This window comes from Pipra filicauda, unplaced genomic scaffold, assembly GCF_003945595.2.
Source record: "Pipra filicauda isolate LSUMZ 115617 unplaced genomic scaffold, ASM394559v2 scaffold511_size394598_pilon, whole genome shotgun sequence".
Lineage (NCBI taxonomy): Eukaryota > Metazoa > Chordata > Aves > Passeriformes > Pipridae > Pipra > Pipra filicauda.
In genome coordinates, this window is record NW_024104656.1 from 106215 (window position 1) to 394572 (window position 288358).

General features: G+C 40.5%; 1 protein-coding gene and 1 long non-coding RNA gene across 2 annotated transcripts; one reads left to right on the plus strand and one right to left on the minus strand.

The window, feature by feature from the left end:
- Positions 1–118052: 118052 nt before the first annotated feature.
- CDH20 (cadherin 20) lies at positions 118053–240897 on the plus strand. The gene is made up of 12 exons (XM_027736796.2): positions 118053–118315; positions 202325–202692; positions 209262–209556; positions 211242–211361; positions 214567–214734; positions 216571–216758; positions 221530–221783; positions 225828–225964; positions 228446–228567; positions 230456–230573; positions 237581–237832; positions 239276–240897. Exons 2-12 carry the CDS (start codon positions 202450–202452, stop codon positions 239773–239775), a joined length of 2397 nt encoding a protein of 798 aa, XP_027592597.1. The 5' UTR covers positions 118053–118315; positions 202325–202449; the 3' UTR covers positions 239776–240897.
- Positions 196627–209899, minus strand: LOC120324388. The gene is made up of 3 exons (XR_005565678.1): positions 209684–209899; positions 199165–199268; positions 196627–196908 (listed from the first exon to the last, which is right to left on the minus strand). It is a non-coding gene; the product is annotated as an uncharacterized LOC120324388 (long non-coding RNA).
- Positions 240898–288358: the final 47461 nt, after the last annotated feature.

Consider the following 288358-nt stretch of genomic DNA (forward strand, 5'->3'; position numbering starts at 1 on the left):
GTAGGTAGGCAGTGTTAAAGAATATGGCTTGCAAAGCACTGCACTGCTGGACTCAACTCCTTTGGCTTTGTTTTTGGCTTGCCTAACAACGGGTTTATACCACCTTCTGATCTTAATATTAAAAAGTGAGACAGTACCAGTTAAGGTTTAGCATGGGATCACCAGAGCAGCTGCTCACCGCTCTCTGCATGGTGTGCTGAGTACCCAGGGCTGGTACAGATCAGGGTTATCTGTGTATCAACAGATGGAGGCAATACTGACTGTGTGTATTTGGGGATAGGAATCTGTACTTTTTGCCACAGCTGAGGCCTGGGCAAAGCCCCCACAGGCTGCCTAGCTACCTGGCATATCACAGGGGTAAATTTCAGCTCCCCAGGTGTTTCTCACTCCTTCCACAGAAGTGCACGTGTTTATGAGGATGTTTGTGTGCATATTCCTCTCAAAGGCAATAACCTTGTGTGTTCTTTGTGTACTAAGTGGTGTCTTGGCCATCTTTCTTAAGCTGCTGGTTTTGTTATATGAAACTTCCATGCTGAATTGTACAAAATCAATAAATAACAACAGGAGGATATTTCATCTGCCTTTCCTGCAAACTTCTATTCCTCTTGACATATGCAGGGAATGTTGAAAGGTGAAATTATTTCAAAATCAAATGAGAAACAGTGCCCTTTGATTAAGTTTTGCTTATATAGAAGATTCCAAAGAGAAAACAAAAATATCTCTCTCTCTCTTCCTCGTAACTTCTTTCCTCAGGCTTAATAGAAAAAGATAAAATGAGAAACATTACAATGGCATTTGCCAATTTGTGGGCAGAATATATTGCAGGTGAGCAGACATTCACCTTCAAAGATAAAACTAAGTCAGAGAGAAAGAGTCCACATTGCCCTTAGAAGTAATGATCGTTCACATCACACTGGATGTTTGCTATGCCAGTCGTTTGTCAGTCAAGCAGCAGATGTCTTTTTGCTGCACTCTGGTCCCACATTGCAAATAGAATAATACCATAATAGATGAGGCTGTCCAGGTCATAAGAGTTATTAAACGTCTTTCCTTTGTACCTAAACCTTTCTTGTTTCCACACAAGATAAATGATATGGTCCCTGTAATATTTATTAAAAAAAAAGAAGTTGCTATTGTATGTTACTGAAGGAAAATCAGAAACTACAAGAGGATCACCTTAGAGTCACTCTGTGACATGGTTTGCAAGGGGATACAAGAGACCAAAATGTTAGATCATCCTCTTATTCCTGTGTCACCTACAGAAATGCATTAGTCCCCCATGTACCCTGCTGTCAAGAGAGCTGAGAAGGGCTGGAGATGGGTCTCTGTCTGTTTTATGGTCAGCTCTGACAGCAGTGCACGCATATGCTGTCCCTTGTTCTGGCATTGTTACAAGACCTGCAGTCAAATTGAAGTCTATATTTTTCCATGTACCTAAACTCTAAGAAGGGTCTGTTATATCAGGATGCCCAACTTGACATAAGTTAGAAGGGCTGTCTCTCAGATGGTGCTGAACACATCTTTCCCTTTGCCCTCTTTCCTTTGCCTCCCCTTGAACAGAGCCCTTTCAAGGCTCTGAAGGAAGGGACCTCCAATTGCTAATCCATTTTTAAAGACTGTGATTGGTCTATAGGTATTTCTGAAACACCTTATCTCTAGTCTCCAGCTGGAAATGTAATGCAGCACATAATTGCACGAGTGTCTCAGTAATGGTGTAAATTCAAACTAAATCATGGGATATTTCACACTGTGAACGTAACTCCTGATGCCTGTTTTACAGGCTACACAATTTAGCAGCATACTTTTCAAAGATGTAGCACTACAGTAGACATTAAGTACAAGAAAAATAAACGTATGGACTTTACATGAGTACAAGATTTTTTTCCTTCCAGAGATGAGACCAAGGCAAACTAAAACGATCTATTTAATTCAGTTTAATTCTTCCTGGCAATAATTTCAAAAAAAAATTGGAAGCAAGGCAACCAAAGAAGCCCTTGGCCAGCTAAGTTAGATTTGATCTTTAGAATAAATATTTACTTTCTTGGACTCAAGTAAGTCTTGAGTCTTCTGAGTCTTCTCTCATACTGGTCTGCCATGGTGTATATCTTCATTCTTTCTGTGTATCACACTGAAAAGCACTGTTTTCACATGTCCGCTAGCATCTTCTGTTTTAAATCTGCCCTTCAGTGCTGATGTAGTACTCTGCAGTGTGTGCATCATGAATATCATGTTGCCTGTATTCTAGCCCTGTTGGGAAGCAATGAGCCAAAACCAGACCATGACCAGCCAGCTCCTGGAATCTAACCACATGGTCAGCTTTGCTCTACTGGCCTCTCACAACTGTAGATCACAATACATTCCTGTAGCTAAAGAAGTAACAATAGCAAGAAAAAAACCCCAATGTTTATCCTCCATTATCTTTTACTTTGCCTTTTTTCTAGTTTTCCATACATAAAGGAGGGAGGATAACAGAATGAATCTCCAGCGCACCATCTTACCCTATAAAACTGTTTTGGCTCAGAGGCAGAATTGTTCTTATTCAGCCCAAAGAGATTTGGGCAATGACAGGTTTATGTTTCAGAGCACTGGAATGTTCAGGCATCAGCAGACTGGCTATTTGTTCAGGTTTATTTTTTCATATGACATAATCTCCTTCCAAATAATGCCTGCCATCATCTTCGATTGTGCTGTTCCTACACTTGCTGTTCGTAGTAGCACTTTCAGCACTTACATTTCAATGCTAAGGAAAGCTAAAGCTAGGGAGTTCATCACAGAAGCTCCCTTCAGGCTCTTGGCAAGATATAGTGAGGTGCCAGTTGTTCCGAGTCATTTTCAGTGAACAAGAATATACTGGAGCATTCCACCAAGTAAAGTATATTCAACAGTATTCCCTTGTGGTACCTACTCCATATTTTGTACAACTGATAAAATGAGTTCAGCTGATCATGCAATCACTCATGAATTTTCTTCCTAGCATCTTCTAAAACAACATTTATTAAAAATGCAAGAAACTTTTGAAGTTTGCCTGCTCCATGTGGTACTAGGTCAATTGAGCCCTGTCTCAAGCTGACCACTGGAATATATACCATGGTTTTCACTGTTGCCAGTGCTCAGGTCTCTACCCCAGGTATGTTGCCACTGTCACTCAAATCAAATAAACTGTTTCAACATGACTGCACATGCCTCAATAGCAACTATAGGTATTTATTCAAAGGAAAGAGGGAGTCTGGTACTTACATAGTATAATATTAGACACTCAGCTCAAGTAATGGAGATCATTTAGTCACCTAGTTGAAGCTAATTCACTAGGCCCCTTGTGTAGCCAATGGGGAGAAGTTCCACTTGTATGGTGGTTCTAGGAAGGAAATCTCAAAGCCATCAGGCTGGACCTGCAACAGATACAAGGCATTCTGCCATGCCGAGTCAGTATGAGTACCTTATAGAGGTAATGGGCTTCAGAAGGGGAAAGTGTCTCCTTTTTCAGAGTCAGGAACATCACTGAAGGCCAGCTGGGCACTCTAAGCAGTCCTCCGGCACATCAGATATGCAGGTGATTATTGACCTACAGAATCTTTACACACTAGGTAGAAGCATGAGTTCTTCCACTGTTCTCTTGTTTGTCCATACTGTTCCTGCCCTAAATTAGCCAGTTTGCTTACCAGAAGTTTTTTTTAGTCAAGATATCTTTTTTCTGTTCTACACAAAGATGTTGCAGGTCTGTAAATACATTGCTCAGAGGACTGGCCTGGTTTTGTGAGTTCTGTTTTGTTTGTTTTCCCCTGAAATTGCTGAATTTGTTTTCTTCTGGTAGCATTTTTTATTTTATCATGCTCTGATGGATGCTGAGATTGCATCTTTGTACATATTAGTTAGTGAAGATGTTTTAGAGGGGTCATCTAGCTTGCCTGCTTTCTGCCAGTGTCAGGTTTGACTGGAGCTGCATTAAAGGCTTTCCATTTCAGTGGCCCACGGCCATGCATGAAGTCTGAATCATGGGTGGGTGGTGATTTAAGCTAGGTGAAAGAGGAAAATAATACCTGCAGCTTTTGTCCTGCTGCCTCTCCATTAATGAGCGCAAAATTCATTCTCTGGGTTCTGTAAACCTCATTTAGGTGTGTCAGCAAGAGCCAGAACTATATTAAAAGCCTGAAACTCGAAAAAATAATTAAGAAGGTGCAATACCAATTACTTTTCATCTTCAAACTTCATCTTACAGTTTATTCCCACAAATACTTAAAGGTCATCAACATTTTTTCTTTTTTTTTTTTTTAAATGAACAAGTTATTTAGATTTCTTCTTCGTGTTCTCAGCTCTCTGTGGTGTAGCACAGAAAAAGAGCCCAATAAAGTACAAGCTGAAGAGCTCATCTCTTGTACTAAATGGAAGTCAGACAATGATAGTCCATTTTTCTTTTTAATCACAGGCAGTATTCATAGCACTTCCTCTATTTTCTGTTTTCTTTCTTATTATCATGGATTATGCAATGGAAGTATAATAATTTTTAATCAAGTATAATTATACAATTTATTCTCATGCTTTATTTCTCCCACTTGATAAAAACGTAAGTATCTATTTCATTCTGCTTCCTTTGTTGGAGCATTATAAATCCATCAAATAACAACACGTGGCTTCCAAAGCTAGTGTGCCTGCACAAACACAGGTACTCACATTAGAAATCTCTCCTGACTTTGGAATCCTGACTTTGGAATCCTCTTGTGGGATCCTCCTGCCATGAGGTTTAATGTAAGGCATGTCTTGAACCACAGTGACTTGGTGTGTTCTTGTGTGTCTGCATGCCCTTGGAGTGACACCACATCACAAATTCTGAAGCATCTCTCGTACTGATAATAGGTCTATCTTGTACCCATCATATTCATCTCAGGGGTCTTGTACTTCAAAGAAGATGCTAGGCTAATTCTCATAAATATTCCTCAGTTTATTAATGCTGAAAGGTGTCCCTCTCATCTTTTGCAATTTAAAGTACTGTTATGAAGAAAAAGAGTTATAGTCCTGGTTTTAAAAAAAGTCACATTAAAAAAAATGGTTTTTATGTTACTTTGAAAACTTTAAATGATTTAGATAATTATGACAAATAATTTGAATTCATTTCTGATTTTTCATGTTTACTTATTTTTCTTTGCATTATGCTGGACAATCAAGGTTGATGAATTTATTGCATGTTATTCTCTACCATTTCTATCTCCAGGTTTCATATCCTGTCAGGGTCTGAATTTTAAGTGCTACAGGCACGGGAGAAGCATATTTGTTTATTCACTTTATTCATCACTGAAATAATAATAAAAAAGTCTGCAGTGAGATATTTATATTTCATCAGGTGTTCTGTTTAAGTTACAAAACCACACTGAATACTTGGAAGTGGGGGCAGAGCTTCGTCCCCACTCTTTAATTAAGCTGTCCTGCCTGGGCATTCCTCAAACAAGGCTGAAGGATTTACAGTGCAGGTCGAGTCTCAAATACAATCCTCACTCCCTTTTACATCCTTTCTTGAATGCTGGTGTGCAGTGCATCACACTGCTTCCCTCTTTTTGTAAACTGTTGCCTTTTGATAACCTTTCCTTTTCTTCTTCAGCTTTCTTAGAAGCAAGCCACAGGCCAAAAAAATGGGGGAGGATGAAAATGGAAACAGAATTGGCACTCACAGTTTCATCCAGCAGATTTCTTTCTGTTCATTGCAGAAATCTTTATAACCTTGTCCAAAATGTCGACATATTTTTAAACAAATGTTGACAGGGGTGGGCAAACTTCAGCAAGAGTGTTTACTCTAGAGCTCATTTCCTTCATCACTAAGACATCTATGGCTATGATATGTGCTAAGAAGGCATTTTCTGGGTTTCAATAAGATGGTCTGATAACTCCGTCATCATTCTCCTAGTCAAATCTGAGGAAAATGTGGGTTTACTCCTAAAGTTGGTTTCTAATAATCCAATAGAGACTAGCTGTGGGCAAGGTCATTTAACAACCGAATGGCTATGATTGCTTTATGAGAGAGCAAAGTTGTAATAGACAGGGTGGAGTGAGTCGCAGATATCAAAAGCATAAAGTAAAATAAGAGCTTTTAGACAGCTGTAGCACTGAGAGAGAAAAAAAACATATATCTTGAACTGTTGTAGCCCAGATCTACTGGACGTGCTACTCGTGGACAGAAGGTCAGCAGCACACTGTGCCAGGTTATTTTCATGAAGAATGGAGAAGTCTAATGAATATAGGGAAAGAGGAGACTTTGTCAATGACAGAGATGCTCTTCCTTCATAGTGGGGGTTTCACAATGTGGGGATGGCATAAACCAGAGGTAAAACCTTGACTCTGTTCAAGATCTGAATGATGTGGGATTTTTGTCTTTGACTACAATGTAGCCAGGATTTCATGCCAGAAAACTAGTGCATTTAATGCTGTAAAATATATCAGTTGCAGGGCCAAAGAATGGGGTTATCCAATGCAGAATTTGTCATATAGGAATGCTGTAGCAACTGTCACAGTGCCTGAAGATGAGAAAGTACTACTAACAACGACAGAAATTGAATCTGTGTCCCTTTCATGACAAATGTCACCTGAGTTAGCTATACGTGTATTTTTGACTGAAAATCTGAAACTGGAAATGGATAATGGAGTTGTTTATTCTTTGGCACTTAGTGAAAAGTGCAGAGGTAACTGCTGTACTTTAAATCAACTGTCGATATTTTTTATATGATTAACAAGGATTTTAAGGTTAATGAGGAATGACTGAGGCTGTTATCCCTGCGTGACACTATAAAAAGTATTTTATTTTTAATCCTGTGAAGGGCATTGTGAATTGCTTTGGTGGCTTTGAGAAAATAACAGCTGTGGTGACTGACGGTTCTCCAGCTGTGTAGGGGGAGTAAAAAATTTTATTGGTTTACTTAAAAAGAAATATGGAGTGAACTTCTTACCTTTTCGATGAATGAGGTACCAAAAGCCTCATGCAGGAAGGTACTATCACTGGCAAATGTCATGGAAGTTGTTAAAGTGATTAACCTTGTTAGAGCAAGGAATGGAGCTTTCAATGGCTATCAGTCTGTTCTAACACAAAAGCTGCTGAGAACTGAGTTTGGGGATTGGTTTCTTCAAGTTAAAGTGTGAGAGATGATATTCTGAGAAACGAAAAATATTTTTTTCCTCTGAGAATTAAATGCTAAGTTTCATGATGAAGCTTTCTGGAGCCAATAAACTACTGACAGACTTTATCAGCACAAATTGTGCAGTATTGCTGATTTGTTTGCCTTGGCATTTGCTTATAAAGTAATTCTTACCTCATGTTTCATTTTAATAGAAATATAAAAGTTATTGGAAAATACAATGGGCAGAAGAGATTATCCATAGAGATTGTTAATTTGATTTTTTACTGCAGTTGGGGTAAAATACTAGTTGCCATATTTTTTCATATATCCACACTAATTGACGCATACAAATCTGAGAAAGGAATACTGGAGACCTTACATAGACAAAATTTTACTGGATTCAGCAATTCTTGCAGTCAGTCCTGACAAAACAAACATGGTACATTACACAACAACATACATGTTTCCACAGTCTGACTCACACTATGAAGTTTGAGTAGGCAGCCTCTGTAGGATATGGAGTTGCATGCCTCAGCCTGGAGATGTCATTGTTTTTAGCTGTGAGGACGGAGTAACAGTACAGAGAGTTGCATAATCAACCTCTTATAGTCCACCCCCCCTAAATTAGTTACATCCTGAAGGTAGAAGAAAAATAGCAGCAAACCTGGTTAATGGGAACTGCCTCCCAAATCACAAGATCACAGAATCAGTCAGGTTGGAAGGGACCACAGTAGGTCATCTGGTCCAACCCCTTTGCTCAAGTAGAGCCATATTACAGCACATTGTACAGGACTGCGTCTAGATGGTTCTTGAACATCTCCAGTGAGGGAGAGTCCACAACCTCTGGTCAGTCTGTCCCAGTGCACGGTCACCCGCACAGTAAAGAAGTTCTGCCTCATATTCAGGTGAAACTTCCTGTGTTCCAGTTTCTGCCTCTTGTCCTATTGCTTGGCACCACCAAGAAGAGCTTGGATCCATCCTCTTGACACCCTCCCTTCAGATACTGACAGACATTGATAAGGTTCCCTCTCACTCGTGTCTTCTCAAGGTTGAGCAGGCCCAGCTTCCTCAACCTTCCCTTGTAAATGAGGTACTCTAATCCCCTAATCATGTTCATAGCCCTCCACTAGACCTGCTCCAGGAGCTCCATATCCCTCTTTTACTGTAGAGTCCAGAACTGGACACAGCACTCCAAATGTGGCCTCACTGGGACTGAGCAGAGGGGCAGAATCACCTCCCTTGATCTGCTGGCAGTTCTCTTCCTAATGCACCCCAGGATACCATTGGCCTTCTTGGCCACAAGGACATGCTGCACCCCAGGATACCATTGGCCTTCTTGGCCACAAGGACACGCTGCTGGCTCATGGACAGTTGTTGTCAACCAAGATCCAAAGTCCTTCTCTATAGAGCTGCTTTGAGCAGGCCAGCCCTCAGCCTACCTAACAAGGGGTTATTCTTCCCAAAGTGCAGGACCCTGCACTTGCCTTTGTCAAATTTCAGAATTTTCCCAAAAAATTAGAGGAGTTTGCACTAAAAAAACCTTGTTTATTTTCAAGAAAAAAAATAGGTGGAAGAACTTCCAGAGAATTTCAAACTCAACAAAGTGAAGTATAAGGGCAAAAATAGACTGGTTGTATTCTCTTACTTCCTAGGTCCCCAGCAACAACTCTCAGTGCAAATGTAGATAACATAATAAAGCAGAAAACTACTAAAATAATCTTGTCACCAGAGTCCTGCTTGTCATGTTGGAAATTAATGTTTCTGAAATTTTTTTTGTATGGTTTTTTCCTGTTAGCATTTTGGAATGCTAACCATCCTTTTAAATGATTAGTTATAACGGCCATTGTGAAGAGAAATGGGGAAATGAAAACAAGCCAATATTCTTTCATATTGATCCAATTTTATGTCAGTGGTCTTGATCTTTTGTCATCTTAAGAGTCTTATTTTGGTTACAGGTTATCACAGTATTACAAAAAGATCATTTGGCTTTTCGGTGCAGGGAATTTCTGTTCTAAAGGAATTCCCTCCACCTGGAGGAAATGCTGATATAAATAAGACCAGACAAGTGATTGTGCCTTTCTTGAGAATAACTGGTGCTATAAATTTTAGCTAATCCCAGACTTAAGGAATCAGCACTCTAAAGCTCCAGGTCTTTAAACACATGAATAGCTCTATTAAAAGCAGTGGCACTTTGTCTGTGCTTAAAGAAAAGTACTGGCATAAGTCTTTAAAAGATCAGGATCTAACGCAGAAATGTATTACCCTGGCAACTCAAACACCTAATTTTAGATTTATAATGCTACTATTGTTTGACCCTGTTGTTTCGTTTGATTGTCCTACCTCTTCACTCTAAGACCCTCAAGAATCACAACGCAACTTTCATGTCTTGCCTCTTGACACTATAGGAGAAATCATGTGTATTATATTTAAGTTAACCCTTGTTTTCTGCACGTAGAAGGGACACCACATTCATCTTCTTATCCCCCAAACAGGTAGACTTGTGTTTATCAATGTAAACGATACACTGAAGTGTTATGGTTGTGCCCTTAATTCCAGAAAGCTCGTGTTTTGCCATGGCTCTCTGTTATGAGTAGCTTTTTATAATCACGATTGAACCACCCACCTGCTTCTATGCTGCATCATTTCTGATGCTGTAAGTGCAAAGAAAGACTGATTGAGAGGTATGGTAGACCTACTCTCAGTGTCAAGGAGTAGTACCGTTTTTTTGGAAAGCAGCAAAACCCAACAGTCTGGGATTCTTCATGTTTCTGGTAAGTGGTTCAAGTGGATTTGTCTTTTCCTTTTTTTTTTTTTTCATAGTTTAACATCTGTTTGCTATGTGCCAATGTTTTTGGCTCAATGAGATAGCACTCTAGAGCTTTTTAATGAGTAATGTGTCCTGTCTTTTAACTAAAAGTATGTGTGGAACACCTTGTAAAGGAGAAAAAGTGCAGGGAAAAAGGGCTTAGACTGCTGAAGGCATCTATCTTCAAGAAGAGACAAGAGGGTAGAAAGAACACTTTTCTCAGAATAGGGTGTTTTTAACACTAACTCTGCATCTGTTTCAAGCATGGATACTACATTTTGGATCTATGAAGGAATATCCCCTAGTACTACTGTTTGAAAGAGATCCTAGCATGTGCCTGATAAGTCTGGAACATTCTTTGTGCTAGTGGTTCATCTGTCAAATCCTCTGGTGTTTCCTTATGAATTAGGGACAGGTAGAGGCATATTTGATACCTGCAGTACATGGCTCCATTAAACTTGCTCCAAGTAAAATCCCCTGCAGTTCCTAGCAAAGTGCTGAGTGTAGAACAGTCTCAGTGAGCTACTAAAGGCTGATAGAGACAGCTGAAGCTGAAACTGATAATCTGTTCTGCTTCATCTGTTGGGAGAATGAATTGGAGAAAAAGCTGGTTATCTGTTAAGTGACACATGGAAAATTTTCTTTTTTTTCTTTTTGGTTTTATGACTTGAATATTTGATTCAATCAAATTATGATTTATATAAACTAAATAATGTAGTCCTGTAATATTTCTGCACTTGTTGCTGTTTACTCCCTTGAATCATACAATCATAAAATCATAAAATCAACCGAGTTGGAAAAGACCTCAAAGACCATCAAGTCCAACTCTTGATCAAACACTGTTTTGGTTACTAGACCATGGCACTCAGTGCCACATCCAGTCTCATCTTAAAACCTCCAGGGACAGAGAATCCACCACCTCCCTGGGCAGCCCATTCCAATGTCTGATCACTCTCTCTGTAAAGAATTTCTTCATAATATTCAAACTAAACCTCCCCAGGCAGAGCCTGACTGTGCCCTCTTGTCCTGCTGCTGGTTGTCTGGGAGAAGAGACTGACACCCACCTGGCTACAGCCTCCTTTCAGGTAGTTGCAGAGAGTGATGAGGTCTCCTCTGAACCTCCTCTTCTCCAGACTGAACAACCACAGCTCCCTCAGCCTCTTCTCACAGGACTTGGGTTCAAGTCCCTTCACCAGCCTTGTTGCTCTTCTCTGGACCTGCTCCAGCACCTCAATATCCTTCCTGAACTGAGGACTGGACACAGTACTCAAGGTGTGGCCTCACCAGCACTGAGTACAGGGGAATCAATACCCTCATCCAGATCATCAATAAAGATATTAAATAGAACTGGGCCCAATACTGATCCCTCAAGGACTCTTCCTGATACAGGCCAGGATGCCATTGGCCTTCTTGGCCACCTGGGCACACTGCTGACTCATATTCAGCCTCCTGTGAATCCAACCTCCCAGGTCCCTTTCCGTCTGGCTGCTCTCCAGCCACTCTGTGCCCAGCCTGTAGCGCTGCATGGGGTTGTTGTGGCCAAAGTGCAGGACCCAGCACTTGGCCTTGTTGAACCTCATCCCATTGGAATCAGACCATCTCTTCAGCTTGTCCAGGTCCATCTGCAGAGCCCTCCTGCCTTCCAGCAGATCAACACTCCCCCCCAGCTCGGTGTCATCTGCAAAAATCCCTTTTCCTCATCTTTCGTGACTATGTTCCCCCTATGTCCAACAAAGAATGGAGGTTTTCCTTGCCCCTCCTTTTGCTATTGATGTGTTTGTAGAAGCACTTCTTGTTATCCTTAACAGAAGTGACAAGATTGAGTTCAAATTGTGCCTTTGTCCCTTTAATTTTATTTCTACATGACCTAACTATATTCCTAAGCTCTTCATGAGTAGCCAGCCCTTTTTTCCATAGTCGGTAAACTTTCTTTTTTCCCCTAATTTCCTTCAAAATTTCCCTGTTCAGCCAGGCTGGCCATCTTCCCCGCCAGCTTGCCTTTTGACAGACTGGGACAGTCTGCTCCTGCGTTTTCAAGACTTCCTTCTTGAAGCATGTCCATCCCTCCTGGACCCCTTTGTTTTCAACGTCTTTTTCCCAAGGTACCCTCTGAACTGCCAGGCTGAAATCTGCCCTGCAGAAGTCCAGGGTAGAAGTTTTATTGTTGGCCCTCCTCGCATCCCTAAGTATTGAAAAATCTATCATTTCGTGGTCACTGTGCCCCAGACGGCCTCCAACCACCACATCTCCCACCAGCCCCTCTCTGTTTGTGAACAGCAGATCCAGTGGGGCCCCACCCCTGGTAGGCTAATTTACCAGCTGGAGCAGGAAATTATCCTCTATACGCTCTAGGAATCTCCTAGACTGCCTCTTCTCTGTTGTGTTGAGTTCCCAGTAGACATCTGGCAGGTTAAAGTCACCCAAAAGAACAAGGGCTGGTGATTTTGAGACATCCACCAGCTGCTTGTAGAATAATTCATCACCCTCATCATACTGGTTGGGTGGTCTATAGCAGATCTCACCAGGATATTGGCCTTGTTGGCCTTCCCCCTGATTCTGATCCACAGGCACTCAATCTTATCGTTACTGACCTCAAGTTCTACAGAGTCGAGACCCTCTAACACACAGAGACACCCCTCCACCTCTCCTACCTTGTCTGTCCCCTCTGAAGAGCTTGTAGCCACCCATGGCAGCACTCCAGTCATGTGAGTCATCCCACCACGTTTCTGTGATGGCGACTACATCATAGCTTTCCTGCTGCACGATGGCTTTCAGCTCCTCTTGTTTGTTACTCATGCTGTGTGCATTGGTGTACATGCACTTCAGCTGGGCTGCTGATTTCACTCTTAACTCAGGCTTTCCTCCCTTAGGCTCATCTCTGGAGAGACTGCTTTCAATCCCTTCCCCCTACAAACCCCGTTTAAAGCCCTCCTGATCAGACCTGCCAACTTATGGCCTAGAGTCCTTTTGCCCTTGCTAGATAAATGAAGCCCATCTGACTCTAGAAAGCTAGGTACCATAGAATTTGCCCCATGGTTGAAAAAAAATTCTGCTGATGGTGCCAATCCTTTAGCCACCTGTTGATAAGATGGATTTTCCTACTCCTCTCCTCATTCATCCCTGCTACTGCAGGAACTGAGGCAAACATCTCCTGTGCTCCTGACCCATTAACTAATTGACCCAGGGCCTTGAAGTCCTTTTTAGTTGCCCTGGTACCTCTTTTATTGACCTCATCACTGCCAACCTGTACTACCAACAGTGGGTCATAATCAGATTGCTCAGGGATTAGCTCAGGGAGTCTCCTACTAATATCCCTCACCCAGGCCCCAGGAAGGCAGCAGACTTCCCTGTGGGATGGGTCTGGTCAGCTCCTCTCAGAAGGGAGTTGCCTACCACAACTACCCTTCTTTTTTTCTTCACAGCTGTGGTTGTAATCCATGTGGTAGACGGGGTGCAACCGGGAGACCCTCCAGACAGATCCTCTTCTTGACTGCCCTCTGCCTGACTCTCTGCATCCAGGGCCTCATGTGTGTTCTTTAAGGGCACTGTGGCAAGTGATGGGGGTCAAGAATGGATTCTTTTACCTCTTCGATCAGGGACCTGTTTTTGTTCCCCTAATCTACTTGGTTTGCTCCATCTGCCTGATGGCAGGAGGGGTATGGCTTCACCGTTTCCTGTTGGATTTATTTTGGGGTCAAAAGGATATGACTCCACCACTCTATTTCCCTTTCACTCTCCCTAATACTTCGTAGTCTCTCCACTTCTTCCTTGAGCTGTACCACTAGGCACAGCAAATCATTCACCTACTTGCATCATGTGCAGGCGTCTCTCACACTGTCCTCTAGTACTAAGGTCATTTATTTATACCTCAGAATGCTATGTTTATAAAGAAATTCATAGATCATCTCCAAGACCTTGGTCGTAGCATCTTCACTTTTCCATTGACTGTGAGACCGATACCCAGGAGTGTCTAATCCTTTCAAAATCCTCCAACTTAGGAGCAAGAAGCTAAAAATTGGTGGGAAGTCTGCACGCCGATTACTGTGTCTGAGGCTGAATGGATTTGGTGGGTGGACTGTTTGGTGGAGGAGGAATTGGTTAGATGATCACATTTAGAGAGTAGTGGTCAATGTCTCAATGTCCAGATGGAGATCACTGATGAGTAGTGTCTCTCAGGGGTTTGTACTGGGGCCAGTACTGTTTAATATCTTCATCATAGTGGGATCACATAGTGAGGTCAAGCACACACTCAGCAAATTTGCAAATGACACCAAGCTGTGTTGCAGCTGACATGCCCAAGAGATGAGATGCCATCCAGAGGGACTGGAGAAGCTCGAGAAGAACCCCCACGCGAACTTTGTGGGGTTCAAAATGGCCAAGTGCAAGGTGCTACAACTGGGTTGAGGCAAACCTCACCATCAATACAGTCTGGAGGATGAGTGGATGAAGAGCAGCCCTACAGAGAAGGACTTGGGGCTGCTGGTGGATGAGAAGCTGGACATGAGCCAGCAATGTGTTCTTGCAGCCCAGAAAGCCAAACCTATCCTGGGCTGCATCAAATTTGCTGATGACACCAAACTGGGAGGGAGTGTCGACCTGCTGGAAGGCAGGAGGGCTCTGCAGAGGGATCTGGATAGACTGGAGAGATGGGCTGATTCCAATGGGATGAAGTTCAATAAAGCCAAGTGCAGGGTCCTGCACTTTGGCCACAACAACCCCCTGCAGCGCTACAGGCTGGGCACAGAGTGGCTGGAAAGCAGCCAGGCAGAAAGGGACCTGGGGGTACTAATTGACAGGAAGCTCAACATGAGCCAACAGTGTGCCCAGGTGGCCAAGAAGGCCAATGGGATCTTGTCCTGTATCAAAAATAGCGTGGCCAGCAGGAGCAGGGAAGTGATCCTTCCCCTGTACTCTGCGTTGGTGAGGCCACACCTTGAGTATTGTGTTCAGTTCTGGGCCCCTCAGTTCAGAAAGGATATTGAGGTGCTGGAGCGGGTCCAGAGAAGAGCAACAAGGCTGGTGCAGGGACTGGAGCATAAGTCCTATGGGGAGAGGCTGAGGGAGCTGGGGTTGTTTAGCCTGGAGAAGAGGAGGCTCAGAGGTGACCTCATCACTGTCTGTAACTACCTGAAGGGAAGTTCTAGCCAGGTGGGGGTTGGTCTCTTCTCTCGGGCACTCAGCAATAGGACAAGGGGGCACGGGCTTAAGCTCCGCCAGGGGAAATTTAAGTTGGATATCAGGAGAAAATTCTTTACAGAGAGAGTAATCAGGCATTGGAATGGGTTGCCCAGAGAGGTGGTGGATTCACCATCCCAGGAGATTTTTAAACGCAGATTGGACGTGGCACTGAGTGCCATGATCTAGTAAATGGACTGGATTTGGACCAAGGGTTGGACTCGATGATCTCGGAGGTCTTTTCCAACCCAATCGATTCTATGATTCTATGATTCTATGATTCTATGAAAAGCAGTGTGACCAGCAGGTTCAGGAGGGTGATTCTGTCCCTCTGCTCTGTTCTGATGAGACCCCACCTGGAGTACTTGTAGTGGTTTGAACCTTGTTCTCCCCAGAGGCTAAGAGAAGTGGTAGACCCCAAGGGGTGGAAACCCCTGGAAGTTTTGAAGTTCTGCCCAATGGGCGCTCCTGCAGAAATGTAAACATATCACAACCAGACCGGAAAAGAAGAGTTGTAGTTTGGTTGTTGTTGGAGAGGTGGCCATGTTGTAGAGCCACGAGGAAGGGGCTCTGAGCCCCTTGGGCCCTCTGGGCCCTCTCAGCCCCTGGCTGGGGGGCTGCAGGGACCTGGAAGGTGCCTGTAGTTATGCTGGGAGATGTTTTCTCCATGGGCACAGAGCAGCAGCCGACGCTGACCAGAGAAACAGTGGCAGAGAGCCAGAGATAAGACCTGAACTGAAGGAGTAGCAGAAACAACATGCAGCACGGCAGAGGAGACTCCTGGAAGGAGAGCCGAGGAAAGGAGAGCCAGCAGCTGAGAGCTACAGAGTTCTTGGGGGTAAGACTGATACCAGATCCCCAAAACTCCTTTGAGACCTCCTGGAAGGAGGAAGATGATGGACTCTTACTTGAAAGAGCCTTGAAGTGCGACATGCACTGTAGAAAGGAGCTAGAGAGCTCCGAGAGGAATGCAGGGGGAGTTGACCTTGGCTTCCCCCCCCCTCGCACTGCTGCCACGGTGGCAGCCTGAGAGACAGGGCACAGAGGCCCTGCAAGAGATACCAGACCGTCACGAAGACCCCCCTGTGTCTTCGTGATATGACGTGGTGAAACGACCTTGTCTGGGGTTACGAAGCCCACGGAAGACCCCTCGGTTGTGAGGCGATGGGGCCGGGGGAGCTTGAATACCTCCCTCGTGGACGCTGGCAGAAAGCCAGCTATCAGCTGCTGCATGAGATGAGAAGAAACCTGCTGCCTCAGAAGATGCTGCTGCTTAAGGACTGGATGGGATCTGTCCTTCTTTCCCTCCTGGACTTTTATTTGGAGGGAAGAAGAGATCTGATCCATTGTAAATACATATGTCATGGTAGAGATAGTTTGTGATCATGTGTATAATGTGATATGGTATTTATTTGTACAGTCATTGCAATATATTTCCCTTTCCCCCACTTTGGAGTCTGGTGTGTTTTGTCTGGAAAAACCTCTCTCACATTAGGTTGAGATGTGGGAGGGGGGATGGAGCTAGGGAATTGGATTTTGGGACTATCTCAAACCATGACATAAATGGTAGCAGAGGATGGTTGCGAACCATCGAGAGAGAGAGATAAGAGACATGATGCTTGTAGTAACAGAAAGAGTTTTCCAGACAAAACACAGACTGTACCATTGTAGAGTAAGTAAGTAAGACTATCTATAATAATGTAAGTTAAGTATTAAGAGTAGAGTTAAGTTTGTGATGATGCTGTATTGATGTGTAGTAGAGAGATTTTGATTATATTTTAGTTTATTGAAGATTGAATGTTGATTAGAGTTTTTTTTCAGTTGTTGTGATATGTTGACATTTCGCAGGAGCGAGGGGTGGAGTGTAAAACCTGCGCGGGGAGACCCCATTGGATTTCAAGTCCAATGCCTCAACCACTCGGCCATCGCTGCCTGAGTGAAGAAACTAAATGTAAGAGCCCGCCATGTGGATGCCCATGTGTCTAAGAAGCGAGCTAATGAGGAACATACTAATAACGAACAGGCAGACCGAGCTGCACAGGTCAAGGTCTCGCAAGCAGACCTAGACTGGCAGCAGAAGGGAGAGTTGTTCCTAGCTCGATGGGCTCATGATGCTTCAGGTCATCAGGGCCGAGACGGCACTCATAGATGGGCACGAGACCGAGGGGTGGATTTAGCGAAAGATATTATCTCTCAGGTTATCCGTGACTGTGAAACCTGTGCTGCTATCAAGCAGGCAAAAAGGTTTAAGCCCCTGTGGTATGGTGGACGTTGGGAGAAGTATAAGTATGGAGAGGCCTGGCAGGTTGATTACATCACATTGCCACAGACCCGCCAAGGTAAACGCTATGTGCTTACCATGGTGGAAGCAACCACCGGATGGTTGGAGACATATTCGGTACCGCATGCAACAGCCCGAAACACCATCCTAGGCCTTGAGAAGCAGGTCCTGTGGAGACATGGCACTCCAGAGCGAATTGAGTCAGACAACGGGACTCATTTCAAAAACAGTCTAGTGGCCACTTGGGCACAGGAGCATGGTATTGAATGGGTATATCACATTCCATATCATGCACCTGCTGCAGGAAAAGTAGAAAGGTGTAATGGACTGTTGAAGACGACTCTAAAGGCACTAGGTGGGGGAACTTACAAAAATTGGGACAAGAATTTAGCCAAGGCCACCTGGCTCGTCAAGATTCAGATCTGGAGCTCTCAACACAGGAAAGACATGGATCTGCAGGACTGAGTCCAAAGAAGGGCTACAAAATTATCAAGGGTTGTGGCATCTCTCCTATTAAGGACCAGATGAGAGAGTTGGGGTTGTTTATTCTGGAGAAGGCTCTGGTGAGACCTTATTGCACCCATTCGGTACTTAAAAGGGCTTATAAGATAGATGGGGACAGACTTTTTTGTAGGGCCTGTTGTGGTAGGGCAAGAGGTAACAGTTTTAAATTAAAAGAGTGTCAATTCAGATTAGACAGAAGGAAGACATTTTTTGTCATGTGGGTGGTGAGAGACTGTAACAGGTTGCCCAGAGAGGCTGTGGCTATACCATCCTTCGAAACCTTCAAGGTCAGGTTGGACAGGACTCTGAGCAACCTGATCTAGTTGAAGGTGTCCCTGCTCATTGCAGTGGGGTTAGACTAGATGATGTTTAAAGGTCCCCTCCAATCCAAACTATTCTATGATTCTATGACTTGGATGTGGGAAGCCTTTCTGCAAAGATGAACACAGTCATTGTAGGACTGAGGAAGGAGCAAGGGTAGCGGGCAGAGGATATTTGGGTAGCAGAGTTTCTTCAAAACAGTGTCTTGGCACAGGGGGACCTAAGGATAAGTTGTAATGGGCAGTTCAAGAACCAGTTATGACTTCAGTTGGTGGTTTGAGTTGACCAAACTCAGGACTCTGTGACACAACCATGCTGACTGCAGCAACTTGGTAGAAATATTTCAAAATCACTGGTGTCATTTGTTGCTTCAAAATACCCAGCCTGAGTCTTGTAAGTGGACTCAATCTTCCAAAAGTCCTGAGCATTCAGCCTCTGAAAGTTGAGATTCAATTTTTAGTGCATCAATTTGGGTCTTCAGTTTGCAGCGTGAGTGCTTTGCCCTTTAAAAAAAAAAAAAGAAAACAACAAAAAACCAAACAAAAACACAAAACCAAAAACAACATCACAACAACAAAAAAAAAATAAAAAACAAAAAAGGAAAGCTTTTGAAACCTTAGCCTTTAATCTTAGTAACTTCTGAACCATCCTTTGTGTGAAGAGAGGAGATAAATTACTATGAACTCATTTGAAGATTTATAGCACTTTAACTGCTCCCTGGCTGACCTGCAGCATTTGCCTTGAAATACAGGGACTGATGCAGAGCTTTGTCAGGGAGCAGGTGTCACGTTCCTGTCTGGAGTGAGCAAACAGTGTGTGCAGGGGGATATATTCTCTCTTGTGCATTAGAAAATCTGGATTTATGGCTACTGATGCCTTCAATCCTTTGCATGTCCATTTTATGAAACACTTGAATTATTTTATTTGCTAGTACTGCTGTATGTAAGAAGTGAATTTCAGAACTGGAAGTGCTTCTTTAGGGTGACCTAAATCGGTATGTAACAAATAATATGTGGCTTTGCCTGTTACTTGTTACATGGAGTTTTTCCCTTAATTTTCATCCTGTCCTTGCTTTGCTTCCCTCCATCCAGTCTCTCCCAGTGCTCACTCAGATTAAGAGCTCTATTCAAGTACTGTGTTTTAATGTTTCTCTCTTCTCTGGCAAAAAAATCAATGATGGGGAAAAGTACAACAGCAGGGAGCTGACCTGGCTGTACTTCAAACCGGTGATGTCCATGATAAGAAACTGTTGAACTATATTTCATTCTAGCTTGAGAACATAAGTATAACTGCAAAAATGATAGATTTGTTTAATTATAGTGTGTCTCAGTAGATTCAACCTTATCCAGAGTGCTTAGGCAGGATGAAAGCAGTTTACGAAGGATGCACTCTACAATATTCAAGTGCATAAATCTTTATATTAATCACTTCTATATTGTAGTGGCAACACATACATGCAAACATTTAGTTCTCTGGAAATCGTAAATTTGATAGCTGTGAAGGCAGTCACAATTTTGATGGCTGGTCCATGCAGTCAAATTGAAGTTTCTGCCTTCGGAAATCCTGTGGCCTTTGAGATGGAAATCTCCATGTTACACTCTGTGGAGGATATTTTGCTACTCCTTCTGGAAAGGAGCCATGTACTTTTTCACTGGATCATTGGTAGGCAAAGCTAAACCCTGAAGCTGTGACTTGGCATAACTCTTGCAGCTGACAGATAGGAATGCTGCATTGTCAAGTTTCTAATTGTAAATGACACTTGAGTATTGAGGGAGGCAAAATTTATATTTCACCTCAACAATTATCTACCGTTTCTTCCTGAATGATGCCAACGTGATTTTCTGAAGATGGAAAAAGTGTTAACAGTTATCAGTATGAATTAGAGCTTGTCTGCTTTCTGCACACTCTTTATTGCATCTCTGTGCTTCACTTTGGGTGTTGGGATTTTTTCTTTCCATAGGTAGGTTAATTCAAATTTTGGGAGTTCTGGTTCTGTGGATTCTAGTCACATTCTGCATTAAGAACAAAACAAAAAAGAAAAAATCAATCTTTACACAAAGGCACTTGTTGCTGGATGGTCCTTTTGCTTCATCCACTTTTTAGCTGTGTGAAAGGAATCAATGAAGCACAGACCACAAACTGATGTCTATAGTCATTCAAGGACTTTCTCCTTTTGCTTAACTCAACTAAATAAGGGCCATTAAATCTCTGGTAATTTCTTACTATTAAGACTACACTTAAAAGTGTTTTTTTATTAATCTGCAACAAACCATAAAATGTAATATTTTCAGCATGACTATGGTCAAAATGGCCATGAAACTTGTCAGCTTTGTCTCAACCTTATACAGTGTTGTAATAAAGGACATTATCTTCCTAAAATGCTTCTGTTTTCTATTTAATTTGCATGCATCAATTATTACACCTATTTTGTTTATCAGTAAATTACTGAGTGTTTTATGGAGGTGATGCACACGGGAGCTGAGGCTCTGTGTATCCTGTGACCTAAAAGTCATTCTGTCAGAGATGCTTAACTGTTTTCTAACTGCCTCATTTTTACATGGAAATGACCTTTAAAAAAGGTGCTGAAATGACAGGGCTGAAGAATGGAACCCTATTAATCTTTTGAGGTGACTTTATCGCAGGCAAGAGATAGCAAAGGTACAAGAAGCTTGCATAGCACTGTGCATATCAACGTGCAAATGTATCACTGGCAGAATGTGCAAAAGGCAAATATCATCTGGGCAAGACTAAGTTCAGCTGTGGGTTTAGCCAAAACTGCTATTTTGTCTGAAATCAAAATGCATAAAGCATTTTCCAGACCAGCAGCGCACAGACATAACTGGGGCTGAAAGGTTTTGAGTACTGTTCTCAAGGTACTGATGTGTCCAATCCTTAAACCTTTCTTTTTTGAGCTCTGAAATGGTCTTAATTCACTGGTTTTAAGGTAGAATATCAGACCCACCCACATGAGTTTGAGTTTTTGGCAGATGGAGAATTGCACCTCCCTTTCATGTTTTTCTGACTTGGATACCATCAACATGCCAGAAACATTGCTGTTCTGAAGGGGCCATGCTAGATGGTATCTTCAATTTGAGGTCTTTGTCTCTCAGAGAGAAAATGCATGGTGTAGGCATCGTCAGCCTGGGCTTTGAAGTAACTGGTGGGAATCTGAAACTGCTAATGGAAATTGCCTTTTACCATTAAGATCTCTGATCACTGCAAAACACGGATGTCAGCAAAGAAGTTCCCAGTCCTGGGCATGTTGTTCTCTCATCCTGTCTTTTCTCACTATTTAAATGTTTGTTGCACTGAAGTGTACTTAAGTCAGGATCTTCACACTAATTTTTTTCTACCCCTTGAGTCAGCTTGCTGGACTTAGAGGGGCTGTAAGAAGCTGCCTATTTTCTAACTAAGCAATGCACATTTTGATAATCAACCTTGACATGAAAATGTTGATATTTGATACCTAACATAGAGGAACAATACAAAAAGGGTGTTGAAAATAAGTGCTCCCTCCTTCTGTCTTCATTTTCTTGATTAAATATTTTATTCCACTTCTAGCTGAAACAGCAGGATAGGAAGTAACTTAAGGGAGAAGGAAAGGTATTAGTCTGTTTTATGGTTCATTGTTCTGCAGGGGGAACTTGAAAATACAAAGTAGTATACAACCCATGAACTGAAAGCTGTGTTAAATTTTTGTTGCTTGTTTTCATCTAGAAGGTGAAACTGAAAATGATTCATTAAATAGAAAACAGAGGAGAACTATGACAAATGTACTCTCAGAAACAGATTTGGCATTCGCTGCTGAAGAAGATGATATGTTATTGAACAAGACTAATAAATTTGTCTTAAGATTTTTTTTGGCAGTCTTTGGCTCTCTGACAGTACATAAGCAATACTTACCCTGCAAAAGTCATATCTACTAATGTCTTGCCTGTTCCTTAAGAATTAAAGGAAGAGAACTCATGCAAGTCTAGGCCAAAAGACATTTTGATGCACCACCTGTAGTAAGGTGTCCATCTCCTAAAAGTAAAATTTAAAATACTGGTGCTTAATGCTTTAAACAGATCTATGGCCCAAATGCAGTGCATTAAATGTAATGCAAGACCTCCATCACTTATGATGAAATATTTCTATATGGTAGGTACTTTTGCTATGGCTCTGACAGTTGTTCTTCATCCACTCCTTTGTCTTCTTTACATAACCACTGCAGCATTTCTAATACATGTTGAAATGTGCAAAAAAAGTATTATTCTTTTTTTTTACATAGTTCTGAGCAAAAACCCATCATTATAAAGCTTCCACTGGAAAGCTAAATATCAGGTCTTCTACATTTCCTAGGGGAAAATATATTTATCCTGGAAAAAATTATTCTTCACATAGTTTTTGAATGTATTACACAAATTGAAGATGTACAAACAAACTAGTTCAGAAAAAATCCTAACAAAGCAATTTCAATAGCCCAGTTATTTCTAAATTTTCTTTGCCTGTGAAATAAAATATCTTCTTTATTTCCCTGAGCAGTGAGATTAGACAACAAGTGTTGAATTGAGCTGTAGACTATGCTGGAAGCAGTGTCTCTGTCCTGGGAAACTCTTGCAGGATTTTCAAAAATGTTTCCTCAAGCTTCTTGCAGAGAGAGGAGGAATGTTTCTTGCCTCTTCCCCTCCTTATCCTTGCCCCCAGCTACACCAATGACAAGCTAATAAAAGCACTTACTTGGAGTACTGGGAACAACAAGCCATTTAAACCAAGCAGGTTATCTGGATTTTGCTGGGAAACCATCTCTTTTGCCAGCCTCTCCCCTACCCTTCTTTTTGTCATATCTCTCCCACAGGTAGCTCTGCTATTCAAGATAAAAAGCCTTGCTTGTTCTGTCTTACCAGAAACAGCATGGCCAGCTGGACTATGGAAGTGGTTCTTCCCCTGTACTCAGCACTGGTGAGTACTGTGTCCAGTTCTGTGCCCCTCACTTTAAGAAGGAAATTGAGGTGCTGGAGCGTGTCCAGAGAAGGGCAATAAAGATGGGGAAGGGTCTGGAGAACAAGTTTTATGAGGAGCAACTGAAGGAGTTGAGGTTGTTCAGCCTGGAGAAGAGGAGGCTCAGAGGTGACCTTATCGCTCTCTACAACTACCTGGAAGGAGGTTGTAGCCAGATGAGGATCAGTCTCTACTCCCAGGCAACCAGCGACAGGATGAGAGGACACAGTCTTAAGCTGCACTGGGGAAGGTTTGGGTTGGGCATTAGGAACTATGTCACAGAAAGGGTGATTGGACTGGACTACCCAGGGAAGCAGTGGAATCACTGTCCCTGGATATATTTAAGGAAAGACTGGATGTGGCGCCTAGTGCCATGCTGTAGTTGGTGTTATGTCATAGATTGAACTTGATGATCTCAGAGGTCTTTTCCAACCTAATTGAATCTGTGATTCTTATCAACAGAATCATAGAGCATCTGGAGTTGGAAAGGACCCATTATAATCATCGAGTCCATCTCCCTTTTCCTTAAACGATTTCCTGAAACAAAACCCTATGACTAAGACCATTGTCCAGACACTCCTTGAACTCTGGCAGGCTTGTGACCACTTCCCTGTGAAGCTTATTACAGGGTGACCAACCAAACTCTCTGTGAATAAACTCTTCCTAATGTCCAGTCTGAACTTTCCCTGACACACCTTCATTCCATTTCCTCTTGTCCTATTGCTGGTCACAAACAGAGGAGAGCAGCACCACCTCCTCCACTGCCCCCCTTGGGGAAGTTGTAGACTGTGATGAGGTCACCCTTTGGCCTTCTCTTCTCCCAGCTGAACAAGCCAAGTGAGACTCTTTGTAGATCTTGCCCTTGACAGCCTTCACTATACTGGTTGTACTCTAACAGTGGGATATCCTTCTTATATCAAGGCATCCAAAACTGCACACAGCGTCAAGGAGTGGGCTGCACCAGCACAGAATAGACTGGGATAGTCACCTCCCCTCACCAGCCAGTGATGCTGTGCCTAACGCACCCCAACATGTGGTTACCCCTTTTGGCTACCAGGGCCCACTACTGACTCCTATTCAACTTGCCATCGACCAGGACCCCCAGATCTCTTTCTGCAGGGCTGTTCCCCAGCCTTTTGTCCCCCAGTTTGTATATATAACCAGGATTACACCTTTCCAGGTGGAGAATCCAGCACTTGCTTTTGTTAATTTCCATAGCTGGTGATTGCCCCGCTCTCCAGTCTATCCAGATGTCTCTGTAAGGCCTGTCTACCTCAAGGGAGTCCATAGCTCCTCCCGGTTTAGTATCATTGGCAAACTTACTTAACCTTTATTCAATTCCTGTGTACAGATCATTTATAAAAAAAATCATGAAAGAGCACTGGTCCTAAAATTGATTGCTGAGGATCTCCACGAGTGACTGGCCACCAGCTTGATGTAACTCCCTTTGAGCCCAACCCATCAGACAGTTGCTCACCCATCGCATGATGTGTTTATCCAGCTGTATGCTGGACATTTTGTCCAGAAGAATACCATGAGAGATAGTATCAAAAGCTTTACTCAAATAAAAAAAATAACCGCATCTGCCAGCTTCCCCTGGTCGACTAGATGGGTGACCTTGTCATAAAAGGAAATTAAAAGTTACTTAAGCGGGATTTTCCCCTCATGAATTGGTGCTGGCTATGACCAGTGAATTTCATTTCTTTTGTATAAAAGGAACTCAATGTCTCATTGAACAGATTCCACTTGAGGGTTTTAGGCTTGATGCTTTGACTTAAGCTCTGCAGGATAGAGGGCAAGATCACATAAAACGTACCTTCAGAGTGCTGAGAAATGTCCTTGTCAGGAAGCTTCTTTGCTTTTTTTTTATCCCTACTCAGATGACTAGTCCCTTAACAAACAGCTTGGAAGAAATATTTCATCTTAATTTGCTGGTAGTGCAAGGAATTAACACCTGGCATAATGTTGATCACTTCTATGGAATTTCTGAAATCAAAGGCTGCGCATTTTTTGTTCAGTTGGGTAATGTAGACACTGCAGTGCAGTAACCAAGAAACAAACTTTCCCATGGATAGAATGCTTCCACAGGGGATATTAGTCTTCTTCTTTATAGTGTTCATTTGTCAGTGGAAGTCTTAACTAACTTAATTTTTCATTTTTCTCCACGTAAGTGCATCTATACCTATCTTTTCCATCTTCTGGAAAGTCTCTCCACGCTAGAAATAAAAGTCTTCCAAGTAATAGTTATTGTAATGTGAATTAACAAGTCCCTCCTCTGCAGGCACACCTAGAGTATCATAACTTCAGCTGAGATTTTGTGGATCAAAATAACCTGAGGCATGATGTTTCATTATGGCCAAATGAGAAAGTTATGGTTTACTTTAAGACCTTTGTAACTGTAGGCAGTGACTGAATTTGTTCAAAATTAGTCTTTCTTGCAGTATTTTCCCCTAAACTGTTCAACTGTTTGGACTGGTACATATATTGAAAATATAACAATATCCATCACTTTCACAAAATATTCTATGAAGACACATCAACAACTCTATTTCTTTGGCTTGGTTTTAGGTTTTTACTCCACACGTGTTTGCACTGAGATTAAATAGACTAAAATGAAGAAGTTGTTGTTGGTTTTTTTTAACAATGCCTTGGTTAAAACAGGCAACAAATTGGAAACTTTCCAGACAGTCATCAATCAGTGACCTACTAAAATTGATTTAAGGATAGAGAGGTTAGGAGAACATTGTTAAAACATTGTGTTATAGTGACATGAAGATCACCTGACTGACTTCTCAAGCATTTCTTGCAAGGGAGTCCTAAACAAATCATCTCATTTTTCACTGAGCACGTCTATGAGATACTGCTAATGTATTGATCATAGAGTCATAGAATCATAGAATGGTTTGGGTTGGAAGGAGCCTTAAAGATCATCTAGTTCCAACCCCCCTGCCATGGTCAGGGACCTCTTACTAGACCAGGTTGCTCAAAGCCCCATCCAACCTGGTGATGAACACTTCCAGAGATGGGGAATCCACAGCTTCTCTGGGTAACCTGTTACAGTGCCTCACCACTCTCACAGTAAGATTTTTTTTCCTCCTATGTAATCTAAACTTACTCTTTTTCAATTTTAAACCATTCCCTCTTGTTCTATCACTTGAACCCCAGTTCTATTCTCATGTTGGGCATTAACTTTTTTTGCCCTCTATACTTCACATTCGTTTGCAGAGAAGAAGGAAAAAAATCCAACACAAAAAACCCCCTTTCTAATCACCTTTCCGTCATGGTCACTTAATAAGCTTCCTTAGACTGTGACTTCAACAGTATAGGGACTATCTGTTCATTCTGTAGTTCTTCAGCTATAGGATCAGGCCTGAGACCTGCCTGAGCACCTGTAGCATGAACTTCAGACCATACAGGTTTTCTACTCCAAAACAGAGAATTTTACTTCTTTCTAATGAGAAAGCACACACCATTTTTCTCTTTCACTTTCAAACAAAGCATTCTTTGTTTGCCCTTGCTTTCTCCTGTGTTGATTACCAAAGAGTTGCTCTGGTTCCTACTTGCAGTACACAAATGGAGCTTTTTAGAGATGCAAACTTTTTTAAGGAGTATACTACTATTCATTTGCAAGTTGCAAACATAATGTAATATCCAGAAGTATTAGATTTTCTAATATACAAGCTCCAAAAAATGGAGCATGTCCATTAAGTCTTTGATGTTAGTGCTACAAAGCCAGTTCTTGGTATAACAAAATAAATGTAACTTAGTCATGCTTTTAATCCAGGCACTCTTCATCCTGTTGAGTGAGAGAGGCTTTAGCAGAAAAAGGGCTGATATATTCAGTGTTCAGATGGGTCATTTAATGCATGTTCTCAAAAGCTTGTCAGTACTGATTTACTTGCATTAAAAGCCACATATAAAAATGATCAGGTGCAAAATATTAGATGGACTTTAAAAAAAAGCAGCAATATGCAGCTTTTGATTTAATTTTTGCTATAAGAGTTATCTGGGAAAGATTTCAGATATTAGTCAAGTACAATAGCTGCTCTAGATGGTAGGTAAAAGGATAAATCATACAGAATTTTTTTGTTTTAATCCCTTTTACCCCATGCATAATAACCCAAATTATAAATTTCTGTCCTAAATAGAGTCACCATTTTGAAATCAACTTGTATTAGGAAGAGGTTTCAAGCAGCTGTATGCTTTAGGCCACTTTTGATAGCAGATACAAAGTATGCAGATCTTTAGAAGTCAAAAACATACTTTCCTATCCCCCCATTCTTCTTTTTCCTTCTCTTGGCAACTTTCTTCTGCAAAACACAAGAGTTACAAAGCTCTAGCCATACTTTTTCTGTACCTTAAGGGAGGATGCCATTTTACACAGATACTGGTCACTTTTCAAGATATAACATCCTAAGAGCACTAACTCAAAGAAAATCAAAGTTGCAGAAGGTGACTTTCACAGGAAGATAGTAAAAGTTGCTCTCCTCATCTTTTACTACAGAACTTGCACTCTGAGCTCATACGAGGCAATATCAGGGGCATCTTATTCACCATCTTTAGATCTAGACCCACAGGTACAAAAACTTAGGAGGAAACATAATTAAAGTAATCTCAATGGTACATTAGAAGTTAGAATATTTAACCTTCGTTTGTCACTTTACAAAGCTGATTCTGCTGGTGAAGCATCTGACAATTCTAAGAGAGAGACAATCCTTTTGGTTATCAATAAATCTCAAAGTTTTTAGGTGCAATTATGCATCTACTATTGCAAAAAAAGTGATGCTCTTTTCAATTTCTCTTATGTGTTCCCGTAAATGTCATTGGTGTTCATGTTTTTACAAATAGACAGATTCTTGTTTGAGATAGTGTATTTTCTGGTCTGTATGAGCATTTGTGAAAACTGGGGAGCCTGGATTTTTCAGGTTAATTACATTGTTTTCCCTTGTATAGAATTATAACTTAGTGAATATTTTATTTCCATAAGAGAAACTGAAAACAGGTCCTCCAAATTCTCCATTACTACACTGTACATGCCCCTTGGATATTGGAAAAATTGAGACATGTCAGTTAAATACAGCAGACAAAATAATATGCACATCAATCAGTGACTGGAAACAGTGTCCAAAATGTTATTTATTGCAAGTTTTCATCAAATATGCATTATTCTAATGATCGACACATTACAAAGACAGACACTTTGAAGAAAAATTATATAGAAGAAGACTAAAAAAGATTGCAGTCGACTTGGTGGGGAAATGTGGTTTAATTTAAAAATCATATAATTGTTATGGAAAGAGCCATATAAATCAAACTTGTCAATGTTGACAAGGTTTTTATCAGGATTTCTAGTTCTCTATAGTCTCCCAAATATGACCCAATGAGTATGCATTATAAGTCAATTTCCAAGCTGTTGCACTAAGAATAATGGTATAAGTTTTCCTTTCTCTTTTATTATTAGAAAAGTTTTATCTGTTTTATGTGGATGACTGTGGTATGAAAAGGGAAAAGTGCATAAATAGGAAGAAGCAGTCCACTGTGCCTATAAACTTACATACAGTACATTGCCCTTGGCACAGCCTCAGTTCATACACAATTCATACAAAAATTCAGTACAGATTCCTTTCCTCTCTAGTTCAATGAATCAAGAGTCCCTGATTTTTAGGGATTTTTTTTAATGTCTTTTTTTTCCTCGTTCTGGTGTGAACGGGTAACAAACAGCTTTAATGGAAAATAGCCACGAATACTAGAGGAAAAAAACCTCTCAGTGTCCCTTTCTATCCCCACCTCCCCGTCTCTCGCTGGTGCACACAAACACATATGAACACACTACCCACTGATTCCATTTTTCTCCCCTATTTTACAGTAAGTTCTGTGTGTTAATTAGTAATTGTGCTTGTGGCTTGCTCTCATGTTCATTTCTTCATAGAATGAAAGTGTATACGTATGTATACTGCAGTTATTGTTAAATTGTCACAAACTGATGAGGTTTTGGAAGGAGAAGGCTGTATTGGAAGGACAAGGCTGTATTTTAATGACTCTGCAGGCCAGTTAAGGGTTTGTGTCTGTAAATTTTGAAAGGGTAGACAGTAGCTTAAGGAAAACTCAGGTTCTGCCTAAAGACTGAGTTAACTGAAGAGAAAGGAAGCCCAAAGAGTTTATTATTATCAGCAACAGCTTCTAGTAGCAGGGTGACAATTTTACAGAGCAACTTGGCAATGAAATGTGTTCCCTTCTTTTTCGCTTTTTTTTTTCTTCCCAGCTAAGAATTTGATCCAAAGACCTAGAGACTTCCTTGTAGCCAGCGTTTTCCAGTAACACTCGCAAAACAAAGTAGCACTATTGGTGAGAAGATGGAGAAGTAAGATAAATTTGTGAGAAATAGGGCTTGTATCCGTGTGACAACCAACTCTTCTTCGAGTTTAAGTTTTAAATAGAGGGCTTGTGTGCCAGTTCCCTAAAAATTAAAAATGGATCCAGAGGAAATGACTTCTCAGAGAACAAGACAGCCACTTTGGACAGACTGGACACAAGCCATCCACACAGCTGCCTGTGGCTCCAGCCAATTGCTGGTCTGCATGCTGCTAGGGGAGTCTGGTATCTTCCATAGAGCAAAGAGCATATGGGCCTTTCCAAGGCTGACTCAAACAGAGGAAGAAGAAAAAGGGGCAGCAAAACACTGGGGTGGACAGGAGAGCTTTAAATGCCAAGTAAACATGCTAAAAATGTATATGAAAAAGGCAAGAGAAGATTTTTACAGCAAGGTTGATGATCTTTCTTAGCCCTTTAGCATGGGAACATATTGTGCACAAGGCTGTCTGATTTAATCTAATGAACATTTCAGAATGGCTTCTATTCCCATCCTCTGAGTAAGCTCTAAACCACATAAACAAGCTGTAGCAATTTGTGCAGTGCCAGCAGGAAAAAGTAGCATTCATTTTTCTTCTACTCTTACCTTTCCTGAAACTGTCCAGAACTGGGAAAACAAAACCACAGCAATACTTTCATTGCTGGTCAAAAATAGTTTATTGTCATGGACAGAGAAGGAAGAAGAGCTTTACAAGCCTGGCACAGAGCCTATACTGTGCAGCATTTTCTGGCACAGGTTATAAACAGAACTTCTCACTGTAAACCAGTCTAATACCAGTTGAAATAAGTGTGAGATTTTTCCTTTCTCTCCTGTGGTCTGGAGAGAAAGAGTACTATAAGATATGGTCCAGAAAGCTATGATTTATACTGCTGTGCATGCAGTAAGAGGAGGAACTGCATAAATAGCAAGCATGTTTGAGTTACCCACCTTTTCCAAAAGGAACATTTTGAATTGATGGCATAATTCCAAAATGCTGCATTATGAATGTATTTTGAGGCATTCTTTGCAGTTTGATTAAAACAAGGTTGAAAATACATGTTGTCCTAAAAAAAAAAAAAAATGGAAATGGAAATGTATCTATAATAATGAAAACTAGTTCCAGATAGGGCTAAATCCCATTTAAAAACTGAACAATAATAAAAGAAATTGAAATATTAAAGTTTCTTTGGAAATATGCAGCATATAAGAAAGAGTGTTGTAATGTCAAACAACAGAGTTGACTCGCATAATGTTGTCTAAATAAAAGAAAGACAGTAACTGAATTTTCAATTGTTTATATTATGTCTAGAACACATAGAAACTTGAACATTCAGGGCAATCTTTTTCATTTTGAATGATGTAATGAAGTGCCACCAACTACTTACAGAATATAGATATTGGGGGGGTTTTAGTTGGTCAGTCGGTTGATTTTGTTGGTTTGTTTTGTTTTTTTTTCTTTTCTAAACCTGTTCTTGATCTTTCCTATTTTACAAATTGTGTCTGTATGGAAAGAATGTAAATACTGGAGGGTGTTTTTCTTTTTTGTTGACAAACTGCAAACTGTTCTTGGAAAGCCCAAATCTTAAGCAAACGTGCAACCTACCCCATATTTCTAGACATGGATGCACAGAAGAGTTAATAAGTCAGTAGGAATACAGTCACCAAATGTTAGATGCACACATATGATCACAACACTGTAATCTTGTTCTGTGTGTTTTGATAATATAGGACATTTTCATTAGAGTATAAAAACTACATATTTCTTTAAAAGACCTCATTTCTCCCCCCAAAGCCAAGAAATCAGAAAGTAGTTCTTTATAATAGTCTGGAGTTAAACCATGATCTTTTAATATAAGCAAGCTTTTAATCTTTAAAATGGAATTAGCGTATGACCACGTAGAGTATTTTACTCAAGGAATTGTGAAGGACTTTTAACATATGCGATTCCATGTATGTATGACTGAGTTAGGCTTTGTTTGTAATCTAGAAATGAGGTTTGATGTAAGACTTAATTCTTGCCTTACACACGTTCTTCCCTTACCTCTGCACAGTAATCCCACACATCTGACACCAGCTTCCTCTCTAGCCTTCTTGGTGTGGGTGTTTAAAAATAGAGAGCCAGTGCAAAAGTCAGTGTTTTCCACCAGTGGAGATCTTCCTGCTGGCTCCACCAGTGTGGTATTAACCATGTTTGTCCCTGGACACAGTGCACAGCAGAAGGCTGTGTGGGAAATAGCTTTGAGGCAGTCTTGGCATGCACATAGAGGACAGAAGCTTGTGAGACTGCTGTGCCCCATGTTTCCAGTTCACCATATGGAGTTGCAGGGAGAGGGTTGAATGAGGAGTTTAAGGAACAACTTCAAGGTAGCAAAGTGGAATGAAGCCAAGGGCTTGAATTTTACATCTGCAAGAGCTGTTAGAGCTGATGGTAAAGTTAGGCTGAGGCTTTGCCTTCAGTGACAGAAAGAGAAGAAGAAGAAGTAGTGTGTATTTTTCCCAAGATAACAAGTTTGTATTAGCTATCTGGATGTAAAATCCTATACAAATGATATCTCCATAGTTTGTTCCATGAATTCAAAGCAAAAGTATATACCCTTTCTTTATAGGTTCATCTTGCTTAGATTATGACACAAGAAAACAAAACTGCCATTATGTTTGTTTGTCTGGAACTTTAACTGCCAGATGTAGCTTATATACACCAACTACATGTATGGCTAGGACAAATAAGGTGAGTTTATTTGTTTGTTTTTTTGTTTTTCATTTCTGTTGAAGGAAGAACACCATCTCACTACCCCTGGAAAAAGTGCTGTTTCTCTTTTCGGGCTTCTAGTGTAACAATAAGATTAATTAGGTGGGCACCTTTATCCTCCTGCCTTACTATGCTGTTTTCTGTTCTTCCTTCTACTATTTCTCCTACCTAGCTGCTAGCAAAATCTTCCTGACTTTCTTCCAACTGAATGAGTAACAAAACATTTTTATTATTACTTGCTGGCCTACTTTTCAGTCCTCCCCTTCCTTCAAAACATCTGTGAATAGTGACCTGTCCAACAAGAAGTGTCAGTCTGCTTTTGAGGGGAAAATATACGAGATATACTGTTGCCTAGTGTATTGGTAAAACAAATATTCATGCACAAGCATTATATCTGTAGACAGAAAAGACTATAAAATTGTATGTATACATTGCAGCCTTCCTCAGTACAATGAAAGACGGTGTCTGTAGGACCTTTTCTAAAACTTTACCTAAATTTTTACTATCTCAAGCCATGGTATTTATACCATGTCTTCTGGGAAATAACTTCTATCTTAATGGATCCTGCTCTTCTTCCTACTTAAATGTAGCCTTTGACTGCATCTCAATGCTATTAATTTCTGTTCTCTTCCCACCTTAATCATTTCCATTTGTTACATATTATTGCAATCCTGAAAATACAGAGGTTAAGAAGCTCTGCACACATTGCAGTATCTTAGCTAATTTGAATTGTGCCCAGCTTTCACATATTATCTTCTAAATACTGATGGATGGCTTTAGAAGCAGAAGCTCTAATTTTCTGGAGTAACTGGCACAGGATGGGCTAGGTCTAGGAAGTCTAAAACCTTTGATAAAGTCATGCTGTAAGCTTCAGTGCAGTGTCCTAAATCCAAACCCACAGTAGAAAATTTGGGTCAGAACTACTCTAAGCATAGTTTATTAATGTTGAGAAATAGATATTAAAATCCTCTGTATTATCCTGGTTGATTTCTACAAAGGCCTCGAATTCAAAATGCTATTATGGGAATGTGTGCCAATTCTGTCCTTAATTAACCCATTAAGCCTTATCCTGCCATCAGTGAATTATATAAATATAGCTAAGTGCAAACCTCCTCTGCTGACAAGGGGAAGACTTGCTACTCTTGCTACAGTCATACTCTGGTTTTCTGTTCCGACAGCCATTGTTCTCCTCTGGAAGACAGTGAGCGCTTCCTAGGTTTGTGACTTGGGGCTGGATTCTAAAGTAGAGTAAACTGTCATAAAGTTTGCCTATTCCAGTTGAGATATAGACTTGATTTATAGGCAGCCCTGATCTATAGGCTATTGGCCTTTTTGACTGGGAAATTTGGTCCCAAGTGTATGAGCTGGAAAAAAATATTAACAATTCTGTGAAACCAAGACTTTAAATAAAACTCCATCTTCCCAATCTCTAACAGAGCAGGATAATTCCAAATAAATGTCTCTGAAGAACTAAAAAAAACTGTTTAAGGTTGCAAATATCTTTTAACTGTGCTTTCTGTTCCTCTGGGAGAGTCCTAGCTGAACAAGAGCCTTGTGAGAAAACTCAAGCAACTGATCACTTTAAACACATTGCAACTAAATTAAGCATCTGAAGATCTCATTTTGTCACGTTGTTCCCCCTAATAATGCTTGTGTTTAAGATGTCAAAGCTGTGCCTAGACTATAAAGGGAGAGAGGCTTCTGAGATAAACAAGCATTTTGGGAAAGAAAAACAAAAGAGTCATTTATCTCTCAGATTGGGACAATTTGCCATGCTCCTGCTGCTATGAGAAACATTCTTTACACGAGGTCTTCTCAGGAGATTATCCACAGGGAGAGGAAAGTGTTTCCCACGGTGCCAAAAAGTAATAAAAAAACATCTAACAAGTGTCAAAGCAACCCTCTCTGAGGCCTGTTGGAATGAATTTTTTGGGAATCCCATGATGGTGAGAATTAGGTTGGAGGGGAGGAGAATGAGATTTAGAAATCACTTTTTTAATAGACAATCCCCTTTCTTGGAAGCATATATATACAGGAGACAATATGTCACACTCACTAATGCTTACCTTTTCACTAACAAAAAAAGCCTGCTGCTTGCAACCAGGAATTTTGAAATATAAACACTAGAGGCAAGCTGCTGAACAGCACTGTGTGAACAGTCTGCTGCCAGGGCTGCTGCTGCTGGAATGGGTGCTCAGAGATCTCTTAAATATATTCCACTGTCTTTCTGTGCTTCCCCGTGCACCCACTCTTTTTTGTGATGGCCAGCTAACTTGAGTATCGAAAATCTACTTGTGGGTGCATAACCTGCCATAGCTTTGTCTAAGATTTCATGCTGCCTTGGAAATGTTTGACTTCTGAAAATCATCAAAAGCATGTTTCATCAGGCAAGGTGGATTCCAGCAACTTAGGAGACATTTGACCTACCTCACCAGTTTCCTACCTGGGCAGCTCTTGTAAAGACGCTGTTGTAGGGTTATATTTGCTGTATAAGTACCCACAATTGTACTGCAATTTTTACAGTCATGCAAATGAATGAAGAATAAAATCCATTCTTTTGATTACTCCCTCTGTGAGCTCATAAGAGCTGAAATATCTTGCTTACTTGCCATAATCTTAGAGCTCATGAAAAAAATCTCAAAGTCTGCATAAATTATATGTACTATATAGAAAGGGCTAATAAGGCCTAAGGGCTTGCTGCTTAGCATGGAGGTCAGTCATCTGAGGTTTCCAACACTGAGGTTAAGATAAAAGCTCCATGTCCTGTACTGCAGTGTGATTGCTTGAGTATCTCTCACTTTCTTCGTCCTGAAGACTGCTTCTTGTTGCAAACATGCTCTGATAACTGGGAACACTTAAGCTTTATTTACTCAGTTACAGACCTCACTACTTTGGTTTGAATGTATGAATCATTACCAAATGACCACTACTCTGCTTCCCACTAAGATTCCTTAAACCAGGCCTTCAGCTGTAGCTGGTGCCAGCTGACTTAACTCCACCATGAAGTTTACCTGAGTCCCATTCATTGAGGAGCTGGCCCCACCCACTCTTCGACAGAGGAAACTATGGTTATGACTATAAGGCCTTGATGAGAGGAAAGAGCTGCAATTCTTTCTTTCTTACTTCCAAATTACGCTTCCATGTTGCAAAAAAAGACATGTCCATGAGCATGTTTTCTATTCATGAACACTCTGCAGACCAGAGCACACAGTTTATCACCTGTACATTAAGGAAAAAAGCAAAAGTGATTTCTGCAAACAGTGCAGCAATAACTGTTGTATCTGTAGGTTTAGAAAACAGATTACTAATGCCAGGATACACCAGTGATCTATCTTAAATGAGTCTACAAACATGATTTTTCTTTGCTTGGTATTACACATTCAAGAAACAGAAATTGGATTGCTCTAAAGGAACTTGATGCTGCTCCCTTCTCACCTTGCAACTTCCTTGAAATGATTTGTTTGCCAAATAATTTTACAATCTGAGTGCTCCACTATGATTTCTTTTGTAGTACTGCACATTTCCATTCTTCTCTGTGTTTGAGATCTTATTGCACTTACTACTATAGTGTGTATATATATATATAAAAAATTCACACATATATATATTTATATAATATATGATATATTTGCACTGTCTTCTTGTAGCAATGCTGTGTTGGCCCTGGGAACCTTGCCTGAGCCCTGAGTGAGCAAATGGATATTGTAATATGAGTGCTAAGATTCATGCAGATGCTGGCTTGGTCTCAGACAGTGCAGAGAGGTGCCCACCACCTGCTTTGTGGAATAATGTTTGCTTATTAATACTGACTCTTGTTTGGGAGACTCAGCTGTTTCTTGGTGCCAGCTATAAAGCTGATACTTGCACTGTTCTTCTGTTTAAAGAAATGATCATTAACAATACTTAAGATTTATAGTGCTCTATTGTAAATGTTGATAGGTCTAGAGGCAATTTTGCACTTCCTATTAATGTCAGGCATAAACCTCATGAGTCCTTTAACTGGATCCATGCAGTTTGTTGTTGGTGACAAGAAAAATATTAAAGCTTTAGTTAACACCTCTTTTAATGGACACACAAAAGGCTGAGTTTTGATTTGCTTATTTGATCTTCAAGTCACTGCATCTACATATATAAAAATATCATCATAATGGCTAGGCTTCGCGAATGAAGATTTAGGAAGGCTCTATTCATGTTTGTTACAAGTACGCTGGTGGCTAATGAGGCCAATATGAGATAGACATATCCGATTGCAAAAGTCACAGCAGAAAGACTCCTTAGGTGTTATATTCTGCAAGACACGATTCTTTCTGCGTTGTCTTTTCTCCTCGAGAGTGATCCTGCGTGTGTTCTCAAAGGAAGCAGCAGCGTTATAGATGGTGTGTCTCCAGGCCTCCCGATTGGAGGCCAGAGTATATATGTGTATATATATATGTATATGAATTTTTCTTCTGTGTGGATTATGCGCTCTTAATGAATATTAACATTAGTCTGTGTATATTTTGATTGACTTTGGTGGTGAAAGTAGAAGAAGGTCTTGTTCTGAGCTTTCTCAATAGATTTCAGATGCTTACTAGAAGAATCACAGGAAGCTTCATATCCCAGTTCTGGTACCTCAACGTATGCAAAAGCACTAAAAGCCAAGTGCCATATGTAAGGCAGAAGGATCCCCAATAATAAAGGTTGGATATAGACTGGTTATGGAGAAGCTTTGCTCTTGGAGGGTCCAGGCCTGTAGAGTGCCCTGGCAACTAGTGGCATCCTGGGCAACCCCAGCCGTCACAGAGACTGCAGGTCCAGCAAAGGGTTCTTTCTTCTGTACAGAGAGCCTTGTGGGGCCACAGCTGGAGCACCATACCCATTTTTGGCCCCCTAGGTGTATTTTTTTTACCTTTAAAGTGAACACCACTGGAGAATTTAATTTCAATCTTCTACTAATAAAAAAGACATCATAGAGATTACCAAGCCATACTTCCCTCAGAGGGACAGAGCAAAAGGGCAAGAAGCAAGGCCTAAAATTTACAGTATCAGAAGATCCAACTGGTTAAATAGGGCTAAAGTTGATCAGTGTCCAAAAAGTCATGGGATCTCCATCCTTGTAGATTGTCATAACTGAGCTGTCAAAGGCCATGGAGAACTTGAACTAGCTTTGAAATTAACCCTGCTTTGAGCAGAGGGATGGACTAGAGACTTCCAGGTGCCCCTTCAAACCTCAATTTTTCTATGGTTATGCAAGAGCCCAATTTTTAAGCATGTTTTTGGCATTTTTAAGTCTCCCTTTTCTGCTAAGACCAATGTACACGGCTCTGGGATAAGACTTCTGGATAATGTTAGTATTTCATCTCTCACTAGCATCAGTGGTGTTGCACTGGCAACACTAAACTGGAGATCACAAGAGCAATCTCAGACTTGTGTAATCAAGTACTTCCTCCAATTCTATGTTCTCTGAGCCTGACATTGAAACTTGCAATTTGTTAAGGCATTAAACCAGGCCTCTGAGTTGTCCTTGTTGTGTACACCCACCCAGTGCAGAAAGATAAAGAACAACAGCTTGAACTGAAATTTACTGGTTTATATTAGCTTGAGTCCTTTTGCTCTGCAAACCTAATGCTGTTAGCAGGGCAAGGAGACAATGACCAGCAGTTGAAACTAATGGCCATTTTATGTGGCCCAATCAGAATATTATACTGGGAGAACATGCACTTCACATGAAAATAAAACAGCAGTTGAAGAATTTTGTCCCTGGAAAATTCCAAGCCTTCAATCTGAAACAAGGAATTTTTCTATATGTGATTTCCAGTATCATAAACATCTGGTGAATTGAGGCTTGCTCAGAATTAATCAGTATGGAAAGTGCAAAGACTATGACTGTATTATTTAAAAAATCAATTAAAGAAACTATAGACTACTATTTCATTTGAAGGAACCTAAAATGAAAGATTTTAATATTTTTTTAATTAAAAAAATTCACAAAAAAAAATCTGTCATTTATAGTTTTTTCCCAACTCATTTTTTAAAACAAATTTTCAATCATATACTGTCTGCAAACTCTCTTAAGAATACAAATCTTATGCCATTTAATAAAACACTACTACAGCAATTTATTGAAATAAAATATTTATTTACCTATAGCATCTGACAACAGAATTCACTTGGGTAAAATTTCAGTGTGATTTATCCCCTGAGCTCCAGTACATATTGCTGCAGCTGCATGCTTTAGGCCATTGAACAGTAAAGAAAAGAGACATTAATTGTGTCTTTTAGCATGGCTGAGACATACATTTAGTAGATTACAGCAATCAAATAGTGTGCATGTCCTTTTTTAAAAAAAAAACAAGTCTGTCTACCAAAAAATGCTTGTGTAGGGGATTGTACCCCATATATTTCCCTTCTTAAAGACCTGCCATCCTTTATGCCAGTTGTCACGCTGTCAGTTCTAAGTTTGATTAATGTGCAGGAAAACAGAGGGGAAAGTAAGTAGCAGAAAGAAATTCTGCACCCAGGTAATGGTTTTTGGGGAGGGGGGGGTAGGTCGCCACAAATAGAGTGAGTGAGGATTTCAGAAAGAGTTGAATACTGATATGACTATGCATGCTTGTTTACATCCACAGTGTGTTAAAGCAAGACTGATCAGACCTGTTATTCAGGAGCTAGCTGACTCAAACCAGTGGATTTGTTACAGCCGTGTCTTTGGGCATTTCTATAGCTATTTAATTTGGGAAGGTAATACCCCAAAATGTTTCTACCTCTTTGAACTGTCTTTGACTGCTTCTAAGTCTTTCCCTTAGTCATATCCAGATAAGCCACTAGTGGCTGGAAGCCAGATAAAGAGTTTAAATCACTTGGAACATTGACCAGTTTTCAACACCTTTAAATATGCAGGTATTACATAACCTTCTGGCTTTGCCATAGTACAGTCCTATTTTTTATCATTTCCTAGGCCTGTTCCCTGATTTTATTTATATGTCACTTACTATAGCAAAGCAGTCTGACTAATTATCTTTGCTTCTTTCTTCCCTTTCATTTCAAAGGAAACTCATGAGGAAAAAACAAAGAAAGAAAGAAAGAAAGATAGTTGTTTTCTTCTTTCTCTCTATGACATGGTATTTGTGTTTAAAGAAAATAGTTTCTGGATCCTTGTCTGGCCACTGACGGTTAAATCTTCACCAGAGAAGGAATGGCTTGACTGATAGGACTTCATAGATATGTATCATGCAGTGTAATCTTCTGGAGGGATGGAGTTAGGAAGATCAAGCACTTTCAATAGCATGCTTTCTAGAAATTATTATAGCAATAGGACTTCTGTGAACGTTCTGGCAAGGTTATAAAATATAAACTTTATAAACTTGATTCTCCTGTCATTTATGACACTGCACCACTGCTGACAATTAGGGGAAAAAAACAGGTACATTCTGTCATGAGTAAGAACAGAATCACTTCCGTGTCTGTTCCTGAGGCTCTTACCATTGTATATCTTAACACTTTCTCAGTGAACTAATCCTCATGTTGACTTCTCCCTCTGTAATGCAATGAGGCACTCACCAGGGCTGGAAACTCCAAACATAAAAGTTGGATGGTTTATAATAGACTCCCACCTGGATATCTGCCTTGCTGGCCTTCCCCTCTTCTGAAGAGTTTATAGCCATCTGTTGCAGCACTCCAGTTGTGTAGCTCGTTCTATTATGTCTCTCTGATGGCAACTGTGTCATAGTTTCCCTACTGCACCATGACTTCAAGTTCTTCCTATTTGTTGTCCTTGCTGCGTGTATTGGTGGAGATGCAATTCAGTTGGGCTATTGATCCCACCACATTTTTGGCAGGAAAAGCCCTAATTCCTATGTGACTATTCTCAGGCACTTCTGTGGTATCCAACATATTGATAACCCTTATGTCTTTGCTGCTGCATGGATCTCCATTCCCTACCTCCAGATGGCAGACTGGAGGACCTCACCAGCGCATCATCCCACAAATATTGGTGTGTCACCACAGGCTTATCTTTACCAAGGCTGGTTTTATCCTTTCCCACCTTTACATCTAGTTTAGAGCTCTTAATCACAGAGAAAGTCTCAAGGACTAGTCATCTATTAGACTGTAAAAGTTAGGAGAGTTGAATACCAACCACAATGAAGAGGCAGATGAAATATTCTATATGCAACTCAGAGAAGTCTCACAATCACTAGCCCTTTTTCTCATGTGGGACTCCAACTTACTAGATGTCTGCTGAAAATATAATACATTGGAGTATCTAGAAGGTTCCTGGAGTGCGTGGAGGAGAAATTCCTTACACAGCAGGTGAGTGAGCCAAATAAGGATGGTGACCCACTGGACCTGTTGTTTGTGGACAGAGGAGGGCTGGTAAATGATGTGATTGTCAGGAGCCATCTTGGGAACAGCAGTCATGGAGTGTGGGACCCTAAAATATAATATCTGCAGAAAGGAGCTTGATGGGTCAATGAGCCAGAAACCTTGGGCAACAGGGGCTGAAGGGATCCCATGATCTGAAGGACTGGACCCTTCTCCCAAGACCTGTAAAAGTTCAATCTTATGGATTAAGCCTGGCTCCAGTAGAAATAAGAAAGGACTTTTGAGATGATTGTATCAGACCATGTGTAAACCCTTTAATCCTTTTCCCCCTGTGTGATTTTGGTTGAAGGAAATATTAACCTATTGGGTAACTGCAGTAAAACCTTGTGTAATTCCCTAATTAACATAGCTCATCCTCCTCATTAACATGTCCAACTTCCAAGCCCTTAAATTGTGTTCGCTCGTTCAATAAAGTATTCCAGTTTCTACCCCATACCTGGGATCGTTAAGTTTATTGACTGCCTGCTATGAAATGATACAGTTTTCAGTTCTCAGAGAAGTCAGGAGGGGCATCAACAGAACTGCCACCTTGGGCTTCCAGAGGACAGACTTACTTGTTTAGAAGTATGGTTGACAGAGTCCCTTTTGAGGCAGTCCTGAGGGGCAAAGGAGTTCGGAAAGGCTAGACATTCTTCAAGAACAAATCTTAAAGTCACAGGAGCAGACCACCCCATGTGGGTAAAGACAAGCCAGCAGGGAAGAAGACTGTCCTGGCTGAACAGAGTTTTGGCTGGAACTCAAGGAAGAAAAAAAAAACACAAAAAAAAGAAAGTTTATGAACTTCAAAAGAAGGGGTAGTCATCCTGAGAGAACTGCAAGGGTGAGGTTATGCAGGGAGAAAAGTAGAAGGGCCAAAGCACAACTAGACCTTAATTTGGCTTCTGCTATAAAAGGCAATAAAAAATGTTTCTATAAACACATTAGCACTAAAGGAAGACTAAGAAGAGTCTCCTTCCTTTATTGGATGCTGGGAGAAACATATTGACAAAGAATGAGGAGGTACCTAATGAGGTACTTAATGCCTTCTGTCATAGTTAGGACAGCTGAGACCAGTTCATCACTGGATGGGTGTAACCCAAAACTGTGTATTCTATAACCTTCCATGCCATTTCCCAGAAACTGTTATCAATGATCCATTTACACCATCTGCACACAGAGCCTGACTCCTCAGGCTATAAACTAGGTGCTAAGAGGCCTGCGAGACAGGAGTTGCTCTTGTCCTCACACCCATTAAGGAACCCCCCGCCCTGAGGGAAGTACTGAGCATTCCTGCCTGAACTGGAGGATATATAATCTTGGAGTCTTGGGACCTTTTTAACCACTCGTGGGATCCAGAGGAAGACTGCAGATCACCGCTCTCAACCAGAATGCAGACCACCACTCTCGACTGGACTGCAACCACCACTTTTCAACCGGACTGCAACCATCACTCTCGACCGGACTGCAATCACCACTCTTGACCAGACTGCAACAGCACTCTCACCAACAGGTTTTTCCCCTCTCCTTTTCCTTTGGACTCAGGGGGCCCAAAGAACACCATTCATGCCCCAGGGTACTGGGTTATATACTTGGGTTTTGTGGGTTAAAACCAATTGTTTGTCTGTATAATTGTACTTATTGTATTATTTTATTAAATTGTTATTCTGACTTATAATCTCTCTTTTGAGTTGAGTTCATTTCCCCTACTGGTTTACCTTTAAACCAGCACACCTTCTTTGACTCGGTCCTTAATAGTAAGACAAATTATTCTCAGGGTACTCAGTCCCCTGAGCTGGAAAACAGAGATAAGGAGCAGAAGTCACCATAATCCAAAGAGAAATGGTCAGTGACTTGCTAAGCCACACAGACAGAGATACGTCTATGTGCCCCGAAGGGATCCACCCAAGGGTGGTGAGGGACCTGATGGAAGAACTTGCCAAGCCACTCACAATTGAGGATGTCCCAGACAAGACTGCCAAATGTGATGCCCATCTACAAGAAGGGCCAGAGGAAGGTTCTGGGGAATTACAGGCCTCTTAGCTTGACCTCTGTGCCAGGAAGATCATGGAGTAAATCAGCTTGAGTGCCATCAAATGGCATGTGCAGGACAACCAGGGGATCAGGCCCAGCCAGCAACACTACAGGTTTGGGGAAGAGTGGCTGGAAAGCTTCCCAATGCAAAAGGACCTGGGAGTGTTTGGAGTGTTGGTTGACATCTGGATGAACATGAGCTGACAGTTGTATAAGAAATAGCGGGATCACCAGGACAAGGGCAGTGACTATTCTTGACACTGGTAAAGCTGCACCTTGAATTCTGTGTTCAGTTTTGGACTTCTCACTTTGTGAAGGACATTGAGGTGTTGGAGCATGTCCAGAGAAGGGCAAAAAAGATGGTGAAGGGTCTGGAGAACAAGTTTTTTGAGGAGCAGATGAGGGAGTTGGAGTCATTTAGCCTGGAGGAAAGGAGGCTCAGAGGGGACCTTATTGGTCTCTACAACTACCAGAAAGTAGGTTGGGGGTGGGCCTCTTCTCCCAGGTAACAAGCAATAAGAGGAGAAGAAATGATCTCAAGTTGCACCAGGGGAGGTTTAGATTGGATATGAGAAAAAATTTCTTCATGGAAAGGACTGTCCAGCATTGGAACAGGCTGCCCAGGGAAATGGTGGAGTCATCGTCCCTGGAGGTATTTAACAGACATGTAGATGTGGCATTTAGGGATGTGGTTTACAGATAGGCTTGGCAGTGCTGGGTTAACAGTTGAGCTTGATGATCTCAACGATTCTATGAAAAGCATTGAGTAGTTTCCATACAAGGGACTACTTAATAGCTTAGAATTCTTCAGCCTGGAATACAGGACAGTTGGTTCAACCTGAGACAGCTGATTAGTGTGAGATTAAATATCCATAAAATTATCTATAAAAGACTGGGTGCACATGGTTGATTCCTCAGTATCTTCCAACATATGACCTAGGGGGGCATTAAATAAAAACACCAAGTTCAAAACAAACAGAAGAAGATGATTCTCAGCATGTCAGGTTAGCTGGGCAATTCTTTGCCACAGCAGTTGTGGTAGCTAAATGTTGGCTTGGGTTCAAGAAAAGTGAAAGTTTATGGAAGGGGAAATTTTACAAATGTAAAAAAGTACACATGTTTTCATGTATTCTGTAGCTGCAACTTATTGAAGGCTGAAACAGTATTTCAGAGAGTAACACGTGTAGTTTCCTTATTTTTATACTCTCAGTGCTTTCTTTTGGCCACTGTGGCAAATGCACTGGGGCTGGGTGAATCATTGTTTTGAAGCATACCTGTGCTTACATTCTTGTCAGGGTTGTGGCCTATTGTATTTGCTACCAATCAGATGGATATGTTATAGTAGTTTTATTCTGAAGAGACTGAATTGAAGTGACCATACCCTTTTTCTTATCAGGTAAAGTAGATGGCATGTGAGCAAATACACAATTGTGTTTTGCTCTCCAGTCCTACTCAAAGACATTTAACCTTTTTTTTATTTATCCTTTATATACATGCCTGTGTTGTGTAGTAAAGAATAGAAATGTATTTCCAAGGACTTGATGAGACGTGGTGATAGGAAGTTGATATAAGTGAAATCCACATCAAAAAAGAGCTATGGGGGTTTTTTTTGGTGGGGTAACTAAACTATAAATTGCTAACTTTTTAATATATTGAAGCCTCTATCAGTAAATTTTAAAACACAGGCTGGACATTTTTGAAGAAGATGCAGTGCTACTCAACTGGAAGCTAAATATTTGATGTAGGGCTTTTAATGCAGACTTTCTGTATGACAACAGACTTCTATTAGACCATTTTTGGCTTTAAAAATCAATGAAACAAGTAATAAGAGACAAACTTAGTTTCAGCTCTCAGAAAGCAAATAGAGGCACAAGAAGATCAAGTGATGAATCCAAGTTTGGTTTGGGATAGACACTACCTTCCTGACAATACATTTGATGTTAGATTAGGTATCCTCTTGTGAAGAGATTTACAGTAAAGGCTTGTCTAAAGAACTTAGCATCTGTGAGACACTGTATTATTATATTAATTATAGGCTCGGACCAACTCATGTTGGCAGGGTGGGGGGAAGGGACAGGTGGAATTTCATGGAGGTGAGGTGATGCCCTGTCCCACATGCCAACCCCTGTGGGCCTCATCAGGCAACCCTGGAGAAGTTGTCAGTCACTGGACACCAGAAGCACTGCCCACACCACACCTCGGAGCCCCCAACACAGACCCACATTGGCTGGCACAGTAGAAGTCCTGCCTGGGGTCAGGGGGTATGGCAGGAGGGCCAAAGCAAATAAAAACAGCAACATGTGCTCCCCGTGCTGTTCAAACCCTGACACCTGAACACATGGAAGCTGGACTTGCACAGGATCCCAGTGGTAGCTATAATTTTCTCTTTTTCTCTTTACTTCTTCTTCTCCTAACCTCCTTTCTTAATATTTTGGGTAGCTTGGGATCAAGTGGGCTGGATTTTGCTAAGTTGCATGGGTTAGCATGTGCTAAGTCAATGCTTTGTGGAATGCTTTATTTTGGTTCAATGTTACCCTTTAAACTTTTGTGAAGTTCCCTTGTTTTCTGAAGTTTACCAGTAAAAGTACCCTGAGAAAACATATGCAGCTTTTTCTCCTTTGTGCTCTCTCTTAAGGTGCTAAAAGAACCAAGGGCTCTTCTAATCAATTCGGAGGGCTGATATTGTTGGAGCCTTGTATATTTTTAAAGTAAAACCCCTTTGGTGAACTTGTAGCTCAAGACTTGGGGTCTTCCAGCTTCTCAGAGAGTACAAGTAAGCATAGCATTCTCAGTAAAGATAAACAGATTTACACCAACCAAAGAGCTGGTTTACAAAATCTGTCAAGGCATAATTCTAAATCATATTTTTTTTCCCCTGTTAATCTGTAATAAGGGTACACACACAAGTAATCTAGCACTGATCTGAGACAGCATTATCTGAGATTTTGTGAGCTAATCTCCCATCTGTAAAACATGCTTTGTTTGGATTATCTACAGGGTCCACATTTCTCAGTGAATTTTTTTTCTTTGAGTAATGGGAACATATTCAAGGAAATTAATTTACAAACAGATACAGTTGCTGCTGGATGAATGAGTTCTGTCTTTGTACTTGAGGTGTAGTGCTGTCAGTATCTGGACTGCTGGTATGTGCAGGAGTCTTTGGATTGCTTGCCAGAAATCTTCCTATAATATTCTCAGGAAACGTATGTGACAGCTTTGTAGTCTGAGGAGTAGATATGAAACCCCTGCCTGTCACCTCAGAGTTTAATTAGTTTGAGTTAGAGGCGGAAGGAGCAATATCACACAATAGCATGTTTCTTTTAATGCACCTGCAGGCTGTAGCATATATGTGACTGCCAGCAATGATTTGTCCCCATCATGTTTTTTTCATTTCAAGTCTTTCCATGATCCTGCTGTGGAAATGCACAGCAGAGCTGGTTATGACCCAGTTGGTTTTATTTCACAGCTTTGGCTCCACTGTGGTTGTTTTCATGTTTGTACTCTAAGCAAACTGGAAACTACACATCTCTCACGGTCTGGGATGAACACAAAAAGTGACCAGATCTTTTGCTGCCTGAAGGGAGATGTAAAAAGCCACCTCATTATCCCAGAGAATCACATAACTGTGACTTGTCTACAACAACAAAAGAAAAATCAGAAATGAAATGTAAGGGAAGGAAAAGGGATAGTCCATTACAGTTGGAGAAAGCAGGGAAGTAATACAAAGAAAGAGGTTAAAAAATATCTTTGAAAAACAAAGGATTGCATACATCTATGAAAAGAAAAGCGAATCTTTAAAAACACAACTTCCTGAAGACGCTATACCTTCTTTCAAGCTCTAGCTGTTCTTTTTACTGACCTTTTTGGTCATTGCTGTACTGATGGAGGGGAAGAATTGGGAAGTTCTTTCCTATTTTAAGCTCTGTAGAAGTGTTATTCTTGATGCAAAACAAACATCTCTGGCTTCTGTCAGAAGGCTCTTGTTCTTGATTAAGGCTCTTGTTCTTGATTAAGGCTCAGTTTTTAATGGAGATAGGAGTGAGAAAAGTTTGTTTTAAAGTGAAGGCCTCATGGCAAACATAAGGACAGTATTTCTCTTGCCTAGCTGAGACACCTTAAAAAATGCATGAGCTGGTTATCCAGGCTCCCTCTGTGGTTGCTTCAGAGAGAAAGACACCTCCAAAAGGTGTTTCTTCCCACCTTAAGATGAATGTCTCAGCTAGTAAGATGACTAATTCTGAAAAAATGCCTATATCTGTCCTCTGGCAAAAACCAGAGGCCTAACAACTAGATTGAGCTAAATGTGTAGTTACTAGACAGCTAAGGTTAGGTGAGACGAATCCCACCATTAGCCAGGAGCATAAAGCATAACTCAATTTATAGCTCCCTGGATTTTTTTTTTCTGTTGTGTAGACAGCAGGAAAAAGGTTCTCATGAAAGAGTGAAGACTTCTGAAATACACAGATGGATAGACCCTTAATTTTTATTTCAGTATCTTTTGTAAAAGAGAAAAATCAAGATCTTGAAGTCTATATCTTAGCTAGGTCAGATGCTGAGATGGTGAACACTGTGGAGAAGTCCTGGGTAGTGTTCACATTGAGATGCAGAAGCACCAGAAAGAACTGGCAAATGAGATAGATTCCACTGTGCTAGGGAGCACAAGTTTGAAGTGGAGAGGCCAGCTGTAGACACTATGGGAATCTGAAAATACCCTTACTTTCTCAGAGTCCAAATATGACAAATCATCTCTACTAGGAACTAACAAGAGCCAGGACATAGCCTCAGCTGAATATTCTGGGTTTGTGTGTATTTATAAATACACATATATAAATGATTGTTTCTGTAATTCAGATATTAATTAAATATTAATCTCAATGTTTAAGAAAAATTATTTTACCAAAAAGCATTTTATTCTGTTTGGCTGGATAAAATGACCTTCCCATCTAGGCTGGGGTCAATTTTTCAATTTGTGTAAATCAACATACTTCTATGAATGTAATTCTTGTGCCTTTCGCCTTCATTTTGTAAAATTCTTCAGTCTCATACCAGTACTGAAAAAGATAAAATGACATCTCATGTCCTTGAGAGATTTAAGGCCTTGCATTTAGCTATATCTAAAGAAAAAATTTATTCCAGAGGACCCAATTACAGTATCTTTATCCCTGCAATACAATTAAAGCATGACTCCATTTCCGTGGTGTAGAAGGGATCTAAATTCTCCCTTCAACCATGCTAAAGCCTCTTTATTCAAGGTTATAACATGGTTGGAATAAGATTGAGGCTTTTTACACAGTAGAAAGGATTGTCCTTTAACTGTATTCAGGTCGCGTTTGAAGCTGCCCACGCAACAGAGCCCATGACCTTCATGGGAGCAGTGGTAGGGTAGAGATACCCTTTGATATACTCTTTTGTAATGGTTTAATTGCAAGGGTCACTTTTTTTGCCAACAAATTTGAAGAACAATGAGTATCCAGTAATGTTGTACTGTATGTGAGGAGAAAATGAGTATAGCTCCTTGAACTGAGTCTATTATAAAGGTCTTGTAGTGTAATGTGAGGGATAAGCAAAAGGTTTGTAAATTTATGCCTGATTAACTAGAAGTCAAAAAAGAGAAGTCTGTAGTCTGAGCTCCTCTGCAATGGAAAGGGATGTGGATTAGGCAGTCAGGAGAGAACTGAAGTCTTCTACCTGGTAAAAGGTAGACCGCTGCAGTTGGAGGGTAAAACAACACAGATTTTGTGATGTTAAAGCCTTTCGTGAAGTTATATCAGTTGGGGTTTACCTAATTGTTCAATAGGGTGAAGAATACTTTAAAGTATGGCAGAAAATGAAGGAACATTTTGTTCTGACACTTTCTGAACAAATAGTGTCATATTTATAAAGCTTTCTACTTATTTTCCTTCAGTTCCATTAGAAAACATCCAAGTGTGTTTTAAATTGATTATACAAGACTGAATGTATTTCCTCAAAAATGAAACCTTTCATTTCATCTCAATATTGTTGAACTCTTTTATTTGCTCAAAAAATGAATTTAAATTGTAAAATTTCCACTCACATACTTAAGCAAATTATTTAAATTAAAGAAACACTATTTCAATAACCTAAAAATGTATTTACTACAATTAATTACAGTAGGCAATAGCTACAGCTCTCACTTGAAGTACTCCTAGCCATGTTGACTGGTCTGCCAGACTGCATGCTTAATGCTACAGGAAGCTTCATCAGTTTCTGTTTCTTAAGAAGGCAGTCCCTACAGAAGAAGTTACTTTCCTGAACACCAGTGTCACAGAATACTGATTAGTTTACTTGAAACTGTGGTCCCCCAAGCTTGCTAGCAGATTTCTTAGGACTTTCCTAGCACAAGAAGCCAAAGGAGAATTCAGGAGAATCAGGAGGTACTCTCTGGATTCTGTGGGACTTTCCACCTCGGTGCTGGCATACTATTCATGCACATTTGTACATGCATAAAAAATATCATTTAATTGAACAAAGAAGAAAAAGCTAATGATCTTCAGCCCCCTCCATGCGCAACTTAACGTCCTGTTGCAACTTCATTCTTAAGCAAAGAATAAAACTAAATGTACAATACTACATCACTAAGATCAACATAATGGTATTTGACAACCTGCCAAAAGGCAAGGAAAAGGGACAGGACAACAGACCATAATACTGCACAATAGCTACTGCTGATCTGCCAAAAAATACGTTCAGCCCTTCTGGGAAAAGGTTTGGCTTAGCACAAAAGTGATGCTGTTGTGCTTTCCATGAGTCGTCTCCAGAGAGTTGGTAGGATTTGCATGTGATGAGAAATAGCCTCAGATTATCCTGGCAGAGAAGGAAAAAGGGATAGAAGGCTTGGCTGGAGCATTGAAAGTTAATCAGGTCCCTGTAAAATTAATCAGTCCTGCCTCTTTATCCTGTTCCCTAACATGAGGAATAAAGTATGTTTTACTAAACTGAAGTACTGAAAACACAGGAGGCCAAACAGAGCTGAACAGTATTTAGCTGCATATGTCAGTCATCAAATATCATGATCAGGAAAGCTTGTCACAGTGGGGAAGAGTTTTTGTAGAGCAACTTCATGAATTTTATACTAAACATTTATCCCAGTGCAAGCAGAATCGATATGAACAGTAACCCAGAATGCCAGGCTGAGCAAAGATCAGGGTCCACTGAACACAGAAGCCCTCAGCCTGTTAGTTTCACCCATGTGGAGTCAGCAGCCCCTGGCTGTGTTGGTCACACCAGCCCACTGCTTTGCCTCAGCTCTCCACATGTGCTGCATTCACTGCCAACAGCCAAGAATACCCGTGAGGCTGCCCTAATTGTTGCAGAGATCTCTTATTTCCTATGCTAAAACATGAAGCAGATAAGAAGAGACTTGTGTAGTGGCACAGCTTTCATCACAGGGGGATGCATATACTCCCGTTCCCAAGAAGGAGAAGGCTTAGTGGGGCTGTCTCCTGTCAGAGTGAGCATACATCATTTCTACAAAACATTTTTTGCAGTATCACTTTCCCTCAGAAAAGATACAGTGACTCTCACATGCTAACTGCTAAACTAGATCTTTAAAACAAACAAGCAAAAGCAAAAACCACCACCACTCCTCCTACCCCCTCCCCCAACAAACAAACCCAAAACTGTTCAAGCTATTTATTTCTTCTCTAAGAAGAGACAGGAGTGGGGAGAGGGGGAAGAGATTAAGGGTTGTGGGGGTTTTTTTTTCCTTTGTTTTAAAGCACTTGGAACAGCAAGGAGTAGAGCTATTTACAATCTGAAATAAATGTTCAGCTGTGTATAGTAGTAACTGGTAATAGACAAGAGACTATAAAGGGTGATGGGCTGGGGAAGGTGATAAGAGAAGAGAGCCTGGCCTGTTGAGTGGAGAGAGATGTTTTGGGAGCCCTGACTGAAACAGTGGAATAAAGAATAGGAATTGCAGTGCAAAGGAGAGAGATGGAAAGATAATGAGAATTTCGGAAGCAGGAAGGTAGTTAAACGTATTCAAGACAGCAAGAAGTAGAATGGAAAGCGAGAAGAAATGAGATTGAAAAGCTCTCACTGATGCATGTCAGGGAGAGCATGTAAGAGACTAAGGATAAAAATGAAGAAAACAAGATGATTACTTGTGTTTCTGATTCAGCTTAATGGCAAATATAAATAATACTGCCTATACATGTAGGTGCATGCATGTATGTTAAATAAAATAAGGCATTCCCTATCTTTGAAATATTTCCTTCATGATCAGGGCCCCCTTTTAGGGCTGTAGATTGTGATAAGGAAAACTGTATAGAACAGACACTTCATGGCTGATTCTATCCCTTCATGTCTCCCTGGAACATCTTTCATTTTGTATCATAGTTTTGGCAGATATGCACAATCATTTGAGCTTCTGGTTCCATGCTATATAGGGATAACTGGCTCTGACAACTTCCAGGGAGGGTTTCTTCTCTCTCCATATCCTCAGTATTAGGTCCCTGTTAGATGTCTACAGATGATGTGAAATTGAGATAGATTACTTATAGACAAACAGTTCCTTCTCGGAACTATCACTCCTTTACAGAACATAGGGAGTTCAGAGAAAAAAAAAGGTATTGAAATTCAGGTCACCTTTCATTTGGGTTCTACCAAGAAAAAAACCCAAACAGACAAGAAAATTGTACTGACAAAACTAATCCTGGTTTGCTCAATCTGTATTTATTGGGTTCTGAAAATAGATGGAGCATTCAGAGCTCTCTCATGCGGGCAAAGTTCATTCACATCAGATCTTTCCCTTCTCTTCTCCCCTTTGGGCAGTATAGTGTAAAAGCCACATAAATAGAAATGAAGCTTTTAAAAGCCTGCAAAAATCCCCAGCACTATTTTAGCAACCTCCCTATACCTCTCAAATTTGATTTTTTCTTTTTTCTAAGCAGTAAATGGATGTTTCTGAGTGCTATGATCGATTTGCAATAGAAAAGAAAACTTATATCCTGGTACATAGAGTCAGAATATTAAGTCAATGATATTTTGGGCTATATGATCAATTCTGCTTTTCAAACATGAAATGTATACTATCATTACATCAGAAACCTAGTTGAGATAACTCTGCTCCAGTAACCTTTGCATCATTAGCTGGCTGCTCCACTGTGTTTTCGGACAATATCCCAACTTGATAACCTGTTTTCCCTTACCTTTCTCTAGGGCTCCTTGGGGGTTTTTAATACATAGGCTTGTATATATATATTTTATATACTTTGTTTAGAACCTTTGTCCTCATAGTTTAGTTATAAGTGATCACATCTTTTAACAGAAGAAATCTGAACTGTTATGCCAAGTGCTTCTTACATAGTTGCACCCCCATGCAAATTATCATACAGGCATAAAATTATGCTAAAGCAATGTTAGTGCTTCAAAGTCACACAGAATTGAGGAGGTAAAAAAATTACATTATCATCAACTTTATTTAGTTTTGTGAATTATCTGCTATGTGTAGTGATATCCTTTCACATTATTACCAAGGAGAGTTTTCACAGGACTCTCGCTCCACTCGCAATATAGGCTGTGATGTGTCCTGGAAATTAGTTGAAATTCCATGGTGAAACTGCACCTTTTCTCCCATCATCCGTGCTCACTTATTGTGGGAAATCAGAGGTGTGAACTGAATGAAATGGCGGGCAAAGAAAGATAAAAAATCTTGTGATTAAGGAAGCTGAAGGGCATATATAAATTTTAACATAATCCTACTTCTATCCACAGTCCCAGCATGACATTCTGACCAGAAATGTTTGTCTGTCTTGGCATGCTTCTTGGTTTTTTGGAACAGTATTGCTTTAAATTTTCGTCCTGAAATCTTATCAGTAGAAGAGCTGCTATCTAACTAAGTAGGAGTTAACCTGCATTGCACTACATGCTTCTTACTTTGATCTCATTGAAATTCATTCTTCCACTTATGAAATATTACTCTGCACTCACAGAAGTGTTGAGAATAATTATTTATGAAATAGTAAAAAAAAAAAAATAGCAAAGCTGACAGAAGAAAGCCTAAAGAATTCACTGCTCAATTACACTTTGGGTCTTGTTAAGTACAAGTTGCTCATTCATGATTTTCAAAGCAAAAGTACCAGCATCTGCAGAATCAATGTACGCTGTGAGAAAATATCTATTACTTCAACATCTTTCAATTGTTTCACAGGGAAAATCTAAACAATATATCCCTTCAGCTTTAAACTGCATAATGTGGAATACTGTCTTGAAGGAATTGTAATTTGGGGCTGCATATGATCCTATGCTAATAAATTAAGCAGCTGCCAGGAATGTTCCCAGACACTAAAATGTTATTGTCTGTGTCATAAAATTGTAAAAATATTTCTTGGCATGACTTTGGCCTCAGTTAATTAGCACTTTTCCCAAAAAATTCCATGGGCCAGGGACCACTCCTAGTAGGCAGTCAGTGTATGGCTATCCTGATTTGAAGTATAAGAGAGTTTAACAGCATGCTTGTATGCCATTCTGTGTCTGTCGCTCTCAGTAACAGACAGCCCAGTTAGTTTAGAAGTGTAAATGTAGCCGTGAGAACCAGGGTCCCAGGCCAGATTATCTATCCACACATATTGTTCATTTTTCCTTCCAAATAAGCATGTTGTTGCATTATCAGACCCAATGGAATATGGATATATGGAGTATACAATGGAAAATACCACTTTTTCTGGGGGCATGGAATTTTCATATGACTCTTATGACACAGGAAATAACTGCAGGGTAATCATTTTTAATGTAGGTAATTTTTTTTCAGAGGGAAGAAAAAGGAAGACGAGATCAATTTGTATCAACAGGTCACACCTGTTTCCAGTGTGATTTGAGCTCCACAAAGACTTTCTAACCCACTTTTGTTTCATTTTATGGTTGCAATGTAAATGTTGCCCAAGAGTGCGAAAGGGGAGTGCAACTACTTGTCTGCACACAACAAAAACCAGCAATGTTCAGGGGCATGGAGATGTTCTTCTACATGCAACCCTTGGATCAGTTTGTGTAAAATAAATTTTACCCACTGAGGAAAATGTTAGGTTGGTAAAATCTAGCAAGAGGACACATGGTGAAGGGAGAGTTCACTGCAGTCTACAACTTCCTCACTGGGGGGAAGAAGAGGGACAGGCACTGATTTCTTCTCTGTGGCGGCCAGTGATGGGATCCAAGTAAATGGCCAGAAGTTGTGTCACAGTAGGTTTAGGTTAGATATTACAGAAAGATTCTTCATCCAGAGGGTGGTTGGGCACTGGAACAGGCTCCCCAGAGAAGTGGTCACAGCACCAAGTCTGACAGAATTCAAGAATCATTTGGATGATTCTGTCAGACACATGATGTGACTCTTGAGGATGGTCTCATGCAGGGTCAGGTCTCGTGCAATGATCCTTGCAGGTCCCTTCGAACTCAGCATATTCTGTGATTCTGTGAAACCACAGCTGAAAGAGGAATGTAATTTCTCTTCAAAACAAAACACCAGAGAAGCTTACGCACTGGTGCAAAGTAATGCCCCAGGCTGGTAAGGGAAGAGCACAGACAGTGTTCCTGGCTCCAACACAAAGAAATAGTCATCCAAATGACACGGATGTGTGACTCATGCCAGCTGTGACATCCATGACAAGAAGCATAGCAGTACGCTTTCATCTTCTTTCTTCTTATGAAGTCCTAAGGACTTTCTTAAACATCTTTTTCAACATAAACGAATCTGTGATTCTATGAATTTATCTGATGGACAAAGAGGGAGAAAGCCACATATGTTTCTTGGGAAGGTCTGTTCAGTAACTGTAAGACATTTGTTTGGAAATCTTGCCTTATCTTCACCATTTCTTTGTGCTCAAACATTCCCATCCCTTAATAAGGGATGAGTCATTCTCATCCTTGTTTTATCTTCTTTCTTGTGATCTCACAATCTTTCTTAGTTTGCCCTCCAAGGGGAAATCTTCCCTTGAAGAAACCCTTCAAGTTAACTTCCATTTGTGGTTTTCACTATAACAGCCATCCTCTTCCTCTTTTTGCTCTCTCAGTATTGTTCCCAGCAGCTGTCCTTTTAAGGTTGTCTTCCTTTCACTTGAGTAGAATTTTTTCACAGCTGCCACCTGCTCCTCAGATTCACAATCCCCTTTACCCATGCTTTGTGCTGGTCCTCTGTTCTCAGTGCTGTAGCTGTCCTTGGCTGTTGTCCTTCCTCCTGTCTTCCTCATCACTGACCACTCAGAGTTTCCATTATGCCTGTACTTTTGCATGTTTCCCTCCTCCAGTGACAAGTTCATGTTTTTCAGCAGACCTCTCCCTGAAAACCAATGCAGTTTTGGAACAATCTCATCAAGCTCACCTGCCCTTTCTGGTGCCTGATACCATAATGACAAGATGATACTGGGCTGCAGGTGGGCACAAGCAGCTGCTATCAAAGTACTGTGGGGTCATCTGGCATGACAAAATATGTAACGGAGAGAAATTTTTCCTTACTGGGTGGGCATCAGCACCCTTTTTCCTGGTTCTGTATTTCCTTTGGTGCAAGCGACAGATGGGACAAATCGAGCGAGGCCATTATTACATGCCCTTTTCTGTCCTTATCTTTCAGATGTTGTAGACAGAATCAAAATAGATTACAAGGTATGACTAAGGCTTTGTTTACTCTATGCTGTCCAGACCAGACCTAGAAGTTTGCAACTACATCATAATCTTTCCTTCTTTCTTTTCTTTCCCTACCCAGCTAAGGGACAGACTGTGTGGGCACTGAGACATTTGCAGGAGCCATTCATGAATTATTTTTACTTTCAGTCATGCCTTCTATAGCAGACATACCACAGGCATATGTAGAAATGAGAACCTTTGCCAAAAGAATTTCAGTCTCAAGAAAAAGATACGTCTTCACTCCTGTGTGAATAGGTCCATAAATTTATCAATTACTGTTTCTAAGCACAAAAATTCGAGAACTTTTTTTTAAAATATCTATTACTTGAATTAGAGTTTATCCTACTATTCTGAATAAAAAAACTGTAAATGTCACACACTTGTCTGAAGCCCATGCAGCTCTCTGTCACCTCGTGCTTACTTCTCTGCTTTGGTTGGTACTACAGCCATTGCAGTGCATCGTCAGAACCTGTGCCCAGCAATGCACCCCAGTGTGCACATTATAACAGTTCAGTCCAACTTTGTATGATCCATCATCCAGCTGAGCTTGGCATGTGTGGCCACACTGCAGAAGGGAGATCTCAGCTGCTGTCCTGCCAGGTAATTGGACTTGTCAGGCATGTTCCTGGCACACAGTCTCACAGGCAGAGTACGAAGAACTTCAGAGTTCTGAAGTTAACAATCTCCAGATTGGAGACCACAAGGTGCTAGTATCTCAGGGCTGTACTACAAAATAAACTTCTTCAATTAGCATCAAAGAGAGACTCTGCTCAGCAGTACCTCATTGTGACTGCATGCTGGTATCAGTCAAATGGCATGGGCTCAAATCACAATTGGTACGTCTCCATCAGTAATTTACTACAGAACTTATTGTCCATTAAAATGATCTCTTTTGTCCCCAGAGTTCCTCAGTTGTTAACTGAGTGATTTCATGCCTTTGCCAAGACCAGCCTGAGCTTTTCTCAAAGCACTGAGCCACACTTGGAAATTGCCTGGTCTACATGGTGCAAAGTCGTTGATTTGGGACAAAGGACAGTTCTGCACATTAGCAGAGCAGCCAATATAGTCTTTGGTATTTATGATAAAGATAAGGAGCAGTCTTAATAATGTGTGTAGGATTACAGGTATCACCAACTTATACTGTATTTTGAATATCAGAGCATTACTAGTTTGTACTGAATTTTTCTAGCCTGTATCCTGGGGCTTTCATGAGTGAGGCTGATAAGAAAACACCTTCCTATTATCCTAACTGGTATGCTTAGACAGGTTTTCAGGTATGCTACTTTCTTTTCATCTTCATAAAATGAAGTACAAGAGAAGAAAGCCAGTGTGTTAAAAAGCCACCAGCCACAAACCAAATTGAGACCACTTGGCCATACACTCAAATCATAAAGTTCCACAATGAAGAAATTTGTCTTGTGCTCCCTTATTTCAGCTCAGCGTGAGCAGGGACCTCGACATGGCCTTTCATAACAGGATCACCTGCTGGTTTTCCTGTAGAACTCTGATGAGTCAAATCAGACAAGGAAAATCCCTCCTAGTCCAGCTTATTTCTGGTATACTTAAACTGTTTTCACCATTTCACTTTTCCACTGTGCATTATTTTAATGTAATTCTCTTGCACATTAGGGAGATTCCCCACCTCTTCTTTCATAGCACTCTCACTCCAGGTCTGAGGAACATCAAGGTCTCCACCCCCAGAAAGGTCTTTAAAATGTAACCTTAAGTTTAATATACTGTTTCTGTCCAAGCCTCTGGAAAATTGCACTTTGGCTGCAGTCGCACCTCAGTAGGAATGCCAGTTTTGATCCATTTTAGAGAGGACTTTGGAAAACTTTCTCAGTCCCAAAACTGCTTTGCCAGCTGTTTCCTCTCTGCTGGAAAACCGCAACCATCGCTCACCTGTCTCTTGGTCTCTTGGAATCCTCCACTGCTCTTGACAGGGGAGCTGGAAAATTTTGTTCTGATAATTTGGTCATTTACACCAATGTGGTGCTGTTGGTGAAGGGTTTTGATTGTCTGCCTTCTCAGTTCTGTTTTTGCCTAAGGGTTTGCTCATTTGGAAGGAACGTCATCACTGTAGTCATTTAAACTCTTTTGAGTGAGCATCTATTCTTTGACCCCACGCTGTTTAATAGTTTTAAATATGCTGCTTTTGGGGTGTTGTTTTCAGTTGCTGCGCTTTCTCATGTCAGTGCTATGTAGATGCAGCTCAGTTATTTTGCCTCATACTGACACTGCAACCTCAGTGACAGACTGTGGCCTGGGATCTCTCTCAGCAGTGACCTTACAGAGGTCAGACATGAATTACAGCTGAGCATCAACAAAGGACAGCTTGCCATTCTGAGTCCCTGTAAATACTCATTGTGGTCATATATTATCATCCACTCTGCGCTTACAAAGAACGTGGATGTATTTTCAAGCATTTATCAATTAAGCCTCAAAATATCTCATTGGGGTACTGCAAATTAGGTGATAAAGGGATCAATTTACCTAATACTGATATGCACCTACTTCAGAAATTAAATAGCACATCACAGCTATTCAACAATGCACATTTAAATCCCTGAATGATGGACTACAGCCAAAAATGAGGAAATTAACTCCTGCACTGCAGCACTGTCTGGCTCATTTGTCCACAGCCTCAGCCAAGACTTTTTGTAAATGAACTCTCTGTGAGAGAAAGAACCCCACTGAATAGGATCATGAAATATGTGGGAGAAATAGCCTTATCTCTGCCAGTCTTATCTCTGGTGGATGACTAGATCCCAAATCTGCCCATCAATTCATTACCTAAAGTCTCCTCTACAAAGATTGTCTTCCTCTGTTAATTTTAACACCACAATGATGGAAAAATTGTGCTACCTTAGACTGCATTGTTCCTTTTTTGATTACTTCATCTAAATTCAGTTGTAAGATTAATTTCAACCAAAAAATAGAAGGACATACAAGATACTGGGAGGTATATGTGTACTATGTATGGAGGCTTATACAATTATCCATACTTATAAATGATATAAATATAGACACTCATATGTATGTACGTATATATTTTATGCATATATATTCTATGTATATATACATGTATATACATATAAATTATTTAATATATATTTGTTCCAGAAGAGAGGTACATTTATGTACTCTACACTGAGTGAAGCGCTTGAGTGTCTGAATTTGACATTATTGATCCATTTTCTTGAGGTTGCCAGATAACAAAGGAAAATGTGGCAAGGCAAATGGTTTTTTTTATGGAGCAAGACAAAAAAACTTGCTGGTTTTAAACTTTAAAATGTCATTGAGGGAGAGAGCAGGAAGTACTCTTCATAAAATATCAAAATTTAGGAGTCTGTCAGCCAGAGCTACAACGGAATGTTTTCTTTTGCTGAAGTAACAGTGCGTTCTAGAATTCAAGTTTCTCACCATTTCCAGGAAAAAAAAAGCAATACACCTTCTACTGAAACTGTGAACTTCACACACCTAATGTTGTCTTCTCAGGACTTTCAAGCTCTATGCAGAAAGCACAATGACCATACATTTACATTTTGTGCCCTTTCTGCACAAAAGGGCAATCATATGTTTGTAAACACAAGAAACCCAGGCCTCCCAAGCAACTATTTATATGAGCTGAAAAAAAGACAGACAGCTTTCTGTCAGAAATCCTTTCTGTGGGTCATTGGTAGCTCATTAAAAGGCATTTCTGAGAGATATTTTTATTTCAAAGAATTGACAATTTCTGGTGCAAGCATGTCTCATTGGAAAATTTCCAACTCTTTTGCTTTCCCATTTTCTTCTTGACAATTATGATAATATGGCAGTTTTTTCTTTTGGAGCCCTGATCATCTTTTCACTAGGGTAAATCAGGAGTAATATTATTGGAATCTTTGGTTTTAAGTTGGCAGAAAATTGTTATGGGGAAACTGGAGCTCTACTCTCACTTTAGACTCCTGGATGAATATCTATGAGATATTGTTTCTATTGTTTAGAAATACTGGTAAATATAGTCTTTAAAAAAGGATAATTTAGAGATTAGATTTCATGTTTTTTGACCTTGGAGTCTGATCACAACAATTCTTGCTTGATTCTCTGCTAATTTATAAGCAGAGAATACACAATGGAGTTTATACACAATGGAGCTGCTACCATAGATTTTTGGCTCAGTCTTGGCTAGCACACTGCTTTATAGCTGCATCTTGGCAATGTTGCTGCTTCAATTGTGTATGTGGACAGTCACCTTCCTAAGCATCTTCCCAGTTTGACTGTATTTATCCTAATACCCTGAATACTCAGAAAATAAGCTCTATTATTTCTATTTCTCAGGTGGAAGAAGAAAAATATACCCTTTCTTAGCTGATCTGTCACTCACTGATGCTGCTTGCAATCAGGCTATTGACTACCGAGCAGTGAAGAGCTCTTGCTTGGCACTGTCAAGGTTTCTTTTTTTTGTATTACTGAAATGCTCAGTGAAGCAGAGACTGGCTCCTCTGCCCAGCATTTATGGGATGTGGAAAGCCAAGGTGTTAGGCTTCTGTGCAGTAGAGAGTGGGGTAGCTCTCCTATGAGATTTCAGATGCAGGCTCCTGGAGTAGAGAACTAGAGCATCATAACCCAATGACTCAGGCATTCATTGTGGAGGTTAGATCAAACCTCTGGCCTGAACCAGAAAGCACAATTGTTTGTTCTGGCTCCTAAGTGTATTCATTAGTCACCAAGCTTCTGGATGATTTTTGGTAAAACAAAAAATTATGTCCATCATTGACAGGAAGTTCTACATTCAGTCTCAAAATTCATTCCTCTTACACTTTAAAAAATCAATTTTTTTTAGAAAAAATTTTAAATGTTATAATATTTTAAATTTTAAAAAGAAAAAAAATTACAGCTTTTTGTTTTTAATTCAATCAGAAATTTCCTAGTAGTTTCTGCTCCACTCAAAACACACACATCCAGGAGGGGTAAGGTCTCAACAATCTTCCCTCAAATCCAAAGGTAGAATCATAGAATAATTTAGGTAGGAAAAGACCTTTAAAATTAGCAAATGCATTTCTCAGGCTCTGTTATATATTCTTATGGGGTAGAAGTTTTTTAATTTCTTTTGGCTGTGGGTTAAGTTTTTTATGCCTAACACGAGTCTCAGATGGATAGGCCTATAACAGTGTGGCCACCGTATATATAATATCATGTTGGAAAAACTGATGCAATAAATCCTCCCACAGATTTTGAAACAAACCTGTTTGAAAGCCCCCTGGTTCTCTTGCAGAGTTAAGGCCCAATATAGTGCATTAGAGAAGAGCATTGTAGAAGAAATAGGTTGCTTTGGTCCTGTGTGAAGAATCTACTCAGAACGGATATGTGTAATAAGGCTGCTAACAATTTATTCACAATTTGGTCTTTATATTCCAACTTAAGATTTCTTATTCACTGATGCCAAATCTTGGATATAAGATTTCCTCTCTCCTTTCATTTCTCACTGTGAATAGCTGATAATCTGATGCTGTACAGAAACCTGTCTGGGTCCATAACCTTGGACAGCTTTTGTGCTCCACCGTCAATTCCTCTGAGCATTATACCTGCTATGCATGAATGATGTAATTTTACAGCCTGACCTGTAGAGAGGAACAGAGGTAAGTGGAACTTATTAGACCATGAACTTCATCTTCTGAGGACCCACAGCTCCTGTTGAAGCTGTGCATGTTAGCAATTTCTGAAAATGAGAGCCCCTCACCCATCTTCTTGTAAGAAATTTTGACCAAAGTCTCTGGGGTTGAATTATTGTTTCAGGAAAGCTGATAGTTAATAAACCTTGTCAACTCTGCCTTGTTCTTCTAATCACATTTTACAATGTGTTTTGGTTTAGTTTTTAATATCATCTGTTCTCTCCTCTCTCTCCACCTGTATTTTTAGTTTTATGACTGAAAGCCCTTGATTGGAAATACGTACACATGCATCACTTGCAGGAAAGTGAAATACCACTATTTTTTTTAGTTTACAGTACGTACTGCTTTTTTTTTCCTGAAAAGCTTTATTGTAAAGCATTACCCTGTCTTCACAAGTGGAAACCAAAGCTTATTTGTTATAGATGCAAAAATGTTTTCAAAAGCAGATTGTTTATTTTAATAAAGAACAGATGCACCCAATTTTGTCTAACTGCTGCACCTGAGGATGCAGCCAGTATGAGTCCTGACAAGCTGGAAGACTGCATTCTGTGTTTTAGAAAGTCCACTAGCAGAAATCAATATAGCTGCAATCAATCCAATGACGTTAATTATAATTATTTGTAAATGAGGAGTCCATATTCTCAATCTAGTTCTTTAAACCCTTCATTATATTAATCAAGTTAAGATGTAAGAATGTAACCTGTATGTCTTTATATGCATATTTCAGTTGAGATCAGTTTCTACTGGGTTTTATTAATAAATGTCATAAATACAACACTTGTAAATAACAAGAGGCTGTACTTACAGACAGCAATGCACATGCTGCATTCTGTAATTTAAAAATATGATACAGAAATATATGTAAACAACTGATTTAATACAAAGTAGTAAGATCAGTGACAGTGAGATGACTTCTTGATTGTACGATGCATTTATGAGGGCATCAGATCACTGTGAGAGCTTGAGCTCCAGGGCAGCTCAGCAGAGTTCTTCTTGATGCCTACAATAAAAGTGTGTTTCTTTATCTACTGCTGCAGCAGATTTTCTTTTCTACCCTTTGGTCAGCCTATAGCAAGCCAGCCAAAATAACAATTACTGCAAATGTCTGCATCATTGACATTATTTTTGGACATCTATAATCAAACCCATTTTTTTAGACTGAATAGCAAATGAGTTTAGCAGATTAATATAGATGCCGATAATCTGTGTGCTGCTGGGGTGTTTGGTCCTGCCTGAGTGTGTCTGGTGAATGCTCACAGCCACAGTGCTTTGTGACAAAATGAGCTTTGCTTACTGCCTTTTTTCAAGAGCCGCTATGCAGTTGGAATAAAAAGGTCATGCTAAAGTGAAAGGGTCAAGCTAAGTGTTCGTAAAAATTACACTTTCCCTAAACAATAGGCTTAAGCCAACAAGGTTTCTCTAGATGGGTGTGCTTTGGCGCCACTGAAAATCAAGCTATGAATCTGTCTCTGAAAAAAACAGCTGTTGATCTTCTACTCATTTGAATAACTAGTTCATACAAATGCTGAGATATGAAAGACAAAACTCTGAGTGGCAAAGTCAGCACAACTTGGGTGGAAAATGTAGGGAGAACCAAGGGCAATTGTGGAAAAGTGGCAGAGTGGTTTGCTAGAGCATGAAGCAAAAAAATAGTCTTTCTTTTCATGTTCACTGTTGAATGTACACAGAGACATTAAAAGATCTGATGGCTGCAATCTGCTCTAACCTTTTATCTCTGAGGAGTGATCTAATAACTCACCCTTGGCTGTAGCAGTTATGAGTTATCACTTTGCTCAGTCATGAAGATGAATGTAAACTCTCCACAGCTCTCAGCCATTGTGTGTTGTGTAATTCTCTCTGTGTATGAATAAAAAAGCTATATTATTAAATTTATAACAAAATTTGGCTTCACTGAAGTTACAGCAGGGGATGTAGTTTTCTTTTCTCTCTTTATTTCTAAATGAGAATTTGTAGCTGCATGAGTGTTAATCACAAGGCACTAAGTGCCTACCCACATCCTCTCTGTATGCTGATGCAAACGAGCTGATAGAAAACTATATACTTTAGATTATAACTTTTTTTTGAGAAAAGTGAAAGTCCATATTTCATACAGGAAAGCAAACTAAACCTTGATTGTGCTTCTGCAGCAAGTAGACAGCAGAAGCTTTTTCCCGTAAAAAATAAAACTCTTAAACCATAAAATATATGTTTTAGTACGGTACCAGTAAACTCCACAAAAGTGGTCATTACAGCATTTAATGACTGATTTGATGTAACATTAACGCATTATCACACTCAGATTTGCTTGGGATCATTAAATAACTGTGTTATCAGATTTTGATAATAACCAGTCTTACATGCATTATTTGATAACATATACCTACTGTGTATCTCATATGCAGCTAAGCATAAAAGAAAGACTAAGTGTAAAACAGATCACGAAATTCTATCCATTTTTCACACTTCACAAATTGAATTTCAATGCTGTAATGATTCTGGTGCATACTGCAATTAGGAAGGACAATCAGTCTTTCTATATTTGAAACAAGTCTCTTCCTGGAGCTTGAAACAAAGCATTATATTCCAGATATATTGCTGGTGAAGAAATAGTCATTTCCCCCACACCCTCACTCTAAAATACTTCTCTAAAGAAGTAAAAATGTAACTCTTTTGATTTTTACCCAAAAGGTCCTCTTCTCTCAGAGAAAACACTTTTCTTCGTCAAGTATGTTCTTCTTGCACAGCTCTCAATCAAAGAGGTAATGTGAGGTAACACAACTGAGCACCTCTTTGCAGCACTGGTGCAGGGAGGGCTTGGGGCATCAATAGGCTGGCTGAAGCTGTGAGATCATCTCTGGTAGCTCAGGTAACTTCTGTAACTGCTCTTTATGGTTGAAGTCTGACCAGCTCCACTGTTCAGCTTCATCCCCCAGCTGCTTCTGTACAGCAGCAGCAAGTCCTTCTTACTGTGAAGGAGGACTTTTCTGTGCTGTCGTGGTTTAACCCCAGCCAATAACTAAGCACCACACAGCCACTTTTTCACTAACCCCAGCAGGATGAATTGGAAGGGTAAAACTGAGAAAACTCATGGGTTGCGATGAGAACACTTGATATGAAAGTAATAATAATAAATTGTAATGAAAAAAAAAAAAAAAACAACGAAAGAGAAATAAAACCCAAGAAGGACAAGTGATGAAAATGAGAACTATTCCTCAACAACTGACCGACTGATGCCCAGCCAGTCTCTGAGAAGCCATCCCCCCTGGCCAACCGTCCCCCTAGTTTTACAGCTGAACATGATGTGATATGATATTCAATATCCCATTAGTCAGCTGGGGTCAGCCCCTCCCAGCTCCTTGTGAACACACAGCCTCCTTGCTGAAGGAGTGGGGTGAGGGGTGGGAAAGGCCTTGACTCCGTAAGCACTGCTAAGCAGTAACTAAAACATCCTGTGTTATCAATACTGTATTCAGTGAGAATCCAGAACACAGCCCCATACCAGCTACTGCGAAGAAAATTAACTATCCCAGCCAAAACGAGTACAGTGTGCACACCTGGGAAAGCAGAGGCAAAGGGGAGGCTCCTTTTGAGGGACTTTGTTTTATTCCTGCCTTTTTGAGAAGGAGGCTCTGTTTTTCAAACTGCTTATACTGGATGAAGCCTGACTGGTTCATCTCTGCATTTTTTCCCCAAGGTTCGTTACTGCATAGTTCTCCCACAGGGTTTAGTTGCACAGCTTGTTCCAGTTTCAGAGAGATGACTGATTCTGCTGGAGGTACCGGTGCATAAAACTGGAGTGCCAGAAGGACCAGTAACATCTCCAGGGTGAGAATGGACTTTTAAAGTGTAATCAAAATGATTCCTTCACTTAGCAGACAACTTTCTGCAATACCTCTACTCAACTTTTGCAAAAGTATCAGGGAATGAAACTTGAAACAGTCTAGTAACAAAGACTATAAATAATAGTTTCAGCTGCTTAAGCCTTAGTATTGCAATAGGTGTAATAAATAAACTTAAATGTCCACAGAGTTTATGTATTTATAGTCTAAAGCTGCAAAACAGAGTCTGTCTGAAATGCTTATTCTTTTAATTCAATGCAGTGGTAAAGCTTTTTCTGAGGTCAGTGTTATAGGATCAGGTCCTGTGTTTTAATACAGCTACAGCAGAGAGCATGACTGTAGTATTATTGAAAATGGCATGTAGGAGTTTTAACATAGCTTGTCAAGAGAAGAGAGCTCATGGCATTTCCAGTGTGCTGTACTCCTCCCATTGAAACCGGTTTGTCTCTGTTGCACTGCATCTTGAGCCAGTCAAGGTTTTTCAGAGCTGTGGGGAAGATGAATTTTGCTGTTGTGATGTATGAGGGAAACTGAGGAAGGTGTTGGGGTTAGGCTACTGCTTCCATGAGAAGTGAGGGTGCGAGAATGGCAATGGTTTGGAGAGCTGGAACAGGAGCAAGACCTGTTGCTCTCACTATGGGGGAGGGGAGAATGGGTTCCTGTGAGGAGCTGCCCCATGCCCACTGACACCCTTGACTGTCACAGCAGGACAAGCCTTTTTTCTAATGCAGCAATGACCACTCTCGCCAAAGGTGTTTTGCTGTTCTGGGCAATTGCTTGCTCAGACCACTACACAAGCTGACTCTGTATCTGCATGGTTTCTATCAAGACCACTGCCTTTCCTTGACAATTGTTTCCCACTAGCCAACTGTATTTAAAACTTTAGTAATTTGGTTGTCATTTTTCTTCAAAAAGCTCTTTGATGCACAGCTGCAGTTACACTACTTCATGAATAGACTTTCCAAACATGCAGGGAGAGAGGTTAAACAAAGAGCAACCCCATGGAAGAAATGTGTCCCTTAATAAGGAACTCAGTGAACAAAGTGGACCCTTATTTCCCATGGTGTCAGATCTTATGGTCAGGTTCCTCAGCATCTAATAAGGTGTAGGCGCCACTTGAAGATATCTCTTCAATGGAAGGAGCCTTTTCTTCAATCAAATGTTTCTGCCTTGTTGAATGCCTGAGATGAGCAAAAGGTGAAGTTTTCTTGCAACTTTCCCCTCTGTGGGGATGCTAATAGGATCTTCTTCCAGCCACCTGTTTTCATGTAACTTTTGGGAGCTTAATATCTTTGACAGCAGATTTGATAGACCAGTGGTTTCAGAAAGTACAGTGGAGGAGGATGCAGAGCACCCATTTAGGTGAATACATAATCTCTGTTGCCATGGGGAACCAAAAAAAGCAGCACTCTTACAATAACAAGACTATTATTTACCAAAACAAAAGTATAAACTCCTATAAAGCAGAATGAAACAAACATGCAGAACACCATGCAATACCAACAAAACAAAACTTTTCTCCTCTTCTTAAAGAACCGCTCAGAGTTGTCCTAGTACTTCACTTTTTTAATGCAGTGAAAATTTTAGGGCTCATGAAATAGTTTTAATTGGCATGTTTTGGTTTCTTTTCTAATATGCATCTTTATAGAATGTTTATTTTCTTATTTTTCATTTTTTAAGGGAAAAGTGAAGACTGTGTTAACAACATGCTAACTAGGTTCAAATGAGGTTTTGAGAATCCCTAAACACTGAGAATTTTTCAGAAGCCAAAAGCTGGAGAAGAGAGAATTTTTCATTTTGAAGAATAAAAAAAAATTAATATTTTTGATTGAAAAGCAAAATACTTGAGAGAAAATGAGAGCATTTTCACAAATAGGTGAAATAACTCCCCGTCAATTTTAACTTTAATATTGATTCAAACGAGTGCAGAGACTAAACCTGAGCAGGTTTTTAAACGGCCTTAAATGCAATTTAAGATTTTCTGGAGTGGCTATATCAGCAAAGCTGATATGTAGAATGCAGTAAGGTGTTGCTCACAGACCAGGAGTTTGAGGGAGTGTAATGGGGGACATACTGAGTGGGGGCATGAAAGAGGCCAAGGTTGAGTTTCATAGTATGCCTTTTCAATCTGATAACACCAAACAGTTTTGCATGCCTTGTTGTGTACTCAGCACCAGGTGCACAAGCCTCCAGCCCAACAGGGCTGCAGTTTTGGTAATGGGCCATGCTGTTGTACCATTGCTTTAAATGTACAAACCAATGTTAACTCTGTGACACAGTCTGGAAGCTGCATGGTTAATGGATGAAATGCTTAGCTGTGCTCTCCTCTTTGACCAGCTACTGTATTTTATCTGTAGTGCACTGTGCTGCGTTAGCAACAGCATTTCTATTAAGTTAATTTGGCTGTGAGTGGTTTTCACTCATACTTGTACAGTTTGGCTAATATCTCCATGAGCTGGTCTCTGATTAATCTTGTCAAATATATCCTGCCATCAGTGCATACCAAGTTCTCATAAAGTACTGACATATATTTGTCAGCAGATTTGAGTATTTTCTGTGCACATAGGCAAAATTTAGATCTCTTTAAGGTCATGTTCACATTCCACAATAGGAATGTAAAAAAAGCCTGTAAAAATGAAAACTGCAATTGCACACCTCTTATAAGAAAAAAAGATAGCTGAAATATATTATGACCTTCAGTATCTAGATTGCAGATTAAGTAAATGTCCCAGCACATGAATGAAATCATCTCTACTAATAACAAGAATTCACTTCTCCAAAATGTAAACTCCACTGCTGATCTACAGAGGCAGTATAAAATAAGGGAGAGAAAGTACTTATGGGAATAGAATCAAAGAATCATCAAGGCTGGAAAAACCTCCAAGATAATCAAGTTCAACTGTTGCCCTAACACCACCATGTCAACTAAACCACAGCACTAAGTACCACATTCAGATGAATAGTTCCCCTTTTTTATCATGTCATACACTGAGCTAGAATAGAGCAGAAGTTTCTGCACAACTTGTGATCAACATTAGTTTTTTCTGGACAAGGCTCATGCCCAGCAGTGGTGAACATGGGTTCTCCCTCACAGAAAGAGCAGTGCTGGCTGCACATCACCAAGCCATTCGGCTCATTTTCATGCAAAGCTAGATGACACTAGTACTAGATTGGATCAGCCATTGCTTTGTCTAAATAAGCAACTAAGCCTTGAAAACCTTCAGAGGCAGAAATTCAACAACTTTTCCTGCTATCCTGTTTCCTCTCCTTCACTACTTTCCTAGTGAAGAATGTCTTTTCCTTAAATTATCATTATTCAACCCTCACAGCCACAATCTGTGACTGCCACCCCTTGTTATACCATCTGCTGACTGTGAGAAGTTTGGGTCAGACATCTAACTGGTAGAAGTTTGGGTCAGACACCTTTCCACCTTCTCTTCAACTACACGTAGGCTCCCACCATAGTGCTTCTTACCCTCTTCTTCACCAGACTTTGCACCAGTTCCTTCCACCTCTCTTTGCAGCATATGTGTCCATGGCTTGTGCCCATCAAGATAGCTCTCTGCAGGACCATCTCCAGTTTCTCCCCATCGCATTCAAGCTAAGAGACCCAGGACTGGATGCAGAATGTCAGGGAAACTTCACCAATGCTTAGCAGAGTGGAATGAGAGCTTTCCTCAGCCTGCTGGCCACCCTCCTCCTAAAGCAGCCGAGTGCCTGGTTTTCAGTGTTAGTACTTCATTGGTTTATCCTTCACTGGCATCCACTCTAACATTTAAGTTGTTATCTTTGTCCCAGTTCTCTGCTACTAACTTGTTTCTCGCTCTTTCTCAAGTCATTAATTCTGTTTGAATGGGCCTCACATCCCTGCTGCTCAAGGTCTCTGTAAATTTGAAGTGAGAACTCTGTGTAATCTCCAGGAGACAGTCTCACGTTATATGTTGGCACAGCACTCAGTACAGAGGGGTACCATAAGCTGGCTTGTATTTATATTTACTAATAAAATGGGAAGGTTTTACCTTCTGTTGCTATTTCATATAAACATTAAATAAATTGTAAGTCATCCCACCAAAAATAAGAACTATACTGTGAAAGAAGAGAATGGTAAGAGCATGAGGAATATAACAGATTCTTGTCCCATTTTGAATAGACTTAAATCTGTGGAAATGTCCAAACATTCAGTAATGGTGGAGTCTGCTTCATTGACCTCAAAGACGACTAATCACAGTCTAAGTTTACAGTAGTAAAATATAGCCTAAGGTTGTTTCTGTGCACTGAAAAGCAGTAATCTGTACTCTTAAATTGTTGGGAGACTGCCTTATATGCTTTTGCCCCATATCGAGTGCTCCCAAACAGGTTTTGGGAATTGGAATTTACCAGAAGCTATTCCTAACAGGTAATTTGTGGTCACTACATCCCAGAGGCTAAGAAAATTTAGTAGCATAAATTTGTGATGTCATGTAGCCTAAGTGCTTTCAGTGTCTAGGCACAATCCTGGGCATGTTTAATTTACTAGTAGACACTGCCATACCTGCCTGCCCTGTGCAATTGCATGGAACTCAAGTTCTGTGTTCATACAACTGTAGTAATTGAGAAATAAATAATTCTTCTTTCATGACTGAAAAAAATAAGACCTCTCTTACTTGGGGTGAAGTGCTGATCAATAAAGTTATGTCTAGCAAAATAAAACCCCATTAAATTTTAGCAGAAATCATATCACTTGCCATAATCATCTTTATTCCTTTCTCCATAATAGTAAAGAAGAACTCCTGTGGTTTAGAAATAGGGAAGTGTGCTACTCTTTGCAAAACATATTTTTATGTCAGCTTATCTCTTTCATCAGCCTTTCCTCAAAATATAAAATAAAAAAAATTTAAAAAAAAAAAAAAAAAAAAACCTGTCTGGAAAATTTTGAGCTATTTATGACCTTTGAGCTCTAGATATCTCTCCATCTCACTCATTCCATGGTTCCCTCCATCCTGCTTCCCCCTTTACCACACCTTGTCTGTAACTCTGCTGCCCAGGGCAGACAACCTTTGAGTTCTCCCGTTTCCTTCTCTGCACTGACCATGGCTCCCTCACTGTTTCCACAATGGCATATTTTGAGGGGCTGTGAAGGGGACTGCTCCATCCTCTCTGAAGTCTGACCATCCAAATTGCATTAAGTGTCACCGTAAAAATGCTGGGGTTGCATAGCTCAGCATCCTGCTGCTAGTGACAGCAACAAGATTTCTAGGCTCCATTGTAGATTTCTGTGAGCATATACAGACAGCTCCCAAAACAGTTCACCTCACTGAATTTTCACCTCTCTTTCCTTCTACTTTTTTTTCAACCTTTTTTTTCAACCCTTTTTTCTTTCAAAGTATTCTTACGAAAAACCATAATAATATGGATGACGTATAGGCATTTTTTAAGAGTTTATGACTCAGACAAAACCTCTACAGTTACTGTTTCTTATCTTGACAAACCATAAGAAATAGCTCAGCTCTTGAAAGGTGAAGAGGTATGGTAGTGTTAGCATCCAAGAAGTAATCACCTGTAGATGGGAACATGTGCTAGTGTGGGCAGAGGGGAATTGCACATTAAGAGCAGGGGAAAGGAAGCAAAAGAGCCACAGTAAGACATCATCACAGAGGCAGGTGCACTTACAGAGGAAAACACTGCTCTGAACACAGTCTAGTGACAGCAGTCCAAGAAAAAAAATCTACAGAATTTATGCTGGCTGTAGTGTGATACGAGAGATATTCAGAACTGTCTCCTACAGGGTGATTTTCCCCATCGCCCTGCAGGGCTCTGAACAGTTTTTATAAATCAAAGAGATTGAATTGCTGTTACCTGATTCTACCATACTCCTAAGCCAAATTAATACATTCTGTGGAAATTCAGTTAATCTCTGCACTGAAGAGCTACAATTCCCTCTGCTCTATTCCATTTCCCCACTGTAATGAGTCAGTGTAACTAAGATGTAGTGAAGGATATGTAGTCAAGCCAGAGACCAATACATCCAAGAGAATAAGACTGTGGGATTTAGTTACAATTTGCACAAACTTGTCACAACTCAGAGGAGCACAGTTGAGTTGTCACTCCATGCAAAAGCCCCATTCCTAGACATATTTAAATGAATGAAAACTTGTAGAGTTCCTCACATCCACCTTTAGTCTCTATTTTGACTTTTCATTTGTAATTCAGGGTGGAAATGGTATCCAGGCATTGGAATGGCCTGCAGGAAGGGTTCATATGCAAGCCTCCCTATTGCCTGGTGTTATCTTACGTGGTGCTAGAGCAACTGCTGCTTGGGCAATGGATGACTCCCAAGTCCTAATAACCAAGTCACTTAAGTGAGGCTCTAAAAGTGATAATTCAGAGGTTTCAGTTAAAAACTTTGCGCTACTTTGTATTTGCTCTCAAAGAGGCTTTAAGAGAAAATTAACGATGAATTCTTCATATGCATTCTCTTTAGTGAAGACATGTGGCATGTATTAGTAATACCAAATAGGACTGTTGTCACATTCCAACTTACTTCAGCAGGTGTTGTCAGAGCTGTGCAAATGTCAGCAGACAGCTTGTCAAGCCAAGAATTTCCTTCTAAAACTTAATATTTTTATTTGTGGTTTATCATTTTTGAAAAAGCAGTATTTGCTCTTCCATCATACAAAGTTCCATTTTTTATTTATTTTTTTAGTTTCAGGAAGCTTCTTACTGGGTTTTGATGAGATCGAACTTTCTCCAGAGCTCTTAAAGTGGTTGTCAAGGTAGTGGCTTATTCAGTAATATGCAAATGCACAAATTCAGTCTCGCTTTCTCTGTGTGTGTGTATAAAATTCTTTTTTTCGAGCACATCTCTCATAATGTAGACACACTAGTCAGCATAGTTTATCTGAAAAACTGATTAAGTAACCTATTAGTACGCTTCAAGTATTAAAATCTAAGTAACAATTAATCAAAGATTCTTAGAGGAAGTTACTTCATTCCTTTTAGTTCAAAGAAAACCAATTCCATCCATGTCAAGAAATAAAACGTTTACTATTGTGTTCCAAACACAAAGACATGATTTTTTTCCTTGTTTGTTTGTTTTCAGTAGAGCCACATAAACACTGTTGTAAGTCACTGGCTCCCAGTACAGGACCCAAAAGGATACCCTCTGAAGTTCACTAGCAGAATTACTAAAATTGCATGAGATTTTTGAGCTGTAAATGACATGTATTTAGATAAAGTGTAATAGTTTTAAATAGTACCTTATGTATCAATACAGTACCAAAATGGAAACAGGAGGTTTTTTCCTCAAGTGTTAATACCTGTGATAATACTAGTGATAACACCCATAGAAAAGATACAGTTTTATATTTTGATAAGACCAACATCAAATTTGGTTTTTTGAGAATATTATGACATGTTTATTTATGAAGGTTCTCTCTGATAGTAGTGGCTAGTCTGCATCTGGCCATAGATGTGGCCGATAGTGTCACAGCTGGTATTGAAGTCATGGTGATGATTACCTGACAAAGTTTGGCAGTGTTTTGTCCTCTGGAAATTATCTTTGGAGGTGCATGAGAAAGGTACCAATGGGAAAGCCTTAAGTATATAAAGGAAATATCAAAAATATAGTGCTGTGATGCAGGAGATGAGACATAGAAAAGAAGTACAGTAAGAAACACTAGCAATGTTGCATCCAGTATTGTTAGTAATTACAGGAACTGAAAGGCACAAATTAATTAGATATTGAGTTCTTAAAATTTCCGTTAAGAAAAAACATCGATTTTTGCTCTCTTCCTTACTGACAGTAAGTTTATAGAGATGATAGAGAAGGACTATTGCATTTGCCTTCTTTCTGCTCCTGCTCTCATGCAGGCTTAGCCAAATAAATCTGCAATATATTTGTCTACCATCATAGCCAAGGCTATACTGATTGAACACCTTGGTGTGAGGTGGAGTGGGAACCTCACACTCCATGTCTGGGCAAGTAGAGAAGGGAAGAGGCAGACGTTGCAGTGCAGCTGAGCATCGGTGACAGAGCTTACTGGAGGGGAAAATTAAGCACTGGTCTGGGAACAAGCTATAATGTTAAGAGCCTGTTCTACTGAGTCTAACTTACTGCCTCTAGCATAGATCTGCACAGAGTAGGCACAACACTCATTCTGTACTTTTACTAGGATGGATGTGCAGTTTTGAAATTAAGATACTAAAATCTTGCATTGTGTCTTCTGTGAATAGGGAAAGTGTGCTTTTGCACTGAACTAGTTATCCTACATAAAATCTCATGAAGGACAATGCAAAAGTGTGAAATTCATATTTCATCGCTGTTATCTACATGCCCCAAGGAGAAAACTATTTAGTGTTAGGTTACTGTTTATATCTCTGATAAAAAGTGGTAGATATTACACTAAAAGGAGGGAAGAAGGTGTAGAGGAATTCATATAACAGGTGTTGTTCTTGAGATTAAATTATTTCTGAACTTTCTGATATTTGCAAAAGAAAAGTTGACTCTAACTTCCTGAAAAGACACAAGAAGGAGACTCGAATCTAGATCTATTTTAAAGATTTTGTTTCCACCTATCAAAATATGCCATTCCAATCTTATGCAGCATATTTATTTTTCTTGGGATCTAAATTCTCCAGAAGAAACTAACTTAGTGTCATATAAAATATGCATCTTATGCTAGGCTAGATTCTGATGCTCTGCTTCATGCCAGTAAGAGTTCATATGCACTTAGTTCACCAAGAAGCAGAAAAATAGAATTATAAAATAATGAGAAACTAGAATCCACCCCAAGGTGAACCCGTCATCCTTCCTTGCATAAAAGCCACCAACACTTGTATTATGTTCCAGCAAAACTCATATGAAACATAATTCTTAAGTCCAGTTCATTAGCTAGATAATTAAGAGACTAAAAACGTAGTTTCTATAGATCCGAGGACACCAGGGACAGCTCAGTTCCCAATATTTTTCTCAACAGGTTTTGATATGTCGGCTGTAGTGACTGAATCAATGTGTTGCAGGAAGGACATCAAGATGTTAAAATATTGCTGTATCATACTTAATTTGCAGTGCTTTTCCTTTTCTGTCCATGCAGTTAAGATGACATCATGAAGTAATTTAGTCAAGAATGAATTGTTTTCAGGACTCTCCTCATGATTTTTTTTATGTAAGGAATAATAAAAATTCATTTTATATATAAATACAACTAATTCATATTGCATAGAAAGATGTGTAAGGAGCTCTGGTTCTTGGATTTGTTCTGTTTTCACAAAAGAAAACATACCTATAATTAAGCTTATACCATAAAAGATTTTCTTATTGAATTTTCCTTTTGACATGATTGATTTCTCTATTGACTCTAGGAAATGGAAACCAGTAAGTGGAGTCTTACATAAAAGAAATATTTGATCTCCGCAGTAATGTCATTTACTACAGTAAGAGCTAAACTAGAATGCGAATTGCCACCAGCTCCTTCTGCATATGCAAATGATTTTTTTTCCTCTGGGTTATAGTTGCATCCTGTCTGAGGAGGGTAAATAAATGAAGCCACTGATTCACCTGTCCCTGCAATGGGGATGGATGGGAGAGAATTTGTACATCATTAGGATACCTGGCACAGAATTTTGGCCTGGAAAACACTAGCACATAATGTGTCAGAAAACTAAAGCCTTCCTCTGTTCTTTCACGTGGAATAAACATGAGAATAACCTGCAGGTGAGTGGATTTCTGTGCCAACATGAAATAAGCATTGGCCCTACTCCTGTTGCTGTTATTCACTGCTCCAGATGACCAGTGATACTGATGTTGTTGTTCATCTGTGTTGAGCAGCGGTACTACTGTGTGTCAGATGTGTTATAGGTCATAAAATTGCAAAGGGGTGGTGGTGATGTTCCAAGTAAATTTTTACCTATGGTATAATTTCATAAAACAATAAACACAAATCTCCTGCATTCATCATGCAGCATAGTTAATTTGCAGAGCATCAGGTGAAAAATCACTGCAAGTTGCTCACCTAATAATAATAACGGTCAGCCAGAATTGCTAATAAATCAAGCTTAGACACCCTGAGACAGTCTATCTAGATTATTTATTTTTTCATTACAGGGCTTGATTTTGCAATTTATTATTCCTTTTATTATTTACTTTCTACCAATGCCCACATTTCGCTCTGTTATGGCCCAAACTAAGCAGAAGACACACATCCCTGCCCCAGGGATCCCACACCAGGTATCACTACCCAGTTCATGCTTTGTTCAGTGGTAAATCCTGCACAGGGATGGCAGCTCTAGCCATCTTCCCCCAGCTTGATCCTGCGAGCACATGGCACGGGGACCGAACACAGGGATAGAAGTCCGGAGGAGCAGGTACAAATGCTGTATTGCACCTGCGGGTAGTGAGGCTGCCACTGGTGGGGCAAGAGCGTGGCCTCCCAAGACACTTCTCTAATAGATATCTCATGGCAGCATAGCAGCAGCTGGGTTTGAATAGGCATTTTTCAGCTGAGAAAATCATGGAAAGATATGGAGTGAAATGCCAGTCATTTCTGTATCTCTGAATTTATAATGTACAGAATAAACGTTAACATGTAACATTTCACTGTTGAAAAAGATGAAAAGAGGCTATTTTGAAATTCCCCAAATGACATGAGTTCTGCAATTAGAAGTAAAGGAACTTCAAAGTCTCCCAAAAATGCTACAATAAGTGTTGCAATGCCTCCAGGGGAGAAAAGCAATAATGCTGTCATGAGGCACATATCTTGCTTTGCCTTCCATTTTGTTTCTGGGCTGAGCAGCTGTCTCTACAGCAAATACGAGCACATACACTTACAACTTGCCTCAGTCTTGGGTGTCGCAGAGACCTTCCCTCTCTTTTCCTCCATCTATCACGATTGGAAATAAAATTGGCATTGCTGTGTTAACTAACACCAAGAGGTCCAGAAAGAAAGCTGGAACAGACTATGGAGGGCATGATCTATGAAATGTCTTTGGAGACTCACTCCCCCACCCCTTATCTGACAGTACTCAAAATTGCTATTTTCCAAATGTACCTAAGCTCTTATTTTTCTGGGCTTTCTGTGCAGATAGAGTAAATGGAAATAATTGAGTTGTGAGGAAAGGTTTTCGTTTTGGTGCACCAAGAGGCTTGTAATAAGAACATTAGCACACTTATTAAAATGTCTTGTTTGTTCATGCCCTGAATTTCAGACAGGGGTATTGTATTTTCATTTTTTTTAAAAGAAATATAAATAAAAAGCTAATAGCCAATTTCTGAGCATGGCTGACTAGATGGGAATGTGCTAACATTAGTATATTCTCATTAGAGAAATTTATCATGCTCCAGTCAACAAAGACATTTGTCCATAGATAACAGTCAATTTAAAAGCAGGACCAGCTCCACTGGCACAGGTTGCTGTTTCCCACTTCACTGCTAGAAGTTTCTGGTGAGAAATCTGCCTTTGCCAATCCTGGCTGAACCACTGGAGCCAAAAGGCAGCATATGAGCTGCCATGTCCTACACACTTTCCTACTGATGTTGGGGATGTGACCAGTGGTCCCCCAGCTGGTTGTTGTGGCCTTCACCAGACCCATCTGAAGCCCGCCCTGAACCTGTTCCCAAAGAGAGGGAAGACTGAAGGACTCTCTCATGGTTTTCTTCTCATACTCGTGTCAGATGGCTGTGTGCAGTGGGGTCCTGCCTTAGGATGCCACCCATGTGCAGATGCACCAGTGAACAACACTTTGCAGTGTTCTCATGTGGAACTTGCAGCCCAACCACTTTCTCCAGCCTTTCTCTTTCTGGACTGTGTGACTGGAATGTCTCCACAGCCACCGTGTGAGAAAAAAACGAGTTAAAACTCAGCGCCAGACTGGCTCATAGCTAGGCGGAGGGCCCTGCTGCTTGTTAATGGGTTTCCATGAGGACTCAGTATGTAATAGTGAGCTCCAGGGGACTAAGGCACTGAGACCTGGATGATACATTGCAGTTTTGTGCCAGGTGGGAGCCAATGATGGGGTGCACCCTCCCCATGAGCAAGACAGCTGCAAAGATCCACACCTTGAAGTCATAGCAGCTTTTTCACAGTTAGCAGAGATTACGTAAACCCTGAGCCAAAGCCCCCAACATCTATTTTATTTTGAACAGAAGGCTGAAATCCGAATGGTGAAATATTCCAGATTCAGCAACCATAAAAACAGGGATGGAATGAACAGTAAAATTAATTGCAAGACTTGATTCCAGTGTTGCTTCCCTGTAAAATAACAACAACAGAAAAAACTCCTCACATATGCATACACATTTCTAATTAAACTGCTTAGAACAGAAAGAAGAAAGGCAGTCTGGATTGCCTGAATCATTGAAAGACATTTTGGCACTTAAACCTCCTCCTTCCAGCTAGCCTGCTGCTGAGGGCTTTGAGATGCTCTCCTTGGTGGAGGAAGGAAGGCAGTTGGCCTCAGTGCTTGGGGCATGTGTGTCCTATTTGGGGTCTCCCTTCTCCAGGTCTCCTGTAGAGTGGTCCATGCAGCAATCCTTCTACCTGCTTGTGCCATGGCCTGGCTCAAGGGAAAAGGCCCTTCTAGTTAAGTTTCTGTTCAAAGTTAAGCTTGCAAATAGAGTCTACATAAACTGGAAACAGACAGTTTTTTGTACAAGTAATTACACAATAGCTTTATGCTTTGCATGGCCTCTAAGCACTTCCATAATTAAAATAAATCCATTGAAGCATTTACTGTAAATGTTGAAAATCTGCAAATAAAATAACAGTGATTTTAATGTACTACATAAATTTGGAGATGCGTCCCTTCATGTCAAAGTATAAATAAAAGCATCTATGTAAAGTGCAAATACTATTGAAAATTCTGAACAATGATGTTCAGATACAGCTGAACAGCAGTTTAAATTATATTATTTATAGGAAGTGTTTTCCCTAGCATCAAGAAAAGAAATGTAAACCCATCAAGGAAACCATAAATATTTTGAGTTTGCATCTAGGAAACCATGACAGAGGTGAAATATTGAAACAGTTTCTCACAATGCATGATTTACTTTGTTGGGGATAAAATAATTTGCTAAGTTGTTTATGCTAGGCAGCTGTTTTGGAAAGTTGCTGAGAGAGCAAAGGTTATGTTACCTTTTACTTGCTTTACAGTTCAAGGAAGCATTTGTTCCAAATATCCTTCCAGTCTAATGTGTCTATATTCAGTATTGGAGTATAAAAACAAAAAAGAAAGAGGGAATATGTGAGAGAAGTTCTGCAAACTGCAGGGGGAAGAATTTCCGCAAGATAATCACCGATACCTGCAGAAACCTTTTCAGATGTTTATTACGCTTTTGTACAGGGATTGCAACGTCTCTGTGCATTTCTCTGCAACACTTCATTTGATGTGTCTAACGTGCTTCAGTCGCCATTATTTGGCAGGCTTCACTTACCTCAGTGGAGCTAAGCCAGTTTACATCATACAAGGCTCTGGCACATGGTTCTCAGAGTTGTTTAGGAAATGCATAGCCCTTTTGTGTGGGGTTTGTAGAAGCAGAAAAATTTCCTAAGCATGAAACGTTATTTACTTCTGTTGGCATAAAACACTAATTAAAAAAAAAAAAAAAAAAAAAAAAAAAAAAAAAAAAAAAAAAAAAAAAAAAAAAAAAAACCACCAAACAGATCTACACGTGAACTATGAATACAGATTAAAAAATCCTGAGGTATAAAAGACATAAAACTTGGGCAAACAGAAACACTGGTGAAACATGTCCTCCAAACTAACAAAGAATTACTATCCTGTGATACCAGAAGTATGATGGACATTGAGCTGTTAACAGAAAATGTTCCAGGTGAACAGAATTTGTGCCCTTCCGTCTCCCAACTTTTGCTATGAGGGAACTAACCTCTGACATTTGATACATGGAGCTTTATAGTAGCTCTTTTTCTTTGTTCTACTGCAAGGCTGTGAAAGCTAGCAAGGGGGAAAAAAGTGCTGATGTTGATGATGATAACTTATTGAAAAAAAATGGAAACATATTAACATTTCAAACACATTAAATGAAGGAAAAACAAAGCCACGAAGACCTCTGGGTAAATCCACAGCTGGTGTTAAGCAGCAGTGTCACTGAAGTGCATGATGTCTTCTTCTAGTTCAAAGAGAAATTAATTCAGTGAGGCTCTGTAGTTTTATATCATGTAGGTCAGACTAGATGAGCACTGTGGTACCCTGTGGTTTTATATATAGACTGCAGAAAGTGGACAAGCTTATAGCCTTCCTTTAAGTAGCATCGCGTATTCCCACCTCTGAAACAGAATCCTGGGCTAAATGGACCATTGATCTGACCCAGTAAGATATTCCTTATGTTTTTTATATTCTTATCTATAAATCTTCACCAACTGATACAGGAAAAGTTCCAGCCTCTGCTTATGTTATGAAATATTTATCAAACTGTCTACCTAGACTGTATCTTTCTTCTTGTATTCCACTTCTTCCTTTGCCTATATTTATTTTTTCTGTTCTTCAGTTAAGTTATAGGTTCCCCAAGGAAGGGTGTATCTTCCACGTGTTTCCTGCAGTGTGACTAATATACTTTTGAGCAATAAAACAGAGTAATAAAAATATTCCACTTTCCAGGGCCACCTATTTTACTTCCTATATTGCAGAATTGCCTAATTCTGAGTCAAGGAAACCACTGGGGAAAAGTATGTGTCAGAAGAATTAAACACAGACAGAATAACTGTAACAGTTTTTCTAGGGGATGATTTGGCAGGTTGTTGCCTTTGACTCCAACAGGTCAGGGCCTTAAAACTAGCTTTCCTCTCTAGGAGGTAAATTCAGAAGGTGCTTGTCGCTAGTTGATGAGAAACGTGATAATCAACAGGTTTTGTCTATATTAAAGTCAATATGGCTTTGAAATGATCCAAGCCTACTTGGCAGACAGACTATGTGCGATAGCCAGCTGGAGAAAACTCCAACCTAGACCACTAACAGAAAACACCCAAAACACTGCAAGCAGATCTCTATTAATGGCATTACCACCACTCATATGCATTAGCAGAGGCTTAAAGATACATGAAATAGAGAAGGAACAGAGCAGTTAACTGACAGTTAACAAGACAACCTGGGTAAGCCCCAGATTTTCTGCACTAGGAAAAAAAATTTGAAAATTTATAAAAAATAGGAACGGTCTTATAGAGCTTTTCCTGCAAATATCTTAAAACTTGCCTTTCTTATAGAGACAGCGCTCTGTCAGCAGTGTATTGCTGTTATGACTTGCACTGCTGGAGCATAACAGCAGTGGTTGAGCTGGTCTTGCCCCTGAGAACCTCCCCCAGTGCAGTGCACAACCACAGAGCACCAACTCACAGAGGCAGCAATTTGCATATCTGGGAGATAAAGTGTGCCCAACAATACAGAGCCTGAGAACTGGGCTGTCAAAATGGAGTTGTAGAGAGAATGCTGGCTGTTGGGTGACTTGTAGATGACATTTCACTGCTGTTCCTATTCCAGTCTTGCTATCTCTGGAACATAGCATCCATAGCAAGTATAGTCATTCCCTGCACATCTGTGTCATGCAAGCAATACAATAGCCACAATTCACTGGTCTTTTGCTCAGATGTGACTTGGAAACTCTAGCAATTAACTCAAATTAGGGGTTTTGTGGTTGGGACCTTCCTTGTTAAGCATGCTGAGTTACAGAAGCTGAAGAGTTCCTACAGACAAGCTCCACAGGGATAATGTGACATGTGACCACCTGCTCCCTGTTTCCCTGCCTCCCACGACATGTTACAAGGCTGGTAGAATAATAAGCAAAAGGCTTCCCGTCACAGTCTAGCATAACAGCTCAGAAGACCAAGTTTTTGTTAATGAGATTTGGGCTGAGAAAGCATTAAGTGAAGGGATGCAGCTGGCGCACCAGTACACATCTGATGCATCAGGAGAGCAGGAGCCTCTGGTAGAAAGTGTGGGTAATAACCCTTCAAAGTGCTCCAGCTTAATTTGCAGGAGTTCACCTGTCAGAATCACAAACACCATCTGCTTTTGGTGGTGCCTAATATTTGCTGAACCAAGTCAACTATTTGCAGTAGAGTTCTGCGAGCCACAATTTTCCCTGAGGTTTTAAAAATTGATAATCCAATATTAGATAGGATATCATTAAATTAGGGAAATACAGTCTCATGTTTTGGGGCATGTGCCAACTTAAAGCCAGAATGGGTAAGTAGGAAGTAACCAGAGCTGTGGGCATGGTAAGCCATAAATATCGCATACCTTGTCCTAAAATGCCTAGTACTGGGTGTTGTCTGAGACAGGAGGCTGGATGAGAGATTAATTCTGGTCTGATAGCTACTTTTCTCATTGTTTTTACACTAGTCTTACCAGATCTTTTTTGTTGTTTCTTGACTTCTTATAGGTTATGTAGAATTATGTAAACAATTGCACTATGCTCTGATAAAAATGCAACATAAGAAATAATCATATAAGCAGTTTCAAGAAAAAGCCTTTTAGTGATGTGCTGGCAAACTACTGTGTATCTGAATGCTCCCACAGCAAATACAACATTTGGCACTTGCAGTTATTACAACGCTAATCCATGTCCCTAGGTAACTAGAATATGCCCAAAAAGGTGCTGTACAAACTCATTTTGATCCTCATTCATCATGAATGCCAAAATAGCTTTGTGCGTGAAAGTAGCGTGAAGAAAGATGAACAAAGGACTTCCAAGTAAATATGAATGAGAATCTTTTTATGTCCAGGTTCCTAGTTAGTTGGAAGGACCTTGTCATATAATATGGCATTGGATTTCTCCTGTAATAATACCCAAGAGCTGTGTACATCTATATATGTATATCATTCAGGAAACATTTCTTGAATGTAATGTGGGCTTTGCCCCTTGGTGATACAACACGTAGGAAAGAGCTCCACAATTCAAAAACAGCTTAAAGGCTATTTAGCACATATTACCTGTCTTCATTTCCATGTAACACTTATTTCTGACAAAATTAAGAGAATCAATCTATTTTTCCCTGGAGTATCTTCTAAAATTATAGGAATTTTTCACGATCTGTACTTTCTCCCCCCACTTCTTTCTGTTCAGCTGTTGAGGTGAACAGATAAACAGAAACAAAAATGGATCTCAGCTATATTGATTTTCTACAAACATTACAGTAAAGAAACTAGTTACCTGAGCAAGTGCCCAAAAACTGTGACATTATCCATTTACTGCAGAAACACATTTCTTCAAAAGAATTTAAAAACCTACCTCATATTTTCACAGACACTTAAGAGCTGCAATAAATATACAGCTTTACTCCAGGTTAGTTCAATGCCTGTGTAACTATGTTAACAAGACATGGGACCTAAATTTGATCACTAGGGTTGAACTCAACAAATGGATATGTGACTTCCACATAGAAATAGCTCGCAAACACTTAGTTTTTCTGCATCTCTTCAGATTTACTCTCTGTCTGAACATTGATGAATTTGACACTCCACGATTACTTGTGTCGATAAGAGTACCAATGTTAATTTTGACTTGCAAGTGCAGCAAACCACTTATTTGGAAGGAAGTTAAAAAAAAAGAAAATGTCAAAATTCCCAACCAGCCCCTGCAGGAAATTGTTGCCCACTTGGAGCACCGCCATGCACCAACAGCTGATCCAGCCTTTGCCACATGAGGAGGTGATCTCCCCTGGTAGAAGCTGCTGTGGGTGCAAAAGGGCAGCAGGAAGTGTCACCAGCAGAGAAAGGCAGGGAGGGAACCGCCAATAGTCAAGTTGTAACTAAAGAGGGAGTTTCAACTCCGATATCAGCACATGTGCTTTAGGAAGGTCCTGCCATCTCCCTTCTTCTTAATCCTTTCATCTTGCTGCTTCTGTTGTGCTAAACATCTAATTTGGTTATTTTCTAAATTCAAGTTAAATTTGCACTGAGTACTGGAGTTAAAAAAGTAACCAAGTGCTTTTTTTCCCCAAAGTGTTACCCAACTAAGGAAAAGGAAAAAGAAAAAAAAAAAAAAGAAAAAAGAAAAAAGACAAGTCCAAAAGAAGTCCTCCAGACTTTTTTTTTTCATATAAGGGGAAACAAACAAGCCTATCCAAAAGCAAGTAAGCCAAATTTCTGCTGAACTTCATAGTTTTAATAAACAATCTTCCTTTAAATTTAATACAAAACCTATGTAGCAATATGAGTTTAGTATTACGGCATAATATAATAGCTAAAATATTACCATCTGCAGTCTTCCTTGACACCAAAGGTCACGTTTATGAAAGATTTTACTCCCACTCTCCTTTACTCCCGCTCTCCACATTTCTCAATTCTGCTCTGCGAGACTTGGAGAAAATGCATTACAAGGAACACCTAATATCTTGGTGCAGATTAGATGATTTTTGTCTCCAAATAAAAAATGTTAGCTAATAAAATCTGTTCTCGTGTCCCTCAAGAACCATCTTCCATTATTCATTTGGAAAAGAAAAAATATCGAATGACTTCATGTTCACATGAAATAGAAACCCACTTTGTCCAGTGGCAGAACAACTGTCTCCTGATGATTGAACTCAGTGAAGCAGCTTTTCTATGCTGAGGAAATGTTTCCTCTGTTGCATTACTACAAAATGTCAAAAAGTGACAACATCCATAACTAAAAATCCAATAACATTTTAAAATTAAATTATTTATTTTTTAATGTTGTGAAATGTTTAGGTTGGTTTTGACTTTTTGAAGTAACTTCTATGTGTTTGGCTGCCCTTTAACATAAATTATCTCTCATTTCAAATTCAGGACATTGTAAACAAAATAGTAGAATGCATCATTAAGACAGTGTTGGAACAGATATAACATTAAATGGCCAATTCACTCACTTGCTTTGGCTCTAAAAAACGAAAAGTGAGTTGACAAAATTTTCCATTGAAAATACCCTGCATTGAAAGGATCTAGACAACACAACTAATGTATAAATGAATTTGATGTTCCAATTCAGATGCTGATTGACCTGCCCATAATTGTTGAGGAATTTTTAAATGTAAAACTCAAGTTTCATATACCTGGCTGCATAAAAATCCTAATGCTGAGAGATCAATAAATCCAATACATAGCAGTTTTCTAATTCTTCTGTCTTATGTCTCACACTATGAATCTATCATTTTGATCTGATTACAAAAAAAGTTATAAAGTTGTAAACATTTACTTTATTCATTTCACTAAAACCTGTTAAGACATTACTATTGCTGTCATCTTTATCTGCTGTTCTCATAATCAAGTAAACCCTAAATTCTCTTCAAATATTATCTTATGCTTATTTAGACATCAGTCCCTTGGCCAGTGAGTCTACTCAAATGGCAGAAACAGTTTACAAATACTTTATAGGTCCTTTGCAGAATCAAGGTCTCAGTCTATAAATAAGTACTGGCTATGTATTGTAAGTAGTGTCCTAGGTTGTATAGTATTCAGTAAAATGAAGTTGTCGTCCTTTGAGAAGCTGAGATTTCAACATATCAGTTCATAAGGTACAAAAAATTCTGAGAAAGTGACCTCAAAGAGCACAAGGTGAATTCTAGTACTTTAGAAAGGTAGGATTCATTTCTATGTTGAAGCTGTGAGTCTCATTAAAACATTCAAAATTGAGTTTACTTAATTTCATCCTGGGTTTGTTCCTGTCAAAGTCCAGACTCCTTCTGACTGACAGTGCAGTAATATGTGAGAACAGTGTTCATTTCTAAGTCTATGACATCTTTAGCAGTCTTCAGGACGTATGATCTTATGCATGTAGTAATCCTTTCCCCATTTAACCACTCAACATTTCTTTTGTTTCTTTTGCTCCTTCCACATTTTTATGGCCTGGCTCACAAAATGCCTTTTGGTAATTGATTCCCAGAGTAATATTTAACCTGTTCATTTCAACTCAGGATTTTGGCCTCTATTGCCCCAGATATGGAAAATAATTAATCTACAGTTGGGACTGGCTACTGTTCAGGATAGAAAGGGGTTTTTTTTTTGTTCTTCAACATACTAGGGCATCTCTAAATACTTTGAAACATTTTATTCCTTGTACTTCCAATAGTTAACAATTTGAAGTGTATGTGTGAAACTAATAGAGTCAAAAATAGGGAAAGAAATATGGTTGTTTTTTTTCTATGGAAATCAAAACTTTCATATTTATTTTCTGAATGAAGATGCCAGACCAAAGGAGTGCCCTCTGCTTGTTACATTGATAGTCTGGAGACATGAACAACATTATTGACGTGCAAACACAAGGGGCTGGAGGCTCGTACCTGTTTGTGTGTGATTAAAGACCTACAGGAGGTACTTGGTGGCAATAGGCACATGGTGTTTATGATAAAAGGGAGTAGAAATGACAACTGACCTTTCCTGGAGTTGGGAATGAGACTGCAAAAACTTTGGGGCTCAACTTCCCTGCAACTTCCTCTTTTGTCTTCCCACCCCCCAATTCCATCCTTTTGGATGCTTTGTTTCATGTTACTGTGCCAGAGTGTACATTTTAATTACTGAAATTTTTATCCTCCCATGTGAAACCTAACCTTTTATTTCTACCAACAGTCCCTCTGATAAAGGGGGTGTTCTTCCTCTATTCCTTCCTTTTCCTTCCCTCAGATATCAGTACTATTCAAGGCTTAGTCCTACCATCCCTCCCCCTGCTCCCAGAGTGTTCCTGAATTTCAAAAAAGCCTAGAAGTGACAAACTTGGAAGTCTTGGATATCTTCATTTTCCTTGGGTGAATTTTCCTTTCACTCCTCAGCACAACCACCAAGGTAGCCCTGTTGGCATCTAGAAAAGCCTTGGTGTGAATCACTCAGATGGCTCTGGAGCTGGTAACAACAATCCTCTGTAGCCTGGGAGCATCCCAGATACCACTAAATCTTCAATCACAAATAATCACTGGAAGTTGCCACCAGAATTCCAGAATGAGAAAAACCCCAAACAAATTATTTGGTTGCAAATTACAACATACAAATACATCTGTATACTTTCTGAGCTTAAGAAAGGTAGACTAGCACTTGTGTTCTCTGCAGAAAACAGACGACAAGTAAAAATTTTATTAGACAGAGGTGCTGTGATAGGACACAAAACTAAGGTCTTTATTTTCCTTTGACACTGTTTTCATTTCTCCTTGCTCCTTTTGCTCTTCACAAATTGCACAAAATGGTAATAGTAATGTTCAGTGGTAAAGTATTTCAAGGATTTATGGTGCTGAGTATTGCCCTCATTTAATAAGGGGACAGGCCATGATATGTCAGCTATGATACAGCACAGTAATTGTGCCACAGACACCTTTAAACTCCCCTGTCTTTAGTCTGCATTTTGCTCCTAACCTCAGAAATGTAGTGCACGACTGGAATCATCCAATCTCTGCTTCATATAATTTCATTGCTCAATGCATAAACAACTGTATCAAATCAGAAACCCTGGTATAGTTGTCCTACTGGTGTAATTTAACCTTTCTCTTACACAAGTATTTCAAAATGTCAGTAAAACTACTCTCATTCCTACGCCCTTAATCATCTCTTTTTTTATCCCTTTTGATTTTCTTGCTTTGGTAAGGTTGGCATCAGAAACCTTCCACTTATGAACGCCAGTCTGAAGTGCTCCATAGGTTATCTTGATAAAGATGCTGGGTCACTGCTTTGGTCATTTCACTTGTTCCAAGAAATGAAAACCTCATAAATCTTTGGTGGTATAATCACCATTTTGCAGCATATGATGGCCACAGGTTGTACCCCACTTAATTGCTTTTGAGCTTCACCATTGGTCATTGTGGAGGAAGATAATGGATTTATTTTACAAAATAAAACAAAAATTCACAAATTGAAACTTTTATATTCCATTCCTGTTGGACTGCAAAGGCAGCAACATTCTCTGAGATGAATAGCAGAAGACAGTGTAACAAATTAATACAAATGAAGTCATTCCTGAGTGACTCCATCTGCTTTGGAAATGAGTCTCGGACTTTGCAAAACGTGGCCATGATCCAGATAATTAGGCTTAACTCCAAATGAAGCCACACAGGTAACTTATAGCTTCATTAAATCTCCTTGGGAAGGCAGGCATCCAAAAACTAACCTTAATAGAGCAGCATATGATCCATTGACAATCTGCTTGATATTAAAATATGAACTTTGTTTTTACTATTTTACATGAGTATTAGGCCAATAACACATGCAGAGCAAAATGTTAGGGATTGGACATGTTCTCATATCTTGCGTTATACACCAGTCACTACATCCAGAGAACTAGGATCCTAATTTTTTGTTTACAAAGTTTAATCAAAATACATTAATAATCTACAAAACCTAAGCAAGGCACATAAGCAAGTGTCTTTCCTCTGTAATCAACAGGAGGATTATTAGGTAATAACAAATGTTATTCATCTTCATAATGGCTAAATGACAGCCTGCTTAAAAATAACAAATGACTACTCTTCATCAACTATTATAGGGTGAATATGACCTTCACATACTTTAAGCAAACAAGTCGTCTTTTCAAAGACTTCCCTAGTTCTTTAATTGATAATGATGAGATGCTTTATCTGTGCTGAGAAAAAAAGAGCTCTAGTTATACCATTTATTTTAGGCATGGAGGCATTTTATATAGCCCTCTGTCAGAAAAGATGCTGAGATATAATACCAATTTTTTCATCAATAATAAATTAATGCATAATTAAAGTGGTTAGTGAGGTGCATAATGAACTCCTGTGAGATGTTTCCCCTTAATGTTTATCAGTCTTCTGTGTGATTTTTTTCTGTTGATGTGATGCTGCTTTAACACAACAGAACTGGAGAAAATTGGGCTGAAAGAAACCTCAGGTTCTCTCGTACATCTGTCTGTTCCACCCCTGGCAGAAGTCTGACTTACTGCTTCTTGAAAGCCTCCAGCATTGACAATTCCTGCCCCGGGAAAATCGGTTCCAACCCTTGCTGCTAGAAATATTTTCATAACTTCTAATCTGAATGTGCCTTGCTGGTTTTTAAGCCCAAGTCTGGTGCAGAATAGGCCCTGGAGTTACCAAACTGAAGCTCTTCTACAGATTTAATCTTACCTTCTAACAAAGTTTCTTTGAGCCTGAAAAGAGTAAAACATATGCAACAGCTTATATATGTCAGTAGTCAGACTGATGAGGATGGAAACCTAAACAGGTAGTGTCCAATACAGTACAAACAATCATTCTGCCTAGCAAAATCTTTGTACAAAGACTTTTCTTGGCATTTAGATAGTGTCAATTTAGGTTGCTCTGATCCCTGCTAATGATGATTTACAACAGTTCTGGCCTTTTACAGATACTGACACCATAAACGTGTCTGTGTCTCCTGCTAAAGTAATGCAGAGTGGTTATACTTTCTATAAAGTAAGGTAAATTAGGGCACTCTCTTGTGAACACTACCTATAGATAAAGCAAAAAACATAGTAACTACCATGCATGCTCTGCAGCTTGAAAGATGCTGCCTTTGCCCAAAGTCACTCATTTGCCCTATAATTTACACTTCCAAGAATTGAGATGAGGTGAAATTAACAGCTTTCTCCTACCTCTTGTTTCTCTCTCAGTACGATGGGTGTAGCAAACAAAACATCATTTGCCGGATATGCTCAAAGCAGAGAAAAAGTGATACTAACATTGGTAGAGATCATTTTAGCAATCTTAGACAATTATTTGAAGAGTGCTATGCATTAGAAGGAACATTTTAATCATGACCCATAAAAAGCAATCCTGAAACAAGTGCAATATTAGTTTTGCTTAGTCTCATATTAATTATAGGAGAGCATAATGCTCTGTGTTAAAATTTTTGTTGTTCATTTTAAGGGAAAACAGTGTTTCAGATCATTCCAAATCGGTCTGGGATGCTCCAGTATCTGGTTTTTCCTGCAAATCAGTGTGTAATTATTTATCACTGACTTTTCTTTATTCATGCACAAAATTAAGGCATTGATTTTTAATTTTTAACATTCTTATTTAATTATCTCCATTAATCATCTTATAATTGAATAAAAACTGTCACAAGCAAAAGTAAATTGTATCTTTTTTTATTTTCCTTGGCTACAAGTATGCCAAAATGCATACCTATGTTAGAGATGTGCATACACATACGAATAGCATGTTTCTCATATGTATTATATATTTATTCTGATCATCTTTCTTTTTCACAAAAGAGATATGTGACAAAAATTAACTGAAGACCCTTCATTAGATGTTACAGATAACTTTCTGATTATCTGATTCAAACTAACTAGGCATGGCAAAGGCAGGCAGATGGTTTGATTCTCTCAGACAACGCATGGTCAAATTCTAACTACTATTTGCTGTACAAGGAACATACCAGTTGTGCCTTCAGCCTTAAAGAGATGATTTATTGAAGTTATCAAGATCACGTCCTAGAATATCGATGCTTTTCTGTTTGTGTCAAATTTGAGAAAATTTGGAGACTGAGGAAGAGCAAGGTGAAAGGGAATCTGAGATTTCCCCTTTGGAGCTTTCTTCTTCCGACTCACTCCAATTTTCAAGAATATTTGCCATTTAATGTTTTCTATATTCTTGCCTGTGTCATGATTTTAAGCCCATTAGTCTTCTATATGAAATTATAGACTTGTCAGTGTGTTTTTAATCTGAATGCTCTGCCTTTCCTGTTATAACTGTGATTATAGAGTGGCAGGTGATATTGAACAGGAGCCTGTTTTCCTAATCTATCTCCAAGGCCAGTGATTTGTTAAATAAACTGGTAACAGTATAAACTTAATGCTCTTCATCTCTCCACATATTATTTATTGGATGCAAGATGACCATAGGACAAAGACTGCAACAACATTAATAACTACAGGGTCACAAGCTGAGGTCTAGCACACCAGACTTCATTTTCTGGTTTGTGTACAGGGTTCCATATTTTGAAGAGCCGTAACGCAGACAGGGGTTTGCATTCCTGGTGACCAGACAGGGACTGAAGAGACTGCAACACCATGGATGGTCAAAATGTGTGGAGTTCCTGATCTGCATAAGTGGACACAGGTGAGGTAGTTTCCTGGGGGCTCTTTCCAGCAGGATGCAGATGAGTACAGGATGCTGCATGACTTTGTTGTGGCTGCAGGCTGAGAAGCGATGCACCCAATGCGGCTGGGTGCAGAAGTGAAGGGACAGTACAATTTCAGGAAGCAGGAGAGTCTGAGCTTCACCTCCCAGCTCCCCAGAGATGAGATGCACAGCGCCCAGAGAGGACTGAGTGGCATGCACAGAAACACAATGTGTGGGAGCCAGGAAAAATGAACACTGTCTCTGTCTCTCTGCAACTCAAGTTTACTCCATTATGTTTCTGTTTTGCACAGGGCTGGTGACAATCACATTTGAGCTTTCAACAACCAAATAATTCTGCTCAATGACAGCCCCCTCCAGTTTCGTGCCCTACATTTTTTTTCTGGTGTTCTGCAGCCAGCTAAGGAGGGACCAGAAAGGGCTGCATTTTTGGTAAAGGATGCAGTGTGTGTTGTTATTGGAAATCAATGATTCAGCAGGAAGCGAGGAAATGGCACTACATAAATCAGTCAGCTATCACTATTGTGCTTGTTGCTTAATAGCATAATTTTAAAAGAAAGTTGTCTGCAGACATTTACTTTTAGTGTCTAAACAATTGTTTAAAACAGAAGGTTGTAAAAGGCCTTGAGCTTTTCAAGATCAGCTGAGTAGTCCTCAGCACTTTTTGTAAGGCTCATAGAGGCAGACAGGGAAGTATTCATTCCTTTATTTTAGGAGCAGGGATTGATCCAAGATTTTGTATTAGAGAACAGTGTCTTTCCATATTGCAAGTGAGAGGAGTTCAAGTGATTTCTGTGGCTACACGGCAAATCATGTTTTGACACACCAAGAAACAACACATAGGTCCAAGTACAACCAACTCACAAGAATTTGAGCAATTTGATGAGTACCTTCTACATGAGAAGCCATATGTAGATATTATAATGCAAATATCATCAGTGTTGATGAACCTAGAGCTATGTGTGGTTTAAAGCTAGACTTCTTCAACCTGCCTGTAAAATGTTATCTTGTTTTCTGGAGAGTGACCCAGATGATCCTAATTAGGATGCTCTAGTCAGATACACAGTCAGTGGAAGTTGTCCTCAGCTCAAGTGAGGCAATGACCTTTGATTTTTACAGTCAAAGCTCAGTTTTTGTTGATGGTTGTGTAGTCCTTTCTACCCAGGAATGAGCAGATAGGTAGGATAGGTTCGGTGGTCAAAGAGAATGTTAGGCAGATGCCCATGACGATGTAAAATTCCAGGGAAGCCAAGAGACAGCAGGCAGGAACAAATGTTTGTGCATGTGAAGCTAACATGTTCAGTGCTTTGCTCCTCCCTGCTAATGCCGATCTACAGAGTTCCACAACTGACCCCAGAGGCCACTGACATTGTTTTTTGCTATGTCTGAGAAGCAAGGAGAAAAACTGTGGACAATAGCTGATCTAGTACACCATTACGTGTCACAAGGTTTTGCCTCCTGTCTAGTCAGTGGTTTTACCACAGGTGCTCAAGCCAAAACTTAACCCATTTGCATAAGGAAAAGTCACGCCAGGGAATGCTGCATGAGATGCTGGATCTGGTGCTGTGGTATTTCTCAAGAAAACAGTAAGAAGTTGGGCATTCAGTTACTTTTAAAAATCATTTTAAAATACAACATTCTAAAAGTCAGTAATGGGCTGGGGGAAAAAGGCAAAGCTAATTAAATTAAATTGCAGCACTTCTTTTTTTTCCTCAAAGTGCTTGTTTAATATTAAATGAGTTATTTAAAAATAACTATGGACAACAAATGGAGGGGAAAAAAAAAGATAGATCAGGTGGACTGAAAATTAAAAGGGAGACTTAAATATTAATGGAGATTTTCCTCAGTGCTAGACATGGTCAGGAACTTTTTTCTGCAACATTTCCTGTCAGAAAATGGTATTTCATCAGAACAAAACAATCTCTGTGGGAATATGTCAGTTACTACAAAATAGGGGGGAAGGCCAGTAAATTACTCTTTTTACTGGTATCAAAACATTCTATTTGAAATTTTTTTGAACTTTACCAGCATGGTGCTTCTTTTAATTATAATAATTTTATAGTCTGGTTTAAAAGTGAAAATTTGAATTAAACATTCAAGCACTATAAAACAAGTCTTTCCAGCCTTTCTAAAAGTATCTTTAAGGATTTTATTTCACATTCTTTGTCTTCAAAATTATATTTTGGAAAATTATGTCAAAATTTAGGACAAAAATGTCTGAGCTCATAATTCTCAAAGAAGTGAAGTTTCAAATTTCACAGGGTTTTTATTAACATCTATTCATATCTTTTGCCCCATTATTTACTTTACGTGGCTTCACACTTGTCTCAGGAGATGACATAAAGGAGACCAAATACGTGTATTATTTTTCCCTGAAAAGTTAATTTTTGAAAGGGAACTTCTCCATTTAAGATATTTCCTCCCCTTCTTTTCTCACTGATTCTGCATTCATGTACCATTCCGACCCCACCTGCCTCTTGTAATTTAAATCAGAGTAAAAAAATAATTTGGTAGTTTAACCAGAACATGAAAGATGGGGGAGGAGGGGTAATGGGGCTTTTTAAGTCTATTTCTTAAAAGTAGTGGGTTTTAATGCAGATCATTTCGATAATTATGACTGTACTGTAACCATAGAAGATGTGTCAGTGCAAGCTGTCAGTCCCTGCAGAAGAGGCACAGACCAGTGTCAGTGGGTAGGCAGGAGCAAAAACAGTGAGGAAGGTGAAGGGAACCAGACAACTCTTCTGCAACCTCAGTACTACAGCAACATGTAGACTTCTGCAAAGGTTCAGATGATTGGAGTGGCTATTTAGACCAGCTTGTTCAAAACTAGATAGTCTCATTAGGTACACGCAGGAATTAGTGGAGTCATTTCATCTGCTGTAGTGATTTACCTTTGCACTGGATGTAACGGTGAAGTTGCTTAAACTCCGAAGGTTCCTGGCTGTAGTCTAAGCTTCTGGTATTTCCAAGACATCTGTATACACTGTTTACACATAATACATACCCCTATACCACACATGACATCAATATCATGGTTAAAAATAATTGCACTCACTTTTCACAGCTGATTGAATAGACACCTAGGTGAGTTGGGATTTGGTATGAGAACTTTCATCTCAGAGGTCAAGGGTTCAAATGTATTCAAAATCAATACTAACTGAGAGTTATTACCTTTGGGTAGCCTATGTAAAATGAATGGTGGCTCTAGCCTAATTTCCAGTTGACAGATGGCTGTGCCATCAAAAAAATCCCATCACTGCATTTGGCATTCTTCACATAAGGTGTCAACATAGAAGCCAAAGACAGACTGAGCACAGAGGTGGAATTAATCTCTCATGAAAGAGACCTATAGGACCTATCGTTGATTCTTCCAAAACAGAGATAAAACAGATTATTAAGGCAGTTTGAGGAATACTGAAGTGTTAGTTCCTGCAGTTGGCTCCTGTCCTGAATAAAGAGAGGGCAAAATTTTCATATGTTTTTGATCCAGCATCTTTTCACAAGCACCAAATTGGCTTTTGTGGGGGAAAAGATATAAGAGGCTTATTTGTGCTACCAAGTTAAGATTGTGTCAGCTTCTCCCTTATAAACCCCACCAAGCCATAAAAATTTAATCTGGGCTAAAAGTTGGCGGAGCCGTTCTCAACCCTGAAGTATGTTTTAAATCCCAATAACAAATATGTGTTAGGCCACTTATAAGTTAAAATACTCAAGGCTAAATAACAATAATAGAAAAGCTCTTTCATCTAAGTGTGGAATGCAAAGAGGAAATCAAATGTCAAATATAATATGGTTTAAAAAATATTCCTGCATCTGTGCATCAAATAAGGAAGCTTTGACAAGTCTTTCTGACTAAGTCTGAGGATACCTGAGTGGTTCTTTTTGCTTGAACTGTAGGGAATATGCTATCAGCAGGTTCTGAAGACAGACCACAGAGAACTTTAAAAAATGTGAGTGATAAAATTTTGAAATAACTGCAGAACTTTACTGCCACGAAGAGAAAATATGTAGATTTGGCTTACTCCCAATGGGAAGATGAGCTGTATAGTTTTGTGCAGCTTGAAGGCGTTAAATTTGCCTGGTGGGAAGACAAGTTAAAAGAGAATTACAGCAGTTTGAGCATGAAAAATAAGAGCATGCCGCATATCAGCACTCTCAGTTCTCAAGCAGATACTGTGAACCTTAATTCTTCTTTGCATTTTTCAACTGAAAAAGAAAGAAAACTGATGATTTTAAGAAAAAAAAATCATCATATTTGTGCATGAAAAAACCACAGTATTTTTTAACATTCAGGTGTCCCCTTCATCCTTCAAGATATCATGAGCCCAAAAGGGAGTAGATCTTGTCCTCAAAAAGCTTATCAGATAAATGCTTTTAAATGGTATGCAGAGAGCTGGATCCTAAGTCCACCCAGGTTACTCTAAGCTCTGGACCCTGTGATGATTCACATTTGCTGTGGCCCTTTGCTGCTGTGCCTTGATGCCAGAAGAAGGGGTGCAAACGTGAACCAGGTTGGGAAGGAAATACAAGTATACAGCGAACTGCTGTCTTGTCTAAATTGGTCCCAGCATAAGAAGTAGAAATGGAGAAACCCAGAGCTTGATGTGGACAGCATCTCACCAATTATTTAGGTTTTGCTGGAAGCAAATGGAGATCAGGCACAAAACAATTTTGAGCCATGTAATCCAGGAAAAAATACATCTTACCAAAACCATTAAACAGTCCACAAGCTCCTTAATCAAAAATGCTTCTATTCTATGTACGTTTAAAGATAAAAAAAATCTTAGATACTTCAGGGAGCCATCGCACATTTACAGGAAGTGTACTGGATAAACTAATATTTTTTTTCTATCTCTAAATATCATGGAGCTAAACTGTAGCTAAAAATAACAATTTGGGAATATGGAATGTTGATAGGAGAGTTGGTGCAGAAATACCTACGTTCCACTCACATTTTCCAGGGATCATACAGTCTTAAATAACAACTGATAGCCCCAAATCAGATTTAGTAGAATGTCTGTAGTGGATTAAATAATCCCTGGACGAGCTACCTAAGTAGTCAGTAAAAAGAAGGATACTTCATCCTGATTCAGCTCCTAGCTCAGGCACTGCTTTAAGAGGCCTCTTCCACAGTGATTGCACAGTGAAATGGACATGATTGCTCTGATGCCCGGTCAATGAGAGCTGGGGTCTGGTCAAGGATCATTCAAAGAAGGACTGGTGTGGAGGAGGGAAACAATGACTCTTTGCTCCCTAAGAAAACAAAGAGTTTACAGAGGAAAAATAGCTTTCTGGGAGTCACATAATCAAGCCACAGGTATGATACACGTGCACCCTGCACAAATATTTTATATGTTGAGGGAAACATTTAGAATCTCTGTACTGGTTGCAGGTGTACTGGTGCTGGCAGAGATGCCCCTATGGCCCCAGCAGGGAGCCCAGTGGACCTGCCCTGAGGGAAGCTGCAGCCCATGGAGAACCCACACTGAAGCAGGTTCATCCTGGAGGACTGCAGCCAGTGGGAAATCCCCAGTCTGGAGCAGGGGAACAGTATGAGGAGGAAGGAGCGGCAGAGAGGAGCTGTTATGGGCTGACTGCAGCCCCCCATCCCATTTCACAGCTCAGGGCGAGGATGTAGAGAATTTAGAAGTGAAGAGTGAAATTCAGTCAGGGAAAAATGGAAGGCTGCTTCAGTGTTTTGTTTGTCAACCGAACTTTATTCCAGTTGGTAACAAATTAAATTTTCCCAGGTGGAGTCTGTTTTGCCCATGACAGTAATTTGCAAGGGAACTCTGTGACCCATGAGCTTTTCCATCTCATTTCCTCTGTTGGGGAGGGGGACTAAGATAACAGCTGGGTGGGCATCTGGCAGCTGGCCAAGGTCAACCCACTACAGTCTCACAGCAGCAAATGAATTGCCAGGGCTCCAGTGTGTACCTTGATGACTGTGTTATTTAACCACAGAAGGGAACACTTACTGTCTCAAATCACCTATGAGAATTTGACTATGGTACAACATTCAGCATTTGTGAGCCAGAGAAGCATCATTTCCAGAATAACAACCCTGAAAAGAGAGATCTTCTGAAACATGCCAAATAATGTGTGAGAAAACAGAAAGGCTCTTGCCTAACACTGTCACAGAGACACTGATGTGAGGAGTCAGTTTCTTCAACCCAGAGTGAGAGGTATCAAGTGAAGACTCACTCTTGTCTCTGTGTGAGGGTCCCCTAAGAACACAGCTACCAAAAAGCCATTCTTCTAGTCCTGCAGTCTGCAGACTCCAGCACCACATTCACCACCAAAAGAATACGCTTCTCTGACAGGGTGGGAACTCTACCATGAAGTACATGTAATGTTTGATACTTTATCTTTAGAAAATACAACAATTTACCAACATTTAGCATTCTGGTTTTGCAGTGTCCTGATGTGCATACAATTACTGGAATGTGTCTCTCTCCCCTCCAATTGTTCCTCTACATTGTGAAGGCACAAGGAGGTTCCCTTTGTCCTGCTCTCTTAAGACATTATGGATAAAAGCAGAATTTCAGTGTAATTGAGTCTTAGACCTCTCTGCTACAGGGATTGCAAAGTTCTTTGATTTATCTCCACCCAAGGAAAGCCTTTTTTTATTTTTAATATTTTTTTTTAAAGCTTGGTCTGATATGTTGCCTACTCTAATTGAAGCTTGTAACATCCTTGCTGAGATAATAGACCCTGCGCACCTGGTTTTCACTGTGATTTATAAGTTTTTCATTGGGAAAGATTTGACTGCTGCCGAGAAACTGAAAAAACACCTCTTATCCACACCATCTCTAAGTAACTCAATTGCCCACTGAAGTTCAGGTTTTTATAAAGTGTTGATGCAGCAAGGTGTTTAACTGTGTGACAGTCAGTTTCCAGTTACGGTTGCTCAACTGAAGATATAAAAAAAACCCCAAACCAAAAAACAAACAAACAAAAACAAAAACAAAACAAACAAACGAAAAAAAACACCGAAACCGCTAACCTTCAAAATCTGTATTGCTGGTAGCTCAAAATGGAGGCCCAGTTCCATTTTCCTTCTCTGAGTCACCTCTAGAACCCTATTTCATTACATTCCTTATCTCCTCCTGCAGCTAATGAAGAGAGAGAGGAGTTCCAGAGAACAGTTCCTATCTTCCTCTCCTTCGCCATTATCATAAGAAGTATGAAGAAACAAAGTTCCTCCTGAAGGTGTTTCACCCAAGCAGGATGAATCCAGTAAGCCTCAGCCAGGAATGCATAAACTTTTCCTGATATAATGATCAACCTAAATAACAAAGGCTGGAACCAATCATCCTGAAGCAGTTTGAGCACTATGTGAGCTCTGAAAGCCCCACGGTTCCAGAAGTAAAAGGCAATCAAAATATATTTGATTACTGTGCTGAAAGGAAGAAGCAAAAAAACAGGAGTCCTGAGATTGCCTGCAATTGTGGAAAACATGAAGAAAGTGAGATGACTTTTGACTGTTATCTGCAAACAGCATCCACAGGTGCATTAAGGGAGACAATCAGAAGGAAACCAGTTTTGACAGTGGCTAGTCCGTAGGCATAACATTTTGTTCTGCTAAAAACAAGAGTGCCTGGGCTGTTAGGAACAGATGCCAGAGACTCTGGGAAATTACATATATGCAGAGTGACAGTCAAGGCAAAACAACCCCCCTCACTGATGTGACTTGGGGGCCCCAAGGCCACTGCTACTTCACAAAAAGAGACTGTACCTATCCATGTCAGTAAATACTGGCTGTGAATTGCCATGGTATCACCAGAGGTAGTGGTTTTCTGCAGTTGGCTGAAATTGTCAACCCAGACAGTACAGTCACCTTCTCAGAGTCTGAGAGAGGAGAGAGGCTGAGGCTGCCTAAGGTCAACCAGCTCCCTCTTGAGGGATCCTCTGCCAGGCAGTGAGCCCAACAAGCCGAGACAGAGGGGACTTCCAGGACACAGATGTCAGAGCCGTATCATAAGGTTTACCGCCTCCCTCGGCAAGTGACATTGAGGTTGGAGGGGAAGTCTGTGGGGAGGTCTGTGAGCCTGAGCAACAGTGCTACATAGAGTCTGTCTGAGCCTCTGGTATAGGTGTTAGTCACTGCAATTGTGTAGAGCAAGGTGTTAAAAGTATTATAGCTGGGCATTTTAATGGTAAGCCCTTTTGTTGTAAAGGGGAAAAAAGCTGGGCAGTGTGCTCAGCTCCCAAAACAGAGCTTGTGCAAAGTACTGCAGATCTGATGAAATTGTGCAGAGCTGTTTGGTTCTGGCCACAGACCCAGGAGTTAGCCCTCTCAGAAGTCTTAAACCCTGAATATCTAATGAACGTCTCACCCTGCTAGCAGGTGGGCCAGAGTGCCCCCTTCACCTGTACAAAGTAGGGAGCAAGCATTCTAGGCAGCACTCAGATATTGTGGGCCCTGATGAGTGCAGGAATGGAGAAGCGAAGGAAGAGCAGCATGTAAACACACACATATGGAGATTCTGGGCTGCTGTTTGCGGACTGAATGGAAAAAAAAGTGTGCAAATATACCTGACCATAAGATTTTAAAGATACTGATCATGAATTAGGAGCCAAAGGGAGACCGAAGTTACCTTAACTGAGAAGATACAAAGACATTTGCAAATGGCAAAGGCCAAGGAGCAGGACTTAGTAAAGCAGGTTCTACATAACAAGTCATATCATTTTAGACACTGTCTCTCACCTGTGTTCATCAAATTTGCCCTTAAGTGATTGGATGGTACAAAAAAAGATGAGAAAGTTGTTATGGGTTCTCAAAGGTAAACACCTGCAGTTTTGGCTGCTTGTTTGTTTGTTTCTGGGGTTTTTTTGTTTAACATTACTCACTGGATGATTTTTACAAATAAGGCAGCAACTCTGAGATTCAGTGATGAAAAGATGAAGTCTAAGACTGCCATGCCTGTGAAGTGAGTTAGTAACGCGAAAGAGACGTAACAAAGGTGCAAATTCAGTGAAACAGAGAGAATATGACATTTTCATTGAGTAGAAAATCAGCTTAACATTGTGAGACTCAGACAGGAAGGGAATAATTGAGTTTTGCCATTTAAATTAAGAAGTGTTTGAGCTGCCAGCAACACTGGCAGCATGGTGGTCTGTTACAAATCTCTCCTTTTCAGTATATTCAGGTAACTGCAACTGAATTCTTATTAACTAAAGTACCAGTCAGATGCTGTTCTCAGCTGAGTTGATATACACCTGAAATATGTATATTAACATGCAGAATCTGATCTGGGATTACCTCCAGCACAGCTGATAGCAATGGGTTGCACTGGGCTGGTGGGAATGGCAGGAGCATCTGCAATGGGCAGCCTTCTGGCTGCACAATGCCCCAAATGTGGATGTTAAGACAATCACTTCTAGTTTGTCTTCTGCTTAGCAGTGACTTTAGGTAGATTATTAAGGTGCTGATGTAATTAGCACTGCTGGAGGGGAAAATGCTCCTGTTCTGATATTGAGGGAGATAGTATGCAGCCTCACTATATCTCACTTTGGGAATATTATAGAGCCCAGCAGTAGTTTATGTGATAAAGTTCTCTTTTTTTCATTTAGGAGCTATGAAACCTGTATTTGGCTTCTTTAGTTTGTGTCTATTTGGATATGTCTTTATATTGCATAGGTTAAAGAAGTCTGCCTCCCCGGAAAGGACATAGGATGCAGTTTGGTGTATTTGCATCATGCCTACATGTTGTGCTTGACACAGTTTAGATGCTGCAGGAATTTACTGCTTTTTTTATGGTCCAAAGGCTGTTGAAGTCTATATAAAGAGCCCCACTGTCTCTGAATCAGGCCCTTGTGTTGTCCTTTACACTCAAAAAACAGCGGAGTCCCTCAGATAATTGGATACAAGAATACAAAAGAGAATGTTCTTTGTAGAGATCTCAATAAAAATTTGAATAAACTAATCTAAGCCAGAGGTAAACATTGGGGTAATTAATGTGTTGTCTGATGAAAATGGGTGAAAAGACCTCTACTAGACTGTAGATAGGTGAATCCTAGAAGACCTGTGTGTCATAGTGGCCAGTTCACTCTGCTGAGTGAAAAACCCCAGCCAAAAAGTAAGCACATGAGATAGGAAAAAAAAAAAAAAGCAGAAACCAAAACTGACTGCAGTAAGAAATCTCAGGAGAATAAACCTGAAAATATTTTGCTGATATTGTAGATATTGGTAGCATGTTGTCACTTTCAGTATTATCTCTGGTTCTGGTGGTCTCCACCTCAGAAATGATCTGACCAAGTATGTCTGTTCCAATGTTGCTATAATAGTGACATGTTTCATTAAACCTATTCAATTTTGTTTATATCAGAGACTCCAACATCCTCAGTTATCCTCTGCTGATGAGGTTTTATGCCAGTCAACAAGGCTCTAGCAGCAGAAATAGATGTAAATTGGACTTTCTCCCTGATTTTTATAATGTCTGTCCCATGCACTGAGCTTTAAATCTCATCTTTACTCAGAATATTTCTTGAACGTCTGTTTGTGCTCCAGGGAATGACTAAGAGCATTTTTATCTTCTCCTCTTTCTGTGCTACATTTTTTTAAGGTTTTATTTCCTCTTGCAGTCTATCAGCCAAATCCAAATGTTTCACAAGCTGGAATATTTCAGGCAGCTCTCACCTCTTCGGAAGCGTACATTAGTATATCTCATTTAGACAGAGGGTCACAACCCGTCCTTACTTGCAGCTCATGAAGCTGGCATGCTCAGTGCTAAGTCCCAGTTTCTGTCTTCTTCCTGAAACACCTTGGCCTTGACCAGATCTGCCCTCTCCGAGATGAGCTGTGAGGGGCAGGCGTGTTCTGTCTTGTACTGCATGGGCCCCATCTCCCTACCATCCATACTATCTGACTACATCTGGATGCCAGAGCGACACAGCAACTTGAGACCTATACTATAAAACTCACAGGGGACCCTGTCACTTGTTTTCAGCATTAAAATTATCAGGTAAGACCTCACAGTATGGATTCTCTGACTTTCAGACTTCTTTTGATTCCTTACATCGAAAAACAATTGGTCTCTAAGGTGCTTCTACATAAGAGTTTCAGTTCGGTTCAGGTGAGGAATAAGTCTTGTAAGCAACTTTCTCTGTTGTCATTCTTTTTCTGCTCTGTTTCATATTTGTATTGAAAACATGCTAACTTCTGGATGAAAATAAACTAAAGTATGTACTCTGGGTGCACACCGATATGCTCCAAACACTACCAGGCATTCAGTTTACAGGACCAGACTAGACCCGGTTGAAAGTAAACCCTTCCAAAAGGTGTACAGTGTTCATGTCAGATCCTCTGTATCAGCTGTTTCACTCTACAGATCCCTCCCATTGTGCAACACTATTTGCTAATGTAGACCCGGTCTAAGAGGATATTAATACAAAGCTATTCCAGGTCACATTGAACTACCTTAGACAAGGGGCGTGCATTTGGCAACCGTAGGGTGTAATAATGTAGCATGATAAATGCTCTGAAGTTATGTAAATTCTGGCATTTAATTTTCTGGTACTTTACTTCAAAACAATCTGGATGTGGACGGTATCAACATAATTGTAGTGAATACTACTAATATGAAAATGCTGCATCTTGAAACATAGTAAACACTCTGATTTAGATTCTCCTGTTTCATGTTTTCAAATATAATCCTTAAAGGAGTTTCCTAAAAAAATTAACATGAAGCACTTTGCAGAAAGCTTTGTCCTGCCCTCAGAAATGTGCAACAATACATCTCTGTGGCATCCCATGTGAGCCCATGACCTCCTTGAGAGCAGAGTGCCCATCAGCTACTTCTCACTGCAGGAATAGATGGGTTTTACTCCTCAGACACAGGGATGTAAATCTCAACAATTTTGATCAGAATCAACTGTAACACCTGCAGCTGTCCTCAGCTCAGTTATCCAGCATTTTCAGCCCTCTCAGTATCCGAACTCATGGGGGAGTTTCCACAAGAGGAAACACAGTGTTTTCTGCAGGTCCCTGGGAGCTTTCTACCAGTGAAGCTACTCAGTCTTTCACACACCTGTGCTATATACTGAAGCACATTCAGACCCCATAGACCTCAGACAGGAGAGCTGGGGAGAGGTAATATAAGGCTTATATTGTGGAAGTGACAAACTTCATAACATGATAACCAGAATAGAGGGGGGGAAATCACAGTAAAAACATGGAGATGGGCACTGCTTTTTAAGTCACACATGTTAACCTAGAGGCAACTGTTTGACCCCTAAGACCTCCAAAATTCGAAGCTACATTTATAGGTGTCTTGCTTACTCCTAGTCCTGTGATCCTCAGGATGCCAGGTATAAATGTGATGTGGAGGGTTGCAATCTCTCTCCTCCTATGGATTGTTCGGTGTATGGAAGAACATGTAGAGTTCTAGTTCCTCAAGGTGTTTACCCAGAACTTGAAATGCACAGAAACTTCAGGAATGGAGAATTTTTTTGCTTATTCCTATTCAGAGATTAGAGAAGTCAGAGGAGAATGTGCCTTCTCTATATCAGTTTCCCCTGATGATATTGTGGCAGCCACTGTAGCAACAAACAAAAGCAGAACTGGATGGGGAATCGAGCTAAACCAAGAGAAAAAGAAAGACTTTTATTGTCCAATAGTCCTGGCAGGATGACTGTTCTCGTGGAAAGACTGAACAGCTAGGAGCACTGTTCAGTTGACAATGACAAGGACAACTCCTCAGTCAAGGATGACTTAATTTGTCCTCCTAGTGAGACACACTGCAAACTGCAGAGGTTGAGAGCAGACCTTAGAGAATTCTTATGATCCTCCTCCTGCCTATTCGTGCAAAAAAAACCCAGAAATCATCAGAGATGTGTTAATTGCAGGAGCCTCAAAGCAAAACTAGATAATATTTCCCAAGGGAGGAGCATGCCACCAAACCATGAATAATGTTTACTGCATGGGAATTGGTATACAATAAATTACCCTTGTCTTTTGTATGTTTACATCAGCACATGATGGCAGTGGATTACAGAAAAAATTACTCTGGAAGTGAGATCCAGTGATCATTAAGGAAGGCATAATAATATCCAATTTTTCTGCCTTTTGCATGTCACTTTCTCCCTACAATTTCCTTAGTCTTGTAAGCCCATATGTTATTTGTGAACAGGGAAATATACCTCGGTAAGAGTGCTTGGAAAGCATCCAGTGATGCCTGTAAGATTTAAAAAGAGAAAAAACAAAAACAAAAGACAACACAACAATGCAAATACCAAATAAAATTATTTTTATAAGCTGTTGAAGACTACATTTGTCTTAGTTGTGCAAAAGGGGAAAGGATATTTTGAAATGCCCATTGAGGATCAAATCCTACAAATTGGCACCTACCTGCAAATTGATCTCTACAAAAGAATGCTACTATTCTAATGCTAAGTATGCTGCTTTTTCTTTTAAATGAAAAGGACAGTAACACTTCCAAGAAGCTCTAATTTGCAAAAATTTCTGCAAGTGCAGAAGGAAAAAGGCTGATGTATATACTGGCATGATTTATTTTTGTTTGTCATGAGGAAGGGAAAGAAAATATTCCAGTTCCAAAAGCAAATAAGTTTCTCATTAAAGGCTGTGTGTAGCAGATCAGGCGAAGTACAAATTTTGTGTTGCAGGCGTGACAAATACTGGAGGTTTCAGGGGTTTTATGGAAGGCAAGATCATAAATGGTACAAGCCCCTCAACCAACCTGGCTGCTTAGCGAGGCAGGAAGAGAAGACAGGTAGGCAGGAATGAAGATAGGCAGAAAGGAGGGGAAGTGTCCCTGATATCTAGTGATGGGACACATGGGAATGGTTCAAAGCTGTGCCAGGGGAGATTTAGACTGGACATAAGGAAGCATTTCTTTATCAAGGGGGTGGTAAAACACTGGAATGGGCTTCCTGCACGGGTGGTAGATGCCCAAAGCCTGTCAGTCTTGAAGAAGCACTTGGACAATGCCCTTAATAGCATGCTTCAGCTTGGTAAGCACTGAATTGGTGAGGCAATTGGACCAGATGATCATTGTAGGTTCCTTCCAACTGAGATAGTCTAGTCTAAGGGAAGAGAGGGAGGAAGCAAGAAAGGAGGAGGCCAGAGTTAATATCTTACTTTCACTGTGCTGTATCAAGTGAATCGTATAAATTTTCTTCACATCCATATATCTTCACATTGATGCATAATATTTACCTGCCTAACTCAATTTAATCTGCAGCTTTTAGTATCCTTAATAAACTTTATTATTGCAACAAAAAAACCAACTGCCAATGTCATTGTGATGGCCATAAATTGACATCTCAGCTCAATGAAATGCCAGTGTTCAGGAAATCAATCTTAACCTGTAGTTAGGTTAGACTAGTCCTCAGTTATCTGAGGCATGAAAGAACTTGAGAAGTGAATAAACACTCCTATTCCTACGGAGTGCACTGAAACATGGTTTTGACGTCTGTACCAGATCTGTTTGCAACTGCAGGAGTGTAAATGCATTAAGGACATTTTTATCTAGTACATTCAGTCTGGCACCTTTTGTCAAAACAGAACTCAAACACTTGTGTCAGCTAAAACAGGTGTTTGGCTATTAACGGAGCTGAAGCAAAAGTTTGCACATTGTGTAGGATGAAAGATAGGCTTAAGGAAAATCCACAGAACACATTCAGTGTGTAAATATTTCAGGCCTGTGTGTCCCTTGCAATGTTGCCTGATTCAAGGAAAAAAGGCTTCTGGCAGCCTTCATTCCAATGTCTTCCTCTCTATTTACCTCCAGGGCTAAATGCAGGCAAATAGAGAAGGCCAATATAGTAGACAGATAGTAGGCATATCTATTACTAGACAATGTCCTGTCATGTCTCAGTTGGACTGCAATTTGTTGAATTTCTTTCTTTGGTTCTGAGAACTACCTGCCCATTATGATCTTCCCCCCCTTTCCCATCAGCAACACCTATGCTGCAGGCTGGCAGGAAAATGTGGTGTCAGGAAAGAAATACCGAAGTTCCCAGAGGGTGTCTAGGAGCCAGCTCTTTCTTCAGGAATAGCTGTATTTTATATCATTCTGGGTAACCGATCTGGCAGAAAGCAAGTGAAAACTAAGTAATTTATTCTGATTTGACAAAATATATATAGTATTTCTTGGATATCTTCGATTATCTTAAGATAAAATAACAATTTGTGGTCTACTCATTAGATAACAACCTACTCAGAATAAATGATATCAGCTAGTGCATCCTTTTGACACTATGAAGTCCTTAATCTTCAGTCTTTATGGTTCTCTGATTGCCCTTCTCTGATTCTTCATACCTTCTCCTGAGTCTTAGTACCAGGAAATAGCTGCAGTAATTCTGTTTCAATTTTAGGCAATTGTCAATAATCTGAGTTTCTGATATGCGTCATACAAAATTATTGTCAGACTGGTACATTAAGTCTGTTTTTGTGTACCTTTCCTTTAGGAAAGAAAACAGAAGGGTCACATCTGCAAATTCACAAATTATGCAAGTTGTTCCATGATCATCAAGGCAAATTAAAAGAAAAAAAAATATCATAACATACACCACTAGTCTGTGTAGGATACTGCTGAATTTGTCAAAATGGGATAAAACCTTGGGGTGCTATCTGAATCATCAACTAAGCTTGGATGCTCAGCTAGTGCCAATGATTACAAAACATCCCCCCACCAAACACACACACACTCCCCACATACACTGTATTTCAGCTTCAGATTTCAAGGATATGCTGATCCTTTCTCCTGAGTGTGTCTTTGGCTCCTATGATCCAGATTAGGTACTTATCAGTTCCCAGCTGGGTTAAAAAAATTCCCTGTACCTAAAACAATGCATCAGCTCCAGCTGTAAAAGTCATCTTTCTGCTGCCTACAGAACCTGATCTCTGTCTAGAAATAGTACAAAATCTCTTTGCTAAGGTAGGTTTTTCTATTCCAGTGACATGTAAGGATTGTATGACATCAACTGCAACCTTTATTATTGTAGGTTAATTTAAAGGGGTTGTGTTGAAAGAGCCCCAATTATCAAAACAGCAGTCCAAAACCCTAAAACCAATACTGAGTATCTATAGGCTAGAGTAAGGATACATGCGTCTGAGAAGAAATTCACCTCACCCAAATTTGGAGTTATCAACATTTTAATTCTGTCTCCCTTTCTCGTATTAGAAAGGGCCTTAGGACATGAATGAGCTCACATCCCTTCCAGTCCTACTGAAGGAAAATTGTTGCATCCACATAGCCATGGCTTGGAAAGAGCATCAACTGGAAAAACTGTTTTCAAGAGACTCCAACGCTTCTAGATATGTGATCAGGTTACAATCAGACCACACAAAATATGTCAACAGCTTGCTAGATACTTCTGCCCTGTAGCAGACGTCCAAGTCCCAGATGCATTAGCCAGATGTGCTTCCTGCTCTCTTTAGGAAGCTGTTGTGTTTGTGACAAGGAAGGCAGGGAGCCCAAAGTGCACAGTGCCTCAGCCATCACTGGTCACAGTTCTGCAGTATTAGCAGAATTCAAAGGGGAAAGCAGATTTGTATTGACATGCCAGAATGTGACATGGGACAGCTGAGATATGGGCACATTTTTTGCTGCCTTCTGAAGTCTTCTGTCCTAGGCAGTTGCCTACACTGTGTCTTACGCAGCAACAACCTTGACAAGAAGTGCAGAACAAAAGGATCTGGCAAAGAAACTATAACAATTCTGAACAATTCAGAACTATAAGCCTAGTTGTTTGGTTGTTGGTTTGTTTGTTTTTTTCTGTGGAGGAGACAGGATCAGGATCTGTATCCTTCTGCACTGAAAAAGTTTATACCTAGAATAAAAGGAATTACATCTTACATGGCAGCCTTTTGTGCATATACATGTCTGCTGTCTCTACTGCCTGTTTTTGCTGGTTGTCTTCCACACCACAAGTATTACTGATAGCATATAACCTTGCCATTTTGGAAACGCGTCCAAGGCAACCCTACTTCTGTATGTGTAATATAGAGCAACTTTAGGTATGTGTAATAAGTCTAACCAGTTGAGCAACTGCAGAGCTGTGTACATGTGAAGATCAATTTTGTACTGCTGGAACAACACAGCTCCCTCTCAGCCCCCCACTGTGCTACTGTTTTTAGAGCTACACACACTGACAGGGACATATGAACATAAACGCTGTGAAAGCAAAAATTAAGGGGCTGTGGGACCTGTGCTGTCTGAACAAATATAAGAGCCCCCAAGTTTCAAATGAAATGGAGTGACACAGTCCTCTAAAAAAATACCATCAGGGAGAGAGAGAAATGTATTAGGATGCTTGTAGGTCATTGTTAATTAAAAAAGCATCTGATTATCATTAACATAAATTGTCACTGAAGGAAATGGGGCCTTCGTTGCAGGAGACAAACTGGCTGAGTTAGCTTAAATTGCCTGGAGTACATGTACCATGTGATGGAACCAGTGAAGAAATTGAAAGCAAGTTAAAAATTTGCATGTAGGTAACTGATTCAGAAAACAGTTACGCTGATGTTGAAGCAGTGTTTTGTTTAATTGCAATAGAACCAGTATAGGTAAGGTTTGAGCTAAAGTTGTAGGAGCAGCAAATTTACTATAGCTGAAAACAACATCCCTACATTTCCAAAAGCTAACACATGAAAGAGAGCAATGTGAAAAATCAGAAACTCTTGATATTTAAGGGTATAATTCAAGAAAATAAAATCCCATCACCTAGATTAACTTGTATCTCTCCACTTCCCAGACAGTTCTGTGCCAGGCACTATGATAGTTTGATTTATTAATCCTTTCCTACAAATGATTCCACCTAGTTAGACTTTGACTTGGTCTTCTTCTTCTTGCTCCAGAATTCATTCTGCTTTGCTCTGGGATTGCCAGTGGCTATACCAAGAATAACCCTGTGACTGACACAGCCTTGGAAAATTGTATCTGAAACTCCACATTTTGAAGAGCTTTAGAAGTGAAAATGTCTTTTGTTCTGTTTCCTTATGGTGTGGAAGAAAGATGCTTGGAAAATCATCTGAGAGAAGGAAAAATACTAAATCAAGCAAGCAGAGCTGTAATGCTACTCAGATCTTTAATTTAGTTTCTGTGATGTGCTTGATATTTACAATGCTGTACAACTGGAGGTGAGCCATCTTGGTATGAAGCTTTTGAATAATTTTGAATTTGCTTTTACTATGTCTACAGAGAGTTTAGGAGCTGGAGTTTTGGGGTTACTTTACTAAATTACCTTATTAAGTAATGTTATTGGGTACTCTGCATTTTCTTACAGTCTCTTCATTTTATCTAGTGTTATAGTTGCTACCCAACTTAGCAACTAGCAGACTAGTGAAGTTTGCCTTCAGAGTACAAAGCACTGGAGGGTAGCACAGCAAAAACTGTAATTTAAAAGTACTTGTCTCAAGCAATGTAATTCAGTGACTCCACAAAATCAGTTTATACCATCAGCAAACAAAAATAGCTACCAAGACATATACACACAGAGATATATGAGATAAGGACTAAGATAATATGTCATGTATAATATCATTTGCAGTTAATAAACTTGAGAAATCAAACTCATTCCCTTGCTTTTATTGGAGCAAAAAGGATTTACATGAACCACACATTTGCCCCATCTCCCACAAGTATAGTTATCAGGGTATCATATCCCTTTTGTAAAGCAGTGTATTTCGAGATTAGTTCCTGTGGAAAGTGCTGTATCATTAAACAATAACTAAATCATTTACATTATGATAAATTAATAGCTGGTAGAGTTTAGTAAAGAGTGATATCTCTTCTACAGATACTTTAAAAATAAATGCCTTATTTTAAGGGCATTTTTTAATCTTTTAATTTTCTTTCTCAACAGTCTTTCATTTTCAAATAAACACAAGTCTTTAAAATGTGCAGGGCTGTTTTGAACTGGAGACTGTTTCAGCATTTCTGAAATCATTTGAAAATATCCAGATCTATCTCCTCTATATTGTTGCTAAAAATGTCTGCTGAATTTGAAAGTAGGTTGAACTCTCTAGAAACTCTTTCCTTTTTATGATTTTTCACCTAGACTTTGACTATGACAACCAGTAAGATGCTTCCTGAAAATGTTCTCCTTCCTCCTCTTAGATTTATCTCTAGCAGGTACCCTTCCTCTGCAGAAGATAACTGGGTGAACTCTCTTCAGCTCTTGGACCCGAAGGGGCTATTGAGGGCGAAACTCTCTGTGCCATTATCAGTTTATCATGGTTTGTTTACCTTAAAACTCTAAACTTGGAGTCCATGGTAGGGAGGTAGCCAGACATATAAACTGAAATTGTTGTTCCCAGCAAACAGACCACAGCTGGAATCATGGCCTAGGACATAATGTTTCTGACAGAATGAACCTTGTTTTGGGCAGGGTCCTAAAAAAAGCACACAAGGTAAAAGTTTATTGACCAAGAGTTGCTATTTCGAACCCTTTAGACATTAAATGCATGCTTCCCATATTAAAAATTTTGCTTCAAAGGAAAAAACATTCTGAGATGTTAATGCTCCTGTGTCTGAGCATTGTGACTTGTCTTTAAAGGAACTTGCTTTTCAAACAGTTCTCTACTCACCTAGAAAACTCAGACCCTTCCAAGGTATCCCAAAATTATAAAACTAGTCCCTCTCTGGATTTAAAGGAGGGCATTTTTTATTTTTCATTCCCCAATGTCTTGATCCCGGAGTCAAAGAAAAAAAACCTGTTTTGTTTCTGTTGCTGATATTCAATGATACTAAAATATACATGTACAAAAAAGGCTCAATTGTGTACCAGTTCTTTGGGGAAAATGTTTGTTGACATCAACAAGATTTTTTGCTTGAGTAAGGTCCATAGGATTTGGTCTGATGAGTGTCTTGAGGTTTTCTGCCTGAATTGCACTGTGATGACAGCTACAGTGACAATAGTAGCAGATCAGATTATTTTTTTTAATACCTGTAAACCCAGCTCACACACAAGTATTCTGGAAAGCCCACTTCTTACCCTGGGCAGGTATATTTACAGATGCAAAACAAAGTTTTACTTGCCTTTAAGCATGTAAATTAGCCTCTTATGTGTCTGCTTGAGCACGCATGCCTCAGAATTAACTAACGTGCCCTGAACACAGATTTTTACTATATTCCAGAGAAAGGAATGTCTTCAAAGGAAAATAAAGAAGACATATTTTTGTTGACTTTGCTCTTACTCTATCTATTCCAGGAAAACTGAGGACATATTTCACTTATGAAAAGCTACTTCAACCAGCTAAACAATCAAGTTAGAGTCCCCTCAACAGTAACATACTGCCTTTGTCATTTTTCATATATTTCTATATTTTATGTACTGTAATGATATGAAGCTTTTCTTGGAGAGCTTGTTTTTGAATCACTAAATAGTTGAACAGACTGTCACTAGAAAATGCTTTAGAACTTTTATGAGCATACTTTTATTGTAAATATTAATTTACAGTGTAGCTATTTCAGTAACAGAGCTTAAGAAACAGTGCCATTATGATTTTTAGCTAAAATCATCTGTATTTTCTGGGATTTATTTAGTAAAATGCTCAGTCACAGATGGTAAATTTTAGTCAGAATTAATAAACATATAAGTATGTTGATCTGCTGTATTATTTTATCTTGTTTGCCTTTTCTACGTAAGGAAAAATCTTTGAAAACCTTAAGCTTTATCACTGTCTTTTAGAAAAAAACCATAATTACAATACAAAATTAGTTCTCTTTCACTGTCTGTTGGAATTTTGTGCATTTCCAGCTAATAGGCAAGTTAGTGTTTTCCTGCTTAACTTGTCCCCCTCCTTGAAGACAAGAATAGCATGCCAGATGACCATAAAAGTTACTGTGGTGAAATACAATGCTCCAGTCCTGAGTCACAGCTCTGGTCTGTCTTTGAGCTCTACCTATGCCAACTAAAACTGTACCCCAGCATGGTGTGCTTCAAACGATTGCCTAAATTTTGCTTAGAGGGACACACAGGTCTGTTCACGGGGGCAGCCCAACCCTGCAGCCCTGCAGATGCCAGCTCTGCCTCTCTCTGTGCCATACCCATGCCTGAGTTAACAGAGTCCAGTGCCCCATTCAGAGGGGTGAGCTTGAGGCCCAAGGCAATAACCAATGCCTTTGTCTTTCTTCACTGCAAGTTTCCCCTTTTCATTAGGCTTGAGATGTGGTAATTAAAATTTATTAGCCTGAACTGGACTGATGAGATTTACAGTGATATATAAAAGAAATGTTGAGTTGGAGAAAATGGATGAAAAATTGAAGTTATAAAGTTGTATTGGTAGCTTGTTGAGGTAATTGAAAAGCCTTGTTATGTTGTATCGTGATGGGTTCAAATAAAATATAGGTGCAATTTGTCTAGATCATGCCTGTAGCACACTACAAAACAGATTCCTCTCTTCTAGACTCAAGGAAGTGTTCAATTTTTGCCTGTCAGTGGGAATTGTGAAGGGATGAGGTGAGACTAAAAGTTCTCCTTATTGATGTAGTTGACAGTCTGGCATTTTTTTCCACCACATTGTTTGCAGGAGGTCAGTGAGTGTTCGTCAAAGCACCCACAGTCATTTCTGCAGAGAAGTCCAACACACCCATTTTTGTCCCACAGCAATTTCCTAGACTCTGTTCCCTGCACAGAGAAAACTGACCTGCTCTGGTGCAGAGTTTTGCCCTCAGAGCCACAACTGAGGCTCCAGAGGCACCGAGAGATGTCTGCACTCCTCACCGACCTGTATCCACACTGTGAGCTGGATAGGACTTGCAGGTGACTCTGCTCAATAGATCCTGAAATTCTTTGCCTCTGATTGTCAAAAGAACCAAAGCCCAGAAGCAAGACACATGAAAAACACAGGAGTACAGTTAATGAGATCCCTCTAAACTGCAATGAAATTACTTAGTTATTAAGTAGATTTTAAGATGAAAAAGATGCTATGTTTCTCTAAAAATGAGTTGGGTTTCTGAAGCTCAAGGCAAGCACCCATTGAAAATCCTAAATATTACCCTTTATTGTATCTTTCATTTATTCTCTATTTAGTCCTAAGTCACTCAGAAGACTCCAAACCATACCCAGCAACAGCATGATCTCAAGGAAATATAAAGATGGCAAATCACTTGTTACCTGTGGAAGTAAGACACAGGGTGTATCTACTGCAAGTCCAGAGGTAGTTTGCTTTCTTGCAGACTACTAGTACAACCACCCTGTGGCTGAAAATTTCTTTCCATTAACTTTATCAACACTTGTAGGCTGCAATTTCATTAGTTCAGGTGGTCAGGAGAAGATTTTGTCTAAATGTATTCCCTGTGCAGTAGTGAAAACCTGTCAGACATTGTTAATAATGCAGAGGAGTAACCAGGTTCTCAGATAGGTATTTTATAATTACATAAGTAGCAGCACTGTAGCAGTCACAGTGATCTAAGATTGTAATAGAAGCTAAGTTTGCAAGAAGTAACATCTTTTATGAAGCCAACTTGAGTATCTAGGGAAAAAAACAGACTGCATTTTACTCGGTGAAGAGCTTCTGTGCCTGATCCATCTTTTCATTCTAATCTGTTGGTCTAATAAAAATATTACCTGTGTCTACAAACCTTGCCTTGCAAATATATGTGACTTGAATCAATAAATAGATATTCTTTGCACAAAGGATAACATAGGATAATACAGTGACAGAGTTTGTTGGTAGTGGCATGTAAGCTGCGCACAAGATCTTTTTAAATTTAGCCATATTAAATGTATTTTGAAAAATACTTCCTATTTGAAGAAAAAAAAAGAGTACTTTTATTCTTATGAATGGAACCTGTAATGTGCTTGTGCAGTGGAATTCATCTTTCTCTGTCAATGTACTATCTTTCTCTCTTTCTCCATAATGCCCTTCATTCTCTGCTTTGTGCTAAGGATATGTATTGACTTTGCAGAATTGATGTAGCAAGCCGTAAATTATGTATTCAAAGAAAAAATCCCTGCCCTGTTCCCATAGAGAGAACATGAACAGTGTTGGGCAATCAGAGTTATGCTGCATTTGTATTGTGACATTCAGTGCAAGCACGAAAAGCAGCCCAAGCACAGACGTCACGGACATAAGTTCTGACAATAGAAGCCTATTTCTTTTAATATTCATATAGAGACATCTGAAGTGTTTTTCCTTCTTCATTTTATTTCTTTTCTACTAGCCCTTGTCATCATCCACAGGGACAAGACAATCCTTTGTTACTTACTGTTCTCTCAATGCAGACAAGGGTGTAACTAGCAATTTGACAATTGCTGGTTTATCAGCCAGCATACTACCTGTGATTTGTCCACAGTAAACACATCATATCCTGTGGTACAGGTAGCACAGCAAACAATTAACTCCTTTTGCCTAACTGGTGCAATTAGACACATTCAGAATTGTTTTACTAAATGGCTGGAAGAGCAGAAAATCTGCTATTCAACATTCCATTAGAAATGTTGCGGGAGAAAAATTGTTAATAGTTGTAGATTTGTAATAATACAGTTGGGTATATTTTGCATTTGGAAATTCCACATGCCATATGATAAAAATAAGCAAAATGAAATGGTGCAGTCAGGGAGAGGTCAGGACAAGGCCAAGGTGACAAGGCACTTCCTTGGCAGCTCCCTCTGAAACCTTTAACCATGCAAGCCTTCTGGTGTCCTCCATGTGGGGTGAAATTTTCAGATGTGAATAGGACTCCATGAACTTTCTTGCTGCTATACTGAAACCAAATCAGATTTCAATCTAAACTAATAAAGTCCAGAGTTACCCTTGGGATTCCCTGGCACTGCTGACAAGTTTTAAAGCCTCAGTGTGAAGGAAAAGCTGATGCATCTGTCAGCAGGAGAAAAAAGATAGTGTTTTCCTCAGTGACTCCAGATGACAAATTACTCTCCTGAAGATACTGATGGAGTAGACCATGATCATGGTCTTTTTAGCAGAAGTAAAACTCCATTTTCAATTTATTGTCTTCCTTATGAACAGTCATTGAGAAAAAAGATGCTGATTCCTACAGACCTTCCAAGAAACAAAAGACTAAAACAAGACTAAAACGATAAACTGATAATTATATTTAAGAAGAAGGGGAAGAGACAAACAAAGGCTTTATTTCAAAGAGCAGGAGATTGACCAAAACAAGGCTATGCTTACGGATGGCTACTAGATTTGAATATATGCTTGAATAAGGTTTTACCTAATTAATATAAAAGAAAAGCAACTAAGAAGAAAGCCCTCTCATATTGGTCTTCTCCTACCCTACATAAACAGTGCAGAAGATAAATTAAGTGAACTAAGGCAAAACAGTGAAAGAAGCAGAACGAAGAGAGAGGAAATCCCTCTTTTCTGAAAACTTTAAAGTTTTTCTGACAGTGATAAACTCAGGTAATGCCTTGAGAAGGATTAAAATCAGGCTCTAGTCTTGAGCAAGGCCTGGGGACCCATCACTGGTTACTTTGAAGAAAAGGAGAGTGAAGGCCAAAAGAAAGGCATGTGATGGAGAAGCTTGTGTCTTGGAGCCTGCTGAATGACAGGTTCCAAGGCACATCTGTATACCTGTGACAGAACAGGTATAGCCATATACACGTCTTTGTATGGTGTGCTGTTGTCATTTTAAGTTCTCCACTGGATTTTTTTGTGCATACACACTGTTTAAACAGACTGTACAGCATTCAGGAGTTTCACCATTGTAGCACATGACATTCTGGGCTTTCTCAGATACAAGTAGATATGGTACTCTTCTGTGTGGACACAACAACTTGAAAGCTATTCCTATTACTGGTTTAGTGACATTTTACAAAGATGGATGTTATTTTATGACCAGACATATTCCTTTCACCACTCTTGTTAAATATGCATTGCCTTGCTATGTCACTTCTTCAACAATGTGCAGTTTTCTTTTATTGCTTTGGAAACTTGGAAACTTACTGCTTTTGGATGATGGCCTCATTTTATCATTTAGGATATGGAATTCTTTTTAATTAATATGCACTTCTTCTCTTTCTCAAATAGACTCTTAACAATTGTTGCCTTTTGAAAAGTTGTGATTTCTTGCACAGTAAAAACCAATAGAGTTTAGGTCGCGATTAACTATAAAAACAAATCAGTGCTTAAATGAACACCCAGTATTTGAAAAAGCCACAGAGGTGTTAAAAAAATACATCATATCTATTCCTCCAATATTTTCTGGTGCAAATATCCCATTCTAGTATTTGTAAAAGTGAGTGTTTCCTGTTAGCTGCCTCTAAAAGGATTCCACAACACAGTCCATATCTGCAAAAATCCAAAAACTTTCTGTTTGTCAGAAGAATAATGAACAAAGCTGGATAAAGTGAGGCAGAGGTATAAGATAAAAACATAAGAGCTGTTGCATGACATGCAATGACAACATAAAAGTGGCAAATAGTTGTTTCCAAGCTTTCTCCTTTCTTGTTCCTTCACCTCTATCATTTAGGTAACTTATAACTCATTTCTTGTTTCAGTTCTGAAAGACAGAAGACTATACGAACACATAAGCAATATCCATATATAATGCTTTGTCTTCCAAGTCTTCCTTGTAGGAGAACAGTATAAATATCTTGCAGCATACAAAAATCTCTTGTTCAAACAGTGATAGCAAAACGTTTCTTTCATCTCTTGGAAAGCCTCTAAATTTTAAAACTACTCAGCATGCTGCATTCATTAGTATTTTTTTACTCTGTTTGCATGGGTTTAGAATTATGTATAGTAGGTGGCAGGGAGAATATCAAGTACTGGAGAGTAAAGATTAACTTCTTTCATGTAAAGGACATTTAATCACAACTGTGCCTAATAAAATGTTCTAGATTCAAGAATTGATTTTTATGGTTCATGTAAGGTTTGAGAGTTAGGTTCAGTTACCTTAATTTAAAATTCTAATTTTATTTTATGGTTTTGAGGAAGGAGGTGAGATACTTCATCCACCTGTTCTTTATGTGAACTATGCATGTGAATGTTTGAAACCTTGTCTCATTTTTCCTGAAAATGCTTGGTGATTGAAAACACGTAATGCTGAGATGGGTGAGTTGATGGACACACTCTTTGCAATGTACTCTCAACTCTGATTTCAGAGGCGCAGGAGAGCCCTTGTCAGATTGTGTGATTCAGCCATGTATCGGGGAGGGGAGCATGAAACAGTGATAATGTAAGTTTATCTTATTTTACTGTATATCACAGTAACAGGTCTTAGAAAAGATAAGTCACAGGCACATTAGTGAAACGTGTCCCTGTGAAGGAAGACAACCCATGAGGTAGAATTTAGGGTGTGTAGCTAAATCTGCTTTAGTAAACACAATGTTTGGATAACCCATTTGGTTATGTGAAACTGAGGTGCTCATGAATTAAATGCATGGATTTTTTTCTAGTGCTTGCTCTGTATATCATAGAATTCTCTTGGGTTTTCTGCGTCATATGTGAGTGTTGCACTGTATACTATATATTGATCCTAAATTATAAACTTAAATAATAGATAGTATGTGCATTTTATTTTCATGGTGCTGTGGTCCATGCAATAATCAAAGAACATCCACTGCAGTTGCTATTCCATTAAAGCTGTCATACATATTTTATTCTGATATTTTTCCCCTCACTGCAGTCCAACTTGGGGGTAAAAACAAACTCACAGACTACACTCAAATGCAAACTTTTCAAGTGGCATCAGTTTAGCCTTTAAGATTATAATCAGACTTATTCTGAGTATCCTATATTAAAGCAGAGAAGTGGAGATATGTGCATATATTACAGGAAGCAAGTGCATTGATTCAGTAACCTGCTCGATTCTAGGAAGAGATCGTTGCTCTTGCAATCAGACTCCCAGCAGCAATGGTGTACTGACAACTTTCTAGGAGATTATTACAGGTATTCTGTCCTAGTATTAGGGAGAAGTGGCATGTTTTGCCTTATCATTATCAAAAGTGTGCCAAGTCTCTGAGGCTGACCAGGGATGCTGACGAAGGCCATTTCTGCCTCCTCAGACTGTTACACTAAAAATGCTCAATCAGCCACAGAAGCCCAAAGATGAACACAGAGGAAACTGTGAGAGCATCATAAGGCTTCCCAACACACCTAAATATTCATTTATCATAGCTGTAATTCATCATTTGTTTTGGGCACTTTGCCAGCATACAAACTTCCAACAACTTCTCTCCAGAGATCTGACTGCCCTTTTTCTTTTATAATGCTGAAGTGACTATGTTAAGATCAATATGAAAAATGCAAGGCCAGAAAACTAGCCAGTGAGACCTTAGTTCTGCAAATAATCATTCGTGTAAATCTGAAGAGAAGAAAAAAAAAAACTAACAAAACTAACAAACCAAATCTTGACTTCTAATCTGAATCTTCATCTCAAGATCTAATTGTTGAGGGACTGGCAGCATCCCAGCTAATCAATAATGGGATTTAGAGTCTCCTACTGCCAGTCACTGGGTTGGCCACTGACTGCTCTGCTCTGAGCTTAGTGAAGTTGCTTGAGATTTACCAGTTTAACTGAGATGGGGAATGGGTTCTGTGCTGGCAGCGAAATGGAGTTATTACTACAGGGAGCTATTAAAGAGGTAATAAACTTCTCACACCCAAGTGGACAAGTTTCCCTATCTTTTTCACACATACACATCATCAAAGTTGGTACAACTTTGCTGCCTTTCCAGTCTGTGCAGAAAGATGAAGGCTAGTGCAGGGACGGCATAAGAAATACCTGTCCTCCCAGTTGCTTCAGGTCAAGATTCAGAGACCTGGCAGGCAGAAAGGATGCCTTGTCCTGCAGCTGCCTTTGCTGCTGTTGTTCTGTGGATGGGGAATATTTCAGCAAGCCTGGCAGCTTTTATGAACACTAAAATGATCTTTAGAAGTGGATGTAAAACCCCTTTATTGTTTGGTTGTTTTTCCAAAGTCTTACACAAATCCTTCAGGAAACTGTACTGTTTGGCCTCATAGAAGTAGCTCTGACATTAGTCTGAGGATGTTTATTAACTAAAATCGAGCCTGCTAAAGAAATTCAGCTTTCATCTCCGTACCCTTTTTTCTTAAATGAATGCTTGGTCCCTCTGGTGTGACTTTTGGTCTACCTCAGCAGCCCATTCTCTGGCAGCCCGTCTGATGATCCTCCCCAGATGTAACCAGCCCCGCAGAAGGGAGACACGGGGCTGCTCTTCCACAGCCGGGGAGCTGCGTGGGACCCCGGGGCAACAGCTGGGGAGGGGGGGTACCCCGAGAAGGGGGGCGGGAGGGGGGGCGGCGCAGGAGGGCGCAGCTCCCCGGCACCAATCGCCTCTCGCAAGTCCCCGCAGTAGCGTCGGACCTGCCGCGATATCCACGGGCAGCCGAGCCAGGGGCAGAGGCGGCCACTGCCAGCGAGGGCAGCTCCGGGGAGCGGAGTGGCCTCGGGGCTCCCTCCTCCTCCTCCTCCTTCTCCTCCTCCTCTACCGCACAGCCCCGCGCAGCCCCCCCAGCCCAGCCTCCCTCCGCAGCCAGAGGCAGGAGCGAGCGGCAGCTCCCTCCGCGGCAGCGGAACAGGGGGCGCGGTGATGTGAGGAGCGCACCCGGCGGAGGAGGGAAGTCCCGTCGCCAGGAAGGCAGCCGGGAGGTCCTCCACGCTGCAAGGTAACCGGACCTCTCCCTCGCGGACTTTTCCTTCTGGTTTTTTTTTTTTTTCATTTTCCTCTCTTTCCCCTCCCCTTTTTCTTTTCTCTTTATTTTTGTTTCTTTTATTTCTTTCTTCTTTTCCCCCATTCCTTTTCCTTTTTTTTTTTTTTTTTTCTTTCTTCTCCTTTACTTTTTCTTCTTTTTCTTCTTTTCTTCTGAGGTTTTGGATTTTTTTTTTTTTTTTTTAAATTTTAGTTGTTCCTTTTATTATTTTTTTTTCTCCTTTCCCCGACTCCCTAGCTGTCCAACCACAGTCAGAGGGCGAGGAGGAGGCGGTAGGGAACGGAGCGAGCCCACACCGGGTCGCTCTGGAGTTTGCCTGGGACAGTCTTCCCCCGCTGTCTGCAGGTGCACTGCCAGGCGGGCAGAGCCGGGCAGGGCCGGGCAGGGCCGGGCAAGGCCGGGCAGAGAAGGGCACGGAGCGTCCCGGCGGCGCGGCTGCCCGTCGGGAACCGGGAGCAGGTCGGAGAGACAGAGAGGGGGCAGAAGGAGACGCCCGGGGCACGGAGCAGCTCCCTCCAACTTTCCTGGGGCGGAGAAGCCGGGGAGCAGCCTCGGGGATTTCCGCAGAACGAGAAAACCCTATGGAAAAAACTGTGCATGTGTGGATGCTATGCAGCAGGAGATGGAAACTATCCCCCCCGCCCCCCGCCCCCTCGCCGTGGTTCCCGAGGAAGAAGCCCCCCCCCCCCCCCTCCGGGGTGTCCGGGGGCTCCGGGGCTCGGCGGGCGCTGCGGGAGCTGCGCGGAGGGGTGCGGGATAAATGGTACATGTTAAAAGATACGGAAGGAAGAGACCCAGTGGCTGGGACATAAATCAGGCAGAATATATGGGGAGTTGATGAGAATAGGTCTTTTCACCCTTAAAAAAAAAATAGCTACTTTGGAAGAAAAAGAGGAGGCTGATTATTGGCATCCAGCTCTGAAACCCAGGCAGCTGATGCTGAAGGGAGCCAAAGGGAGCAGTTCTTCTTGGTTTAAAAACAGCAAGACAGTCTCTGCCAAAGATTGCTGTAAACACTGAATAAAGATTTCATTGTGGCATGGTGTGACTGGAATAATTAGGCAGTTAATTGTTCATTCTGATCTTAAAGTGCAGTAATCAGTCGTGCACAGTAGGAAAAATACGGGGGAAGGGGAGGAAGAATAGCAATAGGAAAATGATCGGAAAATGTATCACTTTTTCCTATTCTGCAGGTTTTTTGTTTTGATTTTTTTTTTTAATGTGGGTTGCTTTTGTGTGTGTGTGTGAGACTGGGAGCACGTGGGTCCCGGTATATTTAGACAGACAACACCTTTGTAAAGCTGGGGTGTAATTGTGCTTTTGCTGCCACCGTGTCAACATCATTTTGGGCTGGACCAAATCAAGTTATGAGACTTAAAGAAATCCTATTTTATGGAAATGAAATCTGAAGATGCCTGGAGAATGAACATCTTAACTAGATTGACTAATACCAATTAATGCATTTTACTTATGTGTGCACTTTATTGCCAGCTCAGCAGGGATGAAAGCTAATGGTGCCAGCTTTTGTGCTGCTCTAAGACATTTCTCAAGCAGGCACACAAGGCTTTAATGGTAAACTGTTTTGAGTTCTTAACACTGTGATTGTGTTCTCGTTCCACTCAAGTTTCTTGCAGCAGTGACTCTTGTGGCAATCTAATGAAATGATCTCTTGTTATGCTGTGTTAGCTATTCCCTGTGACACAGCAGGAAGTTACAACCTGTGTGCTTTTCGTACTGGAGGTGGTGATAAGTTGTTGAGCAAGATGCACTTACAAGTGATAGAATATGACTTTCTGATATTAACTGGAAGATGGCACCCTAGGCAAAAAATGTTTTGCTTTCTTATATAGCATGTTTTTCCATACATATATGTATATATACATATACACACATACATTCTCGCTAAAGAAGAATTATTGTGAATTAACTCTTAAAAAGGATAGAAAGATGTTATGTTTAAAAATAAAATAATAAAAATAAAAACTTTAAAAGCAGTCCATAGTCATTTAAGCAAAGTAAAAAAATTGCTCATAGTCAAATTGTAAAGGAAAAGACTCATCCTTTGTATAACTTCCTTGACTTTAGAATAGATATGTGAAAGACTTATTTGGCTGGGAGACAGCTATGTAGCCTGCCCATTCATCATAAATATATAAATAAACATACTGGAATTGGGCAAGATTTTAAAATTAATTCGGTTAAGTATAATTTCTGTCACTGCACATGCAGAAATCTAGGATCTACCCATCACAGAAAAAAAAAGGGGGGAAGTTTTATTTGACTCTGAAAAGCAAAGCAACTTGTTATATTTTGTTGAAGCTGCAATTGTTGAAGGTTTTGACCTGCATTTTCTGAGATTTCTGTGGAAAAACAAGTGGAGAAAACATGAAGCATGTTGTCCTTCTAATATTCCACAACTACTATAAAACAGTGCTGTCTTTGCTGAGGTCATAGAGTTTAGAAGAGCAAGGACAGAATGATAGCTCCAGAATTTTGTCAAAAGTGGTGGTAAAAACATCTCTTAACAACTGGGCATGAAAGGGCCAACGGTAAGATCCACTTTACAAGCATTTTTATTAAGCTGTTTAATGTGCTTTCCCCTACTACAGTGATACTCAGTATTCTGTCTGTGAAGAGTATTCCTGATTTAATAGCAAGCTGTACTGAAAGAATGTCTTCAAGACATTTACTTACTGGTACAGTCTATTGAGGGATGTTGGTAACTTTACTTGCACCAATGTACTCTGAGAAACCTAAGAATGTTCTACTCTTCTTACAGAAATCCAAAAAGTGTAGTGACAAATGATCATGTAAGATACTCTGCTCAAGTTTCTGCTTGCAATGTTCTATCAGGGAATGTTTCTAAACATTTGCATAGTGTACCCCTTGCACAAATGCTATGTTAAACTGTAAAATAATTTGAAGAACAATAAAAAGATTTTGAGAGGAGTCTGAAGTGCAAGTGGCTCCTCATTTCTAATAAATGGATTGAATGGTAATAAAATGGATTGAAAACACACTTTGGTCATCACAGTAAGTTAGGTAAGAGGACATTCTTGCATTGTTATAACATGTTTTGCAAAATACACAGAGGATTATACACTTTTAGTCAAGGAAAATATTTTCCATCAAATTGTAGTTAAATCCTGGATACTGTCTTATACCTAAAAGTTGTTTGAAATGCATAGTACATCTTCATAATAAAATTGCATTGTCACAGATATAATTGTTATTCATAACAAGTAGCCTCACAAACAGATTCCATTCCTTTAAGTATTGAGTCTCAGTCAGGCCAATTATGACTAAATTACTGCATGTTCTCTGCTGTATCAACTAATTAAAGGGTAATTAATAAAATGATAATTTCATTCCATGGCAATGTCTACATCTGGTTGTCATAGCAGAGATTGTTTGACATATGGTTAAATGGTCAGATACTACATTGTATGAATGCAGCATTTGCACAGAACACCTGGCAAGCCAGAGGAATTTTAACCCTTAAGACATGAATTTCGAGCATCTGTGTCAATGTGTTATTAGACTGGTTTGCTTATTCTCTCCTCCTTCTTCTTACACCTTTAAGAAAATTTAGTTCTCCGAGTTAATTTAAGTAACTCTCTTGGGATACTGGAAGAGTGGGTAGATGACTTGAGATTTAGATTGGAAATGTAAGATAAAATAGTACTCACTTTCTCTGGGAAATAAAATAGGTGGTTCTAAATTAACTTCTGAGAAGAGAGACTCCATTGGTTCTTGTATTACTGGAAGCTTCCCCTTCAAGAAAAATCAGACTGAAATTAGCATGGAGACAAAATTATCTTCTTTTTTCCTAGATACAGTCGCATGCCAGGAGTAAGACTGAAATTGTGGTCACAATAGCATGTGAAAATCTGCATTGCAGCCTTCCCTCACTGTACATGTCACATGTAGATAAAACAAAACTTATCTCCTCAAGGACAGTAACCATAGAATTCACACATGCTAAAGAAATAAAACAATATTCTATAAAGTCAACAGATTATACGAATAAACAATTCTCCTATAGGTAGCTGATGTACAAAATAACATGGTCATACTCTGAAGTATCAGTGGTTGAAATTCCCAGGACAGTCCATACATAAGATTTTATACTAGCTTAAAGGAATATACCTTAAACCTCTACCATTGCCTTGAAAAATTTCAATCCGTGCTGTTTCAAAGTACGCAATAGATTGTATTTCTGTCCTTTAAAATCTTAAACTCTAAGTAGTGATACTTTGACATGAGTTAAATGACAGTTTCTTATCTATACTGGGTCAAGATGAATCCCTCATAAAACTAAGAAAAAGAAATGAAGTAACAGGCATAATGTTTTCCTTCTCTTTAGGATAAAAAAATGCTTAAAAAGAGGAAAATAGCTAGAGCTTTTTCACAAACAGAGCAAAGTAAAAAGGATGTAGTAAACTGCAGGAAGACATGAAAGTCTGTCTTTTCCCATGAAAACGACCCTCAATGAACAGTTTCCCCAGTGAATAGTCAGGGTTGCTCATCACCTCGCGTGGTCAGGTGCAGAGCATGGCTGGTGGTGGTTATAAAGCACTGTTTGTCCATCTCTCTGAGAGCCTGAGTCCTGCTTCTTGAGAATTTCCAAGCACATGGGTCCATCTCATTTTCATTCTACTCATGTAGCTCATTAACACCTGGAAAATCTTTTATAGCATTTAACTACATCAGATGCACTGTCCGGCACATGTTTTCTTAATAGGGCTTTCACTGTGGTATTGTCAAAGAGCTCTTATGTCACAGCTGGGAACATGAATCCGTCATGTCAGTACTGTACCTTGGTTTAGACAGTAATAGTGTATGAGCGTGTTTTATGGAGTAGCCGAACATGCCCATATACTGTGTTAGCAGGGAAGAATGTGGAGCTTGTTCTCCTAAATAAAGATTCAGGCTGGTGCTAGTAGAGTACTTTGTACCGTTTAAACACTGCTGCCTCTAAGGCATTGCACTTACAGAAAGGGAAGTTTGAGGCAAGCAAGACATGTCTTAGTATTTTAGTGGTGCGATGCTCCTAGTTAACGATATGTCATCATTTACATTTCAGTAGGAAAAAAATTGCCAGAGGTTTATAACTCAACAGAAACAACCAGAAGTTGATATGAAAGTCCTTACCCTGGGAATATTTGTTTTTAAAACAAGTTTGATTAAATATATTTGGCAATATAAGGAGAAGGGGAAGAGAAGTAAATGTTTTCTAATTCCACATGGTTTTTGTGCCCATTAGATCACTGTAAAACCCAGCTTTAAATAGATTACTTTGTAGCTCTGTAATCAGAATGCCTTGGGTAATTAAAAAAAGCCTAGAACTATGAAAACTGACAGCAACACATGTATAAGACCTACTTTTTCAGAGGAATTTTTAACATACTTACATACATTTCATCTGCAAGCTAAACACTTAAAATTCACCAGCTACAACACTACCAACCGTGTCATGATGGCATTCCAAAAGATAGAACCCCCATTTGAAGAGTTTTTGCAGACTTGAAAAACCATAACTGTCATGAAAGAGTTGAATGGGGTCCTCATTGGAAGACTGAATGGATGAAAAGAGCATTTCATGCAGTCACAGGAGGTTCTAATAATTTTTAAATTACTTCTTTTGCTTTGAAAAGCATAAGTATAATTCATATGCTAAGAAATAAATTCAAGGTACACTACCAAATGTATTCTGTATGTTTAAAGTGTTTGTCTGAGATGGTTTTTCTAACAGCTCTTCAAAAGCCTGAGCATGCAAGGGTTGATACTCTAAACCGTAACCAGTACAAGCTTAAGCTGGAGTCAGAGAAACATGGAAGTGTTTGGCTTACAGGACTGCCTTCTCAATTTCCCTCTTGATTTTCTCCTTTTTGCCTTTGTGTCATCTCCTGGTTTTTCTCGAAGTGACAGCATTGAGATGCTCTTGTGGGCCCATGCCATTAGTTTACGTCCATGTCCTCACCAAAGAGGGTAAGAATAGAGCTGGCTAGGGTGCCATGGGGCCCCTGGGAAGAACATGTGAATTTGTTTCTCAGTAAGACCTTTCTGTATATTATTATACTTTTTTCAGAAGGACTGATGCCCTTCATGCTTTTGTGTAGATACCCAATGGAGTAAAAGCACTCACTGAATAGTGGAGGGTTTGCCCCGCTGAACTATGCAGCCCTTGACAGCATAGCCCAAGAGGTGCTAAAGGTTTTCAAGTTGAGACCACACCAGGGCTTAATTCTTCTGCGTGATTCCTTTTAGCAAATCAAAGGTAAAAAATCAGTAATTGTAATTGTGGTGTGTTGACCCTGGCTGGACCCAGGTGCCCATCAAAGCCACTCTATCCCTCCCCTCAGCTGAACAGGGAAGAGAAAATACAATGAAAATACAGGTCAAGGTAAAGACAGGGGGTATCACTTACCAATTACCATCACAACAGACTTGACTTGGGAAAATTAGTTTATTACACAGCACTTCTCCCCAGACTGAACTTCACTCCCAATTTGTCTACCTCCCAGTGGCATAGGGGGAACTGGGGCTCCGGTCAGTTCATCACACCTTGTCTCTGTCTCTCCTTCCTCCTCAGGAGGAGGACTCCTCACACTCTTCCCCTGCTCCAGCATGGAGTCACTCCCACAGGAGGCAGTCCTCCACAAACTTCTCCTATGTGGGCTGCAGTTCTTCACAAACTGCTCCAGTGTGGGTGCCCTGCCACACCAAAAGTCCTGCCAGCATGGGCTGCCTTCAGCATGGGCTCCTCTCTCCACGAGTCAGTAGGTTCTAACAGGAGTCTGCCCCAGGGTGGGCTTCCTATTGAGGTCACAGCCTCCTTCAGGCATCCACTTGCTTTGATATGGGGTCTTCCAGGGGTTGTGGGTGGATCTCTGCTCCACCATGGATCTCCACAGGCTGCAGGGGGACAGCCTGTTTCACCATGGTCTTCACCACAGGCTAGGGGGAATCTCTGCTCTGGTGCTTGGAGCACTTCCTCCCCCCGTTCCTCACTGATCTCGGTGTTAGCAGGGTTATTTCTCTCACATATTCTCCCTCTCCTCTCTGCCTGCTGCTGCACAGGGGTTTTTTCTCCTGTTCTTAAATATGTTATCACAGAGGTGCTGCCATCATTGCCAATGGGCTCAGCCTTGGCCAGCCGTGGGGCCATCCTGGAGCTGGCTGGCATTGGCTCTCTCAGACATGGGGGAAGCTTCTAACAGCTCCTCACATAAAGCATCCCTGTACCCCCCCCACTACCAAAACCTTGTCATGCAAACCCAATAGAGTAATTAACCTTTGTAAGTGCCTAGGTATTGTGAGACACTGCTAAGAGCCCTTGCAATATGTCACTTTGTTACAGCAAAGAAAGTTAAGGATTGAGGCAAAGGCTGAACTATAAATTTTTTTGCCTGTATGAGTTTAATTTAGAGTTGCAATCATGATGTTACATAAATTAAAATAGCAGTAGTAGATCACTAGTTGGCAAGTCTCTTAAGAATAATATAGCTACTTCACCAGATTATGGAGTACTTTCTGTGTGCTTAGCCTATTGCTGAAATTAGTCTTTTTTTTAATTTTAAGATACTTTTGAAGAGGATAGAAGTGCTTTAACAGATGAAATTCTGATGACACTCTCTGAGAATTAGGGGACTTCTCCAAGAGGGAGCTTCCTTAATGAAAAGAAGTGTTTCTCTTCAAATAAAATTTGAAGTTTTGCCCCAAGCATCCTCCAATCCATGCATAATCTGGAGGACATTAACTGTTCAAGTAAATATTAGGTATTGCGTGACCTGTAGGTATAATATATAAAGGCTTCAGAACAAAAATGTGTTTTTAAAGAAGAGTGGAGAAATAAGGAGAAAATCAGCAGTCCTCATCAAGGACTTGTGAAGGGCAGACAAATGCCTTCCCAGATAGGGAGGTATGGGAAAACTGTGTATCAGTGGTGTCTATTTTAGTTGGACACTCAGTTTCTTTCAGTGTCAGAAGAGGGTTGCATGCATAAACGAACTAGTGTCTTATCTCCTGAGTGAGCCACTGCACTGTCTCCTTCAGAAAGTGATATGGAAATGTACAGTCACCATACAAACAACTAGGAGTGCCTGCTCCTCATGATCGTCTTTCTACGGCAAGGAGGAGCGAGCACAAGCTGGTTAATTTATTCTGATAGCAAGCCTAAACATCTTTTCTGGACACCCAGTGGAGATCCTGTCAAATGACTAGTGCATGTCCTTGGTAATGACAAGGGGAAGAGCTACCAGGCCTACTGGAAAGGTAGCAGTCAACTATTGATATTATCAGACTAGCACTGTGGCCCACAGCCTTGTACATTCTGGTGACCCTCCTCAGGAGAAAGAGCCACGAGAAGCTGATCTGGTGGAACAAGCTCCACACTAAACATTTGCAGCGGAGGAGGCACATAGGCACAGTGCTGTAAGGAAGAGCTGAAATCAACCTTCAAAGAGATGACAGGAGAGGATCTGTCAAACCAGCCTTCAAGAGGACAGAGAGCATGCTGAGAGAAAATGATGATAATAGCAACAAAACCTTGCCGAGACTGAACAGAGGAAGAAGCTGCAGGAGGGCAAGAAACTAGAGGATTTATATAGTGAAGCAGACAGAAAGAAATGACAAATGTCTTCATAAAATAACAGAGACAAAAAAAGACAGCTCTGATTGGTAGCAAGTGTAGAATTTGGCTCTGTCTTGGAAACAGACTAATACGAAAAGAAGGCAAATATACCATTCCACAGGGTTGTAAATAAGCATGGCAGAAAGCAGAGGAGTCTGTGGTAACAGATAGAGATTGGAATAACAGGATCTGGATACCACATTAAGTCTCTGGGATGAGTAGAGGACATTGGAGGGGGGTTGTAAAAAAAAATCAGATTCCTAGATTTGCATGTGGTTTCAGGTTATAGTAGATCAGTATGCCAAGAGGAAGGCATCTATCAGCAATGTGTTGTAGATACTAGGGCTATATACCAAATGGAACTATTGTACAAAAATGTTGGACTGAATCATGGCTAAACCTTTTTTGTGTAGTATAGTCTTGGAAAAGGCTAAATCCTCGTTAGGGTGAGTTCAGCTCCACCACTAAGGGTACTGTGTAAAACATGCCATGGTTGAGGATCCACTCTATTAGGTGGGCCAGTGCTGTTGCCCATGGTACAACTCAGCATGAAGTGCAGGACGAAGAAACTGGATGCTGGATTCAAATGAGAGATAATGACCAAAAAAAAAAAAAAAAAAAAAAAAAAAAGCAGGTCAACAATGAGCTGTCAGCTTCTGCCTCTCTGTTTCCCTTGCCTGTTTGCCCCATTGTAGCTCTTTAAGTGCCTTCTTGCTTGCTATCCTGCTGAGCAATGGAAGGAGCTCCCATTAAAGACTAATTTGTGTTACAACCTGCTAAATATGTGACTATTAGTGAGGCAGTGAATCAACCATGGCTAACAGTAGTGATACCAAGTATAGCTAATAACTTTTCCCTACTACTATTAGCTATCTCCCACTCATTCATTTGTTTCTCACCTTTGGGAGAAAGCGCTCCATTACACCACCTCTGTAATCCCTTGCTGGGCTGTATAAGCATTTATGCATAACAGACATATATAATAATGTGTGGCATGTAGGTGTTAATTTTTTATTACAAATTCCTAGCCTCAAAAAATGCATTCTGACTAAAATCTGTTGCCACTTTAATCCTATTGCAAATCAACCCTTTGACTATGAAGCCCTTGTTTTGTTGAAACATCAATAATTATAGTACCAAAAATAAATTATAAGGTGTTCTGTTTTCTTCTTCATGTGTCAATTTAGTAAAACACCAGTAAAATGCTCATAGATAACCATTTGACATTGGGTTTTTATGCAATTTGTTCTCTTTGTTGTTTCTGAGTGTTTCAGTGTTAATACCTCTGCAGTGGGCAGAAAGTAATTGTCCCAGCAGTAAATGGATAAGAGTTTTGAAACTACTATAGGATCTGGACACTTAAGTTCCCATTATTTTTAATGACCACTGAGCATCTAAATTCCCCATGTAGTTACATTTACCTACCAAATTGTACTCAAAGAGTTGGTAGACCAAAACTGTTTTTATTCTGAGATGAATTACCTTCTTTTCTCCAGGAACTTAACAAGTTATTTATTAAAGAGGCGATTACCAAATGTCATAACCTATTTGACTTACTGGCTGTAAATACCCAATCTATCAACCATTATCTACATTTAAAGGCATTTTTATGTCTATTGGTCTTTCTTTGGCCTCTTTAGGAACAATCTAGAGGAGACTGAACCACCTAACTTCTGATTTAAAATATCATCCTATGGCGGATAATTGTATTATTGGAAGACCCTCTGCACTACCAGGCTCCAGGAGAGTTAGAAGAAAGTCTGTTTTCTTTGTTAAAGATTGGTGGCTTCTCTGGCTAAAGAGATGTCTTCCGTTCTGTATGCTCACGGGCTATTCAGACACATGTCTGAAATCATTGCTTTGATGAACTTCTTTCTGTGATAATTTACTCATCAGGGTACCATTTCACAACATCAGTCTGTTAGTTGAAGAATATTTATGTGATGTAGTGAGGTAGAATACAAATTAAGAGACATATTTTATACTGAAATTTTTCTTTTCTGATTTGTTTTGCTGTACAGATTAAGACCAGTCAGAAAGCATACCCCCACTGTGTAACCCTACCTCCAACAGTAACTTTAGTAACAGTCATACAGTTTTCCTTTTATGCTAACCATCTCCTTAAGGATGAGAAACACAGGGTAAAGTAAAGATGCATAATTGAATGTTCAGCATTAGAAAACTTCTCATCAATGAAAAAAGGGTAGAAAGTGGGGGGGTTTTAAAGCTTAATACTACATGAAAGTATTTAGAATGGAGATAATATCAGCAAATTTCAAAGGAGGCTACGTTTGCAAATTCTGTCCATATTGACCAATAAACAATTTATGGAGAGAACACAAACAAAGCGTTAGAATATTTTAAGATCATAGCTTCTGACAAGTATACTTTATTTATGACTTTGCAGTACAATCTTCTCCAGTAATGTTTACAGGAAGTAAAAAGGGAAAGGGGGAAGAGGCAGTGTTCACAGTGTTTTATCCTCTTGTCCTCTGCCATGTGTGGGGTATTGTCAACATCACTGAGATAACCTCAATATTCCTGTCTCAAAAAAAAAATGGAACTAGAAAAATCACAGATGTGACATTAAATGTTTAAGGAAAAGGACTGCAAAGAATGGTACTGCTTTATCTGAAACTTGGGCAGAACTGGTGCCAATAGATGAGAGCCGCAGGCACAGCCAAGTGAATCTGAATGAAAAAGGAGGCAGAGATGGAGTGGGAGAAGTATCCAGCCTTAGCACAACTGCTGTTACTGTTAGACACCCTATTGGCAAAGCCAAAGGTTCACAATCTAATGGGATTATATGTCTAGATAAGAGAAATGTTTGAGTTTAATTCCTGTTCTCCTGATAGAACAGCTTTTGTCCCCACAGTGGATTTGAGTGCTTGAAGAAATGCACTGGGTTTAGGTTTCTGAAACTGAAGCACCATTTCAAAATCATCATGTTTTAGAAGGAAACCAAAGCCTTTAGAAAATTCTGAGACAAAAGAGCTGTCAGGGTGATCACATTTAGGAATTAAGAGGTCAAGATTTTCATTTTTGTCTCTCAAAGTCACAAGGAAGAGCCTTGATCTGAGAAATCTTTTTCTGGAAAATGTTGAAGTTCATATGTTTCCGGTAAAAAAAAAAAAAATTGCTGTTTTTACTTGAAGGAGAAAGCCAGAAAACCAAAATTTTGCTGAATACATTCTGACTAATGGACTAAAAACACAAGGCAGAGTGAAAGTAGAACAAGCCCAGAGAACAGTGTGGGCCATAAAGGAAAAAGGTGGGAGAGAAGCTAAACGCTGGAGTCAGCCCCCTAATTCCCAACCCTGTACTATGAATTTGCTGTCCCAATTCACCATCTGTTTTCCTCTTTTCAAACTAGGCCAGAGTTTCTGAGACATGGGCTGCAATCCAGGGGTCAGGAGGGCAGCAGCCTTCCTTGCTTTGGACACTCACCACTGATGCCACATGTGGAAAGCTGAGGGCAGGTGTAAACCTTGATGTAACCCTTTGGACGTCTCGACATCTTAGGATGAGGTTGTCACACCACCCCATAGTCAAGAAGGGCTCCCTTTCTGAGGAGACCCTCTACTGTCTGAGCATCACCTCCTAGGGCAGCACTGCTTCCAGCCCACTGCTGAAGAGACAGCAGGGTAAAAAACCTGGAGTAGAAATAATAAGGAGGGCCTTAACAATATCTTCTGCTTTAAAAGATATCATGACAGTGTTGGTTAACTAGGCAAGTGTGCCTCTAACAAACCCATCGAGCTTGATAAATGGTTCTCTATTAATATCCTAATTTTGCTGGATCAGATGAGCTGCTTTTGGAGTTCAGAGGCAGAAAAAGACTGCTTGAAAGATGGCTCTTACAAGAAGCTAATTGCATGCAGGGTTTTCAGAAATATTAGGTCAGTTCCTGTTCAAATGCTGGGTGTCTGTTCTTCTTTAGTGGCAACAAAATTAATTCTTCTGGGCTTGGGGAGAAAAAGGAGTACTTTGATTTTTACCAGTTAATATACTGTTGAATCTTACTTGAAATAACTTTCTTAAGTTTTAAAACATTCCACAAAGGAAGGAATATAATTTCAAGGATGAAGGATGGTGTAAAATAGTTCCAACAAAATTGATTGTGTTGGAGGCACTATGTTTATATGACTTTTGTAAAATACTGCCTTTTTAATGCTAATATGTCATCAGTAGAAAAGAAATATTGCAGTTGAGTTCTCTTCTGGACACATACATAAAAATACCATTTACACCAGTACAACAGTGAAAACAATGTGATTTAAGTGGGGAGAGATCTTTCCTCAGGTCATATTCTAGTTTTAATTAGATCCTATCTATTTTAAAGATCCAGGATTTACTGTCTCAGGACAGACTGGTGTCTGAGACAATGACCCATGCCAATATTTCAAAGAAAGATGTAAAAAATTTTTACAACATGGCATGTCTCTATATTATTCTGCTCTTTGATACAGTAATGCAAGCTCACTACTTTCAATGGGGTTATGTTGGCAAAATAAGAATGAGGTTTCACTCAAAGAGGGTCTGAATTTTATTCATAGTAAGCAACTGATTTTTGATTGCTTGATGATCTCCAAATTTTTTTTTATTAATTTACTGTTATTGTTTTGTTACAGTGATGACCCCCTTGCCCTGTGACTTGGTTATTCTATCCATCATGATAGGCCTTGTACAGATTACCAGTGAGGTCTCTACCTTATTAAGAGTTTTACAGAAAAGTGTTTCAGTGTGCTTCTTGATACCCAGGTGTAAAATAATTTTTAAAACCAACTTTGCTATGAAAAGAATGATGAAAAAAGTTGCTTATAAATAGTACTCTTAAAACTTGAGGTTGTGAAGAAAGATTAATCTCAAATGTTTTTTAAAGTCCTTCCTTGTTTACACATCACACTGAGACTCTAGCTTGATACTAGTGTTCTTACCCTTGATAGTCCACTCAAAGGATTCAAAAAGCAAGTTGTAATAAAATAACTAGTTTTGATCACAAAAAGTGTCCAATTAAGTATTTTCCTGTTGTTCATGAAATTTGAAAATGTTCATAGGGAAAATAGACCTTTTAGCAAAATGCTCAACAGAGGAAAATCTGGCTGGCATATATATTTTGTATTTGGAATGAGATTTTTCATTAGTGTGAAACATCTTGGGAACAGCCACACCATGAGATTGTCATACCTGGTCAGGTTCTAATTCTGGCTGGGAAGAGGGATCCATAGAATAGAGATAAGTGGGTCAAAAATGTCAGTTCCCAGTTGTGGCCATTTAGAGTGGAGCGAAAAAGCAAGATCACCACATCCCTCCTTCTCCACAACACTAAACATTTTATTCCTGAAAATTTAAGATTACTCATTTCATAAGATAGAAGTTAAAATTTTTTGCCATTTTAAATTGATTTTTAAAAAGTCCCTGGAAAGATAAATTGCATTATTTGGGCTTTTTATCCTGCCTGGGGAGAAATGTCAAACGCTAAAACTTTTTGCAAGATGGAAATTTTGTTTTTCAATCTGATACAAAAATTTTATGATCATAGTAAATATTCTATCTTAAATCTCTTGTAAAAGGAAAAATAATAGGTACTGCTACATTTCTCTCAAATGATCCCTAGCTAATCTAGACTTTATAGTTGGAGCGAGGTTGCAGCCATAATTCTGTGTGTGCATGTGTGTGTATGTGCAAGACTGGAGAAATCCCGGTCATCTGAACCTATGTTCTAAAGTGTTTCTAAAGTGTCCTTTATGCAGAAGAGTATCTTCAATATTAAATCTTTCCAATACCAGCATTCTATAAAAGTTAACTCTGGGAAATGAGCATTTGGGAATCAGTCTTTCCCAGTGAGATGAGCCCTTCCAGTGGGATGAGAAGCAGGAAATTCCAAACATTGCTTGGTTTCAGGAAAGTGCAAATGACAATCTCCTAATGCAGGATGAAAGGTCCTGCCCTCTCATTTTTGTCCACTGAAGACTTATCCAACTAATGTGTTAGTGCTATTTTTTCTGCTGATGATCTAAATTAGATCCTTGCACTGCAGTTATGCCATATATCCATCTTCTTCCATAGCCTTCTGTTTCCCTGTCATGCTTGAAAATGACCCTTAAGTGGGCTTGCTATTACACGTGCTTTTAGCCTCAGGTCATCTACAGAATTGAAATGTAGAAGTACTGTTTTGTCCAACCCAAAGAAAGACAAAGACACAAGGCTGAAAAAGCGGCATGCGCTTCCTTTGTGTACTTCTTTCCTGATCCAAACTGAAGGCTTGCAAAATCTTTTAAATCCTTCCACACTAGCAGCGCATTTACCCACTTAAGTATTTCAAAACTTACATTGATAACCTCTCTTCTTGGCTTCCCTGTTTGGAGATAACCTCTAGGTGACATGACATTAATCAGAAAAGAAAATGAAAAAAGCCAGTGATAGATGGAGTAGGTGTTGCTATGTATTATCCTAGCATGTAATATAATATAGCAACAGGCTCTTTTAAAATGTTGTAATAGGTAGGCAAGTGCTCAAAGCTGGTCTTGAACCACTTTTACACACAGAAAAGATGTGATCATCTTTGTCTCCCTGTGACAGTCTGTGAAGTTTGCACCTTTCTAGCAGCCAGCAAAAAGCTGCACCTTCTGGGAAGCCAGACTGAGATCTTGGCATTAACTCCTTCAGAAATGAATGACCATCACAAACCCCACCATCTTCTCCCTCACAAGAAAGGTGCTGCCTTTTTTTTTTTTTACTTCCAAACATATGGCAGGATATAGATTTAAAACAATGAAAACAAAGTCCTGCCAAAACAAAACACTACAATGCATACCCAATTCTCCTTTGGGAGTAGGATGAGAGGGAGAACCACACACAGCAGATGTTGGTTGTTTTAAGCTCTATAGGAAGCACTCAGATGCTACAGTGATGTATGACCCCATGGGGAGCAGAGCCTAATGACTTCCATGCCCCTCTCCTCAGTAGTGTGAGAAATGGGGATGATGAACGGGTGGAAGCAGTCAAGCTAAAAAAGATGACCAGGAACAAGTACCAACACTAAGCAGTCTTAGTGCTTCCACTAGATAAAATCCTTGCTTTGGAGGATTCAATGAGGACAGAGCCCCATGCTGGGTTTCTTTCTGGCCATGGGTTCCACTCCTGTGTGCACATGCATGTGTGCAAGCATCACCCAGTCAAATCCAGGCAGGGAACACTGCAAAAGTTCAAAGCTTTTGGATTCCTCTTCATTGCTTTTTTTAGGGGCAGCCTCTGATCTTTCCTTTTCATCCCTGGATTTATTTGGAAGCACTTCTCTCCCATTTCTTCACGTGGCAGGTTGCATGCAGATTCATTTTTCTGGTATTCACTGACTGTCCGCATTGCTTTGTAGTTAGTTTACATCTTCACGGCCATAATGAAACCGAACTTGAAGGAATAACTGGATAAGCAGGTCTCTCTCTCCAGCTGTCATGTCTAGTTGTGGCAGAAAACTGGTGTTTCATTGTAAAAGATGTTAATTTCAATCTGAGCTGTGGCTGTGTTGAGAGAAGCATAAAAGGAATTCTTGATTATCTATATCAGTACCGTTGTCCCCGGGGACAGCCTCTGAATCTTCAGATCACATATGGCAAGAGTGCTGTGATAAAATATGCATCAATAAAACTTTGCAATTTATGATAATAAAGGAGTGGAAAGTTTTATACACTGTGATAATTATTCCTGACTGGTGTTATTTCCTTCCTTTCGTCCTTCTGTATGCCTTTGTTTTTAAACCTTTTCTGTGTGTTGAAGCAATTATTGCATCATTGAAACTGTGGGTTCACAAACTGGGGGATCACCTTGTTTCTAGGCCCGTTAACCTTCTGTGAGCATCAGTCCACTTCTGAAGCAGTAGGAATTTGACATCTTTGGGAAGGCTCTGCAGTGCTGTGACTCCTTGCTGTTCTTCCTCTTCTGTCCGTGCACACACACTCCGTCAAACATGAATTTCAGAGTAGCTTCCAAAAAGGATCAAATTATATTCCTCTTATCTTCCTTTGCATATCTGATTACTATAATCTATGAGAGATGCATATATTTGCATGAAGGTAGCATTTGTCCCATGCTGCTTGTCACCTGCATTGTTTTAAATGTATTTCATCTAAATAGGGTTTTTATTCTTTTGAAGTAGGAGAATAATGATATGATTACATTCACGGGAAGTAAACAGTGGGCTATTAAATACAACCAATATATTATCTGTGACCTTATTATTTTTCCTTGGCTCATTATGTCTTTGGTGGCCATCATACGAGAGGCCCTGTCTTCTGCTCCAGCACACTTGATAGCAATTACTCATACAGCTTGAAACGTATGGCTCGGCAGTACAAACCTCTTGCATACTTGGGCTCTGGTTGACTTCAAAGGGACTTCCACATGCAGTGTTTACAGGCAACTCTCCTTTACTGAACACCCTCACTGACATGTTTGCACAGCGTCTAGCACAGTGGGATCTTGGGCTTTACTGGGACATCTAAGCCCTGCTGTAACACAAATAGTTGTTAGTCCCGTCTGTCTCTTGTTCCCCTTTTGTTTTTTCTTTTCTCAGTATTTTGCTTCAGTTGGCCTAACAGAAATAAATCAGCCACTTTTATCCTTTTCCAGGCTTATTTCTGCACAATTAAGAGCAAGCTGGAAACTAGTTAGGAAAAACAGTTTAGCCAACAAGCTATCTCAAGAATGCTTCCTTTTACTCATGCTCACTCAACTAAATTGTGCACTGGTAACAATGGTAGCAAAGTGCTTATCTTGAAGCACACGCTTATTTCCTATCAACTTCAGTAGTACTTAGTCACCTGCCTGAGTTTCCGTATGTGCTGAAGGGTTTTGCATGTTTGGGTATCAAGCTCCTCTCAGAAAATCCATACCTATTCAGTTCTGCTTGTTCAGTCTTTCCCCAGATTCCTGCAGTTGTTTGAATGCCATCAAAGGTAGTGAGATTATTTGTATTAGTGCTTAAGTGGACATCTTTAAAAGTTCTGCTGAATCTGGACCTGATTAAAAGAACCCAAATGTTTAGCAAAAGGACCAGATTGGTTTATAATAGGATGGCTATTTGCAAGTACTTTCCTTTTTTCGTGCAGCTGCAGTTGAAAAGATGAAATATAAAACTATTAGTTCCACTTTAAAGAATGAAGAGACATTTAGGTTACAAAAATAATAATTTCTAATTATACAGATGTAAGGAGGTCTGGACAGTAAGGCCAGCAGTGAAAACAAAAAGGATCTTGTGTGGGATTTTCTGCCTCTGCACTTCATGAATTAATAGGAAATTACAGACTATTAGGAAGTTGATTGAATTTAGTTTCTTAACTTTGCCGTTTTTCATTAAGGTGATCCTAAAAGCAGGTGGCTTTCAATTAGTTTTGTTGACAGTGCTGGCTAAAGTTGTAATGATCCCTGGGAGAGGGAAAGAAAAGAGATTTATTGCAGTAGGGATAAGCTAGGCCAGGCAAAGAGACAGAGTACATAACCACTAATTAACTCATGTAGTCATTAAAAAAAAAAAAAAAGAAGAAGAAAAAGAGGAAGAAAAAACAATGTGCAACCTGAAAGAGGATTGTAAAGCATTTCTGCACTGCAGATCAGACCCTTGAGCTTTCATTACAGTATGCATATCATATTAGATGGTATATATAAGCCAATTGCATATAAATCACATTCTCCCAGTGTTGCAAGTCCTTGTCACAGAGCATATTTAATTTAACATTGCAATATTTATTTTCTAAAGTTGTAAGTAGGCCAAAACATATCCAGTTAAATGAGTGTTCTGCCACAGCACAGTGCCTGACCTACACTCCAGTAGAAAAGTAACCCTAATTCATCTTCATAGTGACCCTCTGCCAAATAACTATTCCAGATGCTTCATTCCTGCCCTTCACTGACTTTGCAAAGTGAAGCTGTAGCAATTTTGTCTAATTCAGTTTGGATTTTTAATTACATCTATTCCATTCATTTGTTTCCACTTAAAACCATCATGTTGCGCTTGGGTGGCTTGTAAGCAAGCTTTGCTTGGTCTTACTATCCTTTAGGGACAGGCTTAAGCCAGAAGGCATGTATGTCTGTTGAAACCATGTCAAATGGGAACTGGATTTCAGATTTGAACTAGAAGGCTTTGTTTTCTGACACAAAGGGTCAAAGTCTGCCTAGTTATTTCCATGTGTCCCTTCCCCCCTCTCACTCCCATGAGGATTATTTTAAAATCACATTATGGATGAGCATTTGTGCGCATATGCACAATTCACTGCAAAACACAGGCTCTTTGTTGTTGAAGGCTTCTCTAGAATTGACTTGTTTCGGGCATTCATCTCACAACCATTCGCACATTTCTAAAACCAGAGAGATTTCAGTCAATCCACTTACAAAGTCTGTTTTTAGACACCATGTGGAGAAACCTGAGATGCTCCAAGCATTTTTATTATCTGATTTTTTTCTTATTGCTGATAAGAATTAGTAGCAATCAGTTAAGAACATGTGTGCTTATTCCACCTATTATTGGAAGGATTGATACTATTTTGTACTACATCACACATAAATACTAAGTTTTTAGTACACTACAATCAAAGTGCTTTTTCTGGTCCTCCCAAGATTAATAGAGACTGTATCTGATTTCTGTAATGTTTCTACATTTGTAGAGCTGAGCATATTTGGACTGCAGCAAGGGTGCGAAGTGAGAAGGCTTCAGAAAGGATGCCAAGATAAGGCAGTCTGAGTCTTCTCACTGACCTCCTGCTATGTACAGATGAAAATATTTCATGACAAAGTCTATCAAATTGTACGTACCTTGTGAATGAAATTATTCCTAAGAAGTTACAGTGTGGAAGGAAAAAGTGAAATTTATTTAAATTAAAACTTTTTATTTTTTTTTAAACCCTGCATTTATCAAAGTCAAGTGACTTCTGGTTTTGACATTAGAGGCACAAAAGTAAAGCTTTGCTGTCATTTCTTAGCTCTAGCACAACTCTGCTTATGAAGAAAAATTGGACCATATGGGAGCATATGGAAAAAACAGAAGGTTAGTATTTGCGGGAAAGTACCTCCTACAGGTGGCATTGTAATTAACCTTGTGGGTCCTGAGTATGCACGTCACTCAAGTGTGCACACGTGCCATGTCCCTGCATGGGACAGGAGCACAGTTCCCATGCCAGGACCACCAGGAGCCACCCTTCCCCACCAGGGAGACGCTGACAGCCACACTCCCCCACATCCTGCAGGCATCCAGCAGCCAAGGTGGAGGGTGGCCACCCAGGCCAGGCCATGGTGCCCCTCAAAGCTGGGTCTATGCTGTCAGGTAGCACTGTGATCTCCCACAGACCCTGTGGAAATAGGGGTTGGGAAGCTGCTTTCTCACACCCCATGACCTCACGCCTCGCGCCTCACACCTCTCACGCCTCCTTGTCCTGGCACAATCCTGGTGCCCAGGGTCTTGCCAGCTGGGAGAACAGGGGGAAACTGTGCCACAGTCTGGTCAGCCTTGCTTCTCTTGTTTGCTCTGGCTGCTATTAAAGGGCTGGTAGGACATGGCTTATTAGCAGATTTTGGCACCCTCCTTCCCATATTTTGGGCAGAGCTGGGTGTGTCTCTGCATAAGACACAACCCTGTGGCCACCTCTCCTTCAGCCCCCTTGGCAGCTGAGACCATGCTAACTCTGCCCTGGACATCTTAGCACAGGCATAGCAAATAAAAATGAGGAGTAGCCATATACACAGAGGGTCATGGGCCAACATGACTGTGCCAAACACATTTCACTGAGAATTACTGGGGAGGACACAGATTGAAGTGGACTGAGATCTGTCTAAACAGCAGATCCCAGGGGATTGTAATCATTGTCACATGATCTAGTTGGAGGCCTGTCACTAGTGGTGTCCCCCGAGGTTCAATACTAGGCCCAGTATTGTTTAAACTTATTCACCAATGACTTGTGTGAAGGGGCAGATGCCTCCTCAACAAGTTTACTGATGACACAAAGCTGGGAGAAGTGGTCGATACCCTGGAGGGCTGTGCCATTCAGAAAGACCTTGACAGGTTGGAGAGATGAGCAGAGAAAAACTGTCTGAGGCAGGCAAATGCAGGGTCCTGCACCTGGGGAAGAATAACTCCTCGTACCAGGACAGGCTGGGGACTGACCTGCTGGAAAGCAGCTCTGCAGAGAAGGAGCTGGGGGTTCTGGTGGACAGCAAGCTGTCAATGAGCCAGCAGCGTGCCCTTGCGGTCAAGAAGGCAAATATTATCCTGGGCTGCATTAGGAAGACTATTGCCTGCATGTTGAGAGAGGTGATCCTGCCCCTCTGCTTAGTCCTGGTCAGTGTTGTGTCCAGTTCTGGACTCCTCAGTACAAGAAAGACATGGAGCTCCTAGAGTGAGTCCTGCAAAAGGAATAGGGCATCCGTCTTACAAGGGAAGGCTGAGGAAGTTGTGCCTGTTCAGCCTTGAGAAGAGAGGACTGAGAAGGGACCGCATCAATGTCTATAAGTATCTGAAGGGAAGGTGTCAAGAGGATGGAGCCAGGCTCTTCTCAACAGGACAAGAGACAGGACAAGGGCAGAAACTGATTCACAGGAAGTTCTACATGAATATGAGGAAGAACTTCTTTACTGCGTGGATGACCATGCATTGAAACAGACTGCCCAGAGAGGCTGTGGAGTCTCCCTCACTGGAAATATTCCTAAATCGTCTGTACACAATCCTGTGCAATGTGTCCTAGGATGATTCTGCTTGAATAGGGAAGTTGGACGAGATGACACACTGTGGTCCTTTCCAATCTAACCCATTCTGTGATTCTGTGATTCTGTGAGGTGCATCTTAAATAACAAGAACCAGCATAATCAAAATGTCCTCACCTTTGAAAAGACTTGAAGCTTTTGCATAGCTCTAATAAATGCAATTTGCAGAAACAGCACAGTGTTTTAAAATAAATGATGCTCACAGACTCAAGCTGTGATTTATCTATAAGCATTCTCATGCAGTGTGGTTTATTAAATTTCAACCTGGGATCTCAACTGTTCAGTTACTATAGATAATTAATTTGATTATCATTCAATCAGACTGTTTAGTGAATGACTGAAACACTCCCATATTATTGCTACAAATATTTCAGTTAGTTTGTATGAAGAAATCATAATTTATATTTTTTTTGCTTGCTTGTTTGTTTTACTTTACTTTTGTCCTCACCATCTTTCTTTCTAGCAGTGAGTTGTTCTAAAGTACACAGTGTTGGATTACTAATGTCTTGCCTAATGCTTTAATGTTTTTTTTTGAGCACACTGTTAGTATTCATTCTTAGCTATGCATGCATCTTCTAGTCACATTAGGTGACCCCTTTTTCTTTCCTTTTTTCCTAATGCAGAAGATAGAGGAGGAAAAGTGTGGTCACCCTGTGTATTACATTGCAGTTCTTAATGAATCTATGTGTATTACTTAAAAAAAACCAAACAAACAAAAAAAAAAAGAAGTAGAACTAATTGTAAGAAGCTGTCTAGCTGCAGCATACAGGATGAAAAGTGTTATGCATTGGTGCATTAGATTCTATTACACTTCTTGGTTACAAAATTATATACTAAGTGCATTAGTTTAGAATTAGAGCAGAATGTAAGTACCTAAATATGTGCTTACCCTATTTACTTCTTGTGACAAAATAAGTGGAGTATGTTTTTACTAGCATCCATTAGATATACTCTGCTGTAAAAATTCCATTGAGTTCGTGAGATGGAGGTAACTTTATGTGGTGTCATCTCATCAAGCACTGTAGGCAGCCTGCACAGCACGCCTTACAGAGGATGTCTGGTCCAACCTCGTACTGGAAGGTGCTTGCTGCACCTCTGGCTACCAAACAGACCTTAGCAAGAAGAGGTACTAACCGTTGTTGGGCCAGATGGTGAAGTTGGGCAAGCTTGTGTACCCATAACTTTGCTTCAGCTATATCAGCCTGTCTAATGAGGGATATTAATTCTGCTCACAAGACTTGTTGCATGACATCATCACTGCTCTCTGTTACTATACACTGCACTCTTCTGACGAGTTCCTGCAACAACACTGAAATCCCTCTGACTTGTACACTATGTCAGGGTTAGGAAGGCAGAGCAGAAAAAATATAAAGATAGGGCTTTTTAAGTGATGTGGTCCTTTTTCCCTTCCAAGAGCAATTGCAGACTTTGACTCGAGGGTGTTCAAATATTTGGGTTTTTTTATCCAAGATAGAAATTCCTCCTTGAACTTCTGATAATAACTTAGCATAGATTGTTGATTTCACTTATGAATAAGGCCTCTGAAATTGTGTTCAGTCTTGCTTCAAGCCTTCAGGAGTATTTCTTCCCAATTTTTGGAGTGCATTGCAGTGGATACTAGTAAAAGCAATTATTTCACGAAAGTGACTGGTAGACTGCAAGAAAAAGAAAGTCAATTCTCATGTGCCTAAATGAAATAGTTAGATACCCTGACTTGCTCAGTTCAGACAAATGGGCAATGTTTGCTGCAGAAAGATATCAGTGGAAGTCTGTAGAGATTGTGTTTCTTCTTCCTTTGCTATTCCCCTGTTCTGGAATGGGAATGTCTTGGAAAGGTTAAGTAGAAAGACTGTGACAGTGGAAGTGCAGAGGTGTGTCTGACAGCAGACTTCAATCATTGCTTATGCCAGGCTTCAAGTATGAAATATTTACTTATAAAGGTAGAAGTGAAAATTATCAAATGTATCTTAAGCATCAAGTCTGAATGCAACTCCACTGAGATTAATGAGAATTTTGGCACTGAATTATATTGAAATACTATGCTCACCAATGCATATAGGAAAGGGTAGACAATATCAGTGGACCTTGGAGAAAAGAGGAGCTACCCTACGTCTTACACTGCTATTATTTAAGAGCTATCTCCCAAAGAGTGCTGGGTACTGGGCTGACACACTTTCCACAGAAATGTGTAGAAAGACTCAATCTATGCAGCAGAGAGCTTCAAACACTAAAGAACCAGGTCTTGGTCCCTGTAGAAAGCTTTTGCAAAGAATTATGAGCTGCTTCCCCTCCCTCCCCAATATTTGACATGACCAACAAATAGTCACAAATCCTCTTGTCTGCTTCTGTATGTCACAGGGTAGATGTGGTGCATTCTTTTTCCCAAAAGCTCCATATCCCACAAAGAGAGTAGACAAAATGTAGTATTTTTTCTCCACTTTTTTTTTACACCCTTTACAGTAAATTTTCTTTAAACCATTAAAGTATTGTGCATTATATTATTTTTCTTTTAATAAAGACATACTAACTGTTCCTAATAAGTACTAGGGGTCAATTTAAAATAACATTGCTTTTGAATTGCTGCAGAATACACAGCCTTATTCTTGTATCTTCACTTGAATTTCCATTGCAGTGCTGTATTACTGTTGTTATTAAATTCAGATAACATTCAGGCTTTGTGTGTGCTGGGGAACAAACAAAAAAAGTAAGGTTGATGTTCCTGTGACTTGAGAATCTGCATAGATGCTATGTTCAGATAAGGCATGCTGAAAAGAGAAGACTTAAGGCCGCAATAGGTCATGGTAATGGTTTTGTAATATTGGTAATGTAGTTTTCTCTTGAAGGTAGGCACCTGAGAATAAGCAGATTACAGTTATTTGGGAATTAATTCAACATTATTAAATGTCAGTGAGCATCTGGAAGTGAGCCTTCAGGAGTCATCTGACTGTAAACTAGAGCATATCTTAGAGAGGTATTTCTTATACAGGCTATAAAGACCACTCTGGGAGAACTAGACCATGTGCAGGCCCAGACTAGTAGAGAAACAGGAGCAGTGCTGATGCAGAAAAAGGAAGTTCTATAGGGAAGCAGAACAGTTTAGGATGTTTAAACCAAAAGATGACTCTTGAACTCAACATATCTTGAGTGTTGGTACTTTTGCCTAGTCAAATATATTATTAACAGTGACCGAAATGTTTGATTTTGAGATGAACTGAACCCCCTACATTACAAGCAGATTTTCAAGAGAAATAGAAGATGTCGGTACTTGTCCTGACGGTTAAAATCAGGCTTTATACACTCTGCTTGTTACTGCAGAACTAATGGGCATGCACATATCTTGCTAAGTTACTTTGAACTATATTGAAAGACACATGTTTTATTAATCTAATTCTGCTTAGACTACTTTAAACAAAGTTGTAAAGGAAATACTAAAATATTTTTGCTGAGATTATAATAATTTACCTAAGTAATGTTAGTAAAGCAATAGATAATGTTGACAAATCACTATGGAATATTTTAGGCAGCAAAAATAAGGCTTACAAGAGTACTGAATGAAGTCACTAGGGACCAGAAAGGCAAAATAAATTCCTGACTCTTAAATGCTGAGTTTTATCCCATAGTGAGATGTGAAAACTCATTGGGGATTTGTTTCATATCACTTCCAAATGAGAAGGAAGAAGGGATACAGTCAGTATGATAAAATTTAACAAGTTGCTCCAGGAGTAGAGCAATTGAAAAAGCCTGGAGTCCTATAGATTTGTTTTCTACATCCACAGAGGCCAGTCCCTCCTCTGGCGTAGCCTTATTCCCTCTCTTCTGGCTCCTATTGTCTTAGCCACCTTGACAACACCCCAAATTTCCCTCCCCATGCCCCATCAGTGTCCACACAAAACTACAGATTCTTTCAAGGCCCTGGGGATCTGCTCCATGACAAGGTCCAAGCCACTCATGTGCTAGTTGGCCAGCCACATCCCCAGGCTGCCCAGCAGAGGCGAAGACCAGAACAACAATTAACAGAGCAGAACTTGCTGAAGGTTTTCTTTCCATGGGACGTTCATTTGGATCTTTCTTCTCTTTGTTCTGATTTTATATAATATGTGTAAGGCCCTATGAGTTCTATTGCTGTCATTGAATTAAGCCAGCTGAAACTGGTTGAAATAACTGAAATTGAAATAAGCCAAGAGATTTCAAACTAATTATGAGTTGCCAGGATGGATAGGTAGAGACCCCCGTCTTAAGGAGCAGGCTTTGAGTTGATAGCGCCCAGGGCCCCAACCTTGAAAGGCCCTGGAGATCCATCAGTCTGTGCTAGGATTGTGCTTGATAATAGAGATGATCCTGTGTTATGCAGTCCTGTATACACAATCCAATCCCAGATCTCAGCTGGGAAAACCTTTAGAGGGGAAAGGTATTTTCTGCATTTTTGTGCCAAAAAGATCCTCAGCACCTCAGGCTGCTGCATGTCCAGAAACTGACTGCTGTTTGCTTGCAGATAAGTTGGATGTGGGCTGTAAATCTGATGTACTGGGCTGCATTTGCAGGGAGGCTGATCCTCCCATGGGCAGCGTGCCTGCCCAGACCCTGTTCCACAGGCACTGGAGAGTCATTCCTTCATCTAATATGTGTTTATCCAGAATCACCAAGGTCTCCAGTCCCCACTATCCTTTAACATTCATATGGTGGCTCTGCCATAGACAGAGGGATAGCAAAATTATGTCATTTCTTTATGAGACCATGCTTTAAGGGGTACAGACACTGAAAGGGATCATGTTCTCAGAAGGATGAGGGAGAAGAGAGACACTGGCAAAGGAAAACCCTCCCTATTTTTTTGTTGTAAAATGGAATGAATTTGGGACGGGCCAATTTAAAATGAATGTGGTGCAACTCTTCCATATGTAGTAAAACTGAGATATGAGCCTGACTGTTTCAGTAGCACCCCATCTTCTGGCACTCTCTCTATTCAGTTAAGGACATGTTTAAGAAAAGATGCACGTTTCTGCCTTGGTGAATTTAATGGTGCTGAAGTCCCTCCCACTGCAAGACAGCAGTTAAGTACCTTTTTAACTTTCAGAAAGTGCCCATGTACCTGCTGTAATCCACTACTGAAGCAGATGATCTTCTCAAGTACAAAGATATCTCCCTAGAAATGAACGTGCCTTGAACTGTTCATTTCATTACAAGTTTTAATTGTTATGTAGTTAACAGGGTAATACACTATTATTTAAAAATTTATTAATAGCTATTGAATAACAATATAACCAATGCTTACCTGCAATTAAAATCTGTGCTGATTAGGGTTGAACTATAACTTGGTGCTGCTGGAAAAACTTTTGTAATGATGTGTGTATTACCAAAACTTGAACACTCCTGTAGTCTGTTATCCCTCTTCTGAAAACCATCAATATAGTAAATAAAACAAAACCCCTCCAATGGGCTCATTCAGTTATGAAATACTGTGAAGGAGGTGCAGGAGGAGGAGAAAAAGAAATTCTTTTTAATTAATTATTAATAATTAATTGTTTGGCCTGAAGATGAAACCCCAAGTCCTTGACTTGGATTTAATGCTTGTTTAAATAGCAATTGCTTTTGTGCCCTAGAAATTAATGCAACCCACGTAATGCCCCAAATCCCAAACCAACAGAACATTTTTCAGACTTCTCACCTTAGCCTATCCATTTTAGGGATGCCCCTTTCTTTCTTTTTAAGAACTTCCCTTGCACCTCAAATGAACAGCCAAGTTCCCTCTCCAGAAAATGTAGGCCAAAGTCATTAACTTCTTCGAGTCAATGATTGAATGGGCTTGCTTCAGTGGGGTGAGGCTCACAATGAGCTGGTGAACAAAGCTTTTCATTTATGTGCTAAAGTCAAAGAATAGAGTATTCAGCTGACCTAATTACCTGTCCAAATAGGGCAAACCAAGTAGAAAAAGAAGACCATGGGTCAGATCTGGATCTGTGTTATGCTGCTTAAAATTTCAGGGTAATCAGTGATGCTACGTCATATTTAAATTTGGCTCTGTGTCCACTTTGTGCATTAGTCATAGTCTCAGAATCCGTAACGAGCAACCTGCAATTAACTCACTGTGTTTGTACCCTTCTGATTAATCATAACACTCCATATTATTATTAATGCAAACAGTTACCATGAAATATTTCTTCATTAGTTCTGACTGGTTGACTTTTTGGTTTTTCTCTTTCCTACTGGAAAAAATAATTATCCAGGAATAATACAATTAAGAATGTTTTAAACCAGTTCTATTAAATTGCTTTGTCTAATCAGTCTGTGTCCCTTGGTCTCCTTTAAGCTTTATCAGAGGATCTTCTTCTGCACTGGTGCTTCTTCAAGGACTGTTATGTGAGCTGACTGTCCTCCCCTGATGACTGTACAACGCGTGTATCAGTGGGGGCAGTGCCATGTAAGGCCATGACCTTTAATTGGGATGAATCAGTTAGCTGGACGGTGCTTGCATTTGAATTGCAGCCAACACTATTAGACAACCCCAACCTGAGCTACATCCTCCCCTTGTAATGCTTCCATCTGGCATCATCAGGTAATGCCGCTTCGCAAAATGCCACGGCATTACAAACCTAGTGCACGATGGGCAGGAGCAGCCAGTTGGAAAGACAAAGGCTTGTCCTTCTCCTTCACCTTCCTTATGCATGGACTGGCAGGGCAGAGAGATGGATTTCACTGGAGACGGGGGCAGTTCTGTTAACTGTTGGGCAGGAAGCCCTGAGACAGGGCTTTTCTAGAACAGTATTTTAAATTTGCACTAAGATGATGGCATGAAATCATCATACTGCAACATCTGTATTTGCGGAGTGCTGATTCCATCCAGCTAACTCTCACTTGGTTAGATTTGATTCAGCTGCTTTCCTTCCCTCTCCCCTTCTCCTCTCACCTTTTCCCTCTCCCCATCCCTCTTTTCCCTTTCTATTTTATTTTTTTTTTATTCCCTTAGAAGGCAAAACCATGTGTTTGGTGCATCTATATGGGTAACTAGATTATTAGAGATTGCTTGAAAATATAGTTTTTTCCTAATGGCCAGGGGTTCAAACACAGACTACACAAAAGTCAGAAAACTGTGATAACCTTTGTGTGATGTGTTTTACCATTAGGTTTTTGATTAGTGAAGAGTTAACTGGTGAAATCTGCTGGGCAAGCTACCTTCGAAGTAACTGTGAGGATGAAGGCTGCTGGTAGAACCACTTAGATCAGCACAACCATCTTCTGTAGTCATGGAAAACTTTGGTCTCTAGGACAAAACCTAAGACCCACTTGCCATCTTCTCAGTGACCCTGGCCATGTCTGGCTTCTCACCAGTCCAAAAGAAAAAAGGTCTAAAGGAAAGGTATGGCTCATTCTCTGTGACTGGGAGTGTGATGTATGAAAGGACAAAACAGGAATGTGATTTGTTGAATACTACATCGTGACATCCATGAGGGAAGATTTGCTCTGGAGAGTATTCAGTAATTCTTCAGGGCAATTCTAGGGCTGCAAGCATGGACTAGGAAGTATTGTCTTAATTTGTAGGCAAAGTCATTTTGTCATTGCTCATCTGGGCTCATAGATATTAAAACTGGGTATTATTTGAATGCTGACAATATTAGCATGAGATTTCCAGGAACTGAAGCTCTGTTAAAGAATCACAGAAGCACAGAATGGGTAACATTGGAAGGGAACACTTGAGGTCATCCAGTCCAACCTCCCTGCTCAAGTAGGGTCACCTCTAGCAGCCTCCTGTCTCTTACCTCTACAGTTTCTAAGTAGGGCAAAATCCTAGCTCAATTAATATCTGGAAAAACCTAGAAAAGAGTTGTGTTTTGAGCGTATGCAGTACCTTGAAAGCTTAGGGGCAAGTTTTATTCTCAATAAACTGAGCTAAAGCCAGGTTGCTTCACATTTAGGTTATTATTGGTTTATTTCCTTGTACTTTGGTTCCTTCAGTCCTCTCATTAGTTAAGTCAGACCTCTCTTGCTAGGAAAACGGGGGGCTAAAAGGTCATCCATGGCTCCCTTTGCATCTCCCCAAAATAACATAGAAGCTTGATAGAAGGCTCCAGAGGAGGGAGATTTAAGAATCAATCGTGTGACTGAAATGAAATGGGTTAAGGCTTTATTTCTGAGAAAAAATGCCCAAAAATATAATCCTTCCCCATCTCAGCAGTAGACAGGACATTTTTAATGACAGTGAGATATTAGGATGAGAAACTTCTAACTGGAGGCTTGCTGCAGCCAAGCTAAAAATGTAGTCACTTAAGCAATTGCCATGCTTCTAATTAAGAAAAGTAGAAGTAAGCAGTAGCGTTTTCAGGTAAGGCAAATTAGCCTTCATGGTACCTGAACATGAGAATACCTGCTCTGCCTCGGTGCTGTTGTGGTCTCGTGCAGAGATGCAAAGGCAGATGCAACAGAGGTAAACCCTTGATTATGGATAACATGGGAGATAACCAAAACATCTTGAGTGCAATGAAATAACCAGCATTAATGCTTTGGCTTTCCTTTCATAATGCTTTGGCTTTCCTTTCAAATCACCTTTGCTTTTTAATTCCAGAAAGAGTTCTTAGCACTGAAGTGTTCTGCTGTGCCTCATGGTAAACTTTATTGCAGAAGATCAGCTAAGCTGAACAGAGATCAGCCTGATGCCATGGTCACTTGGCTCTCTTTCATTATATGCAGTGTTTTACATTTTCTTGCCTTAATTTTTTTCTTTAGCAGCTTTAAGCTTGATCATTTCTAGCTCAAGAATTGATCTTTCCCATCTTCTTCTCTTTGGCTCTTGCCTTTTTTCTTTGCTTCATGCCTGACTAGTTTGATCTTCTAGTGTTTTCTTTAACACTTCACTCCTGAAGGCAGGTTTCCTATGCACTCGAGTGCAGTGCAGGTTGGGGCTGATGATTTCACAGTGTTCACCACTGTCTGCTTCCTATCCCCAAGTCCTCCATGACTGCTGCTCCCCGTTCCTCACCTCCTCATGCTATGCTCAGTGTCCTACCATTTTCTTTCGCCATCCTACAAGAGCTTCCCCAGTTGAAGGGCTCATAAGCAGTTGTTCTGCCACTGGCCACAGTGGAGGAATCTGGCTTTCCTCTAGGAAGCCTTGGTACTGCACAAAGCTCCCTGAAACCAGCCTCTCGCCCCCAGCTATGCCCATTTGTTAGCAAAGGCAGTACATCCTTGTTTGGGGCAGGGGAGAGGGAGACAGGGATTATGAGACTAATTAATTCCAGTGCCTGTGAAAAATAACTTCTGCTCCTTTACTTTTTCACTTTATTTTGTTCTTTTCCATAGCAATGTTAATGGCTTGTTTTTCTTCTCACACTCCTGCAGAGATAGTCTCCTCTCCCGTTTTGTCTCTGTGGGATCTGTTCCTCCTTGCTGTCACGGCTTTTTTGTTTTGGCTTTCAGCCCAGTTTCTCCATAGAAGACACCTGGAAAAGATTTTTTTAATTACTTTAACTTTCTTTGACCTGCTTATTTGGGTTTTTTTCTCTTGTTCCCTCTCCGATTTATCGCTTTTCTTTATGCAACCACTCTCTTAGCATGTTTTCACTCTTTTGTTATCTTTTACTCTTGTAGCAGCCACAAAACAGCCTGCAGCTTCCTCTTCTTCCAGATACGTGATTTAGATAGTTTGAGGGCCACCTCGGATATGCTACATACAGAAGATAGGAGCTTAGAGAAACAAAGCAATTTTGCTGGCTGTAAGGGTTCTGTTAATAACCTGAAAATGACATAGAAGAAAAAGTGGATTTAAGAACAAGACTCTCCACACTTCTGCACTTCTATGTAGTACATGATACCAGATATAAAACCACTTTTGAGTGCTTTCTCTTTACAATAACTTTGTAGTAATTTAAATGGCTGCCCAAGGCTGCAGGCACTGGAAAGTCAGGCAAGACCCCTTTTAGTACCTCTCTGAAAAGGTGTAGTTAGTTACAGCTCTTCTCCTTATCCTCAGCACTTTCACAGATTTCCTCCCTGAACCTCCAGGAATCTCTGCTGAGTCTATCTTTTCCAATCCCTTGAATATGCTACCACTGCCCTTTGTTATTTCAACATCTTTCCTTACATTCTCCAGTCAAGTGGTCATAGATGGTCTCACTAATTTCCGTGATGCAGTGAGCATCGGAAGGGAAAATTGTCTGTTCTTAGTGCAAAATGAATTAGCCTCTTAGTTGTGCCTCTCATTTAGGGGAAAAGGCTGCCTACTCCTGCTTTTTTTCTGTCTTTCCCACTTTCTTTTTTCCCCTTTTTAGAAGTGCCCTTTATTATGAGAGTGACTTTTATAAGCAATGTAATTCCTCCAGCGAACTTACTCTGCTAACTTCAAGAGTCTGTTGGTGCTGTTTTATTCTTGTCATGTCAGATGCTGTAATCCAGTTTGCATTCACGATTAGATTAGGAAAGACATGAAATACCTGCATTTGCAAAATTAGTGTGGATATTTACCAGTTGGCAGCTTGTTCTCTTACTTCCTGCCCACCTCTCTGCTGGAAGCCCTTAATCTACTACTCAGACGTATAAGTTAATGCCTTGCTGTGAATCAAGAAAACGTCTTTATGCATTGTTAATTTCTGTGACATGATCTCACCTCATGTTGTCTTCATAGGCACATGCCATGGCATAACCTGATAAGATGTAACCTGTACTCTAATAGGCAGCAGGTAGTCAGCATGCTGACGATGCCTCCCAGCAGCTGTCTTCAGAGAGCCTTGCAGAAGAGAAAAATAAAGAGAAAAAAAAGGCAGGTTGGCTCACCTAGCTCCTATGGAAAGGTGCATAAAACCAAAACTGCGTGGTGAGATGTGTGTCATTAAGAACCTGATAACTCCATGGAAAATAATTGCATGGAAAATAATTTGCATGTCCCCAGAACCAGCAGGGCAGCGAACAGACAGAGAGCACAGGTCAACATCTGAGCCTACAGCTGGCCAGAGCTTGTTTACAGAACCAGTGTTAACTGGGTGCTGGAGACAATGATTTGGAGGCTCAGAAGGCCCATAAAGCCAGCACTCAAACTCCACCTGGGTTTAAATTGGCCCCTTTCCTCTTCTACATAAAACGCTGTTCCCTGAACCTTGTTGCCTGTTGTCATCCCTCCACTGAAACCTTAAAAATAAAAGTTCTGAGTGCACAAACTGGACATTTTTACTATTAAAATTTCGGTTAGTACCTTTCAACTTCTCAGGACTTTTGTAGGAACATTCACAATAAAAATGAGTGTGCCTAGCCATGAAACCTCATTCTGTACTGGGAGATAATTCCTGTAGTTTAATGTCTTGTTCTTGGTTCCCCCACACATGAGCTCATACCTAAAACTCTTCCAGCTCAAATTAACATTTCCTTCGGTGTACTCCTCCCTGGATAGACAAGAGTCCCAAAGCAAGAGCAATAAATGGCATGCTTCACATCCACACCTCATCATGCATCACATCCAAACCTCAGCTTTGTTTGCAGTCAGCAAAGGATGAATAGATGGGCCATGCAGCATTAGCCAAAGGCTGCTGAGGTGTTTGTTCTTCAGTACTAGCCAGGAACATGTATTTCTAAAGCAATAAGTCCCTTGTGAGAAGACACTGCTGCTAACTCTTTCATGTTTAATCCACTGGGACGCTAGTCGGAGCCCCTTGGCGTGTTATTACAATGTCATCTCAGAGTTACAAACCGGTATGCTGTTCTGCCAAGAAAATCTTTTTCCAAATATGCTGAAAGCTGCCAACTAGCTGTTTGTGCAGCTTAGTAAATTCTAGGCAATTTTCTTCTTAGAAAAGTGAAAAGAGAGTAGGGGAAAACAATGAAGAAAAATAATTTACAATTCCCCAGAAATTACCTAGAATCATCCCTTATGAGGAGTATCAGGGGATGCATCAGGAGATGCTCTTTCCTGCCTGCAAAACTGTTCACATGCCACCACTGTTCCATGATGTTTTCACCCTTTGCCCCAACCTCTGCAGCCTCGCTCTCTTCTCACTCTTTCCCTTCATCCCTCAGTCACATCTGTCCCTGCAGGCAGGCTGCACTTTCCCAAGGAGCAGGCTGCTCCTCTCTGACTGCCAGGAGCCACCTCTCCTACATTTTGCTCCTGCTGCCACCCTAAGATCAGCCAGCTAGAGAGACACACTTGCAGCCTGCTAGTGGCTGGATGGGTACAGGAATGGGCAGGCAGACTGCCATATCATCTCAGGGGAGCAGCAGGAGAGCAGAACAGCCTTTCCTGGGGGCAGGCTTTTCCCAAACAAGGATTCGTCTGGCCAGATCAAGGCAGTCGGCCAGTATTTCCCAAAGTGAAAGCTGCAGTGTCTTGAGCAGCAAGGAAATTAAGACACTAAAATGTCGGCATTTGTGTCTCCTCCCTGGTGCACAGCAGCATGGAGGAGAGAAAGGTTCTTTTACTTCATATGATGGCCTTGCCAGAGGATGAGAGCTGGGTGGGAACTGGTGTAAGGTGTGGAAATGAAGGCTGCAGCACCCAGGCCCCCACAAGTCACCTCTGTCTCAAAGGGTGTGGGATTAGCCCCAATTTGGGTGAAGCAGGGGGCTGACGGGGTGAGCCTGGGGACTCAGGGCTGTCTTTGCTTGAAGGGAGCAATACAGCCAGGCTACCTTTGGTATGAAAGGTGCACATGTTCTCTTCCTGAATATTTCCCTCCACCAGGAGATGCCATTTGCATCTGAGCTTTCAGAAGTGCTCTGGGTTCCCCCATGATGGCATCCATGTGAACTACCACCCCACTAGTCATCCTGCCAAGTCATCCTGGAATGGAAAGATTTGGAGACAAAGGAGTACAGCCCAAGCTGTGGCTGAGCAGAGAGACTGAGGGAGTGACAAAGTTTAAGCAAAACCAAAAATGAAAGCCTTTCTCAATTTTCAGACAACTGCGTTGACATACAAAAGCTTAGTGACAGTTTATTTGAAGTGACTCTGTTACCATTAAATTGCAAAAGACCGAGTCCTTTGGTATTCATGAAGAAGAATTCATTAATTCCATAACAGTTAACTTTAAAAATGCAGCAGTATGCTGAATGCTCATTATTGAACTGTGTAAAAAAGGGCAAAATAAAAAAAAATCAGAGCAGTATTTTATTCTGTTATTTTCATTCCAGGTTTGCTGTATTACTTCAGCAGATACAGTGTTAACGGCTGTAACCCTAAACTGCTCTCACGAATGGCATTTCTCTAGGTCCAAAGTCCCCATCTCTTGCTGTAGCTTCCCCACATCACTGCAAAAGAGCACACTTGGCTGTCAAGAAAGGCTTGCAGGAGCTAAGGATAGGAAAAAAACCAAGGTGGGACTGGGAGCGCCAAGCACAAAGTTAGTGTTTGTAATGTATCAGTGGTGGTGTGCTGGATTAGTCACGCTTCTGCTCCTCAACTTGAAATTGAGGGTGGTAAAAACAAGATGTTCAAAACTCATCTAGATGATTTCTCAGGGGCTGCTGTATAAATGCGATAACCATCACCAGTGAGAATAAACCAAACAGCAGGAAAAAAAAAGTCAGCAGCCTGGTCTTTGGTGAATTCACTTTGAGTCTTATGTGTCAGGAACCATTGTACTTATCATCCGAAATCCGACTCCCAGACCTATCCCAGCTCTCCATCAGCCCTCCGACTGCAGTGAGCAAACTTCTTCTGAAGGATTGTCGGTTTGTAGCCAGCGCAGGCAACGCATCTCTGTCAGGAACAGTAACTCGTGTCGACAAGTGCACATTAATTTTAGATTATTCACCCTGACAAGGCTGTTGATTTGGAGGTTTGCTGCAACTGTTGGTTTAAACAGGCACAGAAGGAAGCTGGAGGCATGAACAAAACCCAAAAGGGGACTTCTGGGAGGGGAGCTAATATCCTGATGAAAAGTCTTCCTAAATTTGTCTAGAGCTCAGCTTTAAGCTTGGAAAGCTAAAGTGAAATAGAGATGTATTCCAAGGCCTAGCAGCACAGGAGAGGTAACCATGGCAATTTAACCTATTCAGTCTGAGATAGGAAGAAGCAGGATCGAGTTCCTTCACTCTTTATACAGAAAATGCTTCATGTGTGATAAAGGATGAAGGAGAGGTTGTCAGCGAATGAATGAAGGAATTTAAAGAGAATTCATGCAGCAGGAGGCTGTCCTGTGTTTCAGAGCTGCTGGGCAGGTGTCCAATGCAGTCAGTCCTCAAACCTAAAAATTCTGCGTTACATTTTACCCCCAAAAAAGTTAATGATAAACTCCCCACATTTGAAAGATTAAAGGATATTTTTTTATATCACTAAGATGTGCTCTGTGTCGGACTTCTCTCACAGAAGTGTATGGAGAGACACAGCTCGCCCACTGTGTGGTTCAGAAGGGCCTTTGTCCCAGAAAGAAACAATAGAGTGCCCTGGAGGAGTTTTCTTTAGCATGTGCAAAGCATCTGCATTTTCTCTCTGCAGTTCAAAACGTGTAGCTGTCTTGCTGCCCTCCAGACTCCATGTGCTCCTGTGCACCCAGGGCCACGAAGCCCTTCAGTAAATTACTGTTGTGTCAAGTGATGCAAATGCATTCATAAGACTTTGGAGACAACTTCATGGATCATCCATTTTCATGGATCACACACTCTTTAAACAAAAAAAGATTTACAAGCAGTTGATAAAATTATTGAGTTCCTGCTCTCACTCCTTAATATTTATCTCTCTGTAACCCTAAACCCAATAAAACTGAGTAAACTCCAGTCATTGTATTCAAGGAACATGCAACATGTCACAGAGCAAAACTGTCTGCCATCCTCATGAGCAGGAGGAGAATCTATAGAAATAAAGATGAAGAGAGACTGTGTATTCATGTTCCATTTTTTGTTATTTAAAATATGCAGGCAAATACCTAAAATAGAGATGGGGGTGATAGGATGGGTGTGCCTTGCTTTTACAGTGAGGAATTCCACAGCTGTGGGACAGGAGGCTGATTCTATACCTCCTACCATGAAGCATCACTGTTTGCTTTTCTCTGAAGACTACATTTTTAATGCACATTACACAGCTACAGGCAACACTTCTTTAGCATATCTTTTGATAATCACAGCTTAATGGTCTTCAAATTCACATTGTCAGACAATAGTTCTTGTCATGCATAAACTTTTCAATTATTAAAATAAAATTCTGGTAAAAAATAGTGTTTGAGATTTCCACACAGAGAGTGCAAAGAGCTAAAACTGCTATCCTCTTTAAAACTTCAACAGTAAGCAGACTCCATTCCAGAGGTCCTTCTCCTTAAGGAATGATTTAGCCCATAGACTTAGTATTTGCAGTAATGATTATTTTGGTGAATACAGGCCTGAGCATTCCAAATATGCAAGACTTCAGACCCTTACTTCATTAATCCTTACAAAAATGCCACCTTCTTGTAGGGCAGGGAGAGATGTTGAGGTGGTGTATGGGCTTTGCTGCTGAGGTTAGTAAAAGTCAGTGCTGTGAAGTCTAGCAGAAATGACAAACAGGTCTGAGGAGACTTGGTGAGAATCAAAACTTGCAACATCGACGGTTTAGTGTTGTTAGCTAATGATTACAGGGTGTTTTTCTAGAAACTGTGTTGCTGCCTGTTGAGCATACTCCTCATCTGGAACATCTGTGCTGTTTCAGCTCTGCTCTTTTCTGCAGCAGGAACAGCACCAGGCAGTGATGTGGAGAAAGGGACAATTTCAGAGGTGAAACAGTTAAGCAATGGTCATCTTCCTCTGGATGTGGAACTAATATTGGAAGTAGAATGTAAAAAGCAACACAGAGAGCAGGGTGGGGGCAGCTTTCCCAACAGAGGATGATCAGCCCAAGTGAGTAATTGACTAAACAGCATGAAATCTGGTGATATTCAGTCATCTGAATTCAGGTGAAAAATGTGGGCTGAGCTACTGAACCTGCTGCTGCTTCTAGCAGCAGTGCTAAGCTGGGCAGCCATAACAGCCTCTTGCAGCTGGATGGGTCCAAGGCAAAGGGCCCAAATTTAGCTTGACTTCTTAACCTAAGGAAATTGTTTATGCCAGCATGTGACTTTTTTTTTTTTTGGTCTGACCACATTTGCACCATTGCCTTTATTTTTCTTTCACCTGCAGAATTTTGTACCCTACTGTTGCTTCCCTTTCCTCCCCCTCCCTGTATGCTCCAGAACGCATCCTGCACACAGGGGTATAGGCAAGGGAAAACCAAGACCATGAAGTTTATTCTGTACTTGGAAAGCAGCTTGGAAGGCTCAAGCAATTTCCCCTCAATCTGCAGCAGACTGTGGAGAGGTTTATGTGGTGTGTTTGATTACATGAAGAAAAACTTGTTTTGAGTCCCAATCAATTACAGTTAACTCATATCAAAAGATTACGGCTTGTGAGTGCACTGGCATAACAGAGTAGAAGAGTGAGGCTTACGGGCTCTTCCTTCACTCCCAAGGGAAGCTAAAAGGAAGAAAAAGTAAAGTAGAGCTGCAAGTAGAAGAGGATTTTACAGGGTGGCCCCTGAAATCAGGAAAACACTGAGTAAAATCTGAGTAAGAAACTCTTCACCCATTCCCATTCAGTGCTCTCAAATGACTTACTAACTCTTTTACATACTGATGCTTACTGGATTTTTCTTTTTCCTTTAGCTGTAACTGTTTCACTAAGATTAAATAATAAACTCCAGGATTTTCTAATATTTGAGTGTGTTGTAATTTTAGTGGTCAACCTTAATCTTTTTTCCCTAGCACAGCTTTTCCTCTCATCAGCTTAGTATTTAAACTGGATTCATTTTTAATGCCTTAATATGCAAACACATTTATGCCAAAATTGATTCAATATTTAAACTTGTTCGGTTTCAAATACATTTTATGCTTCAGCTGTTTCAACTTGTAGATTATTTCAAACGTGGAATTGATTCCAAAATTAAGCAGGTTTAAATGTTCGGTCAATTTATTTTAAACTATGTGTGTGTGTTTTAGAGACCCATACTGAGAAATGCTTTTTTTTTTTTTTTTTTACCGGTGCTTTCGCAGTTCACAGAGTGTCAGCAGTTTAAAAGTGAGTCTCTGCACACATACAACTGCTTCCTTAAGTTCAACCAAGTCTAATGTATGACTTGGAAAATGGCAAATGGTTAGCCTGTGCTGAATATTGTATATAGACCAGCCAACCTCAGAAACATATTTTTGTCTGTCTTCAAAAACGCTTGTTGAAAATTAGGGTGAATTTCTGTCTATCTGCCTATCTGTATATTTAAATATATAAAATAATGCTCTTTCAAAATACGCAGTTTCCAAGCATAACTGTGAATCTAGCCTGTGTTTGTGGAACAGTTTACACAGACAGAAATGGGACATGGCAGTGTGTTAGCCAAAAGGGAAGGGGGTCTGCCGTCACCACTGATGTCCACTAAGAGGACCCCAGCAATCTCAGTCAATTCTCTCCTCTGTGAAAACCTGCATACTCTGAACCCTGAAAAAGGGTAGTGGATATTTCAGGCAGCAGCATCTTTGCTCTGGATGGTAGCACTATTGCTCCACTGTGTGAAACAGGCAAATATTTTTTTGAGTGGAAACTGTAAGCAGGTTTCCAGACTCTCAGGTGAGTAACCTGACTGTAGAGCTGTAAAGTGCTTCTCATTTCTCTTTTATACTTGTGGACATTTAATTATTTATGCAAAGTGACATAAAATAAACATGAGATATTAAAGGCAATGCATAGCCAAATTTCTTATGACCCTATAGCTCTGGAAGTCCAATCTGAAATCCCTCTTCTTTCCTGTTTCACAGCAGAGATTTGAGGCCTGTTTTCCTTCTTTGAGTACATGTAGAATGTTCCAAAGTGTATTATCAGAGCTTTAATTTTTATTGATTGCTTTTTTTTTCCCAAAAAGCTCACAAGGCACTGAAATCTCTCTTCAGTGAAAGTGAAAAGAATCAGAGGAGGAAGAGTGAAATGGGATATTTAGATTAATTTTTATCCATTTCAGTGGGAAGGAGCAGAAAAATAAATGTGGTTTGAAGTGGTTCTCTTTTTTCTTTTGTTTTGGCTGTTGAAAAAAACTCTCTCGGAAAGAATTAATGTTTTGTAGCTGGTTTTTTATATCATAGTCGAAGAAAAAACCTCCAGTTTTTCAACTGGCATGACTTTCTTTGTAATCTTAGAGAAAAAGTATGAAATGTTTGCAAAGAGCTTTGCAATTTGATGTACAAGTGATATGTTTTTATGGTAGATGGGGAAAGATTTTGTTTTTGTTGTCTGTTTTTTATAAATGGCTAGAAGTGCTTTGGTTCTATTGTTATTGATTTGGTATTTTTAATGAGTGTTAGAAGAAAAAAGGTTAAGTTATTGTCAAACAACTGCTTGCAACATTGTTGATGCTTTGTAGTAAGACCTCTCCTTGCAGCAGTTATTTCTTGTCCTTCAGAGAGTGCTAATTTTGCACATGCTGTTATTACATTGCAATCCAAAAAAAGGAAAGCTCAGGTAAATTACTTCTTGGGTTGGTTATAATGTGTGAATGTAGGAATTGGTTAGTTTTGGCTATCTTTTCAAGACTTCTATAATTTAAAAATTGTTTTGTTCTTCAAAATGAAATGTTATGTAACATCATTTAATTATGTAGATGAGCTCTTTTTTGTTATTGTTCTCTTCAGATTAAAATTTCTAAGTTGTAAACATATAAGTGTTGGCTAGAACGCACATATTAGCTGCTTTCATTTCAGAAACATTTACTACACACAGAAGTATTATCACGACAATGGCTTCACTTTAAGAACTGATAGGTTATATATACCTTCCAACATCATCTGTAAAAACAAGTAGGTTTATCATTTGCATAACTTTCTCGATTTGCATAAACTCAGGTTTACAATATCTGACACATTATATTTGAAGTTGTACTTTATAAAAACGATAGGTAGCAGAAGATGATTGCATGGGTTTATCAAGAGTTTAGAGGGTTTCAGAAGATACTACATGCAGACACGTGCACACACACACTCCTATAGAATGAGTAAGTTAATATGTCATATTTGCCTATTTATTTCTATCAGTTTGTAAATTATGGTACTGCTGATGTTTTTTTTCCTATGAGAAGCAGCAGCTCTAAGCCAATGAAAATATTCAGGTTCTCAGCAGTAGCAGAATCAGGTATGAAAGTGAGAAATGCAGCCAGGCAACATCTGAGCAGATGATGAGAGCAACCTGAGGTTGCATCTATCCTAGTTAATTAATCATGCTCAGGACTGCTGTCTGCACTGAGGTCAGTAGGCATGAAACATTCCATGAGACTGTGGCCTACTCTGACACTCCTGAAAGACAGATAACCACTGTCCACTGCCCACTGCCCAGGCACCATTATTTAATTCACTAAAGGTTAAGATAGCCTAACAGTTCACATTCCGAGCTAACTTTCTAAGGGCGTACTCAAAACTCCAATGGTAGCACATGCTACTTGTTCCCAGAATCAATATTAAAGGCTCTTGGATTAAGTAGCTTCTGTTCCCATGCAGCTCCCTTCCCAGTGGATGCAGCAGTGAAGCCCCTGTATGCAGCTGGGCTGTGCCCGAAGTTCCTGCACTGCACCATCTTGCACCCAGCTTGGTGCATCGTCACACAGGAGAAGTTCAGGTCATCCAGCATGCAGTCATTGCCTTATTTTTGAGTTTCAGTTCCCTGTGTTGGAGGCTGATGGGGAGTCGGCTCTACAGTATCAAAGGCAGACCTCCCAGGTTAAGCCAGTAAAACAAGAAAAGTATAGTCCAGGAGTGAGTTGATAGACTGGACTTCCACAGACAGGACTTCCATCCCTCTGGAAGAACAGGCAGCCATTAGAAGCTCTGTCTGGGGCCTGGTGAGGAGGAGTAGCCTTAGTGTCACGCCCAAAGCCTGCTTTGCGGGAGAGAAGGATAACGATACTCAGTCTACCACTGGGAAAACATAACTTAGATGTGATCTGAAGGGAGATGGGGAAAATTATCTGGGTGTCAGCACTGTGATAAATTAGGCAATGGAAATAGCCTCTGTGCCTCCTGGGACACAGACTGGCATGAAGGGAAAAACAACTGAATTCTGTGTTGGTTTCAATGGGTTTATTGGTTTAGAGCCTCACTGGTGTTAACATGACCTTGTCATTGCAGAACATTGGACAATTAAATACATTCACGGTTTTGACAGAAAAATCTCAGTCTGCTTAATACTATGGTAAACAACTAGCTTAAAGATCTATCATCTTTCATTAAAGATGCAGAATAAGAAAAGAAGAAGGTTAATGCCTCTGACATATAAACAGTGAGGTAACTTCTTTTTTGCAACATGCCATATTTCCTTAGACTTTAGCTGTACAGAGACCATTTGGCAACCATTTGGCTGATATTAGAGATTATAGTAATTGTTCTTGTTAAAGAAAAGATAAAATGTCATCTGATCTGGGTTGCAGCTGATTTGCCACATCTTGGTTCCCTGAATGACAAAATGTGCACTAAATAAGGAGCAAAGAGCATCAAGAACAGAAAAAATTAGGCTTTGGACTCTGAGACTGGCTCTTACTTGCCACAGTACTTCTGGAGAACAGCAGGCACCATGTACGCTCTTCTTAGCCCTTTCAAGAGCCATTGTCTTTGGACTGGCATTGGGTTGACTTGCTGGTAGCTCCCTTTTTGATGGCATGCTCAGTGTAGCAACAAAAGCTGCCATCTTATCCAAGCACATCAGATGCACACAAAAAAGACGTACACATCAAAAAACAAACAAGTGTATATATCAGAACATCCAAATCACACACAAAGAAAAATAATGAATAATGTGGAAAAAGAACAAATAGTGTGGGAAAAAAATAGGGATGCAGATGGAAAACGACATTAAAAATAAAATAAAAGAACTACGCATTCATTCATTACACAATAGATCTTGGCCAGAAGTAGTCCCGAGGCAAAACACCTGTTGATGTCCTCTAGATCCCCCTGATACTTCTTTGGTTCAATCTCATCATTTTCTAGGATCAGGGAAAGTCCTAGAGTGTTAGGGTGCATAGTGTGATCAGAGGAGTTGTCCCTATCACACACACTACTATCTGCTTACTTGTATTATAGTATTATACTTCCTTCCAGTCAGCTTTCCAAATACAGCTCTCCTAAAGGAAATCATAGGTGGGGTAGCATGTCCACTCCTTATTCTGCGAGCTTATTTCCCAGCAGATTGGTTTTATACCACTGATTGCTAGTCTTATTTTTTTTGTGTGCCTGTTGCTCAGACTTCAGTAGAGTTGCTGGTCTTACCAACTGGACACCTTGTGTTCTCCATGACTTTTGCTGACTCTTATGGTAAATTCTGTGCAACAGGCTGAACTGAATTCATGTTACCTTAAAAAAAATCAAAAAGCGTAGTTTCTTGCTCATAGCTGCTCTATTAGTGTATAAAACACCATAAAATAAAGAAAAACAGGACTACCAGACCTGAATATTCTGAAGTTGCACACAATCATAATAGGTCTACAGAGGTTTAGAAGGAGCAGCCAGTGATACATGAATCTGTTCTAAACTGTAGTTTGAAGCACAAATTATCCAGTAAATAAAACTAATACTTGTATAATTCCAGTACTCAAAGGCTGGAAGCTCTGAATCGATCTGCTCTCTTTATGGGTTATCTGCATTAATGCCATATCCAAAAGGCAGATCAGCTGCAGCACTACGTCCGTATTTCTCAAATAAAGCTACCATGACCCAGAAGATCTCAAAGAATTAGATTGAGATGAACATGGGAAAACTGGCTGTCCTAATTTGCAATATATATTTATGAAATGCACAATGCATTAGGTGATACGGGCTGCTATTTCATTAACTACACATTTTGAAAAGAGATTTTTCTTTGTCTTTTAAATAGCTCTTGTAAGAATCATTACATCAAAGGAAAAATTCATATAACCCAAAAGATCTGACATAAGTCCTCATATGCCAGGCAACCCATAGATGATATTAGAATTCTATGTCTACCTCTAACCACAATGCAAATCAGTAAAATGTTCCAACAAAATGTCATCTTTTGTGCTATAATTCTGTTACAAAAAGACCTGAAGGCAGACAAAGTGAGTATGCCCAGCTGATAATTTTCATGATGGTAATGTTGTCATTGAAATATTTTGCAAATGCTGTGATTTGTTACCTCATAAGGCACGGTTTGATATCTCTTAGAGACATAACTATGTTCCAAGAAAACTGCGATTCACCTTCTCCCTGAAGATAGCCTTGTGACATTCTGCATTGGGGAACCTTCCTCACCTCCTTGACATTATCAAACTTCTCTGGCACTATTACTTGTGCTGATTGGGTCACTTCTGTACTTCTCACATTGCCAGTCAGTTCACTGCAAGGGTGTGGGGCTGGCATTGAGCTTAGGGTGCAGTCATCTCTTCTCAGCCTCTGTCTGTCTGTTAGGAGTCAAGATTGTTCTTATGCTAGCAATTTGCTTTGGAGCAGAAGTGCAGTATTGAAGCAAAAGTGTGAATTATTACCATGCACCACGTACTGGTTGAAAAATCCACACAGTACTTAAAAAGACAAAGCAAGGATCAGAAATACGAGGGTCTCATTCATATATAGTGGAAAAACAGAACAGACTATATAGCACTTTGTGTATTGTTCTTTATTTCTTTATATTTATTTAGATTACCTTTAAATTCCATGACAAAAAAGAATAATCTTGAATTCAGTTTTTTGCTAATCTTCTAAAATGGAAGAACACATACTACCCATAATAGAAATTCTAATAAGCTAAATATAAGCTGTCAGAATTTTTTCTAACCATCAGATTTTATGGCTTGAGAGTTAAGTAATGAAGAAGGATCATTACAGACAAAGAAATCAATATACCTTGCACACACTTTTTCCCAAGTTCAGAACAAACTGACAGAACAGTCTGTAATTCCTCCACTGTAGCCATATATTTTGAAATCTGTGGAAAATCAGCCATGCGAAAAATTTTCTGGAAGCAAACATGAACATAAAATCCTCCTTTCCCCACTCTACCCCCCCCAAATGAAAAAAAAGAAACCAAAAAACACCCAATAATTTTCTTCTCTTGCTTCAGTCAGGAAAAAAGAGATTCGCATATGCTGTTCAGCCAATATGATTCGGGGACCAGTGATGAAAATTACTGCAGACACAAAAAGACTTCCATATGAAAAGATAGTGAAAATCTTGAAGGTCCTTAGCCTGGAGATTAAATAAATAACATGGAGCATGATAGAGGTATACTGAGTAGTGAATAATGTAGAGGAGGCAACTTGGGAACTCCTAATTACCTTTTCTTTATAACACATAACTAAGTGCTAAGATGGGATATATTTTTACCCAAAAGCACAGTTAAATATGGAATTTATTGCCACTAGCTACCACTGAGGCCAGTCGTCTAGTAAAAAATTAAAATGTTAGAATTGTGTATGTACATTGAAAATGTATATTGTTACCCTGGGTCAGCTTATAAATACAATATATCATAAAGCCATATTCTTCCAAGAGGAAGCTAAACACTAACATGTTTTTGACATCCAGTTTGTTCCACTATTGTGTTACACAGTTTTTGCACGAAACCTCCATTGCCAGCCACTGGCAGAGGTGAGAACGTGGAAGAGGGTTGTCAGTACTCTGCACTGGCTTAGCAGCATTTGTACATCTCTATAATGGAAATAAAGCAGGGCTGCAGGTCAAGAGGTCACTCCTGCCTAAACACAAGATCAGTAATACCTCCAGTTTGGCCTGGGTTCAAATATGGTTGGGAATGGAGGTGCAAGAGCATCCCCATTCAACCAATAATAATAAGCCTTGTTCTTGCAGGGTCCGTCACATCTGACACGATCCTTCCTTGCAGACAGAGAGAACTCCTGCATCGGACCTCCACCCTGGGCACAGACAAGGGGCTGTACCTTTCTTCTTCACAGCATAGTTTTATTTGTTTGATGACTGTTACAATGGTGTCTCCTTAATACTTTCTTTTTCAGCTAATTAACTGCAGACTTTCCTCTGAAGTCACGTTTTCCAGACCTCTAATCTGCCTCGGTGCTTGCCTCTGCCTTCCCTCCAGTTGGGCCACTCACTGTTTGAAATATGGTGCCCAAAACTGGATGCAAACCTCCATGAAGCCTTCTCAGTGCCACGTGCAGTGAGAAGGGCTGTTTCAGATGCCTCCCTTTTTTCCTATTCATACATCCCACCATGGCATTTCCTTTTACTGTACCTCCAGGACATTTTTGAATCTTGTTTGGTGTGTTACCCCATACAACCTCTGAGCTTTTTCCCTAGAACTGCAAGTTGCAAATTATTTCCCCCGGGGATGTGTACAGCTGATTAACCCAAATAAAGTATAAACCATACTTTTCCTCTCTCAAATTACATTCAGTGTAAAATAAGAAGTGGGATACCCATTTTGAATGACTCTGTTTTGTAATATACTACGTGACCAGGATAATATAAAGAGGATAATGGGTCACTGAAAAGCTCCTGTTATTCATTTGCTAAGTGTAATTTAGCTTTCATTATTTCTTACAATAGCAAATCATCTAGTTGTAACATCCCATGCTGAAGTCTGAATTCTCTATGGCTGAGAACCACGTGACAACATTTAGCAGTATTGAAAAATTTGGTTGTGTGTGGATTTGCAAAACAGAAAGCCTTTTGCAGTTTTCACAGAAGTCAGCAACAGTCTTGTGGAAATATGTGATTTGACTAGTTAACTTCTCTCAGGAGTTGATGATTATTAGTCTTCTAGGAAAGATAAACTACAGAAATGTATCAAATCATTAAGTGAGCATTTTGACCCAGATAGGAGCAAAGGTTTTTCACTGCTATTGCGGTGATATATAGAACAATATATGGAAATTCTCAGATATTTTAATCTCATTATAGATGCTCAATTAAAAAGCAAATATTCAAAACATAATGAAGGGACTAACAAGAGAATAATTGGTAATTATTAGTTCAATATCTTGAACTAAAATTTTCAGAAGTTACATCATTCGTTTATTTTTTTAATAAATTCCAAATTTGATTCTTATTGCTAATTCTGTAGAGAGAACTTTTCAAATACTTGTAAAGAAGAGATGCCTAAATTGCACCTTTATGACAAAATCGTGTAAGCCATGAGGAGTGTAAGACTTTCTCACATAGGTACACTGGAAAAATTTCTGGTGTAGCCATGGCTGTATTCACATTAAACTGCCTATGTAAGTAACTCTGGTTTTCCTTTTTATGGGGAAGCTTTTACACTGATATGCTGGTAGGACAGGGGTTCCTACAGCCTTTTGTAGCCTGTGAGGGTTACAGGTCTCCAGTGCTAATGAATCATAAAATTGTTTCAGTTTGAAAAGACCTTTAAGATCATTGTGGTGGGTCGAGACCCTCAAAAATCCAATTTCCAAGTCCAAGCCCCCCTCCCACAATTTGTTTCAGTGTGAGAGGGTTTTCCAGACATAACACAACTCAGTATGGGGGGAAGGGAATTATATTACAGTTTATTACTTACACAAATAAATACTATAATACATTATGTACACAATTCTTACTATCTTTCCTATGGTAAAGCAATATATTTACATTAAATTAAGTCCCCCCTTTCCCTCCAATGAAAGTTCAGAAGGGAAGAAGGAAAGATCCTTTCCACTTTCAGGGCAGCAGTGTCTCTCCTCTTCAAGGCAGCAGTCATAGCTGGATTTGTTGTAGCTGGAAAATCCCTCTCTCTCTTCATTACAACGCAGGGGTTTTCTCTCACCCCTCGGCCCTTCGCCTCCAGCCAAAGGTCTCTATCCCATGGACTCGCAAAGCAGGGACAAAAACTCGCTTCACCATGGTCATATCACGGAGTGCAGGGTATCCCGTGAAAGTCCCTTCCTCAAGGGGTCGAGTTTCCTCAAGTCAGAACGGTTAGGGCAGCTCTCAGTTCAGTTTTTGCCCCAAGCATTCTACCAGAGCTCCTTTGCTCCGTCTCAAACTGCCAGCATGGCAAAGGAGCGGGGGAAGGGAGGAAGGCCACTTCCCCCGCATTCCTTCTGGCCATCCTGGTCCAGCTCCAGGATGTCTCTGAGCTTCTCAGCTCCTCTCTCTCTCCCTAGCTGCTGCTACATTTCAGGACTCCCTTCAAGCAGAAGTCCACCCCCTCCTTCCAGAAGGAGTCTCAAGGGTTTGGGGAATTAAAGACAGTCTCACCCCAAACAGTCTCTACTGAGCTTGGTTCTCTGTCTCTCTGTCGGACATCTCTCTGTCTCTCAGTTTGACTCCATGCCATCTTTGCTGCTGCTGGCTATCTTCTTGGCTTTCAGCCACAGTTCTCTATTCTGTGCTGTCTCTGCCGCCACTTCAGCATCTTTCTGCTGCCCACTTACAGTGGAGAAAACTCCCTCAGCCTTTGGCCACAGCACCTGGTCCAGGTTTAATACTGTTTCAAGTTTCCACAGCCCCAGTGGGGGCTGGGGGGCCTTGACCTGGCCCCTCTCTTCTCTGGAGCAACTAGAGACCATTTCCTCTCATCCTGTCACTTTTTACGTGTGAGAAGACACTGACTCCCAACTCACTACAGCCTCCTTTCAGGCAGCTGTAGGGAGCAATAAGGTCTTCCCTAAGCCTCCTTTTCTCCAGACTAAACACTCCCAGCTCCCTCAGCTGCGCCTCATAAAACTTGTGCTCCAGACCCTTCCCCATTGCCCTTCTCTGGACAGGCTCCAGCACCTCAATGTCCTTCTTTGTAGTGAGCAGCCCAAAACTGAACACAGGATTTGAGGTGCAGCCTCACCAGTGCCAAGTACAGGGGTACAATCACTCCCCTTCTCCTGCTGGCCACACTATTTCTGATACAAGCCAGGATTCCATTGGCCTTCTTGACCACCTGGGCACACTGCTGGCTCATGTTCAGCCAGCTCTTGATAAATTGAAGAGAAAACCCCAAAGATAACCTACACACACACTGACTCTTAGTACTAATCAGCCTCATAACTAGAACCCAGGATCCCTTCAAAAGTCACAGATGCACACCTTGCTTCCATACCTTTGCTTCTTGGTCAACTCTGATAATTTTCTGGCTTCAGCCTGGGAGAAAATCTAGGAGTTCCTGTGTCCCATATCCTGCCTCACACCATGGGTATGGGTGAAACAGCTGGAGTTGGGCAGCTATTCCCTGGTCAAGAAAAGGCAGTAAGCAAACCTCTCTTGGCTTGGATTAGTTTATTCTTCCCAGAAGAAAAGTGGAGAAACAGAGAGGAGCTGTACCACTTTCAGAGTCATTCACTCATTCATTTGCTCTTCCATCAATACAGATAGCATGCCCATCCTCAGTGTATGCAGGACTGCATTTCTGTTTAGGTTTTAAATCTGGAGAAATTTTTTATTGGGTCTTAAAATTTGAGCTCATACTTGTCAGGGTATGTTACTGCTGCTGTTCATAGCTAGGGATCGTGCTCAGCAGTGGAGGTGAAGGGGTGTGACTAGAAAAAATGTTTGTTTTTTTGCTTTACTCTCAGTTTCTGTCAATCTAGTGGCATTGATCTGCTGCTATTAATAAAAGCAATAGTTTACCTCCCTCATCTGCAGACTCCTAATATCCTTGCAAACACAACAGTGCTGTTTGCTTTGTTTTCTATGAAAGCATTTTCCCTCTCCATACTCCCACTCACATGCAGACAAAGGCTATTAACATACTGCAACTATCTCATCACAATCAGGAGCTTGCAATTTGATTTTACCTAATGGATCTTTAAGCACAGGAAAGTGTTATTATTTATTCAAAATTAGTCAAGCCTCTAGTTTTGAATGTAAAGGTTCTTTCCAATTCTGCAATTCCTTCTTTGTTTATTTAAGGTTCCAAAGAAGAAAAACAAAACGAAACTAACCTTTACTTTCCTTTGTAATTTGAAGCAATACAGTTTGCAAAACAGAAATTCCTGCAAAACCAGTCCTGGCCTATTACTTAGTCAGACATTGGGCCTTCACTTAAAGAAAATATCTGTGATTTGCTGGGTTAGACAGGCCTTCAGAAGTAATCCATCCTGGCTGTTAAAGAGTCAGCTGCCACTCTAGTTGGAAAAAGATTGGTACATGCCAGCACTGAAATATCATCTTCTGGGTACACAGGACTGTGGTCTCCACCCCTCTGGCCTCCTGTTACCCAAGCTACTGACAAGCTTTGGGAATATTTATCTTCACAGCATTGTTAGGAATATCGATGATGCCCTTGCTCCCATTTTCTGCTTTCACATAAGGAAAATAGCAAATGTTAGCCATAAGCATCTTGAAGAGAAGATATGTTAATTTCCAGAGGTCTCCAGTGCCATGTTTTGTTCTTATCTTCAGGCTCTGTATGACCTTCCGAATGCATGGAAATGGAAGGGAATGGACACCATTTGCTCTCAAAGTGCTTTCACCTCCCAGAAGCTATCATGGAAAGAACTGGGCAACATATTTTAATTCACAGGTCCCTTAAAATCCTTCATGATCTTGTGTATGAGAAAATGGCTTATGAACTTGGAGGGAAGATCCTGATTTATCTTTCCAAGAGGTTGATAGTCCTCTGTCAGGGATTCCTCATACTCTGGGAGAAAAGCATCTAATAAGGTATTCAGCAGCCTAAAGACAGGGGAGAAGGAGGATTTTGTTCCATTTGTATGTAACTTTACTGTGAAAAATTACCACATAAAAAGAGCATCTTCTTGCTCAGGGGGTCTAACAAAACTCTGAGTTTCTTCTGCTGCTTTTCCCTTTATTTTGTCCTGCAAAGTAAATTATTTTGACTTGATGCAGGTAGGCAGACAGGAGCTGAGGTTCCTATTCTATCAGATGTATCATCCTCAGAAGTATTTACAGAGAGCTAATTAGTCACAAGCTCTCTAATTGCAGCGAGGCCAACAGAATTGTATGAGGTTGAACAGCAGTGCAGTTTTGCTAATTAACCATTCATACTTGCTAGCTATGTAAAAGACTTTGCCAGTCCAGGTGTACATATGGTTTACAAGGTCTTCAGTTGGGAAACAAATATCCACTTTACTCTCAAGCTGAATGTATGTTACACAGAAAATCAACATGAAATAATAAATATAGACACTCACAATGTGATTTTTGCTGTAGCAGAAATTCCTAGGAGAACACTGCATTTTAGCACTCCCAGTTGTTGGACATAGAAGTCTTGGAGGTCTTCACATGTAGATGTGATTTTGCTTTTTTTTCCCCCTGAATTTGATCATGGAAATGTGTTTACTGCAATATATATTGACTTAATGTTTAATTCATTAGGTCCCCAAGGAAATCTGCAGATTTTACACAAAGCTGTGAAAATCCACCTGTTCTGTGCAGGCACCCCATTGTCAGGCCCTCCTCAACACCTCTCCACAGCTAACATCTTGTGATTAGAGAAAAACAATATCAAGCCTCAGCTGTGATGTGACTGTTGAGCTGTTTAAAGCTCCTCACTTCTGCAGTTCATTAAAAGAGTAATATTAAAATGTGCAATCCCTGGTAACTGAGATCAGAATTAAGGGCAGACCTGTAAAGCAAAGGCAACTGGAGAATGACAGTAATAATTATGAGTCCCCCTGCTTCCCTGAAATATGAACTACTGAATGTCCTCTGTTAGCACAGGCACTGCAGGATGCACAAGAGGGAAGGAAAAGACAGCTTTTGGGCAAAAGCAAACTAAGCTATTTCAATCAGAAAGACCTGCCATTTCAGGTCAAAGCTGAGGAACTGAAATAGCATTTGGCATCCCCTGTCCTTGCTGTGGGATGTGTGCCAGAACAGTCCCTGGCACCTGCCCATTTTAGCTGTGCATCAGGGCTTAGCCCAGGATGGACATGGCTGTGCCTGCACCTTCACCCTCCTCTGAGCATTCAGCTGGGTCCTGGAGGAGTCACAGGGCACCCCAAGTACCCAGAGGCCTCTATACTGCTGAACTTGCACACCTGGGTTGTGACAAAACACAGGGACCTCACCAGGAGGCTGGGGGAAAAGGGAGGCCGTTAAAAAGACACAGACCAACAGAGAGGCAGACAGTGAGGAGAAAGAGGAACCATGAGCAAAACAGATCAGAAGAAGAGGAGAAATAAAGACAGTGGTCATGGGCTACCGTGTCCCTCATTTTGCCAGTGCCTCCTTGCATTTGCAGTCTACTGGAACTCATTTGCAGCAATGTCCCTTCCCACATTCATCATAGCTAAACCTCTGAGGTTGAACCACTCTGTAAAACTTTAGAATAAAATGAATGAGTAGAGTGTTTCCCATTGCTACTTTGCTTAAAACACCTACAATGCCTTCAGTCTTGTGACAGTCATTCCTTCCTCAATTGTCTCCTTTGATTTCTTTTCTCACCCACTTCTGTTCCCCTTTCTGCTTCTTTTACGTGATATTTTTGGTAGACAGGTTATGAAAAGGAAAAGCAATAGAGTGCTGTTTAACCATTGCCAAAAGCCGGAATCACTTCACAGAGACACAGGGATCTAGGATTTACTGTGTAATCCCAAACATGTGAAAACTGAAACAAGTCATTGTGGGGCTCAGATCACAAGATACATTGCTACAGAATGCTTGGGTTTTCTGTCCTGTCAGTCAAAAGAAGTCTTTATTATGTTATTGCTAATTTGGAAAAAAAAAAAAAAAAAAAAAAAAAAAAAAAAGTTGTAATAATCTAGTGTGCTGGATTGGAAGAAAATTCATTTCAGTGTTGTAGTGGTTTGAACCTTGTTTTCCCCAGAGGCTAAGAGAAGTGGTAGACCCCAAGGGGTGGAAACCCCTGGAAGTTTTGAAGTTCTGCCCAATGGGCGCTCCTGCAGAAATGTAAACATATCACAACCAGACCGGAAAAGAAGAGTGGTAGTTTGGTTGTTGGAGGAGAGGTGGCCATGTTGTAGAGCCACGAGGTAGGGGCTCTGAGCCCCTTGGGGCCTCTGGCCCCCTCCCAGCCCCTGGCTGGGGGGCTGCAGGGACCTGGAACAGCATAAAGCTGGGCTAGGTGCCTGTAGTTATGCCGGGAGATGTTTTCTCCATGGGCACAGAGCAGCAGCCGACACTGACCAGAGAAACGGTGGCAGAGAGCCAGAGATAAGGACCTGAACTGGAGGAGCACCAGAAGCAACATGCAGCACCGCAGAGAAGACTCCTGGAAGGAGAGCCGAGGAAAGGAGAGCCAGCAGCTGAGAGCTACAGAGTTCTTGGGGGTAAGACTGTACCACACTCCCCCAAAACTCCTTTGAGATCCCTCTGAGAAAAAAAGAGGGAGATGGACTCCTATTAAGGAGAAGAGTTTTACACATGCAGCACCGGAGAGAGAGAGGAGCTGAGAAGCTCAGAGCGTCCCGGAGCTGGACCGGGACAGCCAGGTGGAATGCGGGGGGAGTTGACCTTGGCTCCCCCCTCGCACTGCTGCCACGGTGGCAGCCTGAGAGACAGGGCACAGAGGCCCTGCAAGAGATACCAGACCGTCACGAAGACCCCCCTGTGTCTTCGTGATATGACGTGGTGATACGACCTTGTCTGGGGTTACGAAGCCCACGGAAGACCCCTCGGTTGTGAGGCGATGGGGCCGAGAGAGGAGGCTTGGATACCTCCCTTGTGAGTGCTGGCAGAAAGCCAGCTATCAGCTGCTGCATGCATGAGAAGAAGAAACCTGCTGCCTTAGAAGATGCTGCTGCTTAAGGACTGGAAGGGATCTGTCCTTCTTTCCCTCCTGGACTTTTATTTGGAGGAGAGAAGAGATCTGATCCACTGTAAATACTATATGTCATGGTAGAGATAGTTTGTGATCATGTGTATAATGTGATATGGTATTTATTTGTACAGTCATTGTAATATATTTCCCTTTCCCCCACTTTGGAGTCTGGTGTGTTTTGTCTGGAAAAACCTCTCTCACATTAGGTTGAGATGTGGGAGGGGGGATGGAGCTAGGGAATTGGATTTTGGGACTATCTCAAACCATGACAACTGCTCAGGTCTAACTTACAATAGTCTTAAGGTTTCCTTAACAGGTGTTGCTGCTACAAATTGCATGCCTCAGTTTACTTGCTAAATACAATTAAGCCAACACAAAGCTGGTTGTGACTCACATATAATGAAATGAGAACTGTATCATCATCATTAAGCAGCAAATAATGCTATTGATTCTTTGCATTATGCTGTCAGGTTTAATTCAATTGCTTTTTTTTCTCCTTTCAGCCCTTAATTACGCAGTTCATGGTGAAGCCTCATTTTAACAAATAGAATGGAGCAATGCCTTACCTTTTAAGCTGAGCATCTAAAGCACAAGCCTACTGAGCCCCAGAGTATCTGTGTTGGACTTAATTAAAGACAAACTTTCACATCTTCTGATAAAGGCAGGTGTTTCTGTCCTGAGACAGTTTGGGGGTGGCAAGACCATGGACTGGCTTTGAGCAAAATGTTAGTGCTATTAGGTTGTGGCTGGCTCTTCCTGCCCATTGTCAGCTGAATGCACCATCAGCACCTTCCATTTAGCTTGCAAAGGTAAACCAGGCCACTAAAAAATGCCTTATAGAGCTGGAGCAAAGGAAAAGGGGGCAGAAAAATGCTGCAGCAGTCAAAATGTGAAAGAAAAAATCGGAACTACTTTGTGATCTCGTCAAAGGGGCAGTGTGGAGCAGGCTATGAAGGAATGAGAGGTGGGTGAGGGAGAGGGGCATCTCCTCTGAGTCCTTTGTCTCAATAGCAGGTAGAGAGCATTGTAAGGGCATACACAGACACTGGGAGCCCTTCAGTGTAGGATATGCTGTGCCCCAGATGTACTGTCGACATGGGTTGGGCTGCTAGTTGCTTACAATGGCAGGAACATATTGTACCATTTCTTGTCAAACAGAGCAATCTGAATAGTGGGAAGAGAGGGGGAGGGTTTGTTGATTTTTTTTTTTCTTTTTAACAACAAGTGTACAGATCAGTTGAATAGCACATTCACTGGATATTTTTCAAGCAGCACTTTTCCCTGCTTCTGGCTGGTTTGCAATACATGTATTCATGCTGAGGGCTGCCTTATTCTGTGAGCTATCCATAAAGTACTTTCTGAATATGCATCAATGGCAAATTTGGCCCTGGTTGAGTAGCTGTGTTAGGAACAGTCTAGACTGATGCTTTTTTTCCACTTCTGACTTTCTGATGAGTATGGACCATGACTTATAGACAGATTCTGCTCTCTTGCCTCAGACCTTCCAAGGTTATCTCCCCTCAGCTCCAGGTATTGCAGCAATGCAAACTTCCACAGGACCGCTCACTGACTTCACTCCCGCTCAGTGCAAGTCAGGGAGTGAGAGCCCACAACAGACAGCAAACACGGATTATTTTAGAGGTGACGTGTCTTCTGAATGATGTTTGTCTTCTGCTCAGACTCACAGGGATTTCCAACACAATTAAGGGAGTATGTTGAGTCCCCTTCATAAGAACTGGGGAGTCATTTTTTCTGCTCCTCCGATGAGCACATCATAAAAGGAGGAGATTAGAATAAATCCTCTGGCATAAATTCAAGTAAACCATACCTGCCAGCATTTTAATTAAAGACAGACGGTATCAGATCAAGTGAGTTTGTGAAAATATTGACTGTGGGAAAAAAATGTCAGGAAAAACCTCAGGTGCTCATTTCCTTATGAGGTCCCAGGCTCTGTGCTTCTCATGTTCTCTGCAACGGCTGCTTAGACCTTGGGGAAAAAAAATCTGCTTTCCCTCCTTCTACCCCACTTCTTTGTTTCTCACAAGAATTAGCACACCGAAATGCCACGGTCCGAGGGGGGATAGGATCGTGACACAGCATGGATGGATCCAGAGACAAGGTAGAGGTGCAAATGGAATACTTTATTGAGGTGTGTTGGGGTTTTATGGGTTCAGGCGGGGAAAGGGCTAGAATATGGGGTGGAGCATGAGACAGACAAATGGGGGAACAAATCGGGGTAGGGACACAGGCAAAGAGGGAAGAACGTGGGAGGAACTGGGGAAGGAAAGGGCGAATGGTAACTGTCTCCTCTCTGCAGCTTCTTCAGCCTATCAGAGAGGGAAGCAGGGAAGCAGGCATGCCTGGGCATGCCCGGAAAATACAAATCCTGGGGAAACGTACAATGTGTATATTTATAAACGCATAAGAACTGTAAAGTCCGTATCGTAAAGTCCTTTCATTCGCTGTACATCTTTTTCCACTCCTGAAATCGTTCCCATTCTGAATCTTGCTCCTTCACACTGAAATATTAGAAAAGTTGATGTTGAAATCCTGTTGTCACTCAGGGTGTTTTTTAACAGAGTATTTCAACTCTTGGGAAAGCCGTGATTGCCTGATTGCTACTTACATTTGTTTTTTTGATGCCCTAGACCAGTTTATGTCAGGATTCTCAAAAAAGTGGAACTATCTCCACCTGCAATAGATCTTAGAGAATTGTCTGATTATATGTAGCCACGAACAAACTGCAGAGAAAAATAAAGATTGATTCAGACATCTTCAGTCTTCTGAGGATGCCACCTCTGGATCTCATAAAACTAAGTTTCAGACTCAGCTTCATAGTAATCTGAAGTTACTTTTTTCCCTGAAAAGATGAATATTGATATTTGTTATCAGTTGTCCACACCACTGCTTTAAGCTTCACTAACAGGCTAAAAGAACATAGCATAAAATGCTTCTGAGTTCCATTTCATATCCTTTACAGGTCTGTGTGGGCATTGTGGAGCCTGTTTCCATTCTCTAAACATATTTTTTATTCTGTCTGTCATGCTGAAAATGCAGAACAGAAAAGAAGTAGTGATTTGGGATCTGTCTTTTGAATGAAAGAGGCTTAGATCTATGTAGGCTTAAGTCTTCTGCAGGATAATAACAATGCAGAAGAGTTTGATGAAATTAATACAAGACTGTCCATCACCTCAGTGATTTCTTGAAAAGAATACAGATATAATTAAGCTTATATTCCTCTCCTAAATGGCCAGGATATTTCTTATTTACTTCCTTGAACATCTGTCAGAAAAAAAGAAAACATCTGTAACAGAAAAAATCCTCTGATGTTTTAAAGTGCTTTATAGCTTTAAGGTTTCTCCTTTTGCTTGTTACACAGTCTCCTTTTCTTGATTTTTCATCACCTCCTTCCTCCCTCATTTTGTTTTTCCGTTGAAGTATGCGATATACTGAATTAAATGAAAGCAATTATTTGCAAACTTATAGGTGCAAGTGATAAAGCCAGCAACACCAAATGATAATTTCCCTAAGCAGTTTTATTTGCAGCTTGTTTACTGCTGTTTGCAGCTGTTTCCAATGATCTTTCCCCATCATCTGCCTGGGAGCAGTTGCAATGGAGACAGTACTGTGAGAGTGGAGTGTCCCAAATTTCCTGCTTATGGTGAGGAGTCCTCACCCATCATGCCTGCGGAGAGTGCTCGGCTGTTTCTGAGGCAGAGCCTCCAGGCAATAGCACTGGAAGCAGCAAATTGTTTTGGATTCTTTTCTCCCCATGTGATTCTCCGACTCAGTGAATCGTTAATATGGTTTAGAATGGAAATGAAAATGCCACAAAAGAGCATCTCATTGCAGGATGTCTGTAAAGATATATAAAAGGATCTTTTCATGGGTAATTATTCAAACTACTTCATATAACTGTCACCATTAAAAGGTCACTAACTTTTACCACACAGCGATTGCTAAAGATGCAGTGCTGGCGCCATCTTCTAAAACTTGGGAAAGTACTCTAGTGTCACTCATGGTCATCTGTGATACCGCCTGGTTTTATCTTAATTCAGCTTAGCTTTATTATGTTAGTGGAGAGGATCAAGGTGACTGCCGTTACTGGCAGCATACAACCTTATAACAAATAGCAGTCCTTTCCTTGAAGAACTTTCACTTACAAAATGATAGACAGACCATATCTCAGGCATGTCATCTTTTTACTGGTAATAATTGCAATTACAACCTACAATGTTCTTGCTGTATTTCATTTCAGATTTTAATTGCATACTATCATTCTCATTTCAAATTAAGATCCCAGAGCATATTTTAAACTGTCTGTAAATACACATTAAAAAGATGACATCCATTAGACAACCATGCAAGCAGCATACATGTGGCACATTAAAGAAGCAGATATACTTGAAGAGCTTGCTATCAGCCCAAATGCATGCATATACAATGTTTCTGTGAAAAATAAGTCCTTTGGGTATATTGTAGATAATCCTCTTCCCTATACACTATAACATCTTTTCTGTCAAATAAGGTTGAAATTGGCTAAATGGATTCCAGTTTTATTAGATGAGGACTGACAGGCAGAAAGAAACTACTGTATACTCATTTCTTTGGGATATCCAGCTAAAAATCCTTTATTCTCAAGGTTGACAATACAAGTGGTATTACTCCCAGCAATGAGATATGTAGCTGAATTTTGAGGCCTCAAAACATGGCAAGCTATACAGATGCTGTCTATCAGAGGCAGCTCTGCTGCTGGCTGAGTAAGTCCTGGGCATCGCTGAGCCCTTTAAACATCTGCAGAGCCTAGGGGGATTGCTTATGAGCAAAATGGGTGCCAGCAAACATTTCATGCCTTCCTTATAGAAATAGATCAATGCCCCCATTGCACTGTAAGTCAAGTGAACTCTGAGACTCACAAAAGGCAAAATAAAGGAACATTTGTGTCTGCACTGAAGAGGTGTTAAAGGTATGGGGGTTCAGAGAAAGGTGCAAAAAAAAGCCGCATAAAACCTTCTTCTTGCTTGGAGTGAGAATTCAAGGGAGATGCAAGACCACCTTAGTGAGATGGTAGATGGGGCAGAAGAGGACCCAGAGTGGAAGATTAGCACAGAGCTTCCTCTTTTCCTTGATCAAAGAGACAAATTTTCCATATGGCTAGCTTTTCAGAGCAGCGACTTTTTGCTTTCACAGACCAAAGCAGGCTGTGTCTAGTGTTTGCAAGACACCCTGAGAAACCTGATATTGTTTTACCTTTGCTTATTCTTGACCTCTCCAATAGCCAACAGTAAAGGGGAAAAAAAAAAAAAAAAAAAAAAAAAAAAAAAAAAAAAAAAAAAAAAAGAAAAAAAAATTGCAGATTTCATTTATTATGGGAAATCTGCAGGAAATTTCTTGTTTCAACTGAAAATTGCTCCTGCAAATGCATGTTATACAATGTGAAAATTATGTTTTCCAATCACATAAACTGGAGTGTAAAATGCTCTAAGGTGGATGCTAACTTTTTCACAACCAAGTTGTCTGCTACTGTACCATCCCAAGCATTTCACAGCCTGAAACACAGTCAGTGAATGTGTCTCTGGATGCTTCATTTGAGAGCTGCCAGTTTTGAGGGCCCTTAAATAAGTGCAAAATTATTGATCTAAATATACAATTGCAAACAGGTTTTTGTATGTTATTCTAATGCTTGTGCTGAAGTTTCAGTAGCAGTGGACATGGAGGGTTTTTGGTACTGTAGCCTGTGTTAGATAACGTAGAAATTAGTGCAGTGTTCATTTTTAGTGGCTGTTCCTTACTAGGAATGTTTTTGGAATGAGACTTTCTTCTGCACCAGTAATAGGTGGCTGATTGGTGCTGATTTAATGATTTACAGCATCTTATTTCCTGATGAGACTGGAGCTCACAAGAAGTGCCAAGGACGTGCCTTTTGAGAAGCTGACACGGGTTGCATATTTTATGTGCTGCTGGAGAGTGCAGGCAGGCTGTGTAGTATCAAATCACAGAAGATGTACATATCTACAGTTTTCCTGTGTAACAAAAATCCTGTCATCTGTTGACATAAAAGACATGAGATAACAGATAATATCTCGTGAAGACATGAGGTAACTATGCAACCCTGCATAGTTCTTCAGTCTGGACAGATGAGACAAATCTAAATAATTGAGTATGAACTCCTCTGATTTTCTTTATGTTAATGCAGTGCCACAGCCAAAAAACATAAAATGGCTTTGAACTGTTTGCACTCTCCTTCCACTTGCAGTGATCATTGTATTTTCCAGTCACTGCTAATGAAAAGGCCAGCAAGGCCCTGGATTCATACAAGGTACTATAGATAAGGTTTCCCCACTGGCCAGCAGCAGCTTCCTGCTCTACCTTTTCTGTGGAAAAAAAACCAACAAAAAACCACACATGTTTGGGAAATTACCGTTTCCTCTTGGTTACGAAGATGTTAGGGTAACTAGAAATATGTCCATGTACATCTAGGTACACAAGCATGCATATGCATATACACGTAGACACATTTATGTCTAGCAACAGGATCACATCCAACACCTTTTCTCTCCTCGCTGCTCACCACCTATGGTCCATCTTTCCACTGCAACCTTGGGCTCTGTCAGGCTTCAGAGAAAAGGAAAATTCCAGCATTAATACCCCTGTAATAAGTGGAAAGCTCCTAGCTGCTTCCTACTGGAAATTGGGAACAGGCAGTCATTTAGTCTATTGTGATTACCACTGCACAAGATTCCTTTTTAGAATGTAGTCCTATTTCCTTTTAATTGAATCCATTAGTAGAATTCAGAAAAAGCAACATAATAGCAAAATGTTCAACACATTTGTAACAACCTTATACCAGCACTTTTTTATTGCTATCCCTATTTAAAATTACTGTAGTTTGTATTGAATTTACCTGAGATTCATAACATCATTTCCAACTTACTATTTGATTTTGGGCAGTTTTTTTCTTTAAAGCTTTACTTGTTAATGTATTTTTCTATAGTTACACTACAATCACTCCTAAGTGCACAGTTTACATTGAACAGAGCCATTAAGTGTTACTGCTGATAGTTGATTGTTACACACAGTTGTGCAGACATCTTTGTATCTAGCCCCAAAACTGCATTATAGGGCAAAAATATATTTAGCTGCAAGAATTTCCAGTCACTATTTTTGTTGATGTCAGTAGTTAATCAGGCTGGACAGCCTACAGGGTAATTGTGAAGGTGGTGTTAGTCAGTCCTGTGCTCAGTAGAGATTTCAGTATCTTTGCTGTGCATATGGCTTTGAATTGTGCTCTGTCTAGTGCAAAGGCTTCATGGCACACTATAAGCTATTAGCAATGCATATTGCTGAACTCTTTGTTCTTTCCTTCTCTAAACTTTTCCCTAGGTGAGGAAGTGATTTTATATTCACAAAATCTGATTTTGATCCTATGTCTTTGGTGAAATTCATTAGAGTTCTATGCCAAATTTGTTTAAGGAGCTCGGCTCTTTAACATGTTTAGGCTCAGTGGGGTACACTGTAATTTGAGGAAAACATTAGTATGTGTAATACCACTAGTAATGAATAATTAACATATAGTTATAAAACCTTTCATCTTTATAGATTTACATGTGCAAGAATTATTTCATTTTTCCCCAGATCACAATAAAACAGAGCAGCAGTGAAAGTACACTCTCAAATAGTCCACAGTAGGAACTGAAGATGACTGCTACACACAGATGAAACTACAAAAGGAATTCGCTTAACCAGAAAGTATTAGCAGATATCAAGCATCTAGTGATGGAGTTTTGCACAGTGCCTTACACAGGTTGTTAACTGATTTGGAATTTGGAAAGGAGACAGAAGACTTCGCTACTGCCCTTGTTGAAAGGACTACTGCATTTTTTAATAGCCTCACATAAGCAAGAGCTTATTTTAATGTCCTGTTCAGAAGAACACACCATACACAGAATTAACAAGAAGTATCTGTGGCAAGTGGACATTTCTCAGGAATTTCCCATCCATGACATTTTCCAGTCCTCCCCTAGCTTTTACAAGGGGAATCATAATGCAGAGCAACATGAGTGCTTAAAAGCTACTGCAGAATGAAACTAGGAAAGTGTTTCATTTGGGTACTGTAGGTTTGCTGAATCATTAAAAAAATTGTTATGAGAGTATAATAGAGAAAATCTGAGCAGCTGCAGTAGCCTTCAGAGAACTCAGTGCTCTGAACACAAGGGTAGCACAAAGGATGTTGAGATAACCAGATGTCATTTCTGCATCAGTACAACAAACAGCAGAACAGGTGGTCCTCAATAGAGAGGACAGGGGATTAGCTTGTCCTATCAAGGGAAAGCCAAGCCTCTTTGGCCTGATGTTCAACAAGAGGGGAAGAGGAGAGTTAGACACTGATGTCTTCTCTGTGCCCAGTGACAGAACTGGAGGGAATGGCCTGAAGTTGTGTCAGGAGGTTTAGGCTGGATATTAGAAAAGGGTTCTTCACCCAGAGGGTACTAGAACAGGCTCCTCAGAGAAGTGGTCACAGCACCAAGCCTGACAGAGTTTGAGAAGTGTTTGGATGATACTCTCAGGCACATGGTATGACTCTTGGGGTTGGTTCTGTGCAGGGCTAGGAATTCATCTCAATAATCCTTTTGGGTACCTTCCAACTCAGCATATTCTGTGATTCTGTGAATAATTACCAGTCCAAAGTGCTGATAAATTAAATAGTTGCATGGAGAAGCCTACTGAGACATGCAGCTCAGCCATGGGAGCCTAAGAGCTTCCACCCTTCAGCACCACTCACTATTGCACTGAAGGCTGGTGCTCTCTATACAGTCAGGATCCCCTGCTCCAATCCAAATGGAAGCTCCCTTACTTGTGTCATTGTTTCCAGTTTTTGAAGGGAGAGGCTGTGTAAGAAATTATCTGGGCCATCATTAACAAGAGGAAGTAGAAAAGGGGCGACCCAGGCACTAGTTCCTCTCCCACTTGTCTCCTCTTGCATGCCTGGGGATGATGCCTAATTTCAGGGGCATCCTGCATCTCCTCCCAGGACTATCAGGATGGAGGAAAGCCCCAAGCCAAGGAGTGATCTTGTAGGACAAGTCCACCTCCAAGGATGGAGACCAGCAGGGCAGCCATCACCCCACCCACACAAACCTGCTTTTGGCTGCTGCTTCACTCACTGTGAATGCAGCAAGGCTTTTTAAGCCTTTAACAAGTGGCACAGTGAGACAATAAAGGTTAAACAGATGTCAACTCGGCTGTGACTGGTTTGGAAAAGTTTTGTTCCCTGCCCAGCTTCAGGGTTGACTGGCAAGGCATCCTGCACATTTTGAAGCAGTCGTTTTTGTTCCTGTTTAAAGTATCAGCTCAGGCAGATTTGGTGCAACAACCAGCAAAGTCAGTCCTCACTTTCCCAGGCTCTGAAGAGAGGTCACCAGTGAGCAGGCAGATGGGTTCTAATTCCTCCTGTGAGTGCTGCCTCTTCTTCACTTTGCCTTGTTGACCACTTCAGAGGTCATCTGTAACTTCATCCTGACATGCAATTACACTTCTATTTTTATCTTTCAGCAAAAGTTTATTTTCTATTTTTTCACTTGTCTATTTATAAAAAGAAATTACAATTTTATGCCATATTCGGTTTGCTCTGGCATGGCTCTAATTAAGGCCAATGACAATCTAACCCCCTTTATAGGCATGGAATACCCTTTACTGACTCCTCCTAAGTAAGGAAGGCTTCTAGACAATAAATAATTATTCAAATTGATCATATTTTCTTGGCAGGAATATAGATTTTATTAAATTTGCTGTGGTTTCAGGTCCAAAACAGAGAAGCTGAACTCTGTCTTGGCCCTAAAAATACCCTTTTCAAATGTGAGCATTTGTCCATTGGATGGTGACTTGCCCATATCTGACCTGACCAAAAAGAATAGCTGGTAATGTGAATGCATGGGACTAAAATACTGAAGACTCTCTGAAGTCCGTGCTTTTGTAAAAGTTGAATTCTTGGGCTTATGACTATTAAAAAGTCAATTCAGAATGGATTTGCCATTCCAGTTTTGCTGACTGTTCACAGATTTTAGAGCTAAAGATCACGCTGTAAAACTTACGCTTTGCTAATTTTTTTCTTGCGTACCTAATGGAGAATGGACCTATTTTGAATTTTGTACAACTTCCTCCAGAGATATTTAAAAATTATATAAAATTATGCCATCTCTTTAGATAATTAGTTCAGTTATAGGCTGTTTAAGAAACAAAATTGCTTATTTAAGACGCACAAGTTACAGAGTTGTCAAGCTCAAAGGGGCAGTTTCAGGATTGACATTGAAAATATGACTTTGCATTTTACTCTTTTTCAATGCAAGTAGTTTTTCCCCAATATTTTCATTTCTTTTGCTATATTTTTGGTTTTTTCTGTGTCATGTTAAAATGGACTCATCTATATAAAAGACAAAAGCAAGACCCTATTACTTTAATAAAGTAGGCAAACATTTGTCCCAAGTTTTACACTAAATATGCTACAACTCAAGATAGGCATGACTTCACCTACAGTACAGCGTGCAGTTTTAGGCTTCACAATATAAGAATATTAAAATATTAGCATGTGTTCAAAGGAGGGCAACAAAGATGGTGAAAGGACTAAAGGGCATAGCTTAGGAGGAGTGGCTGAAGAGACTGGGTTTGTTCAGCTCAGAGAAGAGGAAACAGGAGAGTGACCTCATTGCTGTCTACATCTTCCTTATGAGGGGGAGCAGAGAGAGTGGTGGTGATCTCTTCTTTCTGGTGTCCTGTGATAGGACGTGAGGGTGACCTTACTGACAGATGTTCCACCCAGTTCCAGTAACCTGAAGTTACCTCCTGTGATATTCATTAGCTACTGTGTCACAGCTTCCTTCTTGGTTTTCTAATAGGGGTCAGGAACATGAGAGCTTGAGAGAAAAAGAGTGGAAAAGCTGACAGCACTGAGAACTGCTGGACTTTTTTTCACTGTTAATTTCTCACTGACTTTGGGGCTGAAGGAGCCTGACTGAGGCAGAGTGGTAATTGAAAGGATAGTTTACAGTGAATGATGGTTTTTTAGAGCTTGAGTGACAACAGTATATAGAAAGGTGTTTGACATATTCTCATTTGGTAGCAGTAATCATGTTGGTCAAGAGAAGATCCTAGGATTTCTCATTGGCATTCAGCAGCCCCAATAATTAATGGTCCCTTTCAAATCTGATAGTTCAGATTTCTGTCTGTCAGACACTGTCAAAGAATTAATTTCCTTTGTGCGGTTTCAAGTCTGGTTTTGCCTGGAGAAAGCACTTTGAACTCACTTTATCTCGTCTGCAAAGGAAGATGACAGCTCTTTGCTATAGAAAATTTGCATCTGATCACTATATTATCTCTTAAAACAATATTTTCAGCCCAACACTGCTAAATACTCACTGCAGAGACAAGGCAGAACTCTCCTCATTGATCTGTCGCAGGTTAAAGCTGTACTTGTGGTGCCTGGCCATCTAAAACACAAGGTGTAAATGGTGGGGGACAAGGAGGGGAAAGAAGCTGTGTTTGTGTGTGGGGAATATCTGGAATTTATTGCACACTTTGTTTCTATTTTTAAAAGTATGCCTACACAGTGCATCTGGGCTGCCTAGCCTACTCCAATATAGAAATATAGAATCATTATGTTGGAAAAGACCTCTAAGATCATCATTAACCTACACTGCCAAGTCCACCACTGAACCATGTCCCTTAGTGCCACTTCTATACGTATGATCAGAAATACTCCTTCATTCATCTCCACCTGTGACAGTGGTGACTACATAGACTGCTCTTAAACTCCCAACTCATTTTTTTCTTTGTCAGATCAGAAGGATTGGCTGAGTCTGTACTACTGAGTAGTACAACACCACCTCTCAAAGCAGTGTTCTGCCACTGCTATCTACATGGCTTCACACAAGCTGTATCCAATCTATTTCTATACTACATTGTCACCAGTTAAAATTGGTCTTGTTCCTCCATTTTCAAGCTGAAAAGGGAGAGAAACAGATAAGCCCCGGTTTAATTTGTTCTGGCAATTATTGGAAATCTCCCACAGAGAGAGGAGCCCTTGCCTATTGGTGTGGAATGACATACAGCCATACGGACCCAGACAAAAGGAGACTCTGCTTTTCTGCAAGTCTATTCAGGCATGTATAGACATATTGGCTGAGGTACCAACCCGTTCGCATCTTAATGGGGAAAAAAGAGAGACGAGGACCTAAAAATGGGGGGGGGAGGGGGGGGGGAAATAGAATAAAAACAGTGAAGTGAGGACTGTCATTAAAGGCTTGAAAACAAACTGTGCACTGGTGAAGAGAGTAGGAAGAAACTCTTGACTGTATAGTCCAGCAGATAACTACACTGCTGCTGTATATGTTTCAGAAGTATCAGAATAATTCTGTTATTACACATAAAGGTTACTCTAAGATTGATTTGAAAATGCAAATTGAAGATAACTGTGTTTCATAGCTGGGCTACAAGCTAAACTTTTTTTCTTTTCTTGTTCTCTCCCTCTCTTCCTCTCCCTCCTGAAAATCAGGATTTAACATTAATTCAACCCAAATGAAAGTGTTATGATAAAACACCTCTGAGACACATTTTAAAATATAATTTCCTGCAAATTGAGTGTGTAAGTTTATTAAAAAAAAAAAACCAAAGTGCTAGTCAAAAAGTGAAAGAAATATATTCCATGATTGAGGAGGAAGAAAGAGGTTATTTAAGAAATAGCTGAAATGGCAGTTCTTTTTAAATTGTCATGTGGATGCTTTTAAAATGCAATGACAATGGCAGCTATTCTTTAAGGCTTTTTCCTTATACTCTGCTCCTGAGCTGAGAGAAGAAGTGTTTGTGAATAAAATCACTTTAAATTCCAGGTAGACTTTTTCCCCCTGCCTCTGGATTAATTTTCTCAATTTATCCTTTTAACAATACTTAATAATAATTCTTATGGCCACCTGATTTGTCTACGCTGAAAACAGCTGACAGGAAGAAATGTCAAAGTTAGGTCATTACATCCCAGAAATTATTTTTTATTGCATTAATAACATGTTACAGAAGAAGAGCTGTAATGTAAACTTAGAAAACAGCAGACCCCCTGCTTGTTTTTTAAAGAAACTGTCGAGACTGATCCAAAGCTCACTGCATTGATTGAAAGTGCTTTTGCTAGCTTTGCTGAACTTGGAGCTGATGCATTGTTTATAGGGATTATAACCTCTGCTGTTGTTGTCTGCGACAAAAAATTAATAATGCACAAAGATAACAAAAATCAGCTTTCTTTTTGTTAATGGTGATTTCTATGCAGAATGATTAGAAAATAATCTTTCTGACTGACCAATGCTCTAGTTAGACAAGTTAAAAAAACAAGGGTTAAAAGCAAAAAGTATGTCACCTGATAGTTAGAAAATCCATGTGAAATTCCAGGGAAATTAGTTCTTCTTGCAATTAGTGGCTATTGTGTTTGAGCATTAATAGCCTGGGGCAAACATAATAAAGTTGCTCCTAACTGTTGATAATGACACATTTCTCAGGGATTATTACTTAATTAATAATTTGAAAGGATGGTTCATCTGAGATGAAGCATTAATTTATATGGCATATATAAGCAATACCAGATCAGAAGAACATGTGGCCTGCTTAGATTTCCTTGGTCCTTTTGTTTCACTTGTGAGTGCCTGCTTGACTGCATAAAATACTATTTTTGCATCTGAACTGCTTTTTCTATGGGTGCATATAGTAGTAATTTGTTCCCCCTTAGATGCTTGCACATTGTTTTCTCACCATACAGTGTCTTCTGGGTCTGTGCAGATGCTGACTTTAATTAGAAATGCTAACTTGATCAGGAAAGTACCTCTCATGCCCACTCTTTCCACCCCCTCTACACCAGAATGGGGCAACTGTTTCCCCAACACATGCATTATTCATTCCCAGCCACCTCAACGTGAAATGTTTGCTATTGTTCCCACCATCCACTCATGTGGCTTATGTTCTCCCAGCATCCTTTCTAGTGAATGGTGTCTGTATACCTCACCTCGTGGGTTACTGGTCCCATTCACAGACTGGTGCATCAGTTGAGAAAGAGGCTAGATCATCAGACAAAGAGTGTCTGATTGGTTTATGATGATGTCTTTTCTTTTTCCTGAAAGTTGCTGCATGCTATAATACAAACAGAACTTTTTGTTTGGAGTGGGTTATGTTAAAAAAGAGGACAGAGCTGCTGAAGCACCTGCTGGACACACTGCCGAGAAGTGCATAAGAGAAATACAGTATGTAAACTGAACTGCTTTTGCAAATGACAAAACAGAGAAATGCAAACATAGTGGAAGGTATGTTGTAACATTACTATTTATTTTACTCAGTGGCATAAAGTACATTTTTTTCTATTGCTTCCTGCTGAATACAGTGGATTGTTGAAAACCAGGAAAGATTTAGAAAGCATTGTATTTTTGTGTTGGTAAGAAACAATGAATACTCTATGTTCTCTATATGTAGGCAAGCTGTCTGAAACAGTGCTTCAGAAATAGTAAGTAGTTGTTTGTTGCAGTCATTGGTATCCATATAAGAGGCTCAGGAATAATTCCATTATTTGCTCCTCATAGTCTGTTCAAGTAGGCTGTAAGTTTAAACCCATGCATTACTGGAGAGTAACAGTGACGTGGACATGATATTCTTAAATAAGTTATAAAACTCTTCTAATTGAAAAGTTGATTTGTAAAATAGGCACTAAGCATATACACTTCTATTTATGCTTTCAGAAAATTCTTGTTCAAAGACCTAATCTGTGTGTCTTGACTGTCTAGTTGGAAGCTTATATTTGGAAGTAGACTAGAATGGAACTTATGCAGAGCCCATACTTCTACAATGGATCAAGATTGATTACAGTGACACAGAATTTCATTTTTATTTCAGTAGAATTTAAAATTTTCTTAGTTCACACAACATCAAAGGTGTCCTTCTAAATAAAAATCCGTGCAGCGCTCTATCTTAGGGCATATCTTATTATGTACAATATACTCAGATTGATATGTTATTGCATGAGAAACAACACAAGCTGTTTTGAAATGTACCTTGTGGGAAAACAAAATTGCCAATATATACCAATATATGTGTTTCTTGGAAGAAAAAGAACAGTTACAGTGAATGAAGCTCGTGCTAATTAATAATGTTGGACAGACACTATATCGTTTATTGAAATACTGAATAAATGTTAAACCAGAAATCAAAAGTTTTATTGTCCTTGACATATTTTTCCAGGTCACATTGTTCAAATTGTTCTAGTTTATTCAGTTTTAATTAGTATCAAAATGATTAGGAACTACAACTACAGAGTCCACTCTGAAATTAATGGTGTGTGGGGATTAAAATTAAAGAATAAACTCCTGCATTTTTTTAAAAACGCTGCAGAGACCAGTAAATTCCTGTTAAAAAGCTCTGCAAGCAAAGCAGTCTGGCTCCCATGCATGGGGAAATTCTCACTTTCTTTTTCCTATCTTTGAATCACACTGGAAGCAGTGATTATTTTTCTGCTCCATCAGGGCCATCCCTTCAGCCTCCCAGCCAACTACACTCCCCACATAGTGGGGTGGCACTATCACAGGGGGTCTGTGAGACCTTCCTGGACCAGACTGGGCAGACTCTGCTGGCCTTGGGGCAGAGGCTTTCCTCTGCCTGAATTTTAAATGTACAAACTCCACAGGGTGTCCAGCTTCCACCCGGGACAGCCACAATAAAGTCTTTCACCTCTGTTTCAAAATGACTGGAGAGGGTGTAACCCAGGCACCCACTGATTGCCCACAACCACTTGTAGGCACTTCTTAAGTCTAGGATTCCAGGTACTGTCTCTGCCAGCTGGAGCAGGTGGGAGATGCAGGCCCACAGAGCAGGTGTGGTGCACAAGATACAGCACAACAGAAAGACCTTGTTTCAGCCTTGGCTGGTGGTGCATGAGTCTGCCTGCATGCAGAACTGGGACAATCCAGTCCTCTACATCTCCATGTCACTCCAGCACACTGCAATGCTCTCCCTATATCAGTTTTGCAAGATACCACTTCCCTATTTAAATCCTCCTGAAAATGCTGAGACTTCCCGAGTCAGTCACACTCAGTGGTTCATTATTCTACCTTTGATCTTCAACTTGAAATTATTGGCAACTGACCTAATAAAATCTGCTCATTTCTTCAGTGCATCTCAAACTGTGGACTTAAAGGTGTATCATAGAGCCCCTGTGTTAGAGCTGTCCAAGCATGTATGGGTGTGAAACGCATGCATATCGGGTTTGCCCTTCCCGGTATTGTCAAATTATGCATTTTCATGAGCATGCTGTTTCTTCTAGGTAAAATGGACACTGTGCTTTCCATATGTGTCATATTATGCTGCATTACATTATATCACTTTATTGTATAGTATATTATATTACATTATATTTTATTTTATTTTACCTTAGTGAAATATTAAGAAACCCAGTTTCCTTATATTATGCAAGTGGAGATCATTCTGACATTAAAAAGTAGAAAATTTCATTTAGGCTGCATTTTGCTTATTATCATGTGATTGGCAGGGAAAATATTTCTTTAAAGAAAGATATTCTAGTGGCTGAAGTGGAGGTGATAGATTTTTGACAGGTAATACTATGAATTTATATTGCAATTCCATCCCAAGGAATGTCACAGTAATATAAATAGAATCTGAATAAAATTTTAGTGTCTTCAGACGCATTTTCTGCCTGCCATTATTCACTGTTGATAATGAGACAATTAATAGGCTAATGGGCACAAATGATATAATATAGGCATTTGATTCTGCTCTCTAAATGCCAAATCTACAGTTGTACCTACAAAGTATATAGTTAGGTGCTGTAATTCTTTTATGTATCTTTTCTATGCCTCTGCAGAACTGTACGTCATGTCTTCGTGTTTCTGTTCACCTGAATATTCTTATTGAAGTCCACTGGAAGGTGCAAATGAGCAAAGCAATTAAGATTTGCCCAATGCAATATCTGTACAAATCAAGAGAGTAGGACAGAAGCTTTTTGGGGAAAATTTGGTTCTTAGGCTTGTCAAAACACTTCGCTTCACATTGAAACATGGCAAATCCAAGATCAAATGCAGTAATGTAGAGCATTGCTGTAAGACATCATAGGCCAAAAGTGAGAGAATCAATGCCAGCTTTAGGTGGATGTAGATAAACAGAAAAGTGAGTGTATAAGGCATGAAAATGAACGCTTATATTCTTATAGAAAGTGTTGATCAATTTTTAAAAGGCAGAGGGGGTCTCTTTCATATCTTAACTGACTAATGCAAAGAAGTGTTTCTTGCTGTGCCCTTGATGTTGTACAGCAAGACATGATGGAGTCGCTGGCATTAAAATTTTGTTTTATTGAAAATATGTTGTACTTAATAGGAGGGGTCAGTTAATTATTTTTGCTTGGATACATAGACTGTGAACCTATTCTCAGAGGCAGGAATCAGTGAGAAAAGTGGGTAGATAGCCCTTATCTTCTCATATAGGGATTTGAAAGGTAATGGGGAATAACGGTCTTTTACAAAGCTGCAGGGAGTTTGGCCTAGTTAGCACTTTTGTATGGTAAGATAGACTTTAATAAAGTATCAATTAGCACATGCAGAAACAGAGGCCCCTTCTGAATCAATAGAACACCATTTGATGGTCATTTTATGAAGGAAGGCAGCACCTCAATGTGGTTAGGGAGATTACAGATTTGCAACACAAAAGTCCTTATATTGGGATCAAGGGTACAACCTCCTGCTTGAAGGGATAATCTAAAAGAAACACCATTTAAGCATACAAAGCTCTGTATCTGATTTACTTGTCATGAAATTATTGCTATTACAGAAATGGGGACCCACAAGGGCAAACAAAGTACAGTTGGAGTGAATGCTTTATTCCCCATCAGTCCTGCAATACGGCAATCCAGCCAAACACCTTCTGTCCTGGAAAGACCAAGTTCTTTTGATGATCAAGAAAAGCATGAGGTTTTTTTCTTCATCTTTTTTCCTAATTGTCATGAGAAACATTGGTCATTCCAGGGTTCATTTGGTATGTTCACATAAGCCTCACAATATTATCCATGCCTGATAAGGTTTCCCTCTACCACATAGTACAACCAACTGGTTTATTTGAGTAATCACACAGTAGAGGCGATTGGCGTTTGTGGATTCAGCCTAATAGAAGAGGAGATGAAGAGTTGGAAAGACCCAAAGAAATGATAGAGGTAGACTAGACATAATGAGTCCTCTGACTTTTTATTTTACATTATAAAGATGTGATTTTATTTGCATTTCAGGGTTATAGAAATGTGGGACTTTTCGAAATTACTTTTGTCTTTTGCTTCTGATACAAGATCAGAGATCAGCTAAACAGCTTCCAGTAGACTACTCTCGAGCCTTCTCTAAAAAGCTAAAAAATAATTGAGATTTAACAGTTTCTATTGGTCATCTGTTTCAATATTTCACCCATCTTATTCTTAGAAGTTTGGTTTGCTTGTAACCTAAATTCCTCTTGCTCCAAATTAGGTTTATTGCACCTTCACCTGTGCTGGAAACTAAGAAGTAGATCAGCACTCTTTCTATTATACCTGTTACTATGCATTACAATTTTTAAAAATCTGCTTTTATGCCCTCACCCAAATCTCATTTTTCCAGACTCAAAAAATACAATTTTTTAACCTTTTCACTTCCTGTTTTTTCAGATCTCTGCTCAAATTTCTTGCTGCCTTCCTGGCAGGAGTTTGGGAGTCTGTCCATACCTCCTTTTAATATGTGATACGCTGCCTTTCTGTGCTGAAGTTGCCAGTAAAATGCTCCACAGACGCAACACAAGCAACTTGCCCAACATCCTGTTGACACAGCACAGGGTGGTATTTTCCTCCTTTGGAACAACCCATGCATCAAAATGTTGGCTTCTGTTCATTTTGTGGTCAACTCCTTTACTACAATGCTGACTCATAAGCTGTTAGTCACCTCTCTATGCCTGGGCATTTGATTTTGCTGTTCCAAGGCTTGTGTTTTCCACTTGTCCTTATTGAATTATCTGGTATTGATTTCCAAACATTTTTCCAATTTACCAAGATCATTTTGAATTCTACCCCCATCTTCCCAAATGCTTACAAAACCTTCCAGCCTGGTGTCCTCCTCATATTTTGTAACTGCATTGCATCATCCAAACTGTTAGCATGAACTTTGAATAGTACTGGTCATGAAGCAAAATCCTGCAGGACCACTCGATGCTGACTCCCAGTTTAACACTGAGCTGCTGACAGTGGTCCTTTGAGTTGTTTTCCAGCCTGTCAGTCTCATTTCACCTGGGTCATATTGCCCTATGTTGCCTTTGGGAATGAATTGTGGAGCTGTGTGAAACATTTTATGATGGTCAAAATGTATTGCATTTTTCTCATTTCACAGCAGGCTAGGCCAGTTATCTTAACCAGAGAGGAAAATCAGACTGGTTTTGTTGTCAACTTATTCTTCACAAGTCCGTGTTGGCTATTCCTTCCCACCTTATTTTCCTCTAGATGCTGAAAATTTGGTTGTTTATTCCAGTAACTTTCCGCCTATTGAAATTGTAAAGAAGGCTCTGTAATTCACAGGTTCCTCTATCCCACCGTGTCCCCCCCCTTAAATATAGGTAAAATGGTTTTTCTCTGCCAGTCCTCTAGGAACTCACTTATCTTCTGTAATCACATGAAGGTATTCACTAATTTTGGCTATTGCTTTACGCTGTTTCTGAAGTACCTGAGGGAAAATTCAGTGGGAAGATTTCAAAAATGTAGGTTATATGGCTTGAGAGAAGACAGAACATAATATATAATATCCCATCAATTTTCACGGGGCACTATATCAGGCTTTTGGCTAAGATCAAGCCAAGTTGATGAAGTAAAAATGGATCTATCTATTTCTTCATGCTTCCACCAAATTTAAAAAGAGAAGATGTAGCAAAAGGTGGAAAACTGGACAGAACTGAAGGTGATATTTATACGACTCCAGTTTTTTATAGAGACAAAATGATTCTTCAGTCAAAAGGAAGAAATCAAAACTCACGCTTCAGTGCATAAGCCGATTACAAGGGTCAGCAAGGAATTGTTCTCACCATTTCCATCATCTCACAGCACTGCAGTCTTATTTTTTATGGTTAACTAAGATTATGTATCAAGTAGTATCACATTATTGACCTCAGCATTGAGCACTGGTGCTTATTCCCATTGTTCTTTATTTTCCACTTCTTCCCCTCTCTGAAATTTCAAATACAAAATATTTAATTAATCAAATTACTCCCACAAGGAGAAAGAAACAAAATTATATCAAGGCTGGATTTTTCAGCTTCACTTCGAAGCAAAATTTCCTTGTGTAACTGTCTTTCAGGCAAATTATTTAAGTTTGCATGCACATGTCTTTCAAGTATCATATATTTTCCCAGCAATGCATGTTTCAATATCTCAGAAAAATACCACATTCTCTCCTTTTCTTACACCTTCTCTCATTAGGCTTTCACTTGTATCAGACTGGAAGACTACTCCATTTCCACTTGGGATGTACTATCTTTCCAGCTTCTTGGTATAATCCTCTTTGCTGCTATTAGTCGCAGCTATTCTGATATCAAGTTTCTTTTTGTCAGAATTTCCTTCATTTCTGAACTATCACTTCCAAAGCATGTGGAGAAGGAGTTTAACTATTTGGAAGTACCAGCTACTGGCAATTTTCAAAGGCAAAAATCTCAACGTTAGAGCAGAGATCCAGTTTGACAGGCCAATCCTGTTATCTCAAAAAGTTGGAGTACAGAACTTGCTAATAAAAATGCAGATCCACAAGTAAGAAAGAATAGATTTAACAGGTATGTAAGAAGAATCTTTTTGCTGAAATACACACACAGAGGAGCTAACAGCAAACCTGCAATCTCATTTGAGAAGCTCTTCTGCAATGTGTAATTGCTTTCCTTTAAGCTCTCCTATACTTCTGCGTTTCTTGGCTTTCATTTGATTGCATATTTTCAATTCTGTGTCTGAATTCTTGAGAATTAAGAAAGGATCTTCTCAAACTACTTGAAGGATTACATGAAGTGGCTACCAACAATGGGAGAAATGGGCCTTGATGACCCAGTAAAAGTTTGTAGGACCTTTCTGTGTTTATGTGCTGTGGTCAGGGTCTTTAATTCCTCATACACTGGCTGATGTCTCCCTGCCTAAAGAAAAGGTATGCCTAGATATTAAATAGGCACCAAATTACCTACTGGTAACCACGAGGAGCAGTGAAAGGAAGACCTTACTTTCAGGTCCATACTCAAAGTTTGCATTGATATGTACCGCCACCACTGGGTCACTAAGAAGGCTTTAAAGCAGTGGGGTGGCCTCTAGAATTTATATGCAAATAAAATGTTTCTGTAAGACTTCTGTAAGTGGAGTAGAACTACAAAACTTAGTTTATTATGGTTATGTCTTTCCCCCATAACTCTTTCTTCATTCACAATAATATCAGCTCCTTCCAGCACCGTGGTCATACCAGATAAAATACCTCAGTTACTACTCTGGAACTGCATGCAGGATGATCCCTTGGTCAAAGAGATTGTATAACTGCCCATACTTTCCTCAGTAGACGTGTTAACCTGGGTCTCCTTTCTCTAATGTACCTGCTAATTCCCAGGGAGCAGATGGAAATGCTAGATTAACAGTTGGACTCAATGATCTTAGAGGTCTTTTCCAAGCTTAATGAATCTATGATTCTATGAAATACAGTAGTCCTTGGGATCTCTATTTATCTTTCACAATACTAATAGAATATCAGTGCAATTATATCACTGCATAAACTCATTTCTTTGGGAAATCAGACTCAAACCAGCTGCGGAAGATCCTCCCCTGTGAAGGACAGCAACCAGATGGCTCACAGCAGATAATGGAAGGATGAGAATTTTGGCCAAGAATACCTCAGCTCTTACAAAAGCTGCTATTTCATCACCATTACAAATTGAATACTAAGACAGATGGAGCATGGGGTTTTGGAGTCTCCTCTGAAAGATTCACCTGGAACAAACTGAAAAGCAAAGAGTTTGCCAGCAAGACAAAGCCTAAAAAAATCTCCTATATTCTAGTAAATGCTAGTTCTTCTTAGAGTTTAAGCAATCCAGGCAGAGGAACTACCTCATCCAGAATATTCATCTTCCCACCTGGGAAAGCTGGAAACATGTTACAGCAGTAGATTATGAAGAAGATGGGAAATAGGTAATACATACCTATTTGTGAGGGGTAGATATTGTTAGTTAATGTCACATTTATAGAGGACAGTTAGATAATACCTCACACTCTCTGTGGAGACTGCAGCAGTAGAGTTTGAAGACCAAAATCTAGAGGCTGGCAAGCAAAGTATCTGAGGTTGTTTTTCAGGCTTTATGAAAGTTGTGCTTGCTGTATTAGAGCCATTCTGGGACAAATGAGGTCAGTACTTTATTTCTTCTTACTTTATTCTTTCAGCTTGAAAGTGTCCTGTGAAGGCCAGGCACTCTTATTCTGTATTTCTAGAAACACTTTGAAGCTAGGTGATAAAAACAAGGTAACTCTAATAGTTCAGATAGAGAAGTAGGCTGTAAGACTTCTGTTTCTTCTGCTGGTTTGATTTCATATACAGTAGCTTGAAGCTGACTTGAAAATGTTTATCCTGGTGGTTAGTAGCATACGTCTTCATGCTCAGACAAGGCAATCAGAAAGATCAACGCAAGGTACAGATGCCAGTGTTGTACTTCTGAAGCAATGTCAGACTCGGGAAATATTAATTAGAGGAAAGATTTTCATCCCCTAGAGAACCTACGGCTATTTTCTAAGTTAAAGAATATTCTTTCTTGATGAACAGACACAATTTAAAAACAAACAAACAAACAAACAAAAAAGAAACAAACAAACGACAAAAAAAAAACCAACAAAAAACCCCAACAACAAAACCACAAACAGACAAACCAAAAACAACAACAAAAAAATCCACTACACACTATGGGCAAGTGGGTGCTTACAGTAATTATGAGAGATAGCAAAATATTAGTTTCTGGTTGGAAAAAGAAGTAGCCCGTTCCCTTCTTTTTCTTCAATAGCTGCTTGTGGAAATGGGTTGTGTTGGGCACATTTCTAATATGACAAACTGTGCATGAAATGCCAAGTTAAGCAGGAACACAGTCATAAGAAAACTAGGAAGTTGTCTTCTCTAGTGACAACTCATAGGCCCTCACCAATCATTGGTTTTGATCTTCATGCCTGGGAAGAAATATTACCTCTATCTGGTTCAGGCAGACAGCAGCTTCTCATGTCTGTCTATAGACAGGAGATAACGCTTTTTCTGTCTTTGGCATTTAGGGGGTATCAGAGAGCCTTATCATCTGCCCAGCAGCCGTGGGATAAGAAAGAGACCATTTTTCACAGTTGCATGGAAATATGTGATATTGTGGGGACTAGTGTACATGAAATACAATGTTTTGTAGCTAAAGAACATGATATGCTTCCATAGCCAACCTGTAGCACAGACAGAGACAGTTCAGGTTCAAAATGCATTCCAGGTGTGCAACAGGAACAGGTTTTATCCCATAGCAGAGGCATGGCAGATCTGGCAAGGCATGTGCTCGGGATCTGAAAGAAGTGAAGGACATGAGCGGAAGGAAACAAACGAAAAATAGAGGGAAGACATTAGTACATTTTTCTCATGGAGGATTGTAACAGCTGTGAATAGGTCCTGTTTAGGGCATAAGTATTCCAATGCCTATGGCAGCAGGCTCCATCCCTGATCTTTATTCCTGCTGGCCTCTCAGCTTGCAGAGCTTAGGTGGTTGCAGCAATATTCACCATCCCATCTTCTCATTGCTTTCACAGAACCCTTGGCTCTCTGACACGCACCAGCTCCCCACTCCACACCTGACTCAGCCTTCTTTCTCTTTTATAGCACAGGAAATTCCACCCTTTCCATCCTCTCATTCTTGGCAGGATACTACAGATTTTGCTTATATTGCTTTGGGGTCTAGAGACAGGTTTGAGAAAAGGCTCCTATGTACAGCTGCAAAGAAAGCAAGAAAGGTCACACTTTGGGGAGGAAAGGCTTAATGGGTTTTTTTTAAAAGTGCTAGTTTACATGAGCATCAATTCACAATTTAAAGTTATTTGTATAGGGGTTTTGACAGTAGTCAGAATGTGAGAACTAGAAGGAATTTTTGCTTAAAAAGTGTAATTAGTATGATTTTCATGTGTATTGTGTATTTTTGCACATCCTTGATGGAAGGGGGTTGTTTTATCTGGAATTTTTTCGGATTTTCCAGTGTATTTCAACACCACACTTAGTTCCTGTGGAGGCTGACTTCAACAGAATTAGTTAGACCAGCATGGAGTTTTTGAAACTCTCTTGTACTTTTGTACTGCTCTTTACAGTAGTATTTACAATGCCTCACATTGAGTAAAAGCTGGGCATCAGATCTTCCCCTGATGCAAGTTATCAGCATCATTTTATTTGGACATGTTTACTTTGTGATTCTGTGTATCTTTCATTCTTTTTGATCTCTTTATGCATCTATAACCATGGGGCTGGGATTTATACAATGGGACTCCCTCTGTCGTTCTGTGAGATTTTTCACTCTGCAGGCACTCCATAGCTTTGAAGGACTTCAGATCTTGAGCAAAATGAGTTCAGTGATGTGTCCCGGGAGAGACTGTTGACTACTCTGTAGATGTAATTTTATGACAATGGATTGTATTCTGAGTTAATGTTTATGCACCATATGGTATGTTGTCAAGTTTCATTGTATTTATGAAGATCTCAATAAAATGAAATAAAAATAAAAATACATGTTCAGGCCAAGTGTGTTTTCAAGAAAAATAACAAATACCTCTAGATTTTTCCTTTTAATTTAGACTTACGCATAAAGAATAACAACAGGTAATAACAGTAGAACTGGCCTAGGCCAGAGATAAAAATAGGAAGTTCTGCAAGTAGTACAGAAACATTTAGGACTATAACCAGGCAGCCTGTTTAGAGGTACCTAACTTAGATACTGCAAGCATCAGGATTTCTAAAATCATAGAATCACAGAATGGGCAAGGTTGGAAGGGCCCACAGAGGGTTATCTGGTCCAACCTCCCTGCTCAGGCAGGATTACCCTAGAGCACATGGAACAGAATTGCATCCAGACAGTTCTTGAATATCTCCAGTGAGGAAAACTCCAAAACCTCTCTGGGCAATCTGTTCCAATGCACCGTCACCCGCACAGCAAAGAAGTTCTTCCTCACATTCCGGTGGAACTTCCTGTGCATCAGTTTCTGCCTATTGCCTCTTGTCCTGTTGCTTGGCACCACCGAGAAGAGCCTGGGCCCCATCTTTTGACATCCTCCCTTCAGATACTTATAGACATTGATGAGGTTCCCTCTCGGCCACGTCTTCTCGAGACTAAACAGGCCCAGCTCCCTCAGCCTTTCCTCTCAAGAGAGATGCTTCAGTCCCTTAATCATCTTCATAGCTCCAGGAGCTCCACATCTCTCTTGTACAGAGGAGCCCAGAACCGGACACAGCACTCCAGGCGAGGCCTAAAAACGAGACAAGTATTGCATCAGTTGCTGAAGAGGTTTGAGCTCCTGGATCAGTGGAGACTCCATCCCTAGCAGGTGGTGTTAGGCACCTATTGTGGTGGTCTGCCTGGTGCAGAATACAGCCCACAGCTTCCTACTGACTGGTGCTCTTGTAGGCTTATTGCAAAGGTGTCTTATAAAAAAGCAGTAGGCAAATGAGGTTCAGGAAACCTAAGAAGCAATCTGTGAAAACATAAAAGAATAATCCATTCCATGGGGGGTAAAAAACTGCACAATACTCACACCCCCACCTCTGATTTAAAATACCACAAAAAGTCAAGAAACAAAGTAAACTCAGAGAATTCTTTTCAGTAAATTTTATCTTTTTCTTACTGTGGTCTTTACCAAGTTGTTCAGTTTCTTTTGTCTAAATATTGGGAGGAAAATCTGTAATTAAACACAGAAATCATTTTCCATTATCATATTCCTAGTGCAGTGTATGTGCTGCTAAGAAACATTTACAAATTAGAAGCATTTACATTCAAATTATCACATGTATTTGTGTATTCATGTACTGAGAAAATGGAAGAGGGAGTTTAAAACCAGTTGCCTCTTTCCTCCCCACTTTCTCAGTGTAATATGTCCTCTCCAAATGAATTGCCTCTGCTCAAGCAATGTGCCTGCATGGGATCCACTAACGTATGTAGCATTCTACAAGAGTGCTGAGTCCACACAGCAAATTCCATTGGAAGGACCAGGCATAAAAGATATAAGCCTGTAATTAATTTTATGAATGCTAATAGTCCACTGACCTTCTGACAGACCGTTTGCTCAATGTGATGAATACACTAAGTATGTCTGTAAAGCTTTTCAAGGCTGAGCACTTTGACTATAAAATCCTTGGCATTTATGTAAATATGTATTGAGCACAATACGTTTTAATCCTAGTGGAACTCTCTGGGTGCCCATATGGTCATCCAAACTACTAATGTTTTTATCCTTTCTTTGGAACTGTTGTTCTCTTCAGAATTAAAAGATAAATGGGTCACTTTCAAGAAATACTAGAAGTTGGTTCTGGCAGTTATTTCATTTTCCTTTTCATCTTTGCCCAGAATTAGATATTCAATTAAGAATAGCTTAATTACAGAACAAATATGTGTCAGGGGGTGTCATTAAAATTGGAGCATGAAGAGTAGCTCAGACTTGGAATATGCCTACTTTAATTTGCAATATGGGCTAAAAGAGAAATTTGTATTTGCATTGTTGGAAAGTGCATTATTGTGACTTTTTTTGTGTAGAAGAGTTAGGTAGTTCCTTTGTATCATGTATAGACCACCAGCAGCACAGAGTTTAGTCAGATCTTCATGGGTCTTTATGGAGACAAAACCCACATTTGTAACTGCTGACTGACAAAAAAAGGGATTTTCAGTGATGTTTGCAGGGCAAGAACAGAGAAAGTAACCTAAACAACTGAGCTGATAATCAAATATTCATCACAAAAACAGGGGCAAGAAAGGCATTTACTTTGGGTCAGGGATCTAAACTGCCCAGATACACCTGATAGTTTTACAATGGAGTACTCCACTGTGAATAACAAAATCAAATATTTAAATTGTTATTGAAAAATAAAGCACTGTCTGCAGAAATCTCACAGATTTTGGACATGCAGCCTTCCTGGGCTCAGTAATTTTTGTGTGAGAGAAAGGAAAACAAGATTTCCCTCTCTTTACTGCCTTCAAATCCTTCATCAGTTCCATCTTTGCAGATTTCCTTAAGAATGAGTTTTGAAGGGCTCCAAGAAAAATCTTGCATTAAGAGAACATTGAAAGTTCAGTTCTGCCTCACTCAGTCATGGTAAGAAACACCTTCCTGTATGATGAGTCCAGATTCCCTGCAAGAAACTACTACTTCTCCCTCAGCCCGAGACAGACTCTGTCTCAAAGCCTGTGCCATCCATCTGTGGAAAAATCACTATGGTCCACCTAAGTCTAGAGATCCCATCAAGCTTGTACACTCAAGGCATATGGCTATTATCCTAACCAGGTGTTGCGTCTACAGTCTAAGTGACCCTGTACTCATCCATCACACTCAGCTGGTGAAGAAGCCACGTGCATGAGTCCTCTGAAACACTCAGTCACCCATGGCCTTAACTGTAGCTCAGCCATCGCTTGTGTTACCACAAACCCTAAATGTATATGAGGACCTTCTTATACTGCTAAGAAATATATTCCTTGACCAGTGAGCCTTGCAGATGCAGAGACCAATAGTACACACCTGTGATGGTGAAGCTGCGGGAAAAGAGACCCAGAGAGATCAGCAGTGCCTCAGTCCAGAAGTTAACAGAGACCTTTGTCATTCTTTTAACACCAGGGCAGGACCTGAGACAGAAAAAAATGTCATTTACCTTCAGCCTCAGAGAGAGAGGAACCATTCTGGGTTAAACATTGCTATTAATAGTAGTCATTTGCCTTTAAGCAAGCAGTAAATGCTATGAGTTTGAGCCTTCTTGTTCACAGTTTTGGAAAGACATGAAACACCAGAAACTCTGCTATTAACAAAAAAAAAAAAAAAAAAAAATCTGTTCCACTTCAACGTTAGGGATTTCTTCCATTCCTACAAAAATATATGACCATGTCACCTTGGGCTGGCATTAAATGGGGAAATTACTGGTACTCAGGAAAGGAACATACTTTTACAAGACTTTACCTTACTTAATGGCAAATTTCCTGACAGTTGCTGTGCCCCAGAATAATGTTGCTTTCTTAGGGATGTTACTCCTGGGGACCACTGAGTTGCACATTGTTTTCAAGAAAGGTTCCTCATGGAAGTGCACATTCAAATGATAAAAGCTGTTATCACAGAGAGCCTGAAGCATTTATGTCCCTATTCTTGACCTTTATTTCACTGTTTTTACTTACGTTGCTTTCTGCTGATTTAATGCACATGTGCATAAAAAGCATACTGATGATCAGAATTCTTTTGCTATTGCCTCATTACAGGTATACTGGTAACTCTATGAGTTCACTTGACAACGTCTTGATATTATCTTGCCTAAGCACTGATGATCCTTTACGGCTGAACTTAATTGCAAGAGACATCTGGCACCATTAGTTTTGAATTTGTGGTTTGAGAGTTCACCTACAAATACAAATCTTGTTGCCACAGGAATTGGTCCATTTTGTTGTATCACCGCTTTGTCACATAAACAAAAATGTAACTGATCTGTGCAGTAGATGAAATTAAAGCAAAGACTCCAGGCAGAACCTTAGCTGCTGGACCATAGGCTGCCCCCACTTTTCCTTCTTACTGGGTTCTCTTAAATTATGTCAGGGGGTGGTAGAAAGTCCTTCCACACATTTACTTGCCAGCAAAACATGTGTTGTAAAAAATGTCTCCCTGACTTTGCTGAAAATAACTTGCTATTTGCAACATGCCAAGAGGAAGCCGGTCATACTTATTATGTGCAGAGAGCTTCGGCCTTCTTCCTTCAGCATAAATGTGTATTTGGCTGTTTGGAGTAAAGGAATCACAGTACAGAGAGAGGCAAGCACTGCACACACAGCTCTTGTACTCCTTTGACTGTGGGCATCCAGCAAGCTGGGCCTCATCCCTGCCTCTCACAAACAGCTGCCAACTTCTTCATGAAGTGACAGACACACAGAGATTGCTGTGGTCCTTTTGGGCTTGTACTGCTTGGATAAATCCCCATTCTCTGCCTTTGCAGACAACAAGCCCTAGCACGTTATGTAGCCAATGTCTGAACAGACATCAGTTTTGTACATTGCTCTGCACATTGCTCTGCTTAGAAGAGATTTACCATGTTCTGTACTTATAGTTTGTCCTTTCTTTGTTGTGCCTATTCCGGATTAGATTGTAAACTTTTCAAGGTAAAGGACCTATTATTTTGCTACACTTTACAACTGTATAGGCTAGCAGCACTGTGTAGTTGTACTTCTTCTGGGCTTTATACTTTGAAACATTATTTTGTGTAGAAATTAGCCTTAGATAGTTATTGTGTCTCTACTCCCACTGTGGGCATCTCTTCCAGATTTAAACTGGTGTTTTCAGATTTCAGCCAAGTTTTGGATTAATTTCTGAATTTGTTTCTGTAGATTTCTAAGTGTGCCCAGTTCTCCAGTTGTAGCAGCTTGGATGCTGGGGAATTTTTAAACACTTTCTTCTTCTCTGTTAAAAACTTTGTATTGTCTTAGTCTTCACTTCAAAATATTATCATGCAACTGTCTAAAATACTTTTTATGATTTTGAAATCTTTCAAGGATTTCAGCTGGAAATATTTGACAGACATCTGCTACATTTTATTTCCACAGGATAAATCAATTAATTAAGCCTAAAGATCTAAGAATAGAACAGCAGTAAAATGAGGTGTGAACTATTTGCTTAAGCCTCAGAGCTCCATAGCCTTTCCTAATGAGTCTGTTTGTCATGAAATGAGAAAGAAGAGTTCTTTAGAAGACTAGCAAAAATACTGGGCCAACAGAGGATGTATGGAGTGTTTTAACAGAGTAACTTGAGTGCAGCAGCAAGTCATTAAACTTAGCAAAATGGTGAAGGAAAGGTTTGCTACAATCCATAGCCTGGAGTGATGTCACCAACTAAACTCACTTCATGACAACAGAAGTTGTCCTAGACTGATGAGAAAGTGTCCTCTGACAGAGGTCAGCATTCCTCTGCCTAAACAGGCTTGTCAAGGAAAAAATATGTTAGCTCGACTTGCTTGGACAAATTATACAATAGCATGTGGCCATCAGCACTGTGAAACATTTTGTGGGTTATAAAATGTTTAACTGACCATTCAAATTCTAGAAATATTGCATTCGTGGCAGCAATCAGCTCCTCAGAGAGGAGGCAGCAGAGTGTGAAACCTGAATTCCAGCAACAGAGAGGCTGAAAGAATAATTAAAACTAGAAATAACTTGGAGCTGCTAGAAATTATATTCAAGGTTTGCCATACAGCAATAATATCTATACTTATGTAGACTTGTGTGCATGGACGTGTATGTAATGACAATGTCAGAGTTTCCAAACAGAAAGACAGTTGCCAAATCTTGTTCACTAGCTATCATAATTTGCCAGAGTGAACCGGTTTTAAATATTCTCTAAGGACTTCTGGTCATAAATATTTCCAAAAAGCATGCACTTAGCTCATGACAATCAACATCACAAAACAACACTACATCTAAATTAGCAAAGTAGAGAACTCTTACTTATTGACTAACCCCTAATGTTTCTTCTGTCTAGTGCTCCAGGCCTGCAGCTTATATGGTAATAGTATTTCTGGTTTCAGGAAGTGTGCATCCTGATATTGCATTTTTATATAGAAGAATAAATACTCTATAGCATATTTTCTTATTGAGGAAACTCTTTTGACTTGAGGAAAAAAGTATCCTCCTATGAATTTCCTTTAACTTTACAGGACACTGCCTTTCTGAGAACCAGTATCTCTCCTGGACATTTCAAAGGACTACACAGAGAACTTACTTTTTTCTCAAGGGACCTAAGATACTGCGTTTGGACTTTTAAGTCAGTTCTAGTATACAGATGTGGACTTCAGGTAGAATGAACAATGCAAAGAACTTGTTTGGACTTGGCATCTCCTTGTATTTTTGGGGACTAATGGACCTTACTACAACTGTGCTGTCAGGAAGTGCCAGGCCCCTCACTGAAGGGCAAGAAGACAACCTGTCAGACAAGCTGCATCAGCGTATGAAGAGGAGCTGGGTGTGGAACCAGTTCTTTGTTCTGGAGGAGTACACGGGAACTGACCCTCTCTACGTCGGGAAGGTAAGACCCGCACCGGGAGGATATCTGGCAGAGTATATGCATCTGTGTGTCTGTGGACTGTGGTGAGACACAGGATGTTTCCCTAAATGCCTCTACCTTCTTTCAGGCTGTGAATTTATCCACATTAATTTCACTTCTGCTCCCAAGAGCTTTTGCCTCATGTCACCTTCATTTGGGAAGAATTTCTGTTTCAAGGGGCTGTCAATATATTTGCCTGTTTCAAAGAGATCTGCTGCATCAATCATCATCTGTAATTTGAGGTAGTGTTAGAAAATCTGCAGCGATCTTTCCAGGGACTCTACAATGTCAAGGCAAAGCAAGGTTATATTGATATATATGGATTAGGAAAGAAAGGAAGAGTTTGTGATCATGCTTCTATCCATGATCAAGTCAGCTGGAAGCTGAAATTCACAATCAAATTAAATAGCCAGTTTCTCTTGAAAACTGACATTTCAATTTTTGCTTTCTGCAAATCTCTAGGGTCAGAGTATCTTCTGGCTTACCACATCTTGACTTCAGATTAATTCTGTGGACTACAGAGAAGTTGCTACAGATCTGGAAGAGTAGAGGGACAGCTCATTAAATCCAATCATGAAGGGTCCTATTTTTTGGTCCCTTATACCCCAAGAACCTACACATCAGTACAAATAAATGTAAAATGTACTCCTGAGCTCATCCTATTTAGTTGGTAATATTTTGCATTTACTTTTCTGCAGCTCCTTGGTTAACAAGCTGATGGAAGTCAGATCAGTGATATCTGTCATCATAATTTGCCTCACTATAACCATTCTTTTTCTTTATTTTCTGACTGTTTTTAAAGACCTTGAATTGTTTAAAGTATTGACTCTTATTCAAAGGTTTATGGTCAGCGTTAGGTTTGCTTCTATTCTACACCAAGGTGACAAATTTGACACTGGGGATGGGGAGAGTTAGTGTGCTTAAGTGTTTGAACAATACGATTAAGTTTTTACACATCTAGAATATCAGATGCTGCTATGATGAGTGGATACTAAATATAGGTATATATGAAAAATAAAACCTAAGAAAGGATGTCAGAAAAAATCCTTCAGATTTCATCGCTTATTTTTTACATGATATAAGCTCCTTTTTTTCCCAAGCTATCCATGCTCAAGGGGGGAAAAAATTACGTATCCAGAGGCCCAGTTTGGTCTCTTATTTATCATTCTTCAATCCCATAGAGCTAAGCTGTGCTCTAAAGTCATACCAGTATAAATCAAAATGAATCCATGGGCTTCAAAAGACCTCCTCCTGATTTGTGCCTGCGTGATTGACAGTGAGATGTGCTCTCCTTCCTCCCACAGCAATGGCATTACTAGTGATTGCCACCAAATGAGACCTCATTAGTCTTCATTCATCTGTGCACCTAGCTTTTCAGCTCTTGATATCTCTATTGATTAAAGAAATTAATATTTGTTTTCATGCAATTTCCAGCTTTGGAACAAGGGCCAGGCTTATTATTTCACGTACTCAGTTAATCTAAAATGACTTCAGGCTTCCACTGTGAGCCAAATTTTAGCTAAAACAAATACTGGGAGAAACCGACTCATCTTTGTTTTACACTCGATGGTGTCATTAGGAGCACAAACACTTGGCGCAGTCGGCAACACTCGAGCTCGCCGCCACTCAGCTCTGCCGAAGGGAGGGAGGCAGAGACAGCTCTTCATGGTCTGCGCCCGCCACACAAAAGCCCAAGCTGTCGTCAGCGAGCTCTCTGCAGGGCTGCCTTCGCCACGGCTGTGTTAGTACAGGGGTGTGCAAGGGCCAATTAGCTCCCACGGTTAACAGGGCCAATTAGTCCCACGCACTGCTGAGCTGACATGGCTGGATCGCTCTGAAGGCCCCCTAACTAACTCAGCGCTGCTCCGTGCGGTCCCGGCTCCGGGGAACTCTGCTGCCAAAAGGGGCCTCAGGGGGTCACACGTTTCATCTTCTCCCATCCCCGAACTAGGCGCACAGCAGCCAGCCGAGCAGTGGGATGAATGCCGGGGGGACTGCTGTGAGGCAAAGGCTTCCCCTCGCCTCATACAGCCGGAGGCGCAGGCACTCAGAAGCAGCAGCAGCCTCCCACCAAAAAAAAAAAAAAAATAATAAAAAAAAAAATAGTCGCCTGCCTGCGTTCGTGCTGCCTGTGTCTTAGGGATTCTTAGAAAGGAGTCAGCAGGGAATAGACTGTGGGCTGAATTAATTGTTCTGGCAGGCCAGAAATTTTTCAGCCCGAATCACCCCGGGCTGACTCAAAAATAGCTCCGTAAAAGCTTGCGTGGAGTGGGTCAGAGGTACACAGGGCTCCCAGACTGCTGCTGGCTCCTGGCACCAGCCCTCCAAAACAGCCCTGAGTCCCACACCAGGCCAGGCAGGGTCTCTTCTAACTGATACCACCCATGACACCCTGAAACATCCTGATAGCCAGGCCTTGCTTTTATCCATATGCTCTCTCCAAACCCTTGACAGAAGGAGAAAGAATGCACAGCATAGATCCAGTTGTACAGCTTTTCTGGCTGGCTATGCATGACTGGAGCAACCAAAAAAGCACCTTGACTTGAACCATAAGTCCAGGCTTGCCAAATATGAATTCCAAGGCTGCTATGACTCTATAAACTTTCCTATGCAACTGTAAGGCAAGGTGCAAAATATCTTCTAGACAGAGAAATGAAAAGAAACTTCCTGAGGTGAAGTTAGTACATTCTTTGCTTTCCTCCAGTGTTCATGATAGTGATTTAAAGCACTTCAGCTTCAGAGGGTTCCTGGTCCTGTCACAGATAAATGCAAGGCTTCAGTTTTCCTACAGGTAGCCATTATTGGCTAATAGGATGAACTAGGGAAACCAAAGCCCCTTCATTTGCGACAGCAGGTATTTTCCACATTCGTCCATCAGTCTAAACTGTGTCAGTAATTGAACTGGGGACAGACTTCACCATTTTGCCATTTTAGAGGCTCCCCAACCCTGTTTCAAAGGAAAGAAGTATTTGAAACACTGTGGCTGAATGAGCAAGTAAAATGCATCCTTTCCACAGACTATCAATGCAGATCAACCAAACTCACTCACACATTCTCTCAAAAATCCCCTGCAGGTCCAACCTCCCTGGAGGCAGAGAAGGGAGAGCAAATCACAGACCAATTAGCAGAGCTGTGCAAGATCTCCCATGAGCTGCTCACTGCAGCACCAATCTCTTCCACATGCCCTTTGCCAGGAAATATGTCATTCTGATGCTGATGTAGCCTCCTTAATTTTTTGTACTATTCTCATCAAAAGAAGCAACCCAGCTTGACAGTTAAAAATTTCTCAGGAGTTATTGGCTTTATTCCTCCAATACTCATTCCTTAACATGGAGGAAAAAGGAAAAATGAATTCCTCCTACTCTGTGTCAGCCACATGGCAGCACAAATTATTGCACCACCCATAAAACAGAGCTGACTTAAAACTAGATTACCTTTCCAACACAGTGACTTCTACATACACTCCAAACTACAGCATCCTGATATTAGGTTTGGTGTGAGCTTCAGTCCCTTCAGACACCAAATTCTTTCAGATTTATTGCAGTCTGGTAGTATTATGTTTTATGCTCATTTTTTGATTGTCTAAATAGAGCAGGTTATACAAGAAGCTGCAAAAGTGCTGCTAGCATTCCTTACTGACTAGCATTGGTTGAGGCCCAATGTTTTTAACAAATCACAGTAAGACAGAGATCCTCTTGTCCTCCCAAATTCTTAATAGTGTGCCATGTTCATTCCTTGTTTGGCCCCTTCACAACTGCATTCATTCCAAATACGGCTTTGGACAGAAAGTGTAATTTAACCCATAAATTTGATTCAGTAGCTTCTTCTAAGTCTTTTGAACATTCCTGAACACCTACTGCTACTTTAAAAAATGCTTCCTTCTTACTCTTTTTCTTCTTCTTTTTCTTCTTCTTCTTCTCTTCTTCTTTTTCTTTTCCTGTTCATTTTCCCTTCTCCTTTTTCCTTTTTCTTTTTCATTTTGTCCTTTTTAAATTTCTTTTTCATTTTTCTTTTCTGTTTCATTTTTCTTTGCCTTTGCCTTTTCTTTGACTTTGAATTTGAATTTGACTTCTTTCCTTTTCCTTTTTTCTTTTTCCTTATTTAATGAGGACTTGTTGATGTTCCAAAACACATTTTCTTCCATCAAGCCCAGCTCTAATTCCCCAGTCGGGTCTAACATCTGTATCCATCTCAGCATCTGCATTCTTTCACTGGTGCACTGGTGCACTAAAACAAATGCCCAAAATGTAGCTTAGTGATTCTGAATCAATTTGAAAAGTTATAGTAATGTCCTCCTTCTGGAAGCATCCTGTTTACTACCTCCTACAGTAATAATGTCTGAGTTATGGGTGTTTAGGGTAAATAATGACAACCACTGTCTTTTTTTAAATTAATCACAAGATGGTGTTTCCTGAAGATATGCCAGTTTGCAGCCCTGAAGCCTGCATGTGAATTAATACACGTGGCATTCATCTAAATTTAACAATTCACCACTGCCAAATTTTTCTGGGCTTGTTCTTCCACCATTTAGCTAATGCATCACCTGAGAGCTGCCAGCATTCCTCCAAAGGATTGATGGCTCTCAGATGCAGTAGCCACTGCAGGGACCACTGCCTTAGCAGAGAATTGAAATATCAGTGACCTGACAGGGCCATCGTCACAACCAGCACCTTCCACGCTCGCAGCCACATCGTGGTGCTGCTGCCCTTAATGCTCGCTGTCCCAGCAGTCAGTAAGGGTCGATGGGCCACCTACATACAGACCTGTCTGCAGGGTGGGACAGGCTATAGAAAACCATGAGATCCCATCTCAGCTGAAATCAGTCTCCTAAAATCAGTAGTGGGTCCAAGTTGTGTAGGTCATGTGACCTACCTGAGAGGCAAGTAAGGAAGGCAACCATTAGACAATGAGCATTTTCTGACCAGACCCTTCACTGGGGGAAAAGGCCTTGCATCTCTCCAGTCAGTAGGACCATGTGCCCTAAAGCAGCTGAGGAGCTGCTCCTCTGGCATTAGAAATGCCAGATAAGCCATTATGTCCACATCCCTATTAAACTTTTTCCTGCGTGATAAGTTACTGTAACTTTTTTGTGTGTGTTTTAAACAGCTCAGAGATGTGATATCTTCTTTCTTTCTTGAGAGAATAGCCTGTAATCAAATGTACAAAGGTTGACTTCTGTTTTTCAACACAAATTATTCATTTCTGTTTGGATTCTTTCTTCAAATCCTACCAATCCTTTGTTCATATATTCAGTATATTATTCTAGAATTTTTCTCTCCAGTACAAATATTTACCTATGTTTGGTCCCATCCTTCAAAATTACTTCCATATGTCCTTTGAGCTCACTAAAGCATTAAACACATACTTAATTCTGAGCATATTTCTGAGATAATTTACTCATATCTGCATTTAAAAATGTGCTTAACTGAATCCAGCCCACTTTGACCACTTTTTTTTTATTATTTATCCTTTATTCATCTCCCAAAGTGATAATCACACTGGAAAACAGTATTCATATCTGAACCATTTTGATTATTACACCTCAAGTCTGTTGCCTTCCTGTCTTTTGGGACTGAACCAATAGCATCTCCTGCCATTGGTCTTTATGCTTGGTTCCTCAAAAGCGTGGAAGTATGAGCATACCATTGCAGATTTTCATGGTGTGAGTGAAATCAAGTGATTTGTTTGTCTTTTGATAGTCATTCCAGTATTTCATGGGAAACAGGTGCTTAACAGAACATAGTCCCCAGAATGATTTGTTTCCCTGTTTTAGATTATTATTAGCACTGCATTTACTTTTGCTTTGTTCTGTTGCACTCATTGCTATCTGTGGCTGCTCAGAACTAATTAACAGCCATGCAATAAATCTGTTTGATAATTTTCTAGAAAATCTGGGATATGTCTCATTTCTGTAGCCTGCAATGGACACAATCAAATGTTTCTTGCTGCTTACCTTACCTACTGTTTCACAGTGATTCTTTCCTGAAGATTTAAGGATCCAGACTAATTTTACTGCTAAAATTTACATGAAAATAAAATCAAAATATTTCTGAATCATAACAATTACTGAGTAGCTCTCTCATCTTGCTTTCCACTTGATCCCAAACAGATTTGCCTTATTTGCCCCTATATTATGCTACCCTATAATATCTGACTCCTCTTAAGCCATGTGAGCAAGCCCAGTCTGTGGCTTTGCTGACCTCGCTTTATCCCAAGCCTACTCAGTGACCATTGCAACCAGGCAAAAGACAATTATTGTGTTGAATGAGATTCCAAACAGACACAGAGACTATTCCTGTTTGGGTGCCTCTGACTTTTCTTCTGGCACAGGTGTGGGTGCAGAAATAGGAAGACAGGAGAGGGGTTTTAATTGCGACTCTGTGATACAAACTTTACTGAGTATTTGCCTCTTTCAGCAAAGCATGTTCATTAAAACCAGCTTGTGAGTCCCAACAGTGAGACCAACATGCTCAGGATGATCATGTGCTTAGTGTTTCTCAGCAGCTGCTTACCCAGCTCATGGTCTAATTGAATCCTGTTCCTTTCTGCAGCTCCACTCTGACATGGACAGGGGAGATGGTTCGATCAAATACATCCTCTCAGGAGAGGGAGCTGGCATTGTGTTTACAATTGATGATACAACAGGGGATATTCATGCCATTCAGCGACTGGACCGGGAAGAAAGGTCACAGTACACCCTCAGAGCACAGGCTCTGGACAGGCGAACAGGAAGGCCAATGGAACCGGAGTCAGAGTTTATCATCAAAATACAAGACATCAATGACAATGAACCCAAGTTCCTGGATGGACCTTATGTAGCCTCTGTTCCAGAAATGTCACCTGTGGGTAAGGCAGACTTTGTGGAGTCTCTTTCCCTTATAAGCAAATTGGAGATGGTCACCAAAACACAAATTCCCTGACTCCTAGAACTCAGCTTTTGTTTGTGCAGGAGCTGTAGGACAGAAGAACTTACCCTGGGTTGCCTGGCTGCTGTAGAAGAGGGAGAGCAGGCTTTACAACATCACCAGCTGGGGCCCTCCCAAAGAAAACATGCCAAAGGAAGCCCAAGAGCTGAAAAAAGATCAAACGTGCTATGCTCAGATAACTCACAGTAAAATAATACCCCTTCTCCCCTGCCATCAGATGGCAGCAATAGAAATGACCAGTAGACAGCCATTACCGTCCAGAAAATAACATCATTTTAGCAAGCTGTTCTAGTTCATACTGAGAGCTCAAATACTGTCCAGGAGCCCTTGAAAACATGGGGATATGAAAACAATCCTTACCTCCTTCTAATCCATGTAAGCCTGCACTAAACAAAGTTCACTGAATCCTGAGATTCTAGTACTATTTGCCCTCCACTTTTAGAGAATGAGGTCATGTTGAAGACAGTCCTGTTATTACAAGGCAAACAGCAGCCTTCCTACCTACACAAATTAGGAGAAACCATTTCCATATAAGAAATCAAATAATCACACAAAACACTGTTTTTCTGGGTTTTTTCTTTTTCTTGAGTTGCTTTTTGGCTTTTGGTTATTGCTTTTTGGCTCTGTGACATCACTGCAGAGATAATAACATATAAATCTCATGTCCTGAAGTTACAGATATGCTTCAACTTCTCATTCTTCAATATTATGTTGACATAAAGGTAGAGAGAAGCATCAAATACAATAGCTACACTCAGAAATAATGTTTCTTAATGGTAATGGCTAGCTTGTATTCAGGTTTATTTTCTAGTCCTTATCTAGTAATACTTGATTTGTTTCTAACACAAAACATTATGTAGAAGGCTAGATACATTCATGAAGGCATTGTCTGACATTTTAAGGAGTCAAAACTCACATATATTTCAGTCGTGCTTCACCTTCTCCTTGTTCTTGATAAATTACATCACCTGCAAGCCATTACTAGCTTCAGAGGAAGCAGACCTTGAAAACCAATTGAAGAAAGAAAAATACATGCCTCTGTGTGGGTTCCAAAAAGCACTTCAGCAGTGTATAATCTCTGGGTCATGCAATGTAAACCGCAATCCCACAGCAAGATTATCTGAGAGATACCTCCCTTCATGCTCACTGTTTGCATACAGTTTCCATCTCTTAGTCAATATACAGCATCTAGGGGCCTGCGACAACAGTTCGTGATTTATGTCAGCATGGATATGAAACTTATTTGAGCTGCCTTTAAATAACATTTAAAATCAAGAAAAGGGGAAAAGAAGCAAGCAGTATATAACTACCATCTCTCTGCAAACCATAACAAAGTACTGTTAGATCAGCAATTCTGTAACTGTGGTCCATAGAGTACTTGCTCTTTTATATCTTCTTATAGACACATGATGAATTAATGCCAATTAATTTCTTTAGTGCTAATGAGGTACAAGTATGAGCAATAAGTACAAGGACTATGAGCATCAAATGAAGAAATTCAGTGTGGGATAGCTCCTGTTAGACATTTCAATTTACTTTGACCTGTGTACTTTTCACGCCAGCTCTTTTTCACACAAGGTCTTATCTTGATGGTTTTTTTGTCAGGCACCTCTGTTATCCAGGTGACAGCGACAGATGCTGATGACCCAACCTATGGGAACAGCGCAAGAGTAGTATACAGTATTCTCCAAGGACAGCCATATTTCTCTGTGGACTCTCGGACAGGTATGTTATTCCATCAGGGGATGAGTCAGTGTGAAAACCAAAAGAAAAAGTTGCAAGCAGAAAGCAAGGGCAGTGCATCATGACTGTGGACAGAGAAATAAATTTCTATGGCTTAGAGCCAAGATAGAGCAGCACTGTGTGAGGGCTAAAGTAAGGCTATGGTAGTGAGTTCCTGAAGAAGAACGTGCTTTTTGCAGTGATATATTCCTCTGAATGACCATATTCTGCAGCTGGGGATCTGAGTGGGTTTGGTACTGTAAATACTCTTGCTACCTTCTATCATTGCAAAATGTCTTCAACAGATCTAGTTGATAACAAGGCTTAGTGGAAAAAAAATCTATGAGCCAACCAGGACTGGAAAGTGCAAGCTAAAGGATGATGTTCTTAAGAGTAGTTTTACCTAAGGGTGTTCTTGTTAATAACCTTAAATTTATCTGTAGGACAATCTCTTTGTTTTGCTTGCTTTCTCTCTCTCTTTTCCGTATATGTCCAAGGTTTATATTCAAAAGAGGAATCTGACAGATTTTGACAGTTTCTAAAGGGCATCTGTAGTGCTAAGGTCAGAAACTCAGGAGATGATAGTTGCTGCTGAGCCCTAGGGAACAACATAGAAAAACACTGCATAATCTACTTCTGAAAGTTAGCAGTTTACAGAGTAGATGCTCTAGCCAAAGACAAACTTGTATGCGATATGTTATTTCCTCCGCTTTATTTATATTTACAATATAAATATACCAGTAATGTTGCTTTTGTAAGCAGGTTATCAACCACAGAGTGCAACTTAGACAGAAGATAGGCCCTTAAGTCCAAAATAATGTACATTATTGGTATTTAAGCCAGAAAATGTCTCTTTCTCCACTTACTAGTTTCCAATCACTTAGACCTGCATCTCTGGACAGGATCAGAGGTGGCTGAGCCTTTAGCTGCCTCAGTGGGCAACAGGAATCCCATTTAGGCTAATCACTGTTATGAGCCAGAAATCATTTCCCCATCACAAGCACAGGGCTCTAATCGGCCTGGCCTGTGCAAAATCACCTGAGGAATTTAGTAACCCACAAAATACAATTGCAGCTCTGACATTCTTCTAAAACAGAGCTAGAGTATAAACCATCAACAGCTTCTTTACATTGATAGATAGTAATTAAAACACCCAGTAGTGGACAATTCATTTCAGTATACTCCCCTTCTAGAAGCATTTGGGGTCCTTACCCCAAATGTTTACCTCCTAACACAACTTCTTGGTTCCAGAAGTATGCTCCTGTTTGTATTCTGGCCTCACAGGTGCTGAACAAATGTCTGTGTGAAAGCACAGCTTCAAAGGAAAGCTGAGAGCCTCCTCCTACCTTTTTCCAGAATACTTTTACAGCCTGACCACAAACATATTCCCTTAGAAGATAAAGTAGATTTAAATCCCTTCGGGCAGATAGGCAAAGGCCCCTGAGTCTCCCACTTCCCAAGAAATCATCTGGCTGTTATAGAAAAGAAAGGACAACACTTCTGCTCTTTACTACTTGTTTTAGGAGCACAAACCTCACTCAGTTTAGTGAAAGAAATGGTGCCAGCACATTTATTTTGGAAGATCCAAGGGTCTGAAACTTTCCTATAGCCTTTCCCAAAGCCCTAAGGAATGTTTTAATGTTCACCATCATTCTTAGCATTTCTTTGCTGACTGGTTGTGTGCAGCAGCATCAGATGTTCCCTGCTCTGCAGTGCTGCTCCTCTGGGTCCCTGATCTGGCTTGAGTCCTGGTGTCCTGCGCTGGCCCTTCTCTTGGGACCAAAGGCCCCAAAGACAGGCATGGCAGAGCCTGAGTTTGAGGCCCTGATGCCTTTTTTTAGGTCAAGCCTGTTCTGTATTAATGACAAGGCAAGAGTGGAAATTCCCTGCAAAGTGTTCATATATGGAGAAAATACTTCCCAAAATGCTAAGCATTTTCATATCCTATTTATATCCATGGGATTTGAGGAGCTACAGCACTTCACAGGAATCAATGAGCTTTGCAGGATGGGACTCTGAAGGACTCCATGCAGCAAGATTAAAATAGCGCACTGCAAGTTGTTCAGTACTGGTCACTATTTCTTCCCTTCTGCACACAGTGATAATTGCCAACGCAATATCTTTTTACTGCTTTTTTATTAAACCCATACATTGTCTTTCTGCTAAAAATAAAGACTAAATGCAGATCACTCAAGTTAATAGTGTCCTGATGTGCAAGTTCTGCGTGTTGAGCTGTGTGACTGGCATGGTGCCTGTGGTTGCCACATATTTTCCCCCACCCGGGAGGGCATCCCAAATGTAGCAAGCAAGGGCCTTTGGTGCCCTGGGGAGTGTCCCCTGGCTGCTCATCCCCGGGCTGCACCAGCGGCCACTGCATCTCCCCTGCTTGGGGACTGTGGGGCAGTCACGCCGGAGGTGCTGGAGGCGTGAGGAATGGGTGGAGCTGGGAGGACCGGAGGGCGGACAGCGCTGAGACGAGCAGCTATAGGGGGAGCGGCAGGAGCGCCCGGGAGCGCGGCAGTCCCGCGGCACTGGCAGCGCTGCCCGGGCCGGCTCCTCGCAGCCTTCATAAGAGAAGTGTTGCTGCCACCTCATGTCCTCTTGCAGTAGTGTTACCCCGAAGGAAAGGGACGCTCTGCGGTGTGGCAGGAGCAGGGTGACCCCCTCGGAGCGGGCACAGCCGGCCCGAGACAGCGCCGTCTCCCCACGTTCTGCTCTCAACCTGGGTCTAGCCCCAACCTGGGTCCCGACAGACACAAGCAAAGCCCGCGGGCTCATGTCAGGTGGCCTCCAGGACCGCGTGTCCAGGGACACTCTGGAAAACTCGTCTTGATGTGTCTTTGAACTGAGCGTATCACTTCCTGCTTTTATGGGGAGATAGTGAGCCCGAGCAGGGCCTTAATTTGACATAGCACAGTATTACCGAAAAGCTTTTCCTGGGAAGGCAACATTTAAATTTTGAACAGACAGCCTGCCCCAGAACTGATGCGTTTTAACTGGGCTTCTTTAAAATTCACACCTTCTGTTAACCTAGATTCCACTTGGGTGAGTTTTACTCTGCCAGAAAAGCTGGAACTGAATGCAGAGCCTGGTCTCATTCTTGACACAGGGACTGCGATGCAGGAGCAAGAGCCCTCCACATTCTTTGTGTACTCTTTAACTGCCGTTTTCTTTTGTTTCCCAAACCCCTTTCTACCTCAAATCTCAGGCTTAATTAGAACAGCTCTAATGAACATGGACCGAGAAGCAAAAGAATATTATGAAGTGATTATCCAGGCCAAGGATATGGGTGGACAGCTGGGAGGATTAGCTGGAACAACCACAGTCAACATCACCCTCTCTGATGTCAATGATAATCCACCCAGATTTCCACAGAGTGAGTATCCACTGTGCCAGAACGGGCAAAAACCGGTAGATGACTTTTATGTCTGCTGTTTGCTCTCATGACAGCCATTTTCAAACTCAGGATAGTGACAATTAGAGATGGGTGGAATTTCAGATCAATACAAAACTCTCCTTCAGAAAAAATGTCAAGGTGAATCATTCACCACCTTGTCTTTCAGAAAAGGTTTCTGACCTCCAAGATTATCAAAAACAACACTTTTTTTTAAAGGGTGGGGAATTGGTTTACAGAAAAAGGCAGGAAGGAGGACTTTTGTGTTCAGACTGATAATGGCCATTGCCTTTGGCTACTAATTGCTGCCCTGATTGTCTTGTCATCCTATCTCCAGAAGGATGTCTGTCAAATCAGGGACATATGGCAGTGCTGAAAGTTGAAAGATAATTCATTCAACACTCCAGCCAGGCCACAGCAGGGGAGCATCTTGTAGCTGTGCTGCCAGTGTGGAGTGGGTTGTCATACAGGCTGCTCTTCAGGAAAGGTTCATCTAAAACTTGGCGGTATACAATTAAACCTTAAGATATGTAACAACCACAGTTAATGGAATGCAAAAATAGGCAACTCCCCTCTTATCAGAAACACTACTTTGTATTTACAAAAGTGAATTTCAAAACAAGATTTGCAATATTTTGCTCTTTGTTTTTAAGATTTTATCACATTTATTTACATAATTCTATATTACTGTTAAAAATTTGAAAGAAACTTTTCAGTTTTGATTGAACTAAATCTTTCTAGGGATATAATTTGTGGTTTTTTGAAGTTGATTCCTTTAGTGGTGTTAATCAATCTCAAGCCTTTTGGTTTTGCCATTTTTTTCATCTTGCTGAGAAATGAAAACTCCTGCGGTTATTTTTTTGTTTTTATTCTCCTTCGCCATCTGTTTCTGTATGTTGCACTGATAAATCAAAGCATTCCACTAAGATCAGCAAGAAGTCTCAACTTCCACATTTTTTCTTCTGTCAGAGCAACTTGTTGAGTATACCATTGTCAACTGTGTTTTGAAAGTGGCATGAATTGTAGCTGATATCAAACTCTTGATTAAGAAAAATGAGAAGAGATCCAACCCTATTCTTTGTGTTAATCTGCCTTGTAGAGCTCAATAGTTGGTGGAGTCAACAGAGAGAGTACATCAAGGAAGGTTTGAAAATAAAGTCTGGTGGCAGAAGAGTATTTTAGATACAACTTTTTTTTCAAAATACACTTTTAAAATAGCAAATCATTCTTTCCCCAGGCTTGCTGCTAAGCAAATTAGCAAGGCAGCAAATGCGCTCAAGACAGTATTCGTAGGGAGAGGCAATATATTTTAATAGAGTAACTGGTAAATTTGGAAGACACAGGCAAGCTCCTGAGCTTTGTTCAATCTCAAAAGAAGTTTGTAGGGACTTCAGAAAGGATTTGTGCTGCTCAAAACTTGTGTTTATTCCTGCTGTACAAGCTGATCTAATAAAAGATACCTGTCCTATTAAATTGGTTTCATATCCTGCTTTATATCATGGCTGCAACAGCACTGGTGTTAATTGCCCTATTTTTCTACTTGAAGTTCCTATTTTCATGTGTTTTGCAGTTTTGAAAAGAACCCATTTAACAAACCTGTTGATATAACAAACACATAAATAAAACTTTCCCGGGAAATTCAGCTCTTGAAAGGCAATCACACTGCTGTTGCAGCTTTGGGTAAGGTACTAGAGACTCCCTGCAGGCCATGCAGTGTTGTGGGCTGCCCTGATCCAATCTTTGCATTGCTGTGCAGGTTTTGGTTCCCTCTCACAGCCTGTTTTTTTCTCCTCTCTCCCTCTCTGCTGCTTGTGCCAGAGCATTATCAGATGAGTGTGCTGGAGTCCGCTCCTGTCAGCTCCACTGTGGGCCGTGTGGTTGCTAAAGACCTGGATGAAGGCATAAATGCAGAGATGAAATACAGCCTCGTGGATGGAGATGGCCTGGATGTCTTCGACATTAACACTGATCCTAATTACCAAGTTGGCATCATAACTGTGAGAAAGGTAGAAAAGTTTCCTTTTTATAGTAATTCATATGGCTAACAGTCCTGCTTACATTTTATGCATGGAATATTCCCTTATACCTTCAGGAACTTGGTTCCCGTTACATGACAGTAACCCCTTTCCTGCTATAAACCATAATTTCTTTAACATTTATTGCTAAAATATGAAAGCAGACTGCGTTCCTAGGAGCCACTTTTATAAAGTGGGGACAGCACATTAGCATAAACATGTCTTTTCCCTCTGAAGGAATGTTCTGATTCACAATTTATCTATTTAAATATTCTCTGTAGCTTAATTATCCTACAATGCAAGAAATTAGATCAATATTTGCATTTGAACTGTATGTATTTTTCACTCTGGTGTTCCACAAACAATAATAAAGCATGCCTTAGAATTATTTATAAACCAATAAAACCCAGGCAGTGTTGTTTTTTTTAATTGCTGCTTGAAGATCCATAAATGCTAATTAGGCTAGAAGAAGCCGACGCTAAAATGGCAGCTGTGAAACTGCTAGTACTCTGTACTGCAGGCTATGCAGGAAGGCATAGAGTATTTTTGCTTAGGCTCCCTGCTATAGGATATTTATTCTACAATCTTACATAAATGTTAGAAGTTCAACTCTGTTTCTAGGTTATGAAATTGTAACCATATTTCTGCCTAAGCATATCTAGTGTACTAATAAGGAAGTATAGTTTCCATTTAAATAGTCTGGGATTAAATTGGGCACTAAAATGCAACAATACATGGGAGAGATTTGACCTTGCAAGCCTCTATGCCCTAGAGCAAAGCATTTAAGCTTGTATTTATGGTCACCTTTCCCCAACTCTTGTTTATGCATAGTAGTCCCTAAAGTTAAGCATGTTTTCTGGAATGAAATAAATGTTGAATGCAAACTCTAGTGTAATCTTTCACTCATTTACTGATTAAAACAAATAATTTCTTTGGAGTAAATATGTCAATAAGCTTGACTTTTGTTATTATGAATAGAGTTTTGCTAGATGACATCAGGTACATACTGCTCAATCCACCTACTGTACATAAATGTTTGTAACATTCAATATATGCCTGTAGCTTTATGTAATGTTGTGATTATCAATAGCCAAATATTGGGAAAGTCATCCTTTGAATCCACTCAAGAAAGAAAAAAATTAATTCAACTGGTGTGGACAGAAAAGGATGTCAAAATGGGGGGAGAGAGAGAGAGAATTTCTAAACCCAGAATGAACTCCTATTTAAAAGAAAACAAAAGTTTCTGTTTAATTTTTCTTGACAAATTTCCCAAATGAAATAACTAAGACTTCTATCATGGATGTCAGAAAGCCAGAATTTACAGTTATTGATAAGACCACTGCTTGTGGTCTCGTAGCTACTTTTCTTAGCCCACTAATCCCACAAAATGTTGAGCACCTCCTGAAGAGCTACAGTTCATTCCAAGCTCCCTACCTGTAAGACTGATGCTCACCCTATTTCCCTCTTCTCCCTGCATTCCCTTTCGCATTGCCCATGGAAGGCAGAGTGGTGCGTTACCCAGCCAGTACCCAGGCACTCAGGATAGCCCTCCCCTGCCCTCCTCCCCTGATGCTACCTGATCAATTAGTTTCTCACAGCCAGCGGGTCTTGCTAAATCCCTCCTGCATGGTGAAACTCTCAGTGCCTGTCTCAGCACTGGGGGAAGGAGGGCAAGGATAAGGAGTGGTTTCCATGGGTTGCCTCTCCTCTTGGGTGTGTTTTGCAGCATGCTCAGTTCACAGGAGAAGGTAATCTCCTTGCCTTCCCCATGGGACAAATATTGGAAAGAGGTTTAAATGCACCTGTGGGAGACAAATCTGATGAGAAGGCCAGTGGTATTGAGGCACTGGCACAGGAGATAAACAGGAGGGAAAGCCATCTTTGACAATGAAGGAGTCCAAGGCCAACAGGAGCATCAAAAATGTCATGGTCTAGCACACTTGTTTGATTTTTCTCATTGTTCAAACTTGATTATTCTAGGTTATTATGTGTTTTCATAATGTAGTCAAATTTTATAGCTATTAAGTGTGTCTGTGATTTAACTGCCCTTTTTATAACTTACCTTTTTAGTGTACGTGCAATGTTTCTCGTGCAGTTTTCTTCCCATGGGAATCCTTTAAATATTATGTCCTCTTTCTTAGTATATGTTTAGGCACCTTTGCATTGCACATTCCTTGCCAGATGGACAGTAAGTTTTACTTGGTCCTGTGAATCTATCTTACTGCTATTTTTACAGCACATAAATATGCAACTGGTAGACCATAATGGCTCTGCAGTAATGAGTATTATGTTTGGGGATCTCAACAAATCCTCGCTGACAAGCGCTATGCCTACAGTAGTCACTGATGTACCAGGTGGAACTGAGGGCAGCAGGAGCAAGTTTCAGATCATCTGTTTGCACCTGCTACCACAGATTGCGCAGTTCATACTGTATCACTCACTGTACAGCATCTCCAGCAAGACTGGATTGTCATGTCCCCAGAACAAAAAACCAGCTCCCATTCCAGTCTTCATTCCTCACTCCCACATACTAAATGTTAAATGATTTTCAGTTTTATAATTTCAAGAACCTCAGTCTTTAAGCAGGCATTTGTGATGGGAACAGTTCCAGGTGTGGAGAAAAACATACAGCAATTGACAGGATTTTATTATATGGACCTTACAGTTATTATATGGACTTTACTGTTATTATGTGGTTTCATTGTATTCACACTACACAGTGCACAGCCTGGACATGCCCAGGTTTGCCATGAGTTTGTCTGTTCCCTGCTTCCCGCACTCCTCCCCCTTTTGCCCGTGTCCCTATCCTGGTTTGTCGCCCCACTTGTCTGTCTCATGCTCCGCCCTATGTTCTGGCCCTTTCCCCTCCTGAGCTGATAAAAGACCGCGTGCACGCGTGAATAAAGGATTCTACTTGCACCCTCCCTTGTGTCCCGGAGCCGTGCTGCGCCACGGTCCCATCCCCCCTTCGGACCGCAGTAAGCATTCCTATGCAGAACATTAGTACTGGTACTAATTTTGAAAGCATGAGCTTTTGTATGTCCCTGCAATGTTTCTACAACTCAAGAAGGAAGTTGTTGTGGCAGTAGACAAGTACTGAAGACATGACTGAATTCAGGGGGTGTTCAAGTTTAGGTAGAATATTAGAAAAAGGTTCTTCACCCAGAGGGTGGTTGGGCACTGGAACAGTCTCCCCAGGGAAGTGGTTGTAGCACCAAGCCTGGCAGAGTTCAAGAAGCATTTGGATGATACTCTTGGGCACATGGTGTGTGCAGGGCTAAGGATTGGACTTGATCCTTGCTAATTCCTTCCAACTCAGCATATTCTGTGGTTCTGTGATTCTGTAATCAAAACTCCCCTGATTATACAAGTAAAGGGTTGTGAACATTTAACCACAGTGCAATTGCTTTTAACTTCTGACTGCAACTCAGGAAGTGTGACTTTGTCCTCTATAAGCTGTACTTCATCTGGTGAAAAATTTTTTATATTTTGGACTGATCCATCCATACCGTCATTCTTGTTTGTCAAATTCTTTTAATTATTCTCACCAAGACTGGTAAATTGCACAATAAATGTGGAATTCCCTATTTAGTTCTAATCATGTTTTGGAGACACCTTATTTTCTTCAGGTATCTGTGGAAAGAGGAGGGGACAGAGATGAAAAATGTATTTATTGAGCAGTTCAGTGTCAGCATTAATTAACTCTATATCCATGTGCAGCAAATACGTAGTTTTGTCTAGATAGGAAATCTAATTCATGAAACTACTAAAAGAGGAAGCTGGCCCCCTTTATCCATTAGAAAGGGGAAAGGGAAAGGGAAAGGGAAAGGGAAAGGGAAAGGGAAAGGGAAAGGGAAAGGGAAAGGGAAAGGGAAAGGGAAAGGGAAAGGAACTCCTTGTTTCAAATAATTCTTGAGTATATCATATTTTATACGAAGTGGAAGAGCTCCTTCAGGAAGACGACAGGGATGCCTTATAATGCTTTGAAATTAAGTTGTTCTCTAGACCAGGAGGGGATTCAAATCCTAGCACTCATCATACCTGGGCTGTGAACCTGTGTTTAGGATACCTACTGAAAGGAGGTGAAAAACCTAACTTCCAGGAGGGATGAATTTCTGATAAAAACTGGAACAGGATCTTGCAAGAGCAGCTGTTCCCTGCTCCCACTGGAGCTCTTTATCACTTGGCAGACAAGGCTCTTTGGAGACAAGACTGCAGTCTCTTCAGGGAAAAAAAGAGTATGCTAATTGGGACCTCCACCTTATTTGTGGAGGTGTTGTTCCTGACACTGGAGCCATTTTTGAGGAACAGACTCTTCATATCTTTACTTGGTTTTCAGGAACTCCCATACTGTCTGTTTCTGCCTATATTTTCATCGGAGTGGCATGAAACAGGCTATGTATATCACAGTGCAGTGGTGGTGTTGCTGCTTTTGTTTTCATTTTAGCAAGAAGAATGAAATAATATGTATTTTTAAGTGACCTGCAAGTATTTCTCCCATTTTTTTCAGTTCAGCTGTCAAATTAAATTAAAGAAGTATACAGTGCCATTTCTATTACTACGCTTTCCATTCAACACTTTGTGTCCATCTGCAAATATTTATCTTTGTTGCCCTCATGATTGAAAATCATAGAAGATATTTATTTTTTAAAAGCAGCATAAGTTTATATTACAAGTCATATTTTACTTCCGAAAATTAAAACTATATGGCCTAAATCATATGGCTCAGTGTACCTAATGCTAGATATATTTTTCTCCTCAGCCTTTAAGTTTTGAAAGCAAGAAAAGCTACACCTTGAAAGTAGAGGGTGCCAACCCCCACCTGGAAATGCGGTTCCTGAACCTGGGTCCCTTCCGTGACACCACCACCGTCCATATCAGCGTGGAGGATGTGGATGAACCTCCTGTGTTTGAGCCCAGCATGTACTTTGTGGAAGTGCCCGAGGATGTGGATATTGGAACCACCATACAGATCATTTCTGCCAAGGACCCAGATGTGACCAACAACTCCATCAGGTCTGTCCTCTCTTTATGTGTTCCCCTATGAGTACTGCCTGGTATGTCTGGTTGGTGAGGCAGTGATGGGGCTGAAACAGCACAGGAGAGACTCTCCCCTTTTAGCCAGTAGCATTTGTCAGCGGATTTAGTTAAACCAGACCTCCCACTGAGGGGACTATCAAAGCATTGAAGGAGCTCACCCTTTTCTGTGGTATGGAGAATGTCAGCATCTAGCCTAGCAATGAGCTGGTCAGGCATGTCCTGATAGCATACATTAAAAGCAAACCCCAGACTCTCATGCATTTGCTGGCACAAAACCTAACAGCATCGCTGAGAACTTGCTACCATACCAATGGGAAGGTAATCAACTTACTTGTCCTTTCTTCCCCTTCTGTTTCAAAGCTTGCCTTCATCAACAGCTCAAATACGCAGCTACTTTTGGAGTAGATTGAATGCATGCTAATAAATATTCACAAACTACTAAATTATCTAGTGTCTGGTGAAAGCTGCAGAGCTAGATATTCCCCTAAGAAAGGTAAAGGTGTATTTACAGCCACGGGAGCTTCATTGCTGCAACTCAGCAAGTAACCAAAGGAGCAGATTTGTGTGATCACAGCACTCTTTTCCACAGTGGCTGCCAGCCGCTGCCAGCCCCATTTATCAGAGCAGATTGTTCTTCTCTGAGGCCAGCCCACATACTAGTTTTCATTACCTGCAGAAGCTCCTAGTGACTGCACATTGATTATCCCAGCAGGTTGGCTGGTTTTCTTATCTGAGAGAAGTTTTGGGTGTTGACCTGCTGTTTGCCTAACCTTGCATCAGTCCAGCTTCTGAGATGTCTGTGTTCAGGAACAGTCCTGGGAAATACAGGAGGAAGTTCAAATATTGAATATTAGAAGTTTTTGAAGAAAGCAAAATCTAAATGAGCAATTCTGTGAGCTAGGAGATCTGAGAAGAAGCAAAGTCTATTTTTCTTAATGATATTGTTTTCTATGTTGCTGTTCTAATTATTTTTTTCAAACCTGCCACCTTAATATACCTATTCTTTCTGCCTACATTTTAAGGTTATCATACTTCTCATGGCATTGTCTCAAATTCCTCAGTAAAACTATTATACTGTCTGCATCACAATTTCATTACCCTAAACTTTTTTCCACTCACATCCTATTGTGCTGATTACATTATCCAAACACTGTAATGCAAACAACTTTGTGCTAATCTGCCAAAAAATAGTGTAAGCATAATTCGGAGGACTACCAGAGGATAGAATTGTTCATTGTTATTTTTAATGAGGTTTTTCTTAGTTTTCTTCAGAGCTTTCCAGTGAGTCGATGAAACTCAAAACAATACTCTGCAAAGCACAGAATGCATCACCTAAGATACATTAAAAAAAAGTTGTAAATATGCACAGACTCTTTGTAAGTCTGTTCCTTGACAACTTTCTTCCCCTTTTCTCCCCATCTTCCTACCTTTCCATTTCCCTTTCTTTCCTCATTCCTTCCCTCCTTTTTCCCCCACATCTTTTACTTACAAAATATAAATGATTGAGGTAAAGGAAACAGGGAAAAAAGAATACCATTTCTAATGCTATCTAAAATGTAGATATAAAGAATTAGTTCTCCTTGCCTCTCCTGTGGTCTCCTCCATCCATGCCAACTCTGTGCAATATCAGTCTGACAATGTGTGGTGGGTTGACCTTGTCTGCCAGGTACCCACCCAGCCACTCCATCACTCCCCTTCCCAGCTGGACAGGGGAAAGAATAAGATGGAAAACAACTCATGGATTGGGATAAGGCAGTTTATTAAAGCAGAAGCAAAGCAAAAGCTTGTGCGTGCAAAAGCAAAGCAAAAGATAGCAGTGTTTATTCTCTACTTCCCATGAGCAGCGATGGTCGGCCACTCCCGAGCAGCAGGGCTTCTGCACGCGTGATGGTTCCTAAGCAGGCAGCCATCAGAGACAATGAATGCCTGCCTTCCTGCTCCTTGCCTCAAATTTTATATCTGATCAGACGCCATATGGTATGGAATATCATTCTGGTCAGTTTGGGTCAGCTGGCCTGCTTGGGTCCCCTCCCAGGATCTTGCCCTCAACTGAGGAAGGAATGTCACACTGTTGGTGTTGTGCTCAGCAGTAGCAAAAACACCAGTGTGTTATCAACACCCTTCTAGCTGCCAATGCAAAGCACAGCACTGCGAGGGCTACTGTGGGGAAATGAACTCCAGCTCAGTCAGACCCAGTATACAATGTTTTTGTCTTGCTCTGCCTTCACCTTGCACAGGGCAAGGCAAGATAAGAAAAACAATAATCCCAGATACATACTTTGTTGCATAAGATGAATTCCATCTGAAATTAAAACTGTGATCTGGTCATTTTTTCAAGGCCTGAGAAGTCAAGACATATTTCAGAAGGGCTCACTAAAATACAGGAGAACTCTCAAATCCTCATTTTCTCAGCAACCAGTACCTGGCTCTCACATTGTGAAATTCTGGTGGCTGGAAATATTCCATGATTGTTGTTAAATGATTCAGGAAGATTATCTAAATAGTACAGGGGAAACAAGTGTGCAGGAGCAGGTACTAATTACAAGAGAACCTAGGTGGAGAATTCAGAAAAAGACTCCACCTGTGCCTCTTGACACCGATGATTAATTCCACACCACTAATCACAAGGCCCTATTCAATTTCAGATACTTGTTGGCCTTAAACTGTCAGAGAGAAATTCTTTTTATAGCCCTCATACAAGAATAATTATTATAGCAAAATACAGGAACACTTGTACTTATTTCCCAAATAAATCAAATACCTGAGAAATCTCTTTATTTAAGAAGAGATGGGAAGGACTGGGAAGGAAAGGGATGCAAACCAGCCATCCCTCCCTCTTTGATTTTTCTGAAAAAGAGTGTAAAAGAATTTACCAACAACATATCTCAGTAGTATTTTATATCCCAGTTTAGTAAGTCCCTGTATAGTAAGTACCTATATAAAGATCAGGCTGGCATGCTTGTTTCAGTGAAAGCATTCATGCTGAAAGGAGAAAATTCAGAACAATGATCCCTGTTCATCATCTGTTACTATTAAAGCTTTCAATTCCCATCAACTTTGATGAAACAATCAACAAAAAGGACACTAAGTCTGGGCTCTATTTTAGACTGTGACAATTACCTAGGCACATGTGTGGCTTTTGTCAAAGGATCCCTTACCATGCTAACAGTTATCTAGGAAGGCAACTCATACAAGCTGCTGTTAAGAGCAAGTTGATGCATATGAAGGGTACTGAGCATTTTACACACCCTGCAAAACCATCCCTATGACTGAGTACAGCAGTGATATCTGTCAATCAACTGCCTCCCTGCCCAGGTTTTCTGGCCTGCAGGTACCACCACAATCCCCCATTCACCAGTGCAAGAAGCTTGTTCCCAGCACTCAACTGACATGATATCGGGCAGGCAGGTTTAGTAAATATGATGAATCAACCTCACAGATGGAGCTGTTTTTCTGACTGGATGATATGAGAAAGCCACTCATCATTCCCCTTGTGCTAACACAGCTCAATCAGTTGGATGCTCCAGGATGCAGGTGGAGTTTATTCCCTTGAAAGAGGAGAGAATACAGAAGTACAAGGAAGGGAACAGTTCCTTCTCATCAGCCTAGGTGCTCAGAGAACGAGCTGATGTGAAGTCATTTTCATCCTGTCTGAATCGTGCTTAAGAAATGGGCATAATTATTTTGCTCAGAAAAAGAAATCACACTCCTCACTGGCAGATTTTCTCTGTAAAGCAGAAGTTCCTGTGCTAAGCTGTGCTTTGCTTTAGGGCTTCTTCCTCTAAATCTTGTTGTCTTCCATCTCCATTCAAATAGTACTCTCCATTAAATGCCATTAGCCACATGAACTCCTAGTTTTTCCAGCATCTTACTACACAAGTCAAAGGAGCACATAACTAAGTTATGGAAGAGTGTGGATCTGCTGTGTATGACAGTATGCCCCTTGCTGGACAGGTTTTTTGGCTGTAACAAATGGTTTTCACAAGGATTGCATGATATTTTTAATATGTACTCTTGCAGATACTCGATTGACAGGAGCAGTGATCCAGGGCGGTTCTTTTATGTCGACATTACATCAGGAGCACTGATGACTGCAAGACCTCTTGACCGGGAGGACATTTCTTGGCACAACATCACTGTGCTGGCCATGGAGCTGAGTAAGGATAATACAGATTGTACATAGATTAAAGAGATACAATAGACAAAGCAGGCTGAGAGACCTGAATTCAGCAGTTCACATATTGTTATGCACTGAGTGGGAAGCCGTATTAACTGAATTAGTCCTCTGACATCAACAAACGAATACTGCATTTTATTTATTTTTTTTATTTATTTTTTATGCTCGTTTTCACAGTGTGGTGGGAGGCATAGAGGATGGCAAGTAAATGCATAGTCCTTTTTCAAATCGTTAGTATTCCAGGGATTTATTTAAAAGTCTTCCTGATGTGTTTCTGGCAGAGTCTTATCAATTCAGAAGGGCTAGGCAGCTAAAGCAGACACTGCAAAGGCTGCACAACTGCTAGAGCTACCAATCGTACCTGGGAGGATTGTGTGGTGCAGGGACTGGTAGGCAGCAATGATGCTACACTGCTAGATCAGTAGTTGAAATCTGCTGTGGTTCAGCAGCAAGTGAATGACATGCCATCTGCTTACTACATAAATAATTTGGGCCAGAATGCTTTGGGATCTTCGAGTATGCTGAACTCATTATGCTTTTTGGGTTTTACAGTGTGCTAAAACTCAGCCCAGGATTCATTTGTGCCAGGTATTTTTCAAGGCTATGAGAACAAGGAGATGCTCAGCATTTCATGGAGTCAGTATGAAAAATTTAGCTGAGTTTGAAATACTCATAGATGTGAAATTCATAAAGGAGCCTGGGATATATAAGGGAATATTACCTGAAATCTCTTTGGTTCACGTAGCTTTTGCTCAGGATCTCAGTTCATCTACTGAGGAGCAGCAGCTTTTTAGCAGCTTGCTGCCGATAGCTGATTGCATCTGATAGAGCTCCCTGCACATCCAGGCTGTGCCAGAGGTGGTGGGGCAGTTTGAGAGCAACAAACTCTCAAGAAGCTTGCCCAAAATGAAGTCAGCCAACTTGGAAAGCAGAGGGAATATTTCAAAAGAGTTGGGGTGACTCTGCCACATATTTGCAGGCTATTCCGGAACATGGTGCCTTTCTGTGCCCTTTTAAGTAGTGAGAGGTGTTGGTGAGATGAGAGGATCTCACCTCCATCTATTTTGACACCACTTTTATTTTCAGCCACCAATGGCCATTACTATTCCTTGTACACATGGGTCTGTAAAAGCTGCCCCTGTAGCAGCACTTGAGGGTGAGAACAATATGAAGGCATGTCTTCCTTTGAGTCATCCTCCATCAATCTTCTGTCAGTTTTGCTCTGTATGTGTGCAGCACAATATTTTAATTTAGCGAATAGTTTCAAAAACATCATAGTTGTGCATTTCTGAATAAAGCTCCTAATGTCAGAGGTTAGATCAATATTACTAAGAGTGTAAATGCAGATATTCATCTGGCACAATAACGGGTGTTTTAGCAAGATATATGTATGGATATATAGGAAGCTGAAGGATTAAATTACAAATTAGGGAGAAACAATATAGTTTGAGTATTATCTCAATGACACAATGTGACATGTTATGGAACACAGTACACTGAACATTTAAGAAAACTCTCTATCGTTTGTATGATCATATCATTTCTTGCTATAAAGGGAGATACATTTGGAGATAAATGCACAAAGTGGTGTAGCTACAAAGAAGATGAGAATACTAATTTTAAAGAATTTTCTGGATTTTTGCACTTTTTCTGACCTCTTCTTTTTTTTTTTTCTTTCTGGTTAGAGTTTAATTTTATCATTAAATAAGGGGGAGTGGAAGATGATTTGTGGCGGAAAAACAGAGTAAGAAAAACAAATTATTCTGTGGCCACCTAGTTTGGAATTTGTGAAGATATCTGAAATGATGTATTGATTTACTGGCAAAGAAAGCTAATGAACCAGTGGGACAGAAACATCACAAATGATGTCATGCAGAATGTAAAATTTTCATTGCAATTTTAAGCTTCACTGAAAGCTTTTCTGTACAATTTCATGTGTTATTACTTTTTAAACCCCTCTGTACAAAGTATCAAAGACTTGACACTGTTTTTGAGTTCAAGGAAGATAAATTCTGAGCAAAAGCATGTCTGAACTGGAGAATTGCCATTTTTAACAAGCTCTAAATAACAAGTCTGTTCTTAAAAAGAGTCCCTTCCTAATTTGTGCCACTAGTACAGAGGCTCAATGAATAGTATTGCACAGTCAAAGGCCAGTGAAAGGGGCATTGTCTAAAACTGTTGTTATAGAAATAGTTCCATAGGACTGAACCAGGTTGGAGCCTTTTACAGAATTTGTTTGTAAAAGATGGGATTAAATGGGAAGCCAGGGTAGACTGAGACCAGCATTTGCAACTTCACTCTGAGTCACACAATCCTCAAGTTACCACAGTTCCCAATGGGAAAATGTCATTTAATGCAAGCTAGTAGGAAAAAACCTGCTTTACCTTTTGAGCAGAGTGAGAAGCAGCCATTTCCTCTTTCCATATATTGCCTTTCTTTATATCATACCTCCTCCTTCCAGATAACCCCTCGCAGGTGGGCAGCGTCTCTGTGACAGTGAAAGTCCTGGATGTGAATGATAACGCACCAGAGTTTGCAAGATTTTATGAAGCTTTTGTTTGTGAAAATGCCAAAGCAGGCCAGGTGAGAAATGCTTGTAACACCAGGGGCTGGGAAGGGGATGTTGTTCTACATGGAAACAGCATGCCAGAAAGGGTGAGTGTTGGAAAAAAGGCTCAGCTACCCACCCATTTCATCTGAACTCTCAGCGGCAGCTGACTGTGCTTCATTCCAAAGGCAAGCATATTGCACTGGGATTACCATCATATATAGCACCTCTTTTTTCTCTCCCACACCTCTTTTTTTCTCCTACAGTAGTTTCTAGGCTCACTGTGCAATACATTTCATGGATGCATGTATGAAGCCTTCTGCTGGATAGGCCTTCCAGCAGGCAAACACCTGGTTTGTCCTGTAGCAGCATCAAAGAGAGAATTGTTATGAGAAGTGCCACAAAGTCAGCCCAGACTGACAGAAAGTGACACGTGACAGAAAGTCTTACTGTTAAGTGTTATAAGAGCCTTAAGCACGCGTGATCTTAACGGGAGCTGGACATAACATCAGCTTCAAAAGGGTGCTAAACAGATTATGTTTTGCTGTGAACTGGAGATGACAGAGAGTCAAAACAACACAAGACTTCCCATTTCACACACTGTAATCCAGCACCTTCAAGTGGCGAAGCCTCTTTACTCCTCTCCCTTCCAAAACTCCATCAAAGCCCTCGAACAAGGTCACTGGTGTCACAGATGGACATGAGCTCACCCTCATTGGACCTGGTGCAAGCTCTACTGCTGATCGTTTGTGGGGAGGTGACCTCTTGCTTCACCACCCAGGGTCCACAGTGGTGACTGGTGCCTCCTAATTCAAAGCTGACTAGTATAGTATAAACACATAGACACACCACTCATGATTTGTGACAGTTTGCTGAAGCTTCTCCCAGCTGTGTGAAGCGGAATGAAATAGCTACGCACTGCTGAAACAACTGTCATCACAACTATCATATACAGGATACTTTCATCTCACTAATTTACAGAAGTTCTTAATAATATAGGGAATGGAAATCATTGACTAGACTTTTTTCCTGGTTTTGAAGTGTGAGTGTCCTAAATAAACTTTCTGAGCTTATCGCTATGCACAATAATTTGGACAACTTCCTTCAGCAAAGAAAGCCAAATTCTATGCCACATTTTAAAAAGTTCCAAAATCAGTTTTAAGGTGGTGAATAAGAATTTATGGGTCTGTCATTTGCCTTTGAATCCCAAAATAACTTTCAAGTAAAAAAATCCAGGTGAAGATTTATTCCTTGTCTAAAAAGATGTCAGAATGTTTATTCAGGTAGAGCTCATTGTGCTTCAAGCTGTTAGACCCACTTTACAAAACCTTTATAGGTGAGGTGACAAATTGTTTTCTGGATTAAGCATTGTCTTACTTTCTGTAGTTTGGTTTTACTTATTGCATATGCAGAATGTCTGCATGGTTGGCTTTTCTTTCTTTTTTACTGACATTGTGGGGAGAATTTTATTGATTTAAAATTAGAAGAGTGGTAAAATAATCAACCTGACATCCTTTTCTACCTGCAAAATGAAGATGAAAATAAGTATGGGCTCTCTTACAAGCTCTCTAATGCACAATGAATCTTCTGAGAACCCTGGGCCCTCAAAAGACAAAAAGAAATGTGCAACAGAAGATAGGGATGCATGAGAGAAAACTGTCTGTTATTTGAAGCAAATTGAATATCTCCTCCTTTGTTTAAAAGGGATGTACATGACTAGATTGCATGACCGCAGCAAAAGAGATGAAGCCTGCAAGGTTTTGAGTTTCTTTGTGATTTATCTACTGTACTTCTGGAAGATAATTTTATTCAAATGCTCCAATTGCTTATATTTATACATATAAAATATGTTATCTCTTTATTCATTCATATTATGAATATTTTGTTTATCACCTGTTTCTATTTTTTTATTATATGCTGTAGCTGATCCAGACAGTGAGTGCCATCGACAGGGATGACCCACAGGAGGGTCAGCACTTCTACTACAGCCTGGCTCCAGAGGCAGCCAACAATCCTAACTTTACTCTAAGGGACAATCAAGGTAATCAGAGTGGACACAGACGGTTAGCTACTCTAATTTCTAGTGCGTGAGTTGGACTTGAGAAGCTGTGACTTACAGTGTGTGATAAGACTGCCATTTCAAATAATACCAAGTGACACCTGCTCCTTAAAGGCAGTAATAAAATGACATGTTATTTAATACACTTGAAGGTTATATGATATTTTCTTCTCTATAAATATTCTCTAGCAATAGGCCACTTTTCCTTCTTTGAGGAAATGTACCAGTGTTTTGTGCAAATTCAGGTCTTTTGGTCAGGCTGCAGGCATCTTGGATTATCAGAGTGGAAATTTCATTCATTCAGAAGGAGATGCTTAAAGGTAGGATAGTAACTGGAACTAGGAGATGAATCTGAAGGGAATTACATTGCTCTTTTTTTGTACTCTTCATGTTTTCTCCCAGGCACAGAAAAAGGGAAAGTTCTTGTACTGTTCCATTCTTTACCCCCAAGCACTTTTTTTCTTCCTCCTTGCACATCCATATTTCCCTAAGGAGAGAGGGAAGTAGGGAGGACTTGCAGAGCCTTAGGGGGGGTAACCTGGTGTACAGCTAAAGGTCTGTGTAAGATGACCTAAGTAGAAACGGAAACACCACTGAGAAGACTCATGGCAAAGCACTGGAATTTGAGCATCTTAATCAGTGGAATCTGCTTCTTTGGGGAAGATTTTGGAGCCTGTAGGAAAGCCCTGCCGTAGCAGGCCTTCGCATGACTCCTGTTGGAAGAGGACCTCCATGGGCAGACGACGATACTGAGGTCAGGTGCACACCAGCCTTCATTAGGAAGGAGGGACAACCTTGAGTGACCTGGTACAGACCTTTGTAAGTTAGTACTGAGGGGCTGGATTTCAGCAGGAGTTTAGTGTGTAAAGCACAACAAATCAGCAAGCAATTCCAGAATAAATGGGGAGAAAGACTGGCCACCTGCAGCATACATGGCCAGCCTCCAAGCCTGCCCTTGCTCCAACACATGCCTACTTGTCACATTTACTTTCATAAGCCCCTATCTAGGCCTCTCTAGGCGTATGAAAGAAAACGTAGAGGCTCAGAAAGAAGCCTATGCCTCCATTAACCAAATGTGTCTTAAAACACACTACTAGCAGAATCCTGGCCCTCCTCCACAGTATGCTAGAGCTTTTTCACCCCAAAAGCATTTTTTTCTATAGCCTCCCTGAAGCCTCCTCACAAAATTTCTTGCATTTTTATCCCATTCTTTCTCCCCTTGTCTCATTCCTTTTTATTTTTGAATATATTGCCAAAATAACTGAACAAATATAACACAACTATTGCTAAAGCATTTGGCAAACTAGGCTCATTTCATCCTCAAGGCATTTTTCTAAAAAAAGAAACTCACAAAATTCCCAGTGTCAGATGCACTTTTTCTGTCTAAGGCCATACTTGCAATAATTTATAGTGACAGCAATGACTGCATGGCTGTACCTCCCACTCTCTATAAAATACCAGTTTTCCAGATATAGAGATATATATAGATATAGATATGTACGTATATATCACAAGAAGCTTTGGGTACTATTGGTTATTAATTTGAAATAAAAATGTTAAGTATCAAACCACTGACTATTTGAAATATCCACATTTTGGGCACCACAATATAAAAAAAGACATTAAGCTATTATGGAATGTCCAAAGGAGGGTGGCGAAGGGTCTGGAGGGGAAGATGTATGAGGAGCAACTGAGGTCACTTGGTTCAGCCTGGAGAAGAGGAGACTGAGGGGAGATCTCATTGGGGTGTTCAACATCCTCATGAGGGGAAGCAGTGCACTCTCATGACCAGTGGCAGGACTTGAGGAAACAGCATGAAGCTGAGTCAAGAGAGGTCTAGGTTGGATACCAGGAAAAAGTTTTTCACCCAGAGGGAGGCTAAGCACTGGAACAGGCTCCCCAGGGAAGTGGTCACAGCATCAAGCCTGTCTGAGTTCAAGAAGTGTTTGGACAATGCTCTCAGGCACATGGTGTAACTATTGCAGTGTCCAGCACAGGGCCAGGAGTTGGACTCAGTGATCCTGATGAGTCCTTTCCAACTCAACATATTCTATGATTCCATGATTCTGTGATTCTATGATTAAGGATTAATTTACTCCCTCAGCAATTTGGAGTGCAGTAGTCATTTTAGTATCAGTAATTTATGCTTATATTTTCATCTAGTGGCCACTAAGAACTATATAAATCATATAACTTAGGTACAAAGGGGGTAGCTATACTGTATGTCACAGGGTGACAAGATAAGTAACAGAACCCACTTTGCTACTCACAGCCTATGCACATAAAATGAGACAGAAACAATTCCCGGGCTGGGGGAAGGCACTGTTAAAATTAGCAATTGTGCTGATTACTTGGTTGTCCAATAGAGCAGTAAGAGAAACTGCAAGACATGTAGCCTTCTTGGCAACAATTAAAACCTTGATTTTTACTAAGCAGCACATAGATCACAGTTTGCATTCTGATGAACTGTTTTAAGTATTTCTTTGGCCCTCGTAATTTTAGTCTCTGAGAACTTTTTCAGTCTATTCATTCTCTGCATATCCTCAGCAGACAGAGAAATCCTATTGTTCTCCTTTATAGACGGGGATCTGGGGCAAGGAGAAATTAAGCTACTTACACGCCTGGTTCCCTTTGAGTTCAGTAAAATCAGTGAGAGATACACATGTTAAGTAGCTGCAATGATCTGGGCACAGGTGGCTCCCCAAGGCCATATAGGATATATGGGATGAAGCAGGGAATTGAGCTGGAGTCTCCCATCTCCAGTTTCTGCTGTAGGGCACTGGTAAGCCATCTTCCCCCACTTCTAAGTCCAGCTGAGACTGTGTTGGGAAAAAGTCAGAAAAAGAGGCTTGCTGTAAGAATGGAATGAACAACAAATAAGCTTACTGCATTTCCAGATTAAACTCTGAACTGATCTTTTGTTGAACCTTGACCACTGCCCTCCACCTTTTGGAACCAGGAACTGTTGAAGGCATTTAAGTGGGTGTAGGATCAACATTGGTGTCATACCACCACCAGGCCTGTCATTAGGAGCCTCTGGCAGTCCTCTGCATTGCAATTAAATTTGTCCAAGGAGAATGTTAAGCTATTTCTTCCTTCCCTAAAACTGTGGTCTACCTCCCACTTTGGCAGAGTGCAAAAACACTGAGCTGAAAATACTATACCAAAAGTGTGACTCTTTCCTGAAGCCAGTGGTGTCCATAATGTCTGCTTCCTTGTGCTCTTTCTCTCACTCCTGGTGAAATATTTCTTTATATTATTCCTAGCTCTTCATAATCATTACAATCAGTTTTTAAAGACTAATGGAATTTTTGGGCTAATCATCCCAATTCTCCTGCAGACACATACAGAATGAAACCAAGCCTTTCCAGTGAGAAGAGTCATGGTTAGCTCTGATCTTGAGGTTTGGACCTACACATTGCTTGATTCCCCTGCTCTCTCCAGGGAGGTACATCACTTCCAGTGGGGCAGAAAACTGCAGGAAGATGGTGCTCTATGGCGTGTTCTCACAACCACATGAAGACACCAGCCTGCATGCCCATGGGAAGTTCAGTTTTCACCTCCTGATCATACAAATGTGGGACCTGCCATGCTGCAATCTTCAACATCTCTGTTCAGTGTCGTAGCTAAGTCCTACCATCCAGCCCCGTGAGCCAAAGATTCTGTGTTGGAAGCTGTGATGAAAAATATTGTTCATTCTTGTCATGCCTGCTTTTACTTTTTTTTAATATTATGGGGCTTTCATGTGCTCACGAGCCTTCTTCTGATGGCTGGGGCTTAGCAGATATCAAATTTGGAATAAAATTGTGCATTCCAGTTTCTGCCATGCTGCATCACATTCCAGCATGTCCTTCGCACTGCACTAGCATGTCATATCACATTGGCTTTTGATGAGTCGCACAAGTTTTGGCACCAATGTATTTCAGTTGCAGAGTAACAGGTAGAACAATTCTTTAGGGGTTATTTGGATGCCTGCCTAGTACAAAGCAAAACAAAACAAAAGAGCCAAAATGTAATGCTGAGAGTCATAAAGAGAATTTTATCACCAAGAACATTTAAGACCTGGGTGAAATGGTTGCGCATCACAGCAGAAGGTATATATAGATATATATCTTTTAAAGTTAGATTATAGAAACTTGGTTTTGGCCTGAAAAAAGAATAATTAAAAACACTTGAGATCTCTCACTAGATGATTTTGCACAGCTTCAGTCAAGTTCACTGCCTGTGACTTCTTTTACAGGCAAAGTATGACCAGCTCAGAATAATGAAGTCTTTTTCCCTCACAAAGAACAGTTTCACATAAAATGAAGATTTGATGTCACCTGAATAGAATTTGTGAGTTCCATTGTAAGTGAATTTAAAGGGAGTGAGTCTTTCACCCAGGAAAGAGAAAAGCAACCAAATTACTACAGTTAAGATGATTCAAATATTTCCGTTGACATAGCATAAATGCAGGCAGCTTGTCATTTTCTGCCCTTTGAGTTGCTTTTTCTCATGCTAAAACTGGCCCAGTGATGGAAATGTGGTATTAATAGCTGGGGAGCACATACTAAAGGGCACATGAACAGCCTGAGGGAGAGAAAGCACTTGTGTGTGCCCCAGGAGAGAAGAGGGAAATGTTTGCAGGAGGCAAGGGCTCCTGTCCACAGCACACCCTTTGCCCAGAAACCCTGGGAGGCACAGGGTACTGCTTTCTGCTGGGTTTTGGGACACATTCCTGAATCATAGGATCATTTATGTTGGAAAAGACCTCCAAGATCATTGAGTCCAACTGTTAAACCTGACACTGCCAAATCTAACACTAAAGTGCCCTAAGTGCCCCGTCTACACGTCTTTTAAATATCTCCAGGGATGATGTCTCGACCACTTCCATGGGCAGCCTTTTCCAATGCCTGACCACCTATTCAGCAAAGAAATTTTTCCTATTACCCAACCTAAACCTCCGCTGGTGAACTTGAGGCCATTTCCTCTTGTCCTATCGCTTGTTACTGAGGCAGAGAGACCTATTGATGTCTGTCCATACCCACTGCACATACTCAGAGCTGCATGGCATATCGAAGGTGAAATCAGTAAACAGTAACACGTAATCAGTTTTAAGCAACTTTGGGATTTCTTCTTGCACCTGATGATCTTTCCTCAAAGTTCCAGCTCTTGGGATTGCGTGATTTAATGAGACGCTACAGATCGCTATATATTCTCATACAGACATGCAAGCACACTTCAGAATTTTACACTCTCAGGGTAAAAGCTTGAAATGTCATTGATGTGTAAGCAAAAAAGACCTTGAGATTCCTCTTAAAAATATGTCACAAATTCAATCTAATATCGCAAACTGTGGAACCCAACATCTCCATGCTTAAGTGTGCCAGTACTATCTGACGCCATAAGATTTTCAGCACAATTAAAGCATAATTTAAGTCTAGCAGACAAGTCTAGCAAGTCTAGTTTGAGTTTGCATATATTCCTTAGTTGGCTGTATATAGCACTCCTGATTTCACTCCTAAAAGCCATCAAATTATTTCTGGTGTTCAGGTAAATGTAGATAATATAGCTGAATTTATCTGCATGTAACCTGAGTTTCTGCTCTGAAAAAAAAATCACCCAAGATTTAAATTTTAGCAGTGAATGGACAGAGAAATAATAAGGAAATGGAACACTCCCACGTTTATATTTTAGGTTTTTTCGCAGTCTACTCGTCATCAGGTTTCTTGCCATTTCCAAGCAGCCGTCCCATTGTGCTAATCCATCTGGGAACAGCTGATCAACATCCTGCATTTCAAGCATAAAAAATGTACATTGGTAAGAACCTGGAGATGCAGATGGCCAGACTCTGTGACCTCTTATGAACCAATGAAACAGGAAACAAAACTAAGTAGTAAAAGAAACTGCATGAAGGTCACCTCCCAAAAATGCCACACATCACTGCACAGGGTCAGGGCTTGCAGGTCTGCCAAATAGGAAAAGTACCTGTGTTCCTCATTCATCTTTGCTGGCCCAAGATGTGCAGACATGTTTGTAAGAAAGGACAATTTTCATGCAGGTTCCTTTAGACTCCCTGGTGAGCCAGATCACATTGGAGACATTTAGTCTTGGGCTTTCCAGAAGTCTCTGAGGTCAAAAATCTTGAAAGTCAGCACTGACAATATCAACACTCATCTCCAAAGATTTTGGCTTGGTATTCATGAGCTGAGAATTGAGAGCAACTTCCTGAATCCACTTGCTTTCCGATTAGGAAACTTGGTCCACAGTCTGAAGAATTTGGGGAAGGAGGTAGACAGGAATTCAAATACCACTGGGAAATTTTGACATTTTATAAAGTATGTTGAATATGGAGGAAAAAGCCCCAGAGTTAGGAATTTCTCGTTGAATGACCAACAGCAACTGGCTGTTAGGTCACTCTATTACTATTTTTTTCAGCAGCATCATTTTGATTCCTTTTGATTTAAGTTCTGATAAAAAACAGGCAGTTACACTAAATGAAGCAGAATAGTCAAATCAAGGCAGAATAATTCTGACAATGATGACACAAAGCATTCTGACTTTTTTCAATGTCAGAAGTACTAATGAAATTGCATGTATTTGACTGAAAAAATGTTTAGTTGCAAATTTTCAACTCACTGCTGCTTTAGGATAGCAAGCTGGGGGTTTTTTCCTTTGTCTCCTTGTTGCCTCAAGCAGATAACCATACCATGTATCAAAAAACATAAAGGGTACCATGACATGTCCACAAGGGTTATATGCCAGCATCTCCAAAATGGTGGCAGCATACAAGTGTGAGGCCTAGAAAAGCTGCTGAGCATGAACAAACAGGGACAAGTTGCCTTCAACTGTTCATTTCTGTCTTGCCTTCTGAACGCTCTTTTAGCTAAATCTGAAGAGACAAGAAAAAATGGGTGTAGGTCTGGGGCTGATTTTTTTAATCTTTATTCTCTGCTGAATGTATTTGCTCTGCATATCAGCTATTGTCTCTGTTTATTTTCTGCCCTCAGACAATACAGCATGGATTTTGACAAGGCGCTCTGGCTTCAGGCAACACGAGCAAAACACCTTTTACCTGCCCATCCTGATCAGTGACAACGGCCGCCCTGTGCTGAGCAGCACATGCACGCTGACGGTGCACGTGTGCAGCTGCGATGACGAGGGCATGGTGATGTCCTGCAATGCGGAAGCCTATGTCCTCCCTGTCAGCCTGAGCAGAGGGGCACTCATCGCCATCCTTGCCTGCATCTTTGTCCTGTTAGGTAAAGCCTTGGCTTCTTCTTGCTGGGGGACAAACTTTTCAGCCCTGCCCAGGGTGTCACTGACCTACCGAAGGTGTAGGACACAGATACACACACACACATCTATGTACGTGTGTTTATGTAGACACACACATACCTAAAGGGCCAAATCAAGGACCAGCTGCATATGGCTTCAGACTTTGGGCTGTAGGAATGGGGGAAAACTATGGCCTGCAAATATTTCTTCCAGATGCCCAAAGTGCTAGGGTGTCTGGCATGCCCATGCTTTCCTGCAAGTGGTATGACAGGAGGAAGTACTGGCAGCTGGGGCTGGGAACAGGTTACTTTCTCATCCTCAGCAGTTTCTGATCATATGGTCCCAAAGGAAACAGGAGTGGTAAGCCCAGTTCCATTTCTTGTCTTTTTTCAAAAGATGTCCCCACCTCCATTCTTTTTCCTTGAGACACTTCATTTAAATGGTGGCTCTGCTGCAATAAAGGGTCTGAGCATCTTTCCTGAGTTCTGTCTCCACAATTAAAATTCATCCTTTCCTTGCCCAGACCTTCTATATCCCCTGTTAGCTCTTGGTATCAAAAGAACTTCAGTTCTCTCATTCTCTCAAGTCACAAGATGTTAGTTCAAAACACACATTCTCTGAAATTTCAGGGGACCCAGTTTGAGGAGCAGTGAAGTAAGATACAGAGAAAATTCTTTTAAAGTACCTCAATTCTGGCTCTTCAAAGGACCCTAGATACCTCAGTTCAAAATTTTAGTATTCAAAGTCTTTGCTGAGTTCTAGCTCTGGAAGTACAGTCACAAAGTGATGGCACATTTTCAATAGCAAAGGGCTCCGGTGCCTGTATATCCACTTCTCCCCATGTTAAGAAGCACGGAGAGGATGAGGAGCACCAGCACTGCAGCACTGCAGGAGGCTTGCAGATAAACAAAAAATTCTTTGGAGCAGACTAAGGGGCTAGGTCTGCATTTTGCTGTGTAGGCAGACATATCACCGTGGTGCCTTAGCACCATCCATCTCTGTCACATGCAGTGGCCAGCCCAAGAGGCATCTCCAAAGCAAGCTACAAAAAACCCAGCCACACAGCAGAAAAAAAATATCTCTGGAACTGTGTGCCACTACAGATAAACTGTTACTGATCTCTGACATGGCTAGCTTAAAAGTGGCTCAAGTATCACTACAGTGCCTTGCAAACTTATCCATGTCCTAAGTGTCACCAAGAGTTAAGAATTTAGGTGCAAAAAGGAACAAATTAGCAGGACCTCAAGCTATTAATTTTGACTCTGGGGTGGGAGATTTCTACAGTCCTCAACTTGCAAACATCATAGCTCTTTAAATCCAGGGGGTGGTTGGGCTTTCCAAGGGGAAAATAGGGCAACAGAGAGTCTGAAGCGCTGGCAAGATCTGCCTCCTTGCTGACAGCCCCGTGTCTTGCTTGCCTCCTGCAGTGTTGGTGCTCCTCATCCTCTCCATGCGGCGCCAGCGGAAACAGCCGTACATCATTGACGAGGAAGAGAACATCCATGAGAACATCGTCAGGTATGATGACGAGGGTGGCGGGGAGGAGGACACAGAGGCCTTTGATATTGCTGCCATGTGGAATCCGCGGGAGGCTCAGCTGGTGGTGAAAAACCGGCAGGACATGCTCCCTGAAATAGAGAGCCTCTCCCGATACGTGCCTCAGGCATGTGTCATGGACAACAACGTCCACAACTACGTGCTTGCCAAGCTGTATGAAGCCGACATGGACCTGTGGGCGCCTCCCTTCGACTCCCTCCAGACATACATGTTTGAAGGGAATGGCTCGGTGGCAGAGTCACTCAGCTCCTTACAGTCGGTGACGACAGACTCAGACCAGAGCTACGACTATCTGACGGACTGGGGGCCGCGCTTCAAAAAGCTGGCTGAGATGTACGGTGCCACAGACAGCAGCGGGGCTCTGTGGTAACACATAAGGAATGGCAGAAGGCTTTCCACGTGAAATGGTGTCCAGTTCGGTCCATTCTCATCAGATGCTTCCATGGACATGGGTAAGGCCTCCTAAAAAAATAGCAATACGGTGCTTGGATGAGAACGGGAAGAAAGGTGCGAATGAAGGTCTCTCTGGATCAGCTTTACTCAGTTAAATTAAGTCACATTTTTGAAACTATGAGAACCAGAAGAAAGAAATTTTTTTCCTGGGTTTTACTGCAAAATCAGAGAGCTCCACACCTGGAATATAATGACATTACTCTCTCTCTCATCCTTTCTCTCCCCCTTGTACATGGCAGCTTACTAAGCTCTATACATCTGGGTTCAAAGATCTGTAAACTCCAACTGTAATCTTCAACTCACTGAGAAATTGCCACCACAAAAAAAGTTGTTCCCCATTGGTTATATTTTCCCCATTAAAAAGGAAAAAAAATTGCTTGCTAATAAGAGAAAAAAAAATTCCACAAAGCAGAAAATTGAAACTGCAGTCTCAGAGGGCTCCTTGTAAACTAAACCTCCTCTCTCTGTTGCTAACAGAGTCCTTTTTTAATCCTTTAGAAACAAGGCTGAGGTTGGGTCTTTTTTCCCTCGTGACTGAGAGGGCTGGGGAAGAGGCTTTGAATTTCTGCTCTAATTTAATGGCTGATCTGTGAGTCGTTGGCATTAACACTAATCCATCTCCTACCAAGTTTGCGTAAATTTATTCCTGGCTCTTTAAAACCATGACTCTGCTAAACTGCTCAGAACAAAACCAGAAAATCTGCCTCTTTTGCACTGTAGATGTCTCTTCCATGTGCCAAATGTGAAGATTAGATTTTACCAATGAAAGCCAAATAAATTTTAAAATAAGAAAAAGCTATATTTGGTAACTACATGGGTTAGATGGGCTTTCCTAATCTGTGTGTGGTCAATCCAAGGGATGTTTACATACTGTAGATAACCTACTTGAACAAATGCAGTATTATAGACCAATAAATGGATGTAAGAAAATTACATGTAAAAATTTTGTATATTTGTTAATTTTGGTAATAAATATGATGTACTGCATACAGTACAGTACCTTAGCACCTCTTTTAATAAAAGTTAAACAGAAAGGAAAGTCTGATGACAATTTATTGAGTACTTTGTACACAGTTAGTGTTTATTTGTGGCTTTACATGCCTTGAGCATCAAGAAAAAATGGTTCATCAGCATCGTGTCAAGGAAACTAGTCTTCAGTTTACAGAATCAAGCAGATTGTCTGCTTCTTTTATCATTGTTCACTTGGACATTGCCCTTAGCAATGAACCAGCCTAAGTACAGCCCACCAGACTAGTTAGTTTTCTATTCCGATCATGCTGAAGCCAAAAGAAAATCTTGGCTGATTTTTTTGAAACATTATGGCTGGGGCATTGATAAATTTGGAAGCCAGTTACACAGCCTTGACACAGTGTCATGCGTTAAGAGACATGTAAGACTGTAAGATGAAATAGCCATTTATGACCATTCTTACTCTGAAATCAAAGTTTTGTGCCTGGATCTTATCTTTTGTTTTTGTTTGTGTGTGTAAACAAGAAGAGATAGGGAAATGACACTAACACAGATTTCATGGCAAGTGGCAAAGGGCTTCTGAAAGCAGAACAGTCTGCAATGAAATTGCAGGTTTCTTTCTAGTTAAGGAATCTCTCTACCTCAAATTGCCCAGGAAAGAGACATGCAGACATAACCACCCAGTTAACCACACTTTTACCATGGGCATACCGTGCTCCATTTCTGTTGCAGATGTGCACAAAACACTGCAGTCTCTACTTTGTCTCATCGTAGACTGTACCAGTTTAAGACCGGTTCCTTGTTTCCCTAGACTCAGTACAAAGTCACGCATCCCTGGAGAACCATGCACCCACCAAGGAAAAGCTTTTAGTGATTTCTCGTTTGCTCATCTGACAGGATGAAAATCTGAGCCTTCACAAACATAATATGCCGTGGGTTCTGCTTATCACCTGAACATGCTTTACACCATTGCAGAAGCAGCACTGAAAATTATTTAGTAATGATTCTTTTACTCATACTATAGCACTCAAATTCACGTATCATATTGATTTTAAAACACTAGACAAAGAACTGCAACCACCATGACTAAGGAAATGGTGCACAGGACACAAAACCACTGTTGAGAGACTTCAAGAGCTTTCTTGCCTCCTGCCACCAAAAGAAATCACAGAGCACAGGGTAGAAGGACATCTATGCCATTACTTTCCTGTCTGAATTAAACATCAGTTTTATATATTTTCAGTAGATGACTGTTTATTCATAAAACCCCCAACTGTTAAGGCTCTGTAACCTCTCTAGGCAGTTTTCCACTGTATCAATACACTCAGTGCTGAAAGCCTTCCCTGGGAAGTACTAGGCATTTATCCCTTGATCCCATACAAACCTACAATACACATAGATGACTTTGTTCCTCCGTAGAGCTATGGTTTGGTATTTTCAGATCATTACTGTCTCTCCCTTTAGTCACAGTCTACAGTAACAAAAATGCCTCCAGATAGTTCTTCATATCCTGATACCATGATGGTCTAATTCTCCTATTGTAAGCAGAGTGAGAGGATGGGGCATAAAAATACATTCCAGCATCATATTGCCTTCAACTTTCTGCATTTACTGAGAATTTCCCAGGACGAGCTGCTTCACGGTCTGTTTCAACTCCACAGAAGTCCCCAGAAGTGGTCTCTGCAAGACAGGCTATGCAGCAGCTGGGACCAGCTTCCCAGGCTGCGTATCACCTGATGTGGAAGGACCAGCATCCCTTTTGCTGGGAGCTTGCACTCACACCACAGGGGAGCCTGCAGGAAGAGTGGGTTCTTAGACCACCTTCCTAAGCTGCGTGTTACCGTTAGGCTGTCTGATTGTCCTCAGGTTTGCCTTAACTTGTGAGCACAGTCAATAGCTGCACAGCTTGATGTTGTGACACTTACCAGCTGGTGTTTAGTAGGCACTTGGCAGACTGGCACTTTTTTTTCCCCGTTTTATGGAACAGGTGACAGTGTTTTTGCAGTCTGTGAAATGTCTATGCAAACAACCAGCACTTGCATCTATCACACTCCAACAAACAAAACTGAAGAACCCTCTGCTTTTACTGATAAGATCCATTTTCAGACATATGAGGGCCCAGCAAACCCAAAGTAGAAGAGGGGAGAAGACTCTAAACCCAAATGAAATATATGGTGCCACAGGCTGTAAGTGAAACAAGCACGCTGGTCACAGAGGTCCTCAGCCTCCTGCCCTGGGGCTCCTTAAGGGCAGGCCTGACCATGTGCATGAACATTTGCAGCACTACATAAAACCTGCTCATGACAAACAGCCAGGGAGTTCAGCCTGCCATGGTGGAGGGACTTTGCTTTGCCACAACACCAGACACCCCCAAGTGACAGTCACAGTCATGCATGGGACCCGCACTCCACCCACTGCCCTGGTCAGAAATGTCAGAGGGCCAGGATAAGATCCCACATGCACTCACCAATGTCCCCAGTCCACCTGTGCTCCAAAGTTGGTTTGAGCGCATAGAGCTTCTACCACTATTCATTTAATTTTGTACCTTTGATGACATTTTTTTCCATAGTTGCCAGTTCTCAGGAAAAAACAAAAGGAACAATCCCATAGTCTCAGCTGTGGCTGAGACTGTGGTTCAGAGGAAAAAATAACAGTGTGTGCAAGTCATTTTACTAATTTCAGACACTTAAAAACTGAGCATATGGGCTAAGCAACCCCTCTAAACACTAACTAACATAGATAGACAAAGAGTGATTCATTTCCCCTCTCTTGGCCATCTGTATGATGCTATGCCTCTCTGGAGTTCCTTCTCTCTCAGTTAATGGCCTGGCCTCTGGGAATTCATCTCTGCTGCTCAAAGTCTGGCCCTAGGCATGACATTCTCAAGCCCTCTGCTCTACATTTGGTTATACAAGTTACTATAGTGAATACTATAGTCTCTGATGTTTTCTCTGTCATGATGTTTTCAGCTGTCTCTGTCTTGTCTAGGTAGATTGCATGAGCTGTCATCTCTTATACTTCATTGGTCATCACACCTAGGCTCTGGTTAAGCTGTCTATCAAGAGTCCAGATCCCTCCAAAGTAAAATGCAGAACTCAAGAATGCACAAAAAGAGTTAACATTGTTCTTTTTATGGTAAATTTTCTTGCAACACTGCATTTCATTTGCTGCTGCACTGCCCATTTATCCAGCCTTATTAGGTCCCTCTTGTTTTGTCATTTCTTCTCCAGCTTTTATTGCTCTTAATCATTTAGTGCTACCATCACATTTGCTGCCTAAAATTCCCTTTTAGACCATTCATTAAAGCCAATTGTGACACAAATCCTTGGGGGACTCAGAAGTTATATTTTGGTCACCTTGAAATATGATTTATTAGTCTGTCCCTGGGTTTTTCTTGATGCAGCTTTCACATAGCACAAGCTAGAACCTGCTTCATTGCCTGCTGTCTCAGTACATCTCCCAGGAACCATCAAACTGGAGGGACAGATAGGTCATAGAGGTCTGTTCTGCATATGCACCACATCTTACTTGTCCTGGCCATGATTAAGAGAAAGGAGGCATGTAAAAGAGTGATGCCTTACAGATTCCAGAAAAGTTCTAACCTGAACAAATTCAAAGTTGAGGAGATTCAGTTGCTTTTGCCTTTGTGCTGCCAGGGTCTTATTACTAAAGTGATGTTGGGTTGCATCACTTTGGTTTATGCCATCTTAGAGAGAAGGTAGGTTCAGTAAAAACTGAGGATGGCATGTGAGGAAATCCGTACAGTCGCAAGTTAATAATGTTGTTGCTCTCCTTCCTCCTCTGTGTGAGGATGTGATGCAGCCCATTGCATCCTCCTCAAGAAATAGCCCTTGATGTATTCTCTCCACATTCTCTCCAATGTGTAAACAGGGAGTGGGTCTGTTCAAGACATCCTAATTTGTGCCTGCTGACATCTGCAACATTCAGAAGAGGAGGAGCTGTCTTTCACTCAGTTGTGCCCTGTCTCTCTTAGGGCAATGCATATGCCATCAGAGTATTCCAAGATAGCCACTGCTGCAAAACAGATGTATCACCTAAGGGATTTGTTCTCATGCATAAAGGTCAGTGATTTGCCTCTCATTTGGACTGTAATGCGGTAATAATCTGTATCAGTCCATCCTGTTTAAACAGACGGAGGAAAATTAGCAGGGACAGCAGTGAAACCGAGGTGGAGTCAGAGCTGTGATCCAAGGAAAACAATAGAAGCTGGGGAGTCTCACTGCCAAAACAAGACTTTAGGGATAGGTTTTCAGTTTTGCTTTCTTCTATCATTCTTCTGAAGACCTTCCCCTCACCGACATGCAAGATATTTCAGGCCACCTGCGCCATTGACTCTGACCAGAAGCAGCAGTGCAATGTTGATACTGTATTTCCCAAGAGATATTAGAGTAATATTGTGGAGGAAGTAGAAGAGAGTCACTTCACAATGACTTTAAAAACTCACTTGATTTTTTTAAGAGCTGATGTAGGAGACAGTACACTGTCTGAATATCATTTTCAGACCTCATTCATTATTAAACTTACTATTAAGGAATGGGACTCTTGGGGGATATGAATTTTCAAACTCACATCTTAGTACCTATAGACCAGTTCCATGATTCCTATAATTTTTTCTGGACACAGTACTCCAGATGTGGCCTCAGTAGGGCTGAGTAGAGAGGGAGGACTACCTCCCTTGACCTGTTGGTCACACTCTTCCCAATGCACCCCAGGATACTATTGACCCTCCTGGCTACAGGGGCGCACTACCAGCTCACAGTCAACTTGTCATCCACCGAAACTCCCAGGTCTTCTCCACAGAGCCACTCTCTAGTAGGTCAACCCCCAACCTGTACTGGTACTTGGGGTTATTTCTCCCCAGGTGCAGAACCCTACACTTGCCTTTGTTGAACCTCACATTAGGTTTCTCTCTGTCCAATTCTCCAGCCTATCAAGGTCTCACTGAATGGCAGCACAGCCAATGGGTTTCTAATTTCCCCAGATTGTCTTAACCTGGTCATCATTCAAATCAGTTAAGATGAAGAAAGCAGGAAACACAAGAATCCCCCCTTTCCTTTAAGTGTAGCGCTATTTGCCTCCAGACAGGAGAATTTTTACAGCTTCATAACCTTCCTATTGCATTCCTGAGATATAGCATGTATCAGCATGAACTTACAGAAAAAGTGTTTCCAAGCTCAGAATAAAAAGTTACTCTTCTTCTAAGCAGTTGTGCTAACACATAATGGGTTATTTGGCATTATTTGTTTCCCTTTTGCATGGATTATTCTTGGAGCAGTCAAAGGGAGACAACCTGTCTGGCAAGGTCATTTCTTTTGGAAGCTCCTCAACCAAATATTCTTAAGATCATAGGTATCACAGATGAAAAAAGTAGAAAAAAATTAGTTACAAAGCAATCAAGTGATTTTTTAATGGTAACATAAACAGAGCCCTAGCCTGCACATGACCTATTCCAACCTCTGAGAAGCTTTTGGGTTTAGAAAATTCTTGTTTACTTTCGTCTGGGAGACACATTCTCAAAAAGAAAAGTCGCTAGTTGAGGTACGTACTTTCAATAGCCTCAGTCTTGTGCCTACTGACCACGATCTTGCAAGATGTACACTAGAGGGAAGGAAAAACATGCATATTCTGCCTGTAGATTGTGCTCTTGTCTGTGCTCTGAGATTACAAAGGGTTTTGCAAATTCTGCAAAGACTATGACTACAGAATAGTCATAAGGCTTTTTACAAATAAATAGAAGCACAAAGAAGTTTTAAAAATTACAAAGATTTCAAAAGAAATCACTGTAGAAATGGTAACCTGTCCCAGCAGTATATTGATCTAAGCAGACTTCCTCTTGCAACTTAGTAAATTATGCCTATGGCATACATGGCAGGTGGGCAATAGAATTTTGAGCTATAGCTGAGGTGCAAAATTTTTTTTTACTGATAATATAAACACATCTACAGATTAAATCAGAAATACAATCCCACAACAGAAAATTATCTCTGCTACTAATCCAAGAAAGTTTCATTTCATGATTTCCATATATTCAAAACTCTTATTTACTTTTCAGCCAGCTGTCCAACTGCTAAAGGAACCAAAAGTCAACGTGGCATTTACAACTCAAAACAGATGAGTAGGATAAAAATTTCTGAAAGCCTGAAAGTTCTTATTAAATCTTATCATCCAGAGTTGATTGTAAAGTGTTTTCCTACTGTTAGAGAAGTGAACAACCACAACACGAATTATGTGCAATTTTGAGTAATTACAGATGATAGCATTTTAGAAACATCACTCACTGTGAGAGCTCCAAACTGATCGATTTATAAGATACTGTGCCTCCTTCATCTTCCCTAAAAAATTTCAGCCACCTCATGGTTCTGCTTGATAGATTAATAGTGAAGAGGTGGTAAACTGTTGGCTTTGCTTAAAACAAGACCAAATAAAACAAGCATTTTCTGTCAGCATTTTCTGATGTGGTCTAGTCTCAGAATATTGTCAGCCCTGATTTCATTTCCAGGTTTGTGCAAGAGAATCTAACATCAGTAAAGAAAACAGCTCCATCCCCTGGGTAGAGTTGTATAAACCACTGCAGCAGCCACCCCAATAAAATATCTGGTGAAGGAGATAGGAAGACTGAAAACCTTCCCAATGATCATAGTATTGTGTTTTTGTATCTGGGCTCACAGAAAACAAGGTGTCTACCACCAAGATTTAGGTGAACAATCATAACCCTGTATAAGCTGCATATGGCCAAATGTGCCTTCCCAGGTTGTCACTAACAAGCAACACCAAGAGACTGAGAGACTTGGGGCCTGGTTTTGACTCTGATGCTACACGCAAGTCAGACAAATTTTCGTGGTCTTTCTGTGCTGTAGCTTTCCACCCAGTATACCCACCCTAAAGTAACATAACAATGTGAAGAGCTTTAGTATTTATTTAAGCAGACTGCTAAGCATTTTAGAGCCCTAGGCACATGCTAGATAGGATATAAACCTGCATATTCCTTTTCAAAAAGCACATACCCTTCTAGCTCCGGGAAAAAAGGAAAAGGATGACTCACAAGTAGCAGATGTTAGTAACATCTCTTAACGCACTACTGAAGGGCATTCAGAGGTTGTAGTGATGCAAGCTCCCTTAAAGCCTACCTAGAATAGATCTGAGCAAAAAGCTGTAGTAAGCCAGATCCTAATCCATTCCTTTGTCTCACTTTATCAGCTATAGTCACAATATTTTGTTTCTTTGTCAGACCTTCTCTCCAAAAACATCAAAGCACACAATAAATATGAATTACTGAAGCAGCACAGGATTCCTGATATGTACTGTGGCTCTGTTATCAGTAGCCCTTGGAGAGTATTACATTGTAATAGCATTGCTAAAGAAAATCAGCTATCTTGGTGCACCCCAGCAGGATTTGAGACCAATAATAGAGAAGGTCCTATTTTTCCAGAAAAAAATGTAGACCAGATGCAAAAATTAAGTGCTTAAACTCTTTCTATAGACAATAGAGAGAGTAGATGACTCTTCAGAAAAAAAAAAAAAGCACATTAACTTAGACATCCTTCTCAGGAGAGTAAGAATTCACCCCTAGAGGAGTGTTTCTCTCTCCCTAGGCCGTCACCTGTCAACCACAAAGGAGGTGTCCACATGGACCAGGGGTGCCTAAGGGACTGCTGAGGCTTCAAACTGAAAAAGAGTAGGTTTAGATTTGACATTCGGAAGAAATTCTTTACTGTGAGGGTACTGAGGGACTAGAACAGGTTGCCTAGAGAAGTTGTGGATGTCCCATTGCTGGAAGTGTTCAAGGCCTGGTTGGATAGGTCTTTGAGCAACCTGATCTAGTGGAAGGTGTCCTTGCCCACGCCAAGGCAGTTGGAACTAGATGATCTCTAAAATCCCTTCCAATCCAAGCCATTCTATGATTTTATGATCCTGACTATGACTGCACAACTCCAACAGGGATGAAGAGAGTTTCACTGGGACATCAGTGCAAGAGACACTAGTGAGGAGTAAAACCTCAGAGGAACACAATTTGCTGGGTTGGGTACCCGTAGTGCTGCCCACACTGCTTCACAAGGGTGTACAGTCCAGAAAGGATATGTGCAAGGCACGCCACTGCTGGTGGATATACATGCTGTCAGCAGCAATTACTGCACCCCACCCCACTGCTTAATCTGACATGTGGAAAAAACTAGTTGGCCAACCTCTCTTTTAATTGAAAGATGTTCATATTGAAGACCAGATGCAAGAACATGGTACTGGTTTTGTACACAGTGTGATAAAGATTTTCTTTACACCTGTATTCTATTAGTATCAAATCCCCATCGACAACACAGAGATAGTGGTCTCCTCTCTACCTTAGCTACTCTACCTTTAAGGCCAGGGAAGCACCTCTCATTGTGTGTGCACATAATGGGTACTGCAATGTATCAGAATTATAACAAGAAAAATTACACAATTTGGCTACTTTTGCTGTTGCATCCGCCCCGCCTGCAACGTGTTGTCCTGTCTCTTCAAGTAAATACTGTGATAGCGTCTAAAAACAAAACACAGCTGTAGTGAAACGTCCAATCAGCTTGCAGCCATTAAATAAACAGAATGCTGGCCCTTTCCTCTTGTTTAAAATATCATTACTGGGAACAAGTCATCTCTATCGCTGCCTTTGTGCTTCAGTGCACACGTTAGGCTTTTAAACCTGACCTAGTTTTGACTGAAAAGTTTTGCAGAGAGAGCCTACAGACAGCATCACCACACATGCTATTTTTTTCCTGCTAATCAATATATTATAAAAGCTAGAGCATCTCCTTTTGCTAAAAATGTAGCAAGGGATGAGGAGCCACACTATAATCAGGCTCTAATGCAACTTCTTGCAATCCAACTGCACCATTGTACATGGCAGCATCGTGCCTTCCCTCAGCTCTTTTGATTTCCCGATGTTCCATGTAGCTGATGAAGTCTGCTCCAACCCTAAACCAGCTCCAACAACACCACTCTGAAAACAGAAAAAGCTTTGCTTTCCCTGCAACAAGCCATCAGGGTTGACACATTGCAGCAGCGTTTGTAGAGCTTGGTAACATTTTTATGGTGTTTAGATGAGCTGAGTTTATGACTGAAGTCTTTTGTGGAAGGTCCTGCCTTCAGGGCCCATTTGTTTGTTTTAACAGTGCTCAGGATTTCCCTCTGCTAAGCTGCTTTGAGCATGACTGACAAGGGGATCTGCTGTGCAGGGTTTGGGCAAGACAGACTTCCCATTAAATAATAACTTCTTTGCATTCATAATAGCCCTGGAAAAGGGTAATTGACTCCTAAGGCTTGCTCTGGAATGCGTAGGTTCTGTCTAGAAACACCAGCATCAGAGAGGGACAAGATGCATCTGATCACAGGTTGAGACCCCATGTAGGCTGAACGTATCCCAAACTGTCATCACGTGCACTCAGCCTGTACCTGTTGCTTCATGCAGGCCTGTGGGATCCACACAATGGGTCGGCCAAGCACAAGGGAGCGTGACTGAGGTGTGCAAGTGGACGCATATTTAGGGGCAGGACAGCTCACGTGAGAAGGTAGGATGTAGCATTCCAGCTCTGAGGAGTGTGCAGATCCAAGAGCATCAGGAAACAGGAGGGAACCTGCTGTGTGATCATATTTGAGGTACATTGGACAGCAAATACTATTTAAAAGGGCTGTGAATCAGACAACAGAGAGAATATGGAGGTATTTGGCTGTGAGGATATTCATGGCTATGAGGAAGTCTAGTTTATCCCTGCAAAGAGAACATTCAGAACAAGAGGACAAGACAACAATAACAGGAAAATATTGACCCTACTTCATATACTTCTGGCTGAAGAGGAAAAGTGGCAAACAGTGAAGGACTATGTTAGAAATAGTCTTTGCCTGAGCAAAGATCTGAGGATGAACAGAAAACAATGGCTGCAGCAGCTACTTTGTGCTGGAATTTCTGATGCAGTTGAGGAGGTTACACAGTCATATAAAGCCATAGGTTGAGAGAAAAAGGGCCTCCTACCCTTATACCTGCGCTTGCTTATTTTAATATTTCCAATCGCCCTTCTCTGATAAGTCTTCAATAACAAAGCTTAAAGTTGTACAACAAAAAAAAAATTATTTTTTATGACTTTAACTCCAAGTATCAGATGAAGTATAAATCATACTGCAATTAGAAGGAAACATGGAGAACAGTTAATCCTGCCACAGTGGCCCTGTGACTTCTTTTGCAGGGTACAACAATTTTACCAGTTATAAGCATTCAAAAAAACACAAGTCAGCTATCTCCAAATAATTCAACTTTCTCTGCTTCATTACAAGAAATTTTTCTTTTAAGAAATAATTGCATTTGATTTTTAACAATTTGCCAATAACACTGGCAACTTTGGAGCTCATGTCCCAGAGCTTCCAGTAATAAAAATCTCACTTCTCTAAATAATTGAAAAGATGGGCTGCTTTTTTAGGAGGCTGGTTTTTTAATTGAAATGCACAAATTGCTTGAATTTTGTGATGAAATCCCCAAAGCCAGCAGCACTGACCAGGACTCCTGAAGTCAGGTTATTATCATAAGAGAAGGGACTGATTTTCTTGTTCTTTCATACCCAAAGTTAATCCTTTGGCAGGAGGGAAGGGCACATGGAAAGAGAAATAAGACAGGCACAGGCTCATTCCCCACTTCGTGGTGCTGATGCATTCTGTGAGGAGATGGATTTCAGGGACACAGTGCCAGGGAGCCCAGGCTGAGTCAGCGTTACCTCCAGACGGCAGCATGACATCATACCCCACTGCACTAACAGGACACAGAGAGAAATTGGCATTGTTTGTTGGACCAATGTTCCAGTGTCCAACCTTCATGCCAACATGTCCTGAGGTGCAATATAGTATATGCCATAATGAGACACATTTCATTTTGGACTCTTAATTGTTCTGCAATTGAGCGAGGACTCCGCAACATAGGACAGACCTATATCAATAATCTCCTGAAAGATGTATCACACATGAGACACTCCAGCAACTGTAAACATCTTCATCACACAGCACAGAGACTTGCATAGAATAACACGGGGTCTACAGAAATTCATTGTCTGGCACCGGATGCTTATTGGCAACCCACATCTGTGCTAGAGCAGCACAGAGGTATTTATGGTATGAAGTCCATTCTAATATCACCTATTGTGTCCCTGCTTTTCTACCTGAAAATCTGAAATCTGCAGAAGCTTTCTGCAAAATGTATCAACATCCTCCCCATCTCAATGTACTACTCTTTGTTTCTTTACTTGTTTCATTTCATGGACCTACAGGCTGCCTTCAAAAATCAGCCATCCAACACTCAAGCAGTATAATGGAGAACAGGAAAAAAAAAGCAGAGAAAGAAAACCCGAGGGAGGAAACAGATTTCAATTTATGATTTCCAAAAGGCTAATATAGTAAGTAAAGGAGTGGGAGGGAAGCATTTGCAAATTTCATTTAAAAAAATGCCCTGACAATCCCTTCCCAGCAACAGCACTATGGTTGGATGATATATTTTTGTGGGTGAATCAGAGGAACAAAAAAAAAGAAAACTCTAGCCATACAAATAGTAAGATTATACCACAAATTCAGCCACACAGCTCTCAAGTGAGGCAAAAGGGTTGACAAGTACTCCACAGGGCCTCTCCAAAAGCAGGGAAATAATGGGATGCGCCAAACCTGGTACAGGCCTTGCTCTTCAGGCAGAGAGGGTTTTACTGGAAATAAGAGAGTCTGGGGTCATGATTCAGTCCCAGATTTCCACAGTCCCTGGAATCATTCCTCAACACCACAAATAGGCACAAGTGAGCACAACCCCAGAAATACCCTCAGATACTACCAGGTAAAACCAGGCTATGCACGACTTGATCAAACAAAAACAGTGTTGGCCAAGAACTTACATTATTCTTTGTAAGCCACTGAGAGCCCCACCAGATTCCACTGGAAAGGACCACCTGGCATTTGGCTTTGGTTTTCATGGTGGTGTATCAGCCCAAAATGTGGTACTTCCCACTGACTGAACAAATGGTTGTATTCCCACTGGCTCAACAGCCATACAGGGTTTTGCAACAGACCTTGTAGAGCATCTTTAAAGGCAGTGTGTTAACTTTCACAAAGACAAGGACCAAAACTTGGAGAGGAAAACAAGCAACCACTATGAAACACATGGGATCCTTTCTATTGAATTGCTCAGTATGGTAGACGTGCTCTCATGAGGTGCTGCCATAGTATGTGTAATTTAAAAATACAGGGTATTAAGATGAAGATCCTCACTCTAAAGAATAGGTTCATACATTAATTATAAGGTTTTTTAAATGATTTATAGGTGTTATAACCATTTTACAGATGAGTCCATCAACAGAAGATTTAATAGATAGGCAATCAATCAGCCTGCATGATAACTAATTAACCATATACTAAACCATCCCTCAGTGCCCTATTAACCCCTAATACTCTGGTCTTGAACATGCCCTTAGCACAAGCCCAAGTACAAGAAACAAAGGCCAGCTGACCTACCCAGTCCCTCAAAGCCATTAACCTCCAGCTCTTAACCTGCAGCTCAAGCATGAAGGAGCATGGCTAACCTGGCAGTCTGCCCCTGGAAGTCAACAGGCCCCTGTTTTTCTGGAGCAGCAGGAATGCAGCATCTCCCGTCTCATTATCCGGGTTTCTGCTAGCAAACCTTTCTGTCAGGGCTTTCTATCATACATATCATGACTTTAGGACATCAATATTCCCCCTTTGATGGGCTGCTGGAGCAGTTTGTGAAGAACTGCAGCCTGTGGGAAGGACTCATGGTGAAGAAGTTAATGGAGGACTCTCCTGTGGAAGACATCCCATGCTGGAGCAGGGGAAGGAGTCCTCCCTTTGAGGAGAAAGGAGAGGAAGAGACAACATGTGATTACCTGACCACAACCATCATTACCCCTCCCCCTGCACTGCTTCGGGAGGGGGATGTAGAGAAAATTGGGAATGAAATTGAGCCTGGGAAGAAGGGAGCAGTAGGGTGAAGGTGTTTTAAGATTTGGGTTTACTTTTCATTACCCTACTCTGATTTGATTGGCAATAAATTAAACTAATTTCCCCAAGTCAAGTCTGTTTTGCCTATGTCTGTAGCTGGTGAGTGATCTCTACCTGTCCTTATCTCGATCCATGAGCCTTGTGTTATATTTTCTTTCCCTTGTCTAGTTGAGGAGGGGAGGGATAGAGTGGCTTCAGTGGACACCTGGCATTCAATGCATCTATCAAGAAAAGAGGTTGATGCCAATGTTTCCATAAGAAAAGCAAATGTAATCAAACCCTCAAGCCAGTTTAAATCCACGTGAAATATGTGCACTAAAATAAGCGCAGCCACTACAACCTCAGCTGGTTAAGGTTGCACTAAGCTCACCTGCCAAAGGGTTGAAGGCTCTGTGAAGAAACATGCTTCCTAAAAAGTTTTTCAGATTCAGAAAATATTTGCAAACATTTGAAAGCACATGCAATTTTAAACACACACCTCCAAAATAAAAAAAGAAAATTTGATAATCCGTCCCTTGCTCAAGCTTTCAGAGGCCCCATGGGGTTATTGGATATCCCTGTCCCATAGAAAATGTTCACATACTGCTGCAATTTGGCCTCACAAAAAATTCATTTTTCTCAGTGAAATCTCAATGCTTCACAGCAGTGCTGGAGCAGAACACCACAATACCAAGCTGTATTTTTCCTAGTACGAGAAGCACATTCCCTATGTATGCTACATGGCACTGTGAAGTATAAACATCTTGGTATTTATATATTCAAGTGGTAGCAAGAGATTGGCCATTCTCCACTGCAGAATCAACTTCTTCTAGGGTCTTATCATTGGAAGGATCTGTCACTCAGCGAAAAAAATCACATTCATCACCATCTGCCTTCTATGATGATCTCTACACACACATATACATGGGGGGGGAACCAAAACCAATCTCTGTCACTGTGTCACTTATAATGTATCCATGCTTAAAAGAAACCACCATCTAGTCATTGCTGCAGACTGGGACGGTGCTGGTATTGTTTTTTACTGCGCTAGTCTTGCAACTCAGCTTCCCTATCCAACTGTGTATTGCTGCCAGTTCGATTACACATCACAGGGGCTGTACAGAAGTTTTTTAAAAACTGAGAGGGAAGAGTAAAACAACACCACAGAGAAGTGAACTGAAGACACCCATGTATAAGAGTGTCTGGATTCTCTACATGCTGAGCATCTTCCCAGCAAACAACCTGTAGGAAAGGTAAGCAGTTGTATATGGCAAAGACATAGGGTACCCTGATGAGTGAGTGAGATAAAACTGGAAGACAAATCTTCAGTGTTAGAAGGAGCAGGCCACAAACAAAGGGTTGTTTCCTCTCAGCCTGGAAGTAGAGAACAAGCCAGGACAGTCTTTTCAATGGAAAAGGAGGTTAACAATTTTTTAGGGCTATTTTTTCTTTTTTTTGTATACTATGGTCTTACCTATTTTGTGGGTTTAGATGACCCCTGGAGAGTTTTTCATAGCATATAGTCTGTGGCTCCATCTTTTGTGGTTCCAGGTACTGGCTGGGTCTGGCAACATAGTGAGGGCAACAGCCCCTGCTCTCACTGAAATCAGCACTCTAATTTTACAGGCATATGTTCAGGCCTTATATTTTAAAAACTAGAGAACATTTCATGGCACATCTCTGCTCTCGTGTACAACAATTTCTTCTCCAGAACTCCTTTAAAAATCCTTGAACTGCCATTTTATTCAGAAATATTTCACCCAGCTAACAAATAGCACGCACATGTTGTCCCTCAAATTAATTAGTTTTCAGGGAAGGACATGTAACCCAAAAACCTAGCTATTCATCTGGCCTCAACTGCTGTAGCTCTTTTACTCTGAGGGAAGCAGTACCTCCTTTCCCATAGTTAGCTTTATATCAGAGTCCACACTGTCAGCACCACTGGTTTATAAGTTGAAGAACAAAGTTAGAGACAGCCCTTCCAATCCCATGCAGCAATCCATTCAGGTACTGAGTATACAGTTCAGTACTTTTTGAGGCAAATAGTAAAAAAACCCCTGGAATTAGTGTAAATACAACCTGCTAGAGGAAGAAGTATAGCTGAATCTAAAAGGAAAACCAGTTTTCCTAGGGAGAGACAGAAGAGCTTTTAAGCAAAACTTTGACATTTTTGGGCCTTTCTGATAAGAGTGGACAGGGATGATCTTGATCACCTGGTGCTTTTCACTTTTGCTTTCACAACAAAATGAAACTAGCCACACAGTAAACCCTCCAAACCAAAGACATTTGATTTTGCAAAACCAGACCCAAGATTTTTTGCCCTGTTCTAACAAGCTCTTCTAATTTCTCTGTGAGAAGGGTCTCACACAAATTCCCTATTACCTTCAAGCATTATATACATCCCTTCTAATCCTTCATCCTTTTAGTGGGCTTCTATGTAGAGCAAGTTCCTTAGCTCTAAGGCGGGCATGTAATGTTGTTACTGCCATACTCTTAATTATTCCTTTCCTTTATTTATACTCATAAGCACTAATTGAGTCATGATCTCTTTGCAAATGTGACTTAACCTGCTGTACTCCTGCTTGCTTAGGCACCACAAATAAAAAAATAATGGCACTGGTAATTAACTGAGGCCCAGCAATACAACTTGCCTCTCAGCCCATGACGGGTAAAAGTTCAATTGGAAAGTAAGGCATATAAATGCAGATTAAGTGAACCAGAACTAAGCACCAGCCAGACATACAACAAAAGCTTGAGCAGAAAAGAACTGAACTTCAGATCTCAGTTTGAAGAAATTGGATGAACACAGATGAGCTTTAATTTTCCAAAGACCACAAGAATTGTTAGTATCTAGATAGGCAGAAAAAAAACACATGCACATACACTTCAGCTGTGTGTGCCAAGTAGCATCAACCTACAGAGGACTGCTTTTTACTTAGAGAACATGTTTGAAAATCTGTAATCAGGCACTCATAGGACACCTTAGCATTGCTTGCAGGAAAATAACCAAGAGAAAGAGCTGCAGTTCAGTCTGGAGCAAGCCAAACTGAAAAAGGTGCTGCTCTGTATCTGCTCCCAGTGGTGTGAGGGTTTTGTAACCAGAAGGAAGCACCAGGTTGCACAGAGCCTGCATCTTATGAGGCAGAAAAAGCACTTCTAATTGGGGAACACACCCAAGCAAGGATGCAAGAGGCAAGAAAAACTCTTCCACCTTCCTTACTGGGGAAGCCAAACCCCCGGGTAATGCAAATGATGAACATTGTAACTCACCACAAACTGGAGAACAGGCATGGCATAAACTCAGTATTTTTTTACCCTCACTTTTGATTTCCTTTGACGTCCTCTGCAACTATCTCCCTCCTTTCCCCCTACACTATTCATGGACCAGTTAGAAAGCCTTCATGCAGTCCATTTAATATGTTTGAATCTCCAACAGTTATAATCACAGCTGTAGAGTCTAAGGGATGAAGAGGCTGCCTCTTATTTCAAAGTTGAATGGGTTCCATTCCTGCTAATATTACACTTTTATGAAAATTCATGATCATTTTTCCCATTAATTTCATTTATAAATTAATTACTTCTAATTTTCTAAAGCATTACATGACCAGTGACTTATGCAGGTCATCCCAAATGAGTGTCCATAAAACTTTTAAAATGCAACATCTTGTATTCTACAACATCTTGCTCGTGACCCTTCCACAGTTAATAACTGAGAATCACGAGGTAGGGTGGAACGAAAGGGACAATTTTCATAGTTTATGTTCAGAGAATTGTGAAAAATTAAGGTGATCCAAATGACAAAAAGAGCTTTTGTATAGAGGGAATATTATGCTTAGAAACTGAGAGCTCAGCTTAATAACAGAGAATAATAAATGGGCAGAAAGAAGAAAAAGCCTGGATGTTACACTGTCTTCTCTTTTTGTTTGTTTCTCTTCAAAGATAGATCAGCGTGCCTGAAGACAATCATGTCCTACAGGTAAGTGGAATAAGAAACTAAGAATATTGAAAAGCATCTATCTAAGGCTGCTCATATTGCAAGAACACCTGAAGTGAAACTGCTGAAAGTTTGCCAGGATGTTTTTGAAAAACTAGCATATCGTAGAAGATACAACACATGCATAAATATTATTCAGCAAGTATGGGGCATGCTTACCAAATTCTGTGAGAAAACAGCAGAAGTGATAAAGTAAACAAAATAAAGAAGGCAAGGTGTCCACAAGTGCAGAGACAACATGGCAGTCATTGAAAAGTCAGGCTTCTGTACAATCTCAGCATCTAAAAATTTTAAAGAGTCACCCTTGCCCAAAGCTTAACTGTAAAAGAAATGTTGCGAGACGTATCTCAATGGTTGATATCAAAGCTAAATTTGCAGTGAAGCATTCTTGGGAAGCATCATGTGCCTTCCTGCCCTGGCAACGTGTCCCGATAAGAGCATCTCTATGACCACTTCTTGGTGTAAGCAATCATTGTCAAACTTTGTTCTTCCCAAAAGGTCAGTAACCCACGCCAAGCCTCAAAGGCCCACCTCATACGAAGCACTGCAAGGCATAATGCATGGGGACGTATTTCCTTCACACTCACACTGATTTACTATGCCACTGCTGCAGTTTAACACAATACAGGGACTTTTCAAGAATTCAAGTTAGTCTTGGGCATCATTTTTGATGCTGCACATGAGTTAGTTAAAACAAATAAAACACTGTGAAAAACATTGTTTTCCTGCTTCAAAATGTTTGCACTGTGGTATCAGTGCATTTGCTATTGCTGTGCACACCCTGCTTTACACATATTAAAAAGATTCCCATGGAGCTGCTCACAATTTACAGGGAGGAATTCATTTTTAACTGCACAAGTGAAAGCTGCAGACACTTGCTAGCTCTCGGAGCTCATTATACATTGCTTCCTCAGCAAAAAATAGTTCTGTACGTAAACCTGCAAATTTTGCATCACCAAACTCTAAGCACATAGTTATTACCAGATTAACTCACTTAGCTGGAAGTAGCAGTCCTTAAAATACTCAAAGATATCATTCTTTTGTTTCAAGGAAAGCTAAACTGCATTAAAATCTCAGAGGATGTCCAAATCATTTGCAAACCTGGGATTTTATATGCTCCAAGGAAACATTTCCTCTGAATTAGTAATTCCTGTTAACATTTATTTGTTCTGCATCACTGAAGTAAAAACAGCCTACACACTGTAAAAGCAGCATCATGTTGTAAAGCCAATGTAAAGAAGATTTTATAACTCCAATGTTTCCAAGGTCAGGTGGTAGAGTCAAATACAAAGTGTGTTCATTGGTCCTTGGTGTAGCTGGAAAAACAAAGGAAATGCAATCTCTGACTCTGCTTTTGGTCTAGAGGAATTTAGGGACCACAAAACACTAAGAACACTGCTTACTGCCATGCCAGAAGGAACTCAGATGCTAGAATTATGTATGGCCCTGTACAGAATAGAATAACAGCACTTTAACACATACAATCAGACAAGACCTCCCTCTCTATCTAATTATTTGAAAACTTTGGATTTCCCAAACACAAATGCATTGCCCTCTGTTGCTCACACCACTGCTTTAAAAAGCAATTCTTATTCACAGACAGGAACCTGAATATCTTGAGAAGAACAGAATCAGAATAGTTGTTGAAGAACTGAATTTATTATCTTGATAGGAAAAAAAAGATAGAAAAATAAAGAGAAAGAATGAGACCATGTGTATATGTCACATAACATGTCAGCATTAAAGTTCAAGTCCAAGAATTATTAATTATTGATGGTAATGTTAACCACTGTCTTAAATAGCCACTGATTTGTACACAGATAGTTAATACAGCTCTTCTTTTAATTGTCTGGACAAGATTTAATAAAATTTTAATGAAAATACTACTATGATCTGGAACACTCACTTTTAGGATCTTTTTGAAACCTAATTTAGCAAAAATAAATGATGTTATCTTTTGACTTGATCAAAATTTCTGAAGAGTGGTTCAATCAGAGATTAAAAACACTTGCTTCTGATGTGGTGTAAGATTTATTCACTTTTCAAACCTTAATTAGAAGTTACTATCTCTGTTTCTATCTCTACCCCACAGTGGGGCAGACATAGATGTGCAATAACCTGTGATAAAGGCTCCTTTTCCTTCGGTGATACAGAACAAACAAATGTTAATAGGAATTACTAATACAGAGCAAAAGCTGGATCAGTCCGCAGAATTCCACCCAAGCACTTTCTGTAATTGGCATTCAGAGGGTTTTGGCTACCTGAATAGGGGTGTGAAGTGCCACTTTAAATGCCCTTAAGTATGTAAGATGTCCACATGAGACTACCACACATGAGACAGAACTGCAAATCCACAAACTCCTGGAAGAGCAGCTGGAGTACAGGACATGGAGGGCATCTGAAAGGGCACTGTGACAACTCTGCTTTGAAAACTGAGTCCCATTACCCATCTTTTAAAGCTCCTTGCAAATGCAATTTACTCAGAGCGCAATCTCTGGGTGCTTGTATGTGTGATTCATATCATGCACTCTGACTGCATCACTTTAATTGCAACATTTATATCTGCCCTGGTTTTGTCCTATAGCAATTTCTATTCCAGATGAAACAGTCCTGTGAAAAGATCTTTTGACTCTGCTTTGAAAGAATTAACAACTTTATTCACTGCTTTTCCAAGGAGAAAAATTTGGATGACTCATTCTCACAGGTGCAGAGAACTTGATGCCATGTGACACTGCCAATAACCTGTATGTTTTTCCCTTTTAAGTCATCAGCTTGAATCCTGCTCAGTTTGAGAGGGTAGCATGCCTCAGTCCTGAATTAATTTCTCACAGTGCTACAACAGACTGGAAAAAGTAGAATCCAGAACAAGTTTTTTCCTTAAGAAAATTGATCCTACCACTTCCGACACCAGGAGGACCAGGCGTAGAAGAGGCCCGGGTGAGCCTCATTCTTCATGCCACCTGGCAGCCAGATATTAGCAAGATCAAGAAAGCACAGGCTTTCTGATGTAAAAATTCATCCTAAGCGTGTGCTCTGGAAGCTCCAGAAAGTCAGTGTGTCTACACATGCCTGACTCACAGGCACGATGACACTAAAACTGTTTCCCCTTCTCACTCTTCCCCAGTAAACTGCACCTGGTAGAAGAGCAATATAGCGATTCAGTTACACTGTGTTCTCTAGTTCACATTATCCTCTGTGTATTCCACCATTTCCAGCACAGAGATGCTCTCAATAATGAAAAAGAAATAACACTGGAATGCTTAGCTGAGCTAAACTCTTTGCAATTGCCCATCAGCCCTGTTTACTTTCATTTAGTGTCAGCGTTACACCAGAAATACTTGTGCTCCAAGGAGACATGACACACTCGAAAAAGAAAACAAAAGGCAGTGCATGGGCTTCCTTGTTCTAATTTTGCCCTGGGGCAAGGCACACAACTCCTGCTAAGAGCTCTGTCCTGCCTAAACTCCAGGGAAGTAGCAAAACTGCAAACACCAGATCAGTATTTTTTTTAACATAACTTGAATTGTCATTTCTGGTTTTAATTCCAAGGGAAATGGCTACAATGCATTAAACAGCACACTCAGACAGGGAGCATGGATAGTACAGTATCCTGAAAAATTCATGTTCAGTTACAGTTAAAGTGACCTTACTGGATGTACTGATGCATTCTGTTCTGTGTCCCGTCAGCTCAGCTGACCGCAGCCAAATGGAAAAGTGGGGACCAATACTGTAAAGTAACTTCTTTACTAATCAGAAAGCAGAAGACGTCCAGTTGTACACAGCAAGAAGGGGAAACATCTGCAAACAAAAAAAGAGTAGGAAGAGTTCTGTGATTTTTTTTTCTTTTGGTGTATTTTTTAACTTTTAACTGTTGTTGCAATGCTATTGGATGACACAGGTCCTAGGAACCTCAGTGTACAGAACTGCCCATCAGTTTTGCTTTGCTTCCTGGTCTACCTGTCATCCCACTCTTCCTGTTCCAACAGCCTTTCTATCAGCTCAGACCTGTTGTGTCACCATCATTATTATTGTTATTAGTGTTGTTGCTGTTGTTGAATTATTATCATTACAGAAAGTGCATTCTTTCCTTGAGCACTACTCTGTCTTGATAGTAAAAAAAAAATAACTACTCACTTTTCAATGAAAAACTGAGATCTTCTGCTGAACATTTTGACAAATTACTAAATACTATTTAAATTCTTCATAAGAAAAACTCCACTCAGTTTCCAGTGTTCCATCTATACTACAGTTTCTTCTGTGGTGGGAATTGGTTTTTAAACACAAGTTTAATTTGGTTGATTGGTTCTTACAGTATGTGCAAATAGCACTGCTCTAAATATCCATTTTTCCAATAAAAAATGAAGGGACAGATTCACAGGACGGAATCCCCTGCACAGAAGTAATTAATAAAAGGCAAACATTATGGTTGCTTTTATTGAAAAATAAGATGGAAAGAATGAACTTTGGGAATTCACTTATTAATTGAGAGAGTGTATCAAGAGAATATAAAAATCATCTTCCATCCCCAAAACAATGTATTCTTTGAAATTCTAACTCAATCCCACCATCCTGTATTTACCGACTCCAACTGCATTTTTTCCTCACGCAGAGGCCACATTTGGGATTCTTTCTTGTTTCTTGCATTATTATTTGTATCACTGTGTGTGGTGAACTCTGGATCATGGGCTGGTGTTGCAGCATGGAAGTGACCTTGACAGAGACAGGAGGTTCCAAAGTTTCGACTGTGAGGTAGCTCATGCGGGGGCTAAGATACTATGAGCTACTGCAGTTTCAAATCTTCAGAAACAAAATGGTTATGCTGCTGTGCATATTGAATGCAAACAACCACGTGTGTTCTGGTGATTAATTAAAAAGCCCTCAGAGTAGCAAAGACTCACTTAAGAGTTATTTAAAAAAAAAAAATCACACCGCATCCTTCAGCTTGATTGTTTCCTAACAGCATAGTCTTGTCTTGGGTTGCTTTCTCTAAAGAGAGGATGTCTGTTCAACTGTAATTCACAGGAGGCTTTTCACAGCTGACATAGGGAGCTGTAAAGTGCCGTCTGCTTCACGTCCTTACCTCCTTACACAATACCTGGTGGTGAACAGGTGCAGGAGAGTATGAAATATAATTAGTTATATCTTACTGCAGAAAAGGAAACACAAAAGAGGAAGAAAGCACCCAAAGAGATGAGTATTCTCTAATTAGGAGCATTTCCAGCAGTAAGTCAGGGAAGCTTACCCAGTTACTTACTGTCTCTTTTAGTTTCTATTGGTTGTGCAAAGTTCATTCCTTCCTACTATGTGAGAGGCATTCAGCTCTCCAAATGAGACTGGAAAGTTGTTTCAGACAAGTAAGAAAAGAGAGGCACTCTGTGAAGCCAACAGACCTTTAGTGTAGCTAACTATATCCCCACAGTACTATTAGGATGTTTAGGCTCCAGTTCACAAACCAACAATGTGATGCAAAGATGCTGTGAAGCCATTTATCAAGGGCTATGCATCAAACCAGTGCCTAAATCCAGAAGCACAGAAGGGTACAAACTCAAGTCTGTTGTCTCACTCTGTTGGAAAGGATTACAGAAACATAGAGTTAAATTGGAAGGGACCTAGTTTCAATGTTCCTGCCATGGGCAGGGACACCTTTCCACTAGACCAGGTTGCTCAAAGCCCCATCAGGCCTGGCCTTGAACACTTCCAGTAATGGGCCATCAACAATTTATCTGGGCAACTTGTTCCAGTGCCTCATCACTCTCAGAGTAAAGAATTTCTTCTTAATAGCTCATCTAAACCTACTCTATTTCAGTTTGAAGCCATTCTGCCTTGTCCTATCACCACACGTCCTCATAAAAAGTCCCACTTTGGCTTTCTTGTGGGTCATCTTTAGGTACCAGAAGGCTGCTATAAGGTCTCCTTGGAGCCTTCTCCTCTCCACACTGAACAACCCTAAGTCCCTCAGCTTGTCTCCATAGAGAGCTGTGCTCCAGCCCTCTGAACATCTTCACAACCCTTATCTGGACTCACTCCCGCAGGTCAGTTTACATCCAGAGTTGGATGCAGCACTACAGGTGAGGTCTTATGAGGGCAGAGTAGAGGGGCAGAATCACCTCCCTTGATCTGCTGGCCATGCCTCTTTTGATGCAAGCACATGTTGCCAGGTCATGTCAAGCTTCTCGTCAACCAGCACCCTCACATCCTTCTCCTCAGGGCTGCTCTTAATCCACTCTCCTCCAGTCTGTTTTTGTGCTGGTGACTGCCATGACCCACATGCGGGAACTTGCTCCAACTCACCCCTAATTACAGCTAGGATTTTCACCCCTAATCACAGCTCACCTCAGTGGGAGGGGATGATGCCACAGCAAGTTTGAAGGTCAGTCCAAAAATGATTGTTAAAGAACCCTACACACAAACGTCAACATAAAAGAAATGCAATGATACACCTTCCCCTGCTCTGAAAGTGAGGAAAATGTTGTTCTTTAACTCCTTGTACAATGACAGCACAGGTCTATTCATCAGCCACAGGGAGCCAAGTCTGTATTTAGGAAATGGTATTTATAATGCAGTACTATACTCAATGTCAGTTCCCAGAGGACAGTCTGTGCTGTCTCTGTTGCTCTAGTGGAAGTGAACAGCTGCCTTCTAGATTTCTCAAAGCCCTGGTGCAAAATAAATCCTTCTCTCTCCAATTAATTTTAAAGAGCAAAGATGGCTGGGCAGGAGAGGAGCAAGAGAAGGAATGAACTTCTTTATATCACTTAACATTTGTATGATCTGTAAAGTTATCATTTAAACTACAAAACTGACAAAACTAAAAGTACCATCATGGATTCAAGAGAGTAACTGCCATAAGGTACAAACATCACTTCCCTCTTCCCCTTCCTGATCTATATTCAATCTTCCCTGTTCCACAAAGGGTCTACTAGAACAAAGAGAAAGAAAAATGAAACTGTAAAATTGAACATCTTTTATCTAGGAGAAAGAGAGAAATTGAGAGCAAAATATATATAGATTCACTTCAGTTCCTGTAAGCTAGCCTTCACAGAACTAAGGTCAAGACTGACTTGTTTCCATTTCACTTGTTATTTTTAGCAGGTTTATAAAGCTCTGGTGACTTAATATACTGTGAACTGAAATCCACTTTACAAAGCAGGAGAGTCAGTTGTTTAATCTGATAAGGTCACAAAACTAGTCTCTAGGTTATGTTACCTTGTTTTACTTTCTGGTCATGTGGGACTTTAAAATTTGATCTTTTAAAAGCTGAGATAAGCCTTTATATTTTTCCATCAAGAAATCTAGAGGGGGCAACTCCTTGATCTTTTTGTCCCCTTATTATTTGCCCTATGGGTTTTTAGGCTGTCCTCAAAGTCCTCTTTTGGAGCACATACCATAGTATATAGAGATGTTGGTATCCAAGCTAAGACATACTGGGAGATACAGCAAGAGCAACCGTGCTTTCTTTTGCTCTTGTTTATGGGACATGATTTGCAGTGTATATTAATGTTTACACCACCTCTCTACCTTCTCAATCATCAGTGAATGCTTCAGCTCACACAGGGTTATAGTTATGGTTCTGTCCTTTACGTTCAGACAGTTTTACTAATGAATACGGGATATCTGATTGATAGAAATTTGCCTGTTGCCTGAACTTCACCTGGAGTTTAGTAGCTTGCTGCTGGATCTCCAAGTGCAATTATAGTTTGAATAATGTCTCATCTCTTATTTACTAACTATAAAGAAGAGAAAGTAAATAAATAGCAATATAAACTTTTATACATTACTATATCCACTCTGCTCTCTCATACATGTGTCTGCATTTCCGCAAATTCACACAGACACACAGAACTCACATGCACGAATTTCAGATTTTATGTGTTCACACATACATCGATTTAATGTGTTCTCTTCTTTAATCAATTATCCATGATAATCCATTGTATTCCCCTAGGTACATAGTCATCAAAGCCACTTTAAACCTCTTCTTGAAGATCAAATGGCTCTTTAATCCATTTATTTACAGTTTACTGAGTTATAGAAAATTAATCAGGATCATAAGTTAGCTACTGCAGCAAGCTTCTTCTGAAGCCTGCTATCATTACAAACAGTAATTCTCAGAGACCCAACAGGACAGGGGAAGAAAGGAATAAATCTCCTGACGTCTGTTCCCCTCATCAGCTGCTGTCAATGGCTGCCTCTCTCTGATCCTTTTTTGATCAAACTGTTCTCCATCAAATCCATTTAAATGAATTAGCACTACTAAGGTAACAGAAGAGCTAATTATCTTAAACTTTGTACTTAAGTTCTTCATATACAGTCCTCTGGTGTCTAGCAGGCTGAGCTAGATGTTTTCTTCTAAAGTTTGTTGGGTACAATAATGTAAATGTGAGAAAGTGTGTGAATTACATGAGAGACTACATTTCTTTGAACTCAGCTAAAGTTCCTCTTTATTGCTCCAAGTCTTCATCCAAATATTTCCTCTCTTTCACAAAGTTCTGTATACTAGGTAGCCTACCAATGAATGGCCAACATTTTTGGATATTATCAATACTGAACCATAATAATTGTTGATGAGATCTCACAAATTTAGGGCGTGACAGTAATTCGTACACATCAAGTTGTGAGTTGTGCATATTCACACCAGTTCTTCTCTACAACAAAAGAGAAATTCAGCCAGCAAAAGTGACACACAGTGAGCTCTTGACTGAATTCCTTATCAATTCTTCAAACCCCTATATTATTATTGTTATTCATCTACACATGTAAAAAACAAAGACCCCTGAAATGCTATCACTGCATTTAGAAATTGTAGGAGCAGAACATAGCTGTAAAGACAAGGCAGTGAAGAAAAATGCCATTGCCAACTGGTTCTGTTGAAGGCTTTGCATTAAACAACATTATTTCACAAAATAGAATTGACCGGACTGGGGGTAGAACCAACTTCTCATTCTTACTTACCCCACAAATTACCAAGACTTCAGTTTCCCTCTCCAAAGAAGATATTACAATCATGAATTATATTTTCAAAATGTACATAGTACAATAAAATAGACATACTAAAGCTTTCCTGGTACTGTAATCAATCATCACAAAGAGATAGTACATAAACCTGTTCTTTATCACAAAATATTTATATATGATCTCACCCCCCCCTCAGAAAATATTCTGATCATTCTTTTTTATATATATATGATGCCTCCAAACAACATCACAAATGATCTCTTCATTCCCAGTTGCTTCTATGGATAAGTGATAATCTCATCACACTAGAATATTGGCATAGGGTAACAGTCCCTTCCTGCCATATAATATCTATTTCCTTTACTTCTATTACAGCAAATAATCAAAGAGGTTGATCGTCTCTGAAAGAGAGACACTGATAGATAGGACTATTGCTGAAAAACTGCAATCTGGATGCTCCTGAGAACAGTGTTTCCATGCTACAGCTAATTTTCAGACAGGCTACATGCTAAAATGTACTTTTTTGTTGAGGTTTGCTTTTTTTTTTAAATTAATCACTTCAGTAAATAAGTTGGGTCCTGATAGACTGAAATTTTGTGTATTAAAAATTATATTGATATATAAATGCTATTTAAGGAACTACACTGCTTGGTATTCCTTTAGTAGAATTATTGAATAAAGGCACTTGGACCAAATCGATAGGAGGATGTTAAAGAGGGAAAATTAAAATTGAGCCTCCTAATTTAATGTGACAATTTCTTCTGGCTCTCTGCCAAGAAAGATCATACCAAGTTGCATTCTTGTACAGTCACATATCAGTAAGCATCTATCAGTAAGTCTGGGCATCTAATTTTTCTTTCACCTATTTCAGTCTGCTCTTAAGGAGGTGCTATCATGGCATGTGACATTTGAATATGAGAGCCTCATTTTGCTTTTCCTTGCACTGATGTATATCTTCATTAACAGAATTAACTTGTCATAAAAATCTGCACAGGCAAAAAGAAAGTCAAACCTAGTCAGTGTAACTACAATACCTTATCCTTTTTTTTTACCTAATTACAGTCCTACTTTATAATCACTTTAATCATCTCCCAAAACACTACACTTACCAGGGAAGACAGTCAGACAAAGACACAGCAGAACCGTTGAGAAGGATTCAGACCACTTTCACAATTTCCCTCATTGTGTTCACCTTCAGCATGGAGAGAACAGCATGTGAGTCATCTGTCGTGTCTCAGCATAGCAGGGACTTGTTCCTGGAGAACATCTGCAGTTTCTTCCTTCATTTTCCATATTTCTAAGTTTTGTTCCTAAATTTCCCAGTCTAAAGTTGTATTCGGATTGCATGTCAAGGTTTTGGGAGCTGTGGGGCTACAGGGGTGGCTTCTGCAAGAAGCTGCCAGAAGCTTCCCCCATGTCCAACAGAGTAAATGCCAGCTGGTTCCAAGACAAACCCACTGCCATCCAATATGGGCCTCTGGGGTAACAGATTTAAGATGGAGGAAAAAGTATGGTGCAGAGGCAATTGCAGCTAGAGAAGAGAGTAGTGAGAATATGTAAGAGAAACAGCACTGCAGACACCAAGGTCAGTCAGGAAGGGGGAAAGGAGGTGCTCCGGACACCAGAGCAGAGATTCCCCTGCAGCCTATGGAGGTCCACAGTGGTGCAGAGATCCACCTGCAGTCCCTGGAGAACCCCACACTGGAGCAGATGGATGCCCAAAAGAGGCTGGGACCTCATGGGAAGCCTGCACTGGAGCAGGCTCCTGGCAGTTCCTGTGGACCCATGGAGATAGGATCCCATACTGGAACAGGGGAAAAATGTGAGGACTCTCCCCCTGAGGAGGAAGGAGCAGCAGAGACAATGTGTGATGAACTGATTGCAGCCCCCATTCCCTGGCCCCTTGTGCTGCTTGGGGGAAGATGTGAAAGTGAAAACTCTGAATAAAATTGATCCTATGGGTGGGGGGAAGGTGTTTTAAGATTTGGTTTTATTTCTTATTACTCTATTCTGATTTACTTGAAAATAAATTATTTTTTTTCCCCTGTCAAGTCTGTTTTCCCTGTGACAGTAATTGGTGAGTGATCTCCTCCTACCCTTATCTCAACCCATGAGCCTTTCCTTGTATTTTCTCTCCCCTATCTAGCTGAGGAGGGGAGTCACAGAGTAACTTTGGTGGGGGCCTGATGTCCACCACGAAAGCCAAAGGACCCTAGCAGAACTGACAAACATTTGGATCAGAAAACTAGATAGGCCTCAAAACTCTTCCTAAATGTACAATAAACAGAAGTAGGATGGAAATCTTATTAATTAGAGGATATGAGTGACTTCAAAGAGTGAATTAGATGCATATTTCCTAAAAAGGTACTATGTAAAGTATGATGTTCACATCAGGCTTATTTGCCTCCTATCCTTCATATCCTAAAGGCTCTCAGTACAAGATCTCATAAGACCTACATTACTGCATAAGCATTTTTCAGTAGAGCACCAAACAGTTTTGCTATGTGTAGGTCACTCTGTCTTTTGCCTAGGGAGAGAGCTGTATGTGCATATCCTGGAAAAATGCAGGAAGGAAAATAATGTAGCACTTTTCAAGTGCTGAAGTTCACACTAAAACAGGGAGATATGGTTCTCCAGGCTCCCCAATGTAACACGTTGCATAAGATAAAAATCATTGGGGCACGTAACACCTCTCTCTCTCCTCCAAGGCACATATGAGAAATACAAAACAAATTATACAATACATTTCCCAGACACCAAAAGATGGCAGTGTTTCAGAGCGTTACATGTATCTATGTGTGGTTTTGGCTAGTCTTACATTTTGTACTCATAATGGTAAAGAATCAGCTGAATTGTGATTCTGCAATCCAATAACAGGGAAATAAACAAAATTGTTCTATGCCATTTCATTACAAGGTGACCCACAAAAACAAAGTAACCAACTGCAAAAGCTACTATCGTGTTCCAAATATTCTTCAAGCTTAGCAAGCAAAAACCATGTCCACGGTTATATATATATATATATATATGTTTCATATTAAACATTATATTTTTAAAAGTTTTCTTCAACAAGGTCTGGGAAAGGAGCTAAGTCTGATGAACTAAACTTCACATCAGAAAGGCTGTAAGAGCTCACCCTGTTGCATGGTAACCAAACACAGGGAGGGAAAATCATGCTTACACCTGTAAATTGTGTTTCAGTATGCTGTTCTACCCCCAGCCTCTTAAAGATGTATTAACACATTAGACAGGTCTTGAGACATGCAGGCCTACACAAAGGAGCTACAGAAGTCTTGCAGAAGCATTCCTCATCTCCCTCTGCAATTGCATAATTCTATTCCTAGTTTCAGAAAGCAGAGCATCTGCTTTCCTTCTGTACTCATTTCACAGCTTCTCTTTTCCACATCAGCTTTCACTGACTTATCATTAAGATTTCCTTTGCTTTTCTACAGACATGTGGTGGGTTGACCTTGGCTGGATGCCAGGTGCCCACCCAGCTGCTCTATCACTCCCCTTCCCAGCTGGACGGGGGAGAGAGTAAGATGGAAAACATCTCGTGGGTTGGGATAAGGCAGTTTATTAAAATAGAAGCAAAGAAAAGATTGTGCATGCAAAAGCGGAGAGAAAGATAGCAGTGTTTATTCTCTGCTTCCCATGAGCAGCTATGGTCGGCCACTCCCGAGCAGCAGGGCTTCAGCACGCGTGATGGTTCCTAAGCAGGCAGACGGAGACGATGAATGCTCCCCCTCTTGCTCCTTGCCTTAGCTTTTATATCTGATCTGACATCATATCACTCTGGTCAGTTTGGGTCAACTGGCCTACTTGGGTCCCCTCCCAGAAACTTGCCCTTGATTGAGGAAGGAATGTCACAGTGCTGATGCTGTCCTCAGCAGTAGCCAAAACACCGGTGTGTTATCAACACCCTTCTAGCTGCCAATGCAAAGCACAGCACTGTGAGGGCTACTGTGGGGAAATGAACTCCAGCTCAGCCAGACCAAGTACAGGATGTATACTGTAGGCGTTGTTTCTGTGTCCATTGCTGATGCATATCTAAGCCTCCTCAGCAGTCCTTCTTGAGCTTCCCACCGCAGCCTTGTAATAGCCATTTGGTTTGCAGTTCTTTCTCCTGCATTTTCTGCAGATTCAAAGCTCTCACTATTCCATTTAATCATCTTATTTCTGCAGTTTTTATCTTGTCTTCATTGAGTTGCTTCAGTCTATGGCCACCAGTGCATGAGATGGCAGTACACAACACTTCTCTCAAACATGCTAACTACTGTGTTTCCTGAAATGTCTACAGTCTCCCACATCCCACAAGGTTTCTACATGCAGTAGTTGCTTAGATGTAATCTTCCCAATTTTCTTTTTTCTGTTAATCTTACACAATAAACCTGTTCTGGGGCTGAACCGGGGTTTGCTGGTGGAAAGAGTGTTTATCTGTAAGACCTAAGGTCATCTATTACTGACATAGGAAGACTAAACAGTAAGTAGGCAGGAAACTGGAGAAGGAACAGAAAGATTTCCTAGCTAAAGAAGCTGAAAACCTGCTTGAAGAATAGTATCCAATCTCTATCTCTGCTGCTGGATTTCCTTTTGATGCTATTGGCTTTAATCTTCAGGTCTCAGCCTGCAATCTGTAAAAAGTGGATGATACTATCCCATTCCTTGAAAAGTGTTTTGATATCTTTAGTATTTAAAAGCTAGAAGGTTATTTCAGCATAAGCACCCTAGAAAAGCCTGAGGTGAAATGAAATCATCCATGTTTATGGGAGAGTATATAAAGGAGTGGAAAAAATGCTTTGAAAGATACTTGGTGAATGAGCACCAAGTGTCCTGTGGGCTAGGTGAGGCAGGAGGCCTATGGAAAAACCATGACCAAATGGTAAACAAAAGGCATATTGCATTGATCAGAACCAAATTAAAGCTCCAGCTGAACATGAATTCCAGCATTTCTTTGTTTCTGTGTACTTGGCTTTGCATCTTTAATACTATCTTTTTTAAATCATTTCATGCCACTTAGCTACCCTCTCATTAATCAAGATTATGGATGATTTTATTCCAGAGATGCTCTTGTGCTCACAGAAAATGAGTCTCCAATGACCTCAATGCAAAATATACAGTATTAGCAAAATAAAAATAGGTAACAATGAAACAATTCAATTGTTTTAATTTTCTTTTCCTTCTGCAAGGAAGCCACAGACAGGGCTCTTTGAGATTAAACAGTGACTGGACCGAACACCCAAAATATTGAACAAGTTTAGCAGTAGTTAGAAGTCTGTTGGAAGACAAGAAAGTTTAAAAAATTATCACATGCTTCAAAGTGGCTTTATATTCCTGGGGTGGCTGTGCTGTGCTCATTAGTTCTGCAACAGTACAATTCAGTTGCCTTGTTCTTACAGAGAAACAGCAGAGGTCTGGATGTACCCACTCCTTTCCTTTATGGAAAATGGCAAATCACCTCTGAAAGCCCAGGAACAGGTAGCTAAATATAAAAAGCTGCCTCTTCACAGTTGCCTAGGAGGAAAACTATCTGAAAAGATTAGGTAAACTGAAAAGTCTCCCTTCTAACTACCCAGAAATGCCATCCAGAGAAGGATGGAAGAAGCTATTGCTGGCTTCTCAGGCTTGTTTTTGCTGGATCTTTTTACCCTTAAAGAAACACTTTCATTTCATTAATCACCTTGAAAGAGCATTGGGAAGGGGAAAAGCTCTAATGACTTGACATCACAGAATGATAAATATGAAAATTAAATTATTGGTAGCAGCACAGGCACTGAGGTACACATGCAGTGCCAGCAGGTCCAGCTTTTTTGCAGAGCAGTCCACTTTGTACCACTTCATTTAGAAAGTTAATTTGGGCCAGTGACTCTCCACTGGTTTCTCTAGAGCTCAGCCAGCTTCCTCCCAAAGAAGCACAAAAGCCAGAAAGCTGTTATTAATCTTCTCATACCAGTAAAAAGTCAGTATAAATTCTGATCCACAGTATCCAGGGATTAAATGCAAAAATAATGATAGAAAAAATTATTGACTGAATATAATATACAATAAGTCCATCTGTAGTTTCCCATCCTGTCTTTCATTTAGCATTTTTCAGCATCAGCAAGTTTTTTCAGTAATCCAGTTAGTCATTAATCTTTATGCTACTGTCACTGTTCCATCCTTATCTCAACACCAGATACTTCTAATACATGGTTTTGAGGTAATGCCATGGCAAGAAAAATATGGCAGTCCAAAGAAACAAAAATCTCAGAAAATCAAAGGTGAGACACTACCTCTATATCAAGAATTTTGGCTTAAAGATGAAATGCTCACACCCTAATTCTTCTTTTACTCCTGGGTGATATTTTAAAATCTATAATACTACATAAGAACATCCAAAACAGAAAGACAGAAAAATCTATTTTTATGGGAGGAACAGCAGTTAGTGATTGTGCTTTCATTCCTTCCTAGGGACCAATACCTAACTTTGCTACAATACATTCTCCCATTTTAAATGTCTCTCTATCAGTGTTTACATGTGATATGGTTTGAAGTTGGCTCCCTGCCAAGTCTCCAAACCTTACCACAAGAAGTGTCATGTCCACCACCACCTATATATATTTACACTTATATTACAGTTATATACAATTTAAATATATATATAAAATTTCAAAAGAAAAAGGGAAAGGGAAGGGGGAAGGGAAAAAACAAAATAAAATATACACGATCAATAGCCCAAGATCTAGCAATTAAAAGAATTAACAAAATAATACCTTACTACTCTCCTTGGGACAACAGAAAGTCACACTGGAATGACTGCCGGCAATCTCCATCTCCCAAGGTCGGCAAGGCCTTACCAGGCCTCACTCCCCAACACCACAGACTCAACAGCAGGGAAACCCGCACCTCAAAGCCACCAGAAGGAAAGAGAGCAAAGGACTTTCCTCCTTTCTTCTTATACCCCGGCTTACGTAAAAATTGTAGGGAATACCGGGTAAATCTGGGCACTTCCTTGGTTACAAACTGGTCACCAAGAAAGGCCTAGACTAAACTACCACAACATGGCATGACGTTTCTCATATCTGCCATGCGACAACACCTATAATCACATTCAACGACTATTTACTGCAGACAGTGCTTTATATAGTGTATACAACACCTCATAAAATATTGAAATATAGAATAAAACGATGCTGAATTATTTAGCCTTTTTCTTCTGCAACACCTCCCATGTAAAGCACATGGAAAGAGACCATGGTGGGAGTGAAACTGGTCAGAGTTTCTTTTGCATTTTCCCAGCAGGAAAAGGAAAAATATATTTTTCTGCTTCCCCTACGCTGTTTCTCAGTGGTCTATTACACTTGTATTTCCACACTAGCACATGCAATATGATCCCTTGCATTTCTCTTGTCACCAGGTCCCAGCATGCCAACCCCTTGCTGAGAATATTTACCCTTCTGGAACCCCCTGAATTGGTTTGGTTAGCTTCAGTGGATGGTGGGCACTAACGGGCTCTCTTCTCTCTTAATCATCCTTAGTCTCCCAGCTCCCCCTTTTGAGCCATGAACCTACAGCATGAATATCCAAAGTTACAGAGGGAATCCTGAAAATGGGCAATGCAAAGCTACGCCCAGATGCAGTGAAAATGCTGGCATTGCAGAGGATCATTCACTTCTTCAATCAAGTCCTCCCTCCAGGCACTTTTAGAGTCTGTCCGCTTCATCCAAAAATCCTTTCAGATTTTGCTTACCCTCAGAAGAGAAATGTGAAGTTTTTGCCTGATTTCTCATTCTGAAACACCACCAGTGTTTGGTGGTTGCATGTGGTGAGGCTATGCATGTGGTGAGTCAAACACTACAGAGCATTTCTTCTCTCTCCTAACAAAAGTTATTAAAACATTATTACATTTTTACCTTCATTATGACCTGTTTTTCTCTTTCTAATCTTCCACTCCTATACAACTTCTTTTGTGCTGTTTTCCATCACCTCCAAACCTTGATACAACATTGCACAGCAACAAAAAGACGCTGCCAGAATGTTTTTTCTCCAAGAAGCAGCTTTTCAGGACCATGTCTGCCCTCCTGCCAGACATGTGATTTGCATTAGCAACAGTGCAAGCTCTGCTGCAAAGAGACTGAAGTTGGACAGCTCACAAACTCTTCACCAGCCTGGGCAGGTTCTGGTGGTTTAACACTGCAATTTTGTTTAGTTTGTTGGGAACGCAGGTTTATTTCACACATTTGTCTTTTAATAAGAAACAGCTGTTTTTACAGTCAAAAATATAACTCTCTGACAAGTCTGAGCTAAGACACTACAGAGGGACATTTTCTAAGTGACACTGCAAGATCACAAGAGTCGGAAGACTCCACCAAGCCATTGTGACTACAAAGCCGTGGAAAAGGAGGAAGATGTCATTTCTCAGTTGAGTACATAATATCTGATTAAGCTATAGTATCTGTCTAGGAAAAACACCTGTGACAGATTGCAGAATATGAATCAGGTTATGTTTATTGCTTTAATCCATTGAATAAAGTACATAAATAATAACCAGGATGTTTTATTTCAGGATTTTCTTTAAAAATAGCTACTTATAACTGTGGTAAGTGCATAAGTTGCTAATAGTCCATGGGTATGTACATTCTTGGGATACAGTTCTTATTCAAGTAAATACAGTCATTTTCTCATTTTAACCTTCAGTATCACTTAGACTCTCATCTTAAAAACAAGAATAAACCCTGTCCAGAAAGCTGAATGGGGTTCTCTTGGGGTCATCTATCTGAGGCTGTATTATCCTAGCAGACAGACAGCTGTTGTAACAAAATTGTTGACTTTTAATGACTTTTTGCAATAATAATCCCACAGTGATTCAAGGCATAAAAAATATCCAGAAAATGCTAAGAAAGAGGAAAGATTTCGCTAACTGTTAAGCAAACATTAAAGACAGTGAACTCTCAGACAAAGAACTGAAGGGCACTGACTTAATCCATTGAATGTCAGAAGAAATTGTTTCAGGAAGATGAAGAGAGTGCTGCATCCAGATAGGTATTGATTTCCATGGACCTGCAGTTAGCCTGCACTGTTTAAAGTCACGTATCTGTGCTTGGGAAGTTCCTTTGCAAATCCTGTGTTCCTTATTTCAACTGCCATGAAGCTCCCAAAGGCATTAAATCATAAGCCGGGATGTATGTGCTTTAGGATGTATCAACACTGCTTTTGAGATGCAGGAAAGGGACTAGAAGAAAAGATGTGTCCCTGAAAGAGCATTTGAGGGTCTCCACATCATGAAAAGAGAAGGGAATTCAGCTTGAAGAAGAGGGCTTTACTACAGAATTTTAACATTAGGTTCAAATAACACAATCTGGCCACCATCCACTAGCGAGGCTCAGCCAAATCATGACAAAATTCACAGGCAGCAGATCACAGAAAATCCTCTCTTTGATGGCAGATGATGAAAGGACAGGCAGAAATGTCTAGCTAAATTATGCCTGAAGTAGAAAATAGAGACAAGGAAGATAAGGCAATGGATCCTGAGATTAGGAATCAAAGGGCTTGCAGTTCTCATGGCTTTGGCATTGTGTCACCTTAAGAATATTTTCAAGTCCCTCTATATTAATTTGACTCAGCTTTCCCTAAATATTAAATGTGAAGTATAAAAATAAATCATCAAGCTATATATATTTTAAGAAAGAGCAATAAAATATAACAATATAGCAATTGTTTACAGTGCAAATTGGTAATCAATTTATAGGTTGTTTACAGCCCCAAGACTAAAGAGCTCCCAAACATGCACACCTTCTGAGTCACAGACTTTCCCACTCTGCAGAGAAAATCACATTTTGAGTATATGTATTTGTGATCTGAGTGTCCTCTTAACAACAATTTTTTCTTACAAATACTTTTATCAGTTATTCAGTAATAAATATTAAATAGTCACCGTTATAAAATTTGGTAAGTGGTACAATAAAGTACAGTGTCATGCCCTCCTGTCAGAACAACCTATGCCTTACGCAGTTGAAGGACTGGGGAAAGAAAAAATCTCATGACCACAGTGAATGAACAATTCTATGCAGGCTCCCATGCTGTAATAAAAGCAGTTGATGAGATGCCTTGATCCATAAAGAATAGAGTCATTAGGAGGAAAAGGAGGTGACTTTGCCTCTGTATTTCATGCACTTTATCCTAATTCCAGACAAAACATGCAGTCCTTTGGCCATTTTTCCTGAAGGATAATGAAAAATGAGTGTGAAAAATAAAAATTGTTAAGAAAAAGCTAAGAGCTTTACAGGGACAAAGGCAAAGAGTGCAACGCCTTTAACAGCAAACACAGAAGTAATTACGATGGTGAAGAAGAGGCATCCTCAAGAGAAAATATCAGCAATCCATTAAAAGAGAAGAAAAGAGAATACTGATGAATAGGTGAAAGTGAATTTAAACAAGAGATTAGATATAGGATTTGTTGTTGGTTTTCTTTTTATAGTGGCAGTAAATAAGCATTTTATTTTTCTCACAAAGTTAGGAGGACTGAATGCCTGTTAGGACTGTGCATATTTGTTTTCATCAAAGAATAACAAAAGGAGCAGCCAAAGCCAGGACAATTCTTTTGCTGAGGAAAGGCGGGTGTAATAATTACTTTTTACATAGTTTCACCACATCTGGCAAATGTGGTTGGTACTTGGTGGCCTCATAGACACTCCCAGGTGATACATGGATGTCAGGAGCACACAGCAGGAGGGAATCCCAGGGGTGGCTGTGGCCTTTAGCACACTTCCCTTTTGTGATCTTTCCTTACCAGAATTATAGCCCTTCTGAATTCACCCAGCAGAGAAGATGCCTCCCAGGAATCTGTTTACCGAGTAGCAATTGGACTTTCGCCACATGGAAGGTCTTCAGTAATGGTATGGAAAATGTTGATTGCATTAATCTTCTATCAACTGGTCTCTGGGAGTAAAACACCAGGTGAAACTAGATGAGCCATCTCCTTCTGGCCTTTTCCTCTGAATTTCACCAGCCTTTTGGAGCCCTGCCCTCCCTTGCTTTCTTTGATTAAAGAATTTCAAAATACAATAATATTAAATTCTTGATACCTTTTTGAACAAAGCATCATAAAGAGACAAGGACATATAGTGACACGAAGGAGGTCTGGTAACATTGGTCACGCAAGGAAACAAATCAGGCTGCAGTGTTCTGCATGTCTGTGATCTGAGAATCCAAAAAGCCCTTCTCCAAACACTAAAGTTTTCTCACAGGATGCCTGGAGACTCTCTCACCTTCAGCTCACAAATCACTCCAAGGGCTCAGTTACTTGATTTGCCATATTGGATCAAGCATTCATTGCCTCCCTTTGAGGCAGATCTGAGGAGGAATAGCAAGAAGGAAGAAAGAGAGGATATGAAAAAGTCTGTGTTCACTGAAGCCTTCATGCTTTCACACAAGAGCAAGTTTATTGAGCCCTGCTATTAGCAAACATCTCTGAAACCCTCTAGCAAAGGGTATTTTCCCCATCTTACTCTAGTGTTATTCACAACAGTTTCACAGAGTTCAAGGCAAGAGAGTACTACTACCTTTTCTCCTGTATTGAAGCTGTATGAAAGCTAAATATTTTAGAATCACAGAATAGTTGGATTGGAAGGGACCTTTAAAGGTCATCTAGTCCAACCACTCAAGGTAGAAGGATGTGTTTTAGTCCACAGTGCTACTGTGAAAGCACAGGTGAAGTCAAAGTGCTGCTTGTGTTTGAGATTTCTACAAGAGGATCCTGTCAGACTAAGCACATGTGGGGAAAGATTAAAACTCCCAAGTTCTCATACCACCTGACACAGAGAAATTGTGTCTTGCTCAAAACACAGTGATCAATATGACCCCAAGTAAGCAAGCAAGACATGTAGCACTATACCTGATGAGAAACTTGTTTAAACATGTCTTAAAATGGCTCTTTGTGGTCCCTTTGCAAACACGTGTTTCTTCTTCCCAATACCCCCCACAGCAACTGTTATCTCCCATGCAGGAGTGTCCTGGGAAAGGTGTCCTGAGGCGTCCCATTGGTCCTTTGTTAACCCCTTCCTATTGGCTGTTGACCCTTTACCTGATGGTTTCTTTTGTGTGACCCTGAACTCGTGATTGGTTCCCCTTTGACCCTCCTAAAAGCCTTATAAACCCCTTCCCAACAATAAACTCTCTCTTGCCTCCTCTCCACGCCCGGTGTGCTGTCTCTGTGCCTGCCATGGAGCCACGTGGGTGGTGGGGGGAGGGGAGGGCACCTCTCCCCTCCAGGCTCGGGGCCTGAAAAACCCTGTTTATGGAGTTCCCCTTCCCCGTCCCACAAGACGTCGGAAATGGTTCTTCAGACGGAGAAGGAACTAGAGCTGGGCTCCCCCACGTCGTGGATGGGGAAAGGGAAACCCATATCTGGTGCCCACCGTGTGAGGAAACGAATCTTGCTGAACTCTTCTATGAAGATAGGTGGATTCCTAAAGCACAGATGCGATATCTGTGTTCCCCGGCGCCCCGAAGTCTCCCCCATCCCCCTCAATTCGCCGTAATTGGGCCACGTGGTGAGGCCAAGATTGTTTGAACTCTTCTGTGAAGATAAAAGCAATCCCAAGCACAGATTGGGGCGAAATCTGTGTCAACGGCGAACCGGGTCTAAGCGGCAAAAGATATTAGCAGGCTTGCATCACCACAAGAGAGCATCCTGATCTGAGTATCTTCAACCTTCCTGAGGACAGTCAGGTAAGGAGCAGGCCCGGCATATTCCCTTTTAAGGAAACTTCGGCATACTCCCTAAACCTCTCCCCCTGTAAACCTGTAACTACAAGAAGCGTGCATGCCTCTTTAAGAGAGAAAAAGCAAGCTTAAAGAACATATGTAATTCCATCTGCAAGTCATCTAATAAGACTGCTTGCTAACCTGAAAGATAGTTACCACGCCAGCATGGCGAAAAAAGGGTTAAAGCTGCTCGAAACAGCTCCGCAGCAATCCCCCTGCGCGGCCCCGCGCCGCCCGCCGTGCCGCTCGCGCCGCAGCCCCGACATCAGCTGCCTCTCCCCGCGCCGCCCGGCCCCGGGCCGGCCCCGCCGCGCCGCGGATCCGGGGAAGCCCCGACATCAGCCAGCCCCGCTCCTGCCTCGCTGCTGCAGCTCCCGCCGAGCCGCCCGGGGCGGACCCTGCCCCGCAACAGACCGGACCGGACACCCGCGGTGCCGCCGCCGCCCCGCCGAGACCCCGGCGCTGCTGGCGGCCCCGGCCCCCGCCGATCCCGCCTGCACCGTGCTCCTGCTGCACACAGCAACCCCCCGTCCCGCCATGCGGCCGCAGCAGCCACCGCCGCAGCCCCTCTGGACACCGAGACTGCCTCCGAGAAACAGAAGAAAACAACCATTTGGACTCTAATGAAACTAAAATTAACAGCAATAAGTAGTTTGTTTGGTTCTGCAGTAAATTGAAAGTTTGTGCCAGTGAAAAACTTGTTTCATCAATAAAACCATTTTTAAATTCTGTCTTATAGGGACACCCTCAGACACTAAGAGAATAGGGTAAATTTAAAATCCATATATCAATAAAGACATATTCATCTTTAGAGAATAAATAAGGTTGGGATGTAGCACTATACCTGATGAGAAACTTGTTTAAACATGTCTTAAAATGGCTCTTTGTGGTCCCTTTGCAAACACGTGTTTCTTCTTCCCAACACCCCCCACAGCAACTGTTATCTCCCATGCAGGAGTGTCCTGGAAAGGTGTCCTGAGGCGTCCCATTGGTCCTTTGTTAAACCCCTTCCTATTGGCTGTTGACCCTTTACCTGATGGTTTCTTTTGTGTGACCCTGAACTCGTGATTGGTTCCCCTTTGACCCTCCTAAAAGCCTTATAAACCCCTTCCCAACAATAAACTCTCTCTTGCCTCCTCTCCACGCCCGGTGTGCTGTCTCTGTGCCTGCCATGGAGCCACGTGGGTGGTGGGGGGAGGGGAGGGCACCTCTCCCCTCCAGGCTCGGGGCCTGAAAAACCCTGTTTCTGGAGTCCCCCTTCCCCATCCCACAAGACGTCGGAAATGGTTCTTCAGACGGAGAAGGAACTAGAGCTGGGCTCCCCCACGTCGTGGATGGGGAAAGGGAAACCCATAAAGACACAGAAGCCAAGCAGCTTAGGAAAAGCATTCTCTGTGTCAGCCCATCAAATCTTCCACCAGGTTCCAGAGGAAAGGGAAAAAGTAAGAGAGAGTTCACTGGCTGTACACTGAAAAAACAGAAGTCCTTCCTGACCAACGCAAACAAACAGCTGCTATCCTGAAACATCAACTATGATTCAAACCAATCCCAAAGAGAGCAAGCTGCAGGAGAGCTGCAAATATTAGGATTACGTTGAAGATAATGCAGGCAACATGTTGTTCTCAAGACCCAAGAAGAAAAGATGAAATATGAGAGATCTGCAAACTGCTAAACCAGATGGAACCTCTGCTTCTGACCACTCCAGCACTCTTCCCAAATATGTAGACTAACTTGATAATTATATTTTTCTCCTCAGAAATTACTTTAATTCATGTTAAAAAAAAAAAACAAAACAAAACACAAACAAACCAACAACCCCCCCACACCAAAACAAACAAACAAAACCTGATAAATTGACTCTGAAAAGTCATAAAGAATAGTGAGTTCACCACATCTTATGGCAGTTTTTAATAGTTTCTAAGGCTCACTGACATTCAATCATCTTTTAATTCAAGATAAAACTTACTGAATTTAATCTTTCGATCTTTTTACACTTGGTTAGCAAAGTTGTAATGCTTTTCCACCCTGAGATTAGCTGTTTCCCATCAATAAGTACCTATGCCCAGTGACAAGATCACTTCACAATTTCATTTTAATTAATGGAGAAGCTACTACTATCAGTTACTCTCATATTTTATTGCAAAAATAATTGGTTTTCAATGCACCCGCTCAAACAAGGAATATAACAAAAAACTGTTCGAGATCCAATCAAGACAGATATTTTCCAGACAATCACAAGCATCAACACATTTTACTTGCCATTTTGTTCAATCTAAGACAACTTCCTCGTGTAATTATTTGTGTTATTTAACTGTTTTAGCGTTTTTCTCTGATTCTTGTTTGCTTTTAAAACAGCATCTAAAGATACACTGCTCTCAAACAGAAGAGATACACAGGCTTGTATTGAAACGTTGAACTAATTCGTTCCAGTATTTCCAAAATGTTAAAATGTTTTTTTTCTTTGTTTTACATTTTTAAATTTCCCCTTGCTCTTCATTTCTCAAAACAATGGACATGTGGCAGGATTACTATAGGGAATTTGCCAACTTTCATGAATTTCTTCTTTCTCCCTTAAATGTCATTTTTCTGAAAATGGTCTGGTGATCAGTGTCCTCACTCTCTTTGTAGATAACAGGGACTTTAACACATCTACAGTGTCTGACTGGAATATCATAAATAATCCTGGCACCACCCACTAAGAAAGTATGAGTGCGAAATATCAATTAGCTGGCTTATAAAGACAGTACTGGCCACCCTGGCACCGAATGTGGGAAAAACACTATGTGATCATGTAATCAAAGGCTGGATCACAAAGCCCATGCACAAGGGGATTGAGTTAAGCCTGTACAGGCAAATACCTTAGTTCTGTCATTTATAAACTCAACTGGCATTTCCTGAACACTTGGACTTTGCAATCTGAATAGCATTAATTAATTTAGGGGTTATGTGTAACTAATGATGACTAATGTGACAGACCCATCCATAATTATCTACCTATCATGGTGGGAAAGATAGATGCTTAGATAGCCAAGTTTTTCATATAGTTTTGACTGAATAACAAATAAGCAGAGCCTGTGTCTGTTTTGAAGCTTACAGGGCTTGGAGATAAAAACATGTTGGATAGAAGTCTGAATGCTCTTGTAATTTACACAATAGCAAATACCTGTCCACTACATTACCCAACACAAAATGGAGAATAAGTTTCCCCTCTTGGTGATACCTTACACTTCTCGTGACTTTTAATCTTGAACATATTGATTGCCCCCTAAGAAAGACAACTGCAATTTTTCACTGCTGTACCACCCCATTCAGGGTGCAGTGACTTTTTGTCATCATCCACTAGAATGATGTTAATATTAGTGGGAGAATGATTTTTTGTGTGTGTGTGTGTTATTTTTTAGTGTTCTCATTTTTTCAGCATTTTCTTCTCTTTTTTAATTTACTTTTTTTTCCCCAAAAATCCCTGTTTAGAAGGATCTGAATGTTGCTCTTGTGCTGACTTGGTCATTACTTTGCTCAAGAAATTTTTGAACCTGGCAGCAGTTCCATCTGTTAGCAACAGCAGGAGAGAAAGGTAAGTAAAAAATAATGGCCTGCCAATCATGGCTGCACAAGAAAGATCATGGGTTCCAACCAGAATCTAAAGTGGTCATTGGAAATTTTTCTTACAGACTTCTTCTTGGGCTGCAAAGTAAAGCCAGTGTGGCTAGAGGGATTTTCTTAAGATTATCTTCCAGCTCTTCATGTTAACATCCTCAGATAGTAAAAAATGGGAGAAATGAGATGACTATAATCTTTAGAATGTCCTAAGAGGTATGTTAACAGGTAGTAAAGACATGTAACCTGGTACATTTCAAATATTAGAAGTCTGGAATTACCATAAAGAACCATGGCAACAACAGGCAATTAATTCACACTTATTCAGATTACCATAGAAACTGGACCAGCATACCAGAAATTATCTATAATTTCTCACTTCAAACGTTCAAGCAGTCTATAATTTCCATAGTAATTGACTGCTTGTCATAACCACAGAAATATTATAAAATCTCTATGAAACACTATGAAATCTTCACATAATGAAGGACAAACATCATTTTAAAAATCGGCACAGCTTTTGTCTGTACTATAATGTTACACAGAGTAGCCAAAAAACTTTCATCTTCCAACATGGTACTGCAGGAGAAATTAACACTATTCGGAAAAATGAACTTACAACAAATCACAACAAAAATCTGCAAAGACAGAGCAGAGCTAGTGTGTAAAGTTCAGGCTCTGTGAAGTATCAACTTACTCTTTTTTTCAAGAAATCTTCCTTAGCTCAGAGTTCAGCAGCCATTTTGTTGATGAAACTTGTTGTAGATACTTTCTAGACCACCTACTGTTAAGGAAACATTTTAAAAAAGATATTTCCAATCCTGAAAGCTAATATTTTCTTTCAAAATCTGTTGCTCTTGCAGGTGCTACAACAACAAGACTCTGTCTGAAGACTCTATGCGCTCAAGAGTATTGTTCTTGAATCCTTGTGTATGTTCATAGCTTTTACAAATCCCTAAATACTAAAAATTCTGCTTAAAATATTGTTAACCCTAATATAAGAAACGGGTACCTCGTTATATCCAGTATGACTAATCCTATGTAAAGCCTACTTGGGTACTATTTACATGGGATTTTCAGTAGTTTCAATTAAAGTATTGCCAACAAAACCATTAAAACATAATTCAACTAATCAACACTAATTATAACTGGGGGAAATTACTGATTCAGTGGAGTTTTGAAAGCATCAGACAGGCAGGACTGGTGCAGAAGTGAATGGAAATTATTGACTCAAAGAGCTGTGACAAGGAAGAACAGTCAAGAGAAACAACCTTTTCCCTTTTAACTCTATAGGAAGACTAAGGATCACTTTTTTCCCTATGCCAAAATTAATCTCTGAACATTTCTCCTCACCACCACCATCAGCCCACAATTCCATTACTTATTTTGCATTACATATGACATACTTCAAAGCACATAAAAGTCAATGGGAACATTCCCATTAACTCCAATTGCCCTTGAATCAGTTCTTCAGAGCAGTTTCACACCAATTGAGCTTCATAGCTTTTGACTGAGTTACTTCTAATTTACACTGGCAGTAGAGATTTCTGTCAGTGAATGTGAGAAGCCTCCTATGTGTCATTTCACACAATAGATAATGAAAAGACAAATAAACATTTGTTTTCTGTAGGAAAACCAGAAAGACAATCACTTAGTGCTGAACATTTCCAAAACATATTATGAAAGACTCTTCTCTCTTAAAAGTGTGGACAACTTGAAAGGAAAAGATCAGAGTATATCAAGGTCTTGCTGAAAATACCGACAATTAGTGAAAGTGACTGAAATATTCAGAACTTGGAGCCCTGGTTTGGATAAATATCCACCTTCAGCCTTTTACATGATTCCTCAGAATACCCAAGTGTTACAAATCAGAAAGTAAAACTTACAAAAGAAAGTCTTGTATGCAATGTTTCCCTATACCAGTAGCATAATAATATCTAAATAATCAGCCCACTCTTCTTGTTTCCTTTTATTTTTATTTCCCTTTCTTGGAGTATCTAAATTTTAAAAAAGTTCACAGAAAGAAAGGATGTAAAACATCTATTTCAAAATGTACTGGCCTTCAACAAAGTTTAGTTCTTATTTGTTTTGTAATCCTGGTAGACTATCCTAACAAAACAACCATGTTGTCTGATGCAATTAGACATTGGACATCCTCAATTATAAACAAGGTACTGAATGACTTGGTGTAAGTTGCTCTCATTATTACGTACATTAGGTGGTGCAAGGATATTGTAAATCATTGCCATTGACTCTTGAAAAGCACTAATTCTTGGCTGACATTACTAGAGAGTGATACAACACTGTACCTTTTGTTGTACTTGAATGAGGTTTAGGGGTTCCTTTTTCATCCCCCAGATCATACTTCTCAGAAAACTCAGTACTGTCAGGTAGGTACAAATTTCTCCAGGCTGCAAATGCACCACATAAAATATTTAAAGTGAAATCTGGGCTTGGTGTGATAACATTAATCTAGCTCTACTTTGCAGCCTTTGCAACAAGTTGAGCACATCACAACCCGTAAGACAAACTGCTCTCAAAAATGACATGCAATTCGATAGGTAACTTAAAATACAAGGCCTTTACAAGGACCACCTACACGAAGTATCATCTGTGACTTCAGCAGTGCAACTCATGGCAATTTTTGCTAGCTCTCGGGTCCATGTGCGCATCCCAGCCACATCCAGCCCCTCACGGCCATAGCTGAGAGTCCAGGACACCACAGATGCTTACCACATGCATCCAGCCCACAAGAAACAGTCACAGATGTTGTGACTGCCCAGGCTTCTTCCTGACAAGGCAGTTGAGATTCATAGCTGCCTTCTTCAGCAACTAGGAGTGCCTGTTCCTTTTTGTGAAAGTGACCTTGCCAGAAAGAAGTAAAGGTTATGAAACATTAACAGATACTAGATTAGAGGTTGTGTGGTTGTAAGGCAGCTGAACAGATGTTCAGCATTGCACATTTTCAAAGTCTAATGAGGGGTCAAATAAGGAGCTGCTCCCAAAATTTAAAATTCATAGACACAGTTCAGCATGGTATAAATACATGTGATTTCATACACAAGTGTTTCCACTGAAGCTATGATGTCAGAATATTAATGGTTTCAGTGTGATATGTTGATGTCCTTAAGCACCTAAGCAGAAGAACTACTCACATGCTTTACATTGTATATGCAAGTTGAATTAGTATGTTGCTGACTCCATGACAGGCCCTGGATGAAGCTCGTACTTGGGAAAAACATCATTTCTACTGAAAAGGCCTAATGTCATTTCCAGAAGAGGGCAGTGCTGGCTTAAACTAGCAGGGCACAGACCCTCTTAAAGTCTTGCTTTGCAAAGGGCAGTAATTTCTCAAAGAAAAAACTCCCTGTCAGAATATTGCAAAGATGTCTAAAAACCACCACACCACACAGAAATGGCCAGTAGATCGGTCCTGAGGAAGAAACCAAGTTTTGAGACATTTACCGACAACATTCATATTTTGTCTTGCAATTTGGTCAGAAGCTGGGTCTCTTTCTCAAAACCTTTCTGTCTTTAGAAAGTCCTAGACAGGTTAGATGAATTGTTATTTCTGAGAAAAGGAAAATGATTGATAGTGGTTGTTATCTCTCTCGTTTGATCTTGTAGAGCTCAATCTGCCTGTTTCTTTTATCAGAGGAAGAAGGGAGGGCTTCATACTCAGAGTGACCCAAATATTACTCCCTCAGAGGCACAGAGAACCTTGTGGGAAGAAGGTCTAGGTTCAGATCATCCTCTTACCTCGGTAACTCACATGTAAAACGGGCAAAGAAACTGCACTCATGTAAAATTGACATTACTTAGAGAACTGAGGCCCTGGGACTAAAAATTGTAAGAGGACTATTCACTTTCAAGCAAGAGAAAGAGAAATTAATTGTGGGAACAATACAGAAGTAACCCTTATACAAGTGTAAATAACAGACAAAAAAGCCTACTGCTCTTAGCAGATCCTCTGACTGTCATGATAACCATCTCTCCTTGTTAAGCAGAAGCAATGGGATGGTGAGGAACTATATGTGCTCTGAGTGCTCTGGGAAGAGGCAGCCCAAGGAAGGAGGTGTCTGACCAGCCACTCATCAGGCTGGGATGATGAGTTCACACCCTAGATGGCCCAGGCAGTTGTCGGCCTTCTTGGCCATGAGCTATTCCTGAATAATACATTGTTCTGTGGGTAAAGCAAGCTCAGAATGCACCTTTACAGAACAGAATTATTCAAGCCCCAGCCAGAGACAAAATTCATGGGAAATGGAAAGAAAGATAGACTACTGCCAAGGATTTAAGCTGAGACTTGCTATATATCAGCAAGAAATGGGTGCCAGCAAACAGGAGGGCAGTCAGAAGATAGCTTGTCTCTGACAAGCTCCATTCTTGACTCTGATCATTTGACATTTTAAAGAGCTTTTAGCTATTTCAGGTATGGGAGATTATGAAATGTAATTACAGGAGCTGGAAGACACCTGCACACCAGATAAAGGCTTGGCAGAGATGTTATAAAGCAAGAGTCAGGGAAACCAAAAGCTTTGTGCACGCTTTAATGCAAAGAACAGGAGCACTTTTCATGTCATACTTGTGCCTCGAGTCTGAGCACAGGGAAACAAATTTCTGGGGAAGCTGAGAAAACACAAGAATTCAAACCAGAGCAAAGTTGACCTTAGGAAATGTGAACAATGGCCTCACACTATGAACACAATAGAAATAACAAGATACTACTCAAAATAAAACTGGAAAACAAAGGCCACACAAAGCTCAGTGTCAGGGTACTTGCATGGGCCAGCAGCTCCCTGAGGTCAGAGTAAGTCCCACAGTCCCAGCGAGGAGCAAGGCAGCTGAGGGGACACCAGGACAGCCCTATATACCTTCTCAAGGATAGGCCAAGACTGCACTGACACATGGCCCCTGCAGGTAGGGGATCAGGATCATGCCCTGTGATGAGAACAAGGGTCAGACAGAGCAAGTCCTGAGAGCCCCTGGTACTCAGTGAAAACATGCAAAACACAAGAAGACAAGAAGCCCTACAGCACAAGAAGCTTCAATGCTCAGAGGTAACAAAATACACAACCTCAGACAAGGACTAGAATTTGAAGGTGGGGGTGGAGGAAGGGAAGTTAATTACGACAGGTCATAAACATATTAGGAGAGGTAGTGATGTGTGTCCACCTTTTACAAGAGGAATACTACTGCTACTCAGTGAAATGCTCTCCACAAAGTAACTGCA

Coding starts and splice junctions, on each gene's coding strand:
- CDH20 (XM_027736796.2), top strand. CDS start 202,450: ATGTGGACTTCAGGTAGAATGAACAATGCAAAGAACTTGTTTGGACTT. Junction 211,362..214,566: donor CTCTGTGGACTCTCGGACAG/GTATGTTATTCC, acceptor CTCAAATCTCAG/GCTTAATTAGAACAGCTCTA. Junction 228,568..230,455: donor AAAATGCCAAAGCAGGCCAG/GTGAGAAATGCT, acceptor TATATGCTGTAG/CTGATCCAGACAGTGAGTGC.